Here is a 288358-nt window from a genome sequence, read left to right as displayed (position 1 = left end):
TTTACTCTACAACACACACATGTAACTGCACTCATCCTGTGTGCCCTCATGCAGGTGATGGGGGTCATATCCACGGGGATAATTCACACCTCTCATTGTGAACACACACACACACACACACACACACCTCTTTATTAGAAGCACCTGTCCACCTGACGGCTGCTTCACAAAACCTCGAGAGCAGATGAAAGCTGGAGTTCACAGATATCCAGGATTCATTTAGCCGTGACTCGGTTTCACTGAGGCAGGAGCACAGACTGTAAGTTGTGATGGAGGTTTACTCTGTGCAGTCAGCTGTTCCACATTTTGCTGGGGTTTCTTTAGCCCGCACTGACGTGCTTACAACACTTTTTTTAAAGGTCCTCTCTTGCAATGCTTCATCTGAGCTCCCTGTCCTGCAATAACTATCAAGCGACTACGCTCTTAAATTTATGACTTAATGAGAAATTCAAAAAATCAAAACAAACAAGCAAAGCTATAAAAGAGAAATCAGCTATCAAGACTGTGTTTTTTTCTGATTCAGGCTCTAAACATGTTTATTTCTGCTGTAAAGTTGGATGTTTTAACATGAAAGTCTTTGTGGACTCACTCAGTTTTGCAGCCCCCTCAAGTGGCCAAAAGAGGAACTGAAGTTTTTCACTTCACTGTCTGTGAAGGTTCTCAGTCATCCAGGTCATAGTAATCTAAGGTCCACTGTGGACGACGGTAGTTGAACAGAGGGTGGGGCTTACAACACCACCTGTCTGTTATCTATAATCTAAGTTTGAGATTTCTTCCCAGACGCCTTAACGGCCGCTCACATCTTTGGCCACTTGATCTTAGTAAATCACATGATCGGGTGGGACAAGAACAGTGGGCTCACCTGAAACCTTGGCTGAAACCCACACACCTGTTTTCACACCTTAGCTCATGTGATTAGGCAGAGGATGCATAGTGGGTCCTTGTCCCTCTTATGAAGACTCCTGTTAGGGCTTAAAAAATCGAGGACTCTCCATCAATTGCTCTTAGAACTGAAGAAGCTTCTGGGATGAGAGGTGAAACCTCTTCAAGAAACTCAAAGAAGTGTAGATGCTTTGTTTCCATGCTCCTTAGCTGTTGCACTCAAAAAATCCCTCTTTGAATAAACATAAAAAGATCATGGAAAGAATTTCCACATAATTAAATTGCTTTATTTTAGCAACTTAATGTACTTGAGTTGGACCACCTTAATTAATTAATGATGACTCAACTGCAGTTGAGTCAAACTTAGTTTAATTGAGTTGATCCAACCCATGTAAAGTACGTTAGTCTGACAAATACTTAATGCTAATAGAAAGCCATTTATTAACATGGAAATCCGTTCCATGATTGTTTTAAGTTCATTTCAGTTATTTTTTAAAAGGTTTTAATGGATTTATAACAACTTCTACTCCATTCTCGTATCTTTACACACTCAAAAAAATGAATGAGGTGGATTGTTCAGTGTATATTAATTATTTATTTTCATTTTACTTAAAATATATGTTTTTGTTAAGTTAACATGTGTTTTTCTAATCAAGTCTACGTAATTGTGTCTATTATTCACTGTACATAATAATGTGTTACTTGATGGCATGACATTTAAGTTAAGTCAATTAGGATCGATATACTTTGTATATCCACTAGGTGGCAGTAATGCAAAAACAGTTGTAATGAAACCGCGAAGAACAACAAGGTTTCACGGCTTGGGCCTGCTCATGCGCAAGACTTCAAATTTAACTTAAAAACGTTGTTTTGGCGCCAAGCTGCTGTTTCTTTGAGAGGTAAGACCAGTTTTTTCTTTGACTGTGTTGTGTAGTATCTACCTGTCGAGCATGGTTATATTTTGCGTTTGTCTTATAAGACATGTTATATCGTTTGCGTGCGCTTGTTCTACATTAGTTTTACTGGGTCCTGGACATGCCTAACATGCTTATTTTGTGGACTGTGTAAGAAACATTTTTATTGTTTTTGGTTTTATTAAGGGATTAGCTACAGGGGTTTATGGGGTTATTTTTTCATTTGCTTTCTTGGGATTCCTTTACTGTAATCCGAGAGTCATAAATATCGAATAGGATAGCAAGGATAGCATAAAGTGACATTTAAAATCCAAAAAGTCGAGGCCGAAAGCCACTGTGACACCATTGTTATGCTCTATCAGTAATCTGTATTATGTAAAAATGGTCTGTAAATACAGCATGTTTCCTAGGAGTGATACATATCAGCATAGTTATAAATTACAGTTTGTTAAATCACACACTTACTTTTTTAAATAAAATTATTCACGACATGTGAGTGGACAGACAATGGAAGTCGACAGACCTGGTGATAATTGCTTCTATAGAAAGTTAGCACATGTCAATCTCTTGCTTTTCTTCTGAGTAGTATTTTATTTAGTTGTAATTCAATCAATAATTTGCTTCTTGAAATTAAGTAATGAATTTCTTGTTTTACTTTATAAATTTCAGATCCTGCCTTTACCTGCTCCCTCCTATACTGATGTGGTGTATGTGGTACTGCTGAGCTTGTATGTGGTATGTGAACTGTTATACTTTTAAAAACAAAACTGTTTTATAAGTTAAGTTTTCTTTAGTGACCCATTCAATGCCCCTGTTATTTCTTCTCCAGATCTGAACCATTGTAAAGGTTGCAGTTCAAGGGCCTGAGGTATGAAATTCTTTTCAGATCAGCTGTGATCAATATTTTTTGGAACTTGATAAATAACAATAAAAGCTGTAATGGCTCCATTAGCATTTTGTGTAAATGTTTGTGTTAAAATTATAGCTTTAATGAGGTCTTTCTACATTAGTTTTAGTTATAAAGTATGTATATGTGTACATATAGTATGTATATTTACAGTACAGTATGTTGTGTTTGTTGACATGTTTTCAGGTGGAAGCAGAATTTGTGAGGATTACTACTGCTCCACTTGTTCCAAGGCTTTTTGCACAACTTGACCAATACACTGACCAGCTCATAAAAGTCTTCAAGAAAAAAGGAGGTGCTGCAGTGAAGAAAATTAGACAAATTTTAGCCCCACCCACAAAGGTGCGTTATTCTGTTGGTAGCAAAATATTATGGCTAATAAGATCACTTTCAAATTTAAACAGCTAGTGTATGGTAGCTGCACAGTGTACTTACATTTATATTAAGCAAGACAAAGTTTGGTACTCAAAACTTTGGAAAATTAAAATTACCTAAACATAAGTAAAATCTGATCCCTCAATTTCGGGTTAAACCATAAGTGAATGTTTTTATGTTAAAGATCAGTTTTTGAATGCAAAAACGATGATGTATTAGTTTGTCTATACCTCCATTATGGACATATATAATGTGGTGGAAACCCTACCCAACAGGTTAACTATTCATGTCCATGTGATGATTAGTTGGTCTTGTGTACATGTCTATCTGTGCAGTGAATATGTCATTCATTTTGCGTATAATGTGAGTTTGTGTCATCCTAAAGTATATCTGTTTTCTCTTCCTGTATCTCTGCCACTCTCTACGGAAGGAAACTATTGAAAAGGGGAGGGAGTGTGTCCTCAGGGCACTACCTTTTTACCTGAATGAAGACCCAACCATCCTCTTCAAAGAATAATTGGTTGGTAATTTTAGTTTAGTTTTTTATCTGTATTAAACCAAATTTTGAATAACTAATGTTTTTGCATGTTGTAATGTTGTTGTTGTAATTTGCATGGAACCTGTTTAAATGTTTTGGGGAATCTTCTTGTATACCCAAACTATTTATATTTATTGTTGAATCTGTAGTCTAAAATAGTAGTGCACTAGGGTGCATGTTCCTAATATTGTGTGTACTTCATTAAAGGGTAGCTTTGGCTCTTTCTTTTTTTTTCTTTTCTTTTTTTTAATTTAACTGGACGCCATTTTTCTTTGTTTTTGTGTCTAAGCTACAGCTACAGCTGTTCAGAGGGAGCTGGAACAAATTACCCTTGCTGTCTTCACCATCGAAAAAGCTGATGTCAGCACTCCTCCAGCCGATGTGGGTATAACCATCTAGGGTGTTCTGCATGACCTGGAAAACATGGCCTTTGAAGTACTTCAGAAGCTCTTCCTTCATCTGTATGTCAGCAGACTCTTGACCAAGGTACAGATGCTCAAGAATAAACTGAATGAATAAGCCAACCCTTAATTTGGATGATGAATGTTCTGTCAGATGGACAGAAGTTTTTCAGAGGCTGAATGGGAATAAAACGGTAATTTGTTGAAAATGACAGATAAAGGGAAAATTACATTTAAGAGAAATTTTGAAAACTTTGTAAACTACTACAATTTGAGAGATTTTACTCTTGTGGGGGGAAGGGGGGCTAGTAAGAGACAATCAAAAGTATTGAGATTTAAAGGATTTAATTGAGAGATGATACTGCACCAGAAATGTTGAAGGGTGGTGTGTATATTAGCGTTCAAGGTATATTGTTATGAGGTGGAAATATGTTCATATTCTGTTTGTGTTACATTGTGTGCATTGTAAAGGTAATTGCAATACATACTAAGAATAAGGGTAAGTTAGGAATGCAGGATGAATGTATATTTTGCGGACTTTTAAAGACGAACAATTGTTTCCATGTTAAAATGTTTACAACCCAAGTTTTTTGCCCAAACACTGGTAAAATAAACGTTGAGGGTGGCAAGTGTTAAATGGTTACTGCTGTGCTGTTGCAAAAAAACTGAACGCTGACAAGCTGTTTTATTGTTAGACCATAATGCTGGCATGTTTTATTAAAGTTTTATTTGGGATGGTGATATAATTTTCTTTGATTGCTAATATCAGTGGACTATTTATTATTATTATTATTATTATTATTATTATTATTATTATTATTATTACAACATTATTTTTTTTTAATTGTGGCTGTTGAGGTGGACACTTCACTTTGCATTGTTAAAGGAAAGCACTTCATTGGCGTTGTGTTACTGGACTGACCCTAAGCAATCATTGCAAATAGCAACTTTGCTATCCATTTTAGACACTAAAAGAAAAAACACTCCACAGACCTTACTAGCATCACATGTGCATAACTCAAGTGTCATTTTATCAACATGTTATGTGGTCTTCAATGTTTTTTTCTTCTATTTCTGGCAGATACAGACATTTAATTTAAAGTGTTGATGTTCCATCTGTCTACATACTGTTAGTTACTAACCCTAATGACCTGTTGTGTTTTATTTTGGACTGGGTTTACACAAATGCTCACTGAATGTGTTGGCAATAAAAGAAATTTAAAAAAATAAGTTGGATGTACTTAATTCATTTGTGTGGAACCTGTTGACAAAATAGATTTATGTAAAACTAATTAGTAAAGCACAAGGTGGCTGAAAATATAATATTTGAATTAATCTAACTTAAATTTAACATTTTACTGCCACAAATAAGAAATGTAGTAACTAATCTAAACTATCTAACCTGTAAATATATCATTTGTGTTCATACAACATAATTTGATTTAGGTAGTCTTAAATATCTCTTGTTAATCTTAAGTAGTTTTTTAAAATTAGATGAACTAAAGATTTTTGCTTTAAACTAACACAATGCAATTTCGTGGAACCTGTTGACAAAATAATTTTAATTAAAGTCAACGTTTCATTTTTTTGAGTGCAAGGGGTCTGTCCTGGGGCCGATCCCAGATGATATAGGGCAAGAGGCAGGGTACACCACAGACAACCATTTGCACTCACTTATGGGTAATTTAGAATCACCAATTAACTGCATGACTTTTAACTGTGGGAGGAACCCAAAGAACCCACTGTAAACTCAGTCAGATTGCAGATTTGAACCCACAATCTTCTTCTGTGAGGCCACAGTGCTAACCACTGCGCCACCAAGCTGTCAATCTAGACTTAAAAAAAGTAGGACAGCTATGATTGCAAGGCTTGATACAGCATTTTCTTTACCTTTTTTGTCTTGGAAGGTTAAACCACAATAAATAGCAACAGCGTACACGGCGTGTGTGATTTCTTTTCTTCCTCTTATGGCTGCAGTAGTTATCCTGTGGTTTGAAATCTTGTGCGATCTTCTGAACTTCATGAGTCCAGGAAACCAACCACTCAGGTGTTGAATTTCATGCAGATCTGACATGATTTAATTATGTTCACCATAGAAACATTACCTTATTTTGTTTAAATAACAAGTTAGAATCTTGTAAATGTAACAACAACAATTTCATTTTTTTGAGTGTGGTTTCATTTTCAGCCCCAGAGGCCGATGGTTGAGTGAAATGGATGTTGGCCGCAATGTTGCTGCTGGTGGAGGAAATCATGTTAGCTTTCTTTGAGAACTTCTTGTCATTGGCTTCCTGTTAAATCCAGAATCAGAATAATCATTATTTATTTCTCTCTCTGATAGTTTGCCTGTTTTTCTCTCTCTCTTCCCCCCCACCTGGAGAGAACCGAGGGCCACAGCTTGGCTTCCTAAGGACATATGCTGATAGGAAGTCCTGGGAATGCCCCCCACTTCATAGTGAGTATGAAAGAATTTCTCTACTTTGAATTTCCTCTTGTGCACAATGTTGTATTTACTGGATGTTGAGGTGCTGAGGTGAGGGTTGTGTAAGGATGAGGACAACAGTATTAACAGGGACTATCTTTGTTTGTGTTATGTGGATTGTATATTGTGGCATAAAATGGAAATATTCAAGTAAAGCACCAGACTTCACAAGCACAGCGCAGCACTGCAGACTTCAGTCATGGCAGATTGGCTTTGGTCGACCTCAGCAGTTAAATCACAGGAGACCGGCTCACACTGGCCCGCTGAGCAAAGGGCTTTCTGCTATCTATACCGACATGAAAGGAGTGTAAGAGCAGAGACAGCTTCATTTCCTCGATCACCAGCGTGGCAGGCAGGCTGTAAGGAGGTCAGGAGTGAGCGTCCGTCTCAACATTATTCCTGCAAGCTGCACAAAGACAGCTGAATGCAATGTTTTCCTGTGACAGTTCGACTCATTAAATCTGCACTTTAGTGGCCTCGGGCTGCCAGTTACTGTAGTCATGGCATGCTGGCCGATGTTTTTCCATTGAAATTTTAGTTCATTGACTTTGCCGTCACTGAAACTGAGCTGCAGGCGAACCAGAAAAGAAGAAACACGATTTTTTTTTATCTGTGACTTCCAGTTAAAAAAAATGTTGCACTTCAGCTCTCAGACAGTATAAAAGATGGAAGCACCTTCTGGAAAATTGCTTTAAACCTGCAGTCTCACTAATGGCCATCTTGGGGCGATAGATGTGGCTGTAATCTCTTAGACTTCCTATAGAAGTCTATGAGAAAACAACCTTCTTCACTCACCTCTGCACACCTCTTCTCATTTGAACTCCCACTGAAATGAAAAATGATGTCCATTTTGTGAATTTGTAGTGATTCTTAAAGTCTGAAAGGAGAATTAACCAGGGACAAAGGTTGGCTCTGCATAATCCTCTTTATCCAAAGGAAAAGTAGGCTTCATAACAGGACTTCATTCACCAATGGATGAGGTCACAGTGACTACATCCATCTTTTATACTGTATGTTGCTAGTTTAACTAGCTCAACAGTGTAGAAGCAGGGAAATAATTCCAGGTTTAAGTGAAGTCTTCATTTTCTCAGTTTAAATCTTCCTGTTAGTACAGTTTTATAAGGTATGCTATATCCAGAGGGGGAGAAACGGAGCATTGACAACAGATGAAATGGTCTGCAGCTCACTAACCCCCCAGGCTGCTGCAGCAAGGACTCCAGTCGTCAGTGTGTGAGTCATCAGCTCGACCAGGTGATGAGGTAGCATTGTTTCAAACTGCATGGGGCGCGTTTTAGCTGAAATTATGTTTGCAATCCTTCACCAACGGATTGCTAACAACCCCATTTTGTCACATAATTTTGTTAGCTAGTTAGCTTTAGCAATTCTTGAGGAATATATATATATATATATATATGTTTTCTTAGTGCTTATTTTCTGATTATTTTGTTTACGTATTTTAATAACAGGCCAGCTTTGACTCACAAACCAATAGCTCAGCCAGACTGGAACTGTGCAGAACAGGAAGTCTTTTGTGCAGAGGCAGTATATTAAGAACAGGAACAGATGTAGACAGAAAAAGCGGAACTAAGCAACGTGCACACACACACACACACACACACACACACACACACACACACACACACACACACATCAAGCAGGGGCAGAAGTAAAGAAGTTGTTTTGATCGAAACTGTGTGACGTGTAAGTGTGCCAAAATAACATGAGGAGCTAAGGTGCAGATGTTTTTGCAGCTATAGGGCAGACATGTAGTATTGAAATAGATCAAGTGATGGTTTAGTAGAGGAGGAGGGAGCGGATTATAACATAGATGATATGCTGGTAATGCTTTAGATCTGCAAGTGGCTTAGCGCTCTGCACATCTCTCTTCCGGAAGATGAATAAAATGATTATAAATACTTTGTACACTCTGAGTCTGTGTTTTCTCTGTCCAGTAAAAGAATAAAAAGAACGGGATTCAATACAATAATGGCAACGTGTCCGACTCCTGCTCGTGGAAATTTGGGATGGTTTCTCTCTTTCTGCTATGTACCCAAGATGGCAACAACTGACAATGAGTAGTTACTGTATGAATATTTTGTGAATACAAAATATAGCATCTACTAAGATCTACGATCTAAGAGGTCACTACCAGTGCCAACAACCGCAGATGGGATTAAACAGCATGATGCGATGTGTGTTTTGTAGACAAAAAGTGAAAATGATCCACCTCCACAAGTGCAGATAAATGATCTCTTATTATGGATGTTTAGTCCTCTTTAGGAATTTGACCTAAGGTCTGATGAGGTTATGCCATGGTGAGGTGTCCATCCATCCATCTGTCCACAGTTCATAAGAATTGTTACTCCTCCTACAGTATTGGTCTGAATCTAAACCACCTTACACACAATGATAAACTAATGGGTTCAAAGTCACATTTGTCATTTTCCTGGCAGTAACCTTTGAACTGATGCTCTGGTTTCAGCCCAGTCTTTCAGTTAATCTGTAAAAGACTCATTCATGTTGAGCAGGTGTAGAATTTAGAAATGTGCATTCTGATGATTTATGGTACTTTACGCCTCCTGTTTACAGGTGAAGGAAAGAAGAACTTTTATAGAATTTCTTCCAAAGTCAGAACTAGAGGACCAGAAGCCAGAGCTTATCTGTGTCTTTGGGGGTCATTCCACTTCCTGTTAATACTGTTGTACAGATATTTGCTTCAGTTCAAATGAAGGTGAAAAAATTGGTGCTCGTGAAACTGTCAAAATTGATGAATGAATGAAACCAAATGGATAAAATAATGATTTAGACCTGTTTTCACAGATACAGCAGTGGATAATTGTCCAATTTTTTAATGCATGCTGATTGGTCATTTAAGGCACCCTGTCGCTCTGTTAAACGTCAACAGAAACTTGTGAAGAAGCCAGTTGTGGTGGTTGTCAGGAAGGTACTGATTTAAAGTGTTGTTTGATGAGAAAAGTCAGAATGGCAGATGCTGCAAAGTACCTGGTGGCTCTGTGACATCTCTAATAACTCACAGAAAGGTATTTAAAAAACTGAAACTGTAAAACAAAACAATGTCTGAATGATTGGTTCAGAATATCTGAGTGTAAGCAGAATATAAAGTTTTGGAGGGCCAGTAGTTCCCATGAGACCTCCTTAAATGATGCTTACCAGCAGGTCAGCCCCTGAACTACAAGCTGCTCTTCAGCCACAGGTGGACAGTTGGCAGTGTTTTCTAGCCTTTACATGAAAGTTTCACTGTGATCCTGCTGTTTCCTCCCTGTTATGTAAGTCCTCCTGTCTTGTGGAGGCGTCTTACATAAGCACTGAGGCTTAATTCCTCCATGCAAACCCCAACAAAACCCTCCTTGTCCTTTTTCTACAAATTTTCCCCTCGTTGCTTCTTCTTCTTCTGTGATATCTATGGGCAGAAATCTGTGCCATCAGAAACTGAATTTGAATAAGTTAAATTTGAATTTGAATTTATGGTTTGAAAATGATCATCACTAAATTGAAATTGAATTTTATATACTGAAAATGATATCCATAGATATCCTCTCGCTTTCCCTGGTCTGTTATTCCTCACCTCCTCTTACCTTTAAACTTCCTCCTTCCTGGTCCTGTCATACTCTTTTGTTGGTTGCATAAATTAAACCAGATTCACACAAAACTCTTTAAACATGTTGTAGTTTCAGGTGCACCCATGCTGCCTCTGCCTCGTCAGGACCTGCGCAGGTTTTGGAGCCTTAAGGTGAGATGACATCTCTGCTGATAACGTGACAGATGCAGAAACACCACAACCTGCAGAAGGCGAAGCTGCAAACTGCAGGTAACTCAGGTGATAGATGAAAGAAATAAAGATGCTTTTAACTAACTGCATGCACCCACTGGGTTTGTCAGCTTTTGTTTAATGCAGGACTTTCACCTGTAGAACAGAAAGAGTTTTCACCTTTCATGAGCATGAAGGGAACTATAGCTTGTAAAAAGCTCTTTTTAAAACACCCACAGGACCACAAATGTGTTAAAGTGAAGCCATTCTGCTCCTTTATATCCTCGGACTCTAACAGAGTGGAGTTGTATGATTTACAGTTCGTATCTTATCCTAGGCCTCAGTTCTATCTTCTGATTGGTTGCTTCTCAATCATAGAAAATTTGGACAGTAAGTGGGTGGGGCTTCTGTGCTGGAGATGACCATATTTGGGATAAGAACCTCTGTTAAACACAGCATTTAGAGCAGTCTGCAGTCTGCACTGACTTCAATATTAGAAACTTTGGACATTTTTATCACTTTGCCGTTAGAAATTCTGTCTCATGTTCATGTAAACATGATGGAAAGCAGCACAGTTCAGGTGGTTCTCCCTGAGACGCCTCAGGATGTTACTGCAGAGCTCACTCACAGCCTGACCCAGTGAATGGAAGGAAAACAAAACACAGTGATCGTGCTCCTGCAGCACTGCTGTCCTGATGCAACACCTTTCACTCTGATAGAACTGAAACCAATTTAGACAAACAGCAAGATTAGGACATGCAGCGACAGGCTGACAGACGACCAAGGGAAAATCAAGAATATATATATATCCACACGCACACAGTACAAAAGTACCGTGAGGCACCACCTATACGCTACACCTACTGAATCTGCTGTGGATAGCCATGATGAAGCTCCTGGCGCAGAACTTTTGTGCTTATGTTAATGTGGGAGGAGGTCTGGAGCTCCAGCAGAGAGTCAGTGACCCCCTTTATGTGGACTGTGAGCTGTTGTGCTTCCCCTTTGCAAGAACACCGCTTACAGCTGTCTGTGGAAAATTACACAGTGGGATCCTATGACAGTACCACACTGAAACTCAGAGTCAATAATCAATAAAGTACAGATGCAGGAAGAACAACAGGAAATGCACAATATTACCAAAATAAAGCAGGTAATGAATGCAACTGAAATATGTGAAAGACTGACTGGGACTATCTGACAATGATGACAAAGCCTGAGGCTCACAGTGAGAGAAAGAACAACGCTTTAATTTAACTTTAATTGAAATCAGGCTTAGATGTTTTTAAATGAGTGAAGTCCAGTAAATGTATTCAGTCCAGAGAGACAGCCCATGGGTTGTGATTCACTCTCACAAGGCTACGTTCACACTGCAGGCGAAAGCGCATCAAATCCGATTTTTTTGCCCCTATGCGACTCATATCCGATCTTGGTATGACAGTGTGAACGGCACAAATCCGATATTTTCAAATCCGATCTGGGTCACTTTCGTATGTGGTACTGAATCCGATACATATCCGATGTTTTAGAAAGCGACTGCTGTGTGAACGGTCATGTCGCATTAAATCCGTCTTTTACGTCACTGACACAAGACAGACGCCAATTATCAGCGCCGGAGAAGCGCCGGAGAAGACATCGCGAACGCTTCCTGGCCATCCAGTGTAGATGTCAGTGAAACTGTTGGGAAGACAACGTGAACATTTTATTTGTACTGTATAATCTGCAGATTCTGACAGAAATCTGCAGATTATCCTTTGAAGCACCGCTCCTCTAAAACAGCAATAAGGATCATTATTAGGTTATTTACATTATTATGTAAATAACAAAATAACTTAAAGCAAAAATTGGGAAACGTAAAGTCCGAAGTCTTTATATTAAGGGCCATCAGTCAAACAATACTGTTTGCTCTGGGTCTAAACAGAGCGCGTTGTGTGTGACGTCTTCTTTTGCGCATGCGGGCCGCTTTGAGCGTTCACACTAGAGCGCTGTTTGCTGTCGCATTTTATTTGTAGTGTGAACAAGCAGACAAAAAAATCGGATTTGATCAAAAAATCGGAATTGAGCATTAAGACCTGCAGTGTGAACGTAGCCATAGACTCTTTTTCAGCAACTGCTTTTGGAGAAAATCCTTGAAATATTTCCCTCAGGCGTCAGTGGAGACCAAAAACAGAGCAACAAGAGTGTGCATGATTTAAAAAGGTTGTTACGCTAACAAAACAAAATGACATCACCCGACTGACTCAGTGAGACAGAGTAGATCCTCTTGGTTTAAATATTCAATCTGTGTGTGTGTGTGTGTGTGTGTGTGTGTGTGTGGTAGATGGTTGGAGGGCTGTTGAATGATGCAGAAAGCGAATGTGCTCTGGGAACAAAAACACACCAACAACACACACGGGGGACTGCAGAGAGGGAGGGAGAGAGCGAGGCAGGGGAGTACAGCGTGTTGGAAAGTTGAAAGATTCTCCCTGTGGAAGTCCAAACTCACACAAACACAGAGAAATAAGATCCTTTTCACCACCCAGCTGAGCCCGAGGTTGCTGATCTTCCACATATGTTGTGCTGTGAAGTGACAACGCCTCGTAAGGTCATGAGACGTTTCCGACCAACACAGAGACGACCTCAGCTGCTCACCACGGAGGGGGACTTTAGCCTGCATTATGAGACTAGCTTGTTTGTCTAACATTTCCTTTCTGAAGTCATGAAAGACTTCTCAGCCTTAATGCATTTCTTTAAACCATCCGTGGTTCTCACCTCAGATTTTTTCTGATTTCTTTCCCTCTGTGAGACATCAGAAGTGTCGAATATTCATAATGCTGCTTTTGGATTCTGAATTTTAAAGTTTAGCACTTTGGATGGTAGCATGGTGGGTTTTTTTATTATCTTGAAACCCTATTTTACCTCATAGGGATGGAAAGAGGAGGTCCTAAGTTATCAGCTACTGCTGGAAAGCTGGCTTAGCATCATGGACTGTGGGAGCAACAAAGACTCGCACACAGATACTCTCTAAATACCAACACTGGAGCCTGGACTTCTAGGATGGTCAACACGGGGTACACCTCTATCACCAGTATCCGGATGGCTGACGTTGTTGTTCTGAAGTTCTGACTGTAAACGTGTTTATTTCTGCTGTGATACTGGAGTCTGTGCAGACTGACATCAAGTGGACATCAGAAGAACTGCAGATGTTTGGGCTTCTGCACTGACTGCAGTCGATGTCCCAATGCTGTTGTGATAAGGAGGCAGCAGAGATGCACAGTGTGTGGCCCCGCCCACTTCAGTTTTGCTCAACCAATGACAATGTTTTTTCAGACCTTAGCTTCGGAAGTGTGCAGTTTGCTTTTTTCTCTTGTCCTTTCATCCCTTCATCCTCCAGTTTAACCAATCTGGAACCAGTCCCCCCCACCCCCACCCCCCCACACACACCACCTGTTTTCTCCAATTGCCTAAATCTGTCAGAATCATCTGGAGTCACAGCTAAATCTCCTTCAGCACTCAGTTTGTGTGCCTGTGCATGTGTGTACTCGTATTACTCATTTTGGGAGGACATAAATCTTCTCACACACTCCCAACTTGGGGACTCAGCTTCCTTCGGGGGACAAAAATTAAGTCCCCATAAGGTACATCAGTAAATTTCTCGGTCACAGAGAGGGGAAGCTTCCAGGATTAATACAGGCTGGAGAGATGGAAGCATGTGTGGGAGTGTGTATTTCTATCTTTGTGAGCACCAGTTGGAGTTTTAGACTCTGGGAATAACAACATTTTTAAAAAGCTGGGAAATACTTTAACACGAGCTTTCAAAGTTTTTTTCCTTTTAAATTTGGTTGCAGTTTAGAACGAAGTCACTGCACGTCCTCACAAAGATACAAATGTGTTGATGGCTGAGAGCAGTCCCAGCTGAATGTGGAGCAGAGAGTTGCTGATGAGTGAAATATCTGCATTTTACATAGAAAATGCATTTGTATTTGTCCTTTTTTTGTTTTCTAACAGCAGGTTGTCTCCACATACTCGACTTGTCATCTGCCCGTTGCCCTCCAAAGTAAATGATAAGTCATTGGATGATAATATATCACTTAATCGCACGACTGGAGCCTGAGAAATTCTAAATACACAAGAACACACATGCTCCAGACATTTGTTCTTTACGATTTTGATAGAAAAGGTCAAATAATAGATATATTTCAATTTTTTAGGCATTTTCAGATGCTTGGATTGCAGCAGAATATTTTTCTGTAATTATGAGGGATGTTACAGCACAATCGTTATGATTTAAGGCATGAAGTGAGAAGTTGCAGAGACTTTATAGCAGCAGCCTCCCGTTAACATCACCTTGAATCAGCTCAACCAATTGCTTCTTCTGCACACATGGAACTTCTAACTTTAAGTTTGATTTGAAAAAAAAATCATAGTTTTGGTGTGTGGACTCCTTATTTGTTTATCTGTTGTTTTGGTGTTGTTTTATGCATTTCTGTTGGCTGTTTGTTTTGATCTGAGAATATATGACTGAAGTCTATCTACAGGCTCGAACAAGGAAACCTGAACCTGAATCACTGAGGGAGAAGATCTCGACCTAAATCTTTAATGACCAGTCAGCATAGCAATGTTTCATGGCTAAGGATAAACTGGATGGAAACATTGATGATGATATTAATCAAAGGCAGTCCGAGACTTTAGTCTACAACCAGAGTGTGAGGTAATGAGTCTACACCCACTAGCTATGACGCACATAGCCAAGGACTCACAACAAGTTGGGAAAAAAAATAATGCGACTTGAAAACGGGACCTTCTGATCTGGAGTCAGATACACTTCTGCTGTATAACCAGATCATGTGAAAGGCTGTGCCCCCTTTGCTTTCTGCTCTCCGTTCAAGGTTTCCTCCATCGGCGTCTACAAACAGGGAAGACGCTGACTTGACCTATGTAGGCTCAGACCTGTGGGGAGGAGAGGCAGTGAAATCAGAATAATAATCAGACTACTTCATTGAATCCAGAGGAAATTATGTGCTGCAGCTCACGAAGGCAGATCAGGAAAAAAAAGAAATGAGTGTAAAAATTTTGCTTATTGTCATCTGGTATTTTTCACATTCCATTGATATTTTTTCATTTAAAGAATTCAACTGATGATTTTACGTTTCTTGGGTTTAGTGTGGTCCTCACTGTTGTTGCAAATACACAGCACCAGCCAAAGAAAATGGATTTGCTTTGTGCATAAAACAAACCTATTTGCTGTTTTTTACTCTCTGAGCTCAAAAGATTGTTTTCTTAATATAGTGATGAAATAAGAATGAGTGTTAATGACATTTTTAAGGAAACAATATTCAATATATGAAAAGTCACAGACTATAAGAAGATCCTTGAATCTCAGCTTTGATCAAACTTGCATAGTTAACTTTGCCATCTGTCCGTCTATCCGTCCACATCTCTGGGTCATGGGGGTATATGTCAGTGTTACATGGTGAGAGGCAGGGCAGCTTTACAGACCGTTCTACTTTAAATAAAGCCTGGCTAACAGTGACTTTGATGATTTTTACAGAAAGTCGAACCTCTACAACCGAGAGTAAAAGCAGAAAGGACAGAAACGTGAATGCTTCTGTTACACAGCCAAACTGAAGACAGATGTGAGCGTGAGGGATGTTTTTTATTTTTCCTGGGAGTGTTGTGTCAACTGGTAAAGCGCTTAGAGAGCATGAAGCAGCTGGACAGACCTGATAACTAGTGTACTACCTGCCAAACACACACACACACACACACACACACACACACACACACATTGTGTGTGTTAACATACAAACTTGTTCATATAAATGTTCAAACAGTTTTCTTGTTTTTTTCATTTAAAGAAAAAAACATTTGAACCTCTTTGAAATAGATAACGGAGTTCTTCTTCTTGAACAGGGAAAATGAGCTTTTCCAGTCATTAATGCAACAAACACGAATAAATTTGAAGGCGTTGACATGTTTTCTGTGTACTAATTTATAGGAAAGCGCCCCCAGATTCACCTTTAATGCTGAAACTGAGGAAGCTTTCGGGTGACCTCGACATGAGTTGAACATGCAACCCTCTGAGCTGGAATCAGATGCGCTACCATTGCGCCACAAGGTCCCACATGTACACCTTCTTTTCCTCTCTACACAAGTTATTAAATGCAGGCCAGTAAAAGGACTCATTTGATTGGTCAACAGAATTAGGGCTACCAAAAGACACCACAAGGCCAGCCAAAAATAAGCCAGCGGATACAAAGACCAAGACCTCCTCACTGGGCAACATGAAGCTAAGACTGATGATCAGATGTTGGCCGAGGGTTTTGAGGTGTTTTGGACATATCGAACTGGGAGACCAAGGACCCAGTGGAGAGATTATACCTCTCAGTTGGTGTGAGAAGACCTCAGTGTACCCCAGCAAAAGGTGGAGGTTGGAGGAGGAGGCTCTGGAAAGGAAGGTGAAGCATTTAACATTAGAGGTTGTTGCTGCAGGGAAGTATTCATTTTATAAGCTTACACAAGTGAAAGAATTTCACAATTTTACCACTCTGCTGGCTCCATAGATCTGTCCAACATGTTTCCTAAACAAACAACCCCAGAAATTCATTGACCCAGATGTGATGAGAAAACAGATCGTACCATTGTGTCACAAGGTCCAGTTGGTAGCCAAAAAAAGTTTAGGGAGTTTTAGAAATAAATAAAGTTGTTCTTGAACAACAACAACAAAAAAACCTTCTTCAATGTTTAATTCAACAATGTGTCTTAACAGAACAACACCTTCAACTTGGAAGTTGAAACCAAAGGCGCTCATTTTGACCTCAGCATGAGTTGAATACACAATCTTCTGAGCTGAAATCAGATGCACTACCATCGCACCTAGAGGAGGGACATGAGCTGGAAAAGTTTATGGAATTTTTTTCTCCTTGAAAAAACTTCAAAATTTCAGTAAATCTGAACTTTTTGTTATTGAAGCCTGAAAACAGCCTGACAAATCAGAAACAGAACTCCCCAGTACACCACCAATTTCATATTTTGAAAGGGTTGGTGGTGAGTAATGTTCCCCAAATGTTGCCACTCCTGCTGAGGAAAAAACCTCTGGTTAGACAAGTTTGGGCAAGAGTGGCATCCATTGAACTTTGGTTGAAGCAGCTCTTATTCCTTGAATTTAGGGCAAGTTTCGCCCCTTTTACATTAGTACCTACTTGGATCGACTCGCCACGGATTGCCACGACTCAACTTGGATTGAGAGGTTTTCAATTACAACCTAGTAGTATCTTGTTTGCATGCTTGCATTATAGCAAAGGGTCTGCTCGTCCCGCGACATAATTAATATGGGTCATGAACGCTACAATAAAGAAGGACGTCAAAGCAAGAATATACCTGCTGCTTGGTCTGTGGCATTTCGTTAGACTCGGGGAACACGGGGTTGTTTTTTTGTAGCCATTTCCCCCGTTGCCTGTTTTCAAAAATGGCTGTTTTAATTTTCGTAAATGAGACGCTGCTGGCTGAGGTTCTTTCTATTGGAGATTATGTATCGGAATTTCAGGAGCAGGACCACACCTCCAAACACGCTCCTTCCGGCTGTCATCTATATAGGTTCCCTCAGTTCTGCAAGCTGATCATTCTCGTTTACATGCCCCACCCTCCCTCCCTCCTTGTTCTCCATTCTTCATTTCTATTTAGTACACGGGGATCTGCCAGGCCCGGGAGCCATCGCCAGCCCCCTTTGAGGCCTTCCCCAAACCGCAGCTCAATTCATGTCAAAGCATTCACCTTTACCTACTAAAATGCTGTCAAACCTAAAATGAGGACGTGGGCCCAGCTAGTGAAATAGTTGAGGAAGTGGAGTGGGTAGGGGTGAGCTGCTATCACTTTTGACCCATTGTTTTCTCCTGTTTTTGGATAGGACAAGGAGGTCAGACTCTGTCTTTGCTTTGGTTCTTTCTTCTCCATGAGGTTATGAGTGCGGGCATCATAGCTTAGCTTTGTTTTGTTTATTATTTTGGCCTCGGCTGATGCCCAATTGTTGATTCTCCTGTTCTGTTGTTTTCCCTCAGTACTTTATAAATAAACGCCATGTAATGATCAGTGATTGTTTCCTGTGGCTGCTTGGGTCTTGGGGGGTCAATAGACAATGTGCGTCATCCATTGCAAGAGCAGCCTGGACCCAGAAATAGGGTCAATACATCATTACTTAAGAAGCGGACAGCAAAAGGAATCATAAAAACTATCAGCCATGTTTGGATTGGATCTGTGGTCTCATGTGTGACGGGTCAAAATACCTCGGATGGACAGATATTTACCAATCCCACAAAGGAAATGATTGTGTTACAGAAGCATGATAAAAAGTAAAAATAGTACATAGTTTAAATAAAAGTGCCTGGTAAAGGCCCTATATTATGAGGTGGTGCAGGAATTATTCTTTTTATATCAGAAAAAAACAAGGAAAAGTAAAAATATAGTTAGTTGAAAACATTAAATGTTGTGGGTATTTTACAAACTGCTGAGACTGTTTGATTTTATTTGATACACTCCAAATGTTAAAGTGTCATTGGGTTACATGTTGTAAAGTAAAACGTCCATTATAAGAAACTAACTGCTAAAAAGCATTATTAGTAGCCAGTGTTTCAAAGAGAAGTAAATGTTTGCCAATTCATATACATCACAGCATTTCTTTGGGTCAGTAAGTTTTATTCTGACTGCTCATGTTATGCTTAAACACTGTTTACGCTGCAGTTTGGAGTGTCACGCTAAAATAACCTAAAGAAAGCTGTAACTGCTGCGTGAATGTACCGACTCAAGCTGAACACTCAACACGCCAGACATTAACCTCCCCGTCAGCCTGAAATGTACCTGAGGATGATGAACGACTGTGAGGAGACAAAAGAAGAAGAAAATGACCTCAGAGAGAAAGTACTTCTGTTTTTAGACATTTTGCTTTTCTTCATTCCTGGAAGTTGTTCTTTATGCAGATGCTGTTTTCTTCCTCTTGTTTCCTTCTGTCTGTCTTTTCTCCAGACTTGGTATTTTGCCAGGAGCAACAAGGTGAATTAACAGACGACCCTAATCCAGACGGACATGAGCCGGTGGATCCTGTCGTCCACAGGTTAGCTGAAGGCTAATCAGTAAATTCAAACTGACTGTTGAGAAGAGACTCTGCTTATCGCACTCCTGAGGGAGAAAGAGCCAGAGGCATGCTAACTCATTTTATGTAGAAAAAAGAACTGATGAGGTAAATGGCATTCTATAAAGTGAAATTAACAATTAACATCAACTGTGAACAATCAAACAGCCTGTTTATTATCACCATGAATACATTTAAAACCTTTTTCTTCTGCATTGATCAATTTTTTTCAGTTTTAGTGAGGTTGAACCACAGTTTTATGTCCCTACACCTGTTTTTATAGATGCTGATACATGTCAAGTACACAAAGCGACCCACTTTTAAAGGGTAAAAACAGTCCACAGCTCGAGGTCAGAAGGATCGGTAGTGCCAGTGAATCACTGCTCAGCACATAGTCACAGCAACTGATTTTTATACTCTTATTAATTTCATCTGTCTCTAGTATAGGTAAAACCTAATTGGTTTGGTTTAGTCAGTAAATGGTTTGGGTTAAAATATGAAATTGTCCCTGTTTAAAAAGCTTAGTGTAAAAGACACACTCCCACATAGCAAGCAGGTCTGGCCCGGATCTGGTATCAAGCCAGCACTGCTGGCTGACTTCTGGCATGATAAGACATATGTCATCCAGATATGGGCCAGGCCTGTCTATGTGATGGGATGCCACATCTGGCCAGATTATGGTTTGGTGTATGTGGCCCAGGCCCATAGAAAACAGGTCTGGCCGGGATCCGGCATCAAGCTGGCGCTTCTGACTGACCGGTGTTATGGCAGAGTGTATGTCAACCAGATGTGGGCCAGGTCTGGCAATGATGCACTATTTATGTTCCTATTTTCCTATTTTAGTGAGAAGACCCAAATGCCATGTTGCAATACTATACTGCTATTGTAGCCAACGTTTCAAATGCAGGTTTGACAGGTTTGTGAGTGTACACTTTATCCAAATCCTAGTGAGGATTTACTCAGCTTTGCCACTGGATGGCTGTAGCTCAGGAGGTATCAGTAGGTGATCTGCTCTACAGAGCAGATCACCTACTGATCGGAAGATTAGTGGTTCGATCCCCCAGTCTGTGTGTATAAATGCAGTTAGGAAGCACTCAGTTAAGAGAAGGTGTGTGGTTGGGTGAATGTGTTGTATAGAGCACTTTGAGTAATCTGGGAGAGTAGAAAAATGCTATATAAGAATCAGTCCATTCACTGTCTGAACAGAGTTTCGTCATGTTACTTTTGCACTATTATGCACATGTTGTTATTACATGGCTTAATTAAGGTACACATTAGGCTGACATCTGGGGCCAGAGCTGAAACTGTTCTGGGCCAGCACAGAGCCAGCAGTGTGTCTGCAACTGGCCCGTGGTTGCACACAACTTACACATGGCTCACATACCGCAAAGAATGACGGCCTTTTGGTGGCCCAGACCAGGTTTGCCAAAGGTGGCCCACACACGGGCCAGCACAAGGCCAGTTGCAGACACACTGGTGGCCCTTTGCTGGCCCATGTGTGGATTACCTCTGGCAAACCTGGTCTGGGCCACCAAAGGGCCGTCATTCTTTGCGGTATGTGGGCCATGTGTAAGCACATTGTGTGGGCCTGATCCGGACCATACCAATTTTACTATGTGGGCTGTGACACCAAACCGCTTTTGAAGTCCTGATATAAAGTTTCAAGCTGAGGCTTTTCTCAAAACCAAGGAATGGATAAAACTGAAATTCTTATTTGGAAATTCAACCACAATTTGTTAACCAATGCGCAAACCCTATGTAATCCTACTTTCTTACATTTAGAGTGACCAAAATTTACTAATTGGAATGAATGTTTCACGCTGTGAATTAAAATAAGCTATATAGCCCACAAAGTCATCGGTTGTTTAGTTTTACTGGATGGCTTTTAAAAGGAAAACTCATAAAGGCACTTCTGTGTTGAGTTTATACTCTTTATTGCTTCACCACTGAAGACTCTCAGCAACATATGTGCTGAAGGCACAACCTCACTTCCAAAATGTTGGGTCAGTGTATAAAGTGTAAATAAAAAATAGAAGTCAATGATCCGTAAAACGTGGAAACTCATATTTTATTCACGCTAGAACATAGAAGACAGACCAAAAGTGAAATTTTGATTCTGATGGCAGCAACACATGTCGTTGAGGAAGGTAACAGTGGAGGAATTAAATCCTTAGATTACTTACTGATATTGCTGATAAATGTGATCAGAGAGACAGCTCAAGGTTTCAAGACCTTTCAGTAACACAGTGTCCTTTTTCAGAGGCTGCCTCCTTCGAATCCACCATCTACACAGACTCTAATGTTTCAACATGTAAAAGCATGTTCTTCTGTCTGAATGTAACTGATGGACATAACCAGCATACAATTTGATAACCCCAAATCAACTCCACACAGCTCACTCATGCGACGGAACATTTGTTCAGACAGATCCAAACCTTTGTCCCTTGCGGTTGTCTTTCTGTGTTTCGGAGCATGTTTGCTGTGTGATGATCAGTGAGTTGAGGTGGGAGGTCATCACGCTTCTTAATTCTCAGCTGGATGGCCGCAAGCAGGGAGGAGAGGAAAGCAGAGTGAAGAAGTGGAGGTTTATGAAACAGAAACTGATGGCTGTAACAACTGCGTAGCACATATGGCCTTAGGCAGAGAAAGACAGGAGGGGAATAAAAGATGGAAGAGTAGGAGGACTGGGAAAGGAGAAGTAAGAAGAAGAAGAAAAATGAGAGAAAAACGCTGGCCTTAGACCAAATCATCTAAAAGACACAACCTGAGGCCTGTTTCAGATTGTTTAGTTGGAAAGTCCAAAGTTTCCGAGTCAGAAAGCAGCACATCATCATGTCCAAAATGACCATGTCTTTTTTCCTACTGCCACAAAGGCCAGTTAGTGATGTTCTGCAGGTGGTTATAACGAAACGATCTTTTAAAAACAATCAGCTTTACCTTAATCCACCATTTCAGAGCTAAAATAAAAATATATAAATGGAAACAAACCATAAACCAAAACGTTCATGTCAGTTTTTTGTTTGTTCCCTGAAGAACATCCATACAAACAACATGAAGGAAAGCTTTTAAAGAATAGCAGTGTCAAACAGACTAGAGCTTTAAGTTTGTTTTACCAGATATTTACTTGGTTTAAGTACCAAAACCACTCAATAAAGAAAAGATTAGTGATTATCTTAGCAGGTTTTTACACTTAACCATGGAATCCAGTGTGTTTTTTGTACTTCTACAGTGCAGATGTTATCAAGTGTGAGTTGTGGTGTCACTTTCTGTTGAGGGGCCTGAAAAACATTTAATAAACCAAACTCAGGACATCCATCCATATGACCTAGTTAGAGTGTTTAGATTTAGTTTATCCAGCGGACTTCTTCACACTTTCTCTTTCCTCCTTCCAGCTATACTTAGTGTTACTCGTCCATGTTTGTAAACTGCCACAAATCCAAATAGGGATTTAAGAGTTTTTAGTGTGTCAGCTCCTTCCTGTCCCCTGCAGATCCATTTTCTCTCTCTTTTTTTTGGCCCAGTTATCCGAGGAGGATCCAGAAACCTGTCAGGCCTATCAGCACTGCCCAGCGGAGCATTGGTGCCAGACGGACAGATTGGACACAACGGGAGAAAAATGAGCAGAGACTCGTGGGTAATTTGGCGTGCTGATACAATTTGATGCAACGTCTGCGACCATTTTCTTTCCCACAGAGTTTCTGTTTCTATGAGCCTGCTCTTTAATCAAGGGGCAGTTGTCTGTTGAATGGATGATTGAGTTCATGGGAAAAGAGAAGATCTGTGTAGGATTGGGGGGAGGATGGACTGAATGAACTGGATTGAAACTAAAACTGTATGGATAAATTACTGCACGCATAATAGATGGATGGAAAAGCTAGATGGTTGAGTGACTGGATAAACAGATCAATATATGAACAAGTGCGTCACAACAAACTGAGTTGTCAATTTCAAACAAAACAATCTTGAAACTGTAAATTTAGAATTGAATATTCAAACAGGAGGTATACTTTTTAATGTTTTGGATCATGTAAACAGATTTGACTGTTGATCACTCACTCACTTTTTTGCTATGCTTTTTCTATCTACAATTCACACACACATCAGAGAGCAACATGGGGTTAGTATCTTGCCCAAAGATATTTGGCATGGAGACTGGAGGAGCCAGGTTGGTCCCTGAAATGACAACCTACTCTACAGGTACCCCACATACTATTGTTTCTTATCTATTATAAGTGAGGGTAAGCCTAAAGACACTGCTCTAGGTGAGGCTTGAACTCACGACCTCGGCATTGATCAGCCCCATACTCTCTAGAAGCACTGCGCGCTAACTGATTGCACCACTGGAGCTTCAGGTAACCAATGTCCTCATATATCAATCAGCAATATCCTTGGGACCTGTTCACTTTTCATCGTCACCTGCTCTTATTTCACCTATTGTACCCGGAAGATGATGATTGTCATAGAAACTCTACTCTGTCTGTTTTAAGATGTCACTGCTAGTGGCTTCCTGTGTGGATGAGTCCTCTCAGGGGATATGTCAACCTTAGCAACTAAGAAAACTGAACTTTACAAATGTGGCAACTAAGCATTTTAATCTGTAATGTTTTTTTCACACCTACTGCTTTTCATCATCGAAACCTAAGCCACTATCATTTCCTAAAGCTAATCAGGTTAGGTTATGGTACCTAAACCTATCATGTTTTTGCCTTAACCTAACCAAGTAGGTTTGATTAAAAACTCAAGCATAAAAAAGCCTAACTAAAGTGCAAAAGTAATGCCAAAGGAAGTTTAAAAACAGTTAGTTCCATGTGGGTCTTATGCCAGTGATCCGTGTCCAGAAACAAAGATGAATAGATTAAATGTTGTGAGTATATTCAGTTTTGTGCTGACTTCATGAGTGAGATTGTTGGGCTCAGAAACCAGGCATCAGCATTATTATCAGTGTTAGATACCATAGTAACCTACAACTCAGTGTCAAGCAGTTCTTGAAATACAAATTAAATCTGTTGCTTATTGTTCCCTGACACACTCTCTCTCTTTTGTGGTGTAAAACTAGTTTTTTAATCTAACCTGTCATGTTCCCCATAGTGAGGATTTTTAAAGCAGGTAAATGTCTGCATTTGGAGGGTGGGGGGTGTTAAAGGTGGAGATCATTGTACTTCTCACACCCCTGAGAAACTTTCTGTGGTATTACTTTCCCATTAAAAGTCTTTCATTAGTGTTTGATCAGGTTTCGAGAGTAAAACTACTCGGTTAGGTTTACAAGGCAAACCGTTTAGATAGAAAACAAAATAACTTTGTAATTAAACTAGGTTTGGGTTTTAAAAATTGTTGCTACTTTTTCTTGTTTGTAAGGATGATTTATCCCGGAGGACTGAAAAACATGTGGTAGACCTGCAAACAGGGCATGAAACATACTGTACCATACTTTAATTTATATTAGTTTCAAAGTTTATTTGAGAGAAGCAAATATTCAGCGAGCCTACATTCACAACAGAGTTTTATGTTGATAAAATATGACAAATTCATTTTACCAACTAATTTTTTTAGTGCTGACTAGCAAGAACACCAATATTAAAATGTATATATCCCTAGTCCCTCAAGACAGGTCGATCCTTCTATTGCGGCCATTTCATCTTTTGTCAAGATATCAGGCTGTGAAGTAGGAATGTTAAGATATTCATTGTGTGTACTCATGTTGTACAGTGTGTTTAACTGCATTATGGTTACTGTTGTTTAACAGAGAGACAGTATTTTGGTTGTTACCACAAGGAGGCACTGTTTCATCTCAAGGGGTATGCTACGTCATCACGCCCCTGAGAAAAAAGTATTCCACAACAAAAATGACACCCATGAGGAAAAGTTTTGCCGCGTCTTGATGTGGAATAAAGTTCCCGAAATATTAAGGACATTTTTGCCTCCGTCGTCATTTTCCTTTGAGTTGATCGCTGTCTATGCTGCAATACTCACAAAGGAAAACTGATTAATTGCTGGGTGAATCACTGCATACCCTCACTAATTTCAACTGTGTGACTTGATTAATGGATAGAAGGATAGATATTGATGAACATTAGTAGAAAATAGACTAATGAGTGATAAGATTAATGGATTGAAGTATAGATGAATAAACGTGGCCTGCCTGTGTGCTGTCAGAATGGATGGATGGACGAGTGGAATGTTGGATGCTGTATTTGAGGATGATGGATGGAGACCTGCTGGCTCTCCAGATTGATGGATAACAGACTGGATGGACGGTTGAACTGTAAGCATGAACCCTGCAGTGTTTCCAAAAATATTCCAGTTGGAAAAAAGAAAAACTCCCCCTGACAAATTTCCCAAATCAGCGAGGAAGAGAACAATGGGAAAAGTGAGTAATGTGTGCAAATAAATAACCGAGTTCAGTGGCTTCACAAAGACATGAAGAGGATTAAGATGAGAAAAATAAACACAACACAGTATAACTCCAAAGGGTTTATGAAGAGGGCAACAGTTTGATATGAAGGAAAATAACAGGAGTGGGCATGCTGTCACAATCATGTGTGGAGAGTGTGTTTACTCGGAAAAATAATGCAGCGAGTGCTGTGTTATGATTAATCATTCCGCCTTAAGGCCGATTTTAATCCGCCGTAGATATTATGTTTTAAACAGAGATCAGAAGAAATAAAGTCTGTTGAATACATTTTTCACTCTGCATTTACTGGTCAGCTTTCTTTGAGATAACATGAACGTGCAGTCACTTGTAGAGAAACTCTTAGTACTGATGCACTGTGACGTATCCATCCATCCATTCTCTGCTGCTTATCCAGGTTTGGGTTTAAACAGGCACATCGGGACTTCCCTCCCCACAGCCACTTTATTCAGCTCATCTTGGGGGACACCCAAGCTGGGTCTGCCCCAGGGCTTTCTCTTCTCCCACTAAAGGGCATCCTAGTCCTTCAATGTGAAGGAGTACCAGCTCTACCGTGAGCCTCTCAAATGGTAAATGGGCTGATGTACATATGATGTACATATAGTGCAGATATCAGACAAGTACTTTGTCTGATATTTGCACACACTCCAATAGATGAATTAGTGGGAAGGATACTACAGGATCACAGCTAATTGGACTGCTGACCTTCTGACCCACGCTTCCTCCTGTGCCAGGGTTGGTTTTTACAGCCAGCAGTGACCTTGTGGAGTTCTAAGCTGTCAGTTAAAATCTATACCGCACAGCTCAGTTGTCAGGTCATCAAAATCACGGCCAAAAATATTGTTTAGAAATGATCACATTTAAGGTGTAGCAGCTCGCACCTGTAGAAAAGGCTACGCTTCCTAAGAGACTAAGTTGTAGAGTTGCAACACAAAACCAGAGATTTTCAAAAGTGCACAAAATAAAGTTCTCTCCTTTACACGAGCAACTCTGTATACTGTATTACTGAAGGTGAGAGTTGTGTGTGTGAAACAAAGAAATTAAATGACAAAATGCAGAATCATTCCTCTGCGTGAAAATAACCTGTTACTTACACAGTCCCTCTGTGCTTCTGAGTCACTCCACCTGCCTAAACCAACCAATGTGTGTCATGAGAAACGGCACATATTTGTGGCAATAGTAAAAAAAACTACACAGGTCAGACCTCAAAGACCTCGTAATTGTTTTGATTTCATATTGGATTTACACTATCAACTTATTAGAAGGAAGTGAGTCAGTGCTATCTGTCATGACTGTGTGTGGGCAGGCAGGGAGATAGGACCCAAAATGCAGGACTCGGAGGCAGACGTGAACTCAGAATACTCAGCTTTATTGCTGGAGAAACGGAACAGAAACTAAACTACACTGAGGATACAAAAATAAACTAAGCAGGCAGGCAGACGGAACACACAGATAACGTGAGGGTACAACGCGACACTGAGCAAGGGCAAACACAGGGCTAATATACACAGGGAAGTAATCAGGGAATGGAAGACAGGGGGGAGACACAGCTGGGAGAGATCAGGGCTACGAGACAGGGGGAGCAAAGCTGGACACACTGGCATAGTACACAACCTTTCAAGATAAAACAGGAAACAATAAACAAAGATGCAGACTAAGAAATACGGACTTTACACGGGCAGAATTAAACCTAAACTAAACACGAGACACAACCTAAGAGCTAATCCCTCACCAAGAATAACTGAAACAGATCTATAATAATAATAATAATCAACAAAGCACCAGAGCATCAGAAAATAATCCATAATGCAAAAATAAACCAAAACATAAGAAACTCAAAATGCTGGGTCAACACTGACCCAGAACCGTGACTATCCATCCCATTCAGATTGTTCGAGCCTTCAGTGCACAGTGCCAGTAAAGTTCTTGAAGACAAAGATTGTTTCCAGATGCTGTTTTGTAGCTAATATTCTTGATCCCTTCCTTGCAGTTGGTACCAGAGTTTTGGTGTCAGATTGATGGTTTAGAATGGCAAAAAGTGTTGCCCTGTTTATGATGAACAGCTTCTGTTGTGCACAGTGAGCTGTGGATGTGGAGGTGTTGGTTATTTAGCAGGCTTTGTGGTGAGTCATCATTCATTCTGTTTGTGAGGTTCATCTGTTAAACACTCTGCCAGTGCTGTTGTTTTTCAGGCATTAACACACTGAACCAATGAGTCTGCAGCATTAGCATAAATCTAAGCCTTCAAAGGTGACACTTCATCATTACTGTGGATATAAACGCCTTTTCAAAACTGCAACTCAAGTAACTGTCTCTTGTAAAGTGCCGCTCACTTTTTTTTTCACACTGTTCTTTGTAAACACTGAGGATGGTTGTGTGGGAAAATCCCAGCAGACCAACAGTCTCTGAAGTACTCGGACCAACCCAACAGCAATCCTGCTACATTCAAAGTTACTTAAATCAACTTTCTTCCCATTCTCATGATTCAGTTGAACTTCAGTAGTGGTGTTTCACACGTGGTTGTAACGGCACATGTAGTCCTATTGAAACAGCACCTCTGCACTGACCTCTGGAAACACTGCCAGGAGTTTATGGCTCAGTCTCTTTCGGGTCATACTGCATAAAAGAAAAATTTTGTTTTGTTTGGATTTACGGTCGGGTCCACCCCTTGCGTGTCACATCCTGTTTCAAAATACCAAAATGGTGACAGCACAAACACTCATATAGAGGCTCCATAGTAAGACTTCACAAACCAGTGGGGGGCATCACCGTGGTTACATCCATCTTTTATATTGTCTATGGTAGTGACACTCTCAGAGGGCCAGCACTTACCTCCCGTCACCATGTGGGGCCGCCGGCATACAAACACGTCCCATATCTGATGTAATACAACTTTCCTGCGTAGCTCCTTTTTGATTTGGATTCAGTTGCTTCAAAGGCAAAAGTCCTTTTACAAGAGAAGAAGAACCACCTGAGGGGCCGTCTCACCCTGAAAAGTGTGTCTGAAAGAAAGAAAGTGTGTAAGAGTCTAAATTTGTACCAGTGTGTGTGAGAGTGAGGGAAAAAGTGTGTGCGTGTGTCTTGTAGAAAGTCTCGCTCCTCATCTCTGACATTTCCAGGTCACTTAGTTATAAAATGGCTTCTCTGCCTCCCGCCCCCCCGCTTTCCTCTCCCTCTTTTTCTCTGGTTTTACCTCGCCATCTCTGGGAGGCAGAGAGGGTGAAAGAAAGGAGGAGAGGAAGTGTTTGATGGAAGTCTGGTGGGTTTTGCTTAATCGGTATGTATAGAGTCCCACAGGGTCAGCCAAAAATCAAAACAAAAGTCTAAATCTATGTGGGTTATAAACAGCACATATTCTAATAATCCAATAATCAGCCAACTCCATAGTAAACTAATTATAGCTGTCAGCTGCAGAAGTGTTACTCCACATCTTTCTCTCACAGGTGATTGACATACTGGGTGAGTTTGCCCAGATGGTCCACAGTTAGTTAGTTAGTTAGAAACATGCAAAGTAAAAGTGCTGAGAATTAACCACTCCAAATCTGAAAATCTGTAGATCTGTGGCACAATCTGCTTATAAATGGGAAAAAGGTGGAATGCCAAGTCCGGGTTAGGCAGTTTTTCCTTCCAACTGTCACCAAAGTGCTTGGTCATGGGGGTGGTGTGATTGTTGGGGTTTCTCTGTATGACTGTAGGGTCTTTACCTTACAATATTAAACACATTAAAGTGACTGTTGTTGTGATTTGGTGCCATATAAGTTACACTGAACTCAACTGACGTGACTGTCAGTCATCTCTAGCTGCCATGTTGCTGCTAGTCACTTCCTGTGTGTAGAAGGACCCGAGTAGAGCCAGTATTCCTCCATACTGTTAAGGAAGTGGTTGGAGAGAGGGAGGTGACAAGTGAAGTACTTAAGTGCATTTATCTTTATTTTTACTATGATAATGTGTAGAGACACCTTCCACCATAAAGATAGAACTGCGATAAACTGTGTTTGAATTAGTGTCACAGCAACCTAAACCTTAAACACAATCTCCAGTTTGGCATTTTTCCCGTGTTGTTTTGAAGTTGTAACTACTTTGTGTAAAACATGAACCACTGGAAAGTTTGCAGACAGTTTCACATGTTTTTCTTTAGTTGAGTTTGATTCTGTTCACGGTTTTCATCTGCAGTCTTCGTCCAACAAACAGCAAACTTCGTGCTGTCTGTGTCTGAGGAACAAAGCAACAGATGAGCTTCAGTCTTTGGAAAACAAATTGATTTCTGCTGTTTAAAGTTTTTATGCTATGTTTCCACAGTCTGTCTCTGAGAAAACCAAAGATAAAACTTTTTATTACTTACTTTACTTTTATTTTCTTCTTTTATTGCAGCTGTTCTCCAACGTCATAAAATTTAAACTTTCCACCCACAGATGAATATGAAAGACTAAATAATAACAGATGAATTAGTGACACCGTGGCAGTTTCCTCTCTAACCAATAATCCCTGAAGTCAAAGTCAAAATATTCTACACTTTGCCCAGCAGTCAGAGACCCAAACATGTTGAGTTAGCTACCAAAGAAACAAGGAAATTGGAAAAACATCCCCATTTGGGAAGTGGTTACCAGCGAAGCCCCAAACAGCTAATCAGCTGTTTCCCTTTTAGTTTTCTGCTGGTTAAGTGATTGATTAATCAATCAAAGCTCAGCCGAGGCTACCAGAGTGCTCCCTGCAGAATGCTAATGTTTCCACGCTACCCCTTCCTCTTTTTGTTTAGCTCTCCTGGTTAATTTCTCGTTAATCTTATTATGTTTATTTAAAACTGAGAACACATCACCCTCCGTGCAGACCGCAGCATGGGAAGGCTGGATGTAGACGGAGAGTTATTGTTCATCACCAGAAAATAGAAAAAAATAAGCTGCTGATTTTGACCCGTATACATGTCCGAATTCTGAAAGGAAAATGCAAGTGATGAGATTATGGTTTTTGTATACAGCACACACACTTCTAAAGAGAAGCAGTGTGTGTGTGTGAGTGTGTGTGTGTGTGTCAGGGAAACTGTGCGTAGGAGGGGGAATACACAATTTGTTGTGCTTACAGCTGAGGTGCTGAAATCAGCAAAAACATTTTGCTTCAGAGGAGTTTTGCTCCCACTTACGGCTGCTTTCACTGCACATTCCCTCGTTACAGCTGAGAGGGACGCAGGCGAGCGCACGGCTGCTGTAACTGGTTCGCTTCACCTGCTGAGACTCACTCACTCACTCACACACACACACACACACACACACACACACACACACACACACACACACACACACACACACAGGTGACAGGTAAACAGAATTGTCAAGATGACAAGACAACCCTGTTTAAGGAGTCAGCTGACTCCCAAAGTAGCAGCCCAACACTCAGAGCTGGAGTAATGCTCCAGAGGGAGGACGTGATGAAATATTCAGCCATGCTTGTTAAATAAACACACTGACAGAATTTTGGTCCAAACCAGATTAAAAGAGGTGGTTTCATGCACTCAGGGCAGTAACCTGAAGAGTTTATCTCTGGGGAATTCATGGATGGGAAGAACCTCTGCTTAGTATTCCACCTTTAATCTGTTTACAAAATAAATAAAATAATATTTAATTAGTATTTTTTTAAATATCTAATTGTTAGTGAAATGGGAGCCTATGTTGGAGGTTTCAGGCGTTAAAAGTAACATAAAACCCAAAATATCCTTGAATAATCAAATTACCTTGATATAATATTCATTAAGGCTTCAGTCAACATCTTAATCCTTTTAGTTCCTTTATTATCCATTGTTCTTTGGAATTAACAGGTTTTTTCACTTAACTGTGCTCTACGCAACGGTGCTTTCATGTATTAGATGCTTTTTATGCCAAGTACATCTTAACTTCATAAAAAAAGTGTTTGGTTTTCGCTAACATCACATGCACTCATTTCTATACGAAAAATGCAGATTTTCCGCAAAAATACAAACATCTATTACGTTTATATGTCAGTGAGGAACATTAGCTACTGTTTGCTTAGAAACCGTGAAACACTAACATTACCAGTTAAGATAACAGATAAGATAACTCTTTACTGTCATTGCACAGTCATACCTAGAACAGTACAACAGCCTCTGTCAGTGCGCCCCAGGGTGGCTGTGGCTACAACGTAGCTCGCCATCACCAGTGTGTGAATGTGTGTGTGAATGGGTGAATGACTGGATATGTAAAGCGCTTTGGGGTCCTTAGGGACTAGAAAGCGCTATATAAATACAGACCATTTACCATTTACAATGAAATTGGAAACTGTCACATGGCGGCACTACACACAACACAACACAAACAAGGCAACACCACTCAGTAACTTAATAAATTAAAGAAAAAATAAAAAGAATGATTGTATGACAGTAGCTTAGCTTAATAGATTAAAAGAATGAGTGTATAATTAAAAGGAATGAGTGTATGTTTTATTACACATTGTTAATATCATTATTATTGTTATTGTACCTCCCAAAAGTCCAGGGGGGTAGCCAGTCAGGTCAGCTGTTAGCACTGATTAGAGCTATTGCCCTGTTGTAAAAGGTGTCCTTAAGTCTGTTTGTCCGCGACCAGTTGACCAGCTGTGAGCTCAACACAGACTCCATGACAGATGAGGGCGCTGCATCAAAAGTCTGCCTGTTATTGCTTTGGTTGCTTGCAGACTGTTGCAGTGGCCCATGGTTTGACATAGATCGGTGGTCTGTTACGGACCAAACAATCACTAGGTGGTTATGATGCCAAACCATATACCTGTCTGTGACACCCAGCCACATCCAGAGGCCTCTAAGAATACACATTTTTTTCCAAGTGACTAGTGGTTGTGAGATATTAGCGAACATGTCAAGGCCTGTGAGACTGGGGGCCTTTATTAACCTCACAGCATCACACGTTCAAAACGGCACACATGTTAATGCCACGTGGACTGCAAAACTGCTGGCTAACATTATCAGCTGTGTTAGGTAGCTGGCTAACGTTATCATTGCTAGCTGACACTTTGCGTGCTCCATATAAGAACCTGTTCATTTACCATTTACTGTATCTGTTACTCGGCTAGCTGTGGTGAAGCGTTGGGAGCTTCATCACAGATTTCACTTACATGCCTGTTGGTGTTCTTGGAGCTCCTCTTTAAGCTTCTTTATGATATTTTAAAGGTCTTTTGTGGGTTTTACTGAAGTGGATTTATTGTTATCTGCTTTGTCGTGAAATGTTTGAAATAAACAGCTTATAAATAATAGTGCCTTTTTCAGCTCTCAGTACAGTCATTTTTTATTATATCATCACTGGTTTTTCTTTACACAGTGAGCATAAGAACAGGTGCTGTGCTGCGTCAACGTTTGCTCTGACATTTACAGTGAACGATGATGGAGGAAGTTATTGCTTCTCCATCTCCCACATCAGCCCAGAGGCAAACAGATCAGCAGTATCTGGTAATGATAATATGGCGGTATGAAAGTACAAACACTCGCTCACCCACAGTGCAACTTCCCAAAGAGTCCTCAAATAAGGGGATTTTTTTTGCTCTTCCTTTGTGTAGCCCGGGAAATAGTTAGCCACACAGGACACAATTACTGGGGTTCTTAATGTGCAGTTTTATTGTCAATGACGACTGAATAAACAAAGAAAAATGTCCTTTGACCTTTACTTTTGTCAAACAGCGGCCATATGGACCTGTACTGAACATCGGCAGCACGAGAGGCAACGTGGTGAAGTAACAGAATAACCGATTAAACAAGGATGCGCCAATACAATACCAGGAATAAAGGAAAGGAAATGAAATACAAAACACAAAAATACGGCAGTGGCCTCTGTCTGTGCAGAACAAAATACAAAGAGCTAAATCACACAAGGCTCCTATAAAAAAGAAGTGGAAGTGTTACATACATTTTTATAAACACTTACATTCCACAGAAATCTCAGCTCACTTGGAATACTGGAGCACACAGACGATCTGGCAACGTATCCCTTGCATGGAGAAAATGGCGGCTCCACGCTGCACATACAGGTCCTTTGCATCATACATTTCAGAAATACATCATCTTGTGGAAATACTGACATTTTACCACTGCACTACAATTATACCAATATGTTTCAATGAGTTATGTGCATATTTAACAATTCCTTACCAACAATTTAACTCCTTCACAACATTCCCATTCCACATCCACAAAAAGAGAGTAAACAGGAAGTCCCAAGATGCATTTCTTGTTAAGTTTTTTTTGGAAAACTGCAGTTAACCCTTAAGCACTGCCACCCCCCCAGTGACCACAATATGCAACTACACCAACCTATAAAAACCTTCAAGTGCACACAACATGCAGATAACAAAAGAAATAGCACAAGCAATAACATTAAATTACCCAATAACATTCTTGTCTTACCATACATGGAAACAAAGAAACAACATTTTAAGACCCCTTTTTGAACCTTAAATGGAAAATATTATTATTAGAATAGAATAGAATAGAATAGAATAGAATTCAACTTTATTGTCATTGCACATGTCACAGGTACAGGGCAACGAAATGCAGTTTGCATCCATCCAGAAAGTGCTTTAGCCGTGATATAGATATAATACAATATATATTAGCAATAATATAGATGTGTAAGTATATTACAGAAATGGGTCTATTATGGTATGTTATAATGTACACGGTGTGAAGTATGTTATGAATATTCTATAACTATAAGTATGTACAGGCTATGAACAGGATATAAATATGAAATAAAAACTATACAGAAATCTGAGATATACAGTTATACAGAAATGTGAACTATGCAAGTTATAAACAGTTGTAGGATTGAAAAATTATCATATGTACAGAATGATATTCACACAGAACTATACAGTAGTGCAGTTAGGATAATTGTGATAGTGATAAAGTGCTAGTGGTTGTGGGTGTGTGTATGTTCAGTCCATGAGTTTAACGTGGGTCAGATGTCAGGAGGCAGAGTTCAGGAGTCTGACAGCTGTGGGGAAGAAGCTGTTCCGGTACCTGGTGGTCTTAGTCCGGAGGCTCCTGTAGCGCCTCCCAGAGGGCAGGAGGGTGAAGAGTCTGTGTGATGGGTGACTGGGGTCTCTGATGATTTTCCCAGCCCTTTTCAGACACCGCTTCCTGTAGATGTCCTTTATGGCAGGAAGTGGTGCTCCGGCGATGCGCTGGGCATTAATTAATTATTAATTTACCACTCGGCTACATTTATAAGTTAGATTAGTAAATGTCAGCATTTTTTCTAACTGGTTCAACATTTGTCAGCCCAGACTCTTTAATTTCATGTTTGCAGTGATTCAGTTTGCATAGAGATGCTTTAACTTCTCACAGAGTGACTATATGCAAATAGCTGACCACTGTGATGCTTCTTTTACAGCCTGGATATTTGTGAGAGTTAAGATGTAGATCGATTTGGCATCTCCAGTGTTTTTCAGGCCTATTTTCATCTGAAGTGCTTCTGATTCTGGGCTGATTCTTTGGAGACTCTATCAGGTCTTTCCTCGTCAGCAGCTAATGTTGAATGTTTTCTGGGAGAGTTTTGTGAGATCATCTGGGTTCATAAACTGGGAATTTGTACTTCAAGTTCAACTCAGTCCTGTGTTCTCTAATAAATCTTACTGGCTATACTCCAATCATTTTCAAACGTTGGCAAATTCTGGTTCATCTTGTCATCAAAATCCTCAAAGAAAGAAAATGCTGTTCTGTACGGCTGACCAAACAAGACACCACGCATCTGATGAAGATGCACCAAGCTGCAGTCACCCATTGTGGGGACAAAGACCTGGCTGGGATCTGTTTTGCCCTGTGAGAGCTGAAGAAACTCATGAACAATCACAACTCAGATTTGTTGAAGTGTAAGAAAGTGGCAGACTGATAGATGGAAAGCTTCCCTTACTCCATTCATTAGCTCAGTAATGACTTGTGCTGGATCTCTGCCGTTGTGACAATATATATATATATCATGTATATGTATATGTATATGTATATATATGTGTATATATGTGTATATATATGTATGTATATGTATGTATATGTATATATGTATATGTATATATGTGTATATACAGTATGTATATATAAAAAAAAAAAACACCCATCTCGCCCCTGTGGGCGGTTTATCCTTCAAGCTCGGGTCCTCTACCAGAGGCCTGGGAGCTTGAGGGTCCTGCGCAGTATCTTAGCTGTTCCCAGGACTGCGCTCTTCTGGACAGAGATCTCTGATGTTGTTCCCGGGATCTGCTGGAGCCACTCGCCTAGCTTGGGAGTCACCGCACCTAGTGCTCCGATTACCACTGGGACCACCGTTACCTTCACCCTCCACATCCTCTCGAGCTCTTCTCTGAGCCCTTGGTATTTCTCCAGCTTCTCGTGTTCCTTCTTCCTGATATTGCTGTCATTGGGAACCGCTACATCGATCACTACGGCCGTCTTCTTCTGTTTGTCTACCACCACTATGTCCGGTTGGTTAGCCACCACCATTTTGTCCGTCTGTATCTGGAAGTCCCACAGGATCTTAGCTCGGTCATTCTCCATCACCCTTGGGGGCATCTCCCATTTTGACCTCGGGACTTCCAGGTTATACTCGGCACAGATGTTCCTGTACACTATGCCGGCCACTTGGTTATGGCGTTCCATGTATGCCCTGCCAGTTGGAATCTTGCACCCTGCTGTTATGTGCTGGATTGTCTCTGGGGCATCTTTACACAGCCTGCACCTGGGGTCTTGCCTGGTGTGATAGACCCCAGCCTCTATGGATCTTGTACTCAGAGCTTGTTCTTGTGCTGCCATGATTAGTGCCTCTGTGCTGTCTTTCAGTCCAGCTTTGTCCAGCCACTGGTAGGATTTCTGGATGTCAGCCACCTCCTCTATCTGCCGGTGGTACATACCGTGCAGGGGCCTGTCCTTCCATGATGGTTCCTCGCCTTCCTCCTCTTTCTTGGGTTTCTGCTGCCTGAGGTATTCACTGAGCACTCGGTCAGTTGGGGCCATCTTCGTGATGTATTCGTGGATGTTTCTTGTCTCATCCTGGACTGTGGTGCTGACACTCACCAGTCCCCGGCCCCCTTCCTTCCGCTTAGCGTACAGCCTCAGGGTGCTGGACTTGGGGTGAAACCCTCCATGCATGGTCAGGAGCTTTCTTGTCTTTATGTCAGTGGCTTCTATCTCCTCCTTTGGCCAGCCTATTACCCCAGCAGGGTACCTGATCACGGGCAGGGCGTAGGTGTTGATGGCCCGGATCTTGTTCTTACCGTTCAGCTGACTCCTCAGGACTTGCCTGACCCTCTGCAGGTACTTGGTGGTTGCAGCTTTCCTAGCGGTCTCTTCATGGTTCCTATTCATGTAACCCTGGCGGAAGGGGTTCCATGAATAGGATGAGGGACCTATGGATATATATATATATATATATATATATATATATATATATATATATATATATATATATATATATATATATATATATATATATACACATACATTTTTATTAGCTCTTAGAAGGTAACACCAAGTGGACAGTAGAAAGAAGGTTATTTGGTTTTACTTGTATAATGTGTTGTGTGTTTATTGGGCATTTGTAAATATGGATGAAAGTTATAAATCATTTAGGAAATGTCAAAAATATTTTGTTTGTATAAAAACCCTCTGATTACCCCGTTAATACATGAGCAGAAGTTTTTGCTTCCCTTCATTGGCTCCCTGTTAAATCCAGAATTGAATTCAAAATCCTGCTCCTCACATACAAGGTCGTAAATAATCAGGCCCCATCTTATCTTAATGACCTTGTAGTACCATATCACCCTATTAGAGCATATGTTACATATGTTAATAGACCTCTCTGCTGAGTCACACTTGTTTTTAATCTCTGTCTCTCTTCCACAGCATGTCGTTATCCTGTCTTGCTCATAGTGGGTCATACTAGAGCTGGGCGATATATCGAGTTTTTTAAAAATATCGATATATTTTTATACGAGATATAAGATGTGACAATATCCTTTATATCGATATAGTCTATGTTACATTATAATTATAGTTGCGGAGCCGCAAGTTTGCCTCTCTTTCGTCCACTTTTGTCTTTACGCAACGTTACTCGACCTCGCCTCTCCTTCACTGAACACAACTCCCCCTCCTCCCCCATCGCTTAACCTGCAGGCAGCGACAAGATGGACACTGCAAATCTCCGTTAATGAGTTACTGCGCATCGCCCCGTGCGTGGGGCTGGACGGTGTCAACGTGTTAACGAGCTAACCACGCTAACGCCATGCACGGCCTAAAATCCTTTCATTTTCTCAAAAGTTGACTGCGCGCCTTTTGTATGAATTCTGGTTGTGCTTGATGACCGCGAACCGATTTTATGTGATACACAGCGCTCAGCAATCTGTCAATAAATGTTTTAGTTCGACTTTGCTAAGCTACGGAGCTGCACCGCTTGATGGATTGTCGGAGCATTACGGCTACCGAGGAGCCTCGCGGAGTGATACGTACTGTGCTTCAACGTAATATTACCGTACTGTGTGTGTATAAGGACCATAAATGGCTCTTGTTCAGAGACATGGTTACGAAGCGGATTTCAAACTCCAGGCTGTCAGTCACGCAGTAGAAGTTGGGAACAGAGCAGCTGTGAAATCTGTCTTTGTTATTATGCTCAGCGTCTGTTAGTTTATATTTTGACTGCACAATTGTGAGCTCTTTGTTATGCACAAAACAACATAGTTTTCTTTTATTTTTAGAGCATCATTATTTAATAAATGCTCAAAATTTATTTTTGAGTAGTTTTTTTCATGTACATCTATGCTGTATGTTAATAAAAGTGCCTGTGTGACATCTGGGACACAGCTTTGACTAAGAACTCTCTTTTTGTTCTTACTTTATGGCTTTAAAAAAATATCGAGATATGAATTTTGGGTCATATCGCCCAGCTCTAGGTCATATGATTGTTGGGTTTTTCTCTGTATGTATTATTGTGGGGTCTACTTTACAATATAAAGCGCCTTGAGGCGACTGTTATTGTGATTTGGCGCTGTATAAATAAATTGAAATTGAATGAGTTTAAAGGGCTGTCTTCCACAATGAAGACTCACTTAATTTATTATCAGATAAATCAGTGAAGTAAGAGCTGTTTTCAAGGTGAATTTTATAATCACTTAAAATAAGAGATGGCTATTTCTGGATTGGACATCTTGATAGAGTAGCATGGTACACCCACTGCGTTGCATTCTTAGTCCTCTTGGATTAGCAGTGTCAATAACCCAAACCCAAATAGCTGTCTGCCACTATTACATCTTAGACAAGCATTGAAAAGCAGTCTTTTAAAAGCTAATTTGTGACATTACTTATGATGTGCTATCAAATATATTTGGTGTGTCCCTGCTCTTAGTTTGAGACCCCTCTGTTTGCCTTCACATAAGTTATAGACTGTTAAAATGCAGGATGAAGCAAGTCTGAAATGTTAAAACAACATTAGACCTGCACACTTTATTGTGGCCACGACTCCTGCTGTTACAAAAAGAAGTCCAATTGTATAGAAGTCAATAGAAAATTAGCCTCCCTAACGAGGTCATGGGCACAATCGCGATTCAAGTCTTAATGAAAAAAAAAAAACCATGATGTTCATTAAATTTTGGTCCTTAGCGGAGAGCAAGGACAGTAAACGAGTGTGAGGGCTGGTTATTCACTGGATGTTGAGCTATCTCTGTTGCTAGTTTGAGAGTCGTGAGTTCAGTCTTGTTCATGCATCATTTGTTGTTTTCATCTTTTTGGACCTTATTAAAGTCTCACTTGATGATGATGAAAAGTAGATATGAAAAACTGAATGTTTACATTGTTGTTGCTTCTGATTGGCAAACAGGGCTTTGGGGTTTCTGCCTGTTGGTTTAGCATGCGCTTGCCATAGCTTCAAAGTGAGAAACTCAGTTTTAGAAATGGAGCTGATGTTAAGATGAACCATTCAGAAAGAAAAAAACTTTTTAAAAATAATAACTATCTTATAAAAGATGAATATTAAAGTAAATTTTGTGGAAAAAAAAGGTTTTTTTTTAACTTTAAAAGAACTTTTTGGGGAGATTTGAGGGAACATCAGAGGCTTTTCGATCTCAGGCTACACTGAAGTCCTCTCCAATATTCCTTACAAAGCAGCTTATATAACTCCTTCCACTTCTGCTGTGCACGCTGTTGGGGACTTTATACATTAGTGCTGGAATAAATGGTGTAAAGAGAGGACGTTATGCACAGCATTTAAACAGCAGCATGCGCTATAATCAGCTGAGTGATAATAATAACAACAGCTACATGAACATAAAAGGGAAACTTTCAGATCTGAGCTGTGGATGTGCTGCTGTGGGCTTTGGATGCGATCTCAGTGCAGACTGTGAGTCAGCTTTTGTTCAATTTTTTAACATCATCAGACGGAGCTGGATGAGAGGAACATTTTGCAAAAGAAAAAAACAGGCTTCTTTGTGAGACCGTGAAGGAGGAATAAGTGACTGAGTGTGTCAGTGGATCATACATGTAATTAAAAACATATCAAAGAAAATCCACTCCCTGGACCTCATAGTAAGTTAGTCCAGAACAAATGGAGCTCACAAATGTGAATTTTGTGGGCTAAAAACTCTTCTGAAAGTTTTTGGAAATAATTGGTCAAGACAATAGATAACAAATTTCCCACACGTGGGACTAATAAAGGTTATCTTATCTCATCTTAGATTTTTGGGGGGTTTTGATTTTACTAAAATATATTTCTGTGTCATCATATAAATAAAATTGAATGTAACTGGTATGTTGACCCATCGATTTTCTTCTACTTATCCAGTTCAGAGTGGGAGGGTGCTGGAGGGTATTAGCTGTCATAGAGAAGGGGGGAGGGTACATCCTGGACACCTGGACAGGTCGCTAATCTGTCACAGGCAGACAACCACTCGTGCTCACATTCCCACCTATAATGCATCACCGGTTTACCCAACAGTGGAGGTCTTTGCACTGTGAGAGGAGAATCCAGAGAGACACCAGCACAGACAACATGCACACTCCACAGAGAAGATCTCCGAGCTCTAAGCGCCACATCACCGTGAGATTCAAAAGCTGTAGGCAGGCAGCTGTTTGCCTCCATCATTAGCTAGAGTTCATTAGAGCCTGAGCTTTGGCTTTTGGTCGTCTGACATTAATTTTCAGGGAAATGTTCAGAACCTAAACCTCACTTTTTTGTAATTATATAAATTACACTGGAATAAATCAGATCTAGTGTTTAATAGATTAACTGTCGACATGCTGTTTAGTTTTAGTGATGATTCACAGCTCGCCGACGTCACCCTCTTCCAAAGAATAAAAAAAATGAGAAGGATCACTCTTTTGGTACACCTGAGGTGATACATACATGCATGCGAAAATGATCCTGATGGGAGATGAGCCAAATTTAAAGGGCCTGGAACGTCTGGAACTTTTTGATCATTGAGGGACAGCGAGAAGGAAGACAAGATCCAGAAAATAAGAGTAAATGCAGGTTCAAGCTGAGCTCAGTGAGTTTTATAGAACACAACAGAGCAAGCCAAAAGTCAGCACCCACCTGTATGCATGTGTACAGATAATCACCTTTATAACATCTCAAATGATGCCTGCAATGATTTTGGCTGTCAGCTGAAGCCTCTGGAGCTCTGCCGTCCAGCTGAAGGTTTACGATGCGCCGCTTTCACAGCAGTTTCTCCTGAGAGTTTTTCTATAGGTGCTTTTCTGTGGTTCTCTTTGCATGAGGAAGTCGTCTGTTTCTCCTCAACACTGTCATTCAAAGGCTTTGATGTGCACTAATACACTCCATGTGAATTCATATATTACTTTTAGTGAGGAAACAAACAGCTGGACTTGGCTCGCCACACCATCTGGGAACCTCCCAGCGAACACTGAATAACCGTCAGCTGCGTTTTAGTTTTCTCTCAAAGTCTAAAGTTTGTAAAATAGTTCCAGAATGAAATCGACATCAAGGACGTCACCTAGATGTCTTTAAACTTAAACTTTCAAGCACGAGAAATTTGGTTTTATTATATTTTTATGTAAAACATATTTTAAAAAATAGAAATAAAATATGAACTTCAGTAGTGACTTGATCTCATCCTGGATCTTTGCCTTCACCAAGCACCTTGACCTCGGTTTATGGCGTGTCAAGCTATGGGAAGATGATGTGTGGCTTTCTGTTCATAGCCATGTACCAACTGCTGCTAAAAAAACAAAAGCAAGGAATTCAATGAGTCTGTACTCATTGAATTCCTCCATTACAATAATCTGATCTGATTATATTCCTCACTTTGTAAGACTTGACCTCTGTTATACATGGAAACAACATCACCATGTGTCTTTCTGTGGTTCTGTTCCTTTTAGCTTTGACCCATGCACTGTAAAAAAAAAAAAATCCTAAAAAAACAGTAATATTCCAGCAGCTGGGGCGCCAAAATAATACCAGAAAATAACAGAAAATAACTTTCTCATAAAAATACGGTTATTTTCAGTAATGACAATACAGTTTGATGCCCTAATTTTACATGGGATTTTGCCTTTTTCAACTGCTTTTAAACATTAAATTAGGAACAAATTAGCTATAAACAAGGTCAATGAATGTGGCAATATGAATAATAATACTTAAATGTACAGAAATATACAGTTAACAGTTGGTTTAAATAATAATGGATTGCATTTATATAGCGCTTTTCGAGACCCTCAAAGCGCTTTATAATTCCACTATTCATTCACTCTCACATTCACACACTGGTGGAGGCAGCTACAGTTGTAGCCACAGCTGCCCTGGGGCAGACTGACAGAGGCGAGGCTGCCATATCGCACCATCGGTCCCTCTGGCCAACACCAGTAGGCGGTAGGTGAAGTGTCTTGCCCGAGAACACAACAACCGAGACTGTCCGAGCCGGGGCTCGAACCGGCAACCTTCTGATTACAAGACGAACTGCCAACACTTGAGCCACGATCGCCCTAAATAACATTACTTGATGTAAAAAAGTTTATAAGAATCATTTTATATATTTTCCCATAGCATTACATTTGAATTTAACAGTTTAATCTTTCAAATAACGGACAAATATTTGTGAAATTATGATACATTTGTGAATGTATTTTAACAATCTAAATATGCATATGTACAGACAAATATATTTAAAAAACAAGAAAATTATGTTTTATTACATTTAGTGATTTTATGTTATTTTACATTTGAAATGTAAAATCACAGTCTATTTATGTAAATTTAATGATATTCTAGAAAAACAGTACAAAACTGTAAAATACACAGTAAAAATACTTTTATATTACAATTTTTTTTTACACTGCAGGTGATGTCAGGGTTTCAGCCATGTTTCTCATCCAGTCAGCATTCATCCTTGAGGTCTTTTCACCTGCAAAACTGAACAACAGCATTTGAAAAGAGTAAACCTCAGCTCTGTGTCACATGGTGTTTTTATGTCTGCCCGATGAAGGCCACGTGCCGCAACGCTCTGCTCGGATAATAGCTGTTCTATAACGTTGTTGTGCGCGCTGTCTTTGCCTTCTTTAAAGACGCCCTTACAGACAGATGCTCATGTTGGAGAAGGTCGTGTTGAGTGGACGGTTTAACAAAAGTTGGGTCTCGGTAACTGTGGCGAAAGTTTCCCTTAATCAAGTTTGGAAGACTTGACAGGTGTGATTAATGAGGCCCCGTGCTTTCAGGCCAGTGTTATCAGGTGCATAATTAAACCTGTAAATCAGTGAGACATACATGTACAGTAAGCACGATATGGCTGATATCGTCTAACACTGAGTTGTGTTAGAATTAAGAAACCCCCTCGCTGTCCCTGTGAAAGGCTTTCTTATTATTACAGCTTCATATTGGACTCACAGGAGCAATAGCAGCAGTGCTTTATTAGCCCACAGATCAGGCTATTAAACATTTTAAGATGAGTTGAGCTTCATTAACGACATCCTGTATCCATATGTGTCATCTAATCTGTCTGACCTCAGGGGAGCTGACGCGGGGAAGGAGTAAGGACGGAGACCTTTTATTTTAGGGCGAGTAACAAGGAAAATCTGCCTGTTTTTCCCAAACAAACAACATTCATGTTATTTGATTGGTTATGAAATATTAACCTGAAATACAAAACATGTCCCAGCAGGCACCTGAATCTTTAAACGCACTGTTCATAATTCAGAACGCTGATCAATAAACCATAACAGATTTATATGGATGAAATGGGCCGTGTATTCAGGGCTGACTTATACACACACTGAGTCAAACAGTAGCATGGATGTGTGCGTTATTTATAATTTACACTCTGGGTAAAAAGGGGTTATTAACAGTAACCTTGCAAACATATTCAGATGTACAGGAAGGCGGACGGCGTGCGTGTGTACAGCTCAATGATTTCTTTCCACATTAATCACAAAACCTTGAACTTAAGAAACCACACACAGCTCACACACACACTCTGACACTGTGTGTGTATTTTCCCTGCATTATAGATGACTGACACAGCGCCCTCCCTCACACCGCAGGCCGACACGCAGCTTTACATGGACACAGGAAGGTTGTTCGTCTGAACCACGAGTCCGTGAAGAAGTGCGTTCCCAGGCGAAGCGTCACATGACAGCAAAGCTCCCACGGTTCTGTGCAGTCACACCTCAAATAAGCAGGCGCTGGAAGTAAGATTGTGTGGTTATTTCAATTCAATTCAATTTTATTTATACAGCACCAAATCACAACAACAGTCGTCTCAAGGCGCTTTATATTGTAAGGTAGACCCTACAATAATACATACAGAGAAAGTGTGTTACTTAATGTGACTCAAACTCATTTAACATCTTATTTTAAATTCTTGGGCTGCCAGAAAAGTTTAAAGACTACGTTACCAAAGTTCACAGGAAGCTCAGGCTTTGAGAACTGAGTGAGAGAATTTATAGAAATGATGAAAATCATTTGGTCCTGAAAAGATAAGGTAAATTTGAGGTTATATGGAAGAAGCAAAAGACGATCCCAAAAGAAAGACTTTACATTAATGTCTTTTGATTTATTTAGCATTATTAAAAATTTAAATCCATATACGTCTCAGCTTGTTCAGATTAAAAGACTTATTTTCAAGAGCGTTCAGGCCAAGACGGAGAGAAAAAAATAGACCTTCTGTTTCTGAAAAAAGAGAAAAGGAATAAAACACAAGTCTGGAGTCGTCCAACAGGAAACTTTCAGTGTTAGGACCTTCATTTTCCTCACAGGGGAGTTAAAGTTCACACCTGTCACACATTCATTCTTTTGAATTCACCGAACTTCAGAAACTAAAGAGTTTTCATGTTTCAGAAGGACAAATAATGCTGCACGTTAAAAAAACCTTAAATCTGACAAACTTGCTCATCAGTCATATAACACAGCGGTCCCCAACCTTTTTTGCGCCACGGACCGGTTTATGCCCGACAATATTTTCACGGACCGGCAATAAGGTGTCGCGGATAAATACAATAAAATAAAACTAGTGCCGGTACAGAAAAAAAGAAGATTTATTCATAACACACGTGAAAAGACCCAGGAAAACCGAGTTAACGATAAAAACGATAACAAAATAACGCTGAAAACCGACAAAAACCTTGAAAACCACACATTTCACACCTGAGCCTCAACTCTCGCGGCCCGGTACCAAACGACTCACGGACCGGTACCGGTCCGAGGCCCGGGGGTTGGGGACCGCTGATATAACATACTGATGACTGCTGACACTCCACCCACTCCACCCTGCCTGCACCTCTGTTGCTTTGGATGGTCGATATTTAAACTCATCACCTTCACACCGGCCTCCTCACACACATGAATTCTGTCTTACTTCCACTGACTTTCATTCATTTTCTCTCTGGAGCATACCTCCACCTCTGTAGGTTCTCCTCCACCTACTCTCTTTACAGTTTTCTATCAGGCTGTAAACCGTTTATTTCTGTTGTTTTTTTGCCTCGACTTAGTTTTGGAACTAGTTTTAACAATAGCCTTGAGCTCTAATCCATCTATAATCGCACTAACTGTTGACTGGACTTGTGTTTTACTCTACATCACTGGCCCTTCCACCTGTGAGTCATGAGTGGGCTGCTGGGTGGTGGTACTGTCTGTGGGAAAGCCCACAGTTACCTGAGCTTACTGGTGACATTGACACCTGAGAGCTAATCGTTTCTGTTCAGTTATTTGGAGTAGCGGTCCCCAACCTTTTTGGCACCACGGACCGGTTTAATGCCAAGCAAATGTTTTCACGTACCGGTCTTTAAGGTGTGGCGGATAAATACAACAAAATAAAATGATACGACCGAGACAAAAACTGTGATATTTTGTAAATATAATAATAAATGTAAATACACTGTGTCATTGTGTAACTTTATTAGCAGCGTCCTCCTGAAATGCACCAACAACACTGAGAGTAACATCCTCCTCTCTGTCCCTTAATGCTCTTTGGTCGCTATGGTAATGTGTAAATATTTCTTTCAAAATAAGACACACAACTACAACACGGGAAAAGACCCAGGGAAACCGAGTTAACGATAAAAACCCCGAAAACCATAAATTTACACCCGAGCCTCAACATTCGCGGCCCGGTACCAAACGACTCATGGACCGGTAGTACCGGTCCATGGCCCGGGGGTTGGGGACCTCTGATTTGAGTCTGATGCGGTGCGTTTGCAGTGTGCAAGACAAGAAGCTCTGCAGCACACTAAAGGCCTCATTCAGTGCAGGTGACAGAAAACATGGACGTCATGTTTGTGTTGCAGCCGTACTGATAGCTTATTGATGCTTTATCACCACGTTTCATTTGCTTTTATTCAGATAATAATCCAAATCAAAAGGAAAGGTTAAGACGATTGGATATGAACAAAAAGCTCCATGTGAGCGCATACTTTTCTCTTCTTTATGAAATATTTGGACTTATTTGGTTTACTGTGAGCTGGAGCTTCTGAGCTTCAGAGGTGTGAAAGCTTTGTTTATGACGCGCAGCTCTCTGCTGCTGCTGAAGCAGAGTTTAAAGTAGGCCACCTAAAAGGCAGAACAAAGCACAGAGAACGCCGGGGTAACTTTTGCTTTAAAAATACATGAGGCGGCGCCCGCCACTCCCCACCTATCAAACATTAACGAGCAGCGGAAAACACGTTTAACGCACACTCGTTCACTCACAAGTACATGAAGATACACGGATGCAAACATCAGACACATGCAGACCTGAAGACGTGCTCTTAGAAACAGACAAACACACACAGATATATAAGCTGCTCCTTAACAGTACTTTACACACAGACACACACACACTGTGGGCCACAGAGGCTTTCACTCGCTGTCAGCTACCTAATCACCCTTAAAGAGTCTTAACGAGCTCAGTGCAACCTGGGAATTGATGACGTCTCACTTTATTCTGAGGTTAATCCACCATATCTGTTGGCTACTACCGTTTGTTTTTAAGTGAGATAATGCAGTATTTGTTTTTTTCTAGTAAAGTATGATTACACAATGAAAGACTGTGGATCATAAATTAATCGAACAGCAGATGTGTTTATCTGCATGAAAGCCATGAAAAGAAACCGATTCTGAGGTTTGTATATCATGCAGTGCGTTCTGATTACAGAGAAACTTGAGAAAAATTCAGGATGTTTTAATGGAGTCTGGTGACTCTGACTTTGAACAGGTAAGTTACGGAAATCACAGCTCTGAGTTTAAATATTTAATCACATGAAACTCGAGAAAACTTGCCCGGCTGATTTTAGCATAGTGTAAGTGTAAGGTAGAAGGTTCCGCATCATCCGGGCAAGGACAGAGAGACTCAAGAGGAGCTTCTATCCCCAAGCCATCCGGGCCCTAACCCCCCCCCCCACTCACAAGCCACTTCATTAGGAACACCTGTAAAGGCTAATGTATTCCAACCAATTGGATGTAAAGTAATAGTTTTAAAAGGTAGGGAGGTCGGTGTATTAGCACGTAACGACTGTGAATCTGGTCTCAAGCACGTTCTCTCTCGGATCAGTGAAAAAGTTTGCTTAAAGTTGGAGAAGTTAAAACTGAACTGAGTGGCTGCATCGAGGTCCAGCAAGAGACAATCAGGACGATTGTGAAGTGAAAATCATGCAAAGCTACTTTAGTAGAATACAATAAGAAAGCTTTGGAGCTGTCCTCCTTTAAAGTGTTCCTAATATTACATCTACCTGACTAACATATGTTCAGACTTAACAGTTTGACATTAATAATAAACACTAAGTTGGCTTTCACAACAGCTATCAGCCTCTGTTCCCAAAGTTCCTTTCCCAACGTTCAGGGAAAAAAACTTGTTGCTGGTTAATTATAAAATTAATTTAATTAAAAAAAACAAACACAAAAAACATCATAAAAACAGCTCAGTTTTAACATTTGATTGTGTCTTTGGGTAAAGGAACTCTTTGCAACCTCATGAAAACATTGTTGTTAATGACACACGCTCATGATGTCGTGCTGCAAACATGAGTAGATCGGGTTCCTGGGCCATTACTGCTGATACCGATACTTTTAACCTAAATTGTCATGAATTTTAAAAATTCTGAACACATTTAACACACCTTTCAGATTTTCATGTAATTTAAAATGTAGTTTTTGGGAGACCTTGAATATAAATGTGTCTGTTTAAATGTGCTACAGGCTAAAAAAAAATAAAACAGACATGACACTCAACACAAAAAGGTTCAGACATTTTCCATAGTGCATGTTTCTGGTTTTTCCTGCGACCTGGTCCCGTCACAGAAGAAAATAGATGGATGGATGTTTCAGGTTTATGTTTTCATTTCTCCAGCACTGGTATCGATACTATCGATATTGGGATCGATCCACCCACCTCTAACATGAGGAGTGCTCATATGAACTAGCATCAGCCAAAATAGAGACTGCTACAACAGAGGCTCTACTCTATGTACTGCATGAATGATGAGCGGCCTACAGTATGCAATGTAGTTTATCTCACAAAGCTAATGGTGCTTGTCAGTCAGTCCTTATCAGGAAATGCAAAGCAGGGTCTGAAGGATCCAACATAAGGCTGAACCTCCATGATTACGACATTTCACTGCAGCTTTTACTGCAGGGGTTCTGTGATAGACTGAGCCTGTTGCATCGTCACTAAAACAACGTTAGACTCAAAGTAGGGGAGAAACCCGCTGTCATATGGTCTACGTGCTGCTGCTGAGGAGACATTTCTGTAGTGTATGTCGGGATGAGGAACGTGAGCATTGATGCTGAGCCGACGTGAGTTCCTCAGGAAGTGGATTTTCATGTAAACCACATGATGGCTTGGTTTGGAAAAGGAGTCGCTTGCTGTGGTTGCAGAGCGGATAGTGAAGCGAGCAGGAGAACAGATGGTTAACAGATGAAACATTACTCGAAAATCCACTGGCCTTAAAGTCTGGCTTCCTGGATTCATCCTTATTTTAAATGTCTCTTCATGCATTCATTGTGCAGTGGTCTGGCAGTAGTAGGTAGGAATGTTTCTTTTCCATTGAATGAATAATGGATACCTTTTTTTTAATACAGTTCACAGGAACTGACCATATTCTTGTCGTTCCTAACAGTGAACATGGAGAAAAATGTAAATTTTTCAGGAGTTACTGCTGGAGGATTCTGCTGCACTGCTCTTCATCCTGCATCCAAGGTTTCTAATAACTTCCCTTGTGTGTGGTGAAAGATGTGCAGGAGTGGCTTCAGTGATTACAAAGAGTTCCAGAGCTTCACAACAGATACTGCTTTGGTATAACTGTGAGCTCAATGGTTAGTCAGTCATAATTAGTGAAGAAGTATACACAGTCATGAAATATCAGTTAGGTCCAAAGACTTTTAGTGAACACAGGTGAAATAAATGCGACTTAGAGTGGGCTGATCCCGAGTACACTGGCAACAACCAATGGAAGTGAGAGGTTCCATTGACAAAAGATGATGTAGAAAATGTGTAACTGTGCTGTGAGCACAGACTGACATCATCCACTGGTTTCCAAAGCTTTGTTTCAAAGCCTTAAGGAAGAGATTTGCAGTGACGTGGCGACCAGAGATCAAAGATAATCAACAATATTCACTGACTTGAAGAGATGGTGGGTGCAGTAAGTGCTGGGATGGGAAGCTGGAAGGTCTTGAACCTTTCCCAACTTTGAGGCAGGCGATTGAGTCGACCAATGAGAGTGAAGGATGCATTTATTGGCATGTGAGTTGAAAGGAGATCTTAGAGGGTTACCCTGGCAACCGAGGCCTGCAGCATCCACTAGTGGCCAATCAGCAGTGACAAAGCAGTGTGAGATGAGCTCCCTTTTAGATCCGTGATTCCCAAAAACAACAACATAGAAACAAGGATGACTTATTGTGTTCAGGGCAGAGTTCTCGACCTGTGAGAAACATGCGGTCCTTCAGCACCTTGGCTGTGTACCTTGCCCCTGTTACATCCAACATCTGTGCCGTGTGCAACAAGTGAAACACTTTTTATGTGAATGGGGTCTTCAGGTTTTCCAATCAAGTCAGAACTGTACTTTTCTTTGTTTCTACATTTGTGATTTATTACCAGCAAACTTTCGGTTGTGCATCTGGATGTGAAACTAGTGCAGAAGAGCCTTAAACCTGTCTTCCATCGCTCCAGAGTAGGTGGGCTATTTGTCTGTGTAGCTTCCATTGAGGCTCCAGCAGTCAGCAGGTCTTGGACTTTGTTGAGTCCTTACAATAATCATCCATTTAAATGGAGTAAAAGCAGCAAATCATCCACCAAGCAGACCAAACAACTTGCTTTTATTAACTGCAGTAAGTACCTCTGAACCAAATCTCCTCACAGTGGTGTGTTAAACATGCTGGAGTCCAGCCCTGATCACTCAGCGAGGCTTTGTTGTGTTTCAGCCTGTGTGCAAAGCTGGAGAGTGAATCACTCTGTGAGAAGGAAAGCAGCCCGAGGACACTGCTGTCATTGTGTTTGTGTGTGTGTGTGTGTGGTGCTGTCAGAGTTTGTGTGCGATCACTGGATGTGTGTGTGTGTACTGTCAGCAGTGATGTATTGATGGCTGAGGGGATTTGATTACACTGAAAAGCCAGAAGGAAAAAAAAATCTCAATTACTTCTTTCTTCACATTTTTTGTTGAGGAATGAAGAAAGGATAATTAGGACGGCTCCGTTAATGCTAGAGATTCACACCATGAGTTCAGAAGCCCCTGAGCTGAATCTCACTGTGTCAGCTGATCGATAGTTATGATGAATTTGGAAATCATTCGGATTCTGGTTCAGTGGAAGGTCTGAAATGTTTTCAGGTTTGATTTAAAGACATTAAAAGGTCTCTAATATTCAAACTTTACTGGTAATACACCTAAAATTCAGAGTTTAATGGAATACACTACACACGTTTCCTTTTCTCCATGGATGCATTAATAATTCTGGATACAGCACTGCAGCCCAGGCTTGCTGCTAATTTTTCCCTGTGGAGTCCTGGTATAGAGACACCTGTGTAAACCGCTGACTACTGTTTTGACTCTTTACGATATGAATTTCAGATTAATGCAGGTGTAATAATTGTAAATCCCCTCAGAGGTTGAAAAAGTCTCCTTTCTTGTACCTGTCATCAAAATCGAAAGTCTCATACCTCCCAGTCACAATCATTCTCCAAAACTGGTGTTAGAATTCAGGGTTATTAGAAAAATGTATTCAGTTAAAATTTAAGGAGGTCAGGTAAAAGAAAACCCTCAAACATTCATTTACATTCAACAACAAGATAAGAAGCTTCTGAGAAACGCGTCTTCAGGTAAAGTGCTGGATTAAAAAAAGAAAATGTGTGCTGTAAGTTTCACTTTTTGTTTTTTCCTTAACTCTGTTTCACACGAACAGTCTGAACAAATATTAGTGACAGCGTCAGCTCGTCTGTTCTCGCTGTTTCCCGTTTCTGTTTTCACACACAAATGTTCTCGACATTTCTCTGGAGAAATGACCTGATTGGCTGAGTAGTGTCACATGGGATGATTTACAAAGTATGTGATTGGTCGGTGTGTTTCCTGTGTGCATAATTTGACTACTGTACGAACAAATGATTAGATAATTAAAATAACCATGAATAGAGTTAAATAGAAACAGTTAAACAGTTAAAATCTAATGGGTCCCTATAGAGTGAAGTCTGGGTCCAGACTGTGGTCCGCTAATTGGTGATCTAGGATTTAGAATCAAAGATGGCTGCAACCTTGTGGGGGCGCTAGTTTAAAACGCTGCTTATTTTATCCTCTTTCTTCTTTCTCCACTTGTTGGCTGTGTTTCCTCGCTGTGCAACAATTTCTGTCCATTTTCCCAAAAAAGAGATTTTCAGTGTCAAGAGAGCATCTTGGTTAATTAATTCTCTGCACAGGTTCAGCTGAATGTTGCAAAAGCACAGACAGCAGCATTCAAACAGCAGTGAAATCTCTCTCTCTGTCTTTCTTCTGCAGCATTCAAACGCTGCCAAACCAGCAGAGCAGCATTTGGCTGTCAGTCAGGCTGTGTTGCTCCAGAGGACAGCGGCAGACTCAGTAACAACCTGCTGACTAATGATAAACTGCGACACCGAACAAGCGAGACGTGAACTCGACACCTGCCCTGACAACATGACTGTGTGAATGAAAACAGATGATTGTGCTCTTTAAAAGGATGATCGCAGCTCAAATTCACACTGCAGTTTAGTCCTAATCTGGAAGCAGTTCGCCAACACACTGGCAGTCGATCAAGCTGCAAGTACACATGTTACAGCTGTAGGACAAGAGCTCCAGAGATGAGGAGCTGCAGTGATGTAGGATGGGAGTATCTAAGAGTGTCTTTTAGTCATTCTGTCTCGATTCAAGACAATCTGATTCAAAAAGAAAAAACAGCAAGGAAAACATTACCCGACATGCCGCCACTGCATCAACACAGACAGCATTGTTGGCTTCATTACAGCGGCTTTATTTCAAGTTTGGTAAACTGTTTGTTGATTGGTTGCTTTTCTTTGCTGAGGTTTTTCTGTCAGAGGTGAAGCGAAGCTCATGTTTTTCACCATTAAATACCAAATTAAGACCCAAACCTGCACATTCCAGATATAAACTACATGCTTTTTGTTCTTACATGAACCAGTCTTTACATCAGCCCCAAATAAGTAAAAACAATATCAATGTGCTAAAGTTTGAGACACTTCATATAAAACTGACAGTGTACCAATAGGGAGGTGTTGAACTGTACAAAGTGACTGTACATCACAGTCTATGGTCCAAAAAATCCTAATATCAGTGATGGGAATATCGGCGTTACAAGTAACGGCGTTACTAACGGCAGGGAAGATAAGGGAGAGGAGAAAAAGTGCGTCCGCCTCCTCCGAGAGCCAAAGCAAAATCAACACAGTCGTCATGTCGGTAATAGACCCGAGGCACAGGTGGCAACAATGTCAAAATCAAATCAGTAGGAAAAAGGCAAAAACAGGAAGGAAATAAACAAATACAAGAAAAAAATCTCCTAAAATAAACCAGGAAGTGGAAACAAATCTATAAAAACAGACAGAAATCTACACAAACAGAAGAAAAGGGGGAAAATAAGAAAACTTAAATGTTGGTCCTCACTTCTCGCCAGGTTTTCGGATGGTTATACTCTGGTGGAAAAAAGACCTCGACACCTGCTGATGTCTAAACATGAAGCCAATCAACCCCCAACCGCCGTCTCCACAGGAAGTGATGCGTGCTTTTTTCTCTGCATTGTTTGGAATAAATGTAGAGAAGGAGCTGAAGTGTTTCTGCCACTTTTCTGTCTTATTGTACAAATATTTTAAGAAGATATTTTCTCAGTTTTAGGCTTGTAAATATTTCATGAAGTCACTCTGAGGCTCTCCTCGATGTGTTTCCTGCATAATAAAGTGTTATTATTGTTTTATAGAGGATCATTTAATGTAATTGCCTCCTGTTTGTGTGAGTCACACTCTGCTCCCTGCTGAGTTTGCTGAGCTGCAGACAAACAGCTCACTTTGCCTTTGCTGTGCCAAACTGCATTTAGCAGAGAGGATATTAAATAGTTAATACATTTTCTGAAATATGCGTGACACTGAAACAGCGACAGACAGCAGCACTTCAGAAGTATTATGTTTTCCCCTTTTAAACATGCACTCTGCAGCAATTTTAATATATTAACTGCTTTTTGTTGCCTGCGTTTGAATGATTTCTCACATAATGATGTGACTCACATATTAATGAAAATACAGCCTGAAGACCTCTCTTCTGCTCACTCACAGCATTAACAGTAAACACTGCTACTGTTAGTGTAGACACAGAGCCTACTTATTACTGTGGATTGTAAATGGTTCTGTATCTAACCTGTAAAAAAAAGAAAGTTTGTGTTTAAATACATTTTATTGACCAGCACTATGATATAAAGTGAGGAAAATAATTATTGGCTGAACTTGTAAGTTTTCTCATTTACAAAGAAATGAACTGACACAGAACATCAACCAAAAACTCAGCCAAACCAGAAAAAAACACATTACAGTAACAAATGTCTTTTAGTGAAATAAGTATTTGAAAAAAAAAAACCAGCCAGAATTTCGACTCCCACAGATTGTCATGGAGTGACTGATCGATCACAACTATGAATGTGTAAAAAGCACACCTGTCCAACAAGTCCAGCAAGCTATCAAAGGAGAAGACTGTAGACCTGCACAAGGCTGGAAGAAGAAGAAATATCAAATGACCATCAATCGCCCTCAGTCTCCAGCTCTGTGCATCATGAGATCACGAGAAAGGTGGTGGATCAGGCCAAAGCTACACTGGAGAAGCTTGTTAATGATCTGAAGGCAGTTGGACCACAGTCACCATGAAGATCACTGGTAAAAAACTGTACTGTAATAGACTGAGATCCTCAAGAAGGCACATGAAGGCCCATCTGAAGTTTGCCACTGATCTATACAATTTAGAAAGCTTGGGAGAAAGTGCTGATGAAATCAAAGGCTCTTTGGCATCGGCTCGGCCCTAGTTGCCTAGCTAGACAATCTGATCTAAAGCTTCGAGTTGCCAAGCAGAAGCCAGAAAACCCCTCCTGAGATGGTTTTAAACCTGGTGACTAACTACAACAAACGTCTTTGTTAGAGTGAATTGTTAAATGTTTGTCATTTTTATGCTTACCATCCATTTCTACATTGTTTAACTGTAGGATGAAAGGAATTCCACTGTCCCCCTCCCCAGATTCTCGAGGTTCTGGGTGAGGGGCTGTAGTCCTTTATTACAGGCAACATCCTTGTGAAGGTCTTTTTGATGTAAGCTTCCTGCACAGCAGGAGGTCTCAGCACACACACACACACACACACACACACACACACACACACACACACACATTCCTACTTACATATAGAAGTTCATACATACACATACAATGCCTTAGAACCATGTGGGCGTTGCTTGCTGTGTTTTGTGTGAACTGTCTCTCAATAAAAGGCAGCGAGAGGAGGCCATCGTTGGGGTCATTCGTGATGAGCTAAGATACCAACCTCCCTTGCGCAAGTAATCAATTGATCGACTGTCTTGTTTTCTTTCATGATGAATAAGTCTCTAGAACTAGCGGGGTTTGTGGGAACAGACCCAACAGTCTTACTGCTGTGCTTGGCGACAAAGATCTCTCACCCAAGTACCAACTTAAATGTTTTTTTGGTTTTAGTTGATATTCTGTTTCTCTCCATTAAAATTTAATGATCATAAACATTACAAACTGATTACAGATTATTTCTCCAACTGTGCATCCAAAATGTTTTATAAAAGTTATGGCCTCCTCTGAACATGATGCAAGCAGTCGCCTGTTTGTTCATAGACTGCACAGCAAAGCGTCGGGATCTGTTGTTCAGGAGTTTCTCTCCATGACTGCAGCCTGCAGCTGTGCAGTAATCACTGGTTGTGAGAAACACGTCGAGCAGGCATGTCAAAGGCATTTTCAGCAGGAGACGAGGCTAAATACTGGCCAAGGAAATGTCTGGATGTGCCGCTCATCCTACAGGCCAACAGTACTGTGGCAGTGTGGGGGTGGACATTGTCCTAAAACAGCCGCAGGACATCCAGCATGCTAATAGCTCGGTCTCAGTCAGCTTCGGTCTGTCACAGCATGGAGGCCATGATGACAGTGTGGTGGTTACACTGGTTTCTGTGCTCTTACATCACTGATTTGAGACTGAAATAAACTGAACCAATTCTAAGGTGTAAATGTTAGAACTGGTAGAGCAGGTAGAGCCAGATTTACTGAACAGCGCAAAGTAGCATGTGAGGATATTTCTAACTAAGCAGGCGATTTTGGGGGTGATTGCTGTGCTGTTTTCTAAACACAGGCCAAAACAGGGGCAGATTTATAACCGTACTCAGAAACGGATCAAGCGTTGGAGATGCAGTCTGGCAGAGAGTCGTCATAATAAAAACAGGCTTTGGTATCTGACAGGCTCTGATATACAACTGTAACTCTATCAACAATATTTTGATGTTGTGTTCTGTAGCATTCTTGTTTTAAGACAACTGAGATCATTTCAAGTGCAATTGTTCCACCTTGGATTTCTTTAGTTTTAAATAATAGATTTGGAGGTTTGATGAGGGAGTCTTGAGTGTGTGTCTGTGATCTGTATCTCATGCATGTAATAAAAGTCAATGCAGAATTTGTGTATTTACACCACTAAAAACAGTCACGTGTTAGAGCTAAGCTCATTAAATCACTGTGAAAACCATGTATGCGCTGTCCATGGTGCTGATATTAAAACAGTTTCATTTTAAATGTAACAAAACTTTATTATCCCGTACAGACCCAGGTTTTTCTGAGGTTCCTGCTTGGACATGACAAACCCAAAGTGAATTAACCATTTCTCTGCAATTACAGTCTCAGTGTACACTGACTTAATCAGAGGTGTAAGCATCACATGTCAAAGTAGCTGAGGATAAAACACCGAAAAATATGAATGAGTTCTCCTGGCCTGGTCTTTTTTTAGAAAAGAATGAATCAACAGATGAACATTAACTGATGCTGCTGAAGTGAAGCAGAGCAAAGTTACAGAGGTTTGATTAGAGCCATATAAGTGTTTTCCAGCATTTGGCAGAATTTGTAAAAGCTGAAATTTCTTTGGTATTGAACATGAAAACCCCCCCACAGTGGCTGACAGCACTGGTGCACTATCAAATAAGGCAGAAGATAAAGATTTTTGATGGTAAACTGGTATCGAAGCACACTGAGAGATGGAGCTGTGCAGGAGGTGTGATTTTACTGTGGTGGAATCAAAACAGCCAAAGTAAAAACATGAAGCGTAATTTTTGTCTTCTTATGTTGTTGGTTCAGTGAATGTTGTTTATAGAGTGACAAAACCTGCACTGTCGAGATCTGTAAGCTGTCGGGTTTCACCACCCGATGACATGTCCGTGTACGTGCTGTCAGATGAACGGGAGGATTTGTGTTTACACCGTTGGAATCTGTTTACCTGCTCTTTAATCATCTCCTGTTTTATCTGTTTAGTGGTTGTTGAAATGGTTTTTTGAGCTTTAAGCTGAGATTCTGATATTTTTGTGGATACAACATATATTTATATAAATAACAGATCTGCCGGTACATCCTGTTTAACCAGAATTTCTCTTTCTCGCCTGGCGCTGAGTCAGCTTCTATCTGGCACTGCTAACGTCACGTCCATCTTTGTTTGGATTGTCATAATACCCAGTGTTTACCTGAGTATTTATTTATCTGAGTATCTGAATATAATGATCTTTGTGCCTAAACAACAGGAAGATAATTGCAGTTCACTTATCAACCAGTCACAGTTCATAGAGCGAAGTGTCAGGTTTCATTTGAAATGTGGCTCTTTTGGTGTAAATGCAATAGTTCCCTGCAGCTGTGGTAGACATTTCACTGTGTTCATGATAAAACCGTCACCTGGTCATGTTGTTGTACCGTTGTTTCCACTGTCACACCTCAGATCACACTGCGAAGGTGTAACATTGTACATACATTTCCACTTCTGTCATTCCGAGGATCTGTTGGCGGAAGTCTGCTCCAAACACAGTATCACACTGAAACCTGCCTTCACACACACACACACACACACACACACACACACACACACACACACACACAGGGTCAAATCCATTACTGCTGGAGCACAGAGGCCAGCGGACAGAGAGTTTCTGCACGACTCTCATATATACGTGTCGACATGTGAAGCCGTTGCTGCTGCCGTCCAGAGCTCCGAGTTCATGTGATCAGAGGCGAGATTATAAAGCTCGAGCATCTGACATTTTTGGGCACACAGCTGAAACGATGTACATGCTCAACAAGTCATGCACCCTGCTGATGTTTTATAAGAAAGAACATAAAGTTTTCATATTTGTTAGACCTCATACACTCACGTCAAGGATTTTACTAATGAGAGGAGAGTATGTGAAACAAGTTTTCCTGTGGGCCGAGGCAGTCGAATGTGAAGAAAACGTTTTTGCTTGTACTTCTGTAAAGATCTGACACAAAGTAAGTAAATTATAGTTCTGAGAAGCGGGTGTGGCAGGGGGAACCGGGGAGAAGACACAATTTGAGGATGACCTCGTGGATACAGGTCTTCTTGTCTTATATCTCAGAGATTTAAGGCAAGTGTGTCCTGAAAGAAATTCTTCTAAAGCAAAGAAAATTGAAGAGAAAAAGACCTCAGGGCAACTTTAAGTATGTCACTGTATGGCAGGTTTTATTATATAAGTGTAAATGGTCAGGTTCTTATATAGCGCTCTGGTAATCTACCTGAACGCTTCATACACTGGAAAACCTTAAAGTAGAGAAAGCTGTGTCTGTGATTATTGGTTGAATCTTAATATTCACTCCAGTTTTTCTCCTGAAGGAAATCTTTCGAAGCATCTATTAATGTCAGGTTATTTTCTAAGAGCTAAAGAATACAAACTTCAGCAGACAGGGAAGGAAAAAGCAGAGGCAGCGTCCAGGAGTGTGTCACCTTCTAATCAGGAGTTTGGTGGTAGGTTTGATCAGGTAAAGGTCCTCAAAGTGCATAAAGGTGGGTCAAAACTAGGTATTTTTCAGTTCTCAGCACATTTTTCCTTTTTAGTTTTTGTTTCAGCCTCCATAACATCATCAGAACAGGAGTCATCTACATAAAACTGATGACAGGTGCATTATTCAGAGTAGAAGAGAAACAGCGAGAAGATGAGCCTGGTGGGTAAAAATGAGACATTTCTTATGCCAGACATATTAAACTGATGCAGCTTTGCTATTGAATCAATGATAAAGCTATCCCCTGATGTTTAAGCTGTTAAAAAAAACCTTTGACCAGGCTCTGTTTGCTGCTGAGGAGGTAGAGCACAACATTAAAGCAGCAGCTGGACAGCTCGATAAGGAGGTGAACCTACACAAATCTACACAAAGCTCTGTATCGCCAACCAGAGCTGCAGATTCAGCTGATAATCTTCTGCAGCCAGAGATGCCTTCCACCATCAGATCATCAGTGTTCTGATGGTGGAACATGTGAGCAAGTTTTTGCTGACCTTGCACCTTCATGACAAAGAAACACCAAACTACCAGCGGCTCCCTGAGGCTGCACCATGGAGGAAACACTCACTTCAGCAACCTGACATCATGAAATTCGGCAGGTATAAAGTTTCTCTTGGTGGGTTGGAGGGATCAGAGTCTTCACTCCCTGCTGACCACTGGAATTAAAGGTACTCTTCCCTTTCTGTCTATTTATATAAGTATCTGGTTCATAATAACCCAAAATTGAGGCTTTAATATGATTTCCTGCTTATAAAATGAGTCTAACTTCATCCAGTGCACCTGAAAAGTGTTTCCTGGTAGTTGAGGTATTTGTGCAGATGTGTTGGGTCAGTGACTCAGAGAGTTCACTGGAGCATTGAGCTAAGGTCCTCTGAGAGCTGTATTAACACTGAGGTTAACAGCCGCCCTTTATGCTAAATAAACTGCTCTGAATGTTAATCTGCTCCTCACCCACTGACCTCAGAGCAGGAGAAACACAGAGCCCGACTGGATCCACATCAACTCTCTGGTCCAGAATTAAATATCTCCACAGCTCCTGATCACATTCCTGCTCTCATAGGGATGAACCCCGGACTTTTTAATTAGCCCATGACCTTTCCACCAGCACCGGCACCAGAGTTCAGAATTAGATTTCCTTTAGCTGCTGTGGCCACAGTCTTCTGTGGATATCAGCCATTTATGATCCACGCATAATGAATTCTGCGCAACTCATCCCCTCAAACATCTCAGCAGTCAGTGAATGGACTGAAAATGACATCCAGGAACCGGAGGTCAGACAAAACGATCACAAAGAGACATTAAAAGAGATGCAAAATCAGCCAAGAAGAAGGAAACAAAGCCGAATGCCTACAGATCAAACAAATGAAAAACAACCAAAGGGATGGAAAATGAGCTCAAGGGAACGAAGACTACCACAAAGACACTGACAATAAAACAGCCAAAAGAGACAAAATGAAATGAAATGGTAACAACAGAGAAAAAATAATGCTGACAAATAAGACAAAATTACCAAAAAATTATGAAACACCATCAGAAAACTACCAAAATACAAAAACACATAAAGGGGTTGAAAATCAGTGAAGTGGGAGAGAAAACATCCACAAAGGGACAAAACATGAGAGCAGAAGAATGCAAAAATGTCAAGAAGGAGAAACCATGCAGAAGGGATGCAAAATGAGCACAGAGAGAAAGGAGCACAAATCAGTGACTACACAGAGATGAGCTCGCCTGGGAGCTTATAGATTCACTCCAGCAGACTGCATCTGGCCTTCTTCCCGTTCAAACAGATTTGTGTCCATCCCGAGCTTGACCAGCGACGGGTCTTACAGGACGCCTTGAATCTCAGTGCTGTCACACGTTTCTCTGTCATGATCGTTCGCAGATCTGTTCAACTCCCCCCAGAGGCCTTTTTGTCTTTGACAATGAAAACTGACAGTAAAGAATCGTGTCCTGACCTTTCATTCACCACGAAACACATTTACCATCCAGTGTATGCGACACTCTGTCCTTAAACAACGACTGCAGTGTGTGCTGGACCGTATGAGCAGGTTTGTCCACTGATGCTCCACTGAACCCAGGCAACACACACACACACACACACACACACACACACACAGGGTCAATTGCATGTTCTCACACATGACACATGTTCCATGATTCTTCAGAACAGCTCACTGCCCCAGTTTCTGCGCTGCTGCTGGTTTCACACCCCTGTGTCGATTCTTTAGCAGGCTCAAAGGTCAGGGAGCATCTGCGAGCGACGTCGCCTGCGGCAGGAAGGAGGTTCAAGGGCACCGAGACAAAGTCGCTATCCAACCGTTGGTCACTGACCCTCCAGCTCGTCTGCACCACCGCTGCTGTTTTCCAGCTGCTGAAGCACTTTCATCATGCTGCTAATATCAGTGTTGCCCTGCTGGCACTGATGCTGTCTTCTTGCAGCCATCCTCTGGACTGAGATGACATTTCTTCCTAAACAGGCGTCTAAAAAACAGTCTGCAGACAGCTCGGTGTTCCAGTGGATCAGAGTGATTCTGCATTTTCACGTTCAGACACAAATTAATGTTCAGCCTCCAAGTCGAGCTGGATGTCGTGGAAAAAAAGACAATTTGTGATGTACGTGAACAAAAAACTCTTATTAATTCGATTTTACACTCATTCTTTTTCCTTCCCAGTGTCTCCCTACAACTTCTTTATATTACAGGCAGATAAAAACCAGACAGCAGTTACATTTCAATCTAAACATGCTTTACTGGAACCATTAGGAAGCATTAAGCACATTTTCTGTATGTTCCTCCTCCTTAAACATGGGACACGCAGTAATGATCATAAAAACAACATCAATAACAAGCAGAGCCAGAAGACAGACACAGCTTTTAACAGCTTCACAGCAACAGACACTAAAAGCCTGGTTTAAACGTTGACTTTGTTCCAGCTGAGCTTTTACTTTTGCAGATCTGTGTCAGTCACAAGTAACTGATGACATATCAGAACGTGCTACTACTGCATCCATGGCTGCACAGAGAATGGACGAGGGCTTCCGTCTTCACTATGTGTCTTTAATACTATGTCATTAAACAGCCTTCATTACAGTGGAAAAACTGGAACATTTGGCTTTTTAAAATGTTTTAAGCTCAAAGATGTCAGCTGTTTCAAGTCATGAATCTGTCATAACTGTGAGTCTGTGAAATAAGAACTAAAATTCAAAGTGGATGCAGGAAAAAGGATCTCTTAAGCATCTCCAGAGTCCGGTTATTACAGCAAAGGATAAAGAGACTCAATATTTTCTTAAACTCGGTCGTTTTTTTAAATGTATCATTCACTGGTTCAGTTTTCTGGATGACAGACGGAACTGGGAGTTACGAGGAGGCTGCTCTTGTAGTCAGCTGCCCGACCTCAGAGCCTCACAGCTGGGGGACACTTCTGGGCGACCCGGGGCATTTCCTGGAGCTTTACTAATGACCTAGTCAGCGTGCTCGTGTGTCAGCAGCAGCAATTAATAACAGCCCAGCCGCTCCAAATCAGCATCTACGGGACACTGCACACATGAAACCAAAACATGCGGAATGAACACTGTGGCACATTCAGACTCAGGGTCTCTGCGGTCGGGTTTGTGGCAACTTCTTATTTATCACCATTTGATGTATAAAATGTGACATGTTAAATATTCCACGTTCTTGTCCTTGTAGAGCTAACGTGTCTGCACTCTTTAATCTAAACACAGCTCAGACTGAGAGTGGAATTAAAATCATTCGTGTTTGCCGTTGTTGAGTGAGGTCGCAGTGATTTATAAGCGCTTCAGGTTTTCCTCCGCTCTCTGGCTCACATTCAGCCTCTCTCTTCTGTCACTCCAAGTTTTTCCATCTGTTCCTCGTCCCTCTGCCTCTCCCTTCATCCCTGACCTCCCCGCCTCCTCCGCTGCTGTCTCACAGACACGCAAATGCACTCTGAGCGTGCTCAGCGGGGGAGTGTTAGTCATGAGTTTGTCTCATTACTATCTGAGAGGAATGGCTAATAGGGGTTAATAAGACACCCAGCAGGCCTGACAGGTGTGTGTGTTCAGAGTGTGTCCCGGCTGAATCGTGTCTTTGTCTCCCACCGCGGATGACTCAAACAAGGACGAGAAAATAAAACGAGGTCAGAAACAACAGTAACGCCGCCTTAACACCGGCACCTGAGCCAGGACCGGTAACAAGAAGATAAGTCGACTTCAGTGACTGCTTCCATTCCTAAAGCTTTGCACATTAATTTAATTTATGACTGTACAAGTGGAGTGGGGTGCTTAAATGCAGACGGGATAGACCTGAGAAAACGTACCTCAGTTCACTTCAGGAGAGTCCAAAACACAACGTACAGAAAGCCAAGCAGGAAACTACAAAGTCAATTACACACAGGCCAACTCACGTCATTAAAATAAAAAGAGTGGGCAAAAAAACATAAAGGTTAATATCAGGAGGTATCCTTCAAAATAAAACAGGAAGTAACTGAAAGAGGGAAACTGAGAAAACCCCCCACACCTGTCCCCCAAGGTGATACGACCTCTGAAGGTTTAGGTTTTTTTTTCTAGTCAATTATCAGAAAATAGGTCAAAACATCCATTGGACCGATGCTTTATGCACCAGAAACTGATGCAATTTCTTGTAACTATGATATGTCCCCTGGAACTGAGCCCAGATACATCTCAGGATTCAGAGGGTCAACCTGGCAAAGCTAGCAGATGTTTTCAGCCCAAGTCTGTTGAGTAAGTCTGCACTAAACGTGTTTGGCTAGAAAGTTTAGTGTCTGTGGCGTCCTGACTGTGAAAATGAAGCTGGAAGAGAATTCGTCAGAAACACTGTTGCAGATTCCGACTGTCACAGATGATGGGCTAGTAGAACAGAGAGGGAAATGATTCTGAGATTCAGGAGGCAGCAGGATAGAAAAAGAGTCGGATTCATTACATGCATTCAAATGGGGACTATTCCCTTGTGCAATTTTGAGCACTCAGGGCCTCTTTTGATTCACATATCACGGCAAACCTGGACAGATTTACAAGTGTCCCCATCTGTATCACAAACAGTCATCTTGGAACTGGGGTCATTCTATATTAGTGTAAATATGGTCATAAAAAAGACAAATATATAACAAACCGGGACTCGTAGCACTCAGAGAGGAATCAAAAGCCTTTAAATATCGAGAGCAGCTAAAAGTACACAGAGAAACAGAATGTGTGGTGGGGTACGGTGTGGGCACACAGAGGAGAGGAGGAGGCAGTGAAACTTTAATACATTGCAGCAGAGGGTTGCAGCCAGCTGATCCTGACGATCAGACGTGAGCCAGCTGATTGTCACAGTTCACAGTCTGATGCGCTTCATTATTTGCCATGGCAACTGCTGAGCCAATTAGGGGCTCCTCCATTTCTCCACGTGTGTGTGCTGCAGTTTGATGAGGGTATTTTAGATTAAATTACTCAAAATGGAGAGAGCAAGTTAGATGAACTGTAAGTTAATTAGACCAGACAATGATATTAAAAATTAGATTTTATAATTGGCCAAAGTAGAATAAAAGCTAAATTAGATGAGTTAAAACACTGATTATGTTATGTGATGAGATGGAATTTGAAAGGAGAAATTGGAGAAATCATATTAGATAGGTTACATTTCATGGAAGGTAACAGAAAGGACAGACAAGGATGGAGGCCAAATTAGAGAAACTAGGAAGCGACGTGAGATGATCTGAGACAAAACAAAACAAAAGCAGGACGATCTGACGGTAAGACCGCTGTCACACAGCAAACTATTGAGTAGCAAAAAAGTTTGTTTCACCTTCTGGACCAGAGCGGCACCTTCACCAGGTATGTCCGCCTCCCCTGCAGCAGCGCTGCAGACCACGGCCCGCCACACACATTAACCAGGTAAAATACATATTTAGGCAGAATTTTGCAAATATCTATTTTTCATTTTTCAGCAGCATAGAGCTTTTTTTTCCAATTATTTTTTAAAAGTCAGGTCAAGGCTCCAACAGCCCAAAGGTGATATAAGGGAGGCGGCTCACAACAGCTTTTGTTTGCTACATGGATCATTTTAGTTCAGCTGGGTTTCTTTCCTTTTGTTATATTTCTTTAAGAGTTCAAAATGTGTTAATTGCATAAATAAAATGTAATTTTCTCTGTAGCACTTCATGGATTTTTTGCTCTGTGGATTCTTTTAAAAAGCAGTTAAAAACTTTTCTGTTCAAACAAGCTTTTTGTTGATCTACGTATTTTATATTCTTTACATTATTTACATTTGGTCTTTTACATTGTGTATAATGTCTATTGATTGTATTGTTTATTTTAATATTTGTGTACAGCGCTTTGTGACTGCCTGTCTGTGAAAAGTGCTTAATAAATAAACTTTACTTACTTACTTACTTTAGTTGTTCACACAAAGCACAAAGGTAACAAAAACAATATATACAGTGTTATCTTCATTTTAGATGTCATAAAGTATTTGCGGCTCCCAGTGTTTTCTTTTGCGTGGAAACCGGGTCCAAGTGGCTCTTTGGGTGTTAAAGGTTGCAGACCCCTGCAGAGGTGAACGGTCTGTGTGTGTCTCATCACTGCGAACAACAGAGCAGAGACTACAGTGCACTTTATAGCAGCCATTAAAAACAATGATTTTCTGAGGTTACACCCGTTTGTTTTAATTTTTTACACCTTTTTTTAACACATAATGAAGCTTATGAGTGCCAACGTTAAGCTGGGAGTTATTGCTGATGAGACTTCTCTCATTTTGCCTTTGAAAAACAACAAAGCAGAAGCGCTGTGGGAAAAAACAGGAAGCAGAAAAAAAATGCAGTTTCTGCTTTTCTGAGCTGTGAAATCTGATAATCACACAGCTTCTTACTCACGTTTCCTCAGTGTCTTTATCTTTCTCGTTGCCCTCCTCCCCTTCTTAAAACTGATATCTCCCTTCATTCCTCTTCTCTGTGCCACTTTTCTTTCTTTCTTTATTTCTCTTTATTGTTCTGCTCTCCATCACTTCCTATGTCTCCCTTATTTATCTTACTTATTTTTATTTTGCTGCCTCTCTTCTTGCTCATTTCCAATTTCTTCTCTCTGAGCTGCTCTCATTGAGTTCCCAAGATGCCTCTTTTATACCGTCACACATGTCCAGAGCCCGTTTCACATTCAGCGCTCTCTGTGGGTTACAATAACCATAAAATACACTTCTGAGTACAGCTGACAGATGCTCATATCCAACGTGTGTGATTGTATTGCTCCTGTTTACTGTGGGGACTTGGCTTCCTTTTGGGCCCATAAAACATTCATTACTTTAGGATGAAGACTTGTAATAATATTGTTACGACCCGGCTCATAGCCGCAACATAAAAGAAGATGAATACCAGATTGTGGGTGAAAAGAGGCTTTATCTTAAAATGGACAACCAGGTTGGCTAAAAATGGCTGGTGCCACTAAGGCAAACACAACAAAAGAGATGGACAAAATGGTGAACGGAGAACTAAACTATACTGGGAAAACCAAACTACTGACCCTGAACAGAAACACAAACCTGAACACGAATAACAGCGAGCAGAAAACAGATGACGGTTGGGCAGCAGGGAAACACACGGATGAGACATGGTGGATACACAGACGGACCAGCCAAAAAAACAAAGACAGAGGACGCGACTTAAATACACACAGGGAAACACAGGGAGATTACACACAGGTGGGGAACACAGCTGGGAACAATCAACAAGACGAGACAGAGGTAAAACTGAACACACTCACATGAGACGCAGACCTTCACAATAAAACAGGAAACGAGAACAAATCCTTAAACATAACATAAAACAAACACTGACAACATTAAATCATAACAATATCCAACATAGGTATTTGGCAGCAAGCAAGTAATTCTTGAAGTGAATTGGATTGGAAGCAGGAAAACAGTATTTTTATAACAGTAATGTTATAAAAATAAATAAGTAGCAAACTGACCCCATCATTGAGCTGCTATGAAGAAACAAACAACATTTTTTGGAGCAGGTTGTGCACATGTTTATTTCTGTTGTAAAGGTGTGTTTTCAGAGTCTGATTTTCCACTTTTATTTTATAGTAAGTTTCATTTTTTCCATCACTCCACCCAGTTTCTTAATGCTTATTCCAGCTGGTACTGGGGAAGAGGTCACCAGTCCATCACAGTCTGCCACCAGTCATCAGTTTATGGAAAATCTTTTGACCGTCACACCCGGACTCATGTTTTAAAGCACTTTTCCTCTATCCAGTTTTTAAGTGATGATGTATGAACCCTGCAAACTACTCTGCGTTTAATAAGGCTGTTGTGTTTTTAACATGTTTTAATACTTTGTATCTTGTTCTATTTAATCTGAAAAAATCCCTAAAAAAAGTCAGTGGTCACTGTCAGCCTCTCTTGATTTTTTTACCACTATATATCAGCAACACGCTTTAAGGCTGAGTTTTTAAAACCTTACGATGTAACTACAGCCCAGCCCATGCAGCAGTATATTAATAACTAACCTCGTATTGTGGATGGATTATCTCAGTTTGTTCTCCTGACTGAAGTTTGGTCCGTTTACAGCATCCTGCCATGCGATTGCATTTGTCCCTAACCATCGGGAACCCTCACGTTAACTTTTATAGAGTGGAAAAAAGTTAGCGTGTCACGGTTCTGGGTCATGTTGACCCAACTGTTTTGTTTTTCTAAATTATGATTTGGTTGGGGTTTTGAGTGGTGCTGGTTTGATTTTGTATTAAGGTAGGGTGACCATATTTTGATTTCCAAAAAAGAGGACACTTGGCTCAGTCATTAAGAGCTTGCTTAAAAAAACATATTTAACATATTTAAACATTGCCTTCTCTGTGCGGTTAATGAATTGTGAATTGTAAACTATGTCATATAGGCTTTTACAAGTCAACAAGTGCAAAAAAAACCTTAAAAGCCCCTGAATTAAATAATAGTACAGAAATAATGCCTCATCTGCATAATAAAAATTACCAGTACTGGGTCGGTACGCGGGAAACTTCTTTTGCAGTTCGTCTGAAAAGATGCACTTGCGCTTTGGGATCTTTTAAACATCATCAGGCGAGTTGCTGCGCGCTGTCAGTCCCGTCTGTGAGCGCAGAACAACTCACAAAGCAGCAGTTCGGGGATGACGTCACACAAATGGGTCCTCTGTAGAAATATAGGAAAACCTGGACATTTTCATCCATCTCGAAAATCCCCCCGGACACCCCGGACAGAACGTGAAAAGTGGACATGTCCGGGGAAAAGAGGACGGTTGGTCACCCTAGTTAAGGGTTATTTTTGGTTTTGTTCTCTTTATGTTATTTGTTGTTCTGGCCTATAGTTTAAGTCACTATCTTCTCTGTTTCATGTGTTATATTCTTTCCGTCTATCTCTCAGTGTCAAGTTTGCATTTTTTTGGTTTCTTATTTCCTGTTTTATTTTGATAGTCCCAGTCCTGTGTCAGTGTATTCAGTTTTACCTGCCCCTGTCTCGTTAGCCCTAATCTCTCCCAGCTGTGTCTCCCTCCTGTTTCCCATTCCCTGATTACTCCCCTGTGTATATAAGCCCTGTGTTTGCATTTGCTTCCTGTCGTGTCGTACCCTCGACATGCTGTGTGTTTGTTATGTCTAGTTTTCCAGCGCCTCTGTTCTGAGTTTTATTTTGCAAGAATGTTTTGCCAGTATTAAAGCTGCGTTTTGAGTTCCAGTCCCGTTTTGAGAGTCCTGCATTTTGGGTCCTTTTTCCTGCCTGCCTGCCACACAGCCCACCATGACATAGGCTACGTTCACACTGCAGGCGAAAGCGCATCAAATCCGATTTTTTCACCCCTATGCGACCCATATCCGATCTTGGTATGACAGTGTGAACGGCACAAATCCGATATTTTCAAATCCGATCTGGGTCACTTTCGTATGTGGTCCTGAATCCGATACATATCCGATGTTTTAGAAAGCGACTGCTGTGTGAACGGTCAAGTCGCATTAAATCCGTCTTTTACGTCACTGACACAAGACAGACGCCAATTATCAGCGCCGGAGAAGACATCGCGAACGATTTCCTACCATCCGGTGAAACTGTTGGGAAGACAATGTTGGAGAAATGTGAACATTTTATTTTTACTGTATTTTCTGCAGATTCTGACAGAAATCTGCAGATTATCCTTTGAAGCACCGCTCCTCTAAAACAGCAATAAGGATCATTATTAGGTTATTTACATTATTATGTAAATAACAAAATAACTTAAAGCAAAAACTGGGAAACATAAAGTCCGAAGTCTTTATATTAAGGGCCATCAGTCAAACAATATTGTTTGCTCTGGGTCTAAACAGAGCGCGTTGTGTGTGACGTCTTCTTTTGCGCATGCGGGCCGCTTTGAGCGTTCACACTGGAGAGCGTTTGATGTCGCATTTTATGTGTAGTGTGAACAAGCAGACAAAAAAATCGGATTTGATCAAAAAATCGGAATTGAGCATTAAGACCTGCAGTGTGAACGTAGCCATAGTGTTCATCCTCCAGCTTCACTGTGTTTATATTATGCTAACCATAGCTTTTTAGCTAGCCACCATTACCACGCCATTATATAACAGCCAGCCCAACTTCAGTAACCCTACAAACGTCACTACTGTTTAGTTTTCTGTCTTTATTTATGTTGGAATTCATACCAGAGCTGTACCTTAAAAATTTTCAGAAATCCCTCAGTCAGAACATGGTGTATTATCTTAGGTGTATCACTCTGCTAACTTCTAACTCCATTAAATTTAATAAATTGTTTTTTCATGGATACCTGGATGTTAAACCTAATTGTTACACCTGGTAGAGCAGCCGCACTGATCATTTGATTAAAGAGAAAAGCATTTAGACAGTTTTTAACTCTCAGTGATGCCGCAGTGTTCGTTTGACTTTGGGACCTGAAGCGGAGTTTGGACTCGGAAACAGCTAATGACGTCAGATTTAAAGACTGGTTACTGAATAATTTGTTCAGACAGGATGCAGCAGACACTTTCACAACAGAAAAGACAGAAAGCACAAAAATGTTTTCATATGCTCCACGGTTTGTTAAAGAGTAAATCACTTTTAATCAGAATCCGAATCCAAATCAGCATACTTTATAATCCCAGTAACAGTAACAGAAACAGAAACAGACTAGAGCAGGGGTGGGCAATCTCAGTCCACGAGGGCCGGTGTCCCTGCAGGTTTTAGATCTCACCCTGGGTCAACACACCTGAATCACATGATTAGTTCGTTACCAGGCCTCTGGAGAACATCAGGACATGTTGAGGAGCTAATTTAGCCATTTAAATCAGCTGTGTTGGTTCGGGGACACATCTAAAACCTGCAGGGACACCGGCCCTCGTGGACTGAGATTGCCCACCCCTGGACTAGACTATTTAACAATACAATATGTTACAGATTAAAAAAATTGGACAATATATTCAAATCACTCAATAATAAATATCAAGGATTGACAGAGGTGATTATAAAGGTGATTATAAATAGAGGTGATTATAAATAAATATCACTAATATTGACAGCAACATTACAGAGCAGAAAAGAGCGTGTGCAAAAAGGGTGTAACTATTACAGTGTATTAGATGGAGGAGTTGTACAGGGAGATGGCCACAGGCAGGAATGATTTCCTGTGTCGTTCAGTGGTGCTTCTTGGTAATCTCAGTCTCTCAGGGAACGTGCTCCTGCGGCTAGCCAGCATGTCATGGAGTGGATGGGAGGTATTATTGTCTTTATCTTGTACAACATGTACAACATCTGCCTCTCCGACACCACCTTGAGGGAGTCCAGCTCCATCCCCACAACATTGGTGGCCTTAAAGATCAGTTTATTTAGTCTGTTGCGACCCTCAACTTGCATGCTGGGGGAGCAAGTTAAGAAAGTTTGGTTGAGGAAGGGTCATTAAACCTGTTTTCCTTTCTGTAGAAGCCACTGCATGGCAGTGATCTACAGTCTGTGGTATCATAAAATCTCAACTAGTGAGTCTCCTCTTTTAGGAGGACTTAGACAATAAACTCTAAATGTGTTTAATCTTAATCCAGTTACTCACTCCCTTCTCTTTCCTGCTGTTTTCCTGCCTCCTGTCACCTCGCATCCTGCTCTCCTCACCTTCTCTTCAACTTTCCCCCTCCTTCAGCAGCAGCTATATTAAGCAGTGTTCAGGAGCGCTGACTGTTGGGTTATTGTTCACCGGGTAATAACAGCTGTCATCTGTGAGGACACAGCGCTGGAGAAACATTAAAAATCCTTACACGGCTGTCAGCTTCGTTGCTAACCTACATCGGTGAGTACGTAGAAAAAATGAAGTGAAAGGTAAGAAAGGCTAAAAGAAGAAGGGATTTACTGTATTAAGCAGGGAACAGATACTTCAAGACAAAGAGTAAACTCAGCTCAGTGTCATACAGTCTGACAGTGAAGGCTCACTAATAAACCCACACTTCGATAATATGATTACTCCCCAAGTTTGGTACCAACCTGATTTCAGAAATGTTCGTGTAAGCAGGAAACCAGCTTTCATTTTTTTAGATTAAGAGACTAAAAATAACCTCATTCACACAGCCAGACTTCTGAAGGAGAAACCCAATTACCTAAACCCTAAATGGGTTTCTAACAGGCTTTTATTTGCATGACGAATTCAAAGGACGTGCAGGAAGTACGGCAGAACAGCTGATGGGTAGCAGGACAGTCTGATGGCTGAGCTGGTGTTTCCGACTGACTCGACCTGTAATTTTAGGCAGATGTGATCATTTGTGTTGGTCCACCGCCACAAACAGTCATGTAGCCTGAATATTTTCAGGATGGGATCCAAAGTCATAGTTCTCATCGCTCCGTCGCTTCTTCAGCCGCTTTGCTTTGAAGCCCACTGTACAGACAACCCTGAAGGTCTGAGTGCGGCTTCCAGACAGATGCTGGGCCTGATATCGAAAATATTAAAGGATATGACAAAACATACTAGACACACATGTGTTTTTAATGCTGACCCACTCATCTGTAAAACACGACTACGTAGAAGGCTTGATTATTCCTGATTTGTGCTCTCCTTGTTATAAAGCCATGGCAAGAATGAACTTGAACTCCATCCTGGATCTTCATGGTCGATGACTGTGTGTGTGTGTGTGTGTGTGTGTGTGTGTGTGTGTTGTAGAGGAATTAAAGATAATCCTGCACAGATGATAATAATCGGATAAATGTGAGGTTGTGTTTTCTAAGTGTGCATGAAAAGTTAATCCTGACAGATGATGCCTCAGGCAAGAGGTGGAGGAGGAGACGAGTGAAGCAGCGGAAAGAAATAATAATAATGAGAAAATGAAATAATCGATTATTAGTGTGAAAATTCAGGGATATCAGTTAGCACAAATTCACTGTGTCCCACTGACAGTGTACTTTCAAACACACAAAGGCTGCGTGTGTCTTATTAATGTGATGGTTTTATTCTGGTCGTAGCTTTGGCTAAAGATTTTGGAGGAACACGTTAAAGGTTTTAAGCAACAGCAACTGCATTCTGGGGATTTTTTATCAGCTATTTTGTACCTTTTCTGCATCAGATTAGGATATTCAAGATATTTAGAGAGGAAATAAAATAAGTAAAAATCATTTTAAAGTTATAGGCATCTAACTAACCACTGCTTTGGTTGTGACGCTGAAAACTGACAATGCACGGAACGTAAGTCGCCAGCCCGTTAATCTCTGATGTTGCTTTGCAGTGCGAATCACAGAGGGTCTTGGGGTCGGTGGGCTCTCTCTGCAGGTTGTTGCTTTGTTGCTGAAATGACCCTTTGACTCGCTTTACCAGACTTTAGAGCGGAACATCCTGTTGCAGTGACACTTGTGTTCACCTGGACATAACGCCACATTTTTATTAAAATCCACACCTACAATTTTAGCCCCGCTTACTCTTGCTGCTATTGTTTCCCACTGATGAACATCTGCACGCTGTATTTCATCTCCTGTGACCGTCGCTGAAGGATCATCGTCGTCGACTTGATGCAGTGTCGAAACCAAATGAGGATATTTTTAGAGCAGAGGTATCAGGAGAACAAATCTCTCTTCGATATGTCAAGTTAACTTTTCCTAATGTAAAGTTAACTTCAGCTCCGTCACATCTCCAGGAAGTGCTGCACTAGAAACTTTGAAAAAAACGCCCACCTTCCCAGAAACTAGTTCTCCAGAAAATTTATCACGGCTGTCCTTCAAATGTGAGGAGGCGAGGATGAAATTTAGCTGCCGGAGGACATTTGGTGGCTCGTCTGTCTGCTCACCTCCCTTTCTCTCTTTTCCTCTCGGTTTCTGGAAATTTCTTTTGCCTTTTCTGTCATTCTTTGCACTTATTGTCTTTTCCTTTGTACTTTGCAGACCCGGAGTTTCTGTTTCCCTGAAGCAAGCTTTAATAAGGCGATGATGATGCAGACATATTTTGGCTGAGGTCATGTTTGCTCACATGGCCTTGTTATTGTACAGCCTTCATCTTCCCCTTTATCCTCTTCCTCCATCCACAGTAACAGCATCTCTCTTTCCTGAGAGGTTCCTGGCTAATAAATCAGTTTAGATTGGAGCGGTTCTGGCTTTTCTTGACCACGGAGCTGCTTTGAGGTAAACTTTTGAAGAGAGGATGAATGCTCTGTGATGGTCTTTCAGCTCCAAGTGCATCGACTTAATTGCTGCTAAATCCAGCAACTCCATCCCGAGGGAGCTCCCCAATCCAGCCCGAGAGGAAACCTCGCCTTAACACTGCCTGAACTCAAACCTTAAAATTCCCCCAGTTTAAATGTAAATGCAGAAGTGCTCGCTCCATAGGGCACTTTCATGCATATGTAGTAGTTTTCATGGGATATTTCAGCGTTTATGTGCTGACAGAACTTCTGAGGTTTCCTTTGGGCGATCTCTTTTGGGCTAAAACATAAAGATCCCGGATTATTCTCCTTTCAAATGTACTGCAGGATTGGAAAAGTATTTTTCTGGGTTTAATTTTTAAAAATTCTGTCAGTTGAATAAATTTAAATACAATTTACTCAAAGGCAAAATATTCCTGGACAAATCCTCGATAATCCTGGACTCAAAAGCTCCTTTAATTCAAATGAGGTAAACATTTCAGAGGAGACTTCTCTATTTGAACATGGATCTATTAAACATGGCCAAACTTTCAAATAAATCAAGGTCAAGTAATCCCTGAAGGCCAAAACCTCTTTTTCTGCTTTTGGTTTCATGTGATGCCAAATGGATATCTCATATGTCGACATCTCAGGGACGGAGGCTCCACTCCCTTGCTGTCCAAAGGTTCTGTTTGTGAGGGGCAGCCAATCAGAAGAAGGGTGGGTTAAAGTTAAAGCAGTTTGATTCTGACAGTGGATGAATTATGGGGCTGTTACAGGTTACGAGATATATGGGGATTCATGCAAAGCTACTCTAGTACCAACCACTGGAGTTAAAAATGAACATAAATCAGCTGGAATGATTGAAATGATGAAAAAAGATTCCAAGAGTTGTTAAAAGGACACTTAAAGAAATCGATTTCATTTGTTGGAAGACAGAAAATTTGATTTGGCCACACATGTGACGTACTCAAGTGCAAGTTGTAAAGTATGGTTTACTTACACACAGACACACACATGGATAGGCTCCAGCATGCATGGTGGTGATGGTGATGTAAAATAAAAGATAAAGCACAATTAAACATACAGCAGCTGCACAGAGACAAACATAAGGTCTGAAAACTGAGGATTCGGTATTCTGGTTCTTCTTCAGGTCTCGAATTTATTTGAGCACTTCCTTTAAAATTGATTACTTTTTGCTGAGATGACTGTAAATCTGAAAGCCTTTGAAGGTCTGCAAATGGCGCTTCAGGCTCTCATAGTCTAATTTATTTTCCTCATAACTTGTAAATTGAGTAAGTCCAATAAGCAGGTTAAAACATTGTTATTTTCACGCTGGCTTCATCTTGGTGACATGATACAGCGCACGTGTTTCTCTGAGCGCAGAGGAAGCATCAGGCAGGGTCTGTGGGCCAAACAGCAGCAGCTCTGAAAACAAAAGCTCAAAATATTTTTCCAGCTTAAATCAAATCCATGTGAATTTAATGAATCAACATTTTAATGTACACACTTTTAATAATTCTGCTTTTATTGTCACAAAACGTGGAGTTTAGTGGAACATGAGCCTCAGAAGAACCAACATTTGATTGTGTTTGTGGGGGTAGAAATGAACCACAAACCGAACAATAACCAGTCACTGTGTTCAGGAAGTCGAGTGTTTTTACTGCACAGGGAGGTTAATTCTGATTGGATCACTTCCAAACTTGTCCCTCGTTTGTGGACTCCTCGCTCTAACCTTTGTTCAGTCTTTACTATCTTTTCCCCTCGAAGCAGCTTCATAGACTTCACTGAAAACTACATTGTTGTTTATGAAGACTGCATCAATAACAAATCAAATTAAAAACCAACCGACTTTGAAATAATGTGTCAATATATACAAAATAATATCATTCTTGAATGAATTTCAGCCTCTAAAGCAGCAGCATTATCTGAGAAATGCACAGTAAAACTTCTTTCGTTCTTTTCAAACCATCAGTTTTTAGGTTAACCCCAGTAATGGTGCCAACTTTGTAATTGGATGCATTTAATTAGATTCCCCAACATTCAGTTCCTCAAATCAATTTACTGGCTGAAGGGAGACAAGAACAAAGGAGAACAAAGAAGAAAAAGGAAGAAAAGGAGAGCCGAGTGTGAGATTCCGTTAAGAGCGAAAGAAGGAAAAGGAAAGGAAAGGAGGATGAAGGATAGGAGGTATTTTAATCCTGAAGTCAGCAACAAATGAAACGCTAATGGGCCTGAGCGCACCTTCCCTGCCGCTTTCTTTTCCTGCAAACGGCTACACAACACACAATAAAAGCTTATTAAATGAAATGGGTTTTCATCCATCCTCCTTCATCCATGCTACATTTAAAATCAGCGCACATTCACAGGAAAAACAAATCTTTTCACTATAATCAGTCAGTAATTCTTAGATTGTCTGCAGATTGTGTCCAATCAGTGCAGCTCAAGTTGCTGCATGTGTAGAATCAGGGATCCATAGCTTTTGTCCAGCAGAGAAGAGTCGACATCTCTCATCCAATAAACCTCTAAAACACACCGACAGCAAGAGCATCCCTTCGTCCCTCCGCCCCCTTCCCCTCAGGCAGCACATACAATACACTCCTCTCCTACACACCTCTTTGCGTGTAATTAGATTAGGCTGCTCATACTGCATGTGGCCCACATAATATCTCCAGCGGCTCCGTTTTAATTTTAATTCCTCAGCAGCTTTCTGCGGCTCATTAAGGTGGCAATCGTCATGCTTTTGTTTTTGGTTTTCAGCTTTGCTGCTAAACGCTCATCAGCATTTTGCAGCACACTTTGCAGAGATCTCCTGCAGCTGTAGTGACTGTTGTCAGCGCAGTTCAGTGGTGTAGACCTAAAAACTGACGAAGGGAGGAGGTTGGGACAGATGGATGGGTCAAAAAATGTTGATCTTCCCCACAAGAGAATTTCCATCTCATAACAACGATGTTACAAACATGTTGTAACATAAACTTGTTCAGCTGCTCTGAAGCATCATTAACGATAATATGTAACCCTACCCTGTGCTTAGGAGAAAAATAAATGGACTTTTTGGGGGAAAACAAATATAAATGTTATTATATTATAGAGTATCACATTTTTTTCTTTTATTGACAAAACTTCATCATCCATGTATCGTCTACCACTTATCCTTCTCAGGCGGTGACATTAGTGGGATACATTACTTGGGCACTTTCTCAATCAAATAACTCAGATTTGTGTTGGAAAATCTGCTTGTCTGGGTGTAGCTAACTACTCGTATTTTTTAGGTAATAAATGCTATTTGGTTAGGACACAGGTCAGTGACCAGTTAACGAGTTGTGTCTGAGAGTTGTGTTTGCATAAAATTGATCGAAAAGCGGTCACGTTTGGTTTGCATGGAATCACGGAAGCACACAAACACCAAATATTCAGTAAGTGTTAGAGAAACTGTGAAGAGTGCATCGCAAACTAGAATCATAGAGCTCTGGCCTTCAAAGAAAGAATTTTTAATTCTTTTGGTTGCAAGAAATGCACAACTTTTACTCTGAATGTAAACTCTGCGCAACTGCAACAATCTGCTAGTTACAAGCAGGTTTTTGGTGCAGCACCATTTTTCCAGCCACTGTCATTCAACCTCTAACAACCACTCGCCAACCGGTTGGAGAATACACATTTTTCCTGAGTGATCTGTACTTTCCCGGGGCTCCCTGAGCAGTCTCTGGGTCTTTGTTATTGAGAACTGTACTGGAGAACTTCAAGACATGTTGAGGAGGTCATTTAGCCATTTAGATCAGCTTTGTTGGATCACGGACACATCTAAAACCTTCTGGACACCAGCCCTCGAGGCCTGGAGTTGGACACTCCTGCCTTTAAACAAGTCCCTGGGTTTAAAAGCATCGGCGGACTGGGGCACTTTCATGTGGAGTTTTATGTTCTGTGTCCACACGGGTTAGCTCCAGGTACTTCTGCTTCTTCTCACAGTCCACAGACATGCATGTTGGGTCAGGTGGTGATTCTACACTGGCTGTGATAGTCTGGCATGACAGAGTGTACCTCGTCTTTAACCTGCCTGTGACCCTAAAATGGATCAGCAGAAGAAAATGGATGGATGGAGGTTACTCTGTTACGCCTACGTTAAAATGCAACGCTTTCCATTTTTAAAAGTTTTCTTGGTTGCAAAGGTGTCACGTGTTTTCTGAAAGCTCTTAAGAACATCTGTACAGAACAGAAAAATATTTCATTTTGAAGTAGAAAAAAGCTGAGCTGAAATGCGTTTCCATGTGCAGCAATAAATCAATACATTTTCTCCTGCTAATGTCAGTAAATATGAGTAAATTTAGACGGACATCTGAACACTGGGAAACTAATTGGCACACAGGTATGTGTGGTTTCTGGAAAACCACAGCAGGACTTAATTTCAAATAAGTCAGAGCAGATCAAAATCAAAGAAACCAAGACTGAGTCGGTATAAGCAGAATCCACCACTTTGTCCAGGTCTGAGTGTAAATATGTCATTTTTACACTGGCTGAAAAAACACAGCACCAGCTCTTTGTTGTTACAGCCCAGTGACCATCCTTTCTACTATTCAGCCCCACACTCACACAGGCAGAGCAGAGTTGCAGCAGGCTCGCAGCCCTTCTTGGTTTCCCAGTGGCAGGTTTCTATTTAAAGTCCCGGGTGTCGGACCTTCCCACCGGCACATGGATGTAGCGTAGCGGGTGCAGAGGAATCTGTGCTGCAAAATTAGCTTCTTATTCAGGGGACAGACAGAAAGCTGTGTTATCACCACCTAGAGGCTGAAATTCTCATTGGCCCTCACAATTCAAACATGCTGAAGACAGTTAATGTCATAAAACTAGTATGCTATTTTTAATGACATGGCATGTTAAAATAAATAGCTCAAGATCAAAGCACTAAAGACAACTTTGTGGATGTTGGATGTCTGTGGAGTGGATGATGGAATTATGTTACATTATCAAGTGTTAGCTTGACCAGTGTGTAAACCATTGGATATTTTAAGTAGGTTCATCTTTGAATTTTCCAGCTTTAGCAGCAAACATCACTACATGAGGCTCTAGCAGCTGAAAACGTGAGCTGTGACTGACAAATTTAATCCAGGACTCTGGCATGACACACATTTTTTAAAAATTTTTAAAAAATAGCTTTTTGTGTAGTTCAGTCTCCCTGAACCTGCCATTTTACAGTAACTCCAGTAAGGACTGGTCTTCAGGTCCTCAGCTGGGATGTGGAGGAAGAGGAGATTCATATGGTGTCAACATGGACCAAAATCTCTGAATAATCTTTGCAGCTTCTTCTTGAACCACAAAGAATTAAAGCTGCTCTGAAGGCAAAAGTTCATCGAACCCAGAGCTAGCAAGGATGACCCATGATTGCATAAAGCACTAACAACACAGAGCATCACTTTAAGTTGTGCTTCTTTCCATCTTTCATGATGTCACACATCCCTTCATTAGCAGTTATTAGTCCTCGTATCTTTGCCTGCACTGACTGAAGAGAACCTGGTTTGAATCCAGTGGTGGTTCCTCACACACCTGCAGGCTCAGTCAGCCCTGAATGATGCATGATTATAGAGTGAGAGAGAGAAGTTACAGTAATCCTTCCTCTCTCGCTCGCTCTCCCTGCAGGTCACACAAAAATGTTGAGCTGCAGGAAGAAAAAATTTGGGTTTCCACTACACCAGCCAGAGGTGTAGCCATGGCAACAAGCATCAAAGATGATGGTAGCTGAACTGGCCTTTGTGAAAACACACACACACACACACACACACACACACACACACACACACACACACACACACACACACACACACACAATACAAGCACTGACAGGTGAAGTGAATAACATTAATTATCTTGTCACCCTGACACCTGTCACACGGTGGGATATATCAGGCAGCAGGTGAGCAGTCACCTCTGGCAGATGATGACGTGTTGGCAGCAGGAAAAATGGGACGCATAAGAGCCTGAGTGACTTTGACAAACTGTGGTGGCTACGACTGAGTCAGAGTATCTCCAAGATGGCAGCACTTCCCACTGTGCAGTGGTGTAGGCGTGGGCGGGACGTTAGAGAACTCTGATTTTCAAAGACAAAGTGGACCCAGCCAGCGTGGACGAGGCTGTGAGCTCCTAAACATGTGGCTGAACAGGGTAGGACTTGCTCAGTAACACACTCCTCCCTGTTTGTCGTCACCATAGACACATACGGACAACTTACATCCAGCTACAACCAATTTTCAAACACCATCTTTGTGCAGGACTGTAAACTATGAAGGGAGGTCCAAGTACAGGGAAATCCATGTTGGACTACAAGAAGAACAAAGCCGGGTGTAACCCTGGCCTCCCACCTTCAGTGTGATGTTGCCTCAGCCACATATGAGATTTTCCACATGCTTACTTCTGAAGGAAACAAGTAAAGGAAGCAGGAAGCCAGTATGTGAGATGAACAGACTCATAGCATCGGACATTCCTGACTCTTTCCTACAGGAGAATCAGCGTCACGGTGACATTTTCTGTGCCGGTCGTGTGGTGATAGCGGACGTATGTGCAGACATGTGGACACAGCAGGGTTCAGTGTTAGATGGGTGGCTGGTCATGTTAAGGAGCAATGCAAAAATAATGGAATACTTTCAAAAAGAGAAGTTAATTAGTTCCTCAAAAACACTAATACATTCTAACTCAACACGGAGCGTTACCCGGCAAATTCGGGATTTGCCAGGATTCAGTGTCATGTTCAGTTAGCTGACCCGGACAGCACGAACACTCAGGTGTCAGGCTCAAGCTGTGTTTAAAGGCTGATTAAAATGTGCTGTGACTATAAAACACCACACAGTGTCTGCTCAGCCTAATGAACCCTGCTAGAAAAACAAAGTGTGCAAGTTCACATTCCCCAACTGTGACATGAAGGTGGAGAAGAGGAAAATCTACACATTATGCAGGTGTTAACCCTCCATTAGCATACATCAGCTGGTGTGTGTGTGTGTGTGTGTGTGTGTGTGTGTGTGTGTGTGTGCAGCACAGCCAGGTGTCCGAATGTCCCCGTCAGCCATACAGCAGCAAAATCGACTGAACGCTCACCAATAATTACAGCAGAAAGAAAAGTGTGTGTTTGTGTGAGAGAGAGACAGGAGAGCAGCTGATCAAAGACAACGCACAGCTACAGCTAATTACACAATCTGACACACACACACACACACACACACACACACACACACACACACACACACACACACACATGCACGTTTATACTGGTTTCTTTGTGAGTATTGTTATTAATGATGCATTGCCAGGACCCTTTATCCCAACAGTAACATGAATCTTAAAACAACTGAACCCTCAAACTGAGGCGGGCTCGAGTCACTTCCTGTGAAAAGGCGAAACAGATGTGGACACACTCACAGCTGTCTGTCCTCACAGTTTCCTCTCCATGGCTGGATAAACTTGTGTCTCCCTTCACAGATTTTGACTCTCATCTCCCAAAATAAAACGTCTGGATCTATTTTAACCAAAGCGCAGCTCTTTAATCAGGATGAGAACAAAACCATTAAACAAAAAAACAATCTGCGGCTCTCCGTTCAGACAGCGGCCTCGTTTCTTCACTTCAGCGCGTGTTTGGCAGTCAGGAGGGAAAAGGTTTTTAAGATTTCTAAATCAAACCTTGAAGGCTTCAGAGACACTTTTTTGCTAAAATTAGAAAAGAGAACTGCCAGTTGGGTGTTGAGGCTCCATGGAATGGAACTTCCTGTCATCTCTCTTTATTCACTGTCTGATAAATGTCCCATAATCTCAGTGTTACAGGGACGACTCACAGATTGTTTCTTTATCCAGGATATAAAAACACATTATATGTTAGAAGAATTCCCTAAAGTTCTTAGAATGTGCTTCAAGTTCACTTGAGCATCAAACCGTTCCTGCTCAGTACAAAACTCATCAGCTCGAGTGTGGAGCCGTCACAGCGCTTCACTGCTGCTGCTGTTATCTGCGATGGACAGAAAAATCCTAAAGACCTGTGTCAAGGCAGGGACCGGGGCTTTATTCAGGGGCTTAACAAAACACCTCCCTGTGTATCTTTTATTTAGGCTTTCCTCTTTGCTGCCCAGTAAAACCTCTTTGGATTTTACACCAACAGTGTAATAATCTGCCAGACCTCTGAGGGGCTCCTCACAGAGGAAGCTGTCTGATCCTGGATCACAGGCACGAACACCTCCGAGAGATAAAAACACGCCCATCCATCCCTGCACACATCCTGTCAGCGTAAAGTAGAATCAGGTTTCTTTTCATCTGTTTTCTATCACTCACTGGAGTCCACTGCATTAACCCTTCACATGCCTCTGCCTTCCTGTAGCAGGACCTTGCTCTGGGATCTGGTTTGACTCATAGAAGGTGCTCACTGCATCATAAAGCTCCTAATTTATGAGCCAGCAGCTGGTTGTAAGCCCTCAGACATGATGTCTTAATGATATGTGGCGTTAAAACCGAGCAGAAACCTGTGAAGTTGAAAACATGTAGCTGCAGCTCCTCTAATGGTCACCGACTCCCACAGACATGTTTGCTATTTGATCCAAAAATCCATTTGGGGAATGTCAACATTATCATGGATTAAAAAATAAGGCGCTTGTTCACACGTATAAAAGTTCATGATGACTGAGATCTGTAAAAGGCGACCGTGTGTTTATAAATGTAACTCCATGAATCTGAACTCGGATGTTATTGAACACGTTTCTCCTTCCTTTAGGCTGCTGATGATAGTTGCTTGAACACAGTGCTCTTCTCATTCTGTGCTGAAGGTGATGAATATGTACTGAATCTCCTGTAGCTGGAGAGCATCGTGACCAGAAAATAGGATGTGAATAATTGTGTGACAGGCTGATACGCTCTGCCTTTGATTTCTGTCGCTTTCACCAAAAGTAATCATTCAGCACCAACACACACTGACTCTAACGCAGTCCCATGAAAGCCTGCTGGCTATATTAGCATTTGTTGTTTTCTTCCATAGCTAAAGAAACCCAGAGCCTCTCCTGTTTGTAAGGTCAGTATTTACCAGTGTTAAGCTTTATGTGTTTACCCAACATAAAAAACAGAGAATTGTATTTTAATATATGGACTGTTCTGATATTTGGTTTGGGTCTCGGTGCTTCTCCCTGAGGTCACCAATGTTTCTTTCTACAGCAAACATGTTTTATTTGCAGTTGCATGCTCAGTTTCATCTCCATCCATCACGCTCTGCTCTTCCTCCTCTTCCCTGTGCTCCTCTTTCTCTGCAGCATCCAAATAACTATGGCCCCCAACCCTTCCCCAAAGACTAGGTCAGCACACTCCTTCATGCAGACGCCTCATAGTGAATGTTACTGTAACCACCGCTGCCTGGGCACAGTAAAGAGGAAGTCCTTTCTTCCAAGTTCTTCTGATCCTGTTACTGAATACCAGTTAAAACATTTTACATTCTTGGATGCATTTATTTATTAGCTTTTATTTTACAAAACTTAAGCAATGGATAAGTTGATCCTGAAGTTGCCTTGGAAATGATTCCCAGTTTGTTCCTCACTGCAGGGAACACAGTGTATTAATTCAACACAGCTATCAGTGTGGTGCTCAGCACGGGGCACAGGTCCATTAGGACTCCACAGGAGGAAGGAGGGTGTGGGTGTGGGGAGGGCTAACTTTAATGTTTCGTAAAATAAAAAGTATAACTGTCGTGTATATGAACTCACACACACTGAAGCACAGAACCACTGGTACTGACTACACAGCAAATTCAAGAATAAGCAGCTCACCTTAAACCCACGATTACAGACACATGCATGAAGGGTTAATGTTTCTGAGAGATTCCAGGTTTGTTTTCTTTGTTTTTTCAGTTTAAAGTAAAAACTGGTGAGAAGTGACTTTCAGAGAAATATAAACCATCACTTGGATGGTTTGGGAACGCTTGCTGTCTCAATGTCCCACATCTGGGAAACACCGGGAAATGGTGGAAACCTGCAATTTTAAGAAAAGAAGAATGGCAATGAGGCAAACTGCCTCATAAATTGTACTAAACGAGTTGATTGTACTTCCATGGTGGAGGTTCCTGGTAAAAATGTGCATTTGTAAGGTCCTCACAGGAAGCTCACTTTCTTTATCTGTTGGATGAAATCTAACTGAGCAAGTCAATATTTGATGGAGAGGAAATTTTCACTGATTGTGTACAGACGGCATCATCTTAATGATTTAGAGGAAGTCAGTGGCAGAAAAAGAAAATCTGGAGTTACAAGACAGAAAAGAAAAATGTTAAAAGTAAAAGATGGAAGTTTACAAAGAGACAAAAAGCAGTTTTAAAGAGAGCGATGGAAGGAAGGATGAGTATTTTTACTTCAAATTACTGGAGTCCAGTGAGAAAGAGGAAGAGAACAGAAAGGAGGTAGACAGATGGGTGGATGAAACACAAACAGAAAAAAAACTCCAGGAACAAAGAAGAGTTTGAAAGAGAAGCTGCAGCTCAGCAAAGTGAGCACGAACGTAGCGAGAGTGGAGGAAGGCGGCAGCAGAAGGTGTCGGTAAACAGACAGTTTGAAGCAGGTTAATGAGCCGACATAAAACAGAATGACAGAGTGAGGGTGGTAATTAACACCGTTACAGGCTGACCTGAGAGCTGCAGGTAGGGCTGCGACACCTCTGTTACATCACACGCTCACATACACATCGAATCAAGTGGGTGGAAAATACTTAACGTTTGTGCTCCCGTCTAAGGTTTGTCTTCTTGTCTGAGACCATGATGTATGTGATCAGGAACACTTTTACTGAAAAGAATGACGAGTCGGGGAGGTGTGCTAAATTCAGCTGCAACATCAGACCACACGAGCACAGACTGAAACTTTATGTCTGAAGTAATTTTTCTTACTCTTTTGCAGAGCATCAGATGCCTAACACCATGTTCTATGTATTGAGCTATAAAGCGATGTTAGCATAAAATATAGCTTTATCAGCAGTTTGTCAGATATTTCATAGATTTACAATTAAAAAAATATCTTTTTATGTTTTTTTAACGGAGCCGGACTTTTTGAAGTGGTCTTGAGCAATACTTCTTCAGGTTTCTGACAGTTTTTCTTTGAACATTGCTTCCCCCCCCCCACCCACACACACACACACACACACAACCCCGTTCAGCTATCTTAGTGAGGACCCTCATTGACATAATGGTTTCCCTAGCCCCTTACCCTAAACCTAACCATAGCCTAATTGTAACCCTGACACTAAAACCCCATTCTGAGCCTGAAAAATGCCTTTAAATGCCTTCAAAAATGTGAGGACCGGGTTGTGTGTCCTCACAAGTGACTGTTGGTTCTCACAAGTATAGTAGAATGCAGATTTCGGTCCTCACAAAGATAGCTAGACAGGAACACACACACACACACACACACACACACACACACACACTCTCTTCCAAAATTGGATAAATAGTTGAGTGGGTCAGTCTATTAGCCTGCTGTAACCTTTGGATATTAATTGTTGGTAAGAACTATAAAGTAATAAAATAATTATTCAAGTTATTTTAGTTTTAGCTCATTTATTGTGAACAGGGAAAACTGACGAGCGAGCTGTGACCGTGATTGGCTGGCTGGATGGATGAATGAACTGTTTACTATGAAAGAAAAGATTAAAATAAGTAAACAGAGTAAGGAGGCACATATGGGAAAATGATGGAATTTACTGTTAATCAGCAAATGATAAATCAACAAGGAGTCTGTTTATTGCTGCTTTTTACTGTAGAGTCCATCTGCCTGAATCGGTAAAAACTCAAAAAACTAAACAAGGCGACTCAAATGCTTCAAAGAAACTCAAACTATCTAACAGGCAAACTGGACTTTGCTGGAATGCCGTTTGGATCAGGTCTAATAAAGACAAATGGCATCATGTTACAAATACTTCAGTATCCTCTTGTTAGGTCTAAAGTAATTAGCCATTTCTGGGTTTAAATGCTCCCTCAGTTCCCGAAAGCAAACAAACCCTGAGGGAACATCGAGGGTTAGAAAGAGTGCAGACTCTTCCGGCTCCCTCAACAAAGAGTCAGTGTGGCTGTTCTCATGGCATTTGTGTTTGTTACATGTTGAGATAAATCAAAGTAAATCAAACCACATGAGCTGACAAATGAAAGTAATAAAGAATTAAAGCCGTTCTTGTCTTCTCCATAATGTCCCAGATGACTAATGGTTGACAAAATATTAGTATAATCAATATATCATTGCCAGGACTCTTGACCTTTAACCTCTGACCTCATTGTTAGGCCTTTTTGCAGCTCAGTGACTGCTTTCAAATCAGTGCTTGATATTGGCAGATGCTCAGAATCAAGCCAGTGGGAACCTATTGAAAATAGGAAACTCTGAATCTCTTCAGCAAACACAGTCCAACCAACGCTGCCTCTGGTTAAAGTCCGGAGCTTTTTAGAAGTTTCTCTTAGAATGGATGTCTTGATGCATGCTCAATCATCCAGGTAAGTAAATCCCAAAAGGTTGATTCTGTTCATCTGGACATAGCGCTGCGTTGGGTCTTTTTGGTCTTAGAATGGATGTTTGAGTCCCTCGTCTGCCTTCAGCTTGTTTAGCACAGTGCCTCCAACCATCAGACAGCAGGCATTTGTGTCACTTTCTGTTTCCGTCTTTTGGCAAAAATGAGTTTTCTCTAAAGGGTTGTTCTTTGGAGATATCGTGAAGAGCTTCATTCAAGAGGGATTCACAGTAAAGCCTGCATGTCGAACAGAAACAGCTGGGGTGATTCGGGCATCTGGTAAAAATTCCTCTAAGTGAGGAGTTTCAGGCATGCCCTACCAGGAGGAAGCTCTGGGGCAAACCTGGGACCCTATGGAGAGACAAGATCTCTTGGCTGCCTTGGGAATGCATCGGTGTCTCAGATGTCCCAGACCTTCCTTTCCCAAAATAAGAGGTGGCATGGGAAAGGAAGGTCTGGGACTCTGTGCTTAGAGTCCTGGCCCTGTAACCTGAGCCTGGATACGAAGCAGAAAATGGATTAATGAAAATTAAACCAACCAGATAAAACCCGTCAATGATTTCATTTTTCCGAGTCCTCTTTAAAGCTAAACTTCCTGCTAAATATTTGCCTGATAATTAGACCCTTTACAGCATTTTCTCTCCCTGTGAAACATAATTTAAATGTGTCACTTCTCTGTCAGCTGTGAAAAGACAGAATAATTACAATTCAGATCAAACAAAGTCGACGGGAAACCTCACTCATTGTGTCTGATATTCACATTCAGACACATGAAGACTCGCATGTCTTTGAGCTGTCAGGTCTTTCCGACAGTCCGGACTCCCACGCGACATGAATGCAGCATGAAGCTGTCACTGCTGGCAGCACAGTTCCTCCCTCTTTGTTATTGTAAGTCTCACATTTTCATCTCTAAATCTTTGCTTTCTGTTTTCTCTTCTGGGTGTTTGTGGACGCTTCTTTATTGAGGTCTGATCGGTCGAGGGCACAGACGGGTTCTGCTGAGCCTTTCGTTTTGTTTTTTGGGTCACTGGGACGCCTTCATCTGACATTTGGATGGAAATGGGATGCCAGCAACACTAATGCCCTCCTGAGACATGTGGTAATATCAGCTTCTTCATGAAGCTTATTGGACTTTTTCACTTATTTTTATTAAGCTGTGTGTGTTTGCAGTACTTGAACAATGATTGTAATCTTTGTAAGCGTTACTGATCTCTGATTTTCATCTGGCACCATTATATGGAATACCACGAGGAAAGCCCACTCTAAAGCACATGTCACTGGCTGTGTAAGGGGAAATATCTGAAAGAAGTCTAATGTGGTCAAATCAGTGGCAGCTGGACTTCTTTTAGGTTCATGAGGATGTTTCACCTCTCAGACCTTATTCCTAAAAGCTAATTAGCGGTCCAAGGTATTTAACCTCTAGCTGGGTTGTCACAAAAAAAGCAAACCATACAAGATCAAATTTAAAATGACTCCTTCTTCCAAGTCAGTGTCTCCTGAATTCAAATTGGGATCTGGTTCCACAGAGAGTTCCAGATAGCTAAAGGCTCTGCCTCTCGTTCAACTTTCGGAAAGTATAGGAATCACAAGTAAACCTGCAGTCTGAGCGAGAAGTGCTCTGAGTGGATACCGTAGATACTGTGAGGTCAGTAAGTCCCACAGGAAGCACAGAAACTCTCCATCATAATTGGCAGGAATTAATGATGAATGTAATTTTTTATATTTCTGGCAGTCGAGAAGCTTGGCAGCTTCAGTCCCACTCCACAGACCCAGGAGAGACAGTCACGGATGGCTGTTCCCAAGAATGTATGCCACAGACAAATCTGTACACATGAATTATGGGAATCATTGTTTGTACAGATTAGCAGGGTTGGGAGTCTGGTTTCTCACGCAGCAATGGATGTCAGTCTATGTGCCCAAGAACTCAACTACGAATCAACCCCCAATAATAATAGAACTGGAAATCAGCAGAATAGGTCACATCAACACTCAGCATCCTGAATCAAAGCAGAGTAAAACTGTTGCTCCTGTATTCTGAATCTCAGTCGTTTTTATTTAAGTCATCTGAAAACACAAACCTGGACGTTTCACATCCAACCACACGCAGACGTCACCGCTTTAACTTCGACTGGGTAGTTGGACAGTTAAATATTCAGACTGACTGATGGGCCATGTTTGAGTTTGTGAGTCTGCTTTTCTTTGTGCGGCTCACATGAAAATCAGATCTAAACCTGGCTAAACGCCATTTCTGTCACAGTCTGGCTGAGGCAGACTGTATGTGTTGTGAAGAGCGGACCCAAAATGCAGACACGAAGGAACTTGGACCAAAACTTGAGTGTCAACAAAAAGCGAGCCATTTAATATGGCTGATAAAAAGTACAAAAACAAAAGGCAGATGCACACAAGAAAGAACCTAACTACAACTAAACTGGGAAAACTAGATGCTAAACACAAAAGGTAAAGAACAAAACCTTGACCATTGCAAAAAACCTAAACATGGAAAATCCTAGAAACATGGCGTGGAACAACAGACGACCTGACAATGACACACTGAAAACAGAGGACTTAAATACACAGGAGGTGATTAGGGGAAGTGGGAACACATGGAGGAACAGCTGATTGACATGAGCCTAATGACAGGACAAGGGAAGTGAAACTAAATACAATGAACAAAGAACACACAACTCCTTCAAAATAAAACAGGAAACATGAGACAGATGTGATAATACAAACTTGATAACATAAGACACGCAGCATGAAACACAAAGGGTGAGGGAAACTTAAATACAGGGGAAGAAAACACAAGGAGTCTAATAACCAGATGAACTTTGCTAATCTAATGAACTTAAACATAAACAACATCCAAATAAACTAAAACTTAAAACGCTGGAACGTGACAATTTCTCTTTGTGATTCTGTCCATTCTCCACCTTAACAAGAACACCAAGCTCTCCACCTAACGGGAATGCTGAAATAAAGATGTAGAAAGTTCAGGTGGAGAGGACTTAGCGGTGCTGTATTAGTCGCCTTGTCGCAAATTATTCATCACATTACTGGATGATTTATTAATGCGCCAGCCAGGCAGGGCAGCGGGAGGGAGGGAGGGAGGGAGGGATGGGGGGCGTGCTGTCCTTCAATATGTTCCTGTCCTGTATTATTCATACAAAAGGCCAAAAGGGACAGAGTCGATGTAATTTTACTTTTTGGTCACTGTGAGTAAACATCACCAGAAACTTGCTGGTGGTGCTGTCGTAGCTTTAGCATGTTAGCGTTCCCTTTACAGCACAACTGATGGGATCAGCTGTAGCTGGTGGGGACGTGTTTGGTTCTCAGGTATTTGGCCAAAAATCAAACTGCTGGAGAAGATCAGTGATAGTGAGAGCAGAAGATTCCAGTCTTTACAGCGCATGTATTTCATTTAATTTCATCTTCATTCATTTTGTCATCATTTTGTGTCTTTTTTTGCATCATTAAATGTTTTTTAGTATTTCATGTAATTTTGCTGTTTTTACCTTTATTGCGTCATTTGTAGTTTTAGTTGTTTGCTGTGTTTCTTGAAACTGAAAGTGATTTTTGCATTTGTTTTGAGCCTGTGTGTTTCTGCTGCTCTGTCTTCACTTTATATCTTTTTGTGGGTATTTTGAGTTTGTAGTTGGTTTGTGTCTGTCTGTAGTGCTTTTCCTCTTAATTTTGTATCACTTTCAGTTTAAATCTTTATTGTAGTCTTTTCTTCTTCTTTGGTGAGTCTAGAGTCCATTCATTCATTAAAGCTTCTGTTGTCTTTACTTCTTTATGGTTATTGTTGTCACTTTGCACTGCAAACAACTACAAACACAACCCGACAATAAAAAAAAGGGATACAAATATTGAAGGGAGGAGGTCCGGGAGGCCACTTTGCAGGTATCTGTGTCCACTCCACTGTTTACTCGAGCCTGCACTTCATTCAATCATCCCCTCTGTCCACAGCAGACGGAAGCCTGGTCTCTGTTTTTATTGTGCTCCTTCCATATTTCAAATGTTTCTTCTATTTGGCCTTTTGTGTCTCCTGGAATTTTTCTCTTTTTATAGTTCCTTGTCTCCTGAAGGATGTCTTAATTCCTAAAATCCAGGATGCACAGGTTTGACCTTTGTAGAGGTTTTTTCCTCTGTGATGCGTGAGAGAGGGGATGAATAGAATAGGATAGAATAGAATAATCCTTTAATTGTCCCACAAGGGGGAAATTTGGTTGTAACAGCAGCCAAAAAGACACATATACAAACAAACAGTACACAGGACACAGAACAGAAACATACACAATTTTTTAAATATTTTTAAGAGCTGACATACACCGTGGCTCCTCATGTAAGTACATCTTTGTATTCAAACTCAACGATGACATTTGCACACTCTTGTCAGCCTTGTGACAAATTACGCTCATTTTCCCTGAATATAACTGTTATGTTGCATAATTTGGTTGTACATGTCCAATGAAAATAAAGGGCTATTCTATTCTATTCTATTCTATTCTATTCTATTCTATTCTATGATGAACCCTGGTAAGCTCACATGAAATCAGGGATCCAAAATAAAACAACAGACAGACAATAAAGGTTTGCTACGTCTGATTTCTCTTGCCTTGACTTCTCATCATATCTCAGGAGATACGATGAGAGGAGGTGAGGAAAAGAATCAAAGATGTGGAAACCGAGAAATGTAGAGATGGGGTTCATCGTTTCACTTCCTGTTTTATTTCAGAGATTATTTCCTCATATAGCTTTCCTTGTATTACGTTCCCTGTTTTATTCCTTTCCTGCCTTTGTTACAGTCATCATCGACATCACCTTTAAATACTTCCCTGGTATGTAAACTTCATGTTTTCTCTCAGTCTTCATCAATCTTAATGCCGTCCCATGATTCCCTGCTCCTCTGTTGTCATCTTTTTTGTGTATTTTCTGCTTCTGTTGCTCCATCTTTGTTTGTTTTCCTTCCTTGTTTCCTACATATTAGTCTCAGCAGCTGGGAGTGCTCCAGAACTTCACCTGAAGGGTGGCAACCACACACGAGCCCGTGCTTTCAGCTCATCGTCCCTCTGAACTTGAAGCATCCATTGTACCTGCTCCGAGCAGATACAGAGGAGAGGAGAGGAGGTGAGCCGCACACCACTGTGGAGATGTTCCTTTAACATGTGGAAGATGCTGCGTGGGCTGAAGCGTGCAGGGCCGTGCGGCTGATTAAGCTTTCAGAGCGTGCGGAGCTGCACTGTCGGGGCTCTTCCATCCATTAGGCTCTGAAGAGTTAAATGAGGCTTGCGCCCCCGCCGCTCCGTTCGCCTCGCATTAAAACAACACTGGACTCCAACAGAACTCATGCATATGCAAAACTGAATCTCTTATTGTCCTCGACTAACGAAACTAAATACACTAAAGAGGCGAGAGAAGCACGCTAAAGAGCAGTGATGAGCGAGGTGTTATTCACAGCATCCAGCATATGTTTTGTTTGTGGATGGAGGAGGTGAGCGCTCCCCTGCGAGGAGGGCTTCTCTCCACCTTTCACTTCAGTGTTTCCAGTTTATTCGGGATCTGCTGATATCAGAGCACCGCCTTGTTAAAGCCGAGTTGTTCTCACACCGCTGAGCAGGAGAGCTGGATGATTTAGTGTTTGATGCATGCTATTTTAACACAGAGTGAAGCTTTATGATCAAAGGCTGTTCAGTATCTCAGAGTGTGTTCCTGTTAAATATCCCAGTTTGTTTTCTGCTGGAACTTTTCATGCCCCTGTCAGCACGCCGGGATCCTGTTAAAGTCGAGCGTTCTTGTCAGGAGCTGGGTCTGTGACACAGCATTTTGAGGTTATTTTGCATTTTTGATTTCTTATGTTATATTGGAAATGATTGGAAAGTTGAGTTTTAGTCTAGTTTATGTTTTCTTATTATTATGTTTGTTATGTGTTATCTCATCATCTATGTCGGTTCTCCTCTGTGTTCCTCTCCCTCGCTCTGTCTGTTGTGTCAAGTTCATGTCTCTCCATGTTTCCTGTTGTAATTTGAAAGTCTTGTGTTTCCATAATCAGTGTGTTTAGTTTTGCTTCCCCTGTGGCATCTTGTTCATTTGAGTCCTTTGTGTTTAATCCTTTGAACAGAGGAAGACAGAGGACTTAAACACAGTGTCGGTGCGTCTGTTTTCTGTTCATGTTCATGTTGTGTCAGGTATTCAGGTATCTCATGATTCTGTTCATGCTTATGAGTCCGCACCACAAACACATCGGCCTTTTGTTAAGAGAAATCTTAACATAAGACAGAGAAGTGCAATTTTAATAATATTTCTCAGTTTTCCTACATGATAAAGAAATGTTGCTGTGGCAAAGGAAATAAACCTGTTAACACGAGTTTGGGTTTAACTCTTACAAATAAATGTGGAAAATTACAGAAACAGTTCTGGTAGCTCATTGTTAAAATGGCCTGTAATTATAAAATGGAAAGTTTTTATTAATTGACAGAAATGACAGACAATTTCCCTTTTTTAAAATTTCTATAACAGCTTATCAAAAAAACAGGAATTTCAATTTAATTCAATTGTATTTTTATAGTGTGAAATCACAATAACTTCACCTCAAGACCCCACAATAATATAATAATGCAGAGAAAACCCCAACAGTCAAGCTTCTTCGAGCAAGCACTTGGTGACCATGGGAAAGAAAAACTCCCTTTTAACAGGAAGAAACCTCCAGCTTTCTGGAGGTTTCTTCAGAAAGCTGGAGTGTGCTTTCCATCTTAGACCCGAGCAGATTTAAACTGGCACCTGCTGTGACTGGTTGGACTTTTCTGTCATTTAATTGTTTATATATTAGTTATTAGTTACTTTCATGTAGTATGATGAGGGTCTTTATGAACTGGAGAAACTATAAAACCAAACCGTCCAGTAGGCCAGGTGAGTATCTTTTCCTGGGCCCCGGGCTTTATGTTTGACATCTCTCAAAGCTTTGCATGATTCACAATTCAAAATAATCCTTCTTTGTCTCATGAAGTGCGGGGCCTTGTTGTAATCCTTGGCAGTTCTAGCTCCTCCCTCTTTTAGCCAGCTTTCATGTGCCATTGGCTCAAATGACACAGGCCTGGAGACCAGTTGCAAACTAAAAATGTGTGACACAAACTGGAAGTAGAGGCTTTTCAAAGTAAAAGTTGTTTCCAATTTGCCTTTTTCATTCTCTTTGCAACAAACTCACCAGGCCAGTAAGAATCCTCACAAACATTTTTCTGTAGTGGGCAGAGGTTGCCAGGTTTGTGCCAACATGAGGGTCAGAAAACAAAGACAAGCAGAAAATGTCTCCACTTTAACATGGAGAGGAGCTATCGCAGCCCCCGTGTACTCTTGCTTGATGTTTGAAGACAGGTCATTTCATTAAAATATATCCATCCATCCATCCATCCTCATCCGCTTTATCCGAAGTCGGGTCGCGGGGGCAGCAGCCTAAGCAGAGAAGCCCAGACCTCCCTCTCCCCAGCCACCTCCTCCAGCTCATCCGGGGGAACACCAAGGCGTTCCCAGGCCAGCCGAGAGATATAATCTCTCCAGCGCGTCCTGGGTCTGCCCCGGGGCCTCCTCCCGGTGGGACATGCCCGGAACACCTCACCCAGGAGGCGCCCAGGGGGCATCCTTGTCAGATGCCCGAACCACCTCAACTGGCTCCTTTCGATGTGGAGGAGCAGCGGCTCTACTCTGAGCCCCTCCCGGATGGCCGAACTTCTCACCCTATCTCTAAGGGAGAGGCCAGCCACCCTTCGGAGGAAGCTCATTTCTGCCGCTTGTATCCGCGATCTCGTTCTTTCGGTCACTACCCACAGCTCGTGGCCATAGGTGAGGGTCGGGACGTAGATCGACCGGTAAATTGAGAGCTTCGCTTTTACACTCAGCTCCCTCTTCACCACGACGGACCGGTGCAGCGTCCGCATCACTGCAGCCGCAGCACCAATCCGTCTGTCGATCTCCGGCTCCCTTCTCCCATCACTCGCGAACAAGACCCCGAGATACTTAAACTCCTCCACTTGGGGCAGGAACTCATCCCCGACCCGGAGTGGGCATTCCACCCTTTTCCGGCTGAGAACCATGGCCTCAGATTTGGAGGTGCTGATCCTCATTCCCGCTGCTTCACACTCGGCTGCAAACCGTTCCAGTGCGAGCTGGAGGCCCCCACCCGATGAAGCCATCAGAACCACATCATCCGCAAAAAGCAGAGATGAGATTCTGAGGCCACCGAAGTGAAAGCCCTCCGCCACTTGGCTGCGCCTAGAAATCCTGTCCATAAAAATTATGAACAGAATCGGTGATAAAGGGCAGCCCTGGCGGAGCCCATCACCCACCGGAAACGAGTCCGACTTATTGCCGGCAATGCGAACCAAACTCTTACAACGGTTGTATAGGGATCGAATGGCCCGTAGCAGTGGGCCAGACACCCCATACTCCCGCAACACCTCCCACAGGACACCCCGAGGGACACGGTCGAATGCCTTCTCCAAGTCCACAAAACACATGTAGACTGGTTGGGCAAACTCCCATGCACCCTCAAGTATCCTCGAGAGGATAAAGAGCTGGTCCAGTGTTCCGCGACCAGGACGAAAACCGCATTGTTCCTCCTGTATCCGAGGTTCGACTAACGGACGAACTCTCCTTTCCAGCACCCTGGCATAGACTTTCCCAGGGAGGCTGAGGAGTGTGATCCCCCTGTAGTTGGAACACACCCTCCGGTCTCCCTTCTTAAAGATGGGGACCACCACCCCGGTCTGCCAGTCCAGGGGTACTGCCCCTGATCTCCACGCAACATTGTAGAGGCGTGTCAACCAGGACAGCCCTACAACGTCCAGAGCCTTCAGGAACTCGGGGCGGACCTCATCAACACCAGGGGCTCTGCCACTAAGGAGTTGTTTAACTACCTCAGTGACCTCGACCCCAGAAATTGGCGGGTCATTCCCCTCATCCCCAGACTCTGCTTCCTCCTCGGAAGACGTGTCAGTGGGATTAAGGAGGTCCTCGAAGTATTCCTTCCACCGTCTGACAATTTTCTCAGTCGACGTCAGCAGCGCACCGCCAGCACTATACACAGTGCAGGTAGAGCACCGCTTTCCCCTCCTGAGACGCCTGACGGTTTGCCAGAATCTCTTCGAGGCAGTCCGAAAGTCTTTTTCCATGGTCTCTCCGAACTCCTCCCACACCCGAGTTTTTGCTTCAGCCACTGCCCGAGCCGCATTCCGCTTGGCCTGTCGATACCTGTCAGCTGCCTCTGGAGTCCCACAGGCTAACCAAGCCCGATAGGACTCCTTCTTCAGCCTGGTGGCTCCCTTCACCTCTGGTGTCCACCATTTGGTTCGGGGATTACCACCACGGCAGGCACCAACCACCTTGCGGCCGCAGCTCAATGCAGCAGCTTCGGCAATGGAGACGCTGAACATGGTCCATTCGGACTCAATGTCCCCAGTCTCCCTCGGAATGTTGTTGAAGCTCTGCCGGAGGTGTGCGTTGAAGATCTCGCGGACTGGGGCCTCTGCTAGACGTTCCCAGCACACCCTCACTACGCGTTTAGGTGCACCGGGTCTGTCCAGCGTCCTCCCCCGCCACCTGATCCAACTCACCACCAGGTGGTGATCAGTTGACAGCTCAGCCCCTCTCTTTACCCGAGTGTCCAGAACATATGGTCGCAGGTCTGGTGATACGATTACAAAATCGATCATCGACCTGCGGCCTAGAGCATCCTGGTGCCACGTGCACTTATGGACACTCTTATGTTCGAACAAAGTGTTCGTTATGGCCAAACTGTGATTTGCACAGAAGTCCAATAACAAAACACCACTCGGGTTCAGATCAGGGAGGCCGTTCCTCCCAATCACGCCCCTCCAGGTCTCGCTGTCGTTACCCACGTGAGCATTGAAGTCTCCCAGTAGGACAACAGAGTCTCCAGGTGGGGCACCTTCCAGCACCCCCCCCAGGGACTCTAAGAAGGCTGGGTACTCTGAACTGCCACTCGGCGCATAAGCGCAGATGACAGTCAGGACCCGTTCCCCGACCCTGAGGCGCAGGGAACAAACCCTCTCCTCCACCGGGAAAAACCCCAACGTACCGGCAGCAAGCCGGGGGATATTAGAATACCCACCCCAGCCCGCCGCCTCTCACCAGGGGCAACTCCAGACTGAGACAGAGTCCAGCCCCTCTCCAGGAGACTAGTTCCAGAGCCCAAGCCATGCATAGAGGTGAGCCCGACTATATCTAGCCGGTACTTCTCAACCTCACGCACTAACTCAGGCTCCTTCCCCACCAGAGAGGTGACATTCCATGTCCCTATTGCCAGTCTTGGCAGCCGGGGATCGGTCCGCCAGGGCCTCCGCTCCTGGCCGCCGCCCGACACACATTGCACCCGACCCCTATGGCGCCTCCTGCGGGTGGTGGGCCTGCGGGAGGATTAAAATATAGTCCTTCAAAATAAGAGATTTATAGATTTATGCACAGCCCACAGAGTGTGTTTCACTGCAGAAACAGTGTGGCATTTAGACCAAGGAGAGACAAGAGAAGTAGCTTAAGGGATGTAAAATGACCTGTATGTCAGGTGATTGATGCAGCACAGCTCTGTGAGTTCACACTGCCGACTGAACACATGCAAACAGAAGATCTGGTGCTCGGCAGTCTCCATGCAGAATATAAAGAAAAACACTACGAAGTGCTCGGCTGACTGCACGAAGCAACTTTAGTGCTTGTAAAATATACATGGCCTGTCAGCATCTGATAGTGAGCAACTTTTCTCCCCCTCACTCCAACGACCCATTTCAAATTATTCTCTGTTACATTAAAGTGTCAGCGCTGAGGACCACAAATATGTGTCTGAACACTCAGGGTCAAGAACTCGCAGCAGATCAGCTCTGCTTTGCTGCACTGGCCTGATGTCAGATTGAGGTTAATCAGAGCGCTCACTCTGAACCAAAACCTCGACTCATCTGTTTAGCAACACCTCCGCATAATGCAAATCAGCAGCAGGCTGAAGGAAAAGAAACTCGGAGCTGATAAGAAGATAAAAAATGCTGAATTTGTCGAGCTTCAGCCTGACAGGAGTTTTTCATGAAGAGAAAACAGATTTTCCTCGACTGACAGTCTGCTTGAAAGAAAGATTTTGCTAAACTTTTTGGCCCATATGGAAGCAAACCTTTTTTTACAGATTAGCAGCAGGTGATCTAAACACACACACTCACACACACACACACACACACACACACACACACACACACACACACACACACACACACACACACACACACAGATAAGAGGAAACTGTGGTTGTTTATTAAAAGGATCTCCTGCTGTTCTCAGAAGTTTCTCGTTCTCTTCAGTCATTTTCAGCCTTCTGTCTCTTCACATTTTAGATTTAGCTTTTTTTTAATTTCCTGACATTTTCTACAAACAAGGCATCAAATGTTGAATTTCATTACTTTTAAGGCCTCATCAGCACTGCCAGAGGCCTTTTGGACAGAAAGACACTGAATTTGAGACCGATAATCTCAAAGCCTCATCAGGTAAATCTGGACATACGTCAGTCTGAGATCACGGTCCTCAGCAGGAAAAGAGTGGAGTGCTCCGTTGGGTCAGGGACAAGTTTCTGCACCAGGTGAAGGAATTTAAGTATCACAGGGTTTTGTTGAATGAGGGGAGGGTGGAGCAGGAGATCTGCGCCGTGTTGTGTGATGATTTGGATGCTGTACCAGACTCTTGTGGTAAAGAGAGAGCTGAGTGTGGAATAAAAGTTCCTGATTTACGGGTCGATGTTTGTATGTTTGCTCTGGGCAGTGACTGAAACACTGAGACTGAACATATCTGCAACAGAAATGAGCTCCTCTGAAGGGTGGCTGGGCTCTCTGTCAGAGACAGGGTGAGAAGCTCCGTCATTCAGGAGGGGATCGGATTAAAGCTGCTACGCCTCCACATAAAAAGGAGCCAGTGGAGATAGTTTGGACATCTGACCAGGATGCCTCCTGGGTGAGGAGTTTTGGAAAGGACATTCTGGGCTGATTGTGTCTCTCGGCTGGGAGACACCAGAATCACGGGGAGTTGAATCTAAATGTGAAAGTCTCCTGCCTGAACAGAAAGGAATGCTGGCATGGAGAAACAAACAGCGATTATGACCTCAGATTAAATGTGTTCTTCAAGCAGCCTCAGTTGTTTTGTATTTTGGAGGTTTTACTGAAAATGGCAGAATTATACCCGACTTGCTCCATCTTTGTGTTTTCTTTTCTTTTTTACGTGCACTGAAGTAAACTAATCTAAACTATAGCACCAACGTAACTTCAGCGCACTCTGTCTCTGTATCAGTGGTGTCCTTCCTGCTTGTAATAGAATTGCACAAAATACATAAACTTTATTGAAATTAATCTGACTGGAGGTTCAGCGTTTTCTTTCAGAGTGAGCTCTGTGCTGCATGTTGGTACTTTCTGTCACTGATGTGACTCACGTCAATATAATTCCTTTATCTATTTTTTTTAAGTATGAATTATTAAAACACTAAAAATCTGCTTTGGGCCTGACTGTCAGAGAAAAATGAACTCTTTATTTGGTTCTAGCCAATTTATTTACTGTATCTTATCCTCATGACCTGGAGCCTAATCAGCCAATAATAACAAGACATTTCTTGGGAGATGAAAGATAAGCTAAAGCTACTTAATCATCCAGAGAATATTCGTCTCCGTCCTTTCTTTGTGCTATCAGTGACTCTGTGATTGTAATTTCCAGGTGCCGCTGTGCTGCGATGATCCGTTCAGTCTACAGTAACTCATATTTATCTTGTCAGTCGGCAGCTTGAAGCAGCTCCTCAGCGCACAACACACCGGCGGATTATCGGAGTGAAACTGTACATACACTCTCATTTACATTTCCAAATAATGGCTTTAATTTGACAGTTTGGATCGGGTTTGACTTTAAACACCATCTGAGACGCTGCAGGAATTCAAAGCTGTTTCCAGCAGAGCAGATAAAATGTTTGTGTTTCCATCTCGATATGATTTCACACACGTTTGAAAGCAGTTTTTTGGAGAGGTATTGTTCCAGCTTCAGCTCTTTTCTTCCTGGATGTGTAGAAGTTTCACAGAATAGACGGAAGGACTTTAAACTCTCCATTAATAACTCAAGTGAAATAAAGGAAACTATTATCACTTCTTTTACATAAGCTTTCAAAAAGTCATTTTCAGTCTCTGTTGTGCATCTGCAGTGCATCATGGTCACTTCAACATGCTCAACGTTCCACCGCGTATCACATGACCCATGCAGCCTGTCTGCTCACCTGCTCTCACTCAGCCCATTACTTCCTTCCTGCTGAGTCAGCTTCTAGTGTGGCCAATATTTTCAGATCACACCATAGTAGTCCTTCTAATCGGATGATGAATCTCCTTCAGTGTGAACATCGATCCTTAAACCTGATTTGGTTTAGTTACAGTTCAGGCTGTTGGTGTATGTTATTGTCTCAGGAGAGCTCCACCCTCATGAATTCACAGCTGACCATTCAGAGAAGATGACTGTGACAATTTCGACTTCATGTGCTGATTTCAAGACCTGTATGATCGCACATCGTATACCATCGCTCCAATCATGGACTGTGATTTGACATGGTCTGCTGTTTAAACTGGAACAAAGGTTATGAAGACCATCTTCTGTCTGGTCTTATTTTGAAATCATCCTCTGTCCTGCTTTTCAGTTGCCTGTATTATCTGGACTGTGTTCAAGCTGTTCTCCATCATCACATCTTTAGCGTTTGCTACAGCGCTGAGCAGGGAATAAGTGCAATCAGCCGGTACATTCCAGACACTCCATGGATGTAATGTTGCCACATAATTATGCACTGTCTGCTTTTAATTATATCTGTCACATGATGACACTTGAAGCCACCAGTCAAATCTGTTAAAAGCCACTCAGCAAGCTTGATGAAGTTCTCCAGAGTAAGGCTGAACATGCTCTTTTCTCTGCAGGTTAACCTTCTACTTCACATCCACAAAAAAGCACAAAGTCTGTCAAACAACAATTTTAAAACAAAGATGTCACTCTTCCATATTCAATCAATTACAAGCTCCTATTTTTTTTCCTCCTGTGTTATAAATGAAGTGCAGCCCGTTCTTTTACACTCCCTCCTAAACGGCTGAACTGGCTCGAGGTTTAGTTCAGCTCCAGCCAAGGTGACTAAAATCTTTGGTAAAATATCTCCTAAGAGGAAGTGAAATCTTCTTCTAAAGGAGAGATGGACCTGTGGAAAGATTAATATCAGCAGCCTGCAGATGCCTCTCAGTTCAGTTTAATGGAGGGTAGCAGTTGGCTGTCCACTTCAGCTCTCTGTTGCTCACCCTGAGGCTCCATCCTTACTTGGGCCCATCTTTGCCGCCTTCTGCTCATGTAAACATCCCGAGGTGGAAGCGTGCCAGCAGAGGCTAGTATTTCCCCATGTGAAGCATGCTTTATGATCAAAAACACCTGAAAATAACTAACTACTAAATCTAACTCTGTACAGGAACATCCTCCAACTTCTAAATCTATTTTTCATTTACTTAAGAATTCAAAATATATTTATGGTTCAAGGGAATTCCCTTTAATAAGACACGTTTTTAGATAACTTACTGAAGTTAATAATACCAATAAACATGGAGATTTAATACTGACCTAAATATTTGGGATTATGATCTTTTGTAATAACTGTCCAACATTAATATGACTGCTCGACAGTGGAAACAGATGTTGTTTAGTGTTTTGGGATTCATTCCTTTGCTCGAGGAGCCAAAATATTTAGGTAAACCTTCAATATCAGGAGTGATGTTTAAACATGACTTGTTGATGCAGACATCAAGATGGGAGGTGGATTATTCAGGGTAAAATGAGGCTACTTTTATTACTTGGGATGAAATAGGATCTTTAGATGCGAGTACTGTTGAGGCCCCTGAGCGGTGCGTGTCCTGTAAACCATCATGTTCTGTCTTCACCTGAATGCATTCTCCATTTGTAAGCTCTACATTTGATCTCCTGTTAGATTTCCCTCTTTGTGAGCGGTGAGTCTTTGGTCTGACAGCTTCCCCTTCATTACAGCATCGCCTCTCCATTTGCATGGCTTTAATCCTCTCCCATTATGAGCTGTAATTCAATCTGTCAAGCAGCAGCTTTTTGTAGTCAAAGAAGCCACAGTTGCGAATTCCTTCCAGCTTTTCTACTTCTGCAATCCAATTTGATGTCCTAATGATGATTCCCCATTTCCATACTGAGTACTGGAGGGGAGTGCAGCACCCCTGCCATGAGCCCAATTTCCAGGTGCTGCCATGCTGTGATGAATTTCCATGTTGTGAGTCAGATGGATCTCAGAAGCAGGCTCTTGCTGGCTTTCTAAACTCATTTTGCACTTCACGGCTGTGAGGCGCTGAACCAGAAGAGCAGAATTACTGCCTTTTGTTGTTCTATTTGATTGCATTTGGTAGCAAATCACACTGTTATGCTCTGAACACCGCAGGAAGGGTGGAGACGAAGCTTCTGGCTCTGACTTAAATTAGGTTTGCTTCCAAGTGTTTTTTTTCTGATGTTGATTTCACACATCAGGCAAAGGAAATAAGTTTAATGCTTTTCTCCCCGAGGCTTAGATGAGAAGATTGATACCACTGTCATGGTTCTGAGCTAAATATGAAGCTACATCTAGAGGGTAATTAGCTTAGCTTAGCATCAAGACTGGAAATAGCAGATCCGCCGACACAGCGATCCCAAATGTTTTCCTAGTATCATAACTCTTTAACTGTTTGAGCTTTAAATGATTCAAACTGTTCCTGAAAGTAGATCAACAATCCTTTGGTAGCAATATAGATTCTTTTATACATCACCAAAGCTCATGTAGCAGATGATAAATACATGGCCTTTGCAGCAATTGTTATGTGTAGAGGATATCACGCCCTTGTGGTCTATTTTTCATCTTTTCAGGTCATCAGCTTTTAAATAAGAGTTCCAGCACCTGCATTTGCTTGGCTATCTTTCATTTGAGCCATTTCAGAAGTTTTATTTTTTTTAAATTGTCTCTTTTTCTGATTAGAAATAAAATTGACTTGAATGTTAGTGATTACAGAGATATAACAGAGTCATGGTAGCAATTATTGGGTGAAAAACTGAAGCTCAGTGTGGCAAAAAATAAACTTTATTTTAAAACACATTTTAGAAATGTTTTCTGAAAACAGGATACATTCAATTTAAACACGATAAAAGACTTTACAGTCCAAAATGCATTTTAAACACCTTTTTTAAACTTCTGATTCTAAAGGTTAATGAAATCAAAAGTCGGGAAAGAAGAGAGAGAATATTTTTAAAAAAGACATTGTTGTTTTACTTTGTCTTTCACTGAACAAATTTCAACTACTGGCATTCCAGCAGTATAGTGTCCTGTACAGCTTCTCTCACGCCTGTTTTTTTCCATCCTTTAAATCCGTGTGACTCCGTTTACTGTTGTCTCTGTAAGCAGGATCAATTAATCTTGATTAAGGAGCCACTTAAATCTATATGGGATGTTCATTGTCATGGACATCACCGGATCCTGTTAAAAATGGCTGGAGCTTGTCAAGCAAGGAAGCCAGGAGCTTTTTTGTATTTAACAATGGAGATGTTTGCACATTTCCATTGTGGAAAAACTGCTAGTTGTTGGTGGGAGACTGATGGGAGTCTACCGTTTTACAAGCTGCTGAGGATTCTGCTTTCACTGTTCTGAGATCTGTTAATATCTGCACTTAGTGTGATATCACTGCCATTAGGAAGTAAAGTTTATATTTATCTTTGTAAGAGGAGGTTGTAGAAGCATTACAATTTTATAAATGTTGCAGAAAGGTGAAAACGTCCAAGACGAGTGCAGAATCAGTTGACAGAGCAGTATCTTTTATTCTGGTCCGATGACGGTCCAGTTTGGAGGCCCTGTTCTCCTCTGCCGGCTTGAGCTTGGGATAGGAGCACAAGAAGCAGTTCTCCACAGCTTCTGGTTAGAGTAGCCCTTCAGCTCACAGAGGTCGGTGCTTTTGTCTCAGTCTGTGCTTTGTTTGCCAGATTACTACACAGCCAGGCTCAAAAGGCAGATGTGCAACTAAGATGAAGCAGCAGCAGCGATCTGGTTGGTCTGCCGATATGGAAACACAGGACAGGAAGGAATAGAGCTATCTGGCAAGCAGGGGTTTTCAAAATAAGATTGAAGGGATTAGTTTTTGTTTGTTTGTTTTGTTTTCTCAGATGGATATAAAAAAATAGATTACTTAATGTTTGGTAGATGATATCTTACCTGGGCAGCCCATCCATATATAGTCTGGGGTGTGCGTGACAGGAACAAGATGAGACTTCTGTCTTCATATATTTGGTATGAGATGATTTCATAAGTGAGGTTTCCGTCAGAGTGGATCAATGTTCAGCCTAACTAAGCACCAGCTTCTGTCCCAACCTCTCACTTTACTTTATGAGCTGAGGCTGTCGACACACACCCATTGTGAGACACACACACACACACTGAATAACTGAGAACCTGTGAGTCGATGTGCTGACGGAGCGATAATGCCTGTGCACGTTAGTCCTGAGATCTCTGATAAACACCAGGCTTTCACGTCACGCATACTTCATGGCACTCCTTTCTCCTCAGCAGAAGTATATATGTATACATATACAGTAAAGTTATGTGTCATCAAACTGCTTCATTTTTTTTTCTCCAGTGCATAACAGGTACCCAAAACTCTTGATTCACTTTGTAGTTATTTTTTTAATAATAAACTCTGACTGGTGAAGGGGGCATAAAATATTACAAAATGTTGGAAAACTGGAAGTATTTTATTATACGACTCTCAATCTGGGGTTCGGGCTCCTCTCAAAGGTCACAAGGAAAACTGAAGTCCAGACTGCTGATACCTTTGGGTGTGATCTGAGCCACTTTGTGCACATTTGGCTCAGTTATGGTGCTGGCAAGTGTTTTGTGGTTTAAATATCAACACACAGCAGACATACGACTCATGCCAGGTGGATCTGTGGCTGAGCTGAAGCAGCTAGACTTCACTGAGTAAAGCACAAACAGTCAAGGCCAAATGTGGCCCAGAGAGAACGGCAGATATGAGTCTCATTTGGGATAAAGACTCATCGTTATCTGAGACAAAGATGATGGAAGAGCAGAAAGATAAGAAAGATCTTCTCTTAGTTTTATTCAACAGTGATTATGATTCTTAGATATAAATTGGTTTCAGTAGAGTGTTTCACAGCTTTTGGAAAATAGAGTAATATTTTATATGCAAAATCTTAATATGAAAAAGATTAGGAGCTGTCATCCACTGGGGTAGATTTATGAAAAGGAGCACAGACTAAAGTCTGCTGAGGGAGTATAACTGCTTCTTTCGTCCTCTGTCAGTGATAAAGGGGATTGAACCAGCGTCCTTTTGGCTGCTGGTTTCCGCTCTGCTCCCTGCAGACCTGCAGCTCAGTGAGAACACACGACTGTTCCTGCAGATCTGACGATTCAAACACTCCTGCCTGCAGCTGTCTGCCTCCCTGCCAGGCTCTGTGAGTGTGTGTGTGTGTGTGTGTGTGTTTGTGAGCCTCTGCTGCTCTCTCTGTATTTATCTGAGGCCCAGTAAATTTGCGAATCATCAGTGCAGTACAGTCGGCCCCCAAAAACCTCCCGAAGGCGCCTAAAAACCATCAAATGGCTTCAAAAAGTGCTGTGGTTGCCATGACAACTGGCATAAAAAGCAATTGTTAGATAATTTAAAGCTGATTGGCTGCTAATGGTTTGACAAGACAGAACAGATAACTGCTGGTTCAGAGACAGTGTGTTTGTTTTCCTCAGCAGACACTTTCCCAGCGTCAGACACAGAAACATTCCTCTGCAGTACAGCACGCACACAGACAAGCACCGGGCACGTCTGAGCATACGGCAGCTGTTCCTTCATCTTGTCTGAGGCAGTTGGAAACTGTGCAGATTAAGATGAAGGAGGGAGGTGTCCTCGCTGTGCACGAACTTTAACCCTGTTGTTCCAAGACTGCTGAAGGTGGACCTGAGCGGTCTCAGATCTGACCCCAGGCCCAGCTGCTTCTGTCAGCTGTTAAACATGAACGTGCACATGCACGTGAGCAGGACGACCACCACACTCTCCTCCTGAAACATGTTCCTGCACGCATGATGATATGTGGTCGAGTAAAGCAGACGCAGGAATGCAACAAAGGAAACGCTACACAGAAATAAAAGTGCGTGTGACGTGTGGATGTGTGTTGACCTAGATGTCTAACTAATAAAGCTGATTTACTATCAAAGGAAGCACTTTGCCCCGAAGAGGTCGTTTTACACGTCTTCTCCTCCAACTCCTCTTGGAACCAAAACAGAGCCCATGTTCAGAGGTTCAAACAAATCACACACACTACGTTTGAAGGCACCACGCTGAGGGCTCGCTCACCAACGGGCCTTTGAGCCAGGCAGCGCTGCCTGGTGGAAATCATCGGCCTATTCATCGACCCTCTCTCATCTTGGGCCAAGTAAGCGGCCACTGTGCGCACTCGGGAGGAAAAACAAGGCGGCGCGTGATGCTGACTGACGGCGCTGTCAGCTGAGCCTCACTTTTATGTTGCTGCTCTACCTGCCATCAGCAGCTACACCCTCACCCTCACCTTTGTGCAGGTGGATTTCAGAGTGAAGCTGCAGTCATGTTCTTATGTTAGTTTGTAATTAAACAAAATAAAGCAGAATTAGCCTATTTCATTTTATTTATAGTTTGGGAATCGACTGATGGCGCCTTGCTGAAGTTTTTTCTTAGTTCTAAACTGTTTGTCTTAAAATATGAGCTGTTCTAGTTTCTCAGTGATAATTTTCCATTAGTCTGAGGCTGTGCGCTAACTTAATAGCATCATTCTCTTGCTAATAGCATTGCCTTAGCTGCTGTTATGGTTTTTCTTCCTTTGTTGTGCTTCTTTGTCAGTATTTGCAGCATCGATGTCTCTGCTAAACAGCCTCGTCCTTCAGTTTGAACAGATCTTTAAACTTTGACACTCCCGATCACAAGCCTGTTAGCTTTAACTTTAGTCACTGCAACAACCCAGCCAGTATGCCTGAAACAGCAGCGTTATGTCTCCGGACATAACTGGTCACAGTATGACGACAAAAACTGCAGAAGTGTTTCCACAAACAGCAAAAGTAGAAAGTGAGAACAGGGCTGGGAGTGGAGGCAGAACCTTCAGCTTCTGTGGAACCAGCTTCCAGTTTGGATTCAGGAGACAGACACTATCTCTGCTTTCAAGATTAGGCTTCAAACTTTCCTTTGTGCTAAAGCATATAGTTAGGGCTGGACCAGGTGACCCTGAATCCTCCCTTAGTTATGCTGCAATAGGTGTAGCTTGCTGGGGGATTCCCATGATGCACTGGGTGCTTTTTCTTTGGTCAAGTTTCTCACTCACTGTGTGCTTATACACCGCTCTGCATTTAATCATGAGTTATTATTAATCTCTGGCTCTCTTCCACAGCATGTCTTTCCCCACCCCACACTCACACACTCACTCACACACACACACACACACAGAGCTGTGCTGTCTCTCTCTGTAATGAGTGTGTTTGTAGTGAAGCACAGGCTCTCACAGCCCTCTGTATTCCCTCAGTCTCTTTCACTGTCACACACTCTTTGTAGTTTGTGCTCTTCATGCTAATTGGTCTGTTTGAGGCTTACCCAGGATGCCCTTTCAGCCTCCTCCTCCGTCCTGACTGTGGCTGATTGGACTGGTGCCCAAAGCCCCGCTCCAGTCAAGCTGCATCACCGGTTACACGAACTGCTGAAAAGCCGAGCAGGTAGTCGGCTCGGTTAGGATTCAGAGAGCGCGTGCTGCTGCTTGTCGGCTCTGACTGTTGTCAGTGTTCATTAATAAGAGCTTCATCTCAGTCTCGCGTTAGTGCTTTGGCTCTGTCTGCAGTCACCATGCACACCTGTAATGAGGTTTGAGACACTGCTAGTTTCTGCTTTAGCTGCAGACCGGGTCAGGGATTAGTCTTCACTGCTACACCTTTCACACACAGGTGATCGCTGTGTTTTTGGTTTGGTGAGGCAGCTAAGCTGGAGTAAGTCATTTTTATTATTCTGGTAGATCCACCAATCAGAAGGTCAGCAGTTTGATCCCCAAGTACTGTCTTCATATTGAAGTGTCCATCAGAGGGAGGCATGCAGTAATAAATGCTGTCAGTGCTCAGTTTGAGTAGAAATCACCGTTTTTATTCCAGGACATTCAGTGGTTGGTCAGTAAACTGAGCTTTCTTTCTTTGTTTTTCTTTTTGAGCAGAAGAAGTGAAGCTTTGGTCTTCCTCTTTTGTGTTGTTTTGTTCTGTTAAAGTTTATACTTTTTTCTTCACCCACTTCCACACAGACCTTAATGTTACTCCTGGTAGTCTGAGGTTTTAAGAAAGCACCTGCAGATCTTTTTAGGTTCATGAAAATGTTTCGCTTCTCATCCAAGAGGCTTCTTCTTCCAGGCTGTCACCTTTAAGATGGACCTGAGAGTCACTGACCCCCTCTGTGTGAGTCACATGGGTTGTGGTAACAGATATCAGGACTGTGTTATGGGTGTTCCTGGGTCTGAAGTGCATCAGGATGTCATGCTTGGAGAATATTCTTGTGAATTTCTGCAACATGCCTGCCACAGAAGAGACGATGATGCTGATCTTTGTCTGACTTGGGGAGCTCACAGTCTGGACACGTTCAAAGGATAAACACCTGAGACTCTCAGGTATTTAGAAAAAGTCTCTCTATTTTGGTTCAAGCCTGTTTTTTGCTTCTAAAGCTGGAAGAAGAAGTTTGAGACCCACTGAGTGGAGCTAAGAAGGTGATGAAGTGAAGTCATGTAATGCTCCAAAGGAAATGAGTGTCGTGTTTGTTAAATGTTATTTCTATATTGATGTTTCAAACTGTTGCTGGGAGGAGAGAGAAGCTTTCCTTATTTTTAAAATTTGCATCTCCTTCCATCTCTCTGCCTTCGTTTTCTCGACAGGTCTCACAATAGTCATTTCCTACTCCTTAAAAAATACCCAGAAATATGCATACTCCTCCTCTCCTCCTCTCACCAATTCTCTCTCCTCCTCTTATCCACCGGACCTCTAACTCCTGCTGACAGCAGAGCCAGTGAAGGGAAGTCTTTTTTTTCTGCTTCCTGCAGGCGGAGGAGACAGAGAAAGAAAGGAAGGAAGGACTGGAAAGAAGACCAGTTTTCTGTTTAAAAAAACAAGCCTATTTTGATATGGAGGACAAGTGGCACCCCTGAGAACAGCGACTCATGCAGTCTGCGCTGCTCCTGCTCGCAGGCGTGAAAATGGAAGGAGAGGATGGAAATTTAAAGAAATAAGTGCTGCGCCTGACTGACCACATCTGAAATTTAACCCCAAGCTCAGAGGGCCAGACTTTAGTCTGTCATGTGTTTTATGAAGCTCAGGCTTACTCACCTTCCCCGACGTCTCGGACCAATCCTCACGTAACCTCAAGCAGGAGGTGAAGATTCACAAAAACACAGTGGAGGAAATGAATCAAACCAAAGCTCAGATGTTTTTCTGCACTAACAGTTCATCGCTCATGTGTACTGGCTGTGTCCACATCACAGACTGTATATAGAAGATGGTAGTAGCTGTATTTTGAATCTCCATTCTTTCTCTAAGAGCCAGCAGGGGGCGACTACTCTGGTTGCAAAAAAAGTCCAGTTATGTCACCTCAGTAAACATTTCTCTGATTATTAAAAACGTACATTTTGTGGCATATTTGAGAATTTTTTATCATATTTCTATAAATCAGAGCAAAAACAATGCAACTGGTTCAATGTTCACGTTGTTTTATCAGGTTTCATTCTAGTGAAACATCTTTCTGTGAGCTTTGCAGTTGTCATAGCATCACGAGCTGCTTTACAGCTGTTTCACATCATTTTGGTTTGTGACTAAAGTGAGCAGCGGGGACTTTGTAGCTGTGGACTCCTGATAGCATCACCTTCAACCACAACAACCAACTGCTGCTCCCACACACCGGTGGTCCCGTTGGACTTCAACTACACTGTTAACATCTAGTTATGATTTATAATTGAGAGTTTTCAAGCAAGTGATAAATCATTAAAGGACCGATATGGACAAAATGCAAATAAATACATGTTTTTGTTGCACTTTAATCTTTTGTTTCAATGAATGTTTTTGTGAAAACTGATTTAGTGATTCAGTTCATTGTAGCTGTTGAGCTCATTTTCATTAGAGACTATCTGGCGACAGCCCCCTGCTGGCCTCCTGGGTGAACTGCAGCGCACACAATAGGACTAACAGGAAGTAGAATCATTCTCCAGTATGTGGGAAACATAATTTGTTCCGTTGCTGCTTTGCCCATTTTACTCTAACAGAGACCTTGATTTCCAAACTGAACATCATGTTGGACTCAACCAGACCTGAAACTCGTGACTAAGACCCTAAACTCGTCGAGAGAAGTTTTACTGACCCAGACGTCACCTCCATCCAGTAGCGTGTTTTAAATCAACCCTTAAAGCTTAAATTTAGTGGAAGAGCGACATGTGATGCGGGGTTAGGACTGGACCCAGGAACAGATGAGACAAGTTCACTCATTTTGTTGAATGATAAGTCTTCTAGAGGCAGCGCTCACCAACAGAAGCATGAAACAGCCAATTGTCCAGGACCTCGATTATGCCAGAGAGGAACCAACATGTGAGACAAGAGGGGAGGGTGTAGTTTAGCTTCTTACCTGCATTCCTTCCTTTGTGTAGGCTCAGAGAGAAATCAGCAGACTCAGGAGAGTAAGCAGGAGGAAAGTGGGCAGGCGGGTGAGTCACAGGCAGGTAATGATTTCCTTCCTTTTCCACCCACAAAGTTTCAGAGTAACAGGTGAGTGAGTTCCACAGGTGAAGGTGTCTTTCTCTTACAGCCTTGCAGATTTTTCTTCAGCTTTGGAAGCAGCGGTTTCTCCAGGAGGAAGTCGACATCAGAGCCCTGACGGAAACCGGAGCAAAGAGCACTCATAAGAATGCAATGACCGAAGTCAAGGAACCTGAGCAGGGCTCCGCCAACACGCAGCGGCCCTCTCTCCAGCTGAGAGATGAGAAAAGAGCAGGAGATGGAAGGAAAGGAGAAAAGGAAGGCTGACAGCATTGCTGCCTCACAGAGAGGTTTGCTGCTCATCTGAGGAGTTTTCAAACGTATGGAGGAGTAAGACTTCCTTTAAATTTCAACTAAATGTAGACAAATGGATACAACGATATATATTTTTTTTCAGCATTTATTCAGCATGATTTTGTTCAATCCTTAGTCACAGAGCAGACACGTTTGCTATGATCACAGTTCTGCTGAGTCAGCAGTCGATCAGATGCACCTGAGTGTCTCCTGAAGGCTGCTCAGTTTGAGCCGTCAGCTCTTTGTAACCTGAATGTTTCTTCTTCAGTTGAAATCTCAGGACCTCTGCTGTGTAGATAAATACATCTCGTTTCTCTCACCTTCAAGGCTCTGCTCTAAAATGGTTTGCCTCTTACCTGGAGAGCAGATCATACTCTGTGATGCTGAGTAACAAATACTCTTCCCCAGCTACACTCACTTGTGGAATACCTCAGGGCTCTATTCTGGGCCCTGTCTTATTCTCCTTATACATGCTCCCTTTAGGCTACATTTTTCAGAAACACCAGATCTCCTATCACTCTTATGCAGATGATACACAGTTCTACCTCTCTCTAAAACCAGGTGATGATAGTACACTGCAGAAAGTCTCAGGGTGTCTTAGCGACATACATTGCTGGATGTCTTTGAACTTTCTCAAACTAAATCACGACAAAACCGACATTATAATTTTCAGTAAGCAGGAGTCTATTAGTCTTATAAGAAACAATTTGGGCCCGTTATCAGCTAATGTACGTCACCATGTAAAAAATCTTGGTTTCATTTTTGATTCTACCCTCAAGCTGGACAAGCAAATAAATTCAGTTTTTCGTGGCAGTTTTTTCCAACTCAGGAGCATTTCTAAACTCAAAAATATTCTGTTGTCTAAAGACCTTGTTGTTAAAGCTCTCCATGGTTGGGCTCCAGGTTACATTTCAGATCTCCTTAGCTTGCACTTACCCACTTGAACTCTGCGCTCCTCCAGTCAGATCCTATTATTAGATCCACACTCCCAGTTCAAATCTAGAGGTGACAGGGCTTTCTCCATTACCGCCCTGAAACTCTGGAACAGTCTTCGTCCTTTCATAAAATCCTCTTCATCCTTGGAAGTCTTCAAACCAAATCTGAAGACCTACCTATTTTCCAAGGCTTTCAGATCTCTCTGACACCACTTTTATTCTGTTTTAACGATTCTGGTCTTTTATCTCATTGGATGATGTTGATGATGATGATGTTGATGATGCATGTGTATACACGTATACATGTATTTTATGTTCACGTATGTGTGCTTGTGTGTGAATGTGTACATTTTTGTTTATGTAGTTGCATATTCGCATGTACACATATACTTTTTACAAACATATATGGATGTCTTACAATGTTTCTATAATGTTTTCATTTTATCTATTTTAATTCTTTTTATTATATTATCCCTCTGTTCAGTACTTTGGTTGACACTTGATGTCTTTTAAATGTGCTATAGAAATAAAGATGACTTGACTTGACTTCATGTAAAAACATTTTTAATAGAGTATTAATGTTTTCTCAGACTCTTGTTTTGAAATATATTTTTGGAGGCAGTGTGATGGATGTTCGGCCCCTCCGACTTTCTGTTGAAGAGTTTTTAATCCAGTGCAGTAGTTTTATGTTCCTGAGGTTTATTCTTGTTTTTAGCAGAGTTAACATGATCCTAAAGGTTTGAAGAACAAAAAGCAGGAGACCACGTGTGAATAGATGGAGAGCGAGGACAAACAGAAAGACCTGAGGGACACGGCGATGTCCTCAGCTCACCTCATTTCAGCTCAGCTCGCCTTTTCTTCTGCAGTGAAATCTTCTGAGCTCGTTTTTCCGTAACGTGTTGTTATTTCTGGCCTTCGCAGCTCAGCAGAGTGCTTTTATGTCTTAAGTGCTTTTGTTAAAAGTGCTTTGGTAAACATTTCAGGCTGATGCGAACAGAAGCTGGATGTGAATGTGTGACCCAGGATCGAGCAGCACAGGGGCCCACTGATGCCTTGTGACAGCTTTAATGCAAAGAAAGGCCATGAATAAATCACCGGGCTGCTGCAAGCTTCCTGCTTTCCTCAGGTGTTTGGGTGCAGCATTAGAGGAACAGTTGCTCACAATCTTCTGACACTTGGCAGCTTTCCTTATTTTTCCTTTTTTAACTTTTCTCACAGTTTCTGGATGTTTGTCTTATTTTGTGGGATATGACTCCTCTCAGTTACAGTAGTTACACCGTGTCTATGTAAATCACATAGGATGGGGACAAGAGGTGGAGTTCAACACCAACCAAAAATGTGCCCAACACCAATCCAGAAATAAAACAGAACAGATTTAGAGTTGCACAACTAACTCTAAATATGTACAAGCTGCTTTAACATGAGATAATAAATAAATGTAATGAAAACATAATTTAAGACATTAACATTTCAGCTTCTCCCCCTTTCTGCCAGATTTCCTCTGATTGGGTGCCCCTCACGAGATGAGAACAGCTAGTGGGTGGAGCGTCAGAGAAAACAGCAGCTACGGCAGCTCAAAGTTTGCTCTTGCGTCACAGTGATGATTGTAGCTACCCTGAGCTCAGTAATTGAAACTGGGCCTGCTTATCATGAACAGTCAGTGCTGAACAGGCAATACATCACAAAAAGTTTCAACATTTTAACAAGAGCAAAGGGTGAAAGTTTAGCTTTTACTTGTATGACAGATTCAGCAGATTTACTCTCAGGGCTGAAATAAGCCTCTCTTTACCTCCACCTTGATGGATGGAGAGGTTGATGCAGGTTGGAGGCTCCACAGAAGAATGCCTGAGGAGGAAGTTCCTGTAAAGTTTGTGGTAATTAGCGTTCGCTGACATGCTGCACTGATTTAGGACAATTAGGCTTTGATTTCCAAAACTGGTGTGAGAGTGAGACATCTGATTATGTCTCAAGTAACAGCAAACAAAATGAGCCTCCTACATAACTGACGGAGCAAAAGTGTTTCATAATCAGTGTGTCCCACTTCCTGTTTCACCTGCACGACCCATTTTTCAGCCCCTCTGCCTGAACCTCAGCCTCAAAGTTTATAAGTGACTTTTTATTTTAATTATGGAAAACACTGCTGATGTGGTCAACAGCTTTAATCATTATTTTGTAAATATTGGACCAAATCTGGCAGAACAAATTCCTGAGTCACTGCCATCAGTAGACTGTAGCGAATGCCTGATTGATAGAAAACCCTAACTCAGTGTTCCTCACAGCAGTGGAGGAAAAAGAAATAATTGACACTGTACACGTGTAAATATAAAACACCTACTGATTGTAATGATATTGACATGAAAATCGTCAAGAAGGTCATAGATGGAATTGTAGGACCTCTAACATATATTTGCAACTTATCATTTCAGACTGGAAAAGTTCCAAACAAAATGAAAATAGGTAAAGTTGTGCCGCTGTATAAAACTGGGGATAGACACCACTTCACAAATTACAGGCCAGTTTCTTTACTACCACAATTCTCCAAAATCCTAGAAAACCTGTTTAATAAACGATTAGACAAATTCTTAGATAAATATAAATTACTCTCTGACAGTCAGTATGGATTCAGATCAAAAAGATCAACATCTCTGGCATTAATCGAATCAATTGAGGAGATTACAAATGCTATAGATCAGAAACAGTATGCAGCTGGACTATTTCTGGATCTCAAGAAAGCATTCGACACAATCAGTCATGACATATTAATTAATAAACTAGAACGGGGATCAGGGGGGTTGTACTGCACTGGGTGAAAAATTATTAAAGTGACAGGAAACAATTTGTGAAGCTGGGTGTCCATTCCTCATCATGCTTGGACATTGCTTGTGGTGTTCCACAAGGCTCTGTACTGGGTCCAAAATGATTTATTATTTATATAAATGATATTTGTAAGGCATCTGATATATTAAAATTAGTATTATTTGCAGATGACACAAATATTTTTTGTTCTGGGGGGAATCTAAAGGAGTTGCTGGATACAATTACTTCAGAAATGTGCAAAATTAAAAAATGGTTTAACAGGAACAAACTATCGCTAAATCTAAGTAAAACTAAATCTTATTTGGGAATTCCCTTAGAAAGGCACAAGCGCAGATTCATATAGATGGTGTGGAAATTGAAAGAGTACTTGAACATAAGTTTCTTGGTGTGATTATAGATGATAAATTAAACTGGAAGTCTCATATAAATCATATACATAACAAAATTTCAATAAGTGTTTCAATCTTGAGTAAAGTAAAACACATTCTGGACCACAAATCACTCCACATTCTCTATTGTTCCCTGATTGCACCGTATTTGCATTACTGTGCAGAGGTTTGGGGCCATACTTACAAATGTTCGCTATCATCAATCTTTATATTACAAAAAAGGGCCATAAGGATAATCCATAAAACTGGTTACAGAGATCATACAAATCCACTCCTATTCTAGGAGAAGGATCGTTGAGTGCGAGAGGAACAGACCTGAAAGATAGGATCATGGCCAAGCCAACCTGGATCCCCCGTAGCCGGTTACCATGATTACATGAAGTACCCTCAGAAGGTCTGCTAGATGATGTTGCACTACGGACGATACCTACAACCACGTTTACCGACACGAACAAGGTGCTTGGCTACAAGTTGAACAGCCACAAGGGGCAGTACCCTCCATGCTAGAGGGCAAGATCAAAGTAGCATGGAGGGAGGTTAGCCAACTAACGGAGTTGTAGCCGTTCAGCTGACAGGGCTATCAACACCTACGCCCTGCCCGTGATCAGGTGGGGTAATAGGCTGGCCAAAGGAGGAGATAGAAGCCACTGACATAAAGACAAGAAAGCTCCTGACCATGCATGGAGGGTTTCACCCCAAGTCCAGCAAGGGGGCCGGGGTCTATCACACCAGGCAAGACCCCAGGTGCAGGCTGTGTAAAGATACCCCAGAGACAATCCAGCACATAACTAACTTAAATAAGCTTATGCTTCTTCCTGCTCCTTTTTTAACATGAAAGTTATTTGTAGTTGTGGTTGCTCGTTTGCCTTTTGTTTTGCTTTGTTTATTTGTCTCTTTTTAATTCTATGTTGTTGTACTTTTTCAACGTGTTCAAAATAAAGATTCAATCAATCAATCAATCAACTTTTAAGGAAGTCAGGGCTAAATGTTCGATCATGATACAAACACTGTCATTACTGTTGAGCTATCTTTCTTTTCTTCCTCTTGCTCTGTTGAGATTGTGCATGGGTATTAGGGTGGGGATTTGCTCCTTGCAAATAACTTAACTTTTTCTCCCTCCTTTCCCTAAAAATACCTCACCTGGTTCCTCTCTAGATTTGTGGATGCCCCTGAGCCACTTCTCCTTTCTCGCTCCCAACACATTCTTGGATTCTTTTGATTGTTTTCCTTTTCTCCGCTCTAGAGCCCACCTGGTGGAAACTTTCTAAACCTATTAATAATATTTCTTCATTCTCTAAAGTGTCTTTCTGAGAAGTTACCAAAAACTCTAAAACATCTGAATATCTTAATAACGTGCTCATTATCTGCATGCCTTATTTTAAGTAGCTTGTAATTTTCCTCAAAAATTTTCATTTTCTCCAAAAAATGTTTATATTTTTCAAGCTTTGCCAACTAATAGTTAATTTCTATAAACTCATTTTTTTAAAATGTCATTCATTTCCAAATAACAATGATCTTAAAATGATCAACAGTGAAACAGAGGAAATGAAAAAACATATAAAAAAGACTGAAAGCCACAGAGCAGAGAGCAGTGTGAGGTCTGTAACACAGTCTGTGGTTCATCACTGACTGAAGCACAACTCTGATTGATAACAGAGACATCAGCACAAGTCAAATACTATTAAAAATAATATGGAAATCCATTCAGGCACATATTTACCACAAAGCTCAAAGTAAAATGTGAAAAAAATAAAAATAAACTGCTCGATAAATGGCGTGCAGAGACAAAGGCGGGCTCAGAGCTGCAGTTTGCATTTTATTGAAAATTTGATGGGTAAAAAAATGACTCTCATATATTTGCAGTCACTTTCTGAGCATCTTCAGTGTTTTTTAATGTGACACTAAATTCTCCTTATTGGTTTTCTTTTATATATCCCATCAACTTCCTGCAGAATGACTTTTTTCTGCCAAGCCAGTGTTATTTGATTTCATGTATAAAATAATACTTTATCTTCTTATTAAAGCTGACATCAGACTGATAACATTTTAATATATTACCAAAACTTTTATGTCCTTAGAGGCCAGAAGTGGCAAAACCCAGGGATCCAGCTTGAAACATCTGGATGGGTCTGTAAAAAAGTGAAAACTGAAACCTAGTCTCCTCGACTTCCTTCAGGTTCTTGAAACATCTCACTCTCAGCTGAGAGACAGCCTCAGCTCTAAAAGCTGATTAGTCTGAAAGCTCAGGTCTTTAACCTGTAGTGCCTCTCAAACTGTGTCATCACGTGACTCATGGTGTGAAGGTGTGAGTGGTTACCTGAGGCTGGGTTATCACCCATATTTCTGAATGCTGGCTTGTGCTGTAAGAGTTCAGACCTTTGTTTTCCACTTCCTCTATGCAGAAGTTGGCTACAGTGAATCACCCCAGGGACCCAACACATCTCAGATCATCTGTCTTATGAACACATGATGGATTAAACATGAACATTTTCTTATGTTGTTGGATTTCTTGCAGTAAATAAAGGAAAACATTTTTAATAGGTGTTCAACAGTGATGGGAATATCGGCGTTACAAGTAACGGCGTTACTAACGGCGCTACTTTTTTCAGTAACAAGTAATCTAACTAATGACCATTTCTATCGTTACAACGCCGTTACAGTTACTAACAAGGAAATGCGGTCCGTTACTATTTTTCAACAAACAGACGGTTGAAGCTGTCTTCAGCTTACCGCATCTTATATCAGTTCCACGGAAGTAGCTGTAAGTAATCTGGACGCTACAGCTTTAAGCAGCTGCGCGCTCCCACGGACGGCAATAGCTTTCTAGCAGACGATCACTTTTTGGCACAAAACCTGGAGCTAGGAGGGCAAAACAATCGCATGAGTGCTGCTGTTTGACTGAGGAAGAATAAAGTAGTCGTGGTAAGCCAGTCACATGACCACTTCAAGATGACAAAGCAACAAGGTGATATATACCAGTTATAAATTGTGTTGATAGGCCACGTAAAACCAGAGTCACGATAAACAAGATATACGTGTGTTTTTTCCTCAAAAGTTTCGTCACGTTTACTGTCTAAGGACAGCGCTAGCAAGCACTCTCTGCTTATGAGCAAAAAAAACGTGAAGTTTTAGGAGTGATGGAGAGAGAGAGAGCGAGTTTTGAGATGTGAGAGATTTGTGACGTTTAGCGTGTTTGGAGTGTGTAGTTAATGTGCTGTCTTGTGTAGTTAGTGTGTAGTGTTGTGGATAGTTTTGTGTTGTGTGTCAGAACAATGAGGCGACTGCTGTCGTTGCCTCAAAAAAATTGAGTAAAGCTTAGCTAAAAATGACTAAGTTAGGACAACTCATTTACTTTGAGTACTCTGTACAAGCTCATTTGTTCCCAGAACTCAAAAAAATTGGATCAAGTTTACTTAAGATGACCAAGTTAGGGCAACTTACTCATTCTGAGTACACTGTACAGCCGTGTTAGTTCCCGGAACTCAAAAAAAATATGTGAACTCGTTGCCTCAAAAAACTAAGTAAAGTAAGATGACTGTTAGGACAACTTATACATTGCAAGTCTGCAGCATTAAGAATAACTTGATATTTCTGACTGTACAATACTAATTGTTTACCTACTGACAAACATTTCAAGTCCAACTAAATGAAAAAACAATTTGTGGTAACCTGAATATGATTAAAAATAATTAACAACAATTTTTGTAATGACGTTAAAATGAGCCCAACTTTTATTTTCAAACACAACAAAGTATAACAGCCAACATACTGGACACTGTTCTGCTGAACAACAAACAATTATAATCTTACAATGAAACAAAGTCTCAGATGTAATTATTCTGAAAATAAGTTTAGGCCTACCACAAGTTTGTTTTGTACTTACATTACTTATATAATCAAAATAAAATATTTATTGTTCTGTCACAAGTGCAGTCTCTAATTTAAACAACACATTTGTTTTCCATTCCAACACAGGAGCTGGAATGTTGTATTATTTTAAGGATGCTTGTTTCCAGTCCAGGCATCACTGCCTGAATGACTATCATGGATCGAGGTGATCCAAATGTAGGTGCAGAAGAAAGTCTTTAACTTCCCTTAAGTACAGTGGCAGTGGATGTGGGTTGGAGATGCAATGAGCTTGAACCTGCAGGCAACCATCTTCACTGACCACACCATCTGTGACGGAGGACTCATCTCTCCTGGTGTCCTGCAAGCAAACAATCATATTTTTTGGAACATGAACTTAATTGCTTTCTTAAAACATTTTTTTCTGCATTTGGTATAAAACAGACTCCAATTTAGACGATCTCAGGCTCCCTCCCCACCGCAGAGGTGACATTCAATGTCCCAATTGTCAGTCTGGATAGCCCTGACCACCACCCAACACACAATAATGTCATGAAAGCATCATTTTAAAAAGGGCTATGCAAACATGGCCAATAACTTTCATTCTAATGATGTGCAAAATGATTTGGGCACAAAACAGATTTTGCTGTTAGAAACTTGCAGACTTCACTATATACAGTGTAGACCCTCTAAACTAAGTTTGGGGGATGTGATCTTTCAAGAAATGCAGACCAAACTGTTGTTGTTTGTTTACTTACACAGCATGTCTTGTAGAATTAACTGTGGTCACCAGCAACAGCACAGTGCAGTCATATCTCAAGTCTAATAACAGAAGACAGGAAAAGATCAGTAAAGAAACAACTTCCCCAAACCAAAGCACAAATAAAACAATAAGTAAAACAGGCTGATCTAAAGTATGATTAAAGTTCAGCCTGATTAATATAAATGTCACTGACAGTTGCTAATATATTGGAAAACCAAAATACTTACTGATGTCTTTCTGTCCAACAGCAGGAGTGCTGGTCCCGAGCCTCAAAGACAGTAAGAAGCAAGCAGAGGGAGAAAAAACAGAACATTTTTCAGAAACTGATTTGATCCTTAATGGCTGTGCAATCATTGTAACATAGAGTTTGCTTGTGTTGTTAAATAAAGGCTAGATTTGACATTAATAGATGCCACAGATGTTCTAAAGCTGCCACAAAGCATGAAAAACAATGGACGTCTCTGAAAACTCGGAGCATTTTTGCAAATATGTGATGTCTTGATAAATTGAGCAGATACTTGAAATTTACACAGCTACATTCTCGCCTGAAAATATCTTAAAAGTTTATTTTGTGACCCAGAAAAAGTAAAAAGTTTTTCAGCGGCGCTCCTCCGCCATTGCCGCGCTTACAAGTACGCACAGGCTCCGACAACCGTGGCCGACAAATGCGATCCTCCTTTTCCCCAGACTACCCTTTCTGGGTCACAAAATAACCTTTTAAGATATTTTCAGGCGACAATGTAGCTGTGTAATGCTCAAATATCTACTTAATTTATCAAAATATCACATATTTGCAAAAGTGCTTCCACGTTTTTGGAGAGCTCTGTTATAGAGGTCTGCGCGGGAATGTTTTTTTAGTCCCGCTCCCGCCCGCTCCCGCAAGGTTTTGTACCGCACCCGACCGCTCCCGCTGTATATTCTGTCTTTGTTCACCCGCTGCCCGCTTAGAATAATTTTCTACCCGACCCGACCGTTCCCGCTAAATTTAGATCTGGTTTCCAAAATCTCACATTTAAATGGGGTACCACCAAAAAATAGAGATAACAGATAAAACTGCAGGTTGTGCAATGATTGTATTTATTTTTCTTAAACAAGATGCATTTATCTGTCAAGATGCAACATTTATCTTTTAACATGGAAAACGTGTTGCAAAAATAAAATAAATAAAAACGAATACAGCATTGTGGCCTATTTGTTATTTTTATGTAAAATACAAACGTAACATTTTTCTGTCAACACAGTAGGGAAAGTGTCGCGAAAAAAAAAAGTCACTTAAAATTGTAAACAAAAGAACAAAATAGTTGGCCACTGCGAAATTAAATGATTGTTAACAGACTGTGCAAGTAAAATGCACGTGCAAAAAGCACTGATCCATGCGCTCAGTGCGTGTAACAGGCGTGAGCACTGGCTGTACCAGTGCTCAATTAGAATGAGGAAATCACAGATATGCTGTTCCGAAAAAATGTCGGGCACGCTATATTTTCAGACCGCCCGCTCCCGTTCAAATTACACCAGAGTTACCGACCGCTACCGCATTTTATTTGGAAATTTATTCCCGCGCCGCAAGAAATCTGGTCGGGTCCCGCGGCTCCCGCGGGACAGCCGCGGGAATGCAGACCTCTACTCTGTTATCCACCCCCCACATCCCACACCTACCCCACCCCTAACGGCTGCACCTCCCGAAGAATTTTGTCTGGGCTCTTATCTCACTTATTTATTTCAAACGATAAACAGAAAATTTCACCGACATAGTTTTATGTAAGGTTTTTAAGGCTGTGGTGTTAATTTTTAAGTAAGATGAGCCCAGCGGCAGCAGCAACGCTAGGCTAACACTAACTAGCTAGCAAGATTTTAAACCTGGTGCTAAACTAAGAGAAGCCACAAATCAGTTTGAATAAGAGTAAACATTTACTCACCAAGTCAGTGTATCAGGTAAAGATCCACAGCAATGACAACAATAATATCTTGAGCTGAAGCTTCTCCAGGTTTGCTCAATATATTCCACAAAAAATGCACCGTGAACACATCTTTCATCCTTCCGCACTGAGAAGCAAAACTTCCAGCTTACTTAGTTTTTCTAAGTTAAGACAACTCAAATAAATGGAGTTTATCAGCGTTTTCGCATAAAAAGTACTGGTAACTTGTTTAAATTGAATTCTAATAACAAAAAAAATTGAGTTCACCCTACTTAATATTTTTAATTAAACACAATATTACATTTTACAGTGTAAATAGTTTGAAATGGTTATTTTAAAAAATCAAGGTAAAAGGTAAATGGCTGCAAATAACTTTGTTGTTTGCAAAACTTGTGCATAGGATTTTAAAATTGACAATTTATGTTTGCATTTAAAGTTATGAAATATGATTCATTAAACATGTTTGTGGTTGTTACAGTAAAAAAATATAACTTTTTCTACTCTGATTTTATGTTTTTTATCTGATTTTAGATCAATTGTGTTAATACAGTATGTCAAAATGAAAACATAACATAATTCAGACACGTGAGGTTGTGCTGAAAAGGACGATACCAAACAAGACAAAGTAAATAGTTTTTAAAGGTGACATGTGGAGGGAAAATCAAAAGTAGTTAAAAATGGCAAATTATACGCTGGACCCCAGAGGGTTAAACGTTATGCAATAGTTACTTTTCAAGTAATTAATTACTTTTAGAATATTGTAACTCAGTTACTAACTCAGTTACTTTTTTGAAGAAGTAACTAGTAACTATAATTAATTACTTTTTCAAAGTAACTTGCCCAACACTGGTGTTCAATAATCGCTTTGGTTTGACCACTTCACATCACATGTGGACCGTGTGATAAAATAACACCTGTGGCATAACCTACATATAAAAATGGACATAAATACTAGGGTTGGGCGATATGTAAAAATTTTCCAATCGACAATGGGTGATATATTCGTGCATACGCAGACTTTTAATGGGCCGAGCATGGACAGATCAAAAAGCATGGACTGATTTGTGCGTTTACGACACAGATCATTGCATGCATCATATTGCTCATGACACGTTAACGCGGTTATCACGATTAAGGCAATTCAAATTTTTAATGCGCTCAAACCATCTGGAGCACAGAATGAACAAATGTTGGACAAACTGCCTGAAATGCGTTGTCAGAGACATTTCAGGGATTTTGACTCAGTCTGCACTCCAATTGGGTTAATTGTTAATGGTGTTAGTCATGATGACGGCGCGTTAACGCTGACAGCACTAAAAAATAAAAGTCGCCAATTTGAGATAAAAGAGGTAAGCCTAAGGATGTAACCAAAGCGGTGTGCCGCTTGTGCAGACATACAGTGCGAGCAACATACGCAAACACGACTAACTTGCATGAGCATGTAAGTGTCCACCTTCCGGCTGAGTATGCTAGGCTATCACCAGCTTCTGCAGCTCCATCAACAAGCATTTGGGCGCTCTCTGAGGAGGGTGCATTTGTTTGCAGATGAAAGAGGGTGCTGTTAAAACAGCGCTATTTTTTTTCCTGTTGACTGTTTCTATTAGCTCCATCATTATTAGTAAACTTACTCATGGGCAAACAAATAAATAATAAACACCATGGTGTTCAATCCTGGAACTGAACCTTCTGCTGCTGCTTTAAAACTGAATATGATGAGACACCGGACACCCATATGGTAGCAAACTAAGTGCTACCATAAGCTAAGCCAAGTGCACCCAAAAATAAAACTCATCTTAATCTTCATTTTTTATATAAAAGTGGGGCTTTTCAGAAAATAAGCATCACATAACTGAAATAACTGAAACCACAAACTCATCAGGAAAGTTTTTTTCTGATGCCATAAAGAAGTGAGAAGAACAGTCATTTTCTTATAGACTTGCTATGCAATCAGACTTGTTTTTACCCCCTGCTGGCCATTAGAAATAATGAACATTATAAAGGTTATGAACATAGACACCAAACATAACAACAGATTAATCAAACTAAAAACATACTTTTCAGCTTTCATTTATGAAGATTTGTTTCAGGCAGTCTTTGGCTTAAGGTGAATTCTTTCACATTTATTGCACTTCACTGATCTGATCTTGGGTCAGACTGGGGCCATTTTCAGAGGAGGACCACCCACTGCAGTCACATCTCTGCAGACAGAAGCACTTGAGTAGGACACATCTCCCTCTAGTGTGTCACTGACTTGCTAACATCTTTCATGACCAGAAGTTTTTAAGGTTACTAGAAAGTTCTTTTACTTTCTGCCCACTTTCCTGAGACAGTTCACTGAACAGCGAATCTCTTAAGCAAAGAAAAAGAGTCCTGAAGTCATGAGGTACTGCAGCTCAGTTCACTTTAGCTTCCACGAGGGAGGCCAGATGCAGAAAGCCAAAATCAATAACAGCAATGGCCTTGCAGGAGTTTTATACGTTTATACAGAGAAGAGGCTGGTGGGTAAAATAGATTTGAACTTTTCTGCTAAACTGCAAAATACAGCAAGCAATATTTTATGTAGAGGATAAATTAATGTTTAGTGGTCCTTTGGCAGAAGTTTGTAGAAACATAACTAAAGAAGAAATGAATGAGGATGCCATTTATTGTCCTACATGGCTCCATTTCGACCCATCTGATAAAACTAATGACTGTTAAAAGTTCGATGTGGCAAGGCTACGGTAAAGCTTTGGTAAAGCTTAGACTTTCTGAGACTACATGAAGTCGTTCTTCCACACAAGAAACTAAACTGATCAAGTATCACTCAATCAAAAATAAATTAATATGCTTTTAAAAGTTACATAAAAAGACCATTTAGAACTTGCATGACAGTAAATATATTTTAATGTTTTCTTCAGTATTACAATAAGGTTTAAATAAACAGCAATTTCCTGTCTCACAGGCCAATGTTTTTTTTATCCATCCATCCACCCCGACCTCCTCCCAACGTTCCCAAAACAGACAAGTATAAATGTGTATGTTCTGATACTGTAGGAGACGACTGTTGATGTGAATTCATCCTTTATAAATAAAACTAAACTGAACTGAAATGATTCTTAATACAATTTTTTTCATTGTCAAATAATTAACTGCAAAAGTTAAAGAAAGAAAAGCAAAATGTGAATTTTACAAAACATTTGGCGGTCATCAGTAGCTCTGCAGGATTTTCCCGTCATGCTTTGTTCCATTGGGTGTGGCTCTGGGTGTGGTTTCAGTTCAGTTCTGGGATGAAACACAGATCTGTTGTGTGTTATGGGTCTCTGCTGCACACAAATATTTGTTTTGTTTAAAAAAAAATCTTTCCTTTGCTACATATGCAGGTCACATGATGAATGCTATGTAGTGGGGACAGGTGAGACTGAGGGTGGAGGTTATGGGTCAGGGGTTGGGCACTGAAGGACAAGATGTATGTACGCTCTCCTTCCACATCGAGCACATCTATGATTGAATGTGATGCTCAGGAGGTGAATCTGAGCATCACATTCACTCTGCACAGGAACAATAAAGCTGTGTGGGCACAATGCAGTCATCATTTATTCTTTTTCACATCATGCTCGATGGAGAACTGCACATGAAAAGCATGATTCTTTTATGAGCCTCCTAGCTGCTTTAAATCTCTTAATATACGGTATAGAAAACTTGTAGGTCTGACCTGAGGGTGAAAACAGGATTCCAAACTGCAGCAGGTTTGAGCTTCATGTCTGACAAACAGCTCGAAGCACAAAATGTAATAAAGACCAAAATGAAACAGAGAACAAGTGAAGAGTTTACATCAAAACACTGCCAAAAAACTGAAATAACTACAATAAGCAGATAAAGATTCATTCGTGTGCATCACCAGAAAATATTTCACTGTTTTTGCGACACTCACCACAAAGTTAACAGTTATGCTTGTTTGTAATATGTGTAAGTGGTGGTTTGGGGTCCGTAGGATGTTAAAGGCAACATCCAGGCTTAAGTTTCTTCTGCTTAATTTTTACGGCTAAATCAGGAAGTCCTATTCAGCGCCTCCTTGGTTCCGCTGGAAGTGTCTTCCTGTTAAAAGAGAGTTCTGTCTCCCCACTTTTGCCAAGTGCTGCTCATCTGGGATTGTCTAATTGCTTTGGGGTAGATAAAAGTGACATATATAATATTGATGGTGCCACCATGGCATTGTATATTGGTTAATGGAGTCCTCTTGTTAAGCTTTAAGCTGAGTGTCAGACACGGCGAGCAGAGGGTGGTTCTGACTCTGAAACAGAGGAACAAACATTCCCGGCTTTATCGTCCTTCTGGACACTAGCAATAACCTCAGTTTACTCACCAAAGGAGCCGCGGGCTGTTATCTTACAGACTTCTATAAAAAAACACTTTCAGCGCTTAGTTTTAAATATCTCTCTACAAGTGGAAGTCGTTGTGCACCCAGAGGAGTCGCCCCCTGCTGACCATCAAAAAGAATGCAGGTTTAAGACACTGATGAGAGTTTTGTAGGGTGACTTTAAAGAGGTAAGAAGGTGATTAATGTTAGAAGACAAAGCTGTTTTATCCTTCCCCTCAACCTTCAATCAGTCAGGGCATCTTAGTTCTGCAGAGATCTCTTCCTGTTCAAAGGAAGTGCTGCTCATCTGGGACTGTTTGACTGTTGCTTTACTTTGCAATATAATAATAATAATAATAAACTTTATTTATAAAGCACACTTAAAAACCAAGGGTATCCCAAGGTGCTTAACAAGTAACATAGAGAATAGAAGGAAGATAATAGAAATAGGACCAAAGCAAGTACTAGGTATGCAAGCAGGTAGCTGTCACTGATACATAGGAAGGCAACAGGTACAGAGCAAACAAGAAATTAAATGAGTATAAAAGTGCATAATATAAAATCATAAAAGAAATATTAACTAGAGGGAAAGGCAAGATTGAATAAGTGGGTTTTTAGTCGTGATTTGAACAGTGCAGTGGAATCAGATGCGCGGATGTCAAGAGGAAGGGTATTCCACAGTACCGGGGCAGCCAGAGCAAACGCACGGTCACCCCGGGACTTCAGCCGAGATCTGGGTTGGGTCAGAAGTAGTTGAGTGGCAGATCTAAGTGTTCTAGCAGGAGTATGTGGTTTGAGAAGTTCACTGAGATAACTTGGCGCTAATTTATTAATAGTTTTGAATGTGAGGAGTAATATTTTAAATTGAATACGGTACTTTATGGGCAGCCAATGCAAGCTAGCTTGAGATGACTGACGCTGCATAAATAAAATGGAATTGACATGATTTATTAAAATCATTTTTATTTTGCTTTGTGTTGCTTTCTCAAGACTATAAATGTAACATAATCCAACAGTAATGTGTCTGACCACAAGTAGCTCTGCCTAAAGAACCAGTCAAACAGAACAAAAACAAAACAAGCACGGTTTTAATTGAGTTTATAGCCACGATCACAGACAGGCTTTAGAGCCGCAGGATGCATCAGTTCTTCTGACCTCCAGCTGTTGTCAGTGTGTAAGGAAATTGGTTTGCAGCTGGAAATCAGCACAATGAGGAAAAGAGTCACGTCTGACAGACGTCTCCATTTTTCTGAGCTAAAAGACTCCTATCACAGCCAGATCTCCTTCAGATATTATCGCTAAACATCCTGTCAACCAATCACGTCCTCCTGTCAGCGCGCAGGCAGCGCGTGGACTCAGATTAGACCGTTTGATGTAGCTCATATAGATAAAGCAGATGCCTGTCTGTATGTGCTGCTTCAGCTAATTACACATGGCGCTAATTAGAGTTGAATCAAGGAGGAGGCAAAAAAAAGAGAAAAATGACAGTCGCTGCTTTTACTGCTGTGATCTTAATGATATTACACAACATTTACTGATGAAACTGCCAGCTTTGAACTGTTGGTTGGTGCCACATTGTAATAATGCGTCAGAACAGCCACCACACTGCTAATGGGTGGCTAAAGTCGCAGCTCTGGTGTGTTTAACAGGTCAGCTTCATCGTGTAGATCCCTCCTCTCTGACGAACACCATCAAACAGAAACAGACCTCAGCTAAATTATTTAGCAACATATTATTTTGATGTGAACCATCAGACATTCAATTTATTTATCAAGAATGTTTATTCTTAGACAAATTTTAAGTCGCACCATGAATCAGAGAACCGTTTCCACTGTTTCGATGCCTATGACGTGTTATGATGCAGCATCACATTAGTACTAACCCTTAAAAATAACCACAGCACAGACTTCATAATGAAAAATGGCCACATCCAACAGGAAACTGGACTGAAAGCAAAATCTAACTGAACAAAAAAAGACTTAACTTAAATAAAACTTCCTGTCGGGTGCAGGTCCAAGAGGCCTTTTTGTGCACTTCTGGATGTTACATACGTGTACTGAAGTTCATACGTGTAGGTGCTTTGTAGGAGTTGTGTCGGGGATGTTATGCAGCTACACATTGCATTTCATGAGTTCTTGAGGACATTGATGCCCACAGAAAGCAAACCTGTGAAAATAACAATGGAGCAGATCCAACAAGGCCTTCACACTCAGTCCCAATAACACAGTAAAGAGCTTAATAAGTAAAAAGTACATGCTGTACTTTGTGGAAGCGTACTAAGAGAAGTATCTAAACTGAGACCCGGTGGCAATCTGAGAGTGATTCTAGTGTACGATGGCTTTAAAGTGCCATCATAAGTGCAGAGCGCAGAGTTACTGTGATCAGCCCCAGAGGCTCCTGGTGTGCCTCACTCTGGCAGCAGAACATGTTTTATGTTTTATCCAACAGCTGCTGAGACTTTTCAGTCTGAACAATCGGATCGACGTGTTTTACGATCGCGACACAAACATTTTATATCCGATTCTTCTACTCTGCTGTTACATTAATTAGTGAACATTTAATGGTTTATTTAAAGTCACTATTCCCATCCAAAAGCTTCAAAGTCCATCAGAATCCCTTTTTCGGTACCAGAGGACAACAGGCGCACTGTTAACGTCTCACAAAATGGCCGCCCTCCTACACAATTTGCCCACACGTGGAATAACGGGGACGCTGATAATCCTCTTCTATTCACTCCCAGTCAACCAATTTATGGAGACAAAACAAAGAGAGGGAGGAAAGTGATCACCCCCTTTCATGCAAGTCCCTGCCTAATTAATTTATCTGCGCTCAGCAAGCAGGCTAACGGCAGCGTAGGCGGATCCAGAGGAAACACGACAAACGATCAACTTCTGCCGGTGAAGCCGCCTCGCTCCCACAGCTCTCATTTGTCTGCTGTTGTCCAGAACCTACATGTGTGATGTTGTAAACATTAGCATCTAAAGGCGGGCATTTCCACGGCTTTCAGTTAGACGCACACGCCGCCTCACCCTCAGTGTGTCACTGCAGACAAACTCAGCTTTCAGGTGTCCCACTTTTCTTTTTCTTTGGTCTAAAATATTTACAATTAAATCCTGTCTGAAGGGTAGGAAATAAATAATCCTGTGTAGGAGAGACAGAGAGTTTGTGATTTCTTCTTTTGTCTCTGCATGTTGGTGAAAGGCGGTGTGCTGATGGCTGCAGTTTGGGGCCACAGCAGTACAGCTCCAATGGGTCGCCTCCAATGAATGGACTGATATCCCCATCTTACTGTTGCTTCTGCAGCATCATTATTCATTTTGCTCAGTGATTTATGATGATTTTTAATCACGCATATTCACTATTCTCGTGGTCATACATGTACACCGCCTGACCAGCAAGGCTGCTGTGCTGGTGCTTTGTTACAATGAACAGGAACTGTTTTTAATGTTTTCTTTTTGCCTTTTCTGCCCCAGGATAAGCCCAGTTCTTGTGATTGAAGCTAAAAGCCTGCGGACTGAGCAAAGCTCTGATTGGCTGAAAGAAGATCTTGGTTTGTCTTCTGTCTGCATTCTGTTTTAGGAACAGGTTGACATCTGCAAACCCATTTGAGTTTGGGTTTGTGGTCACATTAAATAAGATAAGATAAAATTATGATTTCATTCAGACAGCACTGACTATGTGTAATAATACAGCTAATAATACAAGCTTTGTGTCATAACTAGTCGTTCTGGTTGGACTCTGAACAAAAGTTCATGACTTTACTTACATTAAAGAATGTGGTGGAAGAAGGTTTCTGGTGAGTTGGGTCCACGGTTCTCTTTCAGTTCCTCTCCAATGCTTGATGTGAGTTCAGGCATCAGCTGAACCCTCAGGTGAGCTCGTTACTTCCAGTTGTGTGAGGCTGCAGGGTGAGGTTAACTCTCTCTCTCACACACGCACACACACACGGGGGTGATCCAGAACAGCAGAACTGGAAGATCGTGAACAATGTCAGCAGGTGTGTTAGGAGAACATACAGGTGTGTTGTGAACTAGCAGTAGCCATTTTAAATTAGCAGCAAAAACCAAAACTGGTTTTAGAGAAAGATGTAAATGTGTTATTTCCACTGTTGGAGCCTCAAGTGGACATTAGAGGAACTTCAGGTTTTTGCTCTTTGCTCTAAACTTTTCGTCCGCAGAGGCTCATGGTTCTAAGTCACCCATTTCCCACCAGGCTTTTCTGTGAAGGTCAGTCCAAGAAGGAAGAAAAAAGCTCTCAGGGTTGCAGTTGCCTTTCTTTGGTCCACCAAACAGCCACTGCTCCAGTCACGCTCATATACTCCTAGGATGGGTCTAGGAGTAACCATAACCTAAACCATAACCACTGGTTTAGGAGGACAGTTAGAGGCGCTGGCTCAGTGGGACCTACTTACCTTCCTTCTGTGGAAGCTGTGATGGCCGAGTGGTTAAGGTGTTGGACTTGAAATTCAATGGGGATTCCCCGCGCAGGTTCGAACCCTGCTCGCAGCGGATGTGAAGTTTTAGAACGGAAAGCGACGCAAGACTGGATTTCTCAGTTTTTTAACCGAGCAGTCTGACCAGATCCCGTGACGGTGGTAGGTGGAACCAGTTAACACATGTGTGACCTAAATGACCAGCGTGAGAATGGTAAATGGCCTGTATTTGTATAGCGCTTTACTTAGTCCCTATGGACCCCAAAGCGCTCTACACTACAGTCATCCACCCATTCACACACACATTAACACACAGGTGATGGCAAGCTACATTGTAGCCACAGCCGCCCTGGGGCGCACTGACAGAGGCAAGGCTGCCGGACACTGGCGCCACCGGTCCCTCTGACCACCACCAGTAGGCAACGGGTGAAGTGTCTTGCCCAAGGACACAACGACCGAGGTTGCCTCGAACCGGCAACCTTCCGATTACAAGACGACCAGCCACGATCGCCCACAGAAGGAGGCGATCCTTCACTAACATAGATCTGATCTTCCGAACTCCTTTTTTTACGTGGCCAAATGTGTTTCACAGTAATATCATGCACTGATTTTACTGTAACTACCCCTGACTGATGTGCACAGCTCCTCAGAGACAGAGAGGGGTGAGAGAGGGTGAGAGAGTGGAGGGGGTGAGAGAGGTACACGAACGGTGAACAAACATTGAGAGTCAGAGTCTCCGCGGCAGCACAGCTCTGCGCTCTGAGTGTGGATGTTAGAAAAGAGGGAAGGACTCCGAGAGAGAGAGACAGAGAGAGAGAGAGGAGCGCTGCCGGTGGACGTGAGTGTGCTCCCGGGCTTCGGAGCGTCTCTCCGGTCAGCTGTGAATGGGATTACGGCGGCTCCTCCGGGACTGCAGGAGGAACCATGCGGCCGCAGAGCTGCCCGCTGCCCTCGGCCCTGCTCCCGCTGCTGCTCGGGCTCTGCAGCGGCACAAGTTTCCCAACTAACATCAACATAGGTGAGTGAGCCCCGGGAACCCGGGGTCTGACCAGCCCGACCCCCAGATAATCAGATCATTCATATCATGATTCACGCGTGGACGCCTGGATCCGAGTGCTTGCGCTCCTCCAGCCTGTCTCGAATGTTCCCGCTGTGACTTTGTGTCGATGTGCTCACGCTTCTGTGGTCGGGACTCCCTTACTTACACTAAGTTAGGGTTTATATTTCCACGCGAGGACAGGCGCGTTTTGTGTCTGCAGCACTTTAATATCGCTGCAACACGCAGGGCATCTTTACCACTGTGACGTGAGGCGGAGGTTGTTCACAGCGATTCTCAGCGGCGGTGAGGTTAAGGAGATCAGCACCGCGGACAGAGTCACAGACTCAACAACCAACAACTGAGTTGCATCAAATATGGTTCAAAAATCGTTAAATATGTGAATCATAGAGGAAAAATGGGGATACTGGCTTCAGCACCACGGACAGAGCTACAGGGGCCCTTTATTTATGTCTTTTGGTAAATATGATTACTAACAATATTGGACCAGCATGAGCACCAGAGTCACAGCGGGGTGTGATTGATTGTTTTTATGGCCTTAAAATTTTTTTTAATTTAATGAAATAATAAAAATGTTGCCATGACTTGGAGGTAAACTCTGTACAGGTGAGCAGTCCATCACAAAGACACAGACAGAGCTTATCACAGCCTTATTTTAGGACAAAGGGACAAAGGACAGAGTCAGAGTAGCTTAATGTGCTTTATGATTAATATGGTTATGAAATACAGATTTCAGAATCAGCATTTATGGGGTCAGAAAGTCAGATGCTAATATTCAGCACCATGGACAGAATCATGAAGGAACATCGTCTGTTTTTATTGACAGATTCCTAAATTTCAATTTACAATTGAAATAACAGAATCAGAACTTTAGAGGGAGAGAGCGATTAAGACATGGGCTGGAATTCAGGACCCGGAGAGAGAGACAGAGTTAAACACCACTGGAAACATGGCTAACATCACTTAAGAACATAAAGTGTTTTTTAAAGAGAAGTATGGTTATTATATTAATCCATAGGGATTAGAAAAATTAACACCATGAACAGAGCCATATAGGGCTACCATTTCTCATGTCAGTAAACATGATCAGGACATCCCAATAGTAAGTCCCACCCTCTAATCCCCTCAGCTAGCCCTGAGGCTACATGTACACAACAGGATTTTCCATATTGAGCTATTAATTTATGAGCCAGTCACCTCTGAACCTGATCAGCTGTTTAGTCTGTTTGGTGCTGAGATGTGTGAAGATGTCTGTTTGCGGAGCGGGTGAATTGATATTCTCTCAGAGGACTGATCGCTTAATGATTGCAGCTCTAATTTCACACATTAGCATTTTAACTGTGTTTTTATTGTAAGATGGTGTGTTATGATAATCCTGACTTTGCCTGTTTGATGGTTCCTATAATTTCCTCTGAGACATCCCGGCTGATGGGACTGTCAGCGAGGAGCCTGCAATCTTTGGAATGACTTTATCATATTTTTATCATATTTCTAAATTTAACTGTACCTTTTCATTAATCTGAAGTATTTCCTGAGGTTTTAGTGATTTCCTTCAGATCTGTATTAAACCGCAGTCTGCTCGGGTCACTTTACAGGTCTACTGTCATGTCTAAATACTTGTGCTTTGCTATTATATCACCAGATGGAGTTATTGATGATTTATTCTCCTTTTAAATGTACCTTTTATTCCATTATGATATAATATTAAAAGGTGAGATAAGAGCTTATGATTTTTGTCCTAATGGTTCAACTGTTATTATTTAGCTGGTTGTAAAACACTCTCTGCCTCTCATGTAGACTCACATAGATGGTGTGGTTCTCTTGCTCAAAGGCACTTTAGTTTAGGGACAGATGAAGTGAGGGTTTAAGCCGCCAACCCTGCCATTACTCAACATCCTGCACTATGAGACTCTACATATAGTGTTCTAACTCTAATTCTGTCGGAACCACTACATTGAGAACAAGTTGAAAAGCAGACCCCAGATCAGTGACAGCAAAGTTGAGACTAATTAAATGGGTTGCAAAGCAGCTTACAGATGTTCAGATGCTTAAATAATGCATACCAAATAAGATTAAACAGGTGTCACTGATTCATTTCTTATAAGGGACTAAGCTGCAAGCCAAGCTCAGTGATGGAAGCAATGCAATGCAAGTAAAAGTGGTCATACTTTAGTATATACCTATTCTTCCCCTGGGAGAGTAAAAGTCCAGCTTTACTAAGTAAAAGTAGAGGTTAGGGTTAGAGTTTTATCAGAAAAAGTGCCTTTTGGTCAGAATCCCCACTTTTATTAGACGCGTTGGGTTCAGATTTGGATTGAGGAGCTTTGGCAGGATTTCTTGCTGTGGGAGCACAGAGTTGGACACTGGCTATTGCTGCTTCTCAGATACATATTTAGCTTGAACAAGAATGTCTGGGAGAGATCATCCTGTTCTTCTCAAATAATATCACAAACTAATCTGGATGCAAGGACTCAGGTGATGCAGAGTGTGGAGGAAGCTTCAGGCTTGGTGCTTAAATGCGCTATCCTGTTAGCAAGGCTGCAGCTGCTTCAAGTGGAATTACTAAAGTTATTTTAATCAGTGATTCATTCAAGTTATTGATCAAATTAAAATATATAACCTGCAAAGTACCCAGTGATTAAAACTGTTAACATCCCATCTGATATTAGTGATGCATAAAGCTGCAGAAAAAGGAAAAAATACCAGCATGCGGTTATAACAAAGGCGTACAAGAGTGAATATTCTGCGTCCTCAGTACTTTAGTTATGTAACTTACATTTCTATGGGACCATTTTCATGCAGCGAGCTCAAGTAAAGCAGGGGCTCAGTCCTGTTTTCTGCCTGATGTCAGTAAACAAACGTTCAGCGGGACTTTACGAAGCGGGGACTCCTCTGCCCTCTCGTCTATTCCCATGTCGAGCCTCGACTGGTCAGCTCACACTCAGCGATGTGTGGATGAGGCAGCTGCTGGCTGTAGCGCGTGTTACGCTGCCAAAATGAAGTTTAAATGTGATTCATCAGCCCGCTGGTCCAGATTCTCGCTGTGGCTTCCACTCAGGTGGGATGCTCATGTGGCATCAAGTTGAACTAACCTTCATTTTACTGGAATAAAATCCCTCCTGCAGTGTGACCCTGCACGCCCAACCAGAGTGCCTCGGCACTCCTGCATGTCTTTATTAAACCAGAGAGAGCTTCAGTCACAGCAGATGGATTGCTTCCAGCCCTCATTTCTCTGATGAATAAATCATAAAAGATTCTAATAAAATTTCCCAAACTGTCTAGGGTTTGCAGATTTTATTCTAGGCCAAATATACACAACAAACTTTATCATTAACAAAACCTTTATTTGAACATAGTGCCTCATTGAGATTAACATGTGTTTTGAAAGTGAGACTTCAAGTTATATAAAGTTAGACACAGAGACATGGAGTACACAGATACAGAAATGAAGAAATTAATTTATTCTATTATTATTGTATTCATGGGCAAAAATATTGTGACCCCAGTTGACTGTAAAGTCCAGTTAAGTCATGTGACGGAACGTGCTTCAGTGATAAGTGACGAATGGAGGGAATTTGACTTCTGTCATAGAAATCCAAACAAAGAAGAGAAACGGAGTTCCACTGGATCAGGAAGGAAAAATAAGAAACTGCACAGGTTATATGTTCCTTTAAGAAATACTCCAACCTTCACAATGAATTAAGATTTTGCAACAACATGCTAAAAACTCACTGAGCTCATTTTGTAGTCCATCTTCTGGATATTGTAGTTTCAACAGGGGAGTCTGGGGTAAGTGCCGTCAGATTCTCTGAGCTTCTCTTTACTTGAGACCTCTTAAATTCTCTTTCACACCTTTTCTTCCCTTTATGAAATCTTCCATTGAGTTCAAGCAAAAGTGGTTAGCAAATGGAGATAGGAGGTATTTTGTTGCCTATTCCAAAGCACTCTTGCACTCTCAGTATTCCATCTTCCTCATGGTCACAGTTTTTTTCCTTGATCAGGTTTTCTGGGGCCTTGCTTTCTTACTGCCCCTGCCTGCACTGTTTGTTTTCACTGCCTGCCTCCATGCGTGTGATCCCTGCAGAGATTAAAGATTTAAATTTCAGACTGCCCTGCCTCCCAGTGCCCTGTGTTTGAGTCCTCCCTTTGCTTGGTGTTTATTACACCATCCCATGTTTTTGTACAGAATGCAATAGTTTGTGAGATTGTCCAGTGATAAAATGCAGTGCAGAAGATTACATAAAACCAAGAGTTTTTAGGTTGGATGCAGAAGTATGTGTGTAAGCAATATTCCTGTTTTCAAGAGAAACATGCTTTGTTTGCATTAAAATAGACTTTTTTTCCCCTTTTTTTTCTTGATAAGTGCTCCATTTGGGTCTTTAAAGTGACTCTTCTATCCATTGACTTTTCTTAAACAGCTTCATTTGGACACGCAGAGTGAGCTTAGGTGAGTTTAGAAGAAGCTCATGTTTGATCACAGTTTTGTGTGACAGCACTGTTTGTGAATGAGGGTGAATAAAAGAGGGCCAAGGAGGGATCCGTTCTCACTCCCAAGGCGTAACATCCTGACGTTTTGTCACGTCCTGCGGCGTTCCTGAGGAACGCGAAAGGTGACCTTCTGCGTTCTGATGGTACGCGCCGGGTTATGGCTGAATTCCAGTGGAATGACGGTCCTGTGGTAATATACGTTCCAGCCATGTATTGCAGCCATAAACCTAACCTTATCCCTAACCCTAACCATAACCCTATTCCTAACCTTAACCAGCACAGAAATGACATGAAATAGTGTTTTCCAAAGCGATTTTAAGAAAAAGACATGTGTAGATTGAGTCCAAACGGTTCTCATGTTTTCTCATTTTTCCGATGTCGTCATTTAGGAACGTGTTGGGTGCCCGAAAACGTAATATGTTGACGATTTGTCACATGGCGTAAAATATTACGCTTAGGGAGTGAGAACGTGTTGCAACCCCAGTATTAATTCCAAGGGACCCTGATCTGAATACTGAAGACTATTGAAGTTATACTAGAAATATATTTATGAGTATTCAAATAAAACTCATCACACCTGCTTCATCCCCTGTCTTTGACATAATACAAATCCAAAAGTAGAAACTGATGTTTTAGTAGTGTGGTTAGAAATGATATTTTCCATAGTCCAGTATATCTGGATAGTTTGTTGTTTTTTAAAGACTTTTATGTGTCTTTTTTTATTAATACTGAGATTTTTATTTTGAAGCTGTAAACAGCAAAAATGTCCCATTTTGTGTTTGTGTTCCTCTAGCTGATGTGCTTGATGTGGGATTTAAGTAGGCATTTCCCGTCATGTCATGATTCCTGTTATGTGATATTGCTACTTTTGTCCCTATTTATGATTATCTTTTCACTGTTTTTATAAATTAAATGTGCTGTGTGTTCACTGGGCAGGAAACTTTGCTTTGGCTGAGCTGGGTTAACTTCACTGAAGCATGCACAAGTTAAAGTTTCTCCCCATGTTTCCTGTTGGGTATATGAGAAACTGTCTTTTTTAAAGTCATGTAAAATATATGACAAGCAGATGTAACCGGTGTGTTCCTGCGTTATGTCTGACAATGAAAGGTAAAAGAAAGAAAGACCTCCAAGTCATTAATTTGCCCGCTCCAGCTCCCAGAACCAAATGTAAACAGTAGGGAAGAGGGTTAGCTCAACCCACCACAACTTCCAAGCTAACTAGAATTATCTATTCATGGTAGCATTAACTGTGCCTATATCACATATGTGGCTACACATTTACAGCATCTACCAGAGACAGGCACAATGATGACAATAACTGAACTAAAAAAACAATCAGAAAAATCAGGGTGGCTAAATATACATTATATGTGTGTTGTATAGTGTTGGGAAAGAAATGACACCAACCTCTCCCACAGGGGAGTTGTAGAAAAGGGGAGAGGCCAAAGGGGTACCCCGTATTTATAGGGTTGCACCAAAGAAGAAGAAGAACAAGGAGGAAGGCTCTAACTGATAATGAACATAACTACAGGCTTGAAGGTCCTAAAAGTCAGGTACAATGACTGTAGAAAACATGGACGACGCAACTGCGCCTCCTCCCATTGTGCAAAAATGAAGCCAAAATACCCTGCTTGTGGTGGCTGCCATCTTGCATTTTTGGAGCCAGAGGCCGTTTCTCAATTCTCAAGTACGCGAGTACGTACTCGCGTTCTCGGTGAGTACGTACTCGCCGAGAACGCACGGGAGTACGTACCCGCTGAGAACGCGAGCACGGACTCGCGATTTGTACAATTGGAACACCTGCGTACGTGATGATGTCACAGGTCCGGAGTTTTTACTGCCGTCCCCTCTTAATTTAACTGTGAGTAACATGTTATGAAGCTTAACTGTAATCACAGCCAAACCGGTTTACTCAGGAACAAATAAAACACTGAAATAAACCAAACATTAACATTTAGAAGTGATCTAAGTGACTTATATATCATTGTTAACCTCAGTAGTGAAACCTCTATTAATAAAAATAGTGTACATGTACATACGTGTACATACCTTAATAAAAACAAGCAGGTGAGATGTTAGAACGCTTTTATTTCTATTTTAGTGGACACTCAATACTATAGACAGCTGCTGGGGTTTCTTTAACCTGAGTAGTGAGAAGACCGCGAGCGGGGGGGGGGTTGAAAACGATGTGCCGGGAGTCCGCTGTTGAGTTTTGGACGAAATGCATTCTGGGATATTTAGCTGTACCAAGTCCACACCGATGCATGCTCGATAAAACGGGCGGAGCGAGAACACATCCGGGACTTTTTCGCGTTCTCGGCTTGATGCGTGCTTCGAATTGGAACAGTACTTGGTCTCCGACTGATGACGTATCACGAGTACACGAGAACGCAAGTACGCACAAGTACGCATATTGAGAAACGCCCAGAGTCTGTGCAGTAGTGACTTGAGGTGGAGCAACTGTGTCACTCTTCCGCCCACACACCATTGACTGTAGAAAACATAGGCCGTTTATCAATGCCCAAGTACGCGAGTACGTACTGGCGTGCTCGGTGAGTACGTACTCGCCGAGAACGCACGGGAGTACGTACCCGCCGAGAACGCGAGCACGGACTCGTGGGATGTTTCTCAATTCTCAAGTACGCGAGCACGGACTCGTGATTTCTACAGTCGGAACACCAGCGTACGTGATGATGTCACAGGTCCGGAGTTTTTACTGCCGTCCCCTCTTAGTTTAACTGTGAGTAACATGTTATAAAGCTTAACTTTAATCACAGCCAAACCGGTTTACTCAGGAACAAATAAAACACTGAAATAAACCAAACATTAACATTTAGAAGTGATCTAAGTGACTTATATATCATTTTTAACCTCAGTAGTGAAACCTCTATTAATAAAAATAGTGTACATGTACATACGTGTACATACCTTAATAAAAACAAGCAGGTGAGATGTTAGAACGCTTTTATTTCTATTCTAGTGGACACTCAATACTATAGACAGCTGCTGGGGTTTCTTTAACCTGAGTAGTGAGAAGACCGCGAGCGGGCGGGGAGGGGAGGGGGGGGCGATGTGCCGGGAGTCCGCTGTTGAGTTTTGGACGAAATGCATTCTGGGATATATAGCTGTCCCAAGTCTACACCGATGCATGCTCGATAAAATGGGCGGATCGAGAACACATCCGGGACTTTTTCGCGTTCTCGGTGTGATGCGTACTTCGAATTGGAACAGTACTTGGTCTCCAACTGATGACGTATCACGAGTACACGAGAACGCAAGTACGCACAAGTACGCATATTGATAAACGCCAATGGACAACGCGACAGCTCCCCAAAAATGAAGCCAAAACGTCTCTATCGCCCCCTGGTGTCTGGCTGCAGTATAGGTCATAAACCCCGCCTCCTCCATGTTAGCGGATGGGACTGGGGTCAGACTAAAATAAATTAATTCTCCTTAGATAATTTTTTTCCAAACATTCTTTCTTTTGTTATCAATAGTTCTCATCATGCTGATTGATGTCCAAGGGGTCTCCTTTCCCATAAGTTTGATTCTAATTCCTACCGCGGTGACGTTAAATTGGGGTGAAACGTCATCATAACAGCTTTGACTGGCAGCTGCAGTCACGGAGAAACTTGCGTATCTGTGTTCGGGAATAGCAGATAGAGCGTAGGCTCTGAGAGGAGGGCCAGCGTTTACGCTACGAAAACACGACCGAGTGTTTTACCCTGACAGCCTGAGGTGTTCTTCAGTAAACTGGACTACCTGACAGTAGGACCCGAGGCCCCGCTGCACTTTTTCGGTAAGTTAATCGTGTTTGTAAGCTAATCCGTAACTACCGTCCTTAGCTATGTCCTGAGACCTAGCTAGCTAAAATGAGCACTCGGCTGTCAGGGTTCGTTTAGCTAATCTGTGCAGGTGAATGAATTTACCCTGACTAAAGAAATCAAGAGAAACGCCCCGGGCTGCTCAGTCACTAATTACTGTTACTGTACTTTTATTACAAGTATTATACTGTAAAAGCAACAGGCTGCACCCTGCTGCAGCTCCTGTGCAGAGCTGAATATTAAATATGTGCAAACAACAGCATGTTTTCAGTCTCTTGCCACATCTGTAAAGACAGTAACATTTTTTTAAAAGCTTGTACTTCAGTAACTCCTCATTAATCAGGAACTATGGATTAAAGTACTGTAGTGTACTGTAATACTGAAAAAATGTAAGAGAAGAACTTCAGATCCTGAGTGTGTGAGGACAGAAGAATCAGCTTTATTTCAATTTTGAGGGATAAAATTTATATCTGAGTTTGATGGTTCTGTTCTCTTGTGATTACAGGGGCTGCCCTCAGATAAATGCAAGTTTTTTGGGAGTGGGGGAATCAACAACCGATCTCAGCACAGCTATAGTCAGAGGCAGAATACCTGGAGGGGTTGCTGTGCTTTGGGACAAAAAAATAGACCCTGTGATAAAGCCCATTAGACTGAATGTAGACTGGTGTATTGGTATACAATATACACAGAATAATAGTAGTTTTATCATTCTTAATATTTATACTCCCTATGAATCTTGTCAAAATGAGCAAGAATACCTCAGTAGGCTGGCTTTTATTAATGCATTTATTCAAGACAACAATACTTACAGCATATATGTTTTGGGTGATTTTAATGCTGATCTCACAGACAGCAGTTCTCGGTTTGCTAACCACTTAACTCACTTTTGTGAAGTTAACAATCTTATCCTGTCTACCAAAGTGTTACTGCCTGCAGATAGCTATACATACATAAGTGAAGCCTGGCATAGTACATCATGGCTGGACCATTGTATTTGTACAGCTGATGGACATGCAGCTTTAGCAAACATGACTATTAGGTATGAGGTAACTGTGTCAGATCATATACCTTTTGGTTTTACTGTGAATGTGGAACAAATGCCAGCAACAACGGGAAATAATATTGCTAATATTGCTACCAGTGTAAAATTAGACTGGTCAGCATGTAGTGAAGATGATTTCTTAGCTTATCATAGTAATACCGATATACATCTGAACAACATTTCTTTGCCCAAAGAAGCTATTTTGTGCAAGGATGTCAACTGTAAGAATGCTGTGCATAAACATTTACTCTGCTCCATGTATGATGATATAGTGACTGCTCTGTATGAAAGTGGTACACTGCTTGATAAACAATATAAGCATAAGAAACCTAACATCAGACCTGGCTGGAAAGAACATGTATCCATGTACCATGATGAAGCTCGCTCAGCTTATAAATGTTGGGCCATGGCTGGAAGACCTAAACAAGGCCCAGAATTTGAACAGAAAAAATGTGCGAATGCCAGATATAAGTACGCTGTTCGCTTTATAACTAAAAATGAGCAAATGCTGAGAGCAGATTCTTTGGGCAGGAAAATGCTGTGTAATAATATGACAGATTTTTGGAAAGAGGTGAAAGCTCTTAATAACTGTAAACCATCTCTACCATCAACTGTTGAAGGTGTTTCTGGGGCAGATGACATTGCAGCATTATGGAGACAGCATTACAGCGCGTTGTTTAATTGTATAAAAAGTGATCCATATGAGGACAATTTTGACATGAGTAATGACACAATAAGTGTAAGGACACATGAAGTAATGAAGCCATTCATAGGTTGCCTGATAATAAATCCTCTGGTTTGGATCACATCACTGCAGAACATTTAAAACATGCTAGTTTAAGGCTAGCTCCTCTTTTAGCACTCTGTTTCACCGGGTTTATGATTCATGGCATATTACCAGACTCAATGCTGTGTATTTTATTGGTACCAGTTATGAAAGACAAAGCTTCAAAAGTGAGCTGTTTGGATAATTACAGGCCGATTGCACTAGCCAGTATTTTATCTAAGGTGTTAGAAAGAATCTTGTTTGACAGAGTTAGTGTGTTCATCTCTTCTGTGGATAATCAGTTTGGCTTCAAACCAAAGCACGGCACTGACATGTGCATATATGCACTCAAGGAAATAGTTTGTATAGGGCTAAAAATTCATCTGTCCTCATGTGTTTCATTGATGCCTCTAAGGCTTTTGATTGAGTGAACCACAGAAAACTTTTTGATAAATTGAGGCGACGGGGAGTTCCTCAATACATCGTGAGGATTCTCTCTTACTGGTACGCTCATCAGAGCGTGCAGGTTAAATGGGGAAGTAGTATTTCTGCCCCCTTTGGTGTCAGCAATGGTGTCAGACAAGGTGGGATTTTGTCTCCAATTTTATTTAATCTATATGTTGATGATCTGTCCATGCAGCTGAGAGCCTGTAACACTGGGTGTATATTAGGTAAAACATTGATAAATCATCTTATGTATGCAGATGACCTGGTTGTTTTTAGTCCAAGCAGTGCTGGGTTACAGGATCTTCTTAATGTCTGTACTGAATATGGTGTGCAATATGACATAAAATACAATGCTGTTAAAAGTGCTGTTTTGATATGTAGAACCAAGCAGGATAAACAGCTAAATTTCCCTTTGTTTAAACTGGCCCAAAAAACTCTTGAAGTTCATAAAAAGGTGAAATACCTCGGTCACTTTATTACTGAGGAAATGAATGATGATGATGACATTTACAGACAACGATGTAAGCTCTATGTGCAGGCAAATACTATTGCACGCAAATTCAGCTTTTGTTCACTTCCAGTTAAAGTGGCTTTGTTTAAAGCGTATTGCACACCGCTATATACTGCCCCCTTGTGGTCATCCTACAAACAATGTAGCATGCAGAAGCTGCATGTTGCATATAATGATGCGATGAGAATCCTTTGCAGGCTACCTAGAAGTGGTAGTGCCAGTCAGATGTTTGTAGCTGTGGGTGTTTGGACTTTTAAAGCACTTTTAAGAAAGTTAATGCACAATTTTAGAGAACGACTGGATGGTTCGAGTAACAGTATAATTTTAGCACTTACAGATCCGACACTGAGTGGTTCCCGATACTCATCCAGTCTGAGAAAGCACTGGTTAAAGTGTTTGTGTATTTATTGATTTATTTTAAGTAATTGTGTTTTATGTATATTATGGTTTTATATTTTTACAAATTTTTACAAATGCTTTATAAAACATTAGTAAAAAATATATACTTATTTATCTACATATAGATATATGTGTGTGTGTGTGTGTGTGTGTGTTTCTGTCTTGTTTTTATGGACATGAAGTCTGCCAATAAAGATTGAATTGAATTCAGACCTCAGCACCACCCAGTGACAGCAGACAGATCATCCAACATGTTCACATGTTAACTGCAAAATGAACTGATGAAAACAGTACAAAGGTTAAAGTACCACATGTGCTGTAGTGAAAGCTGCAGCTTTATTGATAAAGTTAAAGACAAAAAACAAAAGGATTAATCACTCATGTAACTGTGTCACTATATATCAGCATTAACAGGACCTCAGTTTGGTGTTTCACAAAGCTGCTGATCTCAGACCTGCACAGCTTCCGTTTTAAACACTTGATGTACTCAGCTGCATGAAGAGCACATGAGATTTTCTCACAATTTAATAAAACCTGATGAAGGTCAAAGGTCGTCACTTGTATGTTGAACTACAAACTTGTCATCTGGAATTCTTTCACAGTTTTTTGCACATACTGTGTTATTTACCATAAAGTGATTCAGAGTTATTCATACCAGAGTAACCAGAGAGGATCATATATTTTTAAATATATAACTTTCTACAGGACTGAATATAATATCTTTATGTAAAAGTCCGGAGCCTCTGGGGAGTATCCGAGTATTTATAACATTACACAAACCAAAGGTCTCCATCACAGTGTTCATGAACTGCTGGGTGTATCCATCTCCTGGGGCGGGCCTACGGAGGAGTGCTGAAGATTTCCCTGTGAGGGAGCTGCTGGTGAAGATCATGAGTCCTGCTTGATCAATGCGATGAGCTTCAGTCTTCCTTGTGTTTCTTAAATGAAGCCTCTCTCACTGGGTCAACAGAACTTCTGGCACAGGACAGCTGTGATGAAAGAAAAGGAAGAAGTTTCTCCAAACCTCTGGACCCAGGAAACCCAGCTTGGTCCTGGTGGTCTCCCTCACTAGTTTCTCCCCAGGGAACACATTTTGTGTAATTATAACAATATGTAATTTATGACCCGGTTACACAGACATGGAGGGGGTTGGAAGGTGATGAATCATAACAGACCTCTTGTATTAAAATGTTATTGTAAAGTTTGAATATCTTTGTGTTCTCCTAAGGTAATAATGAATAAATATGATACTGACTTGTATAATTACCATTTTAAAAATACAGTAACTGAGTAGGACACGAAGAAAAAGTCTCCAAAATGCTCGAATGGGTTAAACAAATAACACATAGTCAGTTAAACTTCAGAGACATCAGTGTGTCCAGTTGGGAAGCATAAACTGTTATGATTCCGTTTCACCTGCTTTGTACAGATGAAAGTGACAGCAGGTGCGCTGGACAAATCCAAAAGAAAGGGAATGGTTTTGCAGGTGCTGACCACAGACCGCTGCTCTCTGCTCATCCCTCCTGGCTGCTTTTTTTCACCAGTTTTGCTTTTCATTCATGTCTTTGTCACTGCTGGTGGAATGAGACAGTACCTGCAGCTCATTCAGGCTGGATCTGTGCACAGTTCATCTCCTCCAAGATGGCACATCCATATCGACCAGGACATTCTCAGGAGTGTGGCGGAGATGGGTCATTAAAAACAGAACTGGACGGAGCCTTATCTGCTCCTCTGTGTGAGGAGGAACAAAATGACCTCCTCATGTTCTCATCTCTGACCGAACTCCACAAGAGGCCGGCGTCCTGCAGTGAGACCGACACCGTGCAGCTAGATTAATGGCCTGTTGGTGTCTCTGCAGTGTAATGGGTGCTTCCTGACTGGACACATTGATATCTGCGAAGTTCAGCTGACTTTGTGTTATACTGCAATTATCGGGAAAAAAAACGTCTTCTTTCTGAGTCTGAACCTCAGATGTGAGTTATCAGGACGTTTGGAATAAAAATCATAATGATGGCCACAGTGAAGCTGCTGACCTTCATCCAGGAGTGTATTCCACTCGCTTACTCTTTGTCCCTGACATTTTGAACCTCTGACTGCATTTGTCATGGCCAACACATTCAGACCATCACAGTTAGATTAGGGGGAAAACTCCATGGCTCATGTTCGATGATTGCATTGATAGTAATGACAGAAATCTTTGTGTCCATCCGCCTGCAGCCTGCAGACTTGAGCACACAGCTGCCACATTCTGCTGAGTGTCCCACAGACATCCACACTGCTGAAGGTCACAAGTACTGAGAGGAAAATCTCTTTTCTTCCACCTCTCATTTAAAAGTTTAAGGCAACTCCGGAAACTATTAATAATTTTCTCCGGCACTTAATGGGGAAAGTTTGATTCCTACAGGACAAGCTTGTCTCTACTTAATGTGTTAATTTTCACACCAATGAGAGCACAGTACTTATCAGTGCTCATGTCTATTTTAGGGGGCCTTGACTGAAACAAACCGATCAACAATTTCAAATGTGAATAAAAAGTGATGACTCGCACGGTGCTTTGTTGAAAAAACTAATATACAGTAGGAGTGTGAAAAATATGATTTTTTTGTACTCCATATCACCCCCCTCTGGTGACTGAAATCACACACAATAATAAAAAATGGCATCAAATTATGGAGATTATCGTGCTGAACTGAATTTGTGGGTATCATAAACTTTTATTTTCCCACATTTATTTTCTGTGATGATCCAAAAAGCTCTGCAAAAATCCCAATATGTTTCTATTGAGGAAACCATGGCGATGCTAATGTCTGCACTGACTGGCCAAATGAAGATGAAGGAGAAGCTTGGTGCAGAAGAAAGATGTTTTCCTTCCTTGTTCTTTAACTGCAGAAAATTTGTGCTTAAATGTCACCAAACACCAGCAGAAAATCAACCATAACTGCAAAAAAAGCTAAAAACTGAAACCCTTTATTAAAGTGTTTGATTCAAAGATCTGTTTGTGTGGAGACGGAGAGGACAGAGCAATTTTTACTTTCCTGCTGAGAAGAAGAGTCATGAAAGCTTCACCACAAAAAGAAAGAAAAACATGAATTAACATTTGAATCGAGGAAGTTGGAGCGCCCTGCTGTGCAGTCATATGAAAGCATCTCTTCCTCCTTCAGCACAGAACACAGAAGAGGGTCAGTCAGTCGGAGTTTAAGTGTTTGGATAATTTCCACGTGACCCTAAAAACCATTATGCTGAGAGGGTATGAGTGCCGGGAAATGGCTCCAGTAAGAGCAGAGAAAAGAGGCTTTTAACAGCAATTACAGCAAAGCGGGCACTCATCATTATTAGTGACAATGGTAAACTCTGTGTGAGCAGCCAGCTCACGGGCAGAACAATCAAACATCACAAAGTTTCCTAACTTTACTCCCATTTCTTATTTTAAGGTAAAGTTGGAGTTTGAGGTGCTCAGGAGCAGTGGGTGTAAATACATTTACATGCAAGTATGAAAACACACAGTTCAGCTCCACTTTTCTTTTATTGGGGACATTAATGTGAAATAAATTGGAAGAAAACTTCTTTGCTATTGTTAGCATGGTTGCTCTATCACGACTGGATGAACATTAAATTAAGAACAGCAAGCTGGAGGAGAGAGAAGCCGGGACTTTATTCATTTCCACCCAGCATGAAGACAAGGAGCCACATTTAACCTCATTTACAGACAACAGAGAATGAAACCTGAGCCTGATTAGTGGCCTTAAGTAGACTAATATGAGCTGAACACATGAAAATGTTTCACTTCATAGTAACTGAGGAATTTTGGCCTTAAACAGGACAAAGCTTCCAAGTTCAGACAGGAGTGAGACACGGCTGCCGACTGCTGTTTCTGGCTATCAGCAGCAGGAAGTGGCATCCACGTTGACCACGGTATAGACAAAATTTTTAAATGCTTGAGTAACTAAAGCTACACACTGAAAAAGTGGTTAAACATATTTTAAATAACAGTCCTTTGGGCCGAAACAGGAGAAGCCCCACAATTACATCATTTAGTTCCAATCATATTTTTAAGGCGTTTCTATATGAATAAGAGCAGCTAGCTGAACAGTAGACTCATGAGCTTCATTAGCTCCCTGCTAAAGGTGCAGGTAAACATTGTGATATGTTTCTAGTTCATTTATTATCTGATAAATCTTGAAATAGGGAGCTGTCAAAGACTAACATGCTTCAGTCGTGCTAAACAGTTCCACATGAATAACTAGCACGAGCTAATTAGCGCAATATTACATCTTGGACTTTGCAAAGCCATTTGTGTCCAGATAAGGTTGCTTACTCTAGTGTTTGTGGAGATTATTATAAACTTTTTGTTTTGTGGAAAGATGTTTTTCCTGCAATAATCCAGAACATGCCGTTAGCTTCTCTGTGGAGGGAAACAGTGCGATGCGCTGACCCTCGATTTCCTTTTCTTTTGACTTTTTGAGGCTTAATTTAAAGTTTCATTGAGCGTGACACAGAGCTGCTTTTGTAAACTGTGTTCGCATTTATACTCTAAGAACAGGATAAAGTGGGGGCGCTCTTCAGGGCGGTCCTATAAAGGACAATCGCTATGAACAGCTCAATGAAGATTTCACTCTTGTATCTGATTTCATGTTAAATCAAACAGCATCAGCTCTTACTTTAAAGCACACCCGTGTTTTTGGGCTTGTGGGTGAGCGGTTGTTTCCTCTCTGGGGCTTTCCCATCCTTTGTGCTTTGGGACACTGAAGAACTCCCTCTGTGTGTCTGTGTGTGTTTGTCAACAGGAGGCCTTTTCCCCGGTGACTCCCATGAGTATGAGGTGTTTCGTTTCGCCCTGGCACAAAACCAGGACATCCCCAAGCTGGTGCCACAGGTGGACATGGTGGACACGAGCAGCAGCTTCGCCATGACCTACGCCTGTAAGTTCACAGACTGATGGCGCTCTGAGGCGGGCCAGAGGGTGACTCTTTGTTGGTGTTTTGGGGTATTTTACCACATTTTTAACTTTGTTTTTTGTCCACTGAGCTTTTTAATTCTGGTATAAACAGCATTTTGTGCACCTGTGCTTCAGCAGTTAGTTACCTTGGTTTCCACTTGGTTTGATTTCATTTCACACAGCGGTCCAGGTGCCACGCTCATCTTTTAGATATCTGAATTGATATGAACGAATGCAAGCAGGAGGTCCTGGTGCATAAATCTTTCAAACAAAGCGTCTCCAGCTAGCAGTGCTTTTTTTTTTTTTTTTTTTTTTTTTTTTTTTTTTTTGTGCACTCATATCCCAGATTCCAAAACGCAGCAGGGGATAGAGGATGTTTACCTCACACTTGTGCAGTTGGATCAGATCGAAGTTGAGTTTTCAACAGTTTTGGGATGGAACTGGCTGCTGCTGGTCCGGTGGATTTGGAGGTCGCTCTGCTCACATTTGCTGAAATGTAACAACAACATGGTTTATTAACTCAACAAACAGTCTGATGTTTCCTTTCTCTGTAATGAAATTATCAGCGCTCATTGTGGAGTACTTTTATTATTTCATAACAGCAGACAGAAAGGAGTGGCTTCACTCAGTGTTTGCTCAACATTTATGAGTGAAGCGTCCTTAAAGCATCATCCAGGTCAGCCTGTGGTGATCTGGGTGAACTCATCAAGGAAACAATTAAAGAGAAAAATCAGAAACATCTGCAGAACTCGGAGACATTTGCAACAATCGGAAAGCTTGTTTATAAGAAAATGTAAAATGTACCTTCATAACTTATAACCTGTGTGCTCCAAACCCCCGACTTTGGTCCTTTTTTTACCGTATATACTTATTTTTGGCTGTATGTGGATGTAAAAATGTAGATTATCTGTCAGGTTACACATGTGCCCAAACAACTGGCAGAGCTCAGCTTTGAATAACACTGCAACTGTTTTATCATCAGGTTACTCCACATGGTCTCTTACCACAAACTCCCAGAAAGTGCTCCAAACATCCTCCCACATTCCTCCCACGACGTCAGACATGCTGCTGGTGTCCTGTAGCACTGATGCTTCTGCTGCGGCATTATTAGATCTCAAGAGACGAATGTCTCAGCTTCTCCGAGGTTTCAGCACTTCTTAATGTTGGTGTGTGGAGTTGCAGGCTGACAGGAGACGTTCTCCATGTATGAAGTAATAGAGCGATTGTTGTGACAGTGGAGTGTGCTGCAGGAGGCTTTTCTTTGGGGAAGTTTCATTCAGCATCAGACCCGCAGCAAACTCTGTCACTACAGTTTGTTACAGCAGCTCCGCAGCATTCGAGGGCTCGCTTTCAGGAACCAAACCAACAGTTAATCCGCCACCGTCGTCTCTGCAGCTGATGCTGCTCTGTCAAGAAAGACACAAGGAACATTACTGGAGATGTTGATCAGAGAGCCAATGATTTTCTAGTAAAGTTAGACAATAATGGAAAAACGGCAGGCGTATAAAGGAGTTTGTACAGTAACTTTAGCATGTTTAAGATAAGATAACCTTTTTTAGTCCCACACTTTCAAAATTTTTTGGTCACGGGCTAAATCTATTTAACACTTTAAAGTCAAGAGTTTATATGAGTTTCTGAGACTTCTACATCATCACTGTATATTTTAGGGATGTTAAAATTTGGTGTTTGGTGATTTGCCCTCTTAACTTCACCAAAGGACAAATAGAAATTGAAATTTTAAGGGCTGAATAACAAATTTCAGGTCAGTTTAACTGCCCCACTGCCTCGCTTTGCCCACAGTTACAAGGCAGCAAATTGTACCGTAGTTCTATTTCCAGACTTTTTATTTTGGAAGGTTTGAAATGATTTTTAAGACAGGATTTTACAGCAAATACATGTTTAAGATTTCAGTTTCAAATTCAGATTATAAAATATTTTGAGAAGCAAATGTCCTGCCAGTTATTTTTGGGTCTTGATGATATAACACATGGTTTTTGTAGCTAGTGAATGTGCACTTTTGCTCGGATGCTTTTGTGCATTGTTAGTGTATCATTTGGCTCTCTGTGCTGCTTGTCTGACTGGGTTTTTTGAAGGGTTAGCCTGCTGTCCGCTGCACTCACCATCATGGGTCAGTGCATCATTCTCCCGTCATCCAGACTTCATTCAGCAGACCTGGGATTTACAGGGTAAACACAAGTACATGGAGCCTGGCTTCAAAAGAGCACGCTGCGGCAGTAAATGGTCACGGACCACAGGGAACTCGCCACTAAATGGACTCTGGCTCCGGGGAGCATTCCGTACAGTGCAGCAGGTTTAGACAATAATGTGCTGACTTGTTTCATTCTGCCCCAAAACACTGAATTTACCACCTGAATGTTCATCCGCTACTACGATGAATCAGTTCAACCTCAGACACGAGGCTTCACGTGTGACACACACGAGCTGTTTAAAGAGCTACAGTACGAGTGCTTAACCACACTGAGTACAGACCACAGCACATGTCATCAGTTAACATCATTAGACAACAGAGGTCATTATGACTTATTTAAACTGAGTATTTCCCATACATCACTCTGGAACTCAACTCTTTAAATTAAGAAATAAACCCAACACTTTATCCTTCAGTATTTAGCATTAAAAGCAGAGTTTAGTTGTCCTGAAACAAGTGATAATGTCGGCAGGTGACGCTACTCAAAACACTTTGTCCAGTAAGTTTTTCGGTCAACGCAGTAAATAATAGAAAAACACAAATACAACAATTTTTGGTCATTTATTTAGAAAAATGTGACAACTAGCTATTATTCTTATTTAACATGGACCCGAACGTATTTATCGTATACGTTAAACCGATGAGTTGCTCAGGTATATTTGGGGAGTCATTTAAACATTTTAAAAACTCTTATTTTTATGACAACAGTATGATTGATTTACAAGTGGATAAACAAACTCTTAAGCATCTATCTCAACCAAAGGGAGGAATCCTTATTGTTGTTATACTTCTTTGAAGACTGCTGTCTGAGGTTTATTTGTAGCTGATGTTTTCTAATTAAAGTATCTGCAGATTAGTCTGCGCAGTGAAGAAAATAGGCAGTCATTCTAATCAGCAATAAGTAAAAGACTACTGACCAAAATTTCTTCAACAATAAGTTAGTACAACCAGCTGCACAGAAAGCTCCACTATTTCTCAGATAATTGCATTAGAAAAACTGCAAAAGGCATCAACGACACAAACATGATCCAGAGAGCCAATTCAGTGACTCCAATTAGCAGACAGCTAGCAACTGCAGTCGTCTGTGTTGCAATCCATCCATCAGTCAAAGTTGCCACGCCCCTAGTATTGCAAACTTTACAATTCATCATTATCCAAGTATTTGAGTTATTAAAGAATTCACCCACCAGGAGGCTAAGATTCAGGAGGTAGCGTTAAGGTTCCCTGGCTCCTTTAGCAGGCGTGGAAGTTTATCCTGAAAAGTTGTCCACATAGCCTCATGTCGCAGTGTGAATGTGTGAACTTACAGTGGCTTGCAAAAGTATTCGGCCCCCTTGAACTTACCCACATTTTGTCACTTTGCAGCTACAAACATGAATCAGTTTTATTGGAATTCCAGGTGAAAGACCAATACAAAGTGGTGTACACGTGAGAAGTGGAACAAAAGTCATACATGATTCCAAACATTTTTTACAAATAAATAACTGCAAAGTGGGGTGTGCGTAATTATTCAGCCCCCTGAGTCAATACTTTGTAGAACCACCTTTTGCTGCAGTTACAGCTGCCAGTCTTTTAGGGTATGTCTCTACCAGCTTTGCACATCTACAGACTGAAATCTTTGCCCATTCTTCTTTGCAAAACAGCTCCAGCTCAGTCAGATTAGATGGGCAGCGTTTGTGAACAGCAGTTTTCAGATCTTGCCACAGATTCTGGATTGGATTTAGATCTGGACTTTGACTGGGCCATTCTAACACATGGATATGTTTGGTTTTAAACCATTCCATTGTTGCCCTGGCTTTATGTTTAGGCTCGTTGTCCTGCTGGAAGGTGAACCTCTGCCCCAGTCTCAAGTCTTTTGCAGACTCCAAGAGGTTTTCTTCCAAGATTGCCCTGTATTTGGCTCCATCCATCTTCCCATCAACTCTGACCAGCTTCCCTGTCCCTGCTGAAGAGAAGCACCCCCAGAGCATGATGCTGCCACCACCATATTTGACAGTGGGGATGGTGTGTTCAGAGTGATGTGCAGTGTTAGTTTTCCACCACACATAGCGTTTTGCATTTTGGCCAAAAAGTTCCATTTTGGTCTCATCTGACCAGAGCACCTTCTTCCACATGTTTGCTGTGTCCCACACATGGCTTGTGGCAAACTGCAAACGGGACTTCTTATGGTTTTCTGTTAACAATGGCTTTCTTCTTGCCACTCTTCCATAAAGGCCAACTTTGTGCAGTGCACGACTAATAGTTGTCCTATGGACAGATTCCCCCACCTGAGCTGTAGATCTCTGCAGCTCGTCCAGAGTCACCATGGGCCTCTTGGCTGCATTTCTGATCAGCGCTCTCCTTGTTCGGCCTGTGAGTTTAGGTGGACGGCCTTGTCTTGGTAGGTTTACAGTTGTGCCATACTCCTTCCATTTCTGAATGATGGCTTGAACAGTGCTCCGTGGGATGTTCAAGGCTTGGGAAATCTTTTTGTAGCCTAAGTCTGCTTTAAATTTCTCAATAACTTTATCCCTGACCTGTCTGGTGTGTTCTTTGGACTTCATGGTGTTGTTGCTCCCAATATTCTCTTAGACAACCTCTGAGGCCGTCACAGAGCAGCTGTATTTGTACTGAGATTAGATTACACACAGGTGCACTCTATTTAGTCATTAGCACTCATCAGGCAATGTCTATGGGCAACTGACTGCACTCAGACCAAAGGGGGCTGAATATTTTTGCAAACCACTGTAGGTTGTATGACTGTCTGTGAATGAGTGAATGAGGCTTGTCATAAGAAAGTGCTTTAAGTGCACAAATGGAGTGTGATAAAAGTACCCATCCCTTTATACACAGATGTAATGAAGCGGATGAGAGTTGGAACATTTTTTGAAGTAAGACATAAACATGTTAATTTCTGCTGTAAAGAGATTTTATCAGGGAGTCTACAGGGACTGAGTCACGGTGCACATTCACTTTGATGATTGGCACTTTACCTGGACCTGACATTTCCCACGGCCGGCGGAGCGGACCGATGTCTCACAGTGAGACTTGCCTCCATAATGCAGAAAGTCTCTAACCTTGTTATCTTGAGCTCCTTTGTCGATCCAACCTGTCCTCACTCTCAACTTATCACATGACCCGTTGGTGTCACCGTGGCTTAAACATGTTTAAAAAGAGGCTCTGATCTTCTGAAAAAAGTGGAATGAGTATTGCTGGTGTTGTTGAGGAGTAAAATGCAACAAATGTTATTTATTACTGTGGCAACAAAGAAAATGTTGGAGGAGCTTGTTGCATTTTGTCTTTAAAACTAAACAAGCAGTGTTGGTGCCGATATTTCAAATCAGTGACAGAAAACTTTAAAATAAGAAATAAAAGTGACACAAAGTGCAAAAAATTTAAAAAGGCTCAGATGAACCTTAACATAAGGAAGTAAACATAAAGTTGGTACCAACACTCAAATAAGAAATGCTTCATCGTGATCTCTGAGAAGCTCAACCTCAAGTATTAACATCGGTTTATTTATTCATATTCTGTCTTGAAGCAGTCAGTTTGAGCAGCTCCAGTCTCAGAATACTAAACAAAAAAATGCTAAAAACCAAGTTAATAAATGTAGAATATAAAATCAGCTCTCAGTGGTGCAGCTGTGCTCTGCAGCATTAAAACTAAATCTGGAGTGAAAGACAATTCGACTGCACATTACACAGGTTATAGTGTTGTTATGAGGGCAGATATTTCTTAATGACGTCCTCACCTCACTCATCCTCACCCAAATCATGTTTTACAGCCCAGTAGAACAGATAATCCCAAAAACGTGCTTCCAGTTCGATTGTGAAGTCTTTAGAACCAGTGCCATGTAGTTAATAAGCAACAAGTGCCTGTGTTTCTGCTGAGTCATGCTTTATACATGCGTAGAGCCGCACAGAGCCAGTCGTCCTCTCTCATCTGACAGAATCGTTGTCTTTGATTTGGACGGGGCTCAGTCAGGATCTCAAAGTTTGATATTCACAATCTCTTTTCCCCAGTTTTTCATCTTTATTAACCCTTAAAAGCACAGCCTGCTGGCTTGGATGCATTTGTTGATCTGAGTGTTTCAGGAAGACAAAGCGTCCGTCCATACGAACGTTTCTAGATACTTGGGAGGGATTTTGAACCAACGTGCTCTCTATTACCATCATTTACGTACAAAACAAATATCTTTATCTCCAGTTTGGTACCAAACACTTGGAGAAACAATGCTGAGGAGCACTAAAGCTGCTCTGGTGACTCAGCACCTCACTAAGATGCTTAGTTTTCCTATCAATGACCTAATTAAAACAACCAGTGTATCATAGGCCTCTATGAAGTGTTAGCCTATTGGTTGTTTGTAGCTGAGCTAGAAATGTTTTCAGTCAGTTATAAGTCAGTTTTTCTGTGCTGGTGTTTTGGGTTTGGCTTATTCCACCCGCTAAAGTTCCTGAAGGTGAGTTCATCGAGTCTCTGGATGTCTTTAAAATGAAAATTAATGAGAGAAAATGTGTGAAACAGCCAAAAGTAGCCAAAATGCTAACTATGCGTGCATCCATCAGTCCATCCATTTTGTAGGTGCCGACTACTGTTTGTAAGTCAGCGAGCCCCGTCCGCCCCCCGTAGAGTCTGCCAAGAAGAATGGTTAGGAGCTAAGTGTGATTGCAAAGAAAGATGGAACCAGAAATCACATCGCCTCGTCTGAGACAGGCCTGAGGGAGGGCTTCGTTGGCAAAAGCAGAAGCCGTCCTCTGGACCTGGAGGAAGGGCAGTGAGGGTCCTGTGCTTTTAGCCCTCTGATTACCTGTAGTGTTTTGTTTATTATCATATTTCCAATTTTAATTATAATAGAAAATAATAGTCTTATCCTCGCAGTGCTACCACCTGTTCCAACAGGCCAGTTTCTTTGGGTGAAACAAAGCAGCCTCAGTGTCTGATGCTCTCCTAAAAACTCATCGTCTGCTCGCTCCTCTGAGCAAACAGCAAACCACAAAGTGCAACTCCTGGTTTCCCCTTTTCTGCTGGTCAGCAGGTGCCTCTGAGTGTTTCCATGGAAATACTGGTTAGTGGGTGTCACCGATTGTTACCATGGAAACGCCGCTCAGTCGGTGTCGCCCATTGCTGCCATGGAAACACCGGTCAATGAGTGTTTTCTTGTTTAGAGACTGGCTCCGGAGCGAGCTGCTGTTTCTGTGTCCTGTGGGAAAATCAGGCTGCAGTCACTGACTCCTGTCTGTTGCTCTTAAAATGTCTCTTTTTTGCTTTTCCTTACTTCCTGTTGGCTCTCATGCTCCAATGGTGGAGGTTCTTATTAATGATGGCCACAGTTACTTTCAGATAATGAGGTAAGAATAAATACAAGTAATCTCAGACTCCTTTAAACACTTTGATTCGTGTAGCTTTTCCCTACTATTGGATGTGTATGATACCAGTAACATTGTCACCTCAGCCACTGAAACCCCAACCACCTGCTGAATAGCTGATAACTACACTTTAGTAAGTGTCTGAGAACTGAGGAAGCTACCTGTTGTAGCCAGATTTATTCCATTGCCAGCTGACACTCAGGTTCAGCCGCTCGTCTGCTTTGTTGTTTTATCAGCGCTCTGAATGTTTTCAGCCCAGACTCTGACTGCAGAGCTGCACTCTTGGAATATGAGCAGACTGTGGTTTGGACATATCTTCTTGAAAAAAAGCTGAATTTTCTCAGAAAAGACAAAAAACAACATTTGATAAATAGGCTTTCTACACTTCTCACATCAATAGCAGATCGTGCATTATGGGTTATCATTTGTGTAGAAAGATGGATTAAGACTGTGAGCACTTGCAGGTTGGTTGTGTTTTGTAGACGATCTGGCAGCCTGGGTGACATCAGACAAGCAAAACTAATAGATTCTTATCACTTATTCATAACAAAGTGTGAAGGCCATGAAAATCATGAGAGAACCAAAAGAGCAGGAGGGAGCCTGGAGATGGTCATGAAGCAGGTGAGAGAATGTATACCGGCAGATGTGCTTGTTAATGCTAACTAATGAGCTAATCAGCTTCATTAGGAGGACGCTGATTTAACAAAAGTCAGACTCAGAGCGCAGGTATCACACGCAGATAATCGGATTAGATTCTGCTGCAGGTATTTGCATATTCAGAGAAAAACTGATTTCTTTTAAACCTGAGTTAACATTTCTGTTCTGAAAGTGATACAATCATCTGTGCTTTAAAAAATAGATGTAACTTGTGTTTAGTGAGCTCAGGAGATGCTGTCAACAGAACCAGGCGAGCTGTTTTTATGCTGAGGTAAGCCAGCTGTCCGTTCCACCTTCGTGCAGTCGAGTTTTCATTTTTGTTCTTTCTACGTGCGAGATTTATTTTTCTTTCCTGAGCTCGGGTTCACTGTTGCCACGTTGTCGAGTGAAGCAGCTGTCAGTCACTCGCGCCGTCATCACGAGACTAATTCCTGATAAAAGTGAGAGTGAGCAGCTTGTGTTGGAGTCTCAGCGCTCGGAGAGATGTTTGTTTTTCTGCCTCAGAGCGCGCTGGAAAGACGCAGCCATGCTGCTCGGCGCCGACTCTAGAGTCTGTCTCGCAGGAGGCCGAGCTCAGTCTGTTTTACATTTCACACAACAACAGACCGGGGAGAAAACGGGAGGGGAGGGGTTAACAGTAAGAGAGAAAAGAAGCAAGAGAGTGAGCGGGAACAGAGGAAAACAGGGGGAGACCGAGGCTGGTACAAAAAGCACAGAGAGGACAGTTTCTCATGTGGAATTATGATTTGAAATTCAGATTCAGCTGTGGAGAGGACATTTTGTCAGCTTTAGTCCTGAGCTGGCCAAACGACAAGTGAAACACAGACACTGACAGCAGGACTGCAGAAATCATAACCATGAATATAAGCTTCATTATTTAACATGAGCGTTAACGAGTTAGGATTTCCTGAAAGAGTTGGAGCTTGTCGGTTGCACGGGGTTCTCAGAGTTAGCGTCAGCCCTGGGTCCCTACCATTGTCTGGTTCCACTGTGGGATGTTTGTGGGTTCATTTGAGGGAGTGGGAGGCCCAAGTGGCGGTGGACAGAAGCCACAGGGAGAGGGATGAAGGGATGAAGCCAACAATCAGCTCACACCTCTGTCACATGTCAGTGAAGGCGGATCAGGTGAGAGACTTACGGCAATCCACAGATGAGGGCAGCTGCAGCCACCCATTAATGATTCTTCCACAGGTTCACAGATGGGAATCTTTGTTGGTCGAAGTTTTTGACCAAATGTTCCCTTTCCATTGTCTTGACTCAAGCTGGACTAAACAGCGAGCGAGATCAGTGGAAGGGAAAAGGTGATCTGCTGCATAGAAAAGTGACGCGCTTGATTTATATCACAGGACAAAATGAGAGCTTTGGATTGACAATTAATGCAAAACTCTTTATCTAGGTTTCATTGTGTTTCATTGTGTTTCATTGTGTTTCATTGTGCTGGAAACCAAATTTGTAATTAAATAAAAAAATCTGATTAATTGCTCAGCCCCAGTTGACGGTGAAATTACTCCCTGCAGGTCTGTGTGAGTGCAGCCCAAAGATTTCACATAAAAGGATGCTGTGACATCACCCACTGATTTGTGGCCTACTAGTTTTGCTCTCATATGATTAATGGACCAATTGTTACAGCCTTAAATTAAATCAGTTAAAAGCTGACATTTCTCTGGCTCTGTAAAAATAACAGTGATGATGATTGCTGGGTAACGTTGTGGCTGTTCCTGTGTAATCAAAACTGATTGAAAGGACTTTAAAAAGACGACTTTCTAAGACGTCCAATCAAAGTTGAGATTTGGTTAAAAAGTAAAATACACTTCATGTCTTAGTTTGGTTACAAAGAGAAAGGACTTCAGAGCGTATGAGACGACAGAGTCACCACTGTGTCATCCCAGCATGTCGGAGCAGTACAACTGTGACGCACAAATGTAGGAGTGGGTTTGATTAGAATTTAGCAGTTCTGATCCCGTTATCGATATCACCAGTCGAACCGGTTATCGATTCCCATCACTACACAAATGGTAAATAGTCCAATTTTTAAAGGTTTTTAAAGTTCTTATATAGTTTACTGCAGAACACAAAGCATTCTTTATAACATGCTTTATTCACCCATTCATACAAGCACTTTTTTCTACGCTTTCTATGTGACATTCATACTCTGATGAACTTGGGATTCAGTATCAAGCCCAAGAGTACTTTGGTATGCAGACTTGAGCAACCAGGGATTGGACCACCAACCTTTGATTGGTGGTTGGTGGTTCTGTAGCTCAAGACATTAAACCCTGGGGGGAATTATATGTAAATATGTTTTTACATTTGAAACACAATGAAAAAAACTCATAAAATCAAATTCCAGGTTATAGTTCTATAAATACACAATGAAATAAACAGGCAAAACTAACAGTTCTGACTCAAATGCAACCCGATTTTAACTTTCATTGAGACGTATCATGAAGCCATCTGTTAGACCTCTAACCAACAGAAAATTGCTCAGTGGGTAAATGTGCGCTCATGGCTGTAATGAGGTTGAATTCATGTCTTTGTAACAGCGTGAAAAGATGACTTTTAACTTTCACCTTACAGCCAAATTTAGACATAAAGGGATAATCTCACCACAGCGAGTCACAATAGTTCACTAGCAAGCGTGCCAATACGTGACACAAAGAGTGGAAACATTTAGTGAGAAAAATCTCAACCAGATCTCAAAGCTTTTTGAGTCTTTGTGGAAGAGAAAAGGGTAGAGCGATGGGTGGAATAAACCAGAGGACAGAAAGGGAAGCTAAACGAGTGAGACAGAAACGCTGTAAGAGAGGGTGAAAGAAATGAAGACAAGTGGCTTCACAGGAGAAGACAGAGACAGATAATGAAAAGGGCAAACAAGAGGGAGACAAAGAGATGGATGGAAGGAGACAGAGAGAGAGACAGAAAGACAGATAGATAGAGGAAGAGTTTTTCGGTAGTATCCAGGGGGCAGTGGGGATCAGCTCAGGTGTTGCAGCTCCATTATTCTGACTCCGTTCACGTCTGGTTTAGAAAAATAACCTGCAGCACCGAGCAGAATCAGGACACACCTTCCTTCTCAGGTTAATTCCAGTTTATTATAACTGAGGTCTTAATTTTGATCTGTTGATTTCTTTTAAGATTTTCATTTCTTTTGCTCATTCATCCTGTTGGGGACATTTGAGACATTTAATCTGGAGAGAATCATGTGATCTTGGTATGGGCCATTGTTGGTGGATGCTTATTGCTTGTTGGATAAAGCCTCTATAGTTCACGCTCATCTTCATCTGATTCTTGCCTTGGGCTGTTTGTTAGTGATCCCTTCCAGATCAGGTTTGTAGTGTATGTGGTGCCAGAGACTGTTGCCATCAGGTGGTGCACTGCCATACAGTGTTTCAGTGGGTGGCATATATCAAAGGTATTCACATGACTACTAAGTATCTCAGAAGAACATAAGGAGTAACTGCCATAAACTGTAATTCCTGTAACTCCACTTGAAGGTGAATCCGTCCTCATATACTCAGTAATGAAAATATCCAGATGTAAGATGATCACAGTTATTGCCTCCCTTTATAGCAACTGTACAGGTTATGAATTTGTTATGAGTCATCAACTTGAGTTTTTTAAGGCTTAAACTTGGCTATTTGGATTGACAGGTGGATGATGACACAGGTGGCTGTAGCTGACTGTACTACTGACTGTACTAGGCATTATGGTAGGGTCTTAATCTTACAATATTAAGCATCTTGAGGTGACTGTTCTTGTGATTTGGCACTGTGCAAATAAAATAAAATTGAATAGGTTCCACCACAGCTAACTGGAGTGAGTGACCTGGACCTTTGGACCATGTTTGTGGCTGAGTGTTTAAGCCTGTTTGTTACTCTCTTACTTATATGTTTATGTCTCTGTAATAGATGCAGTTCACAGATGCAGGTTGACAACTAACCATTTAAAGTAACTTATTGCAACACATCAACATGGCAGTAGCTAAGATGCTAACTCTGAAGCTTCAAATTGCTGAGCAGGTTACATTTCAATGCTTCGGTTGTGTTAACAACCCAGGAAATCTGCAGAAAGTGTTAAATACTTTTCATTTGTTTCTGCATCTGATTGCTGACTATTGGGAGAAGTCACACACGAGTAAACTGTACGTTGGATTGTTGTAGCAGTTGATGATGAATTTTTAATTAGCTTATCCATCTGTCCGGTTTTACACCACACTGCATTAATTAAATCAATGGCATATTTGAAGTTGTAGTTGTTATTTACAGCTGAGAAGTGCTAACAAAAATATGATGCGAATAAAAACTCATTCTGCACTAAATCGTCCGTTCTGTTGTGAAAGTGAAACTGTAATTAAATTGCCTCATTAAAAGCTTACAGTACAAACAGTGTGCACAAAATCAGACATTTGTCTCATTTTTGTTGTTTTTTTGTGCCCATTACTTTTCCACTGATTACATTTCCCCTTCACAACAGACTCAGTGTCAGCTGCCTGTACATCAACAATGTACAGTACAGAAAGTAGGGTGCATCTGTGCAGTGGGATGGTGGGAGAACAGCTGAGCACCACAAGGGATTTGTGAACACAGAGATTGTATGAATGAAAAAAGCTTCACGGAAAAACCTGCAGCTGCGCCTCTGCTGCTGGAGCTTCATCAGTGCAACTCTGCAGTTACTGTAAATGGAAAATAGGTTCAAAAGGATATTTATAATCAGTGATATCAGTGATGTATTTCCATGTAATCTCACAATAAATTCCCTACAGTTGGCAACAAAGTTACTAAGCTCTGTCATCCTTAACTTCAAAGACAAAAGAAGAAAGCACTATTAGAATTTTCCTCCAGAAATCTCTGTGGTGTAACATCAAACTTGAAAGGTTAATGTCAGTTAGTTCTAAATAAATTAAATGATTTCAATATTTGTTTCCATATCTTTATTTAGATTATTATGCTTTGTAATCTCAGTGTTATTAAACACCAGGAGATACCAATGTGGCTAACTCTTTTTAGTTGAACTAACCAACTAATGATAAACCCCACCAACCAGCCAAGCCCACAATCCCAAACTGTAGGGCCAAGAACCCTAATGTTACCAAATCCACCTAATGCTAAACCTAATCCCAGCTCACTCACTGATCCCAGCTAACCCACGCAACTGACAACAAACCTAAATAACCAGCCGATCAGCCTACCACACTTTTCCCCCAATGCGACCAACCATCCCACCACACTAACCCAATCTAACCAAACCCACCTATCCACCCTACCTCAAGCACTTATCCCCACCAACCTCAAACCATTCCACACAACTGACAACAAATTCAAACAACCTGCTGACACTAATCAACACAATCAACAAGCTGACACAACCAACCAAACATCCACCTTTGTCACCCCATGCAACCAAATCCACCTACCCCACTTCTCGTCAGTCACTCTATCAAACCAACACAACCTTAACAAACAACCAGCTCCTCTAAACCATCTGAATCATTCCAAGCAAAGACCCCAAGAGAATAAATGCCGGCTAATTAAGTTATTAATTTTACAGAAAACAAGACTTCTTAACAAAAGATATTATCTTCACAATAAGCAGCACCTGTTTCCTATTTTTGAAAAACAGATAAACTAATAATTTAATCTTCTTACCAACACAGACCAGAAAATGTTGCCACAGAGAAAGAGAAATCTAGTTTGGTTTTGTGAGAAAGACTTTTGACTGTTTGGTTTGCCAACAACTTTTGAACACCTGATTGAACCACCAAATTATAAAATGATAAGTATATAATGCCACACTTTACATCAGCCATAAACAAAAGTAGTCGAGATGTTCTGCTCTTCGTGTCAGTCATGTCCTTTATGAAGATTGACACATACAAATAATGCAGGGCCAGCTTCCTGTCTCAGCCATCAGACAGCCGGTGACAAAACCTGTGATGTGTCTCACCCTCGACATGGCTTACATCTGTCAGACTGCGTTTATTGTAAGCCTGAACCCTCAGAGGATTCTGTCTCCCCAGTTTGAAACTCAATTTCTTTACATCCTCACGTTTTTTCACCGTATTATTTTCATTTGCATGTTTTTCATGCTTTGGATATTATCCGTCAGTTTTTATTTGACTCTCCTGCAGACCATGCACCTGCACTCTAATGCATTTATTTTCCTCTCGGTTATTCTAATGCCTGCTAGTGTTTTTTTATCAGTGTGTTTCTAGAGTATCTAACACTGAGTATGTTCACGTATATGTCGTCAAACACCTTCTGCTTTTGAGACCAGAGAATGTTAAAACATGGTGGGTGACAGCTCACTGTTTGTGCCTCATCAGCCTTGTTTCCTTTATGTTCGCCTGCTGCTGTTTGTATTAATATGTAAAGAAAACTGGTTAAATGCTACTTTATTCAGCTTACATTCAACTGCATTTTCTCAATGAAGCTACAGCCACCAACTGTTCCACAACATGTGACGCAGCATTAAAGGAGGAGCTAGTGTAGAAGTGGGCTGCAAAGCGGCTTGTAGATATGGAGCTAGTGTAGACTTAGCTGATCCTCATTTCCCAGCATGCTGTGACACACTAACACTGAATGTAATGTTTGAGAATAATTAATAAATGGTTTTGAGGCATCATGAATAATGTTGGTATATATTTGTATATTTTGTATAAACACAGACGGAAATAGCAAAATCGAGGTTTTGAACTGGTTTCGAACTTCGTATTTAGTCCCGGTGTTAGTGTAATATCCAAGAAAAGCACCATCACCACAGATACTACCCAGAGGTCCAGTTCAAGGACACCAGTTAGCAGAGGTGAAGCAGTTACCGAGATAGATGCCACATGTCAGTTACTTAAAGCTCCCTGCTTTATGCCTGTGAGTATTTCCTGGGGTAAACAGTCCATGAGAACAAAACTTTCTGTTAACATTTTAGTTTCTGCAGTAAAGACGTTTTAATCTGGGATGATCATGTGGATTAATTCATTTTCAGGACCGGCCTCAAATGGCTACTTGAAGAACTTGAGTTTTTGGCACTTCCATGGTGGCTTCAAGACATGCTTGCTGGAAAGATTCCGAGGATTTTGTTATCTTTCTCCAGAGCCGGATAAGTTGTCCCCACTGTTTCCTGTTTTTGCTAAGCTACACTAACTGCCTTCTGGCTTTGGCCTTTAACTGACACACACGAGAGAAGGATCAATCTCCTCATCTCACTCTCAGCAAGACGGCAGATAAGCTTTAATGAGTTGACTCTTGAGGTCGAGAACAGAGCAAAATACGTGGGACTGAGGTCGTGACTTTTTACAGTCACTGCAGAGCAGCAGAGGAGAGCGGATGATGGAGAGAAGCCTGGATCTTAATAAAGATTTTGCAGCAATAATAAAAACATCGTGTTTCAAAGGAACCCGAATGCAGTCTTTGCCAGTATGTCACCATGTCTCATTCATGCCAGCAAATCGGCCTGAATTGAATGGAGGTGGACTGAATAGAAGTGAAATGAATTGAGTCAGGACAGGCAGAGAGAGGGATGGGGGTTAGAGCAAGCATCCCAGTGTAGCAGAGCATGTAACAGGGTTGTGAAAGGAGCTTTAACCTGAGTGTGACCCCGTGTTAACACAGGCTCAGACTCTGCTGATGGCTCCATGAACTCGCACCCCACCGCATCTTGAAAATCCGCGACGGCACCGTTTTATGAAGAAATATGGAGCTTATTTTATTTTTTCTTATGCTGAAGTAATGGTTCGGGGCTGAGCGGCAGAAAATCCATCTGTCAGCAGAGAAGAAATGAAGTGGAGGAAAGTACTCCGAGCACAGAAAATGAAGTTTCTCTTATTTTGGTTAAGGTAATTTTTTGGGCTGTTAAATTGCTTTGCGACACCGCTCACCTGCAGGATTGTAAAATTAAACAAGTGTCAAACTGAATTTTACTGCAGCAAACATATAAAACACTGTTTGATTTTCAGGGAAAATATGAAGCGTCTCTGTGCTGAGCTAGTCTGTTACATTTAAGGAAGAGTGACTATTCCTTGGCTCTTATTTTACTTTATGATCGGCTTGGATCCCAAATAGTTTACAGCTTCATGTCAAGGCAGAGACAAGCAAACAATGAAGTCAAGGTAAAAATAAATTAATTAATAAAAATAAATACATAGAATGACGAGGACAAAAGTCTATAAATGAACAATCACTGAAAATGTTGTCTAGAAATCAGACATTGTTATATATGTGATATTTTTATCCTTCCATCAGAAATGACTCCTGATATTTGATTCCACCCTACCTGTCCTCTCTTCCTCACCTTTGTTATGCAGTGTCTGTAGCTTTGGATGGCTGAGCGCCGATATTTAACCTCATCTACCTAAACTACCTCCCCTTTAACTCTGTGTCCTTCTCATTCACAATGAGACATTCTTGACCTTCTTTATACCTCTCCAGCAACACTTGTGTTAACCGATCTGGTAAAAAAGCCCACTGTCCTCTCTCATAGATGCCTGCATACCTTCACAGGTATGTCATGTGGACCAGCCAGCATTCCACTCCTCACCCTCTTCATTAAGAGCTCTCACCCCTTCTTACTAATTTTTCGCACTTCCTGATTGAACTGTTCTTCACCCATCTATCCTCCTCTCATTTTAATTCACGAGCTTCTCAAATTACTTGATCATCTCAGAAGACTCTTCACTTGTTAGATCTCTAACCACCAAACTGAGTCCTCACCAGAATTAGGTAAACTAATGTGCGCTAATATTACTCGGAAACTCGGATTTTGATTATGGAGACTGTTTGGCCAAACAGGCATTTGATCAAGTTCAGCAGAAACCCTAAGCTGTCTATTTGTATGTTATCATATCAGTTTATCATAAGAGTTGGCTATGGAAGGTTTTTATGCTGACTTTTGTTGGCATGATGCCAGGTCTCTCTTGGAAATGAGATTTTTACCTGGATAAATTAAAGGACTAATAATAAAAATAAGAAGAAGAAGAAGAACAAAAAAAGAAATGAAAAAGAAAAAAGAAAGCTAGCATTGCTGTGAAATCAACTATCTTCCATAAGCTAAGTGTTTGTATGGCTAATGCTATATAAGCATGAGTAATGTTATAGCTCATAGAAACAGTGCATTTAAATAAGCTGTCTGCCTCCACCATGTCATTGACTATTTTTAATAAAGCACTTTACGTTTAAGTAAATGACGTACTCATTAAGTTTTTCATTTATGTCTTATTTATTTATTATTGAGGTATCAAACTTAGTTTCAAGCACTGGTGCATTCTACTGGTGTTTGTACTGATTACTACATTTCTGCTGTTATGACCTCTCTGCTTTCTACAGTAAAAACCAGCATGGAGGCAGTTAGCTAGCTAGCTGTAACTTTGCCCAAGTCCCTCTTGTCATTCCACACAGGTGTACAGTATATACAGCACACTGCTCTCTCAGCTCTTATACAACATATACGCATACAACAGAACAACATTACAGTTTATATCTCATTGCTGTTTCAGCCAGTGTTAGCGCACACGTGGAGTGTGACTGCAGTTCATTAATCTCGAAGGTGTTCTGAGGTGACGCAGAGGTCTTTTAAAGTTTGAGTTTTCACACTTCATCAGACGGAGCAGCTGTAATATCGCAGCTCCTCCTCTGAATCCTCAGCAGTTTAACTTTGCACATTAAATATCAGCTGTAATCACTGAGCAGCAGCAGCATGGGAGCCAGCTCACTCACATTTTAACTCACCCCCCTCCCCGAGGGCCAGATGAAGATGGGAGGAGGAGGAGGAAGGAGGCAGGGAGGGAGATGGAGGAGAATTAAATGGTGATTCTCACTGCCAGGACTCGCCTTATCAGGAGCGTACAGATTGAGACGACAGAAGGAAGGAACACGACTGCCCCGCTCCCCATAGTTAGTGTTATTTGTTGTTTATTGGTGTAGAAAATAAAAAATAAAGAGCGCATCGTGTCGGACACACTGAGACAGGAAGCCGGTGGAAAGAGAGGAGCGAGAGAGAGAGAGACAGGAAGAGAAAGGGAGGGCTGATTTGGGTTGCTGGTGACATTTCGCCCTTGAGGACTCACTTGTAGTTACACGCTCAGTTGAATGCCTCAAATGTGAAATGAGGATAAAGTGCAGCCCTGAAAAAAAGAACGCTGCGTGTATCGCCTGGAAAGACGTTTTATCTTCAACAACGCAGTTTGGCAAATAATGGCAGAAAGGAAAAGCCGTCTGTCAGACACAAGGGCTAGCTGCAGGGAGGGAGGGGATTATCTTTAATTAATAATCTTAATCTCTAATTTCATGTCGGACAAACAGAAGCAATATCAGCTGCCAGAGTGGCAGGATAAAAGAGGAAGATTCAGATTGTATTCAGAGTGGAAATGACAAAGGAGGAGAGAGGAAAACTAAAGTGCAGGGTTTTAGAAAGGAGCAGGAAACATCTCACTGTCCACTCACAAGCAAACGCTAAATGTTGGATTAAACACAGAATCTGAATTCTGAACATGCTGATGTCTGCTTCCTGACTTCAGAGAGGTCAAAGGTCATAGTCAGGGCATGTGGTTTTCCTTGTGTTTAAAACAACTGTACTGCATTAGAACTATAATTTTCAGTACTGATCTTCTTCATGTGTTTGGTTTTGTTTCAGTTAGGGACGAGGACATTGGGCTGTAACATACCAGTAGCAGAGCAACTTAATTATTTGATGGAGAAAAATAATATCACAGACATTTTTCAGTCTGTTTTTGCACATTTTAATGTTTCTGGTGACATGTTGATAGCAGCAGAGAATTCACAGTTTTAGTTTTATTGGAGCCCGTCTCTGCCTTTGATACTGTTGATCACAGCGTCATGATAAACAGGCTTAATGACTTGTTTGTGATCAAAAATATATATCTGTCTAGGAGAATCAAGTGACTTCTGCCTTTCGGGATACCTCAAGGATCTGTTTTGGGTCCTATTCTCTTTTTGCTTTACAAACTAGACGTTATATTAATACTTCTTATCATGCTGATGACATTCAGTTATACTTTTCAGTCAGAGACTTTATATATAGTTTTATACATTGTCTACTTTAAGTATTTGCTAAAAGAATTCAAACTATTAAATGAAAACTTCCTTCATGTAAACACTGATAAAACAGAAACTGTGATTATTGCTCCTGATCGTGAGATTTCAGAAATTAGGGGCTATATCTTCTTTTAAATCTTCTCCTCTTCAGTCAAGCCTCAGAAATTTGGGTGTCATAGCTACCAGGTCCTTTGCATCCATCCTGCAGGTATGAGGAAAAAACCTCAGATTTTGCTTCCAGGAAATGCGCTTAGGCCATGTGAATAAGCAGGCTGCCTGGGGAGATTAATTAATAAAGGTTTATTTAAAGTGAAAGCAGAGTTCTGTTGATTTAACTTTGTAGTAAGTTTTGGTTCAATTTTTTATTATAAGAGATTCAGTGAATTCACATAAATAAGGAGGACCAATTTTTTTTTAATTTTTTCAATAATTTAACTGATATCAACCTTTTTCTTAGTTTGTTTGAATTTATTGTCACTGTTCCAGAATAACAAAGAAATTAAATCACCATGAAAAACTTTGAGCTTTCATCAGTCATTTTAGTTGTCTGATTTGTCTTCTTCTTCTGCTAAATAAAGGCTCAGTGGTTCACGCAGCTTTTGTTATCTCTGCAGTGAATTGTGGTTCTGAGGTTCTGAGCTCTGAGCTGACAGATGGGATTTGAACCTGCAACTGTAGGCGAGTAAGACATGTAGGGAGGCTCTAGATCAGCATGTCTGATTCAGATTCAGAAGACTTTATTCATCCCCGAGGGGCACTTGAGAGTCTGTATAACATTTTGTGTGTGTGTGTGTGTGTGTGTGTGTGTGTGTGTGTGTGTGTGTGCTGCATCACCCTAAGGAAGGCAGTCATTTAATTCATTATTCAGCATTGCTACTAAACACATAAATTAGAGCCTGAGGTCAGGCTGAGTTCACAGTGCCGCTCAGATCACTGCGAGTCGGAATTAAAATTTCATCTCTTCTAATTTTATTTGAACTGAGAATCTCACTGTTGGCCTCTTAGTCTTGTTAGTCCTGGACACCTGGTCGTTCCAGAGCCTTTAACACCGAATAAATGACAAAACCAAGTGTAGTTACCGTACACTGTACATGTAGCCACTGTGACAGCACTCTGAAGCTAAAGTAGCACCAGCAGCTCCTCACGTTGGTATCCATTCACAACACTTGTTGAATTAAAGATAAATCCTAATATATTTTTAAAGCTTAGCTATAAAAGCATTCCCCCCTTTGCAGAATGGAAGTGAGCTATTACATACTTTTTGTGCATTTGTTTGTTTGCAGTGTGCTGTAAGCATGTTTATTTCTGCTGTAAAGTCAGACAATTTAACATTGGACTCAGCTGGACTTTACTGTTGGGATTTATGCTGTGAAACCACCCAAGTTTAAAAAGTCTAAGAATATAAACTTAGATGGAAAGGGGACATTTAAAGGGTATTTATACAGAGGGCTCATGTCTTCACCACTCCAGTGTCTGTGAACTTTGAAGTTCCCATTTTGGGCTTTTTATAATGTCACACACTTCCAGCTGAATCTCTCCCTGTACGTCACCTCAGATCAAATAAACGGTGTATATAAATGTCACTATGAAAGCTTTGGTGCTGGAGTTACTCCTCGTTCTGTTTCTGACCTGACTCGATGTCACTCTGTTAGAAGCGACAGTGACTCGCGCTGGCCGAGTGACAGAACCCCAAACGGCGCACTGAGACAGTGACCTGATCGTCAGCTGTGTGTCTCCGGGCCGTCCTGTTTGCTCCGTGGAGGAGAGTAAACAGTCGAGGAGGATGACGGTGAAAGCCTCAGGTTAAAAGACATCCTCACAATTACCCGCCTGTTCCCCTGGGCGGAAGAGTCCTTCCTTCCTCTTCTCTCTCCCTGCAAACATGAGGGTGATGATGATTATTCATCACAGACAGGCAGATCTGCAGAGATGGACCGGCGTGTCAGGAGGATGCACGGCTCTGTGGGTAGATGCGGTCTCAGCTGCGGGCCCCGTGGCGCTTGGCGTCGTCGACTGTGGGCTGTGTTTAAATAAAGCTCTGTCTAAAAGCCTCAGGTGGCAAGGACTGAGCTGTCTGACTGGAGGAGCCTCCGTGGGTACGAGACGAGGTCAGCTCATTCGCTGAGACGCTGTGATCGATGTCCTCGTTCACTGTTTGGCTCCCTAACATTAAAGGTGGCTGTGGTTTAAACATCTGTGTTGGAGACAGGAAGTGTGAATATTCACTGACCTCATAAAAACAACTTGTTGATTTCTCCAGCAGGTAGTGAACCCATGCAGGACTTTTGATTGGTGTTACAGTAAATCAGGTACATCTGATATGAATCTTTGCTTTATTTACCAGCTTTAAGGTTACACTTGCACTGTGGTTAAAATGTGTCCTGGCCTTGTTTTTAGTAGGTTTTAGCATCTAAACTTAACCAGCAAGTGAAAGTAACATGAGTGGAAATTAAACAAGTCATTAAGAGGGAAATAAACTGAAGTGCCAAACACAAAGATGGAAACTGGGTCTAATAAAAGTATAACTAATGGCATCACACATACCTGCACTCTCCTGTATTTTTGGAACATCTCCCAGTGGTCTCCAATGTTTCTATTTGCCAGGCCCTCAAACTTTCTTCTGACTAATGTGAAAACAATTACATTTGTTTTTATGTGTGTTTAATGCACCCAAGGTACCAGAGTGCCTATGAACCAGTCCGCTCACAAATACAGTTTCCACCTATCTGTCAGCACAACCAGGCAACACACAGCCAGGTCCAGGCTGTGTTCAGCTGATCTGCTGTCTCAGCTGTTCTTGGACACCTTCTGCTGCCAAAACGCAAAGACATCATAACTGGATGAGACTTCAGAAACACACAGAATTCAATGATGGTGAGTTAAGCCATGTGTTTGAGTATTTGGGTGTGTACGCAACGTGAAGTTGTTGACTTTGATATTGCTGGAAAGGTATTAGCTGATTCAAGCTTGCTGTTAAAATCAACTTAGTAATAGAAAAGTCATAAATTGCACAAAATAACACATTTTTCCAAATGATTTTCAAGTGCGATTAAAATCATCCGAGCTGGACAATTTTATGAAAATCGTTACAACTCATGTTTAACTAAAACCTGCACGTTATGCACCGTAGTCTCACCAAAATCCTGTCACACATCACTGATCTCCTCTCAATCATCAGAGGAACTGAATCGTTTTGGAAATAAAGGCTAACTTAACTTTATTAGTGAAACTATTTAGTAACTTCACTGAGTCATCAGTCACATCGTGACGTAAGTTAAACCTCTGTGGTGTGATTAATATGCTCAGAAGAACAAAGAGCTCTCAGATTTTCAAACCTAGATGTTAGCAGCTTCTTTGCATTGTATATTCTCAAACTGGATCATTGTCTATATTTAAAAAAATAGACTGAAACAGCAAAACTCACGTAAAAAAAATGTGAGAAATAACACTGAACACTGCATCTGTCCCATCTGACATAAAGGCAGCATCAACATTAAGGCCAAAAACAGGGAATGTGCCTGGCTCTGCCAAGTTTAAAGAATCTGACTGCCAGCATGTCTTCACGCCAGTATTCAACACTCTGTAGGCTGATTTTTAATCCCTAGAAAGCTGAAATTTTAAAAAGATTGTTGTGTTGCTGTCCATTTAATCTGAAATCATTGACCGGGTCAAGAAAGAGTCTCACGTTTGACATTTGTCTTGATTACTTACAAAAGGAAAAATAGTTAAACTGACAACAACCACAGTTGGTATTTTTTGCAACAGTTTATAAAAGGCAATATAGAACTCATTAAAAAAGAATATTTATACATTTAAAGAGATAAAATATGACATGAATTTTGAATCATTATGGAAATAAAAACAGCACAGACTGAGCTCATTAAATCAACAAAGACAGCCATTTATGTAATGCTACATAAATTAGAAACCACGTCATTGGCTAATCCCATAGGTTAAACATCTGGACCCCCATCATGTTGGCTTTAATCTAAACAGAGCTAACTACAAAGCTTCCCAAGGCTCGCAGCATCTGTCGACTCTGTGCTGCCCGACCCCCTCTGATGAAGGACCCGCCTGTCGTCCCAGTTGGACAGCAGCGCTAATGCTAAGAGACAGATACCTCGTTAGCAGTGATAGCATTTGCCTGAGGGTAAACATCTATTGTTAGCATGATAGCATGGCCCCACAGGGGATGGTTATTTCCAGTGTGAGTCTGCTAAGGGTAGATGGTCTTGCTGCTAGCATGTTACCGCTGGCCTCAGGGATCTGCACCAAGGACACACACACATTCACAAAGAAAGTAGATGAGGACATCTGTCAGCACATATGTGTCTGATCTAATATTGATTCATTGATTAGCAGTTTGGTAGCTATTTAGCAAATTTAGAACCAAAAAAACAGATGAATAAGTACCTTTCAGCAGTTTGATTTTAAAACTGCAAAAAGTGGATTCTTTTTTGCGTTTTGGTCAGTCTGTGGACCATTTATTAAGAAGTTTTCTCTGGAGCAACAAAAGCATATTGAATCAACAGCTCCATGGCTGGAAGAAAAACTGAAGAACCTATCAATTAACAGTTGTTCTCTGAATTTGAATGCATCAGAATAGCTTTAGTTCCAGTGTGGGTGGGTGAGAACCCCTGGAGATTTAACCATATTTGCATTATATCTGTAAATGTATAGAAATTACACAAGCTTATAGGTCAATTACTGCCAAAAGAGGGGTTGATGTTTCGCTAACCTGACGCACCAGATGTTTGTTATGCAGAACCATCTGGAAGGTCATCATCGGAAAATGTTTAGAAAAAGGCAAACACTAAAAAATAGGTTACTGAATTACAAACAGATGTCTGTTGCCGTGTATGAACTTTTGAACTCTCACTGTTTTTAACTTTGACACATGACATCAATGAAACACTACTAGAGGAACTAGCATGGCGACAAAGTTCAGCTCAAACTCAAACAGTAGATCTGCCGAATGCTGTAGCCCCTAATCAACTGATAGGTCAGATGATTTCCTTTTACACTTGGAGATGTCCGATGTCATACAGGGTTCAATATTTATGCATTTGAGTCTCTGGGTCTCACTCAGTGTCAGCTCCATAGACAGAAGCCTTTAATGATTAAATACTCTCCAGCTCTGACAAACAGTCATGTCAGGAAGAAAGCTTTAAGTTTACAACCATCACACCTAAAGCACCTCTATAGCTACCAATGTAGGAAGACCACGTACTGGGTACAAGTGCCTAGCTTGAAGTTGAGTGTACTGGCAGTTACGCTATGGGAATGAGCCAAAACATTAAAATAAGTGACAAGTGAATAGCATTGAGCTTCTTGCAGACCTAACTTAGATTGTAAATCTGCTGAGTTACACGCCCTTTTTGCAGCAGCACTCCCCGATGGCAGTGGTCTCTCTTCCGATTAGTGTCCAAAGCCTTCCAACGCCCCAGGTTCCAATCAAATCAGGCCTCAAAGGGATGCATATGAACAAGCCTGACCTGCGGAGGCCATCAAAGATCCACCACCAAGCTGGTACCAAAGGGGTCATGATGCATTCACAGTTTTGTGCAGTCTGTACCTTTGCAGATCAGGACTGATCTGGCAGCATAGAGAGGGGGTGTTACAAAACATTGGCACAGGTGGTTTTAATATTGCTGTTCACTGGTTTAGATGCCTCCTTCTTTCCTTCTTTCCTCTTAGGTTTCACTTATTTTAGCCTAAATGGGGATTTTTCTGGGTGATGACACACAAATATGGACATGTTTTCATTCAGTCTAAATCCGGGAGGACCACAAAATGAGCCAGTGATTTACAGAATGACTTTTGGTGCCTCAGCAGAGAGTATTATTTTGTCTTAAGACTTAATCCCTGACTGTGAAGGATCTCAGAGTAATTTGATTAGAGCCATTGTGTGTATGGGGATTTAGCATGTGGGAGCGCTTTGTGTGAAACAGGAAGCTGCTCTTCATCAGCTACACAGCGGCAGATAAGTCAGCAGCAGAGATGACGTCTGTTTACCATGAAGATAAGGACAGTTTATCATCTGTTAGCTTATTACCACATGGAGATTGGACTGTTCTGTGTTGATGGGGGGAAGAAAACCCACTGGAAGCGCCGATAAACAATGAAAAGCATTAAAAATGGCAGAGTTCAGCATATTCAGAAGTGCGCATGTTTGTCTGAAGAAGACTTTGTTAAAAATGCCAAAGGTAGGCGACCCGAATGTGACAAGATAACGCTAAGAGGGAAAAAAAGCTGTCACGTTTTTGCACCATTAAATCAAAATGAAGCACAGTGTGACTGAGGAGTCATAACAAAGTGTGCGAGCTAGATTTTACTCATGGATTGTTTGCTGACCTGGATTTGTGGACAACTGGAGCTTAAAAACAAGACAGACAATGAGACAAATGGCATTGTTAGAGAGAGAGAGAGAGTAAGGGTGAGAGAAAGAAGAGACGCCAGGAAGAGAACAGGAGGTGAACGAGAGGGATGGAGGGACTCCTAGTGACAGAGGATGGAGGCAGGTGACGAGGTTTTTACTGTTGATGTCAGGCTGGTTTGCAAACAGCCGGGGAACTCACAGGTCACAGGAAGGTAGGCATGACTATGAGCACCGGCGCCCTGTAACCTCCGGCCGCAGGCACGGAAGAAAAAATGAAACAGATGTGGGACGAGAGAGACAGCTGGCCTTTAAAGGGACACTTCACCCCAAAACACTCTGGTCTGTAGTGTTTTTCATTCATTTCTGTTTATTCTGGATTGTTTTGATGTGAGATGCCCAGTTTGTCAGAGATGTCTGTCTTCTCTTGAATTTAATTGAACTAAATGGAACTCGCCTTGTGGGACGAAAATTAAAAATGGCAGCGTTGGTGTCTCCTTCCAGAAATCGTGACCCAGTAAGCAAAAAAAAAAACTCCACAAACCTTCAGGAGCAGCGTCGTATTAGAAGGTTTTTCCTTCTGCTGAGAAATGTTTCTGTTTCTACGTCTAACGAAAGACTCGTGGCTGTGACCATGTGACAGGATGTAAACATTATTTATTTCCTCTGATGTTAGCTAGCAACACAGTTTCTTTGTTGTTGTAGTTGATGATGTAAATAATGGAATAATGGCCTGTTTTATTTTTGAGTAAATGTGTCAGAAAAGACACAAATGCTGGGGCAGTGAGGCACTTAGGATAACCATAAGAGTCTAATAATTAATATTCAGCAACATAAAGGAATGACAGGATCACTTGTGACTGACTATTCTGCAGGAAATCTACATCCCAACTTATCATGTAACTACAAACCCCTTTACCGCATACGCCAGTAGTTGTTGGGATTTGTTAGTTATGCTCCAAATGGCAGACGGACCAAAGCATTTAAAAATGATCTAAATACACATTAATGAAACCCTCTTGTTCTGTGTTTCTGTCCCAGTCTGCTCACAGTTCTCTAAGGGCGTGTACGCCATCATGGGTCTGTATGACCGGCGGACGGTCAACATGCTGATGTCCTTCTGTGGCTCTCTGCACGTCTGCTTCGTCACGCCGTCCTTCCCCGTGCAGACCAACAACCAGTTCGTCCTGCAGCTGCGGCCCCAGCTGCAGGAGCCTCTCATGGCCCTGCTGGAGCACTTCTACTGGACCAGGTTCGTCTACATGTACAGCTCCGACTCAGGTGAGGACGCCAGCATGCAGCACAAATGGGTTCTCTGTATCAGTCTTCGTTTTGGAGTGCCACTTCAGCAAGCAGTGCAACATTACTCCTGAGCAAAGTGTGTGGCTCTGAGGAGGGGGCGGGGTTAAAGAGCGTGTGTTTGTTCGTTCTTGATGTTCTCAGATTTTTTAGTCTGAGTGGAGAACTGAAAGTAAGAGAAGCACATAGATTTAGAAATCAGTTATTCTGATATTAACGTGATGCTCTTGGTGGGTATAAAAACAAAAATAGATATCTGGAAGATTATTTTATTTTATTACAAAACCAAAGCTTTAGAAATGACAAACAATGATTTACGGTAACATTGCAGTAAGTCTGAAGTTTTCTCATGTCAGCAAACAGAAAAAGGGGCAAATATGTCTGATCGGTCTGACAGTGAAGCGTTCAGGTTCAGCACATCCAGGATAAAGAAATGGTAAAATGGCCTGTATTTATATAGCGCCTTAACAGTCCCTAAGGACCCCAAAGCGCTTTCCATATCCAGTCATCCACCCATTCACACACACATCCACACACTGGAGAAAAAAGAAGAAGCTGGTTGTAAACTCGATGAATTAACGCAGACCTGGTCGTTCTGACCAATCGCAAACACGGACGCTGGCAGCAGATTTTATAAAAGATCAAACTGCGATATTAGGAAAATATGTAAAACAGCAAACAACAGTGAAAGCAGCAGCGTGTGAGCGTGCGTGATGAGGAAAGTGTTGTACGGTGTTTTATTTTTAACAGTCAGGAAGGAAAGAGCTCGGTGTGCTCGATGAAAGCTAACAGGCTAATCGCTTTCACGGCGCTATCATCGAGGCACGCGGCGCTCTGGCTGTAATTACAGATGTGTATTCCAGTAAATCAGCGTGTCGCTCCGATGGCTTCTTCTGATGTGTGGCACAGTTTCACGCTCCGCCTTCCAGCTGCAGCCGCATGCTGTTTTAGGAGATCACTGCAGCTGCTTGCAGCCTCGTCCTCAGGCTCTGTATTCATACGGACAAAACTTTAGATCCTCTGAAACTGTAGACGTGACAATAGTGAACAACATCTGCCACGTGTGCAACTTCAGCTGATCATAACGAGCTGCACAAAAAGGACACGTCTCTGTGGCTGACTTCAGGCTGCTGAATATGAACTCAGTGCCTCAGTGCTTATTTGACTACTGAAAGATTCACTTGTGCAGACACAAACTTTGGATTGTGAGCTGAACTTTACCTCAAGCTCTTTGAATTAAGCAAACAACATCCTTTGGAGAATTGACCAAAAAAGGGCTGTTAGCTCGGTCGGCCTCCCTCCCTCCTGAGCCGGGCCGAGTGTCTCCCCGCGGCCCGTGATCTGTTATAGTCCATTTGGCAGTCGGCAGCAGACTGTCTAATCTTATTGCCTTTTTTACATCTACCCGGGAAGTGTTATTGGAAGTCTATGTGGTGTAATAGTGCATGGCTGTCTGCCTCAGCAGTGCAGTCTGTCTGATGTTATTGCTCCTCGACATCTGCTGAGGACACTGGCTGTCTGTTGGAGGCAGAGGGGCTTTCCTGAGGCCGAGCGCCTCCAGCTCAGCTCTGATTTACGTCCACTCAGCGTCTGCACAAACAGGAGGGTCCCTGCTGGGGATGAAATGGAACAGTCAATAAACAGTCAGGCTTCAGTCAGACTGCAGTAATAGTTTAAGTAGTTAGAAATAAAAACTATTTTAAGAAATCCGAATTCACTCCTTATGTTTTTGACTTCAGGCTCAATTATTTACTATTTAGAAATGTGTGAAAAAGAAATGAATCAGACTGACAATTCTTCCAGTTGCAGTATTCAGTCCTTCAAAGTATCTGAAACAAATGACTTAACCAGCCTTTTCCATAAAATACAGAACGCAGATTTAAATATTACAAAGCCCTGCGACAGACCTGGACCTGTACAGGGTCTACCCCACCTTTCACTCCATGCCAGCTGGGATAAGCTCCACCCCTCCCCAACCATGACAACCCTGAATTAAAAAAGCAGAAGAAAATGGATGGCTAAGCAGCAGTGGACTGAAATGGTTCTGAATAATTCAAATTCATGCCACAGAAAGAGAAACGTTAGAGAGGAAAAGTTGGACTTTATGTTATAAGAAATCTGGACTAAGGTAAAGACTGAATTTAAAAAGTTGGACTGGAGTAAAGTCATCTGAAAAACTGGAATGACCTTTCACATGAGAGGAAAAAACTGAAGTGAATGTTTTGGGGGTGAAATCTAATTCAGATAGTGCTGAGTGAAGGTTTGATTTGATGTTATTTGAAGAAAGAGCGAGGAAGAAAACCAGACTAAAGTTTACTGTGAGGAATACTGAAGTCGAATTTCAAAGAGGAAAGTCTGAATAAACTGTTTTCACTTTTTCATGATGAAAACTCCAAAGTTTGACTTCAGTGAAATTTAGCAGCTTCTGTGCGAGCGCGCTCTCCTTCTCCCTATTTTCCTGCCTCATTCGTTTCCTCTTCCTTTCCTCTCGTCTTTCTTGTTACTTCTCGTTACTCTGTCTCTTCTTTTGTTCCTCCTCTCTGTACTTTCAGCTTGTACCTCTCAGTAAACGCAGTGTTGAGTGCCTATTTTCTACCTGGCTGCTGTTGGACGAGTCACAGCAACAGGCTCAGCTCTGCCTATTTAATGTGTGTGTGTGTGTGTGTGTGTGTGTGTGTGTGTGTGTACACTACAAACACATGTGTACGACTTCACTAACCCCACCATTTATTACATACATGAACTTGCCGGCGTGTTCTAACCTTATTCCACACACGGGCAGATAAAAAGTTATCAAACCTGACTCATCCCATAATTGTCTCTCTGTGTTGTTGCCATGGATACAGACTTACAGATGTGAGAGGCTGCTGAAAACAGAGTAGTTACAGTGAAGTGTTTTCAGCCCTCCGTCATTTCATCCTGCTCTGAGTCCTGCCCGCCTCATCTCCTTTCACCTTTTCCTCCTTCTGTCCGACATTTCCTGTCCTTCCTGTTGTAAAGGGTTTTTTTCACTCTGATTTGAAGGATTTTTAGGAATGTTTTCTTTGTCTCTGTCGAGGATCTGAAGATGTTTTCACTTTTTTCTAATGAGGAAAACCACAAAAATCTATGAGCTGTAGCTCTTCCATTTAGACAAATTTCCACCCGCACTTGCTGGTGAAGGACCAATCACAGCCGCTGATCTCATACAGGGCTGGTTTGATTTGATGACTGCATGTAACCATACACAGTAGAATGTTATTTACTCAGTTAGTTTGGTACAGCATGAGTGAACATGTTTTAAATGTCTGAGAGAACTTCAATAAGCTGATCAGAGTAAACGCTGCTGAGACTGTGGAGAAGAAAGATTCACGACTGCACAGCTGTCCGTCCTTCTTTGTTCCATCCAGCAGCTTCATTTCTCCTCCAGCAGAACATTTGAGTCAGTTTCTTTTTATCTGATCCCTGTTGATAGTTTCTAAACACACAGACTTAGTTCTGTTAAATATTGTTTCACTGTTAGATTATACAGATACTAAGTACTTTTTCTGATAAGTCAAAAACAGAGCGCCCGCTAAACTGGAAGAAGTTGATTGGGTCCTCTCACTCAGACCATTTTTTTCCTGTGGGCTCATTCTGAACTGCGGTAGGTAAAAATCCTTGACCTGAGACAATAAACGTTTGCTCTCCTGTGTTCTCTGAACTGTCCAGAGGATTGAGAAAGCTTTTACATGTTCCTTTCATCTTGTGCTGCTTCTTGTTTCTTTTCGTTTTCTCATCTTCTTGCTCACCAACGACGAGGTTGAAGTGGGCAGCGCAGAGCTTCGTCCACTTATTAAAAGAGAAAAAAAAGCTGGACATATGGACGGGCAGCAGCTGTAAAGGAAATAAACCAGGGAGAGGAAATGAGCAGCCTCTGTGTAATTGAACATGAAACAGTGTGAGTGTGTGTGTGTGTGTCTTTGACATAACTGTTGCCGCATCGCCAGTTTAATATCTAACACACACACACACACACACACACACACACACACACACACACAGATATGTGCACTTTCATGCACCAGCACACACATTACAGGCCGAGGCAGCAGACAAAGAGAGCGCTGCTTCTTCTTCTCTGCTGGAGTAAAAATAAGTGTTTTTATGACAGCTTTTTTTTTTGGCTTTTTGAGTTTATTTTTTTATCTACTTTTGCAAACTGAGAGAGAGAGACGAGCGCAGAGAGTTCAGACTGTGACAGCCAACAAATGTTAACACTTGGTAGTGAGCACCAAGCAGACAGTAATGCTGAGTCATGCAGTCGCATTTATTCTTAAACTAAAATATTTCTGTCTTACTTCCTGTTGTTTCCTCAGAGTGGAGCAGCTGTTAGCTCCTCGAGTTAGCCTTCCAGTTTTGTTGGTTTGTGTTAGCTAAGACTTGTTTGACATAGCCAGACTGCAGAACTTCATCATTCATGTGATCGTGTATTTGTGCTCCAGAGCATAGCCAGTATTTGTGGCTCTTTGGTCGGCTTGATTTTTGAAGCCTAGCGCGTTGCACCGCAGCCACCAGACCTGGGTTGGAGACAGGAGCGTACAATCGTGTCGGTTTATAACAACATACAGATGTTGCAGTCGTTTGAAAACTAAAGACTTCTTCTCTGTATCAGCTCTTATTATCTGCTAGGATTGTCTGAGTGGCGCCAGCTATTGTTCAGGAGAATACTGCACCTTAATTTTGCGTGTCAGTACAAGGGACTGTGTGATGATGGGAGGGCGGGTGTTTTATCCCTGGATTGGGTCAGTTTTTGCTCGTTCCCTCTCTCTCCTTTGTTTTTTTCTATTCCTGAGTTTTTCTTCTGAAATATCTGGTTTTCCTTTCCTCGTATTTTCTCCCCTCATCTTTCTCCATCATCTGGTTTTATTCATTCTGTCCTCATCTTTACTTCCTGTTTATCACTTGTTTAGAGGTAAATGATATGCAGGCGTCATATTATGAAAAGAGCAGATTAGAGTCTATAATTTAAAAAATCTTTATGCCTGTTTTTATCCCTCCTTTCTTTTGCTCTTTTATTTGAGTCTTCTGTCTCTCACTGCTGTTCTCTCTCCGTCCTCAGTGTTAGTGACTGACACTTGGCCTGTCAACGTGGGTGTCTTGCTTGGCTGTATGTCTAATTGAAGGTTGTACATTATCATTAACACACTTGACTTGCTGAGCTGAGCCTGTGCAGCAGCTGTAAACACTGACAGCGTATGGGCTTTAATGAGCAGCTACCTTTCAGAGGAGATGCATAATTTCTGTCAGATAGTAGCAATTATGGTCAGCGTATCTGCCAATGTCCATTTTTACCCCTTTCCTCCTTTGCACCAGGCCACAGGAATAACGCATCCCTATGAGGAAGTAGTGAAGTGAAAGAAGCGTTTGGATCCTTTATTTAAGTAAAAGAGGCAAGAACACAATAGGAAGGCTCTTTGACAGCACTGATTCTGCAGGAAGCTATGAATTATTTCAGTATTAATACTGATACATTGATGTGTTGGCAGGAATTTACTGTTTCCTGAAGTAGAACAGGCTGGTATTGATTTTGTAGCCTTGTTTGTGACTCTTGGATGTCTCCAGTTGTTGGTCTGTTGTTGGCTGTCAGTAGTAAGCCTGACTCCGGGCCCTGGTTGGCCCCTTGCTTGTCATTCATTTGTTGGCCTGATATTAACTCATGTTGGGTTTAAAATGTATATATTTTTTTTATTGTTCAGCCTTGATTTGCCTAATATTTTCCCTTGGTGGTGCCTTTGTAATCCTCAGTTGGCCTGGTATTGTTTATTGGTATCTTAGGTCACCAGTTAACCTGGTGTTATTCCACTGGTCCAGTGCTTTCCATCTTGGATGATTATCTAAAGGTGTAGCCGAAGCTATGATGAAATCATTTATGGGATCAAGAGGCATGGAAGTGATGCCAACAGCAAGGATTTAGTCCCATGTAAACCAAGCATAAAGTGTGATTGATGGATGGATTTATTCATGTTTGTCATGATATGTGTAAGATCAATAATCTTCCTCTGGAAGATAATTTGTATTTCTGTTTCTTTTTTTTTCCATGCCTGAAACTTTGAGTGTCTTGCAGTTTGAGTCAGTTTAAATCGGTTATTTGATTTATAAGACTTTTATTCTGAAAGTATGTAGGTGTGTAAAAATATTCTTGGGAAAGTGTTGGTGTTTACTTTGCAGAACCTAGTTTGAAAGCAATTAAAACTGACATTATCTCACCTGCTGGAGTCAAAGAGGACTAGAGAAGTTTTGGAGCTCAGCACTTGATCTTCATCCATCAGCCGTTAGCACTGAATTGCCTTTTGTCGCCATGTTGAAACTAATGTTCCCATGTATCACACACACACACACACAAACACACACACACACAGAAAGAGAGAGAGAGATTCTGCTGATCGCAACGATGTCTAATCTTCTGCTCTGAGTGTGAGACACTGAGGTAATAACGCTGGAGGAGGTGTTGCTGTGCACGCGTCACAGTATCTTTGAAGTCTCTTTTTCAGTGCGTCTCTCTCTGCTCTTTGAAGTCTATCTGAATTCTGCTGACTTGTCTTTTGAACACTGTGTGTGTCTGTGTGTGTGTGTGTGTGTGTGTGTGTGTGCGTGCATGCGTGTGTGTGTGTACTGTAAAATGCTGATGTGATCACTCTGCGGGTTGACTCATTGCTTTTTTAAACACAGAGCAGATAATTCCCCGTTAGGTTGTAAAAACACACTACAAGACATTTGAAGATGCACTAATTGAGAATTTGAATCATTTTATTTTTGCCAGCTGAGAAGCAGAGAAGCGACGAAAGCAGGGCGGGTGAGTAAGCAGGAACGGGGTCACTGGTAGGAAAAGTGCAGCGATATAGAAAAGGTTTTGATTCTTTTGAGCAGGATAACCAGCACAGTGATCTAATACCTTTCCCTCCATTTGAAAAGGGGATGCTAGCCTCACATCGAATATACCCCAGAGCATTTTTCACACATGCACTGCAGCCCTGCGCTGGGTTCACTGCTACAGTGAGACTGTACAGTAGCTGCTCTTTCACCTGCCAGCCTCCTAGTGCAGTAGTCCTGAGTGCTGCCTCCTCCACTCTCTATCCAGGCAGCTCCCTCACCTTAACCACAGTTGATTAGAACTGGATCATTTCCTGCTTTGTGCTGTGGGCAAAATCACAGGCTTGTTCTCCTGAAATTGTTCTATACTTTCAAGACCCTGAAAGGTTTAAAAGGGATGTTGAAAAAGTAGGTCACGAGGCAGAAATAGGTGCAAAAACATTTAGTAGCAAGCTGTGGCAAACATTCAATCCACTATACTTATGGCTGTGAGCATCACCTGCATGGACGCTGACACTGACACAGGTAAGAAAGGGACACAAAGAGCCAGAATACAAATAGGTAACAAAGTTAAAGGTGATCCTGTTTCCTGTTAACATACAGCTTAAATATGGTAATGTGTAAATATTATTTATGTACACAGTACGTTCATATATACAAGAATGTAAGTGACTGCAGAAAACCTATGTTACTCATTGATTCTCTCACCCCACCCCCGCACGCTCAGGACATTTTCACACATACCTGTTTTCACACCAGTTGATTTGACCAGCTGATTCCCAGCAGACACTGATGAAGCACAGACGAGAGAGAAGAAATCAATCAATTTCGAACTGAGTCTGATGTGATTAATAAGTCCAAACAGCTTAGCATTAGATTCAAGACTGGCTTCCAAACCATCATCTTTAATAACGGTGTTATAAAGCAGTTTCTCAGAAACTTTGTAAAACTCTGCAGCAAATATGAGAAAACACTGGGCTGCAGATATTCCTGAGTCTGGGATTAAAAACAGAATCTTTGGCTAGCTTTACTACGCCTACAAATTCTGTCCCAGTCTTCAGTTCCTGTGTAAATGTATGACCAAAGTTAGTGACAAAGGGCAGCCCTGGTGGATTGCAGCACCCAGTGGGCTGGTCTGAGTATCATGACCATCTCTACGGTTTACAGAGAATGGTTGGAAATGAGAAACTATGCAGTGAGCTGCAGTTGTCTGTGACAAAATGCCTTAATGGTGTTAGAGAACTGGCTATATTATGAGTTATTTGAGTCTCCATTGGCCTAAGTATGCAGAAGAGCATCTCTGAGAGCACAACACATCAAACCTTGAAGCTGATGGGCAGCAGCAAAAGACCACACTGGGTGCATTCCTGTCAGCTAAGAACAGGAAACGTAGAGTAAAATTCACACAGGTTCACCAAAACTGGACAACAGAAGATCGTAGAAATGTTGTTTGGTCTGAATTGGTCAGAATTTTATATGAACAACATAAAATCATGGATCCATCCAGCTTTTTATCCACACTCCAGCCTGCTGCTGGTGGTGTAATTGTGGGCATAATTTATTTGCATGCTCTGGGATCGTTAGTACCAACTGAGCATCATTAAAAACCACAGCCTGAGTACCGTTTCTGTCCAGCTCTTTGGGACCACAGTGGACCAACCTTCTGTGGATGATCTTCAGTGTTATAAAGATCAGATCTGCAGCAAATATGAGGTTTTTATATCAATATGGACCAAAATCTAGGAGGAATATTTCCAGAACTTTGTTGAATTACACTAGAATGAGTACTAGCAAGTGTTTGTCCTGCCTCTCTCCCATCAACCCAACCGTCCCTGAGCCTGAATTTAAGGGGGAAAGTTGTCTGATTGTTGGAGCTTTCTCTGTATCATTGTAGTCTTTACCTTACTACGTGCACCGAGGCAACTGCTTTTGTGATTTACCACTATATTTTTAAAATGTCATTGAATTGAAAATCACATCCAGCATGTATCTTCCAGGTTTGAGCCTGAGGCCAGCTGGTGTATCAGGTTTCTTTGACCATTGACTGTTTAAGGTCAGGCTTCTCTGCTTTAATAATGTATTACTGCACGGAGATGAAGCAGTGTGAGAGATAAGAGAGTCTGTGCTGCTCTGAATAGGCTTCTCAGGTATCATCCTGAATAATTCAACACCATCACAGACATTGATTTATTTTCTCACTCAAATGTGATCTCTTAAACAAAAATAAAATTGCGTCTGTGGCGTCTCCATGTGAAGCAGCTTTTTGAAGTGGCACACGGGCCAAGTCCAGCCTGAGGCAGACAGCAGACATCACACGAGGCTGATTCCTCTAAAAAAACCAACAAAAAACAAACTACAAAACAGCTGGACATTCAGTCAGAGGAGCCACTGCCTCTTCAAATCTAGTCCTCAGCAGCTGACATGAAAACGTATCTCTGCGTTCATCCGTCAGTTTGGAGCAAAGCGTCTCTGAAAAGTAATCAGTCAGGCTGACAAATGGCAGCAAGAGCTGGAGAGAAGATATCTGCCAACAAAGATCACAGGAACCAGAGATCATTTCTAAGTAAAGAGGAAGGAACTCTATAATACAGCTGGGATGGGTTTCAGAATCAGACTCTCCGGGTAAACTGTTGGACTGCTGCAGGTTTACACAAATATACTGTATTCAACATAGGACAGTTATTCTGGAGGTCATAAACACTGTATATCATATCAAAATGAAAACATACTCAACACTTGATTGACATTCGAGTTAATGTGGACTTTTGATACAGTCTGAATCTGGAAACAGTCTGTGCTTCCTTTCAGCTGGTCACCATTGTAATTCAGTGATAACTGCCTACCTGCAGCTAAACATATGGGATGGATAACAAATAATGAGGATCATCCAATGAGCTGATAACATTTCAAACAAGTGACTCAGTGATGATATCTCTCCCACTCATTCAAAACAAGAACAAACTAAATCCTCCCACTCACTCAAACTTTTCTCATCATATTTCTCATTATAAGTTTTGTTTTTGAGATCTGGCTCTCCAAAAAAAAGTAAAAAACTTCTTAGTCATAATTACAACACACAATGTGCTTATGAAAAATAAGTTTTATTGTCTTGCTCTGAATTAAAGTTGTAAAAGCCATAGGCAGCCTTCAATGAGTCCGCTGAGCTTAATCACTACCTCAAATGTCTGTTACTCGTCTACTTTTCAGGTTGCAGGTCTGCAAGTTGTGAAGCTGAAAATCAGTTTGATGGTCAAAACAATTTCTGCCTTTTGAAAACCCTGGATTTGGTGGTTCCCAATCGGCAGTAAATATCCCAAGAGTCACTTGTACAGTAGTCACGGGGTATGCAAAAGATTAGCCTAACCAATGTGAGAAACACTGAAACTGGAGTGAAAATAGAGAGTTAAAAAAAAAAAAAACGGTTTGCTGAACAATTGTTGGATTGCTACATAGCTTAGACACAGTTAAATATAATACAGGAACAGTTCAAGGAGCTGCTAAAATTAGGAATAAAATATTGGAAACCACTGACTAAAAATATTGCAGTAAGTGATAATTTTAGTTACCATTACAGCTAACCAAAACTATATGATAAAGTATAATAAACAGCTGAAATAAAAATTACTTATTCTTACTGGAATATTTAGCAGTGCAAAAATTGTTATTCTGAAACTTAAAATATAGCTTAGCAGTTGAAAGTGATGAAGCATCGATAGGCATGAAAAAAATCAAAAAATAAATCGGTTATATACAATCAATATCAAATGATGAAAAGCTGTCAGTTAAACAGGATCAACTCAAAATGACTTCCTGTGGCCGTTCCAGTTTTAATGGTGGTCACGTAACAGTGAATAGCTGTTAAAGGAAGTAAAAGCTAAAAACAGTGGCTTCATGGTTGGATTAATAAGCCAGCTGTTATTGATGAATGATTAAATAAGATTGCTAAACATAGCTGAATGATGGTAAGCTGATAAACTGATAAAAGTAAATGGTAAACTGAAAGTAACCAAGATCCAGTTTAAACAAGTTTAAATGAATACTTGATGATGATGAAAGGTGTTAACTGGGGGCTTCTTGAGTCCACCTGATCAGTCACTGGGACTGTGTCAGGTGAAATAATGTTAAGTTAAGCTTAAAAAGTTTAGAATTAATACAGATTTTTTTAAAAATCAGATTATCCTAATTTAAATCATGTCATCTTGTCTATGACTAAATGCAACTGAGGCGGCTTCTGTCTTACTTTGGTCTCTCTCAGGTTTGGCAGTGTTGCAGAGGATCCTGGACACGGCGGCAGAACGAAGTTGGCAGGTCACCTCGGTTAACCTGGATAGTCTCACAGAGCCGGCCTTCATCAAGCTGCTGGCTGACCTCGACTACAAGAAGGACTTCCAGATCATCATCGACTGCGAGCTGAAACGCCTCAACTACATCCTCAACCTGGTAAAACAGTCTGAAACCAAAACCAGTGGCCTCCACCCTGTCTGCATACGAATTACTGCCTGATACTTCTGATGGCCTAGAGTAATGATAGTTTGTATTAGCATGAAATTTTATCAGTGCTCTGGTGTGAGACGTCAGAAATGCTGATTGTATAACTATTATTATAATTTTTGTATTTTTATTTTTAGTAGATAATTTGTTTTGTTCAGTACAAAACTCCTCCCGCCCTGTGGTACCTGGGAGAGGTTCCAGCCCTCCAGCAACCCTAAACTGGATGAACAGTTTGGAAAGTGCATGGATGGATGGTTCCCTCTCCATTCATATAATAAAAAAGTTCTTGTCAATAACTTCCCAAATAGCTGCTGAGTGGCAGGACTAATAACTGGGCAGGTAATGTTTCTTCCTGATCTTGTGGAAATACAGCCAACTGAATATTGCCTTGGAGCTTTCCTCAAGTCTCCAAGCTCCTTTGGTTTCACCCTCGCTCTCCACCATCTTGAATTATTTGGGGAAAATCACTGATTTGGTTTTTTCTGTAAGCCTGCCTTTACAGCAAAGCTGAACCCAACTAAAAGCCGGTGGTTTCAGTTTTTTTTATCCACTTGTCAGTCTAAATTTAATTAATAGTCACAGTTTCATGTAAGTGTTATTTAAGGGCAGAAACAAACTGAATTTTGGATGATTTTAGCTTCTTCCTCTAATCACCTCTTGAAACTGGTAACAGTTTTATGTTGAGTCATTCCATCTGAAATCAACATGAGCCTTCAGCTCGACTGTCTAAAGTTTGGACACTGAATGGTTGCGTTGAAATCGTAGATTTGTATATCAAATATTCTCCAGCACCATGAACTTGACAAGGATAAGTGGAAGAGGATGAATGGATGTGAAATATCAGAAGTTGTACCACAGAAACAAAAACATCAGTAGATAGTCTAATCAAACTCAAACACAGCTCTGGAGTTTTCCAGATGGTACTCTAACTCCAACAGGAAATAATTTTGTTGAATATGTGCATATTTTTCATTTTTGAAATTTTCTGCCCTGGAGGAGTCTAAAAAGGAAACTTAACGATTCTAAGAGACATTAAAAACTCAACAAGGACCAATGTCATGTTGTTGTATATAAAATTTGATGTGAGCAGGCTTGAAAGCCAAGCTGCTGTCTCCGTACTCTGATATAACACACCAGCCCTCTAACCTCTGCTACCATATTAGTGATTAGAAACCATACCAGTGCTATAACAAGACAGTTACAGTATTTTTCTGATTGGCCCCTCATGACATCACACAGATCCAATACTGTGAAAACCGGAGTGCTTTGGCCTGCAGGGATTCTGGACACCATCTTCATTGTATTGAATCAGAGTTTTTTCCTCTTTAATGAGAATAACAGTGGCACTTTAACTCAGACTCTTCTGGGATGATCCCGTTCTCTGTGTCGGTTAATGAGAAGCTCGTGTCTAAGCAAACCCTCGATGCGACGAGCAGCGCCGCGGAGCTAAAGTGAACAGAACAATGCGGCCCTGATGAGCTGACACTGACTGTGTGTAAAAAAGAAACAGATTTCATATTCAGCGTGGCAGCATGGCGCAGAAAGTAATAACCAGATGGCAGTCAAAGATTAATTAGACCTCATGAATTAAATTTAATGACAATTTCTGTTTGGAATATTCAACAGATATCAGGCTTTAAAAAGCTCAACAACCTGTCTGCTGTTACGAGAGGGAGCCGCAGGATTAGGTGCCACTCTGCATGACTAAAACTCACCACACAGCACGGCTTTTTTCCCCCAGACTCGGCACGGTTTTGGCTCGGCTCGGCTTGGCACTGTTACTGTGCTTCTTTTCATCCCCTTGGCTCCCTCTGGGAAGCTGCTGTTGTCTGCCAGCTGTTAAGAGCCTATTAGAGGCAGTGTTAGTGCGACAGTAGAGTCTGAACAGGCGTCGTCAGAGCACCACAGATAGGTGTGAACCTGAAGGTGGAAGGGTTCCTCAGGTGAGAGGAGGGCTCAGAGTTAGGATTTCTTCAGTGACTTCTCAGTTGTCTTTGTTTTTGCTAATGCTGTGACTCACACACAGCTGCTGGTGTTGAAAAATTAAATTATGGGACAGGAAAAGAGCAGAATCGTCCCCAAATGATCTCCTAATGAGCCTCTTTAACATCGTTACAGCACTGATGACTATTTGGTTCATTTGTGGGAATAAAGTTCTGGGAAAGAGAAATTTGAATAATTTATATTTTAGAAGGTTTAGTGTTCCTAAAGTAGAAAAACAAAACTTTCTTTTTTCACAAAATTCCATATTATATCTTCTAATTTTCCAGCAATATTTAGAAAGTATTTTATAGTCATAAATTTCACAGTACAAGTGTTTTCAGTGATAGCCAGTACTCCTGTGTCACGGATCGTACCAACCAGTAGCACATAAGAGCGGGGAAACGGGAAAGCTTATCCAGGAAGACTCCGAGAGGCTGGATTTGGCTGCGGTGCTCGGCGCTCCTGCCCACAGAGATATTCCAGCTTTTAGAAATAATTATGCTTTTTGGTTGTTGTATATAAAATAACCAAATGTGAAAATATTTTCCAGGTGACTCTTTCAGAATCTGTGGATTATTCTTTATATAACTTTAATAAATAAATACAATAATATATAAAACATTAACTTCAGCCATTTCAACTTCATACTGTAAAAACTTTCAGAGCTTCAGGCCTCAGCGTACATGAGGTGGATTAAATTTGGTGCTTTCTAATGATGTTGTGGCATCTTTGAGGCCTCATAACTTGTTAATCACAGAAGATAGAAACATGAAATCTGCAGGACTGAAAAACATGCTTAAGGTCTGTTAAAACCTGCAAACAAATCAGTATTAGATTATAAGGACAAAGATATCGATCTAAATGTAATGTAGCCGACGGATTCTGCACACTCATTTTCCTGGTACTGTGGAAAAGGCGGGCGTTACATACACATTCACAGTCTGGTGATAGAAGCAGGCCCAGGTCCCAGCTGGCAGGATAAAAACTTCACTCTATCAGACTGGAAAAGTTCTCACCGAAGGCTCCGGGTTTATATTTTAGAAAATGACTCAGAGCCAGAACGTGAGCCTCACATCTAAATGGAGGTTAAAAAAAAGCTCTTTTATGTTCTAACTTGCTTCGAGCAGCTCGCTCTCCGACATGGTGTTCGAGGTTTTACCTAAAATGGACTTTTTGAAGTTTCCTGCAGTGATTTATCAGAAAAGAAGTCAAAGACAACCGGCGTGTGTTCCTCTACGTCAGCGACGTTACACTAGTGCAGTTATAATACATCCCATAATACTGAAACTCAGAGCTGGTTATAACAACAGGCACATGACGATTTTATATTAAATCAATCTGTTTATTTTTTACTAATTGTTCCCTCAAAGATAATAAATAACTCTGAGGTTATTGACATGGCAGTCACGTTTTATTATCCACAGGGATGATGATGATGATGGCGATGATGATGCTGTTAAGTGTGGTTATATTTCTCTGTGTTTTCCTGTTGTGTGAGTTGATCAGCTGCAACGTTAATTATTTCTTATTTATTGGAACAAGTGTTTTATAAAGTCATCAGGCGTGAATGTCTGTGATGTCATGTGGATGGAAATCCTTATATGGTCACCTCTGGTCCCAACAGCTCCCGTTTGAGCTTTGTGTTTACGAGTGGCAGCCAATCAGCAGAAAGTTCAGAGGCTCAGTGTGAGATATATTAGGATTGCTTTGGGCTGTGATTCATGCAGAGCTACTCTGGCAGAGTAAAAGAACAAAACTATGAAGCAGGAAGTTGGCGGTTCGTGTCCTTATGTTGTTTTATAATCGTTTCATGCATACATGTTTATCACAGACCCCACGAACACAGAGTTGTTCTGTTTGTGCTTCTCGGTGTTCAGAGCAGCTGGATTTTCTGCTCAGTGTCTTCAGCTGCAGCTGCTTTACTGTCCAGATTTTGGTGGAACACTCTGATTTCAGAGAGAGACTTCAAAATTCAGGAAGAAGGAACATTTGTTATCAGCTGGGATCAGTTTGTAAGAGGGCAGCAGGAGTGAGACGAGAAGCCAAAGGTGCTCAGTGGGAACTCTGGCCAGAAACCAGCCGTCATTTGGGAAATTCCTCTTTCTGCTGAACTCCAGCTGGCTGAATGAGACTCAAGTATCAGGTGGCTTGTTGGATCTGTGAAATGAAGCCATTGGCTTCAGCATCACCGTTTAGTTTGGCTGAAATGATCAGGTGGCGCTCGCTTTGCCTCAAATTGGTTCATTTAGTCCAGCTGGATGTGGTGAAAGTTTCAGGTGAGTGACGACAGTGACTTCAGATGGAAGGCTGATTTTTACAGAAAGTTGATTCTGATCATGTGGACGCAGAGTTTTCAGGGGGAGAAACATTTCATCAGTCACTGAGGTGACTGCAGCTGATACTGATGTGTCACATGACGATGACTGAAAACTCAACATCCAGATAAACAGAATCAATTTTCTTTCAGCTCCGCGATGTGGCAAAAGTCAGAAAATCATAACGGTTCGATTGGGACTGATAAATAAATAAATGACAAAATGATAAAAATAACAACAACAACAAAAAAAAAAAAAAAAAAAACACTGACAGCTTTCACAACCTTGTGGTCCAGCTGTGGGCCCACTGCACCAGCATCCTGTTGTGCTCTAGCTTTAGGGAGATCTTTGGTATCACAGTCGCACAAAACATTCAGAGTGTACTGCTGTCTGCACACAGACAGGGTCATACTATGTGAACTTCACAATAACATAATTCAGCAACCATTTTGGACATGAGAGAAAAAAAAAACCAAATTACTCCTGAAAAATGAGAATTATTTTTTAAGTCCAGACAGCCTGTACATTATACCTGAGTAAAAACCAGTTAAAAATCATCTCAACTTCATACTAAGAAGTTATGAAGGTGTTCGATAATGTGCATCGGGGTCAGGTGTGGTAATGTGTTGTGTTCCCAGTACAGAGCTGAGCAGTCAACCTTAACCTTCTTTACAACCGAGAAAAATTCTAAGCTGAGGCCATAAATCTAAACACGCAGAAAAGCACTTGTCACTCCTACTAACTCAGGAAAATGTCATATTTTCTTCTCATTTTTGCTCATCTAGTGATGGATTTTTCTGAACACTCGTATCATTTCATGTGTTTTTAACAGACACAAACGCAGCTCACACAGAATGCAAAGTTAGCTCCTATTCAGCTAACAGATGCAGATGCCTGCTAATCAGAGCAAAATTCCATTGGACAAACCTGGTGTGTTAGTGCCACTAACTACACAGCAGATAACTACATTACAAAAGCTCCCGAGGGCATCAAGTCAAATATGGTCCTCAGGTCCAGGTCAGGGACTGTGGCCATCAGATGAACTGCAGGTTTTGGTGACAGTGTTGCTGTTGCTGTTCAATATCCAAATTCTTTGACTTAGTAAAATTACGACATGCATCTTTCACTGTTTTGTACACATTTATTATAACAACCGTTAAGTGTTTGATCACAATATGAAAATTATCATCAGCTGAATTTGTTTGCTGTGAATGAACGCCAAGAAAAACCAGAGGAACGAAGTGTTGGCTGGAAGCGAAAGGAGAGGAGGAGGTGAAGAGGAGGGACGCTCCAGCAGCGTTCTCCTCCCTTCATCCTCCAGTAGTGCCGAGTGATGCAGAGCAGCTGTTCGCGAACGCTCTTCGACTGCCGCTCATTAAAAGCCGGACCTGAGAGGAAGGCGTCAAACAACACCTGCTCCTTCCTCCTCCTCTTCATAAACTCTCTCCTTTTTCTCCATCTTCCTTCCTTCCTGTCGTCTGTCAGTGGAGTCGTGAATCTGAGGAGAGCTTCTTGCTTTCTTTCCAGCTCCTCCTGATGGCAAAGATGGGCAATTAATTCCTCAAAGAGCAGCCGAGTCTTCCAATTAGCAGCTGTTTGAGAGGACACACACACACATGGAGATGATTGTGATGAATGTGTGATGGGTGCTTTTTATCATCATTAGAAACATCAGAAAAATGTAATTAGCATATCATTTACTGTGACTCTCGCTCCCGCTCAGATTGCTGCTCAGAAGAGGAACTTGAAGAACTACCACTACATCCTGGCCAATCTGGTGAGTTCAGGCTCAGCTTCCACACACACAGGGCTGAGGTGAAGGATGTATGCAGATGACTTTAACAGTGCGCACAAACTTTCCAGAGACGTGAAAGCGCTTGCTGTTGTCAGCATGTGGAGCTGTTTCCAAATAAACTGCAGCGTTTCAGTTCATTAATTTAAAGAGCTAGAAATTTCATTTAGTACATTTGGAAATATGCAGGCTTTCTTTTAACACTTAAAGAAATAAACTAAACTCGAAACACAGAGTAGTGCAAATAAATTTCAGATAATGATGCCATTGTTTATTTATACTGAAGACAGGGTTGTATGGGATGCAGTGAAAGTTCAGGCTGTGAAACCTGTTGCTTTCGTGTGTGTGTGTGTGTGTGTGTGTGTGTGTGTGTGTGTGTGTGTGTGTGTGTGTGTGTGTGTGTGTGTGTGTGTGTGTGTGTGTTAGGGCTTCTTGGACCTGAACGTCACAGAATTTCAGAAGCTTGGACCGAACGTGACCGGCTTCCAGCTGGTGAATCGGTCAGATCCAGCTGTGCAGAAAATCAATCAGAACTGGCTGGACTTTGACAACAAAGACCTCAAAGTGGCTCGCAGGAGGCTCAAGGTACACACACACACACACACACACACACACACACACACACACACACACACACACACAGTGTTTTCATATCTTTTCTTTGTGAGGAAATCAGAATTGTATTCTCCCTGTCATGGCTGTGTGCAGGCAGGCAGGAAGAGAGGACCCAAAATGCAGGACTCACGGAGGCAAACTTAACTCAAAACACTCAGCTTTATTGCTGGAAAGCAACAGAACAAAAACTAAGTAAACTGAGAATACAAAACAAACTAGGCAGGCTGGGAAACAGAACACACAGTGAAAGTGAGGGTGAGCAGACATTAACGACGCAACAGAGAGCAAAGGCAAACACAGGGCTTATATACACTGGGGAGTAATCAGGGAATGGGAAACAGGAGGGAGACACAGCTGGGAGAAATCAGACTAACGAGACAGGGGAGAAGTAAAACTGAACACACTGACATCAGACTGGGACTATCAAAATACAACACAAAACACAAAACAAATCACAAAGACGCAGACTTGACACTGAGAGGCAGACTGAAAGAATATAACACATGGAACCCAGAGACGACAGAGACTTAAGGAAGAATAAACATCACACCAGAACCAAAGTGAAACATGTATTTATAATAATCATAAAAACAGGATAGCTAAAGAATCAGACATAAATCATAATACAGAAAAACACCAAAACATAAGAAACAGAAAATGTTGGGTCAAAATGACCCAGAACTGTAACACTCCCAGTATAAATGACGTGTTGACACTGTTGTTCTGACATCATGTTTACAGGTGTGATATAAATGGTCATTTGTAGCTGCACTTGAATATCGTCACTCTGCTGAAGCAAAAGGAATGAACAGGCGTTGTTCAGGCTAAAGCAGCAGTGACACAAACACAAACTATCATTCACAGATACTTTTCCATCCACCTCATTGCTTTAATTCACACTTGTTTCTTCTATTTTACTTCTATTTTGAATCTATTTAAGGAAAGAACAAAAAAACCCACATTTCTGCCTGTTTAAAGCAAAAGCTCGTCTCATTGTGTCACCAATAAAACTGTGAACATGATCAGGATTTTAATCACTGTCCTCCTGCCTGACTGCTCAGTACACAGGAGCTCTGACCTATGATGGTGTCAGCGTCATGGCAACGGCATTCCAGAATCTGCGGAGGCAACGGATCGACATCTCTCGCCGGGGCAACGCAGGGGAGTGCCTGGCCAACCCGCCCGCTCCGTGGGGACAGGGCATCGATATCCAGAGAGCCCTGCAGCAGGTACGCACAAACAGCACACAGGCAGAACTGAGAGTGGGTCCAGAGGGAGCAGCTGCCACAGAAGCCCCACCCACCCGCTGTTCAAAACTTCTGTTTGTGAAAAACAGCCAATCAGAAAAAAGTTAGTTTAAAGGGAGATAAATAAGGATTATTTTGAACTGTGAATCACGTAAACCTGCTCCAATCCACGAATAGAAATACGGAGGAGGGAATGAGGAGAACACTCCCTCTTTAAAAACACCAATATTTTTGGGTCCTCTGAGAAAGTAAATATTAACTCCGAGCTGTTCTCAGATCCTCAGGCTGCTCCAGCAGCTCAGAGAAAATGAAAAATGAAAGTTTTGTCCTGAATTGTCCCAGAAATGTCCTATTCTGTAGATCGAAAAACATGTCAAACAAACGGAGCGCGAAGCACTTTAAACACAGAGGAATTTAAAATCAATGTAAGTGTTAAAAGCAGAAATAACGGGCTCTCTCCATCAGTGCTGCCGAGCTCTTCTGGTTATGAAATCCTGCAGTTTTTCATTTTTGCTTTGGTTTTCTTTGTGTTCGCAGGTTCGTCTGGAGGGGCTGACGGGTCACGTCCAGTTCGATGAGCGTGGACATCGAACCAACTACACTCTGACTGTGATGGAGCTCAGCCACATTGGACCCCGGAAGGTGCTGCTCCCGCTGCTTGTTGTGTTGTTCAGTTCAGTCCGGTTTTGTGTGGAATTGCACTCAGCAGGTTTTCACTGCATCAGCTCCTTCCAGTAATTAGCTCCCTCTCCTCAGATTAAAGCTGCGATAATCAGTGAAATCAGCCTCTGCTGCGTTTGTTTGCTGCAGAAACCTGCCGACTCTCAGCTTTCTATTAAATTCCATCAAACGGAGCATCACACAACGACTTATCATTGTGATGAGCTGCTTAGTTCTGCTTACTTTGTAGTTTACAAGACATCAGAGTGGGATATTTTAAAGTTTGATGGGCCCTATGGAAGAAACCAATAGATAAATGTTTTCAAAAATTGCCAGAGGCCTCTGGAACTTTATAGTGTACAACACCCAAAAGACACCAAATGGCACAAAACAACAGCAAATGGATGCAAAATTACAAAAAAAAAAAAAAGTAACCAAAACCAACACAAGCGATGCAAAAAATAAATATAATTATACAAAATGACTCAAAAGGCCCGTAAAACTTGAGTGAAATGCAGACGTGAAATGTAAAAGTGAGTTCAGAGATGTGACATGATATTTGATTTCAAACTATAATGAGATATTTAGAATCCCCATATGCCTTTATGTTATCAATATAAACGATGGTAGTAGGGATCAGTTTTAAATAGCTCTATAGCATTATTATCACTTTCACCTTGAAGGAGAGGTCAGAGGTCAAATATGATTTTCATATGGCACTTTCTATAAGTTGACAAAACACATTACACTTGAAAGAATCATAGTTTCTAAGTTATGAAACTATCTCTCAGTTTTCCACCAATAAATTATTAAGTTTGAGCTCGAAGGCCTCCAAAGGTTAATGGATTGTAAACATGAGCTGGCTCTGCACCTCCTTCAGAATTCATTCAAAACCTTTCGAGCAAACACTACCAAAAACATGACAATGTATGTGGTGGTAATTAAACCTAAAAAGAGCAAAACCAGACAGGAACAGACAGAACTGAGGCAAAAAAACATGATAAAATAGTTAGTAAATGTACTGCATCTATCGGGGGTACCTCAAGGTTCAGAATCTTCCCCAAAGAGACTTCGCCATGTGGATCGATTCAGTGACCTTCCAACTGGTAGATGACCTGTTTGACTCCCTTTGACCCTGTTTGAAACAAAATGTCTGGAAAAGAAACACCAGCAACAACTATAATCAACTAAAAGTGATGAAAAACTTCTTCATCTAAGTAAATGAAAAATGCAAAGCAGAAATAAAGAGAGAGACCCGATGAGATCAACAGATCAACAAAAAAAAAAGACAAAAAAAAGTAGAACAAGATGGGAAATTAACAGAAGCGGTAATCAACTAAAAATAGATATCAAATTCATATAAGATTCACAGTGTTACGCAAAGAGACCCAAACAGATGCAAGAAGGATTATAAAGACTAAAAGCCACACAAATCTGAATGTACACCCAATGACATTCTTTAAAGTTTTGCTGCCGTTCACGGTCATACATTTGTGGGATATTTTCATCACGTGATTGAGGACAAACAGGGACGTCAGAGTTTCTGATGGAAAAGACTTCACACAAAGAAAACTTAAAGAATCAAAGCTGATCAGGTCTGAAAGTTTAGACTGCTCAGACTGAAAGTGTGACTGAGGTGAAAGGGACGAACAGTACTGCAGTATGTCAATGGGGACATTTCCTTCACATATGCAGTTTATTAAAGAGATTTGTTTGAGTACCAGTTCTTTTGCACACTTGACTGGTTTTAATTTAAGATTGCTTTGTGCCAATCAAAGTCAGTCTGACAAAGTCCAGTGAACTCTTTAAATGACAAAACTGAAAAAAAGACTAAAAATAATCACTGCAGAAAGACCTAAAGACAGACCACAGGATGCAGCATGTTTGAATTACACAGTTAGGAGATTAGGGAGGACGGCGAGTTTACCACACAGTCTGTTCATGGGAAAAGGGGACAGAGCCTTGGTGAATTTGAGGTTCTGAACATGCAATGACCTTTGTTAGCCGTGTTTAGACCAAATCATTTCCAGGAACTTTGAAAATGCAGGAGAAAAAAAATTCCACTGCTGTAAAGTTCAATAAATTTAACGTGTTACAAAGCTGCAGTGAAGGTTCTGCTGATCTTTATGCTCTGGTCTTTCGGCATTACCAAACATTAACGGCCAGATTTGCTACTTACATGAAAAATAGCATGTGATGTGGTTAGTTTCAAAGGTGATTTAAAAAGTGCTATTTTCTAAACACACGAGCAGTCAGTTCATTTCAACACGGCATGCCCAATCCAGTTTAGTGCAAGGTCACAACCTGAGAAATGATAATCAGCTGTGGGCAGTTTACAAGCAGGAGAGGCGCAGCTTGTTAAATGTAATCAGAAAAGCATAAATAAAGGTCACACAATGTGTATGTTAAATCTAAGTGTACAGTGTCAGTCTGCCAGACACAGACAATAGAATGAAATCAGCTTTCAGTAATCGACAGTAAACAGTGCAACAGTATTTTGACATAATGCTGTTATGTACTGACAGCTTGCATCACTTTAAGGGATAAATTGAACCGGAAATGCCGACTGATAAAAGTTTAGTTCTATTTTCTGCAACTGGTGTTGTTAATGTTATGACCACAATTTTCTACGTTGGTTTCATTCAGTAACAAAAAACCAAAACAAAGGATTTTCACATTTCATGAGGAAGTCGTGTGTGTGTGTGTGTGTGTGTGTGTGTGTGTGTGTGTCTGTGCTCTAAGAGCCACATGTTAGAGCACAGCGCACAAGATCATTCTGAAAACTGTGCGCTCGCTGTCCATGGTCCTGAAAGTGTAACTCTTTAATTCATGTAATAGTTCTGTTTTTCTTTGACTTTCATAGACAAGCTTTTTCTTCAGCTTTAAATATCAACACAATTAGCAGTAAAGACACAAACATTATCAAATTAATTTATTTGCTCCCCCTTCTGATATTTTGCACCTTGAGAAAGGAAATGCAAAAATGCAAATGTCTGGCTTCCCCAACTCGTACAGACAAAATTCTCCCTGGGATCTCTTTGTACATTTCTTTTAGATTTCAACCCTCTGTTGTTTTAGTTGATATTTCATATTTATCCTTGACTGCTGCAAAGTACAGTTAACACAGCAGTGACAATGAAAGAGATTTTTTATTTACATTAATTAAAAGCTGGAATATTATTTAATAAAGAAGAAACGATCTGCGCTGCTGTTTTACACATGAAGGTGATATCCCACTTATGCTATCATCTGCTGTCCCACTTTACTAAACTCTCAGGTGAAGTGGGCCACAGTGTATTGAAGTGTCATAATAAACATGTAAATGAAAAACATTTTATTCATCACAAAGTTAGCTTAGCAAATACGTTAAATAAGCAGGAAGGTAAGCAGGAGGCTCAGTAATGATAACATTAGTATAGAGTTGTGGTCCAATGGTGCTGTTTTGTGTCCAGATCGGCTTCTGGAATGAGAAGCGAGGCTATGTGAACACTGCCATCTACAGGCCGATGCAGGAGGAGTTTTACAATGTGCAGAACAAAACCTACATCGTCACTACCATCCTGGTAAGTTTGGGAAGGCAAGATGATTAGTTCAAATATTTCACACAGTGTAGTAATATATTACTTGTTATGTTTGGAAAAAGTAAAGTATTTCGTACAAACCTTAGGCAACGATCTCACACAGTAACAAATCTCTGTACTAAAAGAGTCACATCAAAGCCTGAAGAGCTTGGCAGCGATTGTAACAGTGACTCCAAATGAAGATAAAATCCTGACTGCTCCTGTTACCTGTTGAATTTCAGGCTCTGGCTGCTTGACTGCAGTCAGCAAAAACTCAGCTTTAACATCACTGTGTAAAGATGTTTGCACTGACTTTATATCATCTTATCAGCTGTGGATGTCTTTTCTTTGGCCATAACATTAATGTCCTTTCTATAAAATTTAAAATAATATTTCTCCACTCCTCAAAAACTATATATTTTTTGTTTTTCTTCATGTTTTTCCTCACTTACCCATCTGTCTCTGCCAGCATAGCAAAGATTAAATGTGTGAAAAGGTATATCTTAACTCAAAACACAATCTTGGACCTAAGCAACATGGTTTAAGCGAGTAAGCGTAACCAGCGACAGTAAAAATCAGATTAAACCAGAACAGAAGCAAAACAAGTGCAAAACATACAGCAAACCACGGCCTCCAAGCTGTGACTGCGTCCTTTATCTCTCTATAGCTAGCAGCCATAATATCAAAGCAGCATCTGCAGGTTGGTCTGGATATGTTAGAATACTGAGGTACAACTGCACTACTACTGCAAAATAAACAGTAAACACAGAAAAGAGGAAGTCTGTTTAGGAAGTTATCTCACATTTTCCTCAGAAAAAAAGAGGCACTTTTTACTAGAGAAGCACAATGTAAAATAATCAAAGTTAAACATACTCGAGTAGAGCGGCAGTGACATTCACACTTCTACCTCCTCACAGGAAGCTCCCTACATGATGCTAAAGAAGAACCACGAGCAGTTTTTGGGAAACGATAAATATGAAGGTTACTGTGCTGAGCTCGCCGCGGAGATCGCCAAACACGTCGGGTTCACGTACCGCCTTGAGCTGGTAGGCGACGGCAAATACGGCGCCAGAGACCCCGAAACAAAGATGTGGAATGGCATGGTGGGAGAGCTGGTGTATGGGGTGAGTGTGAGCAATGCTCGTTTCCACAGTTAAAATGTTTCTTTTCCTTATTTTTATCTTATTTTTAACAAACCAACAAGACATTTGTAAATATCTTAAAAGATTCTGTATTTGGCTTGCAACTCTCAGCTTTTACATCATCATGTTGAGCATATGTTGCTCTAAAACTTGCATATACCTTTCAGCACTGATGGTGCCTTTCCAAATGTGCAAGCTGCCAATGCCATAAGCCCAGATGCCCCCCAGTTCTATGCAGGCTTGTTATCAGCACAAAAAAATGAGCATTGACATGAAGCTAGATGCTCTCTCTCCTCTTTAATCTGGAAGTTGTGGTGTCCATATTTTCAAGCATTTCAGATGTGGACTTGTCTGACCACAGAACAGTTGTCCAGGTTTCCTCAGTCGATTTTAAATGAACTTTGACCCAGAGAAGACGGTGGTGTTTCTGGAGCTCGCTCGTTTATGGCTTCTTCTTTGCACCACAGAGCACCCTGAATGGCACCCTGAGCTGTTTTCACAGACAGTGATTTCTTGAAGTGTTCCTGAGCCCATGCAGGGATTTCAGTGACAGAATGATGACTGTTTCTAATGTAGTGCTGCCTGAAGGCTTGAAGATCATGCCATCCTTGTTTTTGGCAGAGATTTCTCCAGATTCTCTCAGTATTTGGATAATGATATGTAATGCAGGTGAGGAGATATTCAAATTTTACGTTATTCTGAAAGTTATTTTGCAGATTGGCAGAACCTGTGCCCATAATTATTTCTGAGAAACTCTCCCTCTCTAAGATGCTTTTTTCCATGTTCAGTTATGTTACTGATCCGTCACCAGTTGAGCCGCTAGTTGCATTTTTTTAAGGTAATGTGTCAATAATTTATGGCTAAATACTTGTAGCTTTAACAGAGGCTGCACAAACTTTAACTGTATGTTGGTAGCTTCAGTTTTAACATCCGATGGATGGGAGCAGCTGAAAAGCTTTTTTTTCATGTTGAAGCTTGTTGAACAGGTGGTTTGATAAAGAATTCTGATTTTTACCTGTGATGGGTCTGATTGTGATCACAGTAACGAGCGCTGCTGCTGCCGACTCTTGGAGAATGATTTCTTCCACTCCTTCTGGGTTCACGCCTCTTTGCTGACTATGAATTAAACCTGTGATGAGAGGAATCATCACTGCTGCTGTGTTATCAGTGTTTTTGTTGAAAAAAGCTGCTTGGGCTGAATCTTACAATACCATTATTTGCATACAAGGTTCTAAATATGTCTGAGTCCACTCACATTTATGATGTAAGGGAAGCACCCATGCATCACTTTTCTGCTAAAAACGGTGAAAAGTTACTTTCACTACTGGCTACTGACAGCAAGATCATATTGCTCACTATTGAGGGTTGCTTCAGACAGTGTCTTTTGCCGGTGAGCACAGAACTGTTATTGGTGGAAACGCAGCATCTGGCTGCCCAACATAATATTTTATGTGATGATGTCACTTTAACTAAATCTGTGGTGAGAGAGGTGAGCCAGACTGTGGGTTGTGGTTCTATCCCAGCAGACTGTCACATAATCTTTTGCCCCAACTATCATTCCCTATTAACCCTCGTAATGTCCTCCAGATTGCCATACTCTTGTCCTCTGGGTTTAAAAATGACCCCAGAACAACAGGAGGGTTAAGAATGCTGTGGATTGTCAGTGGGACACTGTTAACACCATGTGTTTAATTTCAAAGATCAATAAAAGTTGCAGCAATACCTTGAAGTATTACAGTTTTTCTCGATTGCTTAAACACTATAACCAATCTTGTGAACCCAAATTTCAAAACCATAATGCCACTTTTCAAAAAGCACATCCATTTCCCTGAACTATAAAGACTATGCCCCTGCTTTACCACGAGTCAGATGTGGTGAACTGTTACTGCAAAACTCTACACACAAATCCCTACATTTTTCAGTGCTGACACCATGTGGTCACTTAGAAAGTAGAGATGGCACGATACCACTTTTTTATGTCCGATACCGATATCATACATTTGGATATCTGCCGATACCGATATGAATCCGATAGTGTGTATTTTATAATCAATAAAACACTTTTTTAAATATCTTGCTGCATTTTGTATAAGTTCATACTCAAGTTTAAATAAACAACAACACTAAAGCTATTCTGTTATACCTGTATGCAAAAAATACACTGCACCCAAAATATTTCATAGTTCAGCAACACTGATCAATCTAATAAACCTAAACCTGCTCCATCCTCCCTATTCTGGTATTTTAAAGAGTACTTAGCAGAAATATTAAGCAACCTAACTAATAGGGTTCTAAAACTCCCAGCAAAAAAAAAGGGAACCACCCCCCACCCTCCACCTCGTGATGCTTAATTGACGTAATCAACTTTAATTTAATGCACGTGTAAAAAAAAAAAAAAATGCACAGAAATCAATTATTTTTCTACAATAATTAAATAGATTCAACATCTTTCTTCTACAGAATTGCAGACTGCACAGATGGTATCTTCCCAAAGGAAAAAGTACTATAGCTTACTAGGGTATATTAGACTTAACAGTTACTATTGACAGTAATGGACTTCTATACATTTTACATCAGATTAAAACTTTGGGTGTAAGATTCAGATAATTATTTATTAAAAGCGAGACATTTTAAATGAGAATAAGAAAGAAAAGTATGTCTTTGTGCCCCCTTTCCCTGTTAATGCCCTATCGGCCCCCCTGGCAACACTTTGCTAGATCCGCCCCTGCACAGTTACCAGCCGTCAGCTGCGTAGAAAAGGATCCTGGTGTAGAAAGTAATATTAAATACATTCTAACAACAGCTTATCAAGCTTAAACGTGCTGCTGTTGTTCAGCCGCTGGTTTCCTCTTTCTGGTGCAAAGTGGGCCAAAAACAAACAAGAGAGACGGACTCGCGACAGAAAAGCCGATCAGCTGATCATTAAGCAGTTTCACGATTGAAGTAGCAGCAGGAGAGGGAGAGAGAGAGGCAGTCGCTCCATATATCGGTTGTTAAGCTAAACGTGGGAACGCTTTACAAACATTCAGAGATGAACTTACACACTTGCTTTACTTCTCTCTGGGATAACTTCCTCGGAGATGAAATGCCGGATTGCTAGTGAGGCTACAAACACACACAGCTGCTCTATCACGTGATGCACACTGATCCGACGTGCTACGGTTATGATAGATAGATAACTCTTTATTGTCATTGCACAGTCATACATAGTACAATAGTACAATGAAATTGGAAAACTGTCCTACGTCGGCACTACATGTAACACAACACGACACAATGCAACACAAACAACACAACCAACACAACACAGTATAATAACTTAGTAATAAAAAAGAAGAAGAAGTGTATTTGTATTGCACACTGTTATTATTGCACATTAATTATTATTGCACCTTGTTATAAATATAAATATTATTATTATTACTGTTTTTACCGTTGTTAACCCCCCCAAAAAAGTCCAGGTAGGTAGCCAGTCAGGTCAGCTGTTTGCATTGATCAGGGCTATTGCCCTGTTGTAAAAGCTGTCCTTGAGTCTATTTGTTCGGGACCTCAGCAGCCTGAACCTCCTGCCAGACGGCAGCAGCCTAAACACCCCCTGTCCTGGGTGTGTACAGTCCCGTAGGATGCTGCGTGCCCTCTTGAGACAGCTAGTGCTGTACAGGTCCTTCAGGGAGGGAAGAGGATGTCCAATGATTTTTTGGGCTATATTGATGACCCTCTGAAGTGCCTTTCTGTGTGCTGTGGTGCAGCTGGAGAACCAAACACCGATGCAATATGTCAGCACACTTTCAATGGAGCAGCGGTAGAAGACGGTCAGCAGCTCCTTCTTCAGGTCCATTTTTCTGAGGATTCTCAGAAAGTGGAGACGCTGTTGGGCCTTCTTTAAGACCGCAGAGGTGTTAGAGCTCCATTGGAGGGCTGTGTCTATGTGCACACCCAGAAACTTGAAACTGGAGACCCTTTCCACACACTCCCCGTTGATGCTGACAGGCTGCAGCTCAGACTTCCTCCTTCTGAAGTCAACTACCAGTTCTTTTGTCTTGGTGGTATTGAGGTCCAGGTTGTTATCTACACACCAATCTGACAGCCTCTGAACTTCAGCTCTGTACGCCGTCTCATCTCCCCCAGAGATGAGTCCCACCACGGTGGTATCATCTGCAAACTTGATGACTGCGTTGTCTGGGTGGGTACTAACACAGTCATGTGTGTACAGAGTGTACAGTAGGGGACTCAGTACACAGCCTTGTGGAGAGCCGGTGTTAAGGCTGAGGGCTGAGGAAAGATGAGGCCCCACTCTAACTCTCTGTACACGGTCTGAGAGGAAGTCTCTGATCCAGCGGCAGGTGGTAGAAGGAAGTCCGATTTCCAGCAGTTTAACTATTAGTCTGTCCGGGAGTATCGTATTGAAAGCAGAGCTAATTATGAGCTGAGTTACGCCATGTCGCAAGTTTTGTGAGGTGCTTTTGTGATATTTAATGGATCGGATTACATTTTTTATTTCTCTCCGTAATATTGGATCGGTCCATCTCTATTAGAAAGCACTAGCAGTCAGTAATGTTAACTCACATCAGCACAGCTTTAGCTCAATTAGCACACAATTTACGAAGTGGAAACATTAGGAGTCAAAATGTATCACACACCAATCAGAAACTTTGATGGATAGACAAAACGGCCAAAGTCAGCTCATTCAGGTTTGAAACAATGGATCCAAAGACATGCTAAGGGAGAGGTCGAGGAGGAGGAGGAGATGGAGGTCTAGGACACCAGGGAGGAGGAGGTGGAGGTGGAGGAACATAATTGGCCATTGGGCTATTGTAAATGTCCCTGGTCAGCGTAGAAGGAATGTCACTCTGTGCGCAGCCATCAGCCAACGAGGGATACTCCACCACCATGCCATTCTAGGACCCTAAAACACTATGCTTCTCCTTGGTTTTCTTGATGGTCTGAGACCACATATGTTCCAGCTGGACTACAGTGAACCATCACAGCCAGAGCGGCCTCACTACGTTGTTGTTTGGATAACGTCAGCTCCATCGCGCTCCTCTGGTTCATGACTGGTTTACCAATAACCCAAGGTTGTCTAACATCTTTCTGCCTGCATACTCTCCCTTTCTAAACCCGATAGAGGAGTTATTTTTGGCATGGCGGTGGAAGGTGTACGACAGAGAACCTTATGCCCGTATGCACCTCCTCCAGGCCGTGGAAGACGCCTGTCAGGGGTGGATAAGGCATGTAAGGGGATTTTAGCCCTGCTGCCTGGCTAGGGCCAATATAGCCTGTGTTGTGGATGAGAGTCTCTGCCCTGACCCAGAACACAGACAGGATGCTGAGGTGGACTAATGTTTTTGGTGTGTGTTGTACTGTATGGTACATGAATAAAAATGTGCCACTGTATATACATTGGTTGCATCTTTTGTGTTCATCATATGAAAAGGTTTTTGAGGCGAAGAATGACAAACAACATAACTTACCAGTTTTGGAAATATTGTTTTACATTTATTGCACCAATGTGTACGACTGTGTTGTCGTGTGTGTATTTTTGAGGCCTTGTGTGTGATGTCTGTGGGCAAAGTTTGGTTTTTCAGCAAGAGTGAATGGTTTTGAGTGTAGAGCTTTATTTTGACCTGAAAATACAATGTTTGGGAAATTGGGTGAGATGTTATGGATTTGTGTTTACTGTTTTGGGAATACGAGGCATAGTTTCAAGAAATGTGTCTAAGCAATCGAGAAAAACTGCAAAATTGGATATCTGTTGTGGACATATGAAAAGGGGGAAAAGAGCTGGCTTAATATGCTTCCATACATACAGATGATACAGATGCTTTTCTTTTAGCAGAGGGTTTTGTGTCTCTCCTCCTGCAGAAGGCGGACATGGCGGTGGCCCCGCTGACCATCACTCTGGTGCGAGAGCAGGTGATCGACTTCACAAAACCCTTCATGTCTCTGGGAATCTCCATCATGATCAAGAAACCTACCAAGTCCAAACCGGGCGTCTTCTCTTTCCTCGACCCGCTGGCCTACGAGATCTGGATGTGCATCGTCTTTGCCTACATCGGGGTCAGCGTGGTGCTCTTCCTGGTGAGACCGGGCAGACTAGATAAAGAAAGCTTTCTTTTAACTAATGTTAGCTAACATGATACTTTGTGAAAGACGGATGGATGGGTGGATGGGTGGATGGATGGGTGGATGGGTGGATGGAGCTAATGCAAGCCTAGTCAGTGACATTAAAATTATTCTTGATTGCTTCACATACTGTAGAAATGACTCCAAGGCTGTTAGGACTAGAAGAGTGAGTGAGATCTAATTCTTTAAGTTTACTGTAAAACTGAGGATCCTTGTTTTGGTTTTTTTTTTTTTATCTTAAACAGGTGAGTCGGTTCAGTCCTTACGAATGGAACGGTGAGGAGTCTGATGATGAAGATGAAACTGCTCCCTCTTCTTCTCGAAGAGCTCAGGCCTCTTCATCCGCAGAACATACCCACTCTCCAGGTATCTCAGCATATATGTCTTTTTTTTAACGTTTATTCTTGTATCAACAGAAACCGAACCTTCATCTTTTATATTTTTGTTTGTTTACTCTGTTAGGGTTCTCCCAGGCTCAGGGGCAGAACCAGAACCAGCAGAAGGAAAAGGAGACCCCAGAATACACCAATGACTTTGGCATCTTTAATTCTCTGTGGTTCTCACTCGGGGCGTTTATGCAGCAGGGCTGTGACATCTCTCCCAGGTATGACACCTGTCCACCTGTGTAATTACTTTTTTTCGTCATGTTATCCCTGACTTCTACCACCTTACATGCTTTTGTGAAATATTGGGGTTTTGCCATTTTTGGCTTTGAATGTAGGAAATGTTGGTCTTATTTTGATAAAATTGATACAATTTTATTGTAAGCCAAAGTGTTAGAAACTCTTACTTTATTTTATGGTCAGCCAAAAGGTCTCAATGATCACTGTAATTTTAATTTCACTTATTAATTTGGTATCCCACACGGGAGCAGTTTGTGTGTGTTGTACTGGAACAACTTGGCGATGACAGTATCAGTGAAGAGTGCAATGTTTTTTAAAATTAAGAATTGAAACGAACCAAACAAAGACGTTCTGTGAGATCTGTGTGAGTGCTGTTACAGAGGACCTCGCAAACATGAGAACACACAAACAGCTTTATGATACACTCTCAGCTGCATCATTGATGAGATGATGATGAGATGAGATAGCCTTTATTTGTCAGTTGCAAGTCTTTTGCCCACAAAATGCACACATGTATCATGAAATGCGGCTGATTCTGTGTGACATGCTGCCGCGTTTGTTGTATGTTACCGCTGCATTAAGGCCTGAGGCTCTTTCTATTTTGGATCTACTAAAGTCTGTGTGCTTGTGTGTGTCCTCATATGTATGTAAGTGTGTCACTGTGTGTGTATTTTGGACTATTTCAGTGACTGTCTCCTTCATAATTCCATAGCTAGATTTCATGAGATGTTATCTGTATGCTGCATACAGATAACATCTTCTTATATGTTGTATAAGAAGGCAGTTATAGTCACACTTTTGCCTCACTCAGACTTTTACACTTGTGACGATTCTCCTTGACATTACCTTTACATGTCTTGTTGTGTACATGAACCTATGAGAGAGTTGGACCTTTCTCACTGGATGTCCGTTAATAAATACCAGTATATGCATGGGTAATTGTGTTGTTGTAGGACCAGTTCTGTTCTGGATCCAGGCTGCCAATGAAATCCTGTTGTTGGCAATCATCTTAACAGCGCCACTAATGAGTTATTTTGCCTTACTAAATTCAAGCCTCCGTCTAAATGAATGGTGAGAGAGTCATAACTTTCATTTTAGTGGTCATGGGAATCTCAAATCGCTAGTGATACCTGATGCTTTAAAATAATTGCTGACATTTCTCAAAATAAATTTTAGAAATAGCTTTCTCCTTCTGTTGTTCATACTACATTTGGTCATGTTTCATTCATCCATCTTTTGCTTCTTATATGGGTTGTGGAGGCAGCAGTCTAAGCAAACATGCCAAGACCTTGAATTCCCTAACAAGTTGAGAGATATAATTTTGGTTTGCACAGGGGCCCCTTCCCAGTGGAACATGCCCCAAATCCTCACTTAGGAGGTATCCAGGAGATTTACTAGCCAGATGCTCAAACCACTTGAACTGGCTCTTGTTGAGGTAGAGGAATGGTGGCCCTTCTCTGACGACTTCCCAAATAGTCAAGCTCGTCATCTCCATGGGAGCGAAAGGTAACTTCTGCTTGTATATGCAGTATTATTTTGAATATTAAGTCTCAGTCCAGAGTTTGTGACTATTGGTGAGGGTGGGAATGTAGATTGACTGGTAAATCAACAGCTTTGCTTTTACAATCAGCTTGCTCTTTACCACATCAGAACGGCATCTCTCAGTCTCCCGTTCCTCTCTCCCCTCATTCATGAACAATTTCCTGAGGTGCTTAAACTGATTTGTTCTGGAACTGGTCCTTGATCTCGAGTAGACACTGGAGAAGCTAATTCTCATTCCTGCTGCTCTACACTCTGCTCACCTGTGCCAGTGTGAGCTGCAGATCACCACCAGATGACACCAAAAGAACCACATCATCTGCAAAAAATAGATAGGTGACTCTGAGTTATGACTGGCCCAAAACATAATGAACAGAATCAATATCAAAGGAAAACCCTGGCAGAAACCCAATGATGATGTAGCTCTTAGTACAGTTGCAACAATGGGCCAGGTACCGCTTAATTCTCAAGGAGTAAGCAGGCCTGCAGTGCTGGTCCACATGCCTTTGAACCTTCTCCTTGTGTTGTCAGCATGGGTTTGTTTTTGTCATCTGGCCCATGCAAATATCTCCACATGTCTCAGATTGCTACTGATTCACCATTGTTGATTCAGCTTATGAACTGAAATGTGTGCACCTCGTCCCTCCTCTTTTTCATGTCGGTTTCATTAAGGTGATGCATGCCAGAGTTACACAGAGAGAGAGAAAACATCTGACCTGCATTTTTATGCCAGACTGTCATCTGTGATGCTAATGTTGAAGCTAGAGTATTTGTTTGCATGTCAGCATCTGTTTAACTCTGACAGTCAAGTTATGTTTTACACACAGCTCTTAAATGCCTACTTTTGATCCGCTATGAGTCATGAATATGCAGAAACAGATACTATTTGAAAAAAGTTTTATAAATATAAAACACATGGACAGATAAATTCCATCTGGTGGCACTTATACTCCAGGGGTTTGTTTCCAATTTTCTAGAGGTACATACCATTGATTAAAGAAGAAAAAGTTTGTGCAGAGACCGTTTTAACTGTTGTGATTGAGAATGCATAAACATAGTGGGGAAACACACTCACCAGCTCGTTACCACAAATGTCTAATCAGCCAGTCACATGGGAGTAACTCAGTGCATTTAGATATGTAGACATGGTGAAAACAACCTGCTGAAGTTCACACTGTACAGAATGAGGTGGGAATGTGTAAGTAACTTTGAGCATGGCAGGGTCTCAAACTCAAACTAGTTTCTTGAAAACACCAATTTAATTTCAAAAGGACCCCACAGGCAGTAGAGCTCAGTTCATGAGAACATGAGAATTGTATCATGGATGTCCAGCCTACAAACCTACTGCAGCTGTGTGATGGTATCATGTCAATATGGACCCAAATCGCTGTGGCATAGATTCAACAAGGTTCTGGAAACCTTCCTCAAAGAATTAAACCAATTGAGAAGCCAAAAGCAGATTAACCGGGTACTAGTATGGGTGTTACATAGAGAAATAAATAAAACAAAAAAACTAAAATACATTCCCAAAAAATGTCAATATTCAGTAGGTGGATTAGTTAAAAATGATTGGGTCTTTGTAATTCATAATTAATAATTATTAATTATTATGCTATTAAGTATTTACTGGGAACTTTCTCATATTTCTTTATACACGTTCTATCAAACCAGCGTCTGGGAGCATGTTCTTCAGTTTTGATAAATTACATTCTGCAGATGGCTTGTAGATGGATTATGATACCTTCTTGATGTAGTAGTGTAATGTAGCCAGCAGGCACTGGTAAAAACTAGAGAAAATATATGTTTCTGACAAGAAATGGCCACACAAACTCTGTTTTTCTATACTTTAATAACTTAAAAAAGTGGTGGCCATTCCCAACAGTAGCATTTATGGTTTGCAGTCCATGTACTTGGACTGGAACAATCACATGTAAACAGGCTTTTGTATACACAGGTTAATGAGAAAAAGTCTGGCTTAATTTTTCTGCTAAATGCATCAGACAAGCATCAACTAGCATCACCCGCTAATGATTGAACTTTGGGTTTTAGCATTTGGACAGCTCATAGCCTTGACTCTGGGAAGGAACGCTGATCTTTGCCTTTGGGCTTTGAAAGGTTCAGAATATATTAAAGTGCAATTTATTTTGTGTTTTTAACCTGGTCTGGTTCGGTAAAGGATTTGGACAAGAGCTTTTATGCCGTATGGTCTTATTTTTTTGTTTAGCTACAAGTATTTTATGACATCCTGAGGCTGAAATTTTTTAAGCATTTAAATGTAAAGAGATAATGTTATTAGGAGACACCAGTTGTGTATCATCTACATAACTGAAATAATTTGTTATAACAGATTTGGAAAACAGAGTGAGGTGGAAGCAAAATCACTTATTATTACATTTTGTGCAAATTCAATGAATAGTCAGCTTTCTTCCTGGTTCAGTCACAGTAAATGTAATTGAAGAAAATAGGAAGGACCCTGAAATATCCCCAGTACACCCCTTTAACCCTGCCTGCTGTGCCTGAAATGGAAAATTTATTTTCCTTGCTCTTCTTCCCCTTCTTGTCTTCTCCAGGTCTCTCTCAGGTCGAATTGTCGGAGGAGTTTGGTGGTTTTTCACCCTCATCATCATCTCCTCCTACACAGCCAACCTGGCAGCCTTCCTCACCGTAGAGAGGATGGTGTCCCCCATAGAGAGTGCAGAGGACCTGGCCAAGCAAACAGAGATTGCCTATGGTACCTTGGACGGAGGGTCCACTAAAGAATTCTTCAGGGTGGGGACACATTTCTAGAAGTGCAGAAGTTCTAGTCAAGGCAGCAGTCTGAGAAAGAATGTTTTTCTACAAGCACAATAACATATAGATACTCTCTGCTCCTCCACCAGCGGTCAAAGATTGCAGTGTTCGAGAAGATGTGGTCGTACATGCGGAGTGCAGACCCATCCGTCTTCGTCAAGAGCACTAGTGAAGGCGTGATACGGGTCAGAAAGTCAAAAGGGAAATATGCCTACCTGCTGGAGTCCTCCATGAATGAGTACATTGAGCAGAGGAAGCCCTGCGACACCATGAAAGTAGGAGGCAACCTGGACTCTAAAGGCTATGGAGTGGCCACGCCTAAAGGATCCCCCCTCAGGTAGACTCTGAACCTCTAGAAAGAGGATAGTCTGTGTGGGACTAATGTCGGTGTCTTGTTCTGTCTGCTTTTTTTGTGGGGAAATTAGGTCACTGCATGCAAAAGTATTACACTGGGGTGTAATTTTAAAAACGTATGCACTATATATCATGGTATCATAATATTGGAATGTAGTAAATGCAAATTACTATTATTAAAAACTTTCAGCCAGTCTTTCCAGCGCCCTCTGGTGTATGGATGCCAACATGTCTAGTTCTTCTCGGAAAAATAAAAAGGGCAGGAAAATTAAAGTTTGCATTAAAGTTTTGTTTTATAGTTAGCAGAGCTGCTTTTGTCTGATTGACATCCAGTAGTAGAAGTACTGTAAGTACATGAGGAATGTCACAATAATAGACAATTTTGTCAAAGTCTTATAGAATTATAAGCAAAACCCACTAAGTGTATCAGAGGTGGAAGAACTTGGGGGATGTCCACTGAATGATTTATTTATAGTTTGCTGACTGAGTATAAGCGCACGATTGATTTTTCTGTGACAGTTTCTCAGTTTGGAGCTACTTTTAATTAGTTTGTATAAAGCAAGCTACTTATCAAGAGTTCAGCCCCGCTTAGAGGGTCACAAGATTAATCTGAGGGATTGTGAAATGATTAATTGGAGAGTAGAGAACTTTTACCTTCTGCCTGTGTTGTGAATCACTGGATAATTTATCCTCTTTGAACCTCGCATGGCTATTTAAATGAAACAATGCAAGCAGAAGAATAGCTTCTTCATGGAACGACTTTCATATATCTTATGTTATCGTCTTCAGGTCACAAGCTAAAAAGGTTGGGAGCTTCTGCTTCAATCTTTGTAATGTATTAATTGTACGAGCTTGTGATACATATAGTGGGACTGAAATGTCAATGTCTGACTCTGAAGTATGGCGAAGTTTTATGGAGGAGGGAAATAAAATCAATGGCTTTATTGGTGTTATATAATCAGTGGAATTGCTTTATAATTTACTCTTAGAAACTGAAACTGAGGAGACTTGGAAAAACATGACTTCTGCACAGCACAGAGCGCTGTTTCAAACTCATCAACCTGGATGCTGTTTTCTCAGAAAACTGATGACTGGCTGATGTTAACAGAGCAAATCCAGGTTTTAGACATGAAAATTAAATGTCAAAATCCGTATTCATGATTGGAACATGAAAACTAATCCAACCCCCAGAGAACAGCTTTTAGGCTTTTAGACTTGTTTACTGTCTGTGTGTGTGTCTGTGTGTCTGTCTGTCTCTTAATCTGTCTTTTTGTCTGTCTTGTCTCTCTCTTTTTGTTTGTCTTTGTCAGTATCTGTGTTTGTCTGCCTGATGCTGCCCTGTCGGCCTTTTTGCTGTCTGTTGTCATTTGTTATGCCCGTCTGACTGCCTACCTGCCCGTCTCTCTGCTTCTACATTCACCAGAATCCTGACATCTAAAGTAACATCCTAATAAATCTCATTCTGTGTCTGTCGATCACTTTTTGAGCTTTGCTGCTGTCAGGTAAAACGCTGCTTTAAGATAAACACTTCGATGAATCTCATTCATTCATGTTTATTTGTCAGATAAGGCAGTTTGCTGATGATTACTGAAGTAAATAATGATTATTCTGGAATTGAAGTCCCATATTGAACTATGAACAGTTTAAAGTTTTCCATTTGGTTTGGATTGTCATTTCCATTACAAACCAGTATTCTTGCACTTAAACGTTTTCCTTGACGTCCACTAGAAAGCAAGATCCTTGCGTAATGCAAACATGATGTAAGTCGTATTATTCCTCTAAGACTGTAGAGTTCCCATGCTTGAGAAATGTCACTCCTGTTAGTGAATGTGACTATTAGATGGAAAGCAATTCGGTGTAGAAAAAAGTATTTGTATGCATGGGTGAATGAGGCCTGTTGTATAAGAGTAGAAAAGCGCTATTTAAGAATGACTACATTTACTCTTTAGCATCATGCAGGGAGTCACGTGCATTCTAGTCTCTTAGGTTTGTCACCCCCACTAGCATCCCTCCTGCTAAAGGGTGGAATTCCTGTGTATGAAGGGCATCGCTCCCATTACAGTGTGTGAGGCGTATCACTCCTGTTGAAGGCCAGTATTTCTGAGCATGAAGAGCCATACTCACATCAGACTGGGCTGCTCCTAGGGCTGGGCTTCCTCACTTTCATTACAGACTGTCAGGGGTGTCACTTCCACTGCAAAGTAGGCCAATGGGATTCCCATCCATGAGGAGCATCACTGCCTAATTTAGTCCTTGAAATCAAAATATTCACTCCCCCCAGCGATCTGGGTCCCAGATGTGAGGTTTCATCACTCCTCTATTACAGTGAGATTACTGTTGCTAGAGAGCAGAGTCCCAGATGTGTTTTGTGTAATTCCCATAGGAGAGCAGGGTCCACAGGCACAAGGAGTATCAATGAAAGAGACCCAAGTGACGTGTGCTGTTTGAACTGCGAGATGGTGTCACTACTGTAGGACAGCAGGGCAACAGCTGTGAGGCTGATGGGTTTGATGCTTATACTGATAGGAGTAAAGAATACAGAAATACAGAAATAGGAAAACAAGCAACACTCTTAAATAAATGAGCCCAACCTGACATGTAAAATTTGAATGAATTTTTTCCCCACATAAATGTTACATTTGATAACAGATGAGTTGTTGGTTTAGTGCCATTTAAGGTGAATTGGAAAACATGGCTTTTGTCCACAGAAGAGGAAAACAAACCAGTAACTGAGCTGAAAAATATAACCTGAGGTGGAGTTGGTGAGTTTTAATTATACCTGACAGCAGCATAAAGTCACATTCTTCCTTTTTCTTTGTTTCATACATGAATGAACTCAGTCCATGTTTTTATCAGATGTTCAGTGAAAGAACATCTTGTTCTCATTCTCTCTGCCTCATGTCAGCGTTTTACAGCCAACCCAGAGTCAGAGAAAGGCAGATGAACTAGAAAAGCAAAGACTGCACCACACGCAATGTGATATTTTTTTCCCTTTGAGTTTTGAATATATTTAATCCCTAGAAATAATCTGTGTGTAGGATCCGACTCAATCAATCGATGGATCAATAAGTCACTTTGAAATGCAGCTTGCATAGAGAAGGTGGCCTGTATTTACCTCTGCTCTCTGCTGTACATGCAGGAAGCACCAAATCAACATTTTTTTAAGAAAATATAAAGGGTTGAGTTTTTGTCATCAGTTGCTTAGCAACACAGTTGTGTTAAACCCCTTGAATGCTGAGCATATTGTATAATCAACTTTACACATCAAAAAAAATAGCTCTTGAGTTCTCTGTGAGCAGTCTGCTCTCTCTCTCTGGGTTGACCGGCTCATTTGATCTGCTTTCTGCTCATCATCCTTCTGCTGTTTCCCAGCCACTGTTTCTGAGCCTTAACCATGACTGTGTTTCTGCAAGATTTGTTCCAAATGACATTCTCACAGTTTTCACAGAATCTGGTTGATAGGATTCAAACAAATGGCAGTTTTTTGTGCCAAAATGGTGATTTTCCACAATAAAGTGCCACAGGGATGATGGGTTTTTGTAGGCTGACTTGGAAGTTAGCGTCACCCTGATTCCTTTGCTAAAAAGCAAAACAGATTTTGATTTTTGAGTTAGACTATGAAATAAACTCAATGGGAAATAAAAGTTTTGGATACTTACACATTTTGTTGGGCATAATGAGGTCCATAGGCTTCAAAGACTTAAAGTAAAACCTCCAAAATTCATGAATGGAATATTTACTTATGTATTTGATGTTGTAGAACAAAACATTAAATCTCTGAAGTTCATATCAACCACAGTCCTCATTTCAGGCATCTAACCAAAAACCCATTCAAAAATCCTGTGGACTGCGACGAGGGAATTGGAAGTGCACACATGCTAACTCCTTTCTGGATTGTAGGACTGGCTTCTTTGATATTCTATCCCAGCTGAGAGAATCCTGAACAATTAGGAATACCACCAATCTGACCAAACTTAGCTGTGTAAAGACATGAAATGTCATTTAGCAGGAATCTTCTCAGTGTTAACACAAGCATCATTTCTGTGAACAGTTACGCCGGGTTCAGACTCTTTAATTTTGTTCTGACCACATCAGAATAAAAGATAAACTTTGTTCTGGCCACTGTGAATGATGAGACCATACCTAATAGAGAGGTTAAAGCCCAGAAAAAATACATAGATGTTCCTGAAAACATTTGAGGGGAGGAGTAAATATGTATTCATTTAGATAGTCAACAGCTAGTTTTCAGCTTTGCAGAGCTAGCTCCACAAGTCATTAATGAACAGAATGGGTAGATCCTGTGGACCAGTGTTGGTCAAGTTAGTTGAAAAAAGTAATCAGTTACTAATTACTGATTACTTCCCCCCAAAAGTAATCCCGTTACTTTACTGATTACTTATTTTCAAAAGTAATTAATTACTTAGTTACTTAGTTACTTTTTAAAAACACGATTTACAACCTGAATAGGTGATAAAGCGATAGATCTTTCAGCCCAATTCTACTTTTTCTGCATAATCCATCATACAAAATGTAATCAAATGGAAAAGTCTCTTTTTAAAACTTTAAATCTTTTAACTTTATGCATCACGCAAAAATTCAATTATATGCAACATTCTCTGACTGGAAGAAATTTGTTTAACATTTAAACCTATTTTCTGCACATTCCAGCACATAAAATAAAATATGTTTTTGTGTTTACACTCAGTCTTTCAAATAGATGCAAGTAAAACACAGCAGAAAATAAATAAAATCAAAGACTAGCGGTCCTGTTGCTCTATTTTCACCTGTAAAGCAGGACTGGGGTAGGCGGAGGTTTACCCTGGTGCAGGTGTGCCGCAGCGGTCAGTGGAAGAATCCGCGAGTTTCTCTGTGAATTTCCCATTACAGTCGTAGCGCACTCGCTGCTTGCTTGGAAGTTTAGGGGTTTTTTCGCTGTAAAAAGAAGTTTTCTTCCCACGCACAACGGACACTAATGTTTTTGTCACTTTTTATGGAATCAAACTCAAAATAAGGTCAGTACTTCCACGCTTTAAACGCTGCACGCTACACTCTGTCCCGCACTCGATATATTATGATCTGCAGACAGCTGTTGTCACGAACGTCGCACTCGCTTACGTCACTGTCATGAGACGTTCTCGCAAAAAATCACGGTTTTAGTAACGCAGTAACGCAGCGTTCCTACGGGAAAGTAACGGTAATCTAATTACTGTTTTTGCAATAGTAATCCCTTACATTACTCGTTACTTGAAAAAAGTAATCAGATTAACGCGTTACTGCCCATCTCTGCTGTGGACACACACCATTACTCAAGACATACAGCTATCAGCACTGTATCCCCTCCTTCCGTCACGCACGCCTTGAAAGGAAGCTAGTATTCATGATCCGGAAACAATGTTTAGTCTGTCTCAGTCATCAAAAGCAATGATTTTATAACCTTTAGTCTCCATCATAAAAAACAAGTATTCTCTAGTCTGAACCCAGCGTAAGAGATTCTCCTGATATCTTAAATTTGTAAAATTACTATTTTCAGCATCTGATTCACAAACATTTTTAATCTGAATTTAATCTGAGTTTTTTTCACACTGAATTTATACAGATCTCTTTTTAAATTAAGTTATGCACTTTAGAGCAAAATTCTTCTGCTGCTTTCACACTCATCACATCATCTGTTATTGACATTTCAAACTGAATTACTGCTGCTCATTGATCATTTTATTGATTTACCATGTACCGTTCAACATCATCTGCTGCCTTCTGCCACACTATAGTTTTGATCATTTCTGGTATGTAAAGGGGAACAACAAGGAAATGTACAATGACACAAAATGTATATTTAAAAGACATTTGCCCTTTTACCTAATTTGAACTGATTTACACCTGAATACTTGACTGGTGTTCCACCTTTATTTATCAGGTATTGACTAGAAGTAAATGCAAGTGAAGGTTTGCTGCACAGTAGTCAAAATGGAATCATTTTCTGTTTTTTCGACCCAGACTATATTAAAGTGCTGTTTACCTTTCCTTTGGTTTTGAGAAACTTGCCATTCTGCTACAACTAACGGCTGAGTTTAACACAGTCCACTGAAGCAATTGTTGAAAGAGTGAAACAAGCCAGCGATTTACAAGTCAGAGCCAAGAATGAGCTATAGACAATGAAAATTAAATGGAGAAGCTGATGCCATATTGGCATCAGCATGGTGCCATTGTTTCATAAAATAATGAATGCAGTGATTAGCCTTGTTTTGGAGAATTGGGACCCAACCAGTGAGACCATTTTCAACATATGCTACCACTGAAAAGATGCTCACAAACAGGAATTTTTACCAGTTTTACTTATAATTAGATACAAAAATTAAATTACTATTGATTGTTATTTACTTTAAAAGCCTAAATGATTCTTGTATTATTGACCACTGAACTGATATTCCATTCAGTCTTGTATACTTATTTATGACATTTAATTCAATTCAGTTTTATTTATACAGCGCCAAATCATAACAACAGTCCTCTCAAGGTGCTTTATATTATAAGTTGGACCCTACAATAATACATATGGAGAAAACCCCCCAAATCATATGACCCCTATGAGCAAGCACTTTGGTGACAGTGGGAAGGAAAAACTCCCTTTTAACAGGAAGAAACCTCCGGCAGAACCAGGCTCAGGGAGGGGCGGGGCCATCTGCTGCTGGGGTGAGAGAAGGAAGACAGGATAAAGACATGCTGTGGAAGAGAGACAAAGATTAATAACTAATTACATTTAAATGGGCATCACACCTTTAATTGAGTTTGACAACAGTGTTTCTCCATTTAAAGACCACAGTGTTCGGAGATTCAAAAGAGACTGCAGGAGTCCTGTAAAGTAGACGGACAGGCAGTCACTTGTGTGCATTACCTGAAGATTTTCCCAGTTTAGAAAATTTGATAAAAAAATGATGGCATGTTTCTCTAACTGTAAGTGTTTGGTCTACTTGGATTGTGATGTTCACAATGCAGGAAGAAGATGTAGGAAAACAGCATGTTACTGAAGACCAGTGAATCTGTTGTTTTTATGTACCATTCATTAATAGTATCATTCCTGTCATAGGTACACGTGTGTATTAATGTTGCTATCTTCACTGTGGCAGTCGTCTGTTCATTAACACCAGGTTCCCTTTTATCCCTTATTGTTACTATCATCCCCGTAGAAACCCTGTTAACTTGGCAGTGTTAAAACTGAACGAGCAGGGCCTGTTGGACAAATTGAAAAACAGATGGTGGTATGACAAGGGAGAGTGCGGCACCGGGGGAAGGGACTCCAAGGTCAGATCACCGTAACCCCAACGGGTAACGACAGGCAATGGCACACCAGGGTAACCGGCAACAACCCACAATTCGCTACCTAACTAAAACACTCTGGATGGCACCAATGAAATGCTACAGGAACCTTCTATTTGGTGTCCTTCTCAGAACATTATTACAGATAAGTAGGAGGTGAAAGAGCCATCAAACCTGTGACCTTCTTTGTCTAGGACATTTTTGAATTCTTACTTTCTGATCGATGGGGTATTTTACAAAAAAAAAATCTTTTATTACTAAAAGATAGACTAACAGTAACCTTACTTTCAGTACTTTTTGGTACTTTTAGTCATGTACAAGGAAGATGGTGATTTTCTCCACATTTACACAGTCACAGAAAGGTTTTCGACTCTGGACTTGAACAAAAGAAGTGACTTAGGCAACCAGAGACTGGACCAGTGACCAGCCTTGAGAAACAGTGAACCTAGCCAGTTTATAGGTGAATGGGGCTTTAGAACCCTTTGGGAAACTCAGGTTGTCTACCTGCATTTATACCAGAGGAACCAGCAAAACTTGATTTACCTATTAAAGTCTAGGAGTTGATTGCTTAAATACTGTAGTGTATCATAGTACTATAGGACATTTATCTTTAAATTTATTTACAAAAGTAAAAGATTGTTGATATATGTCCCAACCGTCTGTCTGAGGTGTTTCAAGTCTAATCTGGATATGAACAGTATTTCAGAGATAGGAAGGTGGACTGTTTTACCTACATAAATATACAGCCTGACATTAAAACCAACTTGTGTGGTTCTACCTCTGGTTGCTGTGACATGTCATATGGGCAGAAGGTTGTCTGTGGTGTCAGGCAGTATATACTTAGTGTACTCGAAAGTTGCAAGATGGGACTTCCCCAGATTCAACATGTTTATATGCCTGGTTTAGATGCTGGATTGAGTTGGGATCTAGACTTGCCTAGAAAATGTCTGTCTGGGTTTCTTAAGGCTTTCTAGAGTGTTTTTTGTAGTGTGGCAGTACAGGTTGTCAGGCTGGTGAAAGCCGAGGAAAGCCATTCTAGGACCCGAGGTTTCCTGGAACAACACTGCATTGTAAGACAATAAATGGCTTCAGTGACCAAAGGTTCAAAAGTTGTGGCTCATTGGTTCAGCATACAAATGTAGTCTGTTCATGGAGCATGAGAAAATAAAGCCAGGCTAACTAGCAATAAATTGATAACTACTAAGCCTACTTAGTAAAATACCCCTTCAGTCAGTTTTTCTCAGTTAAAACATACTGCTAAATCTTATACCAGAAAAAGTTAGCTGTTTAGCCTCCCTCGCCTAGAAACTACAGTTTATAGTATGCAGTCTGTTTTTTATGATGCATTCTTGCTCAGAAAACCCAAAGTTCCCGGAGTGTTTTCAGCCCTTGCCGGTTACCCAAAGTGATATAGTAATACACATCTCGCACATAGGGAGTCAGGCTAAACCAAGCTAGATGGAGTATTAATGCATATCACTTTGATGCTGACATTTTTCCATAGTTTTGCGTGTGATTGTGCCTGTTTTTGTTTGTTTGTTTGTTTTTCTTTCTGCTGTTTTTGAGGTGTTCTCTGTAGTGTTCCACAGCTACTGTACTGCTAAAGTCACTTTTGCTAAAAACGTTGCTGCCACCACCACTGCTGCCGCTGTAGCTATCGCAGCCCTGTTGCTGTGCAGCTGAACAATAACATAAGATAACATGGAGGTGCATAATGTTATTTATGTTATTTCCAATTCCCCTCCCCTCCCTTCCTCTGATGGTTTTTTGAAGAATCCCAGTAAACCTAGCAGTACTGAAGCTCAATGAACAAGCCGTCTTAGACAAGTTGAAAAACAAGTGGTGGTATGACAAGGGGGAGTGTGGACACAAGGACTCCGGCAGAAAGGTCAGTTCTTGAGGTCACTTGGCCTGGTCCCAAGGTCATGTGTTGGTTAACTCCCTACACCACCCCACCCCACCCAATCCCCTTCCCCCTTCCCTTATTAGATTCTGAACCTCCAGCAGCTACACTGTAAAAACAAAAAAAGTTGAGCTAATTCATATTTTTGATCCTTTTTTCCACATTTTTAAATGACTGGTATGCTTTAAGCTAAAAGTTACCTGGAAGAAAGTGTTTTTATAAGTGAAGGCACCGCTAATAGGCCGCAGCTAAATAGAAAGCAAATGTTTGTTTATTGTTCTGCATTAAAAATTTATTTTTCAGTTTTAAAGTCAGTTTAAATTCAAAATATGAATCCTGTAAAAATTCTGTTTACATTTAGGGAGATAAACAGATATCAGTAAGACACAACCAATAACAGAACATGTTACTACTTTCTGGTGATCAACACTGGGCTGTTCCTTGGCCTTGAGCAGTAATATAGCGTGACCTTTACATACACGCTATACATACTGTGTCACAGTGACTGAATTCATTTAGGTAACCTAGGGTGAGGATCCTGCATGAGGAAGAAAATACATTTTTAAAATGAAAGTTCTTAAACATCTCCCAACCTGCAGATAACTTCTTCAAAACTCAAACACATATCAGCAGATGAACGTGAACAATCAGCAGCAAGCTTTCTCATGCCTGATTGTTCTTTTCTGTGGTCATAATAATTCAGGTAAAACCTCTTTGTGGAGAGCAAAAAAGAAAAGCACTTGTCAAAACGAAATCTTAAAACCTTTGCTCGCATTTGACAATAAATTAACCTTTTAAGCACCTTTTCCATTAGTACTGACTTGGATCAACTCACCATGACTCGACTCAGATCGACTGGTTTTCTATTACAATCCAGTACTACTTGATGTGCGTGGTTGTCACCATAGCAATGCATCCAAGTGTCCCATGATGTAATAATATGCGATAATAAACCTACAACAAAGGTTTATGTTAAGGCAAAAATATACCTGCTGCTCAGGTAGGTATATTGACTCAGGGACCACAGGATTTTTTTTTGTAGCCGTTTCATTCGTTGCCAGCTTTCATAAATGGCGGTTTTGATTTTCGTGAACAAGACACTCTCATGACTCATTGAGTGACACTACTGACCAGCCAATTGGTGGAATACAGTCTGACAAAGTCACATTTTAGTACCTGCTTGGATCCGTTGGAACCCTGGCCGAGCAGGTACTAAAAAAGTACCTGGTACCAGGTACTCTCACTATGACCTAATGGAAAACCCTGAAAACCATGACGAACTGTGACGACTCGATCCGAGTAGGTCCTAATGGAAAAGGGGCTCTATTAGATCTTCCAATAAAACTACACTTGTAAACAATGACCAGTGGACAGAACAGGAAAAGTGTTTTCAGTCGAGTAAATGTTTTAGTGAGATTTAAGGTGCTTATTGGGTATATTTTGTTACCCCTTCACAAAGGGAGGGTAGCTGTTTGTTTCAAGTCCTGAAAGTAAGGCCTCAGTAAGACAGGCCAAGGGACCTGCCCCGGAAAACCTTGTTTGTGAGGGAAAAATATGTATTTTCCAATCATTTAGCAAGTAGTTGCTGGAGTTTGCTAACTGTTCCTGGGTGAAATCATTCACAAAGATGGTGCTGCCAACACAAGTGGTGCCAACACATTTCAAAAGGCACATATTTCACTCTGAACGGAAACAGCTTCTGTTTGTTTCCCAACAAATTCATACAATATATGTGTGATTACAGCAACCTGCAAGTGGCTAAAGCAATTGCAACAATGTTTTTGGTGCATCACTGTAGACCTCTTTGAAACCAAACCAGTGACTGCCAGCAACTACTCACCAACTGGTTGAGGAATAATGGTATGTTCTGTGACTGAAGCCTGAGAAGGTTAAACATGAACAGACTCTTCTAACCTATAAGTATGAAAGCAGGTCACAAAGTGACAAACTTTTCATTCAAGGTCATAAAGTCATTTTTAATTGATTATTTTTTGGTTTATTGAGGATTTTTGTTTTTGCTTTTACAGTGTGTCACTGCTACTCAGTTCACCATTCTGAAGAACTGAAAGATAAACATATTAAAACATGAAAACATTTTAATGTTCTGATGGCATGTGTAAACCCCACAACTCCAATTTGTACTCCTGACTTAAACTGAGAGACCACTGTAATGTGCTGAGTGTTTTTTATGAACTTCTTTCCTACCAAACTTGCTTCAAGCTCAAAGACAAATTTATGCAAATTGGGAAGCAAACGAGTAGAGCTTCAGCCATTTCTGACAAAGCAGACATTTTTTGGAGATAAGGGGTTTTCGTGAGTCCAGATCAGTGGAAATCCATCAGATTTCTTCAGAGGCTTTTCTCTGCTCAGCCTTCCTTCTGTTCTCCAGAATATTCGGCAGTCAGCACAGTTCAATGGAAGCAGCCGCAGACAGACGGACGAGTGACTCTGCTGAAAAATGTGACCTTTTACATCACTTTTAATCGCACATCCCGACTGCCTTTGGGTGGCACTTTTACATGTGTATTTTTAGTCTCTGCTGGTGGCTGTACAGTGTCACGGAGTTTTGAAAAAGACACTTTCTGGGACATTTTTTGTCTGGTAAAAAAAAAAGAAGAAGCCATCAAACAGACATAATCAGGCCCGGAAGATAAGCTCCAGATTAAAGGGAGATTTGTGTTCCCTTCACACAGGTCAGATGTAAAATGTCAGATTTTTATAAATGCAGACATAATTGCCTGTTTCTTTCTCTCTCACTCTTTGACTCTCCCTCTCTCTCTCTCTCCCTCTCTGTCTCTCTGTTTATGGCTGCTGACCAACTTTGATTAAATTGAAGCAAATGACCACAGCTTTACCCCCACCCACCGTCCCTCCTCCCCTTTCCTTCCCACACACAAATGCTGATGTTTTTGTCTCCAATCTGTCATGTACCTCCTGCTTCTTCTGAACTCGCTGAGTAACAGACCGTGACTAACAAATGGGGGAAAAACGTTCATCAGTCTGTCGAGAAAAGACACTTTTAATGTCAGACTGAAAGTGCAGCACTGAGAGTCATGCCGATGATTGGTGTATTTGCACCTTCCCTTTGGATTAGTTTAGTGTGGAGAGAACTTTCTGTTACAAAAATATACAGAGATGATAAGATGCGCCCACTAAGAGAGATTCATTTACTAAAATTGATCTTTGTCATCTCTTTATTGAAGCTATTCATATCAGAAGCTGCATTCGGAAGGCTTTCACATTATGTAAAAAAACAAAATGTTTAATGTGACATGATTAATTCTGGAGTTTATCTGACTTGCTGTGTAACATTTTAATGTTTACCACTTTGTCAGTAATGGCAGTGATCATGCTTCACAGCTCACTGAGCTCAGATGCTGGGTTTTTTCAGTAACATATTATATTACTACACTTTAACACCACTACAAAGGACAACAAATTATGTACAAGCCCCACCAACAAAGAAAAGTCACTATAAAGGCTGGTGTCCTTATTTATGCAGTCTGTAAAACACTTATAAATACAAGGGTGACGGTAGGGACAACTTTAAAAATTACCCGTGACTGTTTATTCCCAGTGTTACGCCCCTAGTCTAGGCGTGTAGAGACGCACATAAGATTTGAGGAGAGAGAAGCAAGTACCCGCCCTGGTTCCCAAACCAAACTTCCAAAACCGGTTATGAGTAAAAAGGTGATTTTATTTGATGTCAGGAAGCATAGCTCCAGGGTGAACCCAGGCCAAAATAATAAACAAAACCAACTAAGTCCCGCCAGGAAACTAACTAAACCCTAAGAAAGAAACAAAACAAACAAATGACAATACTATCCCTCGCTTCCTGGCCCAGAAACAGGAGTAAACAGTTCAAAAGAAAAGACGGCTCACCCCTTCAGCTTCAGCCTATGCACGCATAAGCACTGAGTTTATGCCCACAAATGGCGGCTCTCACAGAGCACGCTTACACATATACAAAGTAACTCAAAAAGTTGGAAACCAGGGCCAGGTCCGCGTCTGCTGTCAAAACTGCTCGCTCGCTTCTCTCTCTCCCCCGGCAGCTGTCAGAGCGGCTTTTTGAACGCAGTCACGTGCTCCATGGTCCAATCAGCAGCTCACTACTCTTCATTAGGGGAAGGACCTGCAGAGAGTCTTAAGACATAGTAAAGAGACAGAAACACAACAGATCACACAGACTTCTTATAGCCACAGGCCATAACACCCAGAAACAATTCTTAAAAGAAAATTTAACCTACCTGGTATCTAATCAGTGTATTTGGTTAAAAGATCTCTTTTAACAAGCTGATTTCTACTATCATTCACATGATATCTTAGCTAACTGGTTAACAACTATAAAGCATCAATGAACAATACTATTACATCAGCAGTTACATTCAAATTCAGATTACGTTGTTTTTAAGAAGTCTGACTTTTTAAGTGTCTTTTGGTAGGATTTCCCAGAAGCTGAATGGTTGAGGTTAACATGACAGTGTGGAGAGGAAATCCCACTGATAGGCTCACATCACTTCCTATTGTTGAAGGGAGGCCCCACCTATTATTTCCTTTCTTTTTTTCTAACAGGCTGCATGCTATTGGATGACACCCACCAAAAACTAAAGCGATGCATGTGAGGAAAGAACGTGCAAAAAACAAGAGCTCACCAACTGAGTCTGTGTTTTAAAAGATTGTGATATAAAGCTATTTTTCATAAATGACACATTTTTATGACCGTGAAGACCAGCACAGATATGATGAACCTCTGAATCGACAAAAGTATAAGAGCTTTTTTTTTTTTTTAAGAATTTCCAGATAATTTTTTTTCCTCACTCTGTTTGCATTTTTGTGCATGAAGCTGCATGTTAGAGATGAATAGATGTGGATGGTCAAAGGCTGTGACTGAGGCAATGGAGGGTCATTTTTTTCATGAGGAGATAGACATTAGCGGGGTCTTTGCCCTGTTCAGTAGGGCTATTAAGTAGAAAGGTCAGATACATTTGGACTTTTAAATACATTTATATATCTGACAATATTGGGCTAAAGAATGGATGGTTGAATTAGACTCTTGGAGTGACAAATTATCATTTTAATTAGTTATCTTGAGGTAATGGATAAATGTTTGTTATTTGTTAACATTTGTTAACATTTATTAACTATTTTAACTGTTTCCTTATTGTGACTAGCTGGCAAAAAGTGATGACTTTTTTACAGAGCAGTTTGTTCATATCTCAAAATAGACTTTGATGTAAAAAAACATCAAAGCACAATTAAAACTTAATTTCCTGGCAGGTCTCACCGATTAGGTTTTATGCTTTGAATGGAAACTACAAAATTATCAGTTAGGCAGTACTTCATTCATAAATTTCAAATTTCAAATTTGAGTGAATGTCGCCCAAAAGTAATTCCATATTAAATTCCATAATTCAGGAGAATTCTCTGAGGGGATTTATATTTCCATTTGTCTGAATATCACAGCCTTTGAACGCTGAATAATGGACTTCTTAGTTAGAAACTTGTATTTAGCTTTGGGATTTTAGATAATTTTAAACTTTTTAAAAATAATTTTGTCCTTTTGCTTACAGTTGGATTCAAACCACAGTGATGTCATGCCTCTGTGCACCACGATTTGTTGTGTCTAACCTCACTTCTCTGTGCTGATAGGACAAAACTAGCGCACTCAGTCTGAGCAATGTAGCTGGAGTTTTCTACATCCTGATTGGTGGGCTGGGCCTGGCCATGCTGGTGGCTCTGGTCGAGTTCTGCTACAAGTCTCGGATTGAGTCAAGAAGGATGAAGGTGAGAACAGAGAAATGGTAAATTGTAAAAACAAGTCTGCGATTTTTGCTTTTAAACACATTGAGAGCTGAGCCTGTATCTCTTAAATTAATGTATGTAAGAAATGTTTTAGCTGGATATTGCACATATCTGATGTTGCAATACTTCTTTTTAGCTTCTTTTGATCCAAATTAAGCACAAATGTCTATTACACGGCTGTCAGCAGTTGGTCTGTCCTGGCCAGCATGAACATACAATATATTGCCAAAAGTATCAATCTGCAGTGCTCGTCTGCCTTCAGTCACATATGAACTTTAGTGACATCCCACTTTTATTCATATGATTAAACTATATTAGCTTCCACTCTTTCCAGAGAGTTTAGGAGTGTGTTTATGGAAATTTCTGATCATTCTTCCAGAAGCACATTTGCAAGGTCAGGCACTGATGTTGAATGAGAAGGTCTGGCTCACAGTCTCTGCTTTAATTCAGTCCAAAGGTGTCCTGTCAGGTTGAGGTCAGGACTCTGTGCAGGCCTTTCAAGTTCAACCACACCAAACTCACTCGTCCATGTATTTACAGACCTTGTTTCTTGCACTTGTGCACTGATTTGTTAACTGTTACAGAGGTAGATATGATCTGGAGGGGAGGTTGTTCCCCTCCAGATCATCTCTGAGCTTCAGCTTGAAATTTATCTGTTAAATACAATCTGGTGGTTTACATTATTAACAGCTGCTGGTGATGTGATCTAAATGAGTAGCATGGTACATGAAACAAGTGTGATTAGCACTTGGGAGCAAAAATATGTTGGAATCTTGCAGCCAGGATGGGTGATGTGTACTCATTTACTTGTTTGTGTGCATCAGTCAGGACTCTCACAGGAGCTTTTTGAAAGAGCTTGAGTTGTCAGCGATGTCAGTCCACATAAAAATGCAATAATTCATTCTGAACATGATAAAAGCACAGATAACCTTCTCAAGGTTGTTTTTTGAAACAAAGCTGGTTTTGACAACAGATTTGATTTGCAAATTTAAGATAAGAAGAATAAAAAAAATAACATAAAAGTTATCACAGAAGCAACAGCAACAACCCCAGATACAGAGGAATATTAGTGAATGAAGGTGATGGAGACAGATGGGTAATATTGGCTGAAGTACATACGTAAGGGCGTACTGAGTTGGTATATCTGAATATTATCAGTGCACAGCCCATGTGTCTATATGGATCCAAAGGATAGTTTGTATGAAGAAAGCAGAACCCCAGTCAGACCACCACAAATCAAAGGGGGTACATAACAGATAGAAAAGAATATTTGAGCCATATATGATTCCAGTTTAGGGTAGTGCAACAGGTTTAGGTTTGCTTTAGTCAAGTTTAGTTTCCACTGTTTCAATTTCGTTGAGTACTTACTGGTTTCTGTGGTAGTTCAGTTTTCTGTCCATAGGGTTAATTATGATGGCTTCAGAATTTCTGAATAGATTTAATAGATTTTAGAACTTTCAGTCATGAAAACATCCCAGCCTCAAATGTGACCAAAATTACAGATATTTCCTGTATATTTTGTGCTAGTTGTTTTTGTAGTAAAGCATCTCTGTAGGTGATATATAACCTTGGTTCCAGCTAAGTGGATGTTTTAAGCCTGGCCAGATAGATAAACATAATTTTAGAGCATGTTTTTTTTACACCAGAGAACTTAAAGTTCGTTCATTCATGGGTGCAGTTTTATTTTTAATCATGTGCATGAGCTGCTGCCCTTTTCTGCATGGAGCCACAGGGCAGGAGCAAAAACACTTCTGCCATTTCAAAGTACATCAACTGAACTCTGCTCATCTGCCACTCGGGTCTCGAGCTCCTCTTTATCGCCGGCGTCCGTATGTGATGAAACTGCAGTTGCCTCATTACTGACTGTGCTGGTTAATACTGAGACTTTGATGGGCTGCTCAGAAGGAACAAACAAGTCATTAGAGCCGTTTTTCCACAGCAGAGGCACCAGTGTGTTAGGTCTTCTCTCCGCTGGACTTTGTATTCCCTTCACATGTGTGTCTGAGCACAAAGGGAGGACTTAAAAAACTCTGCAGTGGTGACACAACATGTGGCCAAGATTTCATCAGTAAGAGCAGATGGGGGCACATACAGAGCAGGTTTACACTACGGTTACCTGCTGCAGAGAAATTCATGTGGAGGAGCATGACAGCACACACCGGACTGATAATCAATAAAGGAATATCCATAATGCATTCTCTTCTGATACATTATTGAAACTAGGCTGTTAATATTGCATCATAGTCTCCCGTAACACTGAAGGGTTTTTAACTTCACTAAACATTTGGACTGTGAAGCTGTTCTGGTCTTTGCAGCTCTAGCCTTTCTTTTAATTTAAGGTTGTTTGCATGTGTCTTTGTGCTCCAACATAATTTTGGTGCCAAGTTGCGATTAAATTGACCATCATCTAAGGCACCAGCACTTTCTTACCCCAGCCCATAATATAATGGCTTTTTCTTAGATGCGAGACGTTCTTTGTCATTGTGGCATTAGCTGATACTGAGAGATAATGGTCCCATATTAGAGGTCTGGATAGTCTGTGTCCCATTTTCCTTTAGGTTTCACTTGTTGGTTATTTCTAAGAACTCAAACTTCTTCATCAGGTTTATGTGCTCAAAAGTAACTGGTTAAGTTTAACCACTAAAACGTTCGGAGTAGGTTAAGATGCTGAATAGAACTTTGTTAGACTAAAGCACTAAAAAGTACTTGATGAACTTGAGGAAGAGATTGTGGTTTGGGTTTAAGCAGCATCCTGCACTTGAAAATGAACAGTTGGGGGTATATGTGCCAAAGATCAGGACTAGTTAGGTCTAGTTAGGTCTAAGGACTCAAAAGGTTTATTTATTTATATTTCATATAGTAGTGGTTAAATTTAGGTGCTGTGAAGTAGTTCTAGTTTTCAGGTTTCTGAAAACTGCAGTTAGGTTTACGAGAAGATTGTGGTTTGGGTTACACAGCTCACAACAATAACCTATACACTCACTAATGATGAGATTTGAGGACAGACCCCTCGCACTGATCTCATAACCTACTGTGTCGAGGCACAGAAACCAAAGGACACCCTGTGCTCAACAGAGACACGACAGCGACTTTGACAAAACTGCATTAATTAATACTGGAGGGATGAGAACGTGCTGGAAGCACAGATACTGATCGTGTTCAATCCATACATGACACTTTGTGTTGTCTAATCCCTCCAAATATCTGCCATGTGTTGGGATGTTTATTCAAGAACAGAAATGCATTACACGTTACTTGTCATTTATTCCCCGGACAAAGTAATTTGTTGCATTACTTTTGCATTAAGTGGCCTGAGATGCTTTGTGGCTTAATTGCATATGATCAATATGAACCTTATGCTCCATGCTCACATGCTGACACAACTTCCTGTCCTAATGAGGACACATGAGATTTTTCTTTCAGTTTAACTGTTAACACATGAAACCTCAAAGATCATTCTACAGAAAATAAAAAAAAGAAAAATGTGGCCTCACTGTTTCTGCTCTAAGAGACATTTGTGTGGCATTATTAATAAATCCTCAAAGGAAAAACTAGGTCAAAAAGAAAATTACCCACAATCCATCTAAACCAAGTTAGCCTGATGTTTTCTGAGGATCACTAAAGTTGTTTGTTCTTCATTAGTAAACTCTGTGCAAACCTTGATGCTAATTTGTCACATAGAAGTGGAACTGGACCTGCTAGAGGGACATCAGGATTAATCTTCCTGGAGTTTGCATGTTCTCCGTGTTGCTGCAAGAGTTTTCTCAAGATTTTCGAGCTTCCTGCTACAGTCCAAAGACATGCATGTCCAGCCAAGTTTGTACATTCACTTTTTGACAGTTAAGATATCATAACAACAACTGTGCATTAGATTAGAAAAGTTCATGGTCTCCGAAAAAGGATTCCTTACCACCTATATTCTAACCTGTTCGCATTCATCTGTTTGAAACTTTCCACCTGTTTAACACCAGCTTTAAGCTTTTTCCACCTATCACTCAGTGGCTTTATTACTTTTCTTCACATTGAGACTTATTTTGAATTAAATCTCTACATGAAAATTCTCCTGTAAGTTCTATAATCTCTTTTACTTATCATCAGATTCTCACATTTTGTACTTAAAAACTGGCCAAATCGACAAGTGATGCTTAAAATTCAGTTTTAGCTTCAACAGGGCTGTCATTGAGGCCACAGTATCGGAGGGAGAAATTTTCATATTCAGGACACAAAAATCTCTGATCTGCTTCACAATGGTTTAACAGGTGGCTGTTATTATCTGCAGGGAACAGCAGTGATGGTCTGACTCTGCAGGGACAGATGCTGTTGTGTTCCAGACATCATATGTAGAGCTGCTATCATAATAAAACCTTCTATCAAAATGAAAAAGATGGGTGGGAGATGCAGAGACATGAGGGGAGATGCCCAGGGTGCTTGGTGTCTGGCGTTCAGACGTAAGGACGCTCACTCCAAGGCGTTGTAAGCGCTGAAGCTGCTTCAGTAAGTGAATAAATCCAGGATTTATTTGTACCAATCTGCCTGACAACTGTCGGCACTCTGCAGCAAACAGCGAGGGAGCGTGGGAGCCTCTGAGGCCCGATGCAGGATATTAACTCTGGATCCACATCATTAGTTTTACTGAGAGGTGAGGCTGAGGGAAAGAGCTTCATTCTGCTACTGAAAAACAACTTCTACTCTGATCGCTTTTGGTGATGACTCTTTTACACACACAAACACACACACACAGTGTACTGCGGTACACACTCATTCAAGAGGAAAGCATCATTTATCCAAAAACTGGATGTGCAGCTGTGAAACAACTCATGGAGGCGATTAGGAGCCTTCAACCAGATCGCTGTAGTTTATGCCAAAAGTCTTACTTCTCAGAGTCATAACTCTGTGAACAATATTAACATATCCAAAGTGCGTCATTATTTCTGACTTCAGCTCAATGAATGTCTATAAATCAAACTAGAAAATCGAGGAATAAAGAAACTAAAGAACATCAGTGGAAAAGCCATGTAGTGTATGTTCAGGGGAACACTGTAGACATCTGCTGCTCGGAAGTAATACTTCCTCCATCCATCCTCTTCCACTAGGCAATGTTTGCTGCTGGTAATTTGTTAAAACATAATTTTTAGACCCCCCCCCAAAAAAAAACACACACACGCACACACACACACACACACATTTCTTATTGATACCTCATGAACTTCCTCAGCATCCACCAGGTTTCCACTCTGTGTTGGTGGATGTGGAAGCCAAAACAAAAAGAATATCCCTCCATTAATCAAATTAATCAAGGTAAGTGATTAGTAGAATAAATTTCTATGCTAATATTTGGTGACTGTTATTAGGTTATTCATGCTGGGAGCATGAACATCACATCTTTTTGATTTGTGCAGAAAAAACATCTTTCACATAGAGCGAAGAGTCTGGAAAGTACACTGGCAAAAAGTAAAACTTTCAACATATGAAATATAAAAACTGAATAAATAAAAGAAACAACATGGACTCGAAGAATTTGTCGATAACATCCAAATAGACTTTGTTGCGATCTGGTTATGGATGGAAATAAAAATATCTCCATTGTGGATATCCAAGGTAAATTCACGTGAAATGTGGCTGAATAATTCTGGCCTTAAAAAGGTAATACTGATGCTGTTAACTGGAAACTGAGGTCAAGAGAAAAACTCATTGTTAAAACAATTAGAAGGATTTTCATCTGCTAAATGAAAGAGGTTTGAGATATTTTTCCTCTTTGTCAAACAATTTAACTATTTAAACTGAATTTAACAAAGACTTGTCTTTGTGTGAGTCTGTGTGCTTAACTGACTTTTGTCTCTTTTTGTCCCCATCTTGCAGGAGCTTATTGATGCCGCCATGATGAGCACCAGCCTTGGCGGGATAGCGGTGGCAGGAGGAGGAGCGGTTGCTGGTGGTTTAGGAGTTGGACCGTCGGGACTTGGAGGGGAGAATGGCCGCGTGGTGGCCCACGATTTCCCAAAAGCCGGAGCTCAGGGTTTACCCTGCATGAGCAAAGCAGCCGGCCTGGGACTGTCCTCCACAGGCATGTGATCCTAGCCAAGACTTGTTATTGGACAAGACGCTTCTATCCATTTACCTGTTTGTCAGTCTGTTGGTGAGGAGAGAAATAGAAGGTACAAGGTAAAGAGAAAAAGGGAAGCATAAAAGAATAATAAGGATGAAATGTCGGGCGGCAAGGGAAGTGAAGAAAGGGGAGGAAGAACTATAAAAATGGATGAATGGGAAAAGTGTTGAATTCAGAAGAGAAAAGAAAAAGATTAGGAGGGATTTGGCAGGCAGAAGAAGTGTTCATGTTCACCGTGAATAACTGAATACTGCAGAACTCTGAACAGAGAGCACCTGAACAAAACACCTGAAAGAAATCAAGACAAGCAGCAGGGCTTAACAAACTTTAACAAAATGAACTGGAATTACTTTTTTATGAGCACTGTCTTAAACTGAAGCAGCAGAGGGGGTTGACCAGTGTTTTGGTTGGGGGGATACCTTTTTTAAACCTCTTCTTGCCCTTCACTCCAGTCCCCTCCTTTTCCTTTGTGCTTCGTCACATTCACACAGAACACCATGTCCAGATCAGAGAGGGCTGAGAAGTTTGAGCATGAAGACCTTTTTCAGGAACTTGTGCTGAAGAAACAGCTGACAACGCTCTGATCTGTGATCTGCCCCCAGAGTTATATTCATATTAATGCAGTTTAGGAATACAGACCGATGTGTCATATGCTTTGAAATTGTGAGCGTGGTTATGTGGAGATAGGTTTACTGGTTATGTTTAAGTGTCCTGCTTTTGAGTTTGTATTTATAAACCATGCATCCTGATTCCTGAATCCAGAGCGTCTTCAATATGAAGCAGATTTAATCAGTTAGCAAATTATTTCAAGTTTATTAAAGAGTTTTTTTCTGCTATGAAGGTGACACGAACAAACTTCATCATACATAACTTCTTCAATTTTCCACTTTGCTCTGAGAATTTCACTTTGTCTTCGCTGCTACCAGTGAAGGAAGTCCTGATTTCAAGTTACAGCAGCACTAAAGGTGCGCCGCAATGTCACAGGAATTTACTTGCATTCATTTAGGGTTCCAGAAAATGTATAAAGACGTAACTCTGGGTAGTGGACAGTAGGCAGTAGAAATAAGCTTTTTATGAAGGGTAGCTGGCCTCAACCTTAGCGACAAGGTGAGGAGCTCCACATCAAAAGGAGGCAGTTGAGTTTTTTCAACATCTGACAAGGATGCAAGTATGGCAAGTTTCTAACATGTTCTGTTTGCTGCCTAAAAATGTCCACAATCATTACCCTGAACTTCCAAACCTCCTTACTGTCAAAAACCCCACCTGCAGCAAATTGGTCAACGGTGGAATTTAAGATGATCAGTTACTAAAATGTCAGATATCACCAGCTTGAACAATATGCAGTAACCAGGATGCTCGTATTATCATATTTTCCATATCATTAATAGCAGGACACTACATATCCATGTAAGCACACTCACTGAAAATATGTTTTGTGGTAAATGTATACTAAACTTTGCTTGATGTGACACACATAAAAATTTTAAGTGAGTGTTTTTTCCAATATTTTACCTTTGGTTTAAAACATTTTCCTACCTTTCCAGTCTTTTAATATACTCAAATATAAATTTACCCTCTTAACATCCAACAAGTCACCAGTAATCCATTTTGAGTTCGGGTCTACCCCTTTATACAGAATTTTCACCAAATGGTTACTAATATAAATGGAACTAAGATAACAGAAGAACTGAAAGGCCAACGTGCTTTTAACACAGTTAATTTGAAAGGTAACAACTATCCACATTTAGCATGTGGCTAAAGTGCAGCCATATATTCCAAGGGCTTCACTGGTGACCTGGAGGATGTCAAGGGGTTAAATCAAGTGCCAGTAATATATGCTACAGGAAAAAACAACATCTAAGATCCAAAAATATGATGTCATAAGTCAAGATATGACCTAGAATTGTCTCAGACAGTAACTCCACTACGCAGACTTTAACATGTGTCCCTAACCAGCACACACCATGAACCATCTGATCAGCTGTGGAAGATCTTTTTTTTATGGTGAACCAGAATTCCCACTTTCTGGATAAAACGTTCTGTTATAGATAGAAGCCATCGAAAGAATAGATGTAGCTCATTTTTTACAGGTTAGGAATGCAGTAAAATACTTTTCTGTGAGTATTAGAGTCGCTATTTTGATTTCACTCAAACACGCAGCAGAGAGTTTGTAGCAGTAGCCTCCTGACAGCACCACCTTCAGTCAACACAACCAGCTGCTTCTCCTGCACACATGGAGGTTTCTGCTGGGCTTTAGCTACACTCCTACGTCTGGTGTAGTTATCATGTGGAAACAGGCACCATCAAAGGGACCAATCAGAACAAAATTTCTAACTAGTGGAAATGAACAACATCACTTGTATCCACTGGACTATTGGACACACAAACTACAAGTCCTTCAGCTCTCCAAATTAAATACAAGAGAAACAAGACTGTGACCAGCATGCTGTCAATTATAATACTGGATCTTACAGCTACTTTAAGTATCCACTAAACTCTGCCATAAATGTCAGTAATTTCATATAATCACATAATTTCAGGACTTGATGTTGATCGGTGTTAGGGTCATGTGAAAGGTGTTCAGTGTGTTCTGTGTTATAAAGAAGCTGAGTTTTCCTTCAGTTTGCTGAACATTTCTCTCTGATCAGAAATCCTGAGAAAGAGGAAACTTGTGACAACTCTGTTTGATTTGGAGGTTGTTTCCTCACATTTCTCCTGGATTTCCTTAGTGTTTTCTGGACTGCATGAGCAATCAAGCAGCACCGCAGTGAAATGTTTTATACTCTGAAACTGAAAAATCAGGTGTTCACAGTTGTATATGAATGATACCATGCCGAGCTTCACCTGTTTGTCTGCATAATCTTTTTCATTTATTTTGGAATTTATAATCTTTTCATTTTTGTCACTTATCCTATTTAATAAAAACTTACATTATAAGCCTGACTGTTGAAGTTTTCCTTTTTTTCCTGCCTTTGAGTTCAAATGATGACAGAACCAAGTCTCTGCAGGACTAATTTGCCTGCTTGTTCTGGCACTTTACACTTTTTCATTTGGGGCTTCGCAAATCAATTAAATCCCTGGGTTCACGCTTGATTAAAGATTTTTACTGAATGTCAAAGTGCTTGCTTTAAACTATATTGCATGATTTTCAACAACTTCTTCATCATCAAGTCGTTTCAGTTTTCTAAGATTCTTTAATGACTTTGATACCTTGACACCTGCATGGTATTAAGGGTGGATTGCCCACTCTGATTTGAGGAGTTGTTCCCTGTAGTGGTTGAGTTTGAGTATCAGTTTGGTTTTCATGATGGATTGATGCATCATCTGCAGTGATGTAGATGGTATACCAGTATGTGGTGAAGAGAGGGCTTGAAGGTGAAGCTATTGATTTACTGGTCAGTCTATATTCCTGCCCTCACCAGTGGCTATGAGCTGTCGGTTGTGACTGAAAAACTGAGGAGACAAACAGCAGAAATGAGCTTCCTCCGAAGAGTTTTTGAGCTCAGCCTTACAGACAAGTTCAAGAACTCAGTCATTTAGCACTGGAGGGGCTCAGAGTGTCTCCTGGCTTTGAATGTTGGTTTTTAAAAGTGAGAGAGGCAGATCAGAGCATCTTTGTTTAGATGGTTGACTGAGTCAGTTGTGGGAGAAGCTCAGTTGTTAGCACTGTGGCTTCACAGTGGCTTGCACTGAGTGTGACGAGTTTGTATGTTCTTTACATGCTTGTGCAGGTTTTCTCTCAGACCTTTGGTTTTTCCCACCCTTTGAAAACCTGTTGACGTGTCCTGAGATGGTTACAACAGCTCGGGGATGCTCTCACAAGAGATATTCTTACAGGTCAAATAAAGGTTTAAAAAAATAAAATTGGCAGAAGGTCGATGGATGTAAACCGAATGAAAATTTATCAGGATGTATAAAAACAGAACTGCAGTGCTCAAAAATAAATAAACAAATCCAACAGCACTTACACTATGTTGCACTGCATGGACGTCTCCTTTCTTTTTAAAAAGGAACTTTAGTTGTATCCTTTGTTGAAGGAGGTAATAAAGGAAGGACTGAAGCACCCTTTCTTTGTCATTACAGAATTCAACTAGCTCTTATTATCAATAGCATCATTCAGCCAACATAAACTGTAAAGTTCTCATATATGTATATATATGGTTAATGTATTTTATTGAGCGTGTCCGTTTAGTTTTCTGCTGAAACTGTGTTGTTTGGTGATGGTGCTAAAATTCAGACCTGAATTACACCCAGCAGAGTTTTGCCTCTAAAGAAAAAAACAATTTTTTGCGGCTTGAGTAGTGACTATTTTCCTCATCTTTCATGTTATGGAACATTATGAAATAATTTGTTGATACTCTGAAGCCACAGGGCAATGCCAGATGGGAGGTTAAATCAGATCGAGAGTCCTATTTCCCGCTCGACACGAGGCTCTTTGAAACTCTTTATCTTGCGTCTTTTCATAGTATGTATTCTTTCTATAGGCGGATATATCTCTGTTAGAAGAAGGAATGTGATATCGAGCCTCTCTTCACTTTAATTTTCTGCCATTATCTGGCATGACCAATTGGTAGAAATGACAGTTGTATGCGTTCTGCAAAAATATCCACAAGCAGCTGTAATGTTGTAATGTGGTAACTGAGCTGCTGTAAAGACATCAGGCTCTGAAAGTAAAAAAAAAATGCGAAAAAACATTTTGTGATGAAATTAGACAGCAGGAGATACTCTGATGACCAACACTCCAAAATCCACTGTAGAGCTGGCTGACAGCGGAGGCAGATCAGAGGAATGTCACTCTGGTATGAAGTGATAATGTGACCAGAGAGGCTGGAGAGGCTCCATAAGGCGTCACTTCAGCAGACATTTCTGAGGAAAATCACCCTGCAGAAAGCACGACTCACCAGCACAATCAATACTGAGTGTGAGACACGGAAAGCTTGTTTTCAAAGATTTGACAGCAACTTGGGAAACTAGAACAGCAGGCCCTTTTCTGCTCGATGCACGAGGCATCTGAACAATCCATTTTACAAACATACCAGACTCATTATAACCTACCTGAAGCCGATGTCAATCAAAGGAAACATTGTATGCTTTTATTTCCTGTCTCATAAAAAGTCCTGCAGTGGTGGATTTTCATATTAGACATGGCCAAAGTTTCTAATAATGAGTTCAGTATATGTACAAGTAACTCCTGTAAACTAAAGACATCAGGCAACACATTTTTTTTCTACTCTTACCCTTTTGTTATGTAGAAAAAAGGGATTTCCAATATGGTATTCTCATGCATAGAAGCCCCACCCACCTGCCATTCAAATCTTTGGGTTAATGTGGGGCAGCCAATCATGAGAAAGATGGCTTAAAGGTACTCTTTGTAATTACTTTATGCTAACTCTAACTGAAACTGCCACCACGAGGTGGCAACCTGAACACAAACCTGCAGCAGCATATTGATCCATCAGCTAACTCAACCAATAACCAGCTCTGAGAAATGAAATGTAGCTACTCCAAAATGCACTGAAGACAGAGGAAAACTAGAGCAAATTGGTTAACAGTCTGATTTAAGATGATCAGTTACTGAAATGACAGATATCACTGGCTCACACAATATGCAGTAACCAGGATGTTCGTGTTACCATAGCTTCCACACCATGAGTATCGGGATACTACATATCCATGTAGGCATAAACTTGAAAATGAACTTGAAAGTAAAACATAAAAGTATGATAAATTAAATCAATACAAGACAAGTATCCCAAAAACTATTACGGTGGCAGAAGTGATATGAAATCATTTCATACAGTAGAGTTTTACACTGTTTTTCTCACAAACCTTAAACCTTCTCAATGAAGGGATATGATTTGTGTGTAGCTTCTTCAAAGCATTACATTATTAGAAACTCAAATCTAAATATAATTATTGCAGCCGTCTGTTGCGTTTCCTGTCAGCCTGTGAATACCTGACTGAAACTAATCAAAGAACATCGTCTTGAAACAAACAGCACAACTAATTTATCTTTGATTTAAGCTAAGAATGAATTTGTCTGTTAATGAGGTCAACATTACTCAGGTTGCCTTTTCTCGGTGCAGACAGCCATCGATCAACACAACATTTGGCAGATAAAACTTCAAAGCTATAAAACGAACTGATTTTATTCCAAGAAGTCACCTTTCTACAGTGGCTTGCAAAAGTATTCGGCCCCCTTGAACTTTTCCACATTTTGTCACATTACAGCCACAAACATGAATCAGTTTCATTGGAATTCCAGGTGAAAGACCAATACAAAGTGGTGTACACGTGAGAAGTGGAACAAAAATCATACATGATTCCAAACATTGTTTACAAATAAATAACTGCAAAGTGGGGTGTGCGTAATTATTCAGCCCCCTTTGGTCTGAGTGCAGTCAGTTGCCCATAGACATTGCCTGATGAGTGCTAATGACTAAACAGAGTGCACCTGTGTGTAATCTAATGTCAGTACAAATACAGCTGCTCTGTGACGGCCTCAGAGGTTGTCTAAGAGAATATTGGGAGCAACAACACCATGAAGTCCAAAGAACACACCAGACAGGTCAGGGATAAAGTTATTGAGAAATTTAAAGCAGGCTTAGGCTACAAAAAGATTTCCCAAGCCTTGAACATCCCACGGAGCACTGTTCAAGCCATCATTCAGAAATGGAAGGAGTATGGCACAACTGTAAACCTACCAAGACAAGGCCGTCCACCTAAACTCACAGGCCGAACAAGGAGAGCGCTGATCAGAAATGCAGCCAAGAGGCCCATGGTGACTCTGGACGAGCTGCAGAGATCTACAGCTCAGGTGGGCGAATCTGTCCATAGGACAACTATTAGTCGTGCACTGCACAAAGTTGGCCTTTATGGAAGAGTGGCAAGAAGAAAGCCATTGTTAACAGAAAACCATAAGAAGTCCCGTTTGCAGTTTGCCACAAGCCATGTGGGGGACACAGCAAACATGTGGAAGAAGGTGCTCTGGTCAGATGAGACCAAAATGGAACTTTTTGGCCTAAATGCAAAACGCTATGTGTGGCGGAAAACTAACACTGCACATCACCCTGAACACACCATCCCCACTGTCACATATGGTGGTGGCAGCATCATGCTCTGGGGGTGCTTCTCTTCAGCAGGGACAGGGAAGCTGGTCAGAGTTGATGGGAAGATGGATGGAGCCAAATACAGGGCAATCTTGGAAGAAAACCTCTTGGAGTCTGCAAAAGACTTGAGACTGGGGCGGAGGTTCACCTTCCAGCAGGACAACGAGCCTAAACATTAAGCCAGGGCAACAATGGAACGGTTTAAAACAAAACATATCCATGTGTTAGAATGGCCCAGTCAAAGTCCAGATCTAAATCCAATCCAGAATCTGTGGCAAGATCTGAAAACTGCTGTTCACAAACGCTGTCCATCTAATCTGACTGAGCTGGAGCTGTTTTGCAAAGAAGAATGGGCAAGGATTTCAGTCTGTAGATGTGCAAAGCTGGTAGAGACATACCCTAAAAGACTGGAAGCTGTAACTGCAGCAAAAGGTGGTTCTACAAAGTATTGACTCAGGGGGCTGAATAATTACGCACACCCCACTTTGCAGTTATTTATTTGTAAAAAATGTTTGGAATCATGTATGATTTTCGTTCCACTTCTCACGTGTACACCACTTTGTATTGGTCTTTCACCTGGAATTCCAATAAAATTAATTCATGTTTGTGGCTGTAATGTGACAAAATGTGGAAAAGTTCAAGGGGGCCGAATACTTTTGCAAGCCACTGTAAATGCTGCTTTGACAATATTATTCCCATCTGCACAAAGAAAAGGTCCAATGGCAGACGTTCGCCTTCAGACACTCACAAATTAGTTCAGGAATGAATCTCACATTTGCACGCTTTAAAAAGATGACAGAAGATGGGGAAAACAGGTGTTTAATTGCTGAAATGTTTCTTGAGTTTATAGGAGAAAATGAGGCTGCAGGAGAATTTCTTTGTGCAGTTTTTAAAGTTGGAGGCAAACCTAAGGCTGCTTAAAATTAAGTGGTTCATACAAGAAACTTCAGTAAATTGAGTGCGTTTATCTTTGCCTCTGGTTCTCTTGGTGTCCTGCAGAGTCGGTCCCCTTTGGCTCTTTCACCTTTTCTTCTCTCTGGATTATTTTTTTTATTTCTTTGCTCTATCGATCGTCTCTTGGTGCAGTGTCTTAATTTCCTTTTCTCTCTGTAAGTGTAACTTTTCTTTGCCTTTCCTGTACAAACACCCACTCCTATCTCTAACCTCTGTTCTTCTACCCCATTGTTCTTCCTATGATTTTATCTTTTTGTCCTTGTTTTCTCTCCATTAGCTCTTTTCTGATCTCTGAGGACTCCTCAATGAATGGTTTGTTGTCCTGAGGGGTACGTCATATCACGTAACACCTCATTACTCTCCCTGCTGTGAGGGAGGATGGAGACAGAAGGAGACGACAATTAGCCCCAGAAAGACCCCTGATTAGGAGTTTGTGGCCCATTACCTTTCACTGTGCACCCTTGTGGAAACTTCTGGAAGACTTGCGAGGCGGAGGAGGACTGGTTCCCAGAGGGGCTGCTGGCAAAACTGCACATCCTTCACGGGAGACAAATAGAGGAGTTTGAAATAAAACAACACAAGTGCAAATGAGCTGAAGGAGAAGAAAAGGAGTCCTCTGAATGAAAATGCAACGAAAGCTGTTTATATTTGCTTCATTTTAACCTCTTTTTACACAGAATGACGGCACTACAATACTCTAGTAATACTATCAAGTGTATGTAGTGTACAGTCTGAAACAAAAATAACTTTTCCAATGGCTAGTAAACTCTTGTGATTGTACCAAAATCTCTTTAGAAGTAAATCTCGCTACTTACAGAGTTATTTTGAACCACCATCTACACTAATTGTGGTGGTCACTGGAGCAAAACACTGTAACTATATATAATTTTAAACCATCAAATCTGCTTTAAAAAAATGCTGAAAATTTTTGCTGATTACCGTTACCTTTGCTAAAATTCTCCAAAGATTTAGATTCAGGATTCTTCCAGAGCCAAAAAGATATCTCATTCTGATGAAGGATAGTATTAATGACACCCCGGAGTTAGCCCAAGTACACTGGCTCAAAATGAACCAATTGAACCAAAATTTACTTAACCTATACATGGTCAACAGATAAATTCACAGTTCTCAAACCAAACTGGATGAACACAACAGAATGCCAGCCAGACTAAGCAACCTTTTCCAGGCTGGAGCACAGCTGGGAGGTTGACTTAGCTTTCTACAAGTGTTTGCATAGAGGTGCTTAGAACTCAGTGTTAATGGTAGAATGCTAACACGCTCCAATAGTGAGACATTTGAAATTCAGAAGTTTACATTGTTCTTAGCATTTTAGCTTGCTAAAAGTAAAAAGTATACTGCTGATTGACACATGAGCGGTGGTAAATACATTATAGGGTTACCTAAGCAACCAAAACAGATACTAGCAACTAACTGTCATCCACAAAGCATGGTGCAAAGAGCAGCTGTGGATGTAAATGGACTGATACTTTATAGTGCTTTTCTACTCTCCCAGAGTACTCAAAGCACTCTATACAGCATGCCACATTCACACAAGCACTTTCTTTAAACTGAGTACTTCCTAACTACATTCATACACCTTCACACTCTGATGGATGCATCACAGAGCAATTCGGGGTTAGTATCTTACCCACGGATACTTGACATGCAGGCTGGAGGAGCCAGGGATCGAAGCACTAAACTTCCGATCAGTTGGTGACCTGCTCTCCCTCCTGAGCTACAGCCACCACCTATATTTCAGAAACTGCTGATTTCTTGGGATTTCTTCACACAACCATCTCTAGGACTTACAGAGAAAATATCCGGTGAATGGCAGTTCTCTGGGTTATAATGCCAAAGGTCAAAGAAGACTGCTTTGAGCTAATAGGAAGGAAACCATGAATCATGCACAATCAAACTTTGAGCAAGCACTTTGCAACAGTGGGAAGGAAAGATTCCCTTTTAGCAGGAAGAAACCTTTAGAGCCAGGCTCAGGGAGGAGTGGCCATCTGGTGTGACTGGTTGGGGACAAGAGGAGGAAAACGACGGGACAAAAGAAACACTGTGAAAAGAGACAGAGATTAATAATAATGATCAAATCCAAACTGGTGGATGAACACAGACAAAAACTCCTGTCAGCTAAGAGCAGGAAACTGAGGCTACAATTCACACAGGCGCATGAAAACTGGAAAATACAAGACAGTGAAATATGTGATTTCTATTCAAACATTTGGATGGTTGGGACAGAGTTTCAAGTAAACATGAAAGAACGGCTCCATCTCACTGTAACCATGGTTCAGACTGCTGGGGGAATGAATGATGTGAGAAATATATTCTTGGCCCAGAATTTAAGTGGCACTGCCTACCCGTGTGGTGTTCTTATCCATCTCCATCCCTTTGCCACAGTTATATTTATCTTTAAATATAATAACATTCATCATATTCTGTGCTTGTTGTTTGGGGTGGTTTGTAACTGTAACTGCAATTCTAAATAATTTCCTTCATTATTTTGCGTGTTTCTGTCAGCCTTAATAAATACTGAGGAATTAAATGCTTTTTGTGGCGATGCTCTTTAAACTCTATGTGGATAGAAAAAAAAGACACTGCATTCTTTATGGAGAACAGTTTGCTTTGCTTTTATTGTTATACTTAATTCAATAAACTAATTGGTCCTTTCATACATCTTCACTGGCTGTGAAAACAAAACAATTATGCTTGATTTATATTTGTGTTCTGTTGCATTTATGTGGGCAAAAATCTGTGCTTCAATAAATCCTGCTGCTGTTATTGATCACATTATTGATTCATGAGGAAGGACTCTGTGTTTGTGAACACGGGCTGTCGTCATTTATAAATACAGAAACTGCAGCTACAAATATATTTTCTTTATTAGTGTGAGATTCAGCTCCATTCAGAAGCTAACAGTCCAGCATGAATATTAAAAACAGACAATAGTCCATCATCATCATCTTAAAGCCTGGTAGTAATGCAGTCGTCACCATTTGTTCCCAATGTGAGACAGCCTGCAGGCGCGCTGATAAGGACACGCTGTCTTTAATATTCTGCACGATTTAACCGTTCTGACCTTTAGTTGAAACAACTAAAGCTTCAGTCATTGAATTTACACTGAAGTGGCAAAACCCACCAGCGAATATGGCTCTTCGTGATATCATCATAATCAAAATGAGTATGTGAAGATGCAAAATACAAAGATTTTCAAAAAAGTCTACAAACAGACAATATATGAGCAAGAAAAGAAACACATCAGCAAAGAGACCCAAGACGACTATAAACAGATGCTAAACCACAAAAAGAACGGCTGCTCAATAACCACAGGATGCAAAATGACCACAAAGAGACCACAAAAGATATTGAACAAGTACAGGAGCAAGGAGAGGCTTTTATGGGTCTGTATCATGGGGACTCGAGTGTCTTAATAGAAATGTGATTAAAGTGCTTTCAGCCTCATTTAGAAGTTTTCCTCATAAGCACCAGATTTTCCTCAGAAACAGAGGTGCAGTTTAAACAGCTCACAGAACCAAACAGACAATCTCTGCTTTGATTGTTGGGCACAGGTTGAAAACCAAGTTAATAACCTCTGAGGTGGAAACTGAAGCTGTTAAAAACTATAGGCTCCAGCATTGAGTCGGTCCCTATAGACTGCCATGTTTAAATGTCTAACTCAGGGGTCTCCAACTCCAGGCCTCGAGAGTCGGTGTCCTGCAGTTTTTAGATCTCACCCTGGGTCAACACACCTGAATCAAATGATTAGTTCATTACCAGGCCTCTGGAGAACTGCAAGACATGGTGAGGAAGTAATTTAGCCATTTGAATCAGCTGTGTTGGATCAAGGACACATCTAAAACCTGCAGGACACCGGCCCTCGAGGCCTGGAGTTGGACACCCCTGGTCTAACTTTACAACAAGAATAAAGTCTGCTGTCATGATTTGTGGAGGCAGATCATGTGTATTATTTAAAAGGACCCAAACGCAGACCATGGGAGACACAACTGTATTTAACTAAGGGCGTGCCAATCATTAAGGCAGATTACAGAAAACATGAGCTGAAACAGGAAATCCAAAATAACAAAAAACAAACCATGAAACACTTAACCTGGGAAAACTAGAATTAACAAAAAACCTGGAAAACTAGGAATACCTTGGAATGACTTGAACTTAGAAAGGAAACGTGAAAACACAAGGAAGGACTATCAGGAGATTTACAGATGCACCAATGAAGGACAAGTGGAAACTTACACAATATATACACACACAAGTAGGGGATCATGGAAGTGGAAACATGGGAAAACAGCTGGAATGAGTTAGACTTAATAATGGGACAGGAGGAAGCAAAACTGAACACACTGAACATGGGACACAAGACTGTCAAAGTAAAACAGGAAACACTGAGACGCAGACCTAAGAGACACGGGCTTGACATAGCAATGGAGATAAACGAGCAGGGAGGCAAAAGATGAGACGCAAGGACAGAAACAACAGAAACAGGTAAGGAAGACGAAACACAGTGACACAACTAAGAGGAGTGCTTGAGAGATACAAACAGGAGACGACACATGGAGGGCCGAGAGACAAACACAGGTGAAACAACAGACTCTTACACGACCCAGGAGTGAGACAAAGACACGACAGGCGCCTAACAGACAAGAAACCATAAACTGGGGATGCAGGAAACTCAGCAACATAGACATAACGAAACTCGAGTCTAACTGTAGAACTGGAACTTAAACCATCTTTAAAATAGAAAAGTAACAAAAAAACAATAAACTCAGGGTGTTGGGTCTGACCCGACACCCTGATACCTGCTACAGAAATGTAGGAAGAAATAAGGTTACAAAGAAAGCAATAGCTTAATTTCACCATAACAAGTTTATTTATTAGTCACAGTTTGGATTTTGTAAATGCCTAAAATTAGCATCTATTTTAATTAACACCAGTTGGGGTCACTGAACTAGTCTGTATTTGTGCGTTTGGTGTCTTTGAAGCACTTTTTATGAGCTAAGTCCAGAATTAGACTGAGTTACTGGCTTAAACTGAACCAGGACAGCTTTTTTTTTTTTAAATCAATTTGATTTCATGACTTGTAGTTGGTGAGATTCCTTCATTTTCAGTCCACACTGGTGTAAATCCAGTCACCAGAAATTATTTATCCAAATTTGGCAACCATTACCAGGATGTGTGAGCCGCAACTTACCCAGTTCAGCAGGTTATCAAGGTTCACACTGCAGCACTTAAAACTTAGTGCACATGCTGAGATATTATAGCTCTTAGAATTGTTTGTGGATGTAAACCAGAAAACTACCAAGTAATTGTTAACAGCTGTCAGTTAACTGTGGACTCAAGTCCCAGAACCGGACTTTTCTAGCTTTTTGTTGGTGACTTTTGATGTATTTTTAATAAAAGTGCAGGAGTGCTAACTGCTCAACCACTGTGATGTCCAACTGTAGTAAACTGTCAGTTAGTCCCACATACGCCATCCACACTACAGCATCAAAGCCGTATTAATCCACCACTGAAAATAGTCCCTGTTATTTGAGAGCGCAGCTTTGTCGTAATTCTTCTCCACTGTGTTTGGAGCTGACAGGCTCAGAGAATCAGGAAGTTAGAAAGTACCACACTAAATTGTTGATGATGAGTTTAAATTTACACAATGAGAGCGGGCGTAACTCTCAGTGAGACCACATCTGCTCTCGTAGCGCTCATTGACAAATAGACGAAATAACAATGGATGATGATAACATAAATTATATTCATGTCTCCATTCTCAAACTGTCTCTAGGTTCTCAGCCCAAGGCCGTAGGAGGAAGATCTGAAGAAATATGATTAACGTTTGGTGGGTTTAAATTCAAATTAAAACAGCACGCCCTGCAGAAACTCCGGACTCCCATCGTCTGCCTCTTCGGGCGTCTCTGTATGCATGAAGCCGGGCGTTTTAAGGAGGCTTAGACACATTACACCCCCTCGATCCAGGATCTGTGTCAGTTTCTAGTAACTTCTGTCACAGTCTGCCTGCCGGGGAAATAGTGGCTACGCTCAAATCAAAACAACCCGGCCCCCCTGTGGGGTTTAAATGGGTGGATATGCTGTTATAAGTGGAGCCAAACAAGCCTCCTCCTACCTCTCATTTTGCAGCCAGTGTGAAGTCACAGGAGACACTGAGAGGGCAGCGTTTCGGTGCCGTGATGGGAGCTTTACTTTTACTCTCATTGGTCCGCAGACAACCTGACACAATGGGAGACAATGATATCAGAAACAAGACCAAAGAAACAGGAGTCTAAAGGCCGAAATTATATTATTCAGTGTGAAGCATTGTGCTTTTACCTGTCAGCTATTAAATATCTGAGCTCTGTGTTTATTAATCACATTATGAATACGGCTGATTTGTTCAAATACTTTTGCTTCCACTTTAAGTACATTTTGCTCTGATTATTTGCTGTAGAGTGTTTTTTCATTGCACGAGGACAGCGAGGCAGCGGCGAGGTGTGCGGCTGACAGGTGGGCTCAGGCTGGAGTCTCTGTGGACCTGATGTTTGCACACAACATTGTGATGTGTAGTATCAGATTATACTGTTTTATATCAGAGGCCCTTCATCACACCAACTAGTTTGTGCGATTATTAACAGCAGGCCCTAAAGAGGATAGCGTTGGCTTTCTACAGTTAAAGCCCTTTTGAGGAAGAATAACTGCTTACAGAAATTTAATATAAGCATGTGAGGATTTTAGCACAGGGTTAAAATAATAAGATGAGGTTTTCCAACTGAGTCCATGTTCTTCAGTATGGAGCACAAAAGCACTCATCCATATCCAGCGGACAGACACAACAGCTCAGTGATGACGCTCTGCTTCGTGTTGACGGATCCAGAAAATCACACACGACTCAACGTAAGGAAAAGTGATGAAAGCAGATGGACGATTTATGGAGGAATTACCGACGAACATCTGCTGAAGTCTGTCAGATAAGAAGAAAAGTGCAGAAGCGACTGTGAAGCTGTCGCATGGCTGACGGCTGCGTCTGCGAGGCAGCTGGTTCACGCTCTCAGAGAGGATTATGGGGCTTTAAAATGACCATCAAACATAAAACATGGACGCAAGTTTAACAACTCAGACAGAGGAGGCGAGCTGATTGGCTGTCAGGGAATTAACGAAAAGCCAGTCAAAGTCTGGAAGATGTAATTATGGCTCTGGGTTTACAGAGTTGGTTACAGTGGGAAATTTTATCAGCTGCAGCAGATAGAGCTGTGATTATTACTCTTATCACCATGTGCTGAATAACTAATTACTGCGCTGCAGAGATGAAGGAAGAGCGGTGTGATCGGAGGACGTTAGAAATCAGGCATCTGGTCTTCTCTTCTCGTGTAGTCTGAAGCATATTTTTACCCCACATTCTAAGTAAATGCCCCCATTATTTATCCTTGCAGGAGATTTTTTTCACTTCATAACTGCCTGAATTGCTGAAATTATCAGTATAATAATGTTAAAATGATAAAAGGTACGTTGTTTTTACCTATATGAGTATATAGAACTCACACATACAATAAGTAATGAAGAAGATCATAGGTCACAGGTCGACCTGATGGCGGCAGTCGGGGTCCAATAAGTAAAGACAAACTCTGTCTAGTGGCCAGCAGTGTTGGTCAAGTTACTTGAAAAAAGTAATCAGTTACTAATTACTGATTACCTCCCCCCAAAAGTAATCCTGTTACTTTACTGATTACTTATTTTCAAAAGTAATTAATTACTTAGTTACTTAGTTACTTAGTTACTTTTTAAAAACACAATTTACAACCTGAATAGGTGATAAAGTGATAGATCTTTCAGCCCAATTCTACTTTTTCTGCATAATCCATCATATAAAATGTAATCAAATGGAAACGTCTCTTCTTAAAACTTGTTTTATTAGTTTTAATCTTTTAACTTTATGCATCAAGCAAAAATTCAATTATATGCAACATTCTCTGACTGGAAGAAATTTGTTTAACATTTAAACCTATTTTCTGCACATTCCAGCTCATAAAATAAAATATGTTTTGTGTTTACACTCACTCTTTCAAATAGATGCAAGTAAAACACAGCAGAAAATAAATAAAGTCAAAGACTCAGCGGTCCTGTTGCTCTATTTTCACCTGTAAAGCAGGACGGGGGTAGGCGGAGGTTTACCCTGGTGCAGGTGTGCCGCAGCGGTCAGTGGAAGAATCCGCGAGTTTCTCTGTGAATTTCCCATTACAGTCGTAGTACACTCGGTGCTTGCTTGGAAGTTTAGGGTTTTTTTCGCTGTAAAAAGAAGTTTTCTTCCCACGCACAGCGGACACTAATGTTTTTGTCACTTTTTACAGACTCAAACTCAAAGTAAGGTCAGTACTTCCACGCTTTAAACGCTGCATGCTCATACTCTCTCCGCACTCGATATATTATCCATTGTTGATCTGCAGACAGCTGTTGTCATGAACGTCGCACTCGCTTACGTCACTGTCATGAGACATTCTCGCAAAAAATCACGGTTTTAGTAACGCAGTAACGCAGCGTTCTTACGGGAAAGTAACGGTAATCTAATTACCGTTTTTGCAATGGTAATCCCTTACATTACTCGTTACTTGAAAAAAGTAATCAGATTACAGTAACGCGTTACAAGTAACGCGTTACTGCCCATCTCTGGTGGCCAGTAGGGGGCGACTCATCTGGTCCCCAAAAGTCTGAGTGTTTACATGTCAGTGAGATAGTTTAAAGTTCTATTTATGTGCTCAGTAAACACTTTGCTGTCTCTGGTCTCAGTCTTAGATAAAACAACATTGTGCTCATTTATGTCAAACAATAATGCTGTTTATCCTCTGGGTCAGGTATCAACAGGCAGCATTTCTCAGTCAGATCCACTCCTCGCTCCACACCTCCACACCCTGAACAGCTTCTACTCCAGGACGTTGGTGGGTTTTCTCCCACAAACCGTTGGCTTCAGGCCGTTTTACAGCATTTCTGTTGGATTCAGGTCTGGACTCCAAACATGGACTTTATTCTTCTTTAATCAGAGTTTTTGTCAGAACTCCTCTTGTGCTTTGCATCATTGTCTTGTTGCATGACTCACGTTTTCATCCAGTGACAAATGTTCTGGATTCACCACTCCACCAGTGATGGCGAGCTGTCCCGGCGCTCAGCATCTCTCAGTGCAGTTCTAAACCACAGCACTAAGCACCATCACCACTTTAAACAGGGTTTTACTGATGGTTGTGTAAGTTTTCTAACTTGATGGGTTTCCTGCCACAATTCACTGTTTAAAAAACCTTCCATCCTCCATCATACTGATGACTGAGAGCTTCTGATTCTGATTCCTTTATGAATCTTCTGTTTGTCATTAGGTGTATCGGTTTGCAAACAGCACAGAGAGACTAAGCTGTAGCACGGGCAGCCATATTTACAGTGAGACTCCAACGCGCGGGTGTCTCTTTGTTCCTGTTGTTTCGACTCCTCAGTCCGCCTCTCCTCTCATCTGGTAGGAACCAAGACGCCAGGAGAGGAACTGAGGTCTGAGAGGACCTGAGGAGACTTCAGCCGTGAACCATGATGTGAATGTGTGTATAACATCAAACCATGACACAAAGCAAAGATGTTTATATTCTACAGTAAAAATCAGGACTCAGAAACGTCCACAGGCTGATGAGTACCGGCCACTGTCTTTTTTGGGGAACTATTTTCATCCACATTAGGTGCTGCGGTGAGTCTTTGTCAGTGTGTGTGGTTGTGGCAATGAAGGAGCACGTCAGGCCCGCAGCAGCTCTCTGATGTTCTTGAATAGTTTGTGTCGTGATCATCAGTGATGTCCAGCTCCCGCCAACTCTTCATGCAGATGTGATGAATTCAGAGCCACAAAAACATTTCCAACATTTACTGTGGAGCAGACAAAAAGCTTCCCGGGGAGGCTGCTGAATATTCAGGTCAGCGTTCAGTGACAAGGCGAATCCAGGTAAAACACATTTTCTCTTTATTCAATTTCTGAATACTAATTAGCCGCGAGCAGCAGCAGGAGATAAAAACACACAGACCAGAGCAGACAAGCGCAGGATTTTAAGCTCTCACTAATCTAAAGTGTGTGTTTCTAACAGTGCTGCAGCTCAGGTGTGTGTGTGAGTGTGTGTGTGTGTGAGAATGAGAGAGAAATTTCAGAAATGCTTTGTGATTAATACTCATTTGAATGCTCAAACAGCAGTGAGCCTGTGGCTCATAGTTTGTATCACAGCGACACCAAGTGGACGTTGATGGAAATGATGGAAAAAAAGGGGGAAAAAAGCACCAAAAATCGTCACAATCCTCCCCCGAGACACATTAACATGATGATATTTAATAAATAAATAAATATGGAAAGAAGTCAGGATTTTATGACTTCTAAATGTTCCAAAGTTCTGGATGCTCTGCTGTCCTGGTGTTAATGTGGATCTCCCAGCAGGAACCAGCAGAGATATTTCATTATCATTATTATTATTATTTAATGGGATTGCAGGCTTTTCCCTGCCTCAGTGTTGTTACCTTTTTAACAGAGCTGTATGCATTTCTGATGCACATAAATGTATTTCACGCTTGAGAGAATTAAACCCCACTTTAACAAAGAGTTAAAACACTGGTTAAGCAGGTTAACACAGGCCTGCACAATTAAAACAGCTTCACTCTAAAAGTTATTTTACAGGTTAAAAAAACAACTTTGAGGGATTTTTTTACACAAGCATCTTTGATCGTTTCATCTTTTTGATGCATTTTTAAATCTTTCTTTTTTTTAAAAATATTCTCTGGTTCAACTAAATTTTATTGCTTTTTAGAATCTGCCAATTAATCTGTTGATTATTCTCAAATTTAATTTTGATTGTTTTGACCAACTTTGTGCTTCCAGCTTTTAAATAAACACTCCTGCTCCCCACCCAAATTATTTTATCTTTAAGGTGACAGGTTTTAGGGCTGTACTGGCAACTACATAAAAATGATATTCTGGGTTTTTTTTTAAAATATTGGAGAAATGGTACCTTTTGTATTTATTTTTTTTACTTCATTGTGAAACGATGTGATTTTGTCTCTTTGCATTTTTTCCGCTGTAATAACTGTTCATCCTTTTTGTTTTTTTACAACAATTTATTAGTTTTATTATTTATAATATTATATAGACTCTCAAAAATTCTATGACACTTTCCATTTGAAACAGCTCAAAGTGATTATTTGGAAAAAAGAAAATCGCTCAAATCTAAAAAAAAAAAATCATAAATAAAAATACAATTTTAGAAATCCTGCTAAATAATAAATTAATTCTTGTCAGTATAAATATGCACACGTTGATCTATCAGCATCATAAACCATCTGAGCTTCTCCATCAGCTGGGCTTCTGCTTTGCAATTTAAATTCCTGTGCAGCTTCAGCGAAGACGAGCGAGGAGCGCTCTGACTGCAGGTGGCTGGCTTCCTGTGTGGTTCTCCTGGTGTGGGAAATTTGTCTGTAACCTCAGTGGACCAAACACCTGCCGCGCCCTCGCTGAGGGTTTCCCACAGAAGCAGCATCGTGTGGAGGAAGCCTGTTTACACTCACATTTACACACCAGGTGATGGATTCAGCAACGATCATGCGATTAAAGGATGAATATAAAAACACACAGGGGCACTTTGTCTTCATGTGAACTCATATTATGAGTTTAAATAAATGAGTTTAGAGGCTGAACTTAAGATGCTTTTATAACCCACTGCATAACTGTCACCACTAGGGGGCAATGTTTCACCAGTGTGTGTGCTGCTGTCCTCAACTCTTGACTTTCTTCCGGTTCCTCCCAGATTTCCTCAGCAGGCTTTACCTTCCCTCTCTGCTCATAATGACTCACCGTCTCAGTTCTAATCCATTGCAACAGTTTACAGAGCAGCTGTAGATGGTTTCACCTTAAAAGCACAACAGTAACCACAAACTGTCTTAAGACATTTTCCCCACATCACACTCAAAGAAGTAAAAACAGCCTCAGCCTCTCAGCTGTTTTCTCTGGTTATAGTTACACAGTGTAACATTTAGCAGTGAGTCCTGGATTTAGCTTCATACACTGAAACACGGCTGTCCCCCCTTCTCTGGAAACTATCGTCTGAAAGACAAACTTTGTGTCGTAGAGCTTTACAAATAAATGATGTGACATGTTTTAACCCGTGAATACAAACTGAAAATGTAAAAAAGTCCTTTAGAAATTGTTCTAATGTAAAGCTAGGCCTGTTTAATTTACAGGCATGGAAAGGGATCCAACACGAACATCTCTCGTGAGTGTTGGTGACTGTGTGTTGCTGCTCAGAGAACCAGGCCTTCATAGGGAAAAGGTCTGAGTTAAACAGTGTGGGCTGCGACGCTTTGCTTGGCCATTTTAACTCAACTTTTGCAGTTTAGTTAAAAAAAAAAAAAAAAAAAAGTACCTGAAATGCAATTTTTGATTTTTTTAACAGTTATTAATGATACATCACAGGAAAACAAATGAAATCCGCTCCCGTTTCCTGCTCGTGTGATGATCAGAGATGAAGCTTCGGGTGGTCCACGGAGGTCTCAGGAGTGACGCAGGACTCCAAACTCTGTATTCCTGAATAACAGGAGGACATCGGACTGCAGCTTCAGAGGATCCACATGTGCTTCTCCAAAGTGACACAGTTACAGAAACTAACTTCATCAAATGCTAAATCTACTTTTGTACAGCTGAGACACGTTTTACTCGTTAAGCCCTTTGATGATGAGTTCATGGCCTCGATCTGTAGTTTCACTTTAATCCAACATGACGCTCATTTATTAACGTGACACCGCAGACATGTCAAAGCCTTGTGAGTAGTCTCAGTCTTCACATCTACTCTCCAAAACATCACCAGTGGTTGGTGAGACAATGTCACGGCAGGTCGCTGGACTCAAACACGCCCATCAAGCATGAACGGCATCGTTTCCTTGTATATTTACACAATCTGAAGCTCTAATCCAACATGAGGACCAACTTACCAACCCTGAGTCTGGATGGTAATTTAACATCATGAAGAAGGAAAAAAGCAATCCTTTGGTCACAGTTCTTTATTGTTTTTGTGTTCTCCGAACATTTCAATCAGAAAAGTGTGTTCATAGTAAAACAATCAATAAATACAAACAATAAAACCTGATTATAAAAAGCAGTGGTATGTCCCTTTATCAGAGTTCATGTATCAGAACACTCAGAGCGTTTGGAGATTTGTTCTTCTGAGCATCACGAGCTGAAACGTCTTCAGCAGCAAGAGCTTCACGGATCATCAGGCAGCGTATGCACAACGAGGCATTCAAGAACACCTCAGAAGTTTCCCCACAGGAGGAGAACTAAACGCTGGGGTTACTGAATGACAGAGCGCCACGTTAAAGTTAAAGCACACACTGAGTGACGGTCGCAAACACCTTGTCTGTCTGCTTCATTGACGTCAGCCGTCAGCAGAGAGGAGTTCAAAACCAGAGAGCACATGTCGCCCCGCAGAGGAGCGACCCGGCTAACATTCGGAGTTTGTTTCTACTTCAATATTTAAAAACAGAAATTTATACAAAACAACAAAAGTGTCTCTGGTTTCAGAGGCCTTTAGTCTGACAGGATCCAGCACTCAATCAGAAAACCTTTCATCATGAAACGAAAGAGAAACGCTTCCGCTCACTAACAACGACAACGGGAGATAAAAAGAAATAAAAGTGGTGGAAACATTCAGACAGCTTTAAGATGTGAGCAGATGTTTAATCATCATTACATTTTAAATGTGTCATCAGTCTAAAAATGAGTTTTTAAAGAGTGAATAAAATGATGTGGCCGTATTATTGCCACGGTTACTCTCCCTTTAAAACATTTCTCTGAACAGCGTGTGGGCGGAGCTCTTAATATTCAGAAGGAAAAAAAAGTAGAAGCAGTGTTTGTGTAATTACTGTCACTGCCAGGAGGGGGAGACAGTGAGAGGATTTAAAGAAGTCTGGTGGTGGTTTGTGCAGCATCACAGCCACAGACGGGTGAACAACAGGGATTATGTGCTTCTGATGAAATGTTGCATGATTTACTTGATGCAATAAGAGTTTTTTGGGGGAGCAACAGAAACTCAGAAACACACAAACATCTGACATCAGGATCAAATTTAGAAATTTCCTGTGAATACAGAATGTAAATGATTAGACTCAGAGGCCAGAACTCACAGAACAGCTGCTCTGATTCTGAGAATCTCCTCGAGTGTGTTGATCTCTAAGTAAATAATTTCTGATGAAGACACACCCGAAGTTTCATATTTAATAAAAACAGATTCTCTCACACGCCACACTTCTGCTTGCTCTGTGCGCATCATCACTTATTCAGAGCTCAGTGTCAGATAGCATCACACGTCCACAACTTAAACACCTGAGAGGCGATGACCAGCTCGGTCACTGAGCTTTAAAACGAGGAGCGTCCGAGCTCGGAGCGTCTCACAGACGGCCGGTTTTCCTCTATTCGTGGATTTGTTTGCAAAAACAACGACATCAGCCGTAACGCCTGCACAGAGGCACCATTCGAGTTTTCAGACGCTGAACTTGGCCGTAGATGCAGAAAAATATTGTTTCTGATATGCAGTAACTTCATTCATTGACCTTCATTTACTCAACACTAAGCAGCAGGGAAACAGCTGCTCAGAGTTATTTTTACATGTCTGTGGGCAGTCGGCAGTATTTATACTGCTTTTTGTATCTCAGCCGCTGTTTTGCATCTTTTTGCATTTTGTGGCTCTTTGTATTTAAAGCGACGCTGCTAAAGCAAAGAGAGGTGGAATGGACTAAAAGTCAGCTTCTGTTTTCAGTAACGATCTTTCATATTTATCTAAAAGTCAAGTTTGTGATAATCTGAAGAGTAACAGTGAGTTTAGTGTGAGCTGGATCGCCGTCAGACTGGAGGCCCTTATAAAACTTTCTTTAAAGTGCAGATCATTACAGTAACAGTCAGAGCGAAGTCTGAACCTGAGTCTCCTTCTCCTCTTCCTCCTCAGCTGATGATGAAGACTCTCGGTCCCTCCTCTCTCATCGGGGGAAGGCTCTCGATCACCATGTTGTCCATCAGCCCGTACTTGTCTTCTTTTTTACTCCTTCCTCCTCCATTGGTTACAACCTGCTGGTTAAGCTCCTCCCTCTCCACTGGCTGTGAAAGCTGAATGGTCAGCTCCTTCATCGTCATCTGCATCAAAAGACAAGGTATTTAGTCCTGAGTGACCTCGACAACCCTTTGAAGCCAAAACATGTAAAAGTGTTACTGCATCTAAATGCTAACATCAGCCTCGCCAATGTGTTTACCAACGTGGATACCAACAGAAAATTTCTGAATACTCAGGAATCCCAACTTCCTGTTTCATAGGCGTGATCACGTAGCTGCCCAGAATGAGCCTTGCTGAGCTGCTGGCTAAAAGAAAGGTCTGAAAAAGACCTGGAGAACCTCACTCGGTAGTGGGAAACTGGCTAGAACTGTTTCTGGGATGTTGATAGCCTTCTTGGAGCCACTGGGTGTGATGCTGGGGTCTCCATCGCTCTCTGAGGAGACTTCAACACTGATGTGGGTGATGATGGATAAAACTGGAGGAGTGCCCTGCTCAAGCTAAACCAGAACTGGTTTTGTTTATTGGCTTCTGTGTTAGGCACAGATTAGCTGCTCGACAATAAGGTGGCTGTAGGGGGAGCAGGTATCAGCTTAGGTCAAAGGTCAGTGGTAGACTTGATCTGCAGCTGTATGTCTTGTACATTCGTCATATGTCTTGTAGTACTAGCATCGTAACATTTGCTACACAACACTAATGATGTAAGACTGAGACTGAGGGGTCTGTGTTAGTTTGTACTGAATGATCTGTTGGTCCCATTTCATTTCAGGTTTTTTCAGTTGATGCAACATATGGCACACATATATGTATGCCATCCATGTTTGCCAGGTTTCTTACACTGACAAACTCAACACTGCAGTCCTTTTTATGCACATTTTATTGAGTTACAGTTCCAAAATAAGAACATCGCCATCAAAGCAGAGCAGAGCTGCAGGATGCATTCAATGTCTGACAGGTCCTCTGAAATAGGAGCTGTTCAAAATCTCACTGAGATGATCGGAATTTTAACAATAATGCAGACGGATCACCGACCTGCAGCTCTCTGAAAAGGTGCAGCATGGCCACGCCCACCACGATGACCACAAAGGATCCCAGAGTTGTAACGACGTCGATGGCCGACATGCTCCTCCACTCCTGGAAGAGGATGATGGAGGTGGAAAGAACCACAGAGGTGAAGAGGACGTAGTAGATGGGATAAACCAGCAGGGTGTTGAAGATATCCAGAGACTTGTTCAGGTAGTTTACCTGGAGGCAGACACAAGGACAGGTAAGTCACACAGTCCTGTGGCAGAATAACAACATAAAGCATGTTTGTGTTCGTCCTGGGATCCATACATGTCAACGATGCGTCTGAGAACACACTGAAGGGTGGGAAATTTCTGTTTTTAAATATATCCTGGACAGGGTGTGTGTGTGGATGTTTAGGTTCTTTTCACTTGTGTTATATTGTGTGTGTGTGTAGTTATTTGGTGTCCTTCAGTGGGTGTTTGATCACTTCAGGGTCGTTTTCTCTGCTGGTGTTTCCTTATGTATACATTTCTATGGAGATGATGCTGTCAGCTGTTACTCACTTTCTTCATTATGCAAACACTAGAAATCCTGCATTCTGCCTTTGATGTGAGACGATATCTGATGGAAAGTTACTTCATGTGTTTTCAGCCAACAAGTTACAGATTTCTGCCCAAATGCTGAAGAGTCCATTCAGATGAACAGTTTGTTTTGTGGAAACACAGATTAATAGGCATCCATCTAAAATCATGTCCCTGCAGAATGTTTGCAGACAGCACAAAGAGGACGAAGCTGAAGCCCAAACATCTCTGGCCCAGCCATTCATCACTGTGTGTTTTACCATTAAACAATAATACAGCTGAGAAACAGAGATAAGGGTCGGATGAACAGACCTGTGAAGCTTACCTGTGTTACTATGGAGACAATAAGCGTCACCAGCAGGATCCAGGTGAGAGGATTAGCAAGGACAGAAAGATCATAAAACACTGAAGATAAAGAGAGAACGCACAGGTGACTTAATAACAGCAGCAGCCTTACAAAGGAGACATTTTATTTAAACAGTGATATTTGTCTATAAAATACAAATCCAGAGTAAAAATCTGAGAATTTGGAGACATTCTTGCTCGTGTGTGTATGAGGCATCATACTGTGTATTCATCTTTAAGACAGTGGATGAGGGAGGGATTTTAAAAAGTTGAATTGATTTTCCTGAGAATGAGTCATGTGACTCAAAGGAAACAAATAAAATGCAAAGAAATGAAGCAGAAAATCAGAGCATCAGCATTCTCTTTCACAGAGCAGAAAAAATGCCTTTCTTTGCAGCACGGGCACGGCGGCTTCTCTCTCACTTACCTGTGTTGATGGCGATGGCGAGGCCTTTCACCGAGGAGACGGTGAACGCACCGAGCAGCGAGCAGATGCCGATGTAGACGAGGATGTTGGACTGACCGAAACGAGGACAGCAATACAGCACGAGCACCGCACACAGCACCAACACCAACGCCACATAGACCAGAAAACCTACACACACACACACACACACACACACACACACACACACACACACACACACACACAGATAAGAAAACAGATTCTGACACAGAAACAAGGATTTCTGCTCCTCACTTCAAATCTGAACTGATAAAAAGTTGTTCTGCACCAAAGCTGAGGCTCAGGTGTTACTATGACGATAAGCCAGCCTCACATCTGTATCAGTGTGCCTGCATTAAGACTCTGGATCAGTGAGATAACACTGCTGACATCATAGTAAAATTACATTATCGGGCTGTCATTTTTAGCTGTCCAACCTTCCAACTCGCCTCTGTGGCCTTACAGAACCTTAAAGGCTACGCAGTGACCTCTGGGGCTGATGAAGACGTCAAAGAACAAAACTGCAGTATCTCTAATGTCCACTTGAGGCAGCATCCAGAAGTAATTCAGTCCTCATATGAGTCTTTGTGGGGGTCAAGTGCTGAACTGAAAACAATGATTTAAACTAAAGTTTCCTTAAAAAAAGGTCAGACTAACTGAAGCTTGACGACCGAATGCTCTGAGTGTGAGATAAATGGTAAATGGCCTGCATTTGTATAGCGCTTTACACATCCAGTCATCCACCCATTCACGCACACATTCACACACAGTAGAGCAACCCCTCTCACCAGGCTCCAGCAGCTTGTTGGTCATCTCCCGTAGTGACGTCACTTCCTGTTCCTGTGGGGCGTGGATAACCAACAGGATGCTTCCCAGCACACACAGCAGACAGCCGAGCTTCCCCACAATGTTCAACACCTCCCCCAGCAGGTAGGAGGACAGAACTGCACTGCAGAGCACACAGGACGTCACATTAGCATTGATCCACGCCACAGAAGGAAATTCAAGGACAAACATGCTGCTTTAAAACACAAACAAAGGAATTTAAATTTACCTGATGAGGACACTCAGAGCGCCCAGCGGAGTCACCAGCGTGGCCGGAGCGAACATGTAGGCGGCAAAGTTGCAGACTTCTCCTGCTCCCACTGCAGAGGAAAAGAAAATCACTGCTGACAGCAACATAGAAACTATTTTTAATCACTGGAACATAGACCGAAATTTGAATAAGATCCAGGATGAGTTTAGCTAAAGGAAACTGCAGTTTAGCTCCATCACACGAGAGAAAAATACACAACAGACCCGTTTACTTTCATGACAGATTTGTACACATGTCACATCCTAAACTAACAGCTGTTGGCTGTGCTGGCTGAGCTGAGGATCAGAAAACTGAAACTCTTACTGGTTAACAGGCCTCCCCACCAAAGCCAGTCCTTCAGGTAGCCATGGCCTCCTTCACCTACAGAAACACACACAGCACGATCAGCACGAAGCTTCACCTCATTTACCTGAAAACAGAAACTCGTCTTTGTATTTAGAGACCATTATATCCATACTTAGAAAGAGACTAGGATACCAGTCCTACAGTAAATTTACAAACTATAAAAATATGTCTACAATCTGTCCCAACAGCTTCCTATAAATATATCAAATATATAAACATCTGAAACTGGCTCATCCAAGTCAGGAAATCTTTGTTTTCCTCCTTTTTTCCACCTTTAACACATTTCATCACTAAATTATAGAACAGAATAGAATAGATCTTTATTGTCACTGTTACAAGAACAATGAAACAGCTTGGCTTCTCTCCGTTAGCAGTATGTAGATTTTTTACATTAAAATTCCTTCAGAATAAGAGAAAAAAAAAAAAAAAAGAGAAACCAAAAAATAAACTTAAAGTTAAGTCTGTAGGTACAAACATACCTACACGGCGAGTGTGTGTAATGACATAAGTATCTATACAGATATGTACAAGTTATATATGCCATATAAAAGAGCAGGTGCAATATAAAAATCTTGGAACCAGTTCAGGGAGGAAGCATCAGCACGTCCATAAACCAGAATCCCATCCGCTACACAGCGAGCCTCCTTTACAAGCTCCCGAACAAATAAGGACAAATGTGCGACTTTAAAACTTTAGCCTGATCCGTCCTCCAAACATTCATTTACTCTCGGAGACAAACATCAGCAAGCTCTTCATAGAAGAGAAAACCCACCACACCCACAGTTTTAATTATTCTAATGAACATCGATTCTTGCAAAATGAGTTTAGTTCCCAAAAATCGGACCTGCAGATATCAGATGCCGTTCTCAGACTTCACGTTTGCTTTTAATACATTTTTTTTTCAGCATATGAGATTTAATTTACTGGCAGATTTACTCTACATGTACTTTATGAACTTTCAGAATCCAAGAACCTGAACCTTCGGTGTTTTTTAAAAATGCTGTGATGGCGAGCAGACCTGAAACAAACACAGTGTGACACAGATACCAGCGAGGGAATAACAGAAACTCTGAGAGTGATGATTCAGACATGATCTGTGATACTCATGAGCTCGTCTGTCACACTATACATGAGTCGTTGCACAGTATCCACCCCGAGAGCACCTGAAACTGATATCACTTCCTGGAACGTCAGAAAGTCATTACATAGGAGGGAGAAGACCAATGAAGCAACAGCAACTCAGAGCGGGAGGTGAGTGAGTTCCTGTAGTGGTGATAAAGGTCAACGGTCTCATCTAAAATATCAATAAACACTCCAAATATAATATTGACCTCGAAGATTAAACAGACAAAGCTGGCCCTCCCTCCTCGACCGATGCATTTATTGGGAACTATTTTCAATGGTGGATGAATCCACATGTGGTCTTGCCATGAATACTGATAGAATCAGGGATGAGCCCAAATAAACCTCATAAGTCAAACATCAGAAACACCTGACTCTGCTCACCTGCTCTGGTGTGTCCGTTGTTGGCCAATCGGAGGAGGGCTTTCTTCTTGAGAATGACGCTCCCACCAATCAAGAAGGCCGACAGCAGGGCGAGGGTCAGGCCCAGCCACAGGTTGTAGGTGCTGTTTGACTGTACATCTGGAGACAAACACTGAGTGTGTGTTTATCAGGGTGTGTGTGCGCCTCAGGCTGTGTGTTTATCAGGGTGTGTGTGCGCCTCAGGCTGTGTGTTTATCAGCGTTATCACACCACGCAAATCCTGCCCCACACATACAGGTCTGCAGTAAACTGGCAACAGAACAGCTGGTGGGGAAGCCTCTTGAATTTCCAGCTAATAAACTAGTGGTGGCTGTCCAATAGGAAGTGGTCCTGGGGTCATTAACCCACTCCCCCCCCCCCAAAAAAAAGGCAGTGATCATTCCTGTCAGACCTCTGTGACACACTGCCCCACTCCATCATGTGAGCACAATAGGACACCTTAGCTCATTTAACGAGCTCTTAAGACTGGCAGTGTCATATTATCCCAGCAGAGCGCTGCTCTCTCAGACTGCGGGCTTACTCACAGTTCCTGAAGTTTCTATAGAAACGGAGGCAGAGCCTTCAGCCGTCAGGCCCCTCGCATGGAACCAGTCTGGATTCAGGCGACACCCTCTCCACTCACTGAGGCTTCATTCTCTCTGTTTTATAGGTAGGGCTGAATCAGGTGACGCTGAACCCTAACCCAGTTATGCTGCAGTGGGCTCAGAGTGCTAAGGGACCTCCCATGATGCACTGGGAATTTCTTCTACACTCCTGTCTCTTCATCCCCAGGTGTTTTTACGGTGCTTCTCTCTGTCATTAAGTTTTGTGTCTCTATGCTCTTCATTCCCCCCGCTCACTGAGCCTGGCTCTGATGGAGGTCTCTTCCTGTTTAAAGTGAGATCCTTCTTCCCACTGTCACTAAAAACGGTTGCTATATCAGCTGTGAGGTGACTGAATGTTCAAAGATGAAGAGCTGACACTCGTGCTATTGCTTCAATTAGAAAAATAACCACACACACACACACACACACACACACACACACACACACACACACACACACACACACTCTGCTTGTGCTCCTGATCTCGCTCACAGCGGTGATGGTCACGCCTCAGTTCACCTGAACGAGTCTGTGCTGCGTCCAACTTCCTCCTTCATTGTCTGTACCGAGGAAGTGCGGAGTAACCTTCCTCTCTCTGCTTCTCTCTTTCTATTTGATCTACTCCATGTTTGGTCTGTTCATCATCTTCAGCTGTGCTTCGGTGTGTTTGGACACATCCTGCCTGTCAGGCTACCATGATGCTAACACAGACGTGACAGATACAGTTACACACGTCCTGTGGAGTTCATTTCCTTGTTCCTCGTGTTACATCTGAGCTGCTACACAGTTAACCCTGATAGTGCGAGGAACCGATCACTTCCTGGAAAGACAGTTTCAGGAACTCGTCCCCAGAGACGTGCAGAACAATGGAGACGACAACACAACCAAACAGTCATTAAAGTTGCAGCTCATTAGGTTCCTGTAGGGGAAACTTCTAATGACATCATCCACAATGTCAACAAATAAAGAATGATTTTTTTTTCCTTCCCAATAAAAGTTTTTCATCTTGGAAACACTTGTGCATATAAACATTAGCACAAACATGAGCCACTGCATCCCGCGACTGTGTATCAACTGAAATCTGTCATCAGTAATCAGGATTCTCATACCTGAACTTATTTGCGCTTGTTAGTTTATCATGTTTGCTAAAACTCATAAACTAACAGCGCTCAGCGTTACAGCTAAATACATAACATGGAAGAACACAAAACCCTGACTAAACATGGAGATTTAACCTTTTTAAACAGAGACTGACTCACTCAGGTGAATGATAATATTTCAGTGGTGGGTGCAGCTCTACCAGTCATTGGGTTGGTGGTTCGATCCCATCTACATGCTAAAGTATCCTTGAGCAAGCTGGTGAACCCTGAGTTGCTCTCCGATGTGCTCATCAGAGTGTGACTGGGTGAAGGAGGCATGTTGTATAGAAGATTTTTGAGTTCCCATTTTTCCCCCTTAAACACTCGGGTGGCTTTTATCCACTCATCAGTGCCTCATTCGGCTAATTTAACCTGCAGCTGTTGTTTACCTGTTGTCTCAGGTTTCCAGCACAGCACTGCTGACTCAGCAGCGCTGTAGTCATGGGAAACTAAGAACTACGTGAAAGTGTCAGATATCAGATTATTATTCTGAGGAAAGACTCGATGGATGAGACTGACGTGAGCCTTGAAAGCCATCAACACACAACAATGAACATTTAAACACACTGATATTTAACCCTAAACAAACTCCTCCTGCCTACTTACACAGGAATGTTATAGAGGTGTGTGTAGGGGTGTGTGTGTGTTATACCTGTCTGTGTGCCGTTGCTCAGGTGTGTGTTAATCAGCGTTTCTCCAGTGACCAAACACACTGTGAACTGAGAGCCACACCACAGCCTCACCGCTGACCCTGCAGAGACACAAACGCGACACATTTTTACATCCTTCATGTTTCAGCTAATCATTTATTTTTTACTGATTACAGCCACGTCCATGGAAGCGCTCTCGTTAACCAGGCAGGCTGAATTTAGCAACAGTGACATCATTAAAAAGACAGTCAAATGCGTTTTATTTTGAAAATTCAAACACTGCTAGCAAACATTGAAAACAACGTTCCCAAAGCTCTGGGAGCTGCACGGCTCTGGGGTAAAACACAGGCATGATTTTCAACAGTCCAAGATGGCGGAGCTGGAGTCTGTCTGCTGCGTGAAAGACTCACCGGAGACGTCAGCGGTCACCGGTGGGACAGTATGAGACAGTCTGCTCCAGCACCAGCTAGTCGGCTGTGACTGAACTTTCAAAGTAAAATTCTTGCATAAATACAGAGTCTCATAAATAAAGAGCAGTGTGCTCTGAACTTCACTTTTCTACATGAAATCCTCAAAGCATGTTTCAAACATAAAACAAGACGGTGGACAAAAAACAGCAGTGAGAGGACGCTGCTGTCTCTGAGCTGAAGTGTTCAGGAAGCTGTGGAGAGATTTATGACTCCCCAAAGAAAGACTGTAATATGACAGCATACGACCCTCGGCGTTTCTATCACTGGATCATTGTGCTGCTACAGTAACAATAAGCAGCAAAGAGGACGAGTAAAACCAGGCAGAGCAGTTTAATATTTACACTGTCAACAGTGAGCGCTCGTACGGGCCACCATAAAACACACCCCGCAGCCGTGTGGGTGACAGATTAACAGCAAGTGCAGAAAAACAGTGTTTGGATTTTAGACTCAGGATTTAATTAAGAGAAAATTAAATACAACAAAATCACAAAATACTGAGAGGGAGAAATACGCACGTCAAGGTCAAATCCTCACAACACACTCGGGCCAAATTACGGAAAAACGGAACCGATTTTCAGGAAAGAAAAAAAAAAGCAGAAATTTAGCTGAAAGTCACACGAACATTCACATTTCTCTGTTTGCCATGAAATAAACAAAATAACTTTCCATCTTACGATGCTTTTACATGACGCCAAGCTGTCTGTTTCCATGGCGCTTCCTCAAAATAGCGACTTTTATCTAATTTGGCCTGAATTACAGGAGCAGGCCAGCATCCCTGAACAGCAGCCGGCTGCTTGGATTTTCAGGTTTTGCTCTCCTACGTGATGCTATGTGGATTCTCTGTCAGCCCCACGGCTTCGCAGTAGAAGAGTCCAGATGTTGGATCGGCCCACCTACAGGTCAGAGCTTTCGCCAACATCTGGAGCATCACGAAACCCAAAATGTAACAACAACGAGCCGGAACTGCCGAGCAGCTAGAATCCTCCACCGCACAGGAATGAGACAACATTTACTCATAAAAGTCCAGCAGCTGCTCTCCTCAGCTCCAGATGTTTATGGGCTGATGTTAAAAGACCACACAGTGGGAAACGTCTACTATCTAAAATCTATCATAAGATAATATCCATCTGAATTGAGCCCAGAGAAATGTGGGAGAGCGAGATCAAACCGAGCTGCTGTGAGAAATAATCGAAAAGTTTCATCAGAAAATACAAGAACATAAATTTCATGTTCATCAGTGCAGGTGCGCTCAGTCTTCTGTCATCCATCATATTTCTGAGATTTGCATCATAAAAGCTCAGCATGGGCTGGAAATCATTAACATTAACATCATTAACCATCAGCCTCCATGACTAAAGCTGAACATGATGATGGGAACTAACCTGAGCTGAAGCATAGAAAACAAACAGAAATGCAACTGCTGCTTGTTTCTGTGCCGATTATTACCCAGCTAACACACAAAGAAGGGAAATGTGAACATGCATAAGCATGTATGCAGTGTTGTTAATGTCAGTTATTGCCCTCAAATATATCTGTGACCGAGTATCTCCAGGTCACTAATCCAAGGAGCCGGGAAAAAAAAAGCAACCAGATTCTTTAAGTTTGTTGGAGATGTTTCATCCCAGAAGCTTCTTCAGTTCTGAAGCAGATGGAGCAGAGTCCCAGGGACTTACGCCCGAGTGGGAGTTGACCCTTAAGACTGACTCAGCACATGAGTCAATGTGTGAAAACGGGTGTGGGTCATTATCAGCAGAGCTTTCAGGTGAAACTATTGTGAGACCTTGCCTCACTCTGTCATGTGACTTATTGAGAACACCTGACCTAGGATGTGAGTGGGCGTTAAGGCGTCTGGGAGGCATCTCAAAACCGCCTGTCTTCTACTCGAAGAGTGACCTTTGACCTTTAGATGTACAGCCGAGGCAGCTCTTCTAGGTTCTCCCATGTGTTTATGAAGTGTTTGTTTTCTGTAGAGGTCTGAGCAATCCTCGCTGCGCTGCACAGGATACACCACCAGTTGTGGTCTGAGGGTGTGGCTGGGTCTGAAGCACACTGGGATGTCGTGCTTGGAGAACTCACTCACTCACACACACACACACACACACACACACACACAGTAACAACTCGTGGAAATGCCCCTGTCCATCAGGCTGAGGAGGAGCAGTTTTCCGGATCGTTGTGAGTCCTTTTTAAACAGAGCGCAGTTTCTCTAACGTGTCAGGACACATGAACATAAACCCGACTGAGAACAGTCTCTGCAGTCATGCACGAACTATTCAGTAATCTGAGAATAACACTGAGCACGAACGAGGTTCCTCTAGTTAGTTTTTTCCACCCGCACTCTGCACTTGTTTCCTGCTCCACAAACAAACACCTGACTGACACACACACACACACACACACACACACACCTTCTTACCGTTTGTGCACGTCTCATTGCTCAGGTGAACATCTCGCATCGTGCTGCTTTGTTGAGGCTTTCACAGAACCGGAAGTAGCCTGCGGACTCTGCGCGTCCACAGAACTCAAACTAATTGTCCGGAGATGTTCAGAAAGCGAGCGACAGCGTCTCAGCCAGCATGAAGCCCGCAGCCCGCCTCACTCACACCACAGCCCTGTCACGGAATCAGCGGAACAGTGACTGAAAGCAGCGGAGCAGTGGGGCAGGTGAACACCTGACCCCGCCCTGCCGGCACGAGCCGGTCCCGCCCTACACAGGCGGAGCAAACTCAGCAGAGGCCCGGGGCAAACGTGCGCCGTGGGGCCCCAGTTTCCATGATTTTAAATTGATTTAAGTATTAAGTAGTATTTTAAAACTTATTTAATTCCTTCAAAGTCAATAGATTGAACTGACAGACAAGTGATAATAATGCTACATAGATCTATTTCAAACTATGTTTCTTATTGCCATTATTTGAATTGACAACATTGGAATTATAAATATTCCCATACTTTGGACCTCTGACTTCTTCTTCAAATGAGGTTAAATTAAAATGAAAACTGCTTAAAATTCTACTGATTTTGTTTTTTATTGGCAACATTTAGGAAATAATACTGGTATAAGCGAAGTGGGTGGTTGCTTGTCTCTGTGCGTAAACCCTGTGACAGGCTGTTGACCTGTCCAGGGTGTACCTGACCTCTCGCACTATGGTAGCTGGGATAGGCTCTCCCCGCCCCGTGATCCTGGTAAGGATAAACAGATCCAAATATCGTGTCACATTTGACGATTGACCTCACTTTTACATTTCACATCTATCTTTTTCCAAGTTTAATGTATACAAGTATGTACACAGATTAAGTAACAGTGTGTTTCTGATTGAGTGGTTACAGCACTCAGTAAAACAAACTGAAGCTAATGAGCTGACATGATCTGATCAGCTATTAACCTTCTGATCCATCTGCTCCGTTTAATAGTTAAAAGCAGGTAACATATGTAGATAGCGTAGTGGTAACACCACAGGCCTTTGGAACTTCAGGTCTTGGGGTTCTGTTGACTGTGATGGAAGAATGCTTTTGAACTTCAAAATTCAATTTGATAATTTTTAGAATACTTGGTGTTTTTATCTTCTGTGTCATCACGAGGACCTGAATAAAAAACACTGACCTGCTGAAATGAAGATGACAAGGGATTGTTTGAAAAAGGACATCATGTCAGAGTGCATGATGTGTTTATATCCTGTTCAGAGACACTATAAGCTAAACACAAAGCTTTGGAAAGTGAAAGCTCAGCAGTTTGTGCTGGATAGCAGCAGGTACCTAACATGTTCGAGTTTTCACTTTAATCAATTAACTGAATTCATCACAACAAAAGAACACACTTTTTTGCCTCACGTTGTCACATTTTGCATTTTTATTTCTTGGAAAATTAATTTTATCCATTTCTCAGCACTTCATTTGACAGCAGTTGGTTTTCAGAGAGAGGACAGCTGTGGCTCTCCTCTGAAGCAGGGAGCGAGGTGGGGCTGGGACTCAGACCTGAATAGCCGAGCCTGGCTCGACTAAACAAAGTCCAGCAGAGCAGTGTTCAGTTGCAGTAGTTCTGCAGGTCGAAGATGGTACAGGGTTTGTGACAGCATTCCTCCACAATGCCTCGCTTCACCATCATTTCCATCTGGTCTTTGAAGGTCACTTCATTCTCACCACCTTGCACCACAGCACCACCTGCCTTTGGAGGGAGGAAACCTGATGGGATGAAGAGCAGGTGAATGTTGAGATCTAAAAATTCTGGTCATTTATATTAAAGAATACATATCAAACATTATTAGAACATAAATTACTAATTCTAACACAAAGTGTTACAAAATCAGCGCTATTATATGATGCAGGTGTTGAGACAAATGGCAATAGATGTAAACTAATCATGTAGGGTCCATAAAGATATGGAAAATTACTATTACCATGTTTCCAACATGAAAGCTGATTTAAAGTGAACTCAGAGAAAGAAAAGCTGCCCTCAAATAGTTTGTCTAGTGTTTCTGTTCGTGGTTGGTGGTCTCACCAAGCAGAGGGTCCACATCTCTCCTGGGGTTGTAGAAGAAGCCTCTGTCCCCACAGACCAGGTACAGGGCATCCACCAGGTGGGAGCCGCACAGGTGCTGTGGCCCACCGACGGCCTGGGAGCCCGGCCACGAAACCATCATTAAGACGAGCAGGGAGAAGGTCTGGAGCCAGAGCGCTGCCATGCTGGAAAAGAGCTGAACACAAAAGCACATTCACGTTAGCATCACAGTCACTGTCCTCACAACCAAACCTACAGCCAGCACTCACCTGCACAGACAGAGAGGAGGAGGTAACTCTGAGATGAAGGGCAGGAGCAGCTGGGCTGTGTGAGGCAGAACCAAGAGCCTTCTCTCCATTTATACTCCACCAGCACCACCTGGACACACCCCCTGTTCCACGTGTTTCCGTGGAACCTATTTCACCTACATTGTGGGGACTTGTGTGCGATTACGGATTATGGGGACTCTGCAAAAATACCCTTAATATGATTTATTAAACCTGAGGTGAAAGATTTGGTTTAAGTTTCAGGAAATTGAACGTTAGTCAATGAACAGCCCTGTGAAGAGATGGCGAGACGAATCTGTGTGTGTGTGTGTGTGTGTGTGTGTGTGTGTGTGTGTGTGTGGACAAACAGATGCGCTGCCATCAGCACATATTAAGTGCCAGTGTGTTTCTGATTGACTGGTTACAGCACTTAGTAAAACAAACTGAAGCTAATGAGCCGACATGATCTGATCAGCTATTAACCTTCTGCTCCATCTCCTCAGCTCATTAGTTTAAAGCAGATAACAGTCGTAGAAATCATTTTTATTCAGCTTTTTTACAAGATGTGTTCACATAATGCAGCATCTCCTATCCTCCATCACGCCTGACGTTAACAGACATGAAAACTGAAAATAAGTCCAAGCTGTCTTTTCGTCAAAGAGCTGATATTTGTGATGAAATGTGTGGACTGAACGTTTGTAAAAAGAAATCAGGATGTGCAGCAGAGCTCAGAGTGAAGCGAAACATGTCAGAAGATTTCAAAGTATTTCAAACTCAGTCGTGTAACTGTAAAGAAGTTTAATTACACATGTAATTCCTGACAGAGCTCAGAAGATCAGAAAAAAGGAAAAAGAAGATCGGAAAAAAGCACAATTTCAGTAGAAAAAAAACTGCTAAAATGTCCTGTAGTTATAAAACTGAAATTTTTGTTAATAAAAAGAAAATTTCAGATTTATTTATTTATTTATTTTTAATGTGGACAGATTGTATAAAAGTACTATTTCTATAGCACATTGGTTTTTTTTATTACTTACTTACAGGCGAGTTCTTTATCAGCTGGAAAAACTGTAAAACTCATGAATATGAAGTTTAAAACTCATGCCCTTCATCACATTGTTCAAAGTCATTCAATGAGGTGGCTTAGAGTCTTTGGTGGGCCAATTCTGGCCCCCGGGCCTGATGTTTGACAACCCTGAACTACGCAGACAGCATGAAACACAAAGACAAAAGCTTGACTGTCCTGATGTTACAAATAGTTTATTGTAGTTATGGGTCTAAGATGACTTCAGCTCTAGTTCAAGTTTGTATTTTTCAGTCACGCAGTGAGAAAGAGCCCGACTGCACAAAAACCCAGAGCCTCATCAAACCATCTGCCATCCAAAGAGTGCTTAATGGGTGTCAGAGGTGTGCTGACAGAGCTCTTGTTCCAGCTTGTTAGTCTCTTAAAGAAGCTGCTCAACTGACCGAGAAAGAGCGTTACCATGACAAGCTGTCCATGACGAAGGAGGACGCGTGTTTCAGACAACTTTGTGTTTTCTCATCTGCATCTGCTCCACCAATGAACCAGAAACCAGAGCCGCTGTCACCCCACAATCAAACTATAAAAACATTTTCTGTCAAAACTGCACAATCGATGTAAATTCACTCCATTAAATGCTGAATACTACAGCTCAACTTTTATCGTTTCTGCTCTTGATTTTCTTTTCGAATTTTGTTTTAATTCATATGTTGCATTCATTAGAGATACTAGAAATAGGTGTGAAGAAGATGCATTATATTTATGATAAAGTACTGAATATATTCTGGAAATGAGAACAAACTCCCCACTCTCTGTTTCTCTGTCTCACAGTTTTACATTTTCTAACAAAGCAATAAAAAAATCAATGTCTATATTTAACAAATGAGGCAGTCTACTATGGACAACAGTATCATTTACATGTATTCCAGTTACTGACAGATGAGTGTGCAGATACATTTACCAATGTAGTTTTAACTGGTAGATGTCGGATGATTATTGTAGAGCTGTTTCATTATTTTCTGTTGTAATGTTTTCTGTAGTAGATTGTGATAGATTAAACAAAAATAACAATTGAGTCATGTGTAAAATGTAAATCAGATAAGAATACAGACATTTACAAATAACGCAGGTCTGCAACCAAAAAACTCCATGAGATTTTTTGACTGTTTCTTATAGATTTTTATCACTGAAACCAGGAAAAATGTTTAAAAATTCCATCTTATCAGGTTTTCTTGCAAAACTCATGTTTTTAGTTTAATTAAACGTACAATTTCCCTTGGTAAACTGAAACCTGGTATCCTATACTTGAGTCAAAAAACATATCCAACAATAATTTCTGACATTAATTCAACATTTCTAAGAGTGAGGCTCAAGAGAAATACAAATCGAAAATGCAAGGAGGTTTATTTTGTTCATAGTGAAAGGTAAGGAATCTCAGAGAAATTTGGCATACTTAATTGCAATAAAATATTGATTTTTTTCATCACTGTTGTGCTTTTTTTAATGTGAACTTCTCATGTTTTGCAAAAAAACTGTACGTAATGGAGGGAAATGGAGATCATTTTTTGGATTCAGCACCCTAAAAAACATATAATTTACCAAAAATATTGCATGCAGCACAGTTTTTTTTAATATTATATTTAAAGTGATAAGATAAGACTTTATTGATCCCACTGTGGGGAAATGTGTGTGTCACCTCAGCTCAGGTACAGATAGCAAAAGGAAAATTCAAAAAAATACAAATAAAACACAAAAAAATACAAAATAAATAACATAATACACTACATACAATGGTAGCAAACACAGTATGTGATTATGGATACAGGGTTGTGGAAATATGCAAGAAATAAATGTAACTTTTTTAACATCACTATTACTATCACTATGCTTATTTTGGAGCACAGGATGTGGAAGTCAGATGGTTTGCTCTTTTATTCTTTCTTGCTTGCTTGCTTTTTGCTCAATAACTGACCACATGATGGTGCCATTGTCCCATCATACTGTAAGTACAGAATATGGCTGTGAACTGGAAAAAGATGGAGGCAAAAGAGAGATTTTAGTGCCTAATGTGAATCTACTGGAAAGTAGAAGCTGAAGAGAATGGAGGAAGTAAGTAAAGTGTCGGGAAAACCAGAACAGGAGACTGACATCAATAAAGATAACTCGTTATTTCTACCTACAGGCACTAAAATAAAAAGGCTCAGACAGGTTTACGTGTACACGGTCGAGGGAGACTCGCACCGCTGCAGTAAAAGGGAAGAGTCTTTATTCAGAGAGCACATACAGGAAGAGAGAAAATAGAACTGCAGGCTTCATGTGTAACTTCCCCATTTAGGAGTCTGCACAGAGTTGCAGAGGTTAAGCTGAATAAGAAAGAGCAAACACATTTAGATAATGAAATGTACTTTTAAGCATAACATAATAAAAATCCTAAAATCCTAAGAAATCCCTTAACATTCCCTCCTGTTGTTTGATCTTTCCTTCTATATATGTACATAGCAACCACTAGCGCATCAGTCTATGGCCACTTGCAGACATCTTTAGCCAAGACATCATAAAATAGTGGGTTCTGTGAGTATGTTATATCCAAGTGTCTGTCTCATTATCATCTTCATCATTCTGTGATAGGGTAATGTAAGCATGAATTGAAGCAGTTACCATTTTTGATACCATGTTCTTCAAACAAGGTATGACACATGAAGTGAAAAGACACAATAACAGTATTATAACACCAACAAAACAAGTCCTTTAATCAGCAGGGACTTCCAAGAGCCGCTTAAAAGCCACGTAAGCCAGTCTTCTGTGTTTGTGGCATAGTCTCGTTGTTGTGCATCCCGAAGTTGTCTGAGTGTTTCCAGAGCATCAGTCATGTTCGGTGAGTGCACATTATCTGGAATGTATGTGCAACATGTGTTGTTAAAGAGAGTTCTCCTTTCTCGGCGAGAATTATGTCCAATGCTACCCTGTGTTGCATTACTGCAATGCACAGAGCGTCAATCTCTTGATCCCGTTCGTCGTTGAATTTACATGAAGCATTCTGAACCTTTTGTCTTTCAGTCCAAAGTTTAAATTCCTCCGGGACATCGGAACCCCATATGGAATCATGCTGCTTGAGGTCTGGGGTGCTTCATCTTTTCCTTGTTGTTGACGTTGATGTTGACGTGGCGTCCATGGTTATCTTGAAAGTGTGGTCAGATATGAAAATGGGAGCGCACTGACCTGTCCAATTCCCAGGAAGGATAAAATAGGCCTGTTGGCCACAGATCCAGGCCATCCCTTGCACCCAGAAGGTGCCATTTGAGATGTTGTTGCTTTTCACGGGCCCTCCAGGAGCGTGTGTCTGTACTGCTTTGCAGTTGGTGGTGGTGTTTCCCATCGGCGTGGATCCGTTCTCTTGGCGGTAGCATAGGCTGTGGCTCAAATTCCCATTGTTTCCAAGAAAGACTGTGAATGATTTAGCCTCACTTCTGTGCTTCACTCTCAGGTCAACCCAGAACCATTCGTCACATGTGCCGTTTCGTAGTCCTATCTGGAGAGGTTCCTCATGGTTGACCTCGATTCCCTGGAATTGATGCCCACGGCTGGCGTAGCTTGCGGCACACTTTGCTTGAATTATGTCCACTCCCTTCGCATACAAGGTGGCGTATTGTGTCGTTGGGGGCATATAGGAGCAAACATAGCAGTCTTTTCTGGGTGTGCTGTCATGTATATATCGAAACCATGCGTTGTTCATCTTCCTTCTTTCGGGCGAGTGGTAATAAACTCACCAGGAGTGCAATACTAGCCACTAGGAGGATGAGCGTCTTCATGGTGACCAGACGCACCAGGTCCTATAGGTGAGTAGACTAGGGGCGAGAAGAACAGGGCGGGATTCTACCCAAACAGCCCTCTCTCCACCTTCCTAGATCACCTACAGGCAGGGGCGTTGGCGTCTCTTAGTCTATGTTGTCACTCACTTTTTTGCAGTGGCTTCGATGAATCCAGGACGGTCTTTCTGCTATTTTGCAGGCAGTTGGTGTGGTGAGTAGCATTTGATAAGGACCTTCCCACCTTGGTGAACTCCAGTTTTTCCTTTGGAGCACTTTGATCAGGATCCAATCACCTGGTTTCAACCTGCAAGATACTGGAGAGTTGTTTAGAACAATCTCTTTATTATCTCTTTATTTTCAAGTAATCTCAAGTTGTGAGTTTCTTGTGAGTTTCTGAGAACTTTGTGTCAGTCTCATCCACATTTTTACCAGGCCTATACACTCAGGCCATGGTCTCCCTGTTTCTTCCATGCATTTTCTCAGTCTCTGTTTTATTTCCTAGTGCTTCAGAGACCTTACTGATTACTTCATTAACAATATGTGTCCCATTGTCTGATCTTATCAGAGTGGGGATGCCATATATTAAAATAAAATGGTTGCACAAACATTTTTGCTACTGCCATCTGCTTTTTTTACTGGATAGATTTCTGGCCATTTTGAGATCACGTCTATGATCACTAGAGCGTATTCTGAGCCTTGGCATTCATTTAGCTCAATAAAACTCATGTGGATTGTATGAAAAGGATGAGGTGGTGTGCATAATGCATTATGTGCATTATGTGTTTGGCAAATCATGCATGTTCCGACAAATTTCCGAAATTTTATCTACCACTCCTACCCCCCCCCCTCCTGTTGACAATAATGCTGCTGATATGTGTAGGGACTTTGGTAGTATTGGTTTGCTATTACAGGTCATCAAATCATTTTCTGGCTGTGCTCCACCTTTTAACCACCTCTTTTGTTCTCTAGTTGGTGCGGCTTTCTGTTCGTTTATAAGCACATCAAGTGGCATTTGCACTTGAGGAGTCAGACATTAATGTGTCTATAGTTTGTTGTGCTGCTGCTTTTGCGGCTCTGGTCTGCCAAGTTATTGCCTTTAGTGACCTCTTTAGTGACCTCTGAGCAGCCTCTCTGGTGTGCAGCACATTTACAAAATGCTAACCGTTTTGGCAATAAAATTACTTCTAATAGTGTCTTTAGAAGATCTCAAAGTGTTGCACAGCTGAAAAAACATACTGTCTGTCAGTGTATATATTTATATCTTGGCCTGCGTGTATGAGGATGTCAACGGTTTCGCTTCTACAACTCTATCTGCTGTGTAGATGCAACACTACATTTTGACTTAAGGCATTTTAGGCAATTCCTATTTCTCAAAGAATTCATACATCTTACATATTTCAAACTTTTAAGTTAGGAAAACTTTGCATCGCTTATAGCTCATAGCTCACAGCTCTAAAACTCGTCATTGTTAAATCATATGCCTAATCATGATATGTCACTGTGATCCACAAGTATGATCACAAATTTGTTTTCCAAACTTACAAAACAAACAAACAAAAACAAAAACAAATTGCCTATGGCATCAAGGCTTTGCGTTCATATTAATTGAGTGTAAGCTGCTTTCTTCATTGCAAGTGTTTGAGTATGTGTTGTCTATTCATTCTATTCATAGAGTCTATTCATAGAGTTCTGTTTCTCTCTGCGAGCTGTCTTGACACACCACAGGCACACATATATATTTATATACCTATTTCCTGTTTCTGCAGACTAATCGAACTCTTTTGTTTCTCTTTGTATTCATAGTCTATAAACCCTCTTTAATTCTGCTAAATCTTGATCTAAAACCAACACCTTTATGTCACGCACACACTCCTGAATAGAGCCCTTTCAGACATCAGGTATCATCACACACACTGCCTTTTCTCTCAAAAATTCCACTTGTTCACACACTCTACTATGAACCTTTGTAGTGTTATTATTACTTATGTTTTATTATTTTTGTACAAATCACACCCAATCACTCAAAACCTACTACTCACAGCATTTACACAGTTAAACTCACTCAAAATATGCTTCCATACGAGTATTTCAGACATGCTTTTCAAGATATATAGAGGTCACTCACTGTACATCCACAGTACTGAATTCAAACTCTATTTATACAATTGTAGTGAGCAAAACCAGCATCTCCATGCGCGTCACCGCTCCTCATTAGCTTGGTAGTGTCCATATATTTATTTAATGTTAATCCAGCTTCTCAGTCTTGTAGCTGTTGTATACAGGGTTGGGTCTTCATCTTAAAGTCTCATCTAAGATGACAGGTTTACAAGCCGGTCAAGTGTCTCTATGCACCTGATTAGTGTAGTTAATTCCTTATTTTCTTCATCTCATATATCATTGTACTGAGTTTGTATAGTATATACACTACTTCACTACTTTACTACTAATATACAATAGTATATTAGTTTATATTTTATTATGTATCCATCAAAGGCCGATGTGACCTGCAGTTTCACACCTTCCCAAGCTGGAGACATTTTCCTTGGCTGAACAATGACGCAGCCTTAATATACCTTATGCATCTCTCTTTTTTATTTGATATATTTCGTGTGAATTATCTGGTTTCATGCATTCTATTCATTCTAGGCACGGTCGTCATGCCAACTATGTTTCATTGTTAATACCAGTTTACAGGTTGTTAACCTTCCTATTATCTCCTATTATCATGCTTATCACTAGATAAGCTCTACTTTAATTTAAGTTAACCTTAATTTAACCTTTTGTTTATTCCACTTCATTCCTCTTTCCATGCTTTAAAATATTACAACTCTTGTGTACGCTTTGTTTTCTTTTTAGCTTCCTTTCAGTATTTATTTCTGCTTGGAGGGTTTCTTATAATTTAGTTAATGCATTTTCCCTCCCACGTGGGACATTTAGGTTTTCTTTGGATTTCTCCATTTATATGCACTAATTTGTCCGGCACCTGGACATTTCTTTTCTGACCACTGCTCGTCAGCAGTGAGTTTTGAAGCTTCATTACCCATTTTAATCCTCTTAATTTTAACACTTTACGACTACACAACTGCGGCACCTTCACTGGCACGAGAATCGAGAGAGGTAGTTGACACGGCCTTCTACTCTCAAGCTATTCTTGAAAGCGGTGTCAACACAACCTGTTTCTCTCTTTTCACCAGTACTTGGGTGGCCAACAGCAAACAAAATAGTGGAATAGTTCAGCCTCCTTATTGTGCTGTAAAATCAACTTATTCCACCAACAAAAATGAAACAACAACAATACCTTTTCAACGCGCACTACGTCTTACGGACCAGGTTTATCTAAAATAGCTTCCAGCCCCTTTTTCAGGCGAGCGTTTACTTTTAGGAATGCTACCAACCCCTCTGGGCGAGCCTAAACGTTTTACGCGAGGTGTCTGAGTGTTAATATTCACCTGGTTGCTGCCGGTCTCTCAGGTCAACCTCATCGACCCCCACCGCCGTGGACCACTTATAAGAACGCTGGCCAGAACCCGAATTCACGTCTCTGGACTTTATCCTGTACCTGGACAGGAGCTGTCGACAGACTTCAGCGCGGGCTTCTCACGACGTCGGGGCTCGATGAGGCTTTCCTGTGGGGTCACACAAAGGTCGCTGTGTCCCATCCGGCTCGAAGGACCAAGAAATGTCAGGAGTTTTCCTGTATTGCAACCCAGGTCGGAATAAAAAGGCTCAGACAGGTTTACGTGTACACGGTCGAGGGAGACTCGCACCGCTGCAGTAAAAGGGAAGAGTCTTTATTCAGAGAGCACATACAGGAAGAGAGAAAATAGAACTGCAGGCTTCCTGTGTAACTTCCCCATTTAGGAGTCTGCACAGAGTTGCAGAGGTTAAGCTGAATAAGAAAGAGCAAACACATTTAGATAATGAAATGTACTTTTAAGCATAACATAATAAAAATCCTAAAATCCTAAGAAATCCCCTAACAGACAGTTAATGATAACAGGACAGTTAATGATAGCTCAGCTTAAAAGTCTCTGCAATACTAATTCTACACATAACACATAACTTTCAGGATCTTCCATTTACTGATCACTACTGTGTCTTAAGATTTTATTTGAATTTGGATTTAAAGGGTGGTTTAAAAAGTGACTTGAGTGTTTTAGTTATTTTAAGTGAACCAAACAATTCCTAGAAATGCCTAGAAAATTCCTACATGACAGGTTTTTATTAATCATTCATAAAAGATGAACTAACTCGATCTTATACTGTAAAACTGTGATAATTGTCAGCAGGAGAAAAAAGCTGTCTATTGTTTGTTTACATTTCCTGCACAGATTTGATTCCTATTTTTTCTCTTGTTGATCCATGTACATGGACATATGTAATATTAACATTTGAACAGATTCATGTTTTTATAACTATATAAAACTATATTTTTTAGAACTGAATATACAGTGATTTTTCCATTGTATATAAGAGGTAGCTGATACTTTATTATTTATATTTAAAAGTAGTCATTGGTTGTTGTTATTAATGTTCCTGTGATATGATCTGAATGGATTCTTTGCCAACAAAGTAATCAAATAGCATCACTGAGGTGGTACAAATCTGGGTTTAATGACACATGACATTCAAACATCTTTTCAAAGAAACCATTCTCTACTTGGATCAAGAAGAACAAGAAAAGTAGATGTATGAAAAGCCAAGACGTTAAAGACATTCTTGTAGTGGGGCGATGGTGCAAAACACCACGACTGTACTGGCCTTGTTGGGGTTGTGAAAAACTATGCTGAAACCATACGTTCGGCGTGATTGTGATGAATAGAATCAACTTTCTTGGATTTCTTTACCTCGATGATTGAGCGTGCATCAAGACAGAGCTCTACTGTAATTTCCTTTTTGTATGCCTTCGGCTCTAGAGTCATATGTTCAATATATCACGTGTTATTGGTTTGGGTTTTGGGACTGAGGAAATATTTAAACATGTGAGTTGGAGCAGAAAAATGTCTGAAAGACTTTTTTTATCAGATTAATTTTGGAAAGAGAAACTAACTCAAACCCATTTTTATTACTGTGTATTATTCCATGTATGTAATCCAGATATAGATGAAAATATAAAAAACATTTCAACATTGTAATCTGTTGCCTTGTAACATCACCAACTGTAAGAAGAAGGGAAAAAGAAAATCCTTGCTATAAATTGTATGTGCGATTTAACATATAGCAGTATTGACAGTTATATTAGACTAACATTATAACATAAGCCCCAAAAAATTCTAAGTCAGCAGTTTTAGAAACACACGATTAAATAGAAGGAAACACGCACACACAAAACCCTGAACCAATCTAATCTGTTTTACTTCTGAAGTGTGAGCTCCAAACAGGACGTTATAGAGCTGTCCCATTGGTCACATGGTGAAAAGCAGGTGACCACTGAAGGTGGTGTGGTGACCTTCACTGTCACGTACCCTTGCATCAGCAGAAAGACGTAAAAAAATGTGATCTCCAGCTTCTAGAAGCAGTGAGGCTCCATTAGAGGAAGTCCAAACATGGGATGGCTGAAGTTCAAGTATAATGAAAATTCGCTCGCCATTCTTGAACAACGCAACCCGAGTCATAATGTCTGCACTTCCATATACATGGCACTCAAAGTGGTAGACTCCTCTCACTGGTGCAGTGAAAATACCTGTGGGACATTTGTTTTTGTTAAATGGAAAATCAGCTGTTAGAACATCTGGAACATCAGCCTGACATCAACATAGCTGAGAAAAGACATTCAGTGTTGTTACCTGTGTGTTTGTTGTAGGCATTTCCAATGTTTGTGAAAACCTGTTTAAATATCAGAGTAGTATCTATGTTAAAGGGTCCAATGTTTCCAGTGCTTTTATCCAACAAAGAAGTCGAGAAAGCCACTTGTTTATCTGAGAGAGAGAGAACTGTCATCATTTCACACTTTTTTGTTTGTTTGTTTGTTTGTTTGTTTGTTTTTTAAACCTCATTTAAAAACTTAGTTTACTGTAATTCTCTAATTACCCATCTCATCCCAAATTTCATGATTCAACAATAAGAAAGAGGCAACAACTGCATTTGTGGGAGATTACCAAGAAAACCACTGCTGACCCGAAAGAGCACAAAAGGTCATGTCTCATTTGCCAAAAACATGTTGATGATCCCAGAGACTTTTATGGAAAATATTCTCTGGACTGATGAGGCAAAAACTGAACTTTTTTGAAGGTTTTAGTCCCGTTACATCTGGCATTAAACTAACACCAGATTTCACACAAAAAAACATCATACCAACATTCAAACTTGGTGGGGGCAGTGTTATGGTCTGGGGCTGCTTTGCTGCTTCAGGACCTGGACAGAAGGTTTGGATAGCTTTTGTTTTTTTTAAAAAGCAGGTTTTGGGTTGGCCTAAATCTGGACTCAAATCAGATCCAGATATGGCATCCATGCTGAAAAACCCTCCAGTGTGTTTGAAATAAAACAATTCTGCAATGAAGAAAGGCCAAAAATTCCTCTACAGTGAAAGACTCATTGCCAGTTATTGCAAATACTTGATAACTGGTTACTGCAAATACAGAGTAACTTCATATGGCAAGGGTGGCATAACCAGTTATTAGGTTTTGGAGGCAATTACTTTGGATAGCGTTTGTCCCGTAATAAACAAAATCCTTACTTAAAAACATACTGTTTGTATTTATTTAGGTTATGTTTGTCCAATATTATAATTTGTTTGATGATCTGAATCATTTAAGATTCATTCAAATATGCAAAAACTAATAACCTTTAGGCATTGTCCACAAATTTTGATAGGGTTGAGGTTCCAGAAGCTTATTTTATTTCAAAACCAGCTTTGATGTGCTTTTGTGATCATTGTCCTGTTGGAATGCCCAAGTGGTTGGTACAGTGTTATTAGGTTTAAAAGTTTATCTTTATTTGCCAAACATACCCTTTGTCATTGTAGCCAAATAACTGCACTTTTGTCTTGATCACATTCAGCTTGTCTGGCTTGACATTAGGTGTCAATTTTGGAGCAGAGGCTTCTTTCTTGGTTGGCACCCTCTCAGTGCATGGCAATGCAAAACTCATTTCACTGTGATGCTGCTAGCAATTTCTAGTTTATCACAGGCTTGAGTCTTGTTGGTTCCTGGGTTGCTCCTAACCAGTTTCCTCTGATCTGAATAACTTGTACTTATTGCAATTTGCAATAGATCTTTGTCTGTCATAAAAGTGCTATGAAACACATGTTTTTATGCTGACAATGCACATATTATAGCCAATATACTTTTTACCTTTTTGTTAAAGATGTTCAAACCTGAATTAATTAAATTTAAAATTACCACTCAATTAGATTACCGTAAACATCATGTTGATTGTATAGAAACATTTTTGAACTATTTTATTCATATATCTGGATTGGGGTTAGTACTCCTAGAGATATATGTCCTAAAAATCATATCTTTGCATAAACTGCTCTTTTGTTGATTCCCCATCATTTTGCAATACCAAGTGGCAAAACAATGTGGTTTACTGTTACTGTTTTTATTTAGAATAGAGATTTTTAAATTACTGCAGTTTATTGGGAGATTATGACTTAGGGGATTTTGTCCAAATACTGAAGTAAAATTGTACAAAAGAAGAAGGTTTACTCTGCAAAATATATGTTGGATTATATTTCCACAGAACAGATTTCACTATGCACTATCCACAACTGCTTCTCATTAAACTGGAATTCCAAACAGTAGATGTTCCTGAGAATTTAAAAGCTCTTTGGTTAGTCTTCAGGTTCTCCATGGACATGAACCAAACATTTTCAAACACGGTGATGCGACCAACTTGATAGATTTAAAGTACTATTACTTGAATCCATGACTGAACTATAACCACATTTGAGTAGCACATATCTGTGGGCACTACAGCACAAATGGAACTAAAATGTACAGATATTGGTGTTTGTTTTTAAAAGGGTTTGAAAAATCTAGACATACACATTCTTTTCAGTTCCTTATCTTTGCACAGGTAAGATCTTTGTTGTTTCAGTATTCTTTTTATGTCAATAAAAAAAACACCTGAGAAATAGAACTTTATGGTTTGTAATTAAACATGTCATGAAAATCCACTGTTACCTTTTTACAGAAAAGATCAGACTCATGATGACTTGCACACAGTACCTTGTAACTGTTGCTTCAACTGGTCAATCTCAGTTTTCTGCCTGTCCAGCTCAGTCTCGTGTCTGTCCAGCTCTTTCAGCTTTGTTAAATGATCTAAAAGTGTAAAGATAATCTTCTGAGTTTTATTTCGCTGCACAGCCTTTTTTAAAACATGTTTTTGTAAGGTTTTGAGCTAAATGTGGATAAATGTTGCTGTTAATTTCAGCATGTTTCACTTTACAAACTGAGCCCCATATGACATTGGTAATTTTGTAAGACAACATTGGATCATATGGAAGGTTTCCTGTTAATTCTCTCACTACCTGATGTGATACTGTACCTTGATTCTCTTTCTGTAGGTTCGCGATCTGTTCTTTCTGTACAGCCACTGAGACGGTCAGCTCTCTGAGCACAGCATTGATGTCCTGTGGACAGGGTTGTTGGTTTGAAATCTGCTGCTCAACAATTTCATTATCTGCCTCTGTCTGATTTGTGGAAACAGAGCAGACCAGAAGAAACAGCGAGAAAAACACCATGATCTCCATTCTGTCAGTGAAAACTCAACAGTATCTGTGTCATCTGCAGACCTGACTGACTTTTATATTACACAGTTATGGTTATGGAGTAATGATTTCATTGGTTTCAGAGATTCTTTTATAACTGAGGACATAAGTAATCTTAGTGAATGAATCATTAATCTTTATGACTTTCAGTCACAAAGACACAAACAAGTGACTATCAGTGATCGTCTGCTGACAGTAAATTGTGTCAGGACGTGCTGGTTTAGTTCATAAGAGCAGTGTAAAGAATGAGAGAAAACACTTTACATTTTCAGTCACTACATTTGTTTTGGTACCAATGAACATCCTGGAACACCACAACACTCGTACCATGTGAAGATTAGATCCACGTGCGCCCTCACACCACCTGAGCGAGCTTTATAATGCACAGTAAAAAGAGGCATGGAGGAAATACGTGTCTTTGATGTTAATGATGCAGTGATAATCCAAAGTACAGCTGATAATGATGTGAGATCTTTGCTTTGACTGTAAATACTAAATGTGTCAGTAGTAGATGCACTTATCATTATTAGATTTTATAAATATGGTTTTCATAACAGTCAGTGTACAGGTGCTGTCATAGCCTGTTTGCGTGCGTTGTGTGTTTTTGTATTGCACAAGTAGATTTAATGGGTCTTGAAGTAAACCTGATGATCTTGGAGTGTGATAGGATGCCTCAAATTGTTCTTTATGTAAAAGCTGGATGACAATGAATTAGATTTAATTTGTAGTCTGGAATTGTTGTTTTGCTGATATTGCAATAAAAGTTCAGGAGAGAAGACTCAGAGGTGTTGCTGCTGTGATGCTGAAACCTGCTGTAGGATTGGGTTTTCTGCTTAGTTTGAACTTCTTATTAATGCAAGTCTGATCCCATAGCATAGGATCAGATTTGATCCTATGCTATGGGATCCCTATGGCTGTGGCTCAGGAGGTAGAGCAACTCATCTACTGATTGGAAGGTTGGTGGTTTGATCCCTGGCTCGCCCAGTCTCCATGCCAAATATCCTTGGGCAAGATACTAACCCCAAGTTGCTTTCTGATGCATCCATCGGAGTGTGAATGTTAGTTAGAAAAGACTTAAAAAGCATAGAAAACAGTGCTTGGGTGAATGTGGCATGTTGTATAAAGCACTTTGAATCCTCCTGGGGAGAGAAAAGCACGATATAAGAATCACTCCATTTACCATCCATAACAGCCATATAGAATAGAATAATCCTTTAATTGTCCCACAAGGGGAAATTTGGGTGTAACAGCAGCCAGAAAGACACATATAAAAACAAACAGTACACAGGACACAGAACAGAAACATACACAATTTTTCTTACATATTTACATTAAGGACAATGGTTACTGTAAACAGAGTACTGTACAGTTATTAAATTAAATATAAATAACTACAGATAAGAGACAAACCAGGTTGTAGTGTGAATCAGTTGATTAACTTATTGCAGTTACAGCGCTGATGTAAACATCTGTGTTTTTTGGGAGCAGTTCTGATTGTACAGTCTGACAGCTGCAGGGAGGAAGGACCTGCGGAAACGCTCCTTCATGCATCGAGGATGCAGCAGTCTGTCACTGAAGGAGCTCTGCAGTTCAGCAGCATTTCCATGCATGGGGTGGGAGACTCTGTCCATCAGAGATGTTATTTTGGCCAGAGTCCTTCTGTCACCCACCTCCTGCACTGGGTCCAGGGTGCATCCCAGAACAGAGCTGGCCTTCCTGATGAGTTTATCCAACCTCTTCCTCTCAGCTGCCGATAAACTGCTGCTCCAACATACCACACTGTAAAAAATGACAGATGCCACCACAGAGTCATAGAAGGTCTTTAAAAGCGCTCCCTGTACTCCTAATGACCTCAGCCGCCTCAGCAGGTAGAGTCTGCTCTGACCCTTCCTGTAAAGAGCATCAGTGTTGTGGCTCCAGTCCAGTTTATTATTCAGGTGAACACCCAGGTACCTATAAGAGTCCACTATCTCAATGTCCACTCCCTGGATGTTCACCGGTGTCAGTGTGGTGGGTCTGCGTCTCCGGAAGTCCACCACCAACTCCTTGGTTTTCCCGACGTTGATCAGCAGGTGGTTCTGCTGACACCAGTCCACAAAGTCCAGAGTCCACTGTCTGTACTCTGAGTCGTCCTCACCTGTGATGAGGCCGACTATGGCAGAGTGGTCAGAGAACTTCTGTAGGTGGCAGCGTGAGGAGTTGATGGAGAAGTCTGCAGTGTAGAGGGTGAAGAGGAACGGTGCCAGCACAGTTCCCTGTGGGGCCCCCGTACTGCAGACCACCGTGTGAGAGACACAGCCCTGTGACCTCACATACTGTGGGCGTCCTGTAAGGTAGTCCAGTATCCACTGGGACATGTGGTGGTCCACTCCCGATAGCTCCAGCTTGTCTCTCAGAAGTCGTGGCTGGATGGTGTTGAAAGCACTGGAGAAATCAAAGAACATGATCCTCACAGTGCTTCCAGGCTTCTCCAGGTGAGTCAGAGCTCGGTGCAGGAGGTAGATGATGGCGTCCTCCACCCCAATGCCAGGCTGGTAAGCAAACTGCAGCGGATCCAATGAAGACCTCACCAGGGGGCGCAGATGGTTTAGAACCAACCTCTCGAGGGTCTTCATCAGATGCGAAGTCAGGGCTACCGGCCTGTAGCTGCTGAGGTCCTTGGGATGGGAGGTCTTTGGTACCGGTACCACACAGGAGGTCTTCTACAGCTGTGGTACTTTCCCCAGTGACAGGCTCAGGTTGAACAGATAACCTATGCCACACAGTTCATCTGCGCAACATCTCAGGAACCTGGAGCTGACGCCATCTGGACCTGCAGCCTTCCGCACCTTGATCTTGCGAAGCTCATTCCTCACTTGAAGTGCTGAGATAGAAAGAGTGGATTTTGGGGGAGGGGTGTGTATGTAGGAGTCCACAGAAGCCGGGGGTGGGTGTAATGACTGGGAGCTGGGAGGTGTGAAGCTGAGAGGTGTGAAGTCCTGAGATGAAGGACAGGCAGTCCCTGAAGATGAAGGAGATTGCAGCAGGGGGGACGATGCCGTGGGAGGGGTGGGTGGGTGGTTGATCAAACCTATTAAAATATTTATTTAGGTCATTCACCCACCCCAAGTCTCCTGCAGCCTGGGGGGTTGGTTTTTGTCCTGAGATTGTCTTCAGGCTGTTCCAAACCCCTCTGATGTTTAAAAGACTGCTACCCTGCCACTTTAAGCATTTAGTACAGCCTCACAAAGCTAAACATTTTATTAAAGAGGACAGTTTATGGACTTCCATTGGCTTAAAAGAGCAGTAGAGCTGAATATCATCAGCATAAAAGTGATGACACCTCAGGGAACTGCCTAATTATAAGTCCTAGGGGTAACGTGTAGAGTAGAAAAAGAATAGGTCCCAGAACTGAACCCTGTGGGACCCCACATGTCAGGTCCGAGTGTGACATAAACTGATTTGCAAAGACACTAAAAGATCTGTTGGAAAGGTATGACTGAAACCACTCCAGAGCCAGACCGGACACACCGGCTATGTCCCGGAGCCTGTTAATCAGGATGGTATGGTCAACGGTGTCAAAGACAGATATTAAGTCCAGCAAAACCATGACTGTGGATGCTCCGGAGTCAGCTGACATCATAATGTCACTAGAGACCTTAATTAATGCGGTTTCTGTTGAGTGACACTTACGGAAACCAGACTGAAATTTGTCATAAATTTCATGTTTTTCTAAAAAAGCAGTAAGTTGATCTGCAACTGCTTTTTCCTGAATTTTTGACAGTAATGGGAGCTTAGAGATTGGCCTATAATTCTTAAGCTGTGTTGAATCCAAACTGCTCTTTTTTAATATAGGCTCAACAACAGCATGCTTACAGAACCTAAGGACCACCCCTTCTAAAAGAGAGGCATTGCATATTTCTACAATAGGGGGGCCAATGACAGAGAGAGCATTTTTAAACAGCACAGCAGGTATAATGTCATTTGGACAAGTGGTGATTTTCATTTTATCCAGCAGAAGTGAAAGGTCATGTATGGTCAATGGGTTAAACACTGACAGTAAATGAGGAGGAAGTGGACCAGAGACACAAACAGACGGTATTGAAGAACCAGTGCTCATACGGACATTATTAACTTTATCCACAACGAAGTTTAGAAAGTCATCACTCTCAGATATACAGGGAGTGCAGAATTATTAGGCAAATGAGTATTTTGTCCACATCATCCTCTTCATGCATGTTGTCTTACTCCAAGCTGTATAGGCTCGAAAGCCTACCACCAATTAAGCATATTAGGTGATGTGCATCTCTGAAATGAGAAGGGGTGTGGTCTAATGACATCAACACCCTATATCAGGTGTGCATAATTATTAGGCAACTTCCTTTCCTTTGGCAAAATGGGTCAAAAGAAGGACTTGACAGGCTCAGAAAAGTCAAAAATAGTGAGATATCTTGCAGAGGGATGCAGCAGTCTTAAAATTGCAAAGCTTCTGAAGCGTGATCATCGAACAATCAAGCGTTTCATTCAAAATAGTCAACAGGGTCGCAAGACGCGTGTGGAAAAACCAAGGCGCAAAATAACTGCCCATGAACTGAGAAAAGTCAAGCGTGCAGCTGCCAAGATGCCACTTGCCACCAGTTTGGCCATATTTCAGAGCTGCAACATCACTGGAGTGCCCAAAAGCACAAGGTGTGCAATACTCAGAGACATGGCCAAGGTAAGAAAGGCTGAAAGACGACCACCACTGAACAAGACACACAAGCTGAAACGTCAAGACTGGGCCAAGAAATATCTCAAGACTGATTTTTCTAAGGTTTTATGGACTGATGAAACGAGAGTGAGTCTTGATGGGCCAGATGGATGGGCCCGTGGCTGGATTGGTAAAGGGCAGAGAGCTCCAGTCCGACTCAGACGCCACCAAGGTGGAGGTGGAGTACTGGTTTGGGCTGGTATCATCAAAGATGAGCTTGTGGGGCCTTTTCGGGTTGAGGATGGAGTCAAGCTCAACTCCCAGTCCTACTGCCAGTTTCTGGAAGACACCTTCAAGCAGTGGTACAGGAAGAAGTCTGCATCCTTCAAGAAAAACATGATTTTCATGCAGGACAATGCTCCATCACACGCGTCCAAGTACTCCACAGCGTGGCTGGCAAGAAAGGGTATAAAAGAAGAAAAACTAATGACATGGCCTCCTTGTTCACCTGATCTGAACCCCATTGAGAACCTGTGGTCCATCATCAAATGTGAGATTTACAAGGAGGGGAAACAGTACACCTCTCTGAACAGTGTCTGGGAGGCTGTGGTTGCTGCTGCACGCAATGTTGATGGTGAACAGATCAAAACACTGACAGGATCCATGGATGGCAGGCTTTTGAGTGTCCTTGCAAAGAAAGGTGGCTATATTGGTCGCCGATTTGTTTTTGTTTTGTTTTTGAATGTCAGAAATGTATATTTGTGAATGTGGAGATGTTATATTGGTTTCACTGGTAAAAATAAATCATTGAAATGGGTATATATTTGTTTTTTGTTAAGTTGCCTAATAATTATGCACAGTAATAGTCACCTGCACACACAGATATCCCCCTAAAATAGCTAAAACTAAAAACAAACTAAAAACTACTTCCAAAAACATTCAGCTTTGATATTAATGAGTTTTTTGGGTTCATTGAGAACATGGTTGTTGTTCAATAATAAAATTATTCCTCAAAAATACAACTTGCCTAATAATTCTGCACTCCCTGTAGAGGACATGGGTACTGGGTGGTCCACAGGGGTAACAATAGAGTTTATGGTTTCAAACAGTACTTTAGAATTTCTCTTGTTTGATGAGATCAATTGAGAAAAATATCCTGATCTAGGTGATTTAATGGTTTCGTGCAGGGAAACCCAAAGTTCCCTAAGGTGGAGCCTGTGAACTTCAAGTTTAGTTGATTTCCAAAGGCGTTCTGCTTTCCTACAGAGTCTTTTGACTTTCCTTATATCATCGTTTATCCACGGATGAGCTCTTTTTGGGGCAGCAATGACAGTTTTTAAAGGTGCCACCAGATTTAATATCTCCAAACAATGATTATTAAAACACTGCGTAGCAACATCAGCATCAGTGCAGCCCCTGATCACATGAGGATCCAATAAATCAGAAAACTTCAGGGCAGCATCCTGATTTATGAACCGCTTATTGAACAAGAGATTGGATGGTGGTGTGTCCAGAGGGAGGCTAAGGTTAAAAATAACACAAGAATGGTCACTCACTTGTACATCCTTAACACAGAGATTAGTTATGTCTAAGCCAAGAGAAAACACGAGGTCCAAGGTGTGGCCTTTAATGTGAGCGGGACCAGAGACATGCTGAATAAAATTAAAAGAGTCTGTAATGGATAAAAAGTCAGAGGCCATGCTACAGCTAAGATCATCTACGTGCAGGTTGAAATTGCCGATCATCAAGATTTTCTCCAGTTTAATAATGGAGGATAAAAAGTCCGTGAAATCCTGGATAAAAACACCAGCGGGGCCGGGAGGGCGGTACATTAAAACACAGTAAAATATATTTGATGAACCGACCTTAAGAAGTTGTGACTCAAAGGAAGGGAAAGTCTCAGAATCCAAAGCTCTGCAGGAGAAACTGTCCCGGAAAACAGTGGCAAGTCCACCACCACGACGGTCCAAACGCAGAGTCCCGATGAAGTGACAGGCGACCGGGCAGAGCTCATTAAGATGAATAAATTCATTCTCCCGCTGCCAGGATTCTGTGAGAAACATAAAATCCAACCTGTTACGGATAAAAAAGTAATTCAGTACAAAGGATTTGTTGGCTATGGAGCGAGCATTGAGGAGAGCGATCTGAAGCAGAGGTGACAGGCTGACGTCATCAAGAGCTGATTGACAGGGAACTGGCAGCAAACACCTAGAATGAGGACGTAAGCTGTGTCCCAATCCAGCGACTGCACGCTTTGTAGTACGCGCACTTCGCGGACTACGTACGATGGGTACTATGAAGTACGAGAAGTCTGGCCTTCGTCGCGCTGCTCAGGATGCCTAGCAACCATGATACTAACCGTGAGAAACATTTCATACAGCATTGTTTGACAGAAATGAAGGAGAAAAAATGTTTTTTTGTGCGTTCATTTTTTTAAAGAGATAACTTTGATTTGATAAGTATCTGAGGCTGAGACCACGGGACTGTAAAAACATGATTGTTGGGCTTCATTTCTGTACTGAACAGTCATTTTAATATTAGTTAGTAAACAATTAGCTAAGTCATCTCACTGTGGTAATGTAAATATAATATGGCCAATATTATATTTATGTCAGATTATTATGAGATATTACAGCAGTGAGCTTGAACTCTGTGTCTAATACTGAGCTTCAGTAAAGATTCAAGTTGCAGTTATTTAAATTTCCTATCACCTTAAATCTTCACTCAAAGACAAGTATCTTTGACAGTGTATATATAGATGTAATATATATATATATATATATATATATATATATATATATATATATATATATATATGTAAGAGTTGGAGAGGCAATCACGATCTCTGTCATCTTGCAATCGTACTTATTTGATTTCAATCCATTCAAAGGCTACAGATCAGTGTTTAGAACAGACATTTTGCACAAAGAAGCTAAATTTACTTACTTTAATTTACCATTAGCTAACTTTAACAGCTAAAGTTAGCCTATGCTAACATTAACAATAGAGGCTAAACTT

At 41.2% G+C, this 288358-nt stretch overlaps 4 protein-coding genes, 2 long non-coding RNA genes and 2 other non-coding genes across 19 annotated transcripts; 3 read left to right on the top strand and 5 right to left on the bottom strand.

The window, feature by feature from the left end:
* Positions 1-1594: 1594 nt before the first annotated feature.
* On the top strand, positions 1595-5244 carry LOC102083082 (uncharacterized). 3 transcript variants are annotated; one of them, XR_002063493.2, is made up of 6 exons: positions 1595-1781; positions 2466-2531; positions 2626-2664; positions 2890-3045; positions 3509-3598; positions 3912-5244. It is a non-coding gene; the product is annotated as an uncharacterized LOC102083082 (long non-coding RNA). The 3 variants fall into 3 exon arrangements; XR_002063492.2 differs by having other exon boundaries at positions 3906-5244; XR_002063494.2 differs by lacking the exon at positions 1595-1781 and adding an exon at positions 1796-1946 and having other exon boundaries at positions 3906-5244.
* An 11049-nt stretch (positions 5245-16293) lies between these two features.
* trnaw-cca (transfer RNA tryptophan (anticodon CCA)) lies at positions 16294-16365 on the bottom strand. The gene has a single exon. It is a non-coding gene; the product is annotated as a tRNA-Trp (tRNA).
* Positions 16366-129410: 113045 nt separating this feature from the next.
* trnas-uga (transfer RNA serine (anticodon UGA)) lies at positions 129411-129492 on the top strand. The gene has a single exon. It is a non-coding gene; the product is annotated as a tRNA-Ser (tRNA).
* Positions 129493-129896: 404 nt separating this feature from the next.
* Positions 129897-233941, top strand: LOC100694014 (glutamate receptor 1). Of its 7 annotated transcripts, none has more exons than XM_005463805.4 (18): positions 129907-130434; positions 146735-146869; positions 173557-173796; positions 184901-185085; positions 191158-191211; positions 191653-191811; positions 192903-193070; positions 193626-193730; positions 197201-197311; positions 198226-198432; positions 204313-204528; positions 204819-204939; positions 205036-205177; positions 209306-209504; positions 209615-209862; positions 218967-219081; positions 224746-224880; positions 230758-233941. In XM_005463805.4, exons 1-18 carry the CDS (start codon positions 130341-130343, stop codon positions 230968-230970), a joined length of 2847 nt encoding a protein of 948 aa, XP_005463862.1. In that variant the 5' UTR covers positions 129907-130340; the 3' UTR covers positions 230971-233941. The 7 variants fall into 7 exon arrangements, 5 of the variants coding, with proteins under 5 accessions (XP_025766425.1, XP_025766424.1, XP_025766423.1 ...); XM_005463804.4 differs by lacking the exon at positions 218967-219081 and adding an exon at positions 217064-217178; XM_025910640.1 differs by lacking the exons at positions 224746-224880; positions 230758-233941 and adding an exon at positions 211190-211318 and having other exon boundaries at positions 129897-130434.
* On the bottom strand, positions 174313-179016 carry LOC106097029 (uncharacterized). 4 transcript variants are annotated; one of them, XR_003221825.1, is made up of 4 exons: positions 178134-179016; positions 176667-177669; positions 175748-175801; positions 174313-175427 (listed from the first exon to the last, which is right to left on the bottom strand). It is a non-coding gene; the product is annotated as an uncharacterized LOC106097029 (long non-coding RNA). The 4 variants fall into 4 exon arrangements; XR_003221826.1 differs by having other exon boundaries at positions 174313-175424; XR_002063497.2 differs by lacking the exon at positions 175748-175801.
* Positions 233942-252107: 18166 nt separating the features above from the next.
* Positions 252108-265029, bottom strand: nipal4 (NIPA like domain containing 4). Its single transcript, XM_003458680.5, has 10 exons — positions 264787-265029; positions 261903-262001; positions 259489-259626; positions 257941-257997; positions 257596-257686; positions 257330-257490; positions 256524-256691; positions 256077-256156; positions 255195-255407; positions 252108-254248 (listed from the first exon to the last, which is right to left on the bottom strand). Exons 1-10 carry the CDS (start codon positions 264824-264826, stop codon positions 254060-254062), a joined length of 1236 nt encoding a protein of 411 aa, XP_003458728.1. The 5' UTR covers positions 264827-265029; the 3' UTR covers positions 252108-254059.
* Positions 265030-266197: 1168 nt separating this feature from the next.
* On the bottom strand, positions 266198-267260 carry ins (preproinsulin). Its single transcript, XM_003458679.5, has 3 exons — positions 267135-267260; positions 266866-267061; positions 266198-266549 (listed from the first exon to the last, which is right to left on the bottom strand). The coding sequence occupies exons 2-3, from the start codon at positions 267047-267049 to the stop codon at positions 266392-266394; spliced, it is 342 nt and encodes a 113-aa protein (XP_003458727.1). The 5' UTR covers positions 267050-267061; positions 267135-267260; the 3' UTR covers positions 266198-266391.
* A 9293-nt stretch (positions 267261-276553) lies between these two features.
* On the bottom strand, positions 276554-287690 carry LOC100693746 (uncharacterized). Its single transcript, XM_003458685.5, has 6 exons — positions 287645-287690; positions 287206-287390; positions 280449-280533; positions 280130-280222; positions 277745-277876; positions 276554-277641 (listed from the first exon to the last, which is right to left on the bottom strand). The coding sequence occupies exons 1-6, from the start codon at positions 287688-287690 to the stop codon at positions 277364-277366; spliced, it is 819 nt and encodes a 272-aa protein (XP_003458733.2). The 3' UTR covers positions 276554-277363.
* Positions 287691-288358: the final 668 nt, after the last annotated feature.

Source organism: Oreochromis niloticus, linkage group LG10 (genome assembly GCF_001858045.2).
Source record: "Oreochromis niloticus isolate F11D_XX linkage group LG10, O_niloticus_UMD_NMBU, whole genome shotgun sequence".
In the NCBI taxonomy this organism is placed as follows: domain Eukaryota; kingdom Metazoa; phylum Chordata; class Actinopteri; order Cichliformes; family Cichlidae; genus Oreochromis; species Oreochromis niloticus.
This window is presented reverse-complemented; position numbering and strand designations above follow the sequence as displayed.

What these genes read in the sequence shown, in the direction of transcription:
- LOC100694014 (XM_005463805.4), top strand. Translation starts at nt 130,341, where the DNA reads ATGCGGCCGCAGAGCTGCCCGCTGCCCTCGGCCCTGCTCCCGCTGCTG. An exon ending in TCCAGAGAGCCCTGCAGCAG is followed by an intron (nt 193,071 to 193,625) that starts GTACGCACAAAC and finishes TTGTGTTCGCAG; the next exon opens with GTTCGTCTGGAGGGGCTGAC. An exon ending in TCAGCGTGGTGCTCTTCCTG is followed by an intron (nt 204,529 to 204,818) that starts GTGAGACCGGGC and finishes TATCTTAAACAG; the next exon opens with GTGAGTCGGTTCAGTCCTTA.
- ins (XM_003458679.5), bottom strand. Translation starts at nt 267,049, where the DNA reads ATGGCAGCGCTCTGGCTCCAGACCTTCTCCCTGCTCGTCTTAATGATG. An exon ending in AGATGTGGACCCTCTGCTTG is followed by an intron (nt 266,550 to 266,865) that starts GTGAGACCACCA and finishes TCATCCCATCAG; the next exon opens with GTTTCCTCCCTCCAAAGGCA.
- nipal4 (XM_003458680.5), bottom strand. Translation starts at nt 264,826, where the DNA reads ATGCGAGATGTTCACCTGAGCAATGAGACGTGCACAAACG. An exon ending in CAATGAGACGTGCACAAACG is followed by an intron (nt 262,002 to 264,786) that starts GTAAGAAGGTGT and finishes GTGTCTCTGCAG; the next exon opens with GGTCAGCGGTGAGGCTGTGG. An exon ending in CAACAAGCTGCTGGAGCCTG is followed by an intron (nt 256,692 to 257,329) that starts GTGAGAGGGGTT and finishes GTGTGTGTGTAG; the next exon opens with GTTTTCTGGTCTATGTGGCG.
- LOC100693746 (XM_003458685.5), bottom strand. Translation starts at nt 287,690, where the DNA reads ATGGTTGCTAGGCATCCTGAGCAGCGCGACGAAGGCCAGACTTCTC. An exon ending in CGACGAAGGCCAGACTTCTC is followed by an intron (nt 287,391 to 287,644) that starts GTACTTCATAGT and finishes TGTTTCTCACAG; the next exon opens with AATCCTGGCAGCGGGAGAAT. An exon ending in GTTGAAGCAACAGTTACAAG is followed by an intron (nt 277,877 to 280,129) that starts GTACTGTGTGCA and finishes TCTCTCTCTCAG; the next exon opens with ATAAACAAGTGGCTTTCTCG.